The following is a 251,956-nucleotide window of genomic DNA, read 5'->3' as shown; positions in this document are numbered from 1 at the left end:
TCCGGAGAAACAGAGAGACGACCCTATGACCCTCCGCCACAAGCGTGAGAGAATCCCAGAAGCATTAAACCATTCACGTGAGGGGAAAATTATCAGGTTCCTGGAAGAAAATATGGGAAACATCTTTGTGATAAAGCTGAGGAAGAATTTTCTGTGCAACACTTCAAAATGAACTGATGAGTTTGGCTTCATCAAAATTGAGGATGTAGCTCACCAGTGGTCCACGGGGATGGCTGACGGGGAGCCTGAGGCCTCGCCAACAGCGGAGCCCACCCGCAGCACACACCAGCAGCAGGCCTGGTGGGGTGCGTTGTTTCATGGAGGCCCCAGACTCTTTCGGGGGCCCTGAGCTCTAAGCTAGTTTGCTAACAACACAGAAGTGTGTTGGAGGTTGAACTGTGTCCCCATACCACAGATTCATACAAGAAAGGATCGTTAGGTTGGGCCTTAATCCACATGACGCCTGTCCTTGTAATAAGGACACTGGACAGGTGCACCCATCACGGGAAGGTGGAGGCAGAGGTGTGATGGGTCATCTACAAGACAAGAAGCATCAGCGATGGCCTGCTACCTGCAGCAGGGGTATGAGCAGAGAGAACCAGCCCAGCTAGCACCTTAATCCCAGATGCCAGCCTCCCGAATTCCTGCTGTTTAAGCCTTGCATTTGATGGTGTTTTGTTATGGCCATCCCGGGGATGATACAAAGTAAGTCTTTGCCTTTTTTATGTGGCTATGGTATAAAAGCTGCCCGGGCCGGGGCGGGGGGGGGGGGGGGGGGGGGCGGGGCTGTGGGCTCCTTTGCAAGGATCCGGCCTGGTGGCTTGGCCTTGGCCGAGGTCCCTTCCCCACCACACGCTCCGGGGGGCAGGCGCGGAAGTCCCCGTGAACAACCATCCCTAATCTCACTTCATCCAGCCTGGGCCCCGAGCGGAGGCCGGACCGGCCAGGCCGCCCCAGGAAGCGGTGTGAGCTGCCCTGGCCCCTCGGGGGCACCGCCGGCCGCAGTGCTGTGGGTGCTCAGGCCTGGGATCTTGGCAGCCCTTCTCCCCGAAATGAACGAGGGGCCCTGTTGCTTCAAGGAAAACAGCGTCTTTGTTGCCATGGTGAGTCTGAGCCTCCAAGCTAGGAGTGTGGAGCCCCATGCAAAACAGGTTTTAAGGCAAGTCTCACCTGCCCCAGCCCGAGGCTGCAGACAAGGGCAGGCCACACCTGGAGAGGCACACACGGCTGCACACAGGGGCCTCCCGCCATGGCCACGCGGGTAGGACAGTACAGAGTGACTCCTTCTGCCCCAGCCAAGCCTGCAAATGATGCAGCCTCAGGCCCCGAGCCAGAGCCCCCAGCGAGGCTACTCCCAGATTCTTCTTAGTTTTTAATCCTGGTAAAATACAGAGAACATAAAATGTACCGTCTTCACCGTCTCTAAGCCCACAGCTCAGGGGCACTAAGCACATTCACACTGTTGTGCAGCCATCCCCACCACCTGTCTCCAGAACTTTCCATCTTCCCAAACTGAGACTCTGTCCCCCTGAGACACTGACCCCCATCCCTCCCCCCGCGCCCACCGTCCACTCTCTGTTCCCTGTGAATCTGGAGACTCTAAGGACCTCATGTGGGGGCAATCCTGCAGTATTTGTCCCTCTGCGTCTGGCCTGTCTCACTCAGCATCACGTCCCCCAGGTCCACCCACACTGTGGCAGGTGTCAGCGTGTCCCTCCGTGTTCAGGCTGAGTGATGGTCCGGTGTGTGGACGGACCACGTTTATCCGCTTGTCCGTCGATGACGCTTGGGCTGCTTCCCTGTGTCAGCGGCTGTGAATGTGGGTGTTCAGGCATCCACTCGCGTCCCTGCTTTTGGCTCTCTGGGTCAATACCTTGAAGGGGAATCGCTGGAACACACGGTCATTCCATTTTCAGTTGTTTGAGGAACCGCCACGCCGTTTTCCACGGCTGCTGCACCGGCTTCCATTCCCGCCGCGTGTGCGGGAGGGTCCACCCTGCACGTGCTCCCACTCGCGGGGTTTCTGCTGTCAGTGGACAACAGCCGTCTTGAGGGCCGCAAGCGGGTCCTCGCCGTAGCTCTGATGTGCGTGTCCCTGACGAGCAGGGACGTGGGAATCTCCCCTGCTGGCTGGCCAGTTGTAGGTCTTCCCTGGACAGACGTCGGCTCCAGTCCTCCGCCCATCTTTGAATCAGACTGTTGTTTTATTGTTGAGATTTAGGACTTCTCTGTATGTTCTGGAAACTAAGCCCTTACCAGATGCGTGACTTGCAAATATTTTCTTCCATTTCATGAGGTGCCTTCCCGGCCTGTTGATGGTGTCCTTTGATGCACAGAAGTTTGTAAATTTTTGGTTTGCAATCTCATTTCTTCTTTGGAGTTAGGGTTGAGGGGAAACAGAGGTTGTGCCTGAGGAATAAACTTTTCTGCTGAGTTTGTATCCTAAAAGTTTTAAATAAGCAGCAGAGGAGGGGGAAGATAGGCAGCTGGTAACCTGGGGCCCAGGGTCGCCACCCCCCTTCCATGTTGGCCCCCAGACTTCCTGCTCCAAACCAAAGCACGGTAGGGAAGGCAACTCCCCCACTCTTCTTACTCTGCTCATTAACAATTGGGAGGAGGAGATGGAGACGGAGGGGCCACCACAGTCCCCACGACCCAGGGGCACAGGTCCGTCTGTTCTGAAGTAGGGTCCCTGACGAGGGGAACAAAGGCAAGAGCAATGTCCCCACAACCAGCCACCCGCTGACAAATCCCTGAGCATGACCTTCCTCCAGGAGCTCTGGCCCCCGCCGTGTTGATGTTTTACTGGACACCAAGCGCAATGACGGCACCCGCCGTCCTCGGTCCTGTAAACCTCCCGTTCTGCATACAGAAGCTCCTTGCAAACTTATGCTGTCTCCACCCCCGCTCTCTCCTCTCAAAAGTGTATCATCAGCCACTCCTCAGGACCCCGGTGCAGCCCCTCCTGCCCACGGGCCTGTCCCCATGCTTTAATAAAACCACCTTTTTGCACCAAAGTCGTCACAAGAATTCTTTCTTGGCCGCTGCGCCCAACAGCCCCGCACCACGCAAGACCGCTATGAGTAGAAGCTCCTAGAAGGCTGTCGCTGACAATGACGACAAGGTGTGTGAACCAGACCGATGCCAACGCAGACAGACCCTCCGAGATGACCGCTCCTGACAGGAGCCTTCTTGAGCACAGACCCCCGCCTCCGCATGCATTACTTTCTGTCCAACTGATGCAGTTTCGGAACGTTGGTGGTGGTGGGGTCTGGAGCCGGCGGCCGAGAAAGAATTTTTGAGTCGTCTTCGGTGCAAAATGGAGGTTTTATTAAAGCACGGGGACAGGCCCGTGGACAGGAGGAGCTACTGCCCCCTGCTGCCCTGGGATTACGCGGAGCAAGTGATTCTCTACCTTGGGGTTGGGAGAAGTAAAGAGGAAGGAAGCTCCCAAAGGACTTTCGTATGTTAAAGAAGACTCGACACCTCGGAGGAATGTTCTAATCTGCCTGTCTCAGGTATCTGTCAGTGGGCTGCAGGTTACAAGGACATTTAATTTTGTTTCCCACATCACAACCACACCTTAAGTACGCCCTCGGGGCATAATAACGTCCGGGTTCTGAAACTCTCTTCCTGATCATCTCCCCCTATCAGGTCCAGCCTCCAGGGTTATAAAAGCAGGTCTTCCCCCAGGCGGGTTTGCGGGGATGCGCTCCTCCCTGGACAAGCTTCTGTCCGTAAATCCCCTTCCCGAGCCAGGGAGGAAGCTTGGAGTTCATTCCCCTGAGATGAGCGGCCTGTGATTTCCTACGCCCACCTGGGGGCCACCCTTGGGGCGTGACCACGCCCTTCTGCCCCAGGCTCTTGCCCCAGCCAGCCAGCGCCGCACATCGGGGGTACTCGCGGACGGCTCCCGGCCCAGCAGCCTCTGCTTGGCAGAGCTTTGAGGGGCAAGAGCAGAGCCCTGAGCAGGGGTGCCACCCTGGGGAGGCCATGCCTCACTGCGCCCGCCCGTGCCACGCACCGCTGGGCGGGCTCAGTGACGCACCTGCCACCTGCTTGACTGGCCTGTGCCGCACTCTGGTCACTGCTGTGAAACGCTGGGTGGCCTGTTAGCACACAGGCCCTGTCCTGCCATGCCCACGGCCACGGAGAGAAAAGCCAATGCACACTTGTCCAATTGGGTCAGTGCTTTTGGTGTCACATCCAAAAATCACAGTGCTCCTGGATCTTGACCTACAGAAACTGAACAGTGGGGAATGTCTGTTGTTTTAAGCCACGCTGTTCTAGGGTAATTTCTCAAGCAGCTCGTAGAGGGTTCTCTTCTGTTATTACTACTGATGTGAAGGGTTGGGGTCCAGGAGCCAAAGGTCAAGAAAGAATTCTAGAGACGTCTTTGGTGCAAAAAAACGTGGTTTTACTAAAGCAGGGGGTCAAGACCCACGGGCAGAAAGAACTGCTCTGGGGCTGTGAGGGGGGACTGATTATCTACTTGGGAGTCGGGAGGGGGTGTGGGACAGTATAAGTCTCTAAGGAATTTGGAAGCAAGGTTTCCAGGACCCCAAGGGATCATTTACTACTATCTAGTAAAGCCTTAGTCATGAGACCCTTCGGATGCACACAGTGAGCCATATGTTTGGAGAATGATTGCCAACATGTATCTAACGAATTTTCATACGTTAAGAAAGACCTGGGGTGCCTTGGTGGCTCAGTCGGTTAAGCATCTAACTCTTGGTTTTGGCTCAGGTCATGATCTTAGGGTTGTTGAGCTCACGCCCCATGTCAGGATCCACGCTGGGTGTGGAGCTTACTTAAAAAAAAAAAAAGACGCGGGCGCCTGGGTGGCTCAGTTGGTTAAGCGACTGCCTTCGGCTCAGGTCATGATCCTGGAGTCCCGGGATCGAGTCCTGCTCAGCGGGGAGTCTGCTTCTCCCTCTGACCCTACCCCCTCTTGTGCTCTCTCTCATTCTCTCTCTCAAATAAATAAATAAAATCTTAAAAAAAAAAAAAAAGACTTACAGGATCCTGGAGGTCAGGCTAATGTCAAGCTAAGGTTGCCTTTTGCCCTTAGCAAATGATTCACAAAGAGGCAGCCGAGCTGCTGGAAGAAGGGCACCCTGCCTGTCTCAAGGACTCGTCAGTGGGCTGTAAGTTATGAGGAAGTTTAATTTTTCTTTCTCTATTTCTTTTGCCTTTGTTCCTCACACTGTTGCCACAGAGAGTGGTTGTTTAAGCCGCCTGCCTGGGCCGGCCTTGCCCGTCCTGGCCTGACTCACCCCCACCCCCAGCCCCAGCCGCTCTCCGACCCGGTCCCCTCCTCCCCCAGCTCGGCCCCCTTCTCCACCACAGGGCCCTTGCTCTCTCCTCACATTGCCCTGGCCAAGCCCTGTCTCGGTTAAATCTAGCCTCCACCTTGCCACACCTGCCCCGAGAAGCTGGAGGGACCGGCGGCTGCCCCGGGTGAGCCACATGGCCCCCCTCTCCCATTGTCCCCCGACTGCCCTCTCCGTCCCTCAAGCAGTGAAGGGTCATAGAGCACAGAGAGCCCCATGTGCCACCAGCAGTCTGCCCCCTCTGTGCCCAGGTCTGCTGCCCGTCCTGCCTAGTGACAAAAGCCACCCCTGCGTGAGGGCCCTGGATCCCAGCCCCTGTCCACCCAGGCCCCAGGGGCGCAGGCCCTGCTCCTCTCCTGCCACCAGCCACAATGCCCTCATTTCTTGGGGGGTCACCAGCCCAGCTCCCTTCCCTGTAACACCCCCCAAAGCACTGAGTGTGCACTGACTCCACGCCTCCCCCTCCTCCCTTCCGCCCTGCACTGCCTCGGGTGGGTTAGCAGTGAGGCCCGGCCAGGAGGCCCGGGAGCTCCTCCTCCCCACCCCCAGGGTGTCTGGCTCTCCCCCCCCCCCCCCCCCGCCCGCCTTGGACAGCTCCTTCCCCAACTGACCCAACTTCCTACCCTCCCACACCCAGTGCCTCTCCAGGCTGACCCCAGACCTGAGCTCTAGACCTCTCAACCCCCTGCTGCTCAGCTCTGGGCACTAAGGTACCCTAAGCCAGAGGGTCCCCCTGCCTCCCACCCCTGACCTGCCCCCTCCCCCACAGCCAGCTCCTCAGCAGATCCAATACTGCTTGCAGCCTCCTGGCCACGCTCTGGTCACTGTCCCTGCCCACCCTCACCACCTCCGGATTCCACCCTTGCTCCCTCAATCCAACACAACACAAGGCCCAGAGAGACCCTTTAAACCCTAAGTCCTATGGCGTCCCTCCCCCCACCCCGTGTCCAAGCTCTGCCAGCTCGACTGAAGTCCCCGGGGAGGACTGGATGGTCTGCAGTGCCCTGCTTGGTTCTCCGCCAGACCCTGGAGCCTTTTGCTCAAAGGCCAGCTTCTCAGCGAGGCCTCCCTGAGGCCCACCCCCACTCTTCACAGGCGGATGACCTCTGCCCCACGGGGCTTACTTGTCCCCACCCCCGGGTCAGCCACGTGTGTTCCTTCTCGGCACCCAGGAGGAGCTCAGCTTCTGTTGAAAGAAGGGATTTGGGGACACTCTGCATGAGGTGCTTTGTCACGCGCCTGGAGCTCTATTCTGCAACTGTTCTGTGGGCGGCCCGCCCACCACTCCTGGTATTTGGCCATTTATCTTGTTTCCTGTCACTCTCTCTTTGCCTTTTTTGCCTGGTTCCCGTTGGATGGTTCTGCAGGTCTGGCCAGGCCATTGGACTGTCTGGTCTGGTGGGAGCTGGAGTCCGGCCCCTCCTAGGAATGCCAGGCTGCATAGACGTGGTCATCCACTGCTTCCAAGGACTGCGGTGAGGCTGGACCTTCCCAGGGCAGCCGCTTGCTCACCAACCCAGCCTGACCTGTCCCCAGCACGCATTGTACCCGGCACGTGGGTGGAGGTGCCACCAAGGTTCCTGGGGGTACCCTGCAGCCCGTGCAAGAGGGCCCTGGGTGTCATCCTTGCCTTCACTGCCTGGGCCTCCAGGGCCAGGGATTAGGAGTGTCCTGGGAAGGAGCTGAGCCAGGACAGGCTGAGGTACAGATGCTGGGCCCCTGGCCCCCACCCCAGCCCACCTGGATGGGGTCAGAGCTGGCCAGCAGGCCACCAGATCTTCTCCCCTCCTCACCCTCTCTTCCTATAACCCTGAGGCTTTGGCTTCACCCCTACACCTCTGCCCCTCAAACACTGGCCCCTCATCCACGTGGTGGTTCAGTGACTTATGGGTCCTTCTGGGTTCTGGGGGTCCTCCCTCTCCTGAGGCACACAAATGCCCTGGGATCATGAAGTGGGCGGCAGGCAAGCTAACACGCCTTCATCATCTCTGCAATGCCACTTCCTTGCTCTCAGCCTCCTGCCAGGGACGCTGCTGCCTTTTCTGGGGCAGGGACTGAGCTGGTCCAGGCCCAGCATGGCCCGCCCCTCCAGGGAGCTGTGTGGCCCACAGAATGGCCCAAGCCCATTATCTGTGTGAAGCGAGGCCCAAGGTACCCCTGGGAGGGCATCCCATGACGACTGCAAGTATAGGGTGATGATCTGCGTTGTTTTTTTTTTTTTTCAAAAGGAAGTGCATTTTTTTTTTAAGATTTTATTTATTTGACAGAGAGAGACACAGCGAGAGAGGGAACACAAGCAGGGGGAGCAGGAGAGGGAGAAGCAGGCTCCGATGCCCGGCTCAATCCCAGGACCCTGGGATCATGACCTGAGCCGAAGGCAGACGCTTAATGACTGAGCCACCCAGGCGCCCCTACTGATAACATCTTTAATGGCTTATTTCTTTTTAAGGTCTGGTTATTTTCTGTTGATCACAGGAGACTGTCATAAATAAGATTCCCCTCTCAGACACCTAGGGCAGGGTGGTCTGGAGTGTTCCCTTATCTCTGGTTTCCTTACAACTCCACATTTTGGGGATTTCTATGAGACTGATAACGGAGCCCCCTATCTATATCTCTCCCTACCTAGCCCCGCCTGTCCCTTTCTCACTGGGGCGCCCCGTGGGAAATCTGACGCCCGGGGGGGGGATGGGGAGCACCACTCCAGGATCCAATCACTCCAGGGGACACACCGCTCAGGGGCGCATCGTTCCGGGAAGCGCATCATTGGAGGGCGGCACACCGTTTTGGGGGCACATAGCTCCGGGAGCGCATTGCAGAGGGGGGCGCACCGTTCGCTGACGCATCGCTTCAGGGGCGCACCCTTGGGGGGCACAGCTGGTGATGAGAAGGGGACACCGATCTAAGGATGCAGGGCTCGAGGGAGAGAGCACGGACCCCCCGGCAGCTGTCTCCGGGTGGGACTGGTCCCGAAACTGGGCGTGGTCTCGGGGCGGGGCGTCGCCCTGTGGCGGAAGCGCCGTCGGCCCCGCCCTCCCGCGCCGCTCTCGGATTGGCTGGCGCGCAGATGCCCCCGGGGCATTGTGGGCCACCGCGCTCGGTCTCTGCTTCGCCATGTCGGGCTCCCCGGTGAAGCGGCAGAGGATGGAGAGCGCGCTGGACCAGCTCAGGCAGTTCACCACCGTGGTGGCCGACACGGGCGACTTCCACGGTGAGGCGCGCGGGACCCCGATCTCCGGGACGCGCACCGACTGGCCGTGCTGGGGGCGGGTGTTCATGGACGGGGAGAGCCGGCGGGGCCCGGGTCGGGGCATCGGGGAGGGGGCCCGAGGGGGCGCGGGCCCATGCCCGGAGGTGAGGAGGGAGCGCAGGGGCTGAGGGCTGGGGAAAGGGGCTGGGGTGAGGGCCGGGGGCTCCCTCCGAGCTGTTGGAAAGCCCTGGGGGGAGCTTCTAGCGTCAGTGGGTCCTGGGAAGCTTGTAGGCGTTTTCCGCTGAGGAAGAGGCTCGAGGTAGAGCTGGAGCGAATTTCGGCCCAGACCACTTGGCTCCACAGTTTGGGTCAGCAGATGTTGACTACTGAGCGGGAACTCGAGTTAGTTCTGGGCCCAGGAAGACCAGAAATGACAGGCCGGCTTTTGCAATCTCCTGTTGCACATACTTTGCACCCCTGCTCAGGGGGCAGCGGAGCCTGGCGGGTAAAACTCAGTGCCCGGGGGAAAGCGAAGGTCTGGTCCTGGGGACCTGTCGTTCCTGGGTTTGCATTGTGTTGGTGGGAGAGAAGTGGGGAAGGATCATCCATTGGTCCTGGGAGTGCCCCGCCTGAACGGGCCTCCGTCCTGCTCTGCTGTGAACAAACAAGATTTTCAGGAAAACCATGAAAGGCTGCACCGAAATGAGCACTGTAGAACTGACTTCCTTTCTTTTCTGCTTTCTCACAGTGGCTTGAGAAACAGGCTTTATTAGTTCCTCTTTGGTAACGCTGAGTAAGAGGATTGTTTATCTAGCTGGGCGGAGGAGAGCGAACACCCACTTTTGGCGGCTTAAATAGAAAACACAGAGACCTGGTCAGCGATCCGCGTGGGTCCGGCCTGTAGGCTGTCAGACGTCCCCACGTGGGCAGCCTCTGGGGGAACTCCTGCTCCCCGTGCCCTTTCATCAGACCTCTGGGCACTGACCTAAGTAGGATAGAGTGTGCTGGAAACGTGGCCGCACCTTTTCTGTGCCTGTTTCCCCTTCCGCTTTTCTTTTTTTTTTTTTTTTAAGATTTTATTTATTTATTTGACAGAGAGAGAGAGCACAAGCAGGGGGAGCGGCAGAGGGAGAAGCAGACTCCCCGAGGAGCAGGGAGCCCGACGCGGGGCTCGATCCCAGGATCCTGGGTTCAGGACTGGAGCCCAAGGCAGACGCTTAATGACTGAGCCACCCAGGCGCCCCTGTTTCCCCTTCTTAACACTTAGAATCATTTTCCGTCTTTGCTTCTTTGCCAGAGCCTTGGTCTATATTGTTTCCTGCGGCTCTCCCTGGAGAGGAGCCTTGGGGGAACACTTGTTCTTTTTCCCTTCCCAGAAATATCTAAATCCATGTGCTGACATTTTTTTATTTTAATAAATATTAGCAACTTTGTAAGAATACAGTAGTTAATAATGTATACCCATAAACATGGCATAGTTGCAAATCCAGCATTTGGTTTTGTGGTCATTTTTTTTTAAGATTTTATTTATTTATTAGAGAGAGTGAGAAACAGCGAGAGGGGGAACACAGGCAGGGGGAGTGGGAGAGGGAGAAGCAGGCCTCCCGCGGAGCAGGGAGCCCGATGTGGGACTCGATCCCGGGACCCTGGGATCATGACCTGAGCCGAAGGCAGACGCTTAACGGCCGAGCCACCCAGGCGCCCCTGTTTTGTGGTCATTTTATGAACTGAAGTTTCTTACCTTTGGCAGGGGCTGGGGGGTGGATCATAGGCTGCTGTGAAAATATAATCAAAGCCATGGATGCTCTCCCCAGAACATGACCCCGCCCCCTGCAGTTTCACATTCAATTTAAGGGTCCCTGGACCCTGAAGCCCATCTGTTGACCCCAGCTGAGTATTACTTTTGTTTTTAAGTTTGTCAGAAGTCAGCCTTGTCAAGGCCTAATTTTATGTAACAAAAGGCACTATTCAGTACATCCCTCCATGAGATTCGAGCCTGCAAAAATACCACTCCAGAACATTTCTTCCTTCCTTTTTTCCTCCCTCCCTCCCTTCTTTTTTCTCTTCCTCTCTTCCTCTCTGTCTTTCTTATAGGCTCCATGCCGGGTTTGGAGCCCAACATGAGGCCTGAACTCCTGACCCTGAGATCAAGACCTGAGCCGAGGGGCACCTGGGTGGCTCAGTCGGTTAATTGGTGGGCGCTTGATTTCATCTCAGGTCCATGATCTCAGGGTCGTGGGATGAGCCTCGCATCAGGCTCCGCGCTCAGCAGGGAGTCTGCTTGAGATTCTCTCTCCCTCTGCCCCCCCATCTAAAATACGTAAATAAATCATTTAAAAAATATTTATGTATTTATTTTAGAGAGAGAGAATGGGAAGTGGGGAGGGGCAGAGGGAGAGAGAGAATCTCAGGCAGACTCCCTGCTGAGCATGGAGCCTGACCCAGGGCTTGATCCCATGACCCTGAGATCATGACCTGAGCCAAAACCAAGAGTCGGATGCTTAACCGACTGAGCCACCCAGGGGCCCCGGGAGCACTTTCTCTTAAGTTATGATTTTGAAATATAGACTCACAGGAAGTTGCAAAATTAGCCTGTCGAGTCCCATGAACCCTTCGCCTGCTGTCCCCCAGTGGTGACATGTTCTGTGGCCGTGGTGTGATGTTGGCCCCAGGAAGCCGGCACCCGCGCGACCCTCTAAGGAGGCCGCAGGCCTGGCTCCGCCCACCAGTTGCGAGCCTGAACGGGGAGGGGGTGGGGGGCGTGGCATTCCCCGCAGTGGTTTCACAGCACGTAGAGATTCTGTCCCTTGCGCTCCTGATGGCTGCCCCTCTCTGTTCTCGGCAGCCGCCAGTCGTTCTCCGCCTCTAATTTTGTCATCAAAGCATACTTTGAAAATACTAATTTGCCAAATGGATTTACTGACCCCGCTAATGGTCTGGAGCAGAAGTGTTTGTGAGGGTGCATGGCCATGGGCTGGCTCGGCCTCTGGTCGGCGAGCCTGCAGGTTAGGCCCCGCGGGTTTCCTGTCTTTGCCGGCTTGTTACTGAGAGCCAACGTGGTGAGAGAAGGGAGAAGGCCGTGCGTGGATGCAGCCGCGCGCCCTCACTGCCGCTGGCCTGGGCGCCAGGGTGCCCGCCCATGGTAGTTTGGCCGCAGGAAGTGCCCTCCCAGCTGTGCACGCTGCCTGCCCCGCCCCACGGTGGGAAGGTCAGCTCCCACAGGGGTACCTCGGATCTCTGGCCCCACCGTGGTAGCGGTTGTGTTGTGCAGACAGCCTTCTGGGACAGGGAGGGAGATGCGTGTGAAGTGCCCCTGCTCCCCGGCTGGAAACCATGCGGGCCTCGGCTGCTGTGCGCCCGGCTTAGAGGGGCTCTTCTGTGGCAGGAGGAGCACTCCACTCACTCTCCAGCTGTCCAAAATTCTTTGCCTAGCCATCGACGAGTACAAGCCCCAGGATGCCACCACCAACCCTTCCCTGATCCTGGCTGCAGCGCAGATGCCAGCCTACCAGGAGCTGGTGGAGGAGGCCATCGCCTACGGCCGGCGGCTGGGCGGGTGAGTTGGGGCGGGGTGCAGTCGGCTGCACTGGCTCCCCCGGGTGTTACCTCCTTAATGGCATTTTAGTTCTTGGATGTCAGACTCAAGGAAAGAAAGCTGGGTTTCTTTATTTTTATCAACTTTATCAAAGTGTTATTTACATGTAGTAAACTGCCGCCATAGTAAGTGTCCAGTTCAATGAATTGTTTACAGGACCATGTGCTCCCTATAAACACCACCTCAGTTAAAATGCAGCACCCCCTTTTGTGGTGAGTGTCCCAGCCCTGGCAGGCACTGACCTGCTTTCTGTCGTTTTATCATCTTATAACAGCTTTGCTGCAGTAAGATTCGCTAAGTGCTCAGTTCAGTTTGTTCTGGTAAAGTTTTTCAGTGGTGCAGCCGTCACCGCAATCCAGTCTAGAATGTTCCCTGGTGCCCATTCACAGTCCGCCCCTGCTCCTCCCCCAGGCAACCACAGGCTGGCTTTCCTCGCCCTTTTCCTGATGGCACTTTCCATCTCCATGGGGGTGATAGTGCACCACTGGGCGGGTACCTGCAGGAACCAAGGCGCAGGCCACGTGCGGGAGTGCGGTGCTTGCCCTGTGTCCTGAGTCCGCCCTGCCCTCCACCACACAGCCCGTTGCAGCCAGCTCCCTTTCCCTTCTCTAGAGGCTTGCTCTTGCACCTCGTTGTATCAGCAAGGCCTTGGTGCTGTCCCCCATCCAGCTGCCCCGCGGGTCCTCACCCATGATGGGCGGGCTGGAGATTGTCCCATGTGCATTGGGCTAATAAGAAGCCCTGGGCAGTGGGCCATTTTGGAATACCACGGTGCACTTCACTCGCCTGCCCAGGCAACTTCAAAGAGATTGAAAGGATTATTTTTGTCTTGTGCCACAAGATGGATTCAGTTTGGAATGATGAAAAGTTCCAGAGACGGATGGTGGGGATGGCTGCACGGTGTAAACATACCTAATGCCCCCGAGCTGTGTACCTAGACATGGTTAAATTGGTGCAATTTTTTTTTTTAAGATTTTATTCCTTCATTTATTAGAGAGCAAGAGACAGAGAAACAGCACGAGAGGGGAGAGGGTCAGAGGGAGAAGCAGGCTCCCCGCTGAGCTGGGAGCCCGATGTGGGACTCGATCCCAGGACTCCGGGATCATGACCTGAGCTGAAGGCAGTCGTCCAACCAACTGAGCCACCCAGGCGCCCCTAAAATGGTGCAATTTTATGCTGTGTGTCTTTTACCACAAGTAGGGAAAAAAAGAAGATGAAGGGAAAGGAATTTGCTGCAAAGGAATGAGAGAATTTGTTTTGTAGAATCCTGTGCACTTAAAACCTAAAAGCTTTTGACCTAATTTTTTTCCCTTGAATTTCAGGTCACAAGAGGAACAGATTAAGAATGCTATCGATAAACTTTTTGTGTTGTTTGGAGCAGAAATATTAAAGAAGATTCCAGGCCGTGTATCCACAGAAGTGGATGCCAGGTAAGGACTCGGGGTCCTTGGGGTCAAGGGGCAAAAGCAGCTGTCTGGTCCGGAGACGGCGCCTGTGCTGGCCGGCGCCCCCTGCTCTGCGATTCAAGTTCAGCCTGAGTTTCTGTGTAAATGCCGGGGAGGAATGTGACCGTGAGTGAGATGGGCTTCGAAGCTGCTCCCCACGGGAGGGCAGGGCAGGCCGCGGGCGCCCACTCACTCCTCCTTGGTGGGTGTTCAAGGCGGGCTGCTCGGCAAGGGGCCTCTTGTTCACGCAGGTTGTCCTTTGACAAGGACGCCATGGTGGCCCGAGCCCGGCGTCTCATCGAGCTCTACAAGGAAGCCGGGATCAGCAAGGACCGGATCCTTATAAAGCTCTCATCCACCTGGGAAGGAATTCAGGCTGGAAAGTAAGGATCCCCTGTGAGGAGGGGTCTGGTGGGGGCTCTGCTTCCATTCCGGGGCTGGGGGCTGCGCGGCTGTGGGCACATTCGACACTCAGTCCAGAGAGGGCCAGTGTGGGGGGCCAGGTCACCACTGTCCAGAGACAAACCAGGCCTCTGGGAGATCCCCAGTCTCCCGTCCCCCATCTGTATCAGTTATGAAAACCAGCTTGTCGTGGAACCAAACGTGCGGAGCGGGAGAGACCGGAGAATTCCTCCATGTGTTCTTGCCCAGAGACCACTGACACCTGGACAGCGGTCAGCGAGGGCGTCTCCTCATGCGTGCTCGGACCGTGTGTTCACTTGGCCCATTTAGCTCCTGCGGCCACTCACCCACCTTCTGTTCCTCTGGCTTTGCTGGTCCGCTCTTTCACGTCAGTAGAATCTCCTGACATGTGGCCTTTTGTGTCTGGCTTCCCTCACGTGGTGGCGCGTTCAGGGCTGCATCCCTGCTACGGCTAATGTTCCAGTGGGTCCACACACCACACTTTGTGTGTCCACTCACCGTTCCGTGGACACATGGTTGTTTCCGCCTTCAGGGCCGTCATGAGTAGTATTGCCGTGAACAGCCGTGCACAGGTTCAGCACTCGAACCAGAGTGTTCGCTGCTGTGGGCACCTCTGCGGGAGGGGGGCTGCTGCGCGGGCAGTCCCCCCGTGCCTCGCCACCCCTCGGGCAGCCTGCTGGTTCCCACTGCTGCCGTCTGTAGCCCTTCTCCCCTTTTCCGTTTACTCAGATAGTTTTTATTTTTGTCAGCAGTGATTGGAAAATTGTTCTGAGACTTGTAGAAACTATTACTGACACCAAGTCATCTGGTCCTGCTCACCAGCGAGCGCCCTTTGCCCGGAGCCCTCTGTCGGCTGGTCACTCCAGCAACAAGCTCCTAAGTCCTTGAGCGGGCAACTCAGGGTAGCGCAGCCAAGCTCAAGAGAAACTGCTGATGAAACAAACTTAGAGGAGGCTGCAAATGCCAAGGTCTCAGGCATTGGCGCCCGTGGTCACTCACGCTGCTAAACTGAGGTCCAGATCAGAGGCGGCGGAGCGTGTCCAAGCTGCTCCCGGGGCCATGGCCACACAATTTCATAAGGCTGCAAACGTCCCCTGCAGCAGGGTCAGCACGAGCGTGCTTCAGCCTGCGAGGTGGAGTGGGGCGGGAAGGGTGGCTGGGGACGCGTCTCTGCTTGGAGGCGTGGCTAAGCGGCCCTCGGGGTTGCGGGAGCTCACGGCGGCGCAGGACTGGCTGCTTCCAGATGAGCTCTAAGCTCTCTGCAGGGATTGCTCGCGGCCAGATCTGTCTCATGGCTTGTGCAGCTTTGTCTCGCGACATGCCAGTGCTGACGGTGGGACGGACGGTCTCGTCCTGGGTGAATTTCCTCTCCTAGGCTGTTTCCCCGTCTGTCTTCCATCTCACACTTGGTAAAGTCACCTTCCTGGCGCGCCCCATTGGCTGCTTCCAAAAACGCACTGTGTTTCGCCAGTCCGGTCAGACCGGCGCAGCTGCTGGGTCTTGTTGAGGCCTCCCGCAGGCCAGCCTGAGCTACAGGCGCCCGCACCGGGCATGCAGGCCCTGGGAGAGGCTAGCCCCTGCGGGGTTCCCGGGCCTGTGCCACCACCGCCACCGAGTCCTCATTCTCTGCAGCCGTGCTTCGTTAACACCGCCAGGTGGCCACAGGGTGCAGGCCCCTCTGAAGCTGTCCCTGGGGGGAGGGGAGAAACACGGCCAGAGGGGCCTGAGCGCAGGCTCAGCTGTCACAGCCCACTCCCTGGCATGTGACCGTGTGGGCACTGCCCTACCCTCAGGGCTCAGCCCCAGGACGTCCGGTGGACTGGGGGGCGGGTGGGGCAGAGGGCAGGGCGGCACCGCGGTCAGAGGGGACTCCGCGGTCTCCGGCCCAGGCAGGCTCTGTGATGCGCCAGGGGCCCGGGGTCCCAGGTGCAGGTGCACGTGTCCGGGCCGGGGAGACCCACCGTGGCTCTCAGGGAGCCTCTCTTGCCTTTGTTCCTGTTTGGAAATGTGGGTTTGAGGGAGAAAATTCCTGTCACCGTAGCCCACCAGGCAGAGGGCCCCCTGGTGAGTGTTGCACCTGTGCTGTGGGGGAGGGGCGGCCCGGTTGCGCTGAGGGACTCCCGAGCGGCTTCCCCACCGAACGGGCCGGGGGGCGGGGGGGCTGTGTGTCAGCACCCACAGGAGCGCCCGTGCCGCCTGTGGACCTGTGGGCCCAGCCTTGCTCAGCCTGCCCTGTCCCCCCAGGGAGCTGGAGGAGCGGCACGGCATCCACTGCAACATGACGCTGCTCTTCTCCTTCGCCCAGGCCGTGGCCTGCGCCGAGGCAGGAGTGACACTCATCTCCCCCTTTGTGGGGCGCATCCTCGACTGGCATGTGGCCAACACAGACAAGAAATCCTACGAGCCCCTGGAGGACCCTGGTGAGTAGCCCGTCGAAGGAACGGGGTGAGGGGCTCCGCTGAGTGGAGGGGACGCAACGGCAACTCTGGGCTGTGCCGTGGGCGGGCACCGCTACCGGCGTCCCGGAGGCTGTTCAGGAACGCAGCGTGTCGCCCCAGGAGTGAAGAGTGTCACCAAGATCTACAACTACTACAAGAAGTTTGACTACAAGACCATCGTCATGGGCGCCTCCTTCCGCAACACCGGTGAGATCAAAGCGCTGGCAGGCTGCGACTTCCTCACCATCTCGCCCAAGCTCCTGGGGGAGCTGCTCAAGGACAACAGCAAGCTGGCCCCCGTGCTGTCAGTCAAGGCGGGTAAGCTGTCTGGCCCTTGGCTTGTGGCCACCTTCACCCTGCTCTCGGAGGGCGTAGGCGATGGACTGGCCTGAGGCAGCCTGGGTCCTGCTTGTCACGGGAGCCCCGCTGGGGCCCTGCCCAGAGATGCCGGGCAGCACTGACCCCAAGGGGGTGGCACAGGCGGGGCTGCGGGCGGGGTAATGGGCGGCTGTGGGAGGTCCCGGTGCCTGTCCTCCCCAGCCCAGGCCAGCAACCTGGAGAAGATTCACCTGGATGAAAAGGCCTTCCGCTGGCTGCACAATGAGGACCAGATGGCCGTGGAGAAGCTCTCAGACGGGATCCGCAAGTTTGCTGCGGATGCCGTGAAGCTCGAGCGGATGCTGATGGTGAGTGCCCCAGGCTTGGGGGCGGAGCTGGAAGGTTCTGGGGGACTCTGGGGGTGTCAGCTCCCCTGGTTGCCTGGACTCTGCCCCACAGGTTCCGGGCCAGCCACTGGTGGGCGCCCTCGTAAGGAGGCCATGACTCCCCATCTGCAGCAGCCCTGACTGTGGGCCTTACCCCTTCCTGCGCAGGAGGCGGGGGCTGGGGGGCAAGCGGGCAAGTTTCCTGTCACCTCTCACGCTCTCCCTTCTAGGATCGCATGTTCAGCACAGAGAACGGAAAATAGCACCGCGCCTGAGCCGGACCACAGACCTGTGCCATCTGAATTGGGGCTGATTGCATATGCCTTGTGAATTTTGCATTTTTTACCAGTTGGGGCAGGGATGGATCATAGATTCTATGTAAAATTTTGCCTAATTAATTAAAGCAGTCACTTTCCTTGTGCTACATTCCTCTTTCTGGCTCCAGTCCCTTCCCCCTTGGCACCAGCTGCCCCAGGCTTTGGCTCTGACGTGGCTCCAGCTAGGGTGGCACAGGCAGGGACGGCCCCTCACCTCAACCATGAGCCTCTGCTGGGCAGCGAGCTGGGAGCCTGGGAGTCCTTGGACTTTGGTTGTGGGCAGGGGCTCCCAGGGGGCCTCCCTGGGGTGTAGGTGCCTGCAGATGGAGGAACAGCTCCAGCCAGGCCACCCGTTGCTCAGCTCCCGTGTGGAGCAGTGGGGCCTCCTCGGGACGGTTTCGTGTGCACAGGCTCTGGAGCAGCTTCTGCTCGTGACCTGCTGCACGGGGAAGGGCTTGGTGGGGGCAGCGATGGCAGTCCATGGGGTAGCCCCTCCCACCCCCCCCGGGGACCAGCCTGTTCCTGGAACAGAGCAGCCTGCAGGGATGGAGGACACCGGGCCGGCCACCTCAGGTCTGTGCAGGTGGTGCCAGGTGTCAGGGACAGCCCTGGTCAGACACTGCCCTGGGTCCCACTAAGGGACCGCTCTGCACAGCTTTCTGCAGGGATGCCAGGAGCATCCTGTGTCGGGGTCAGAGCACCCAGGCTGGCGGCTGGTTCTGGAGCGGCCCCTCGGCTACCTGCCCAAGGGCAGGAACAGCACAGCACACGATGCCGGGTCTTGGGGAGAGGACCCACCGAGAGCACACAAGCCTAGCCCCAGCAGGTCCAGCCTATGCTGAGAGTACCCCCCTAGGGTGTGCAGGGGGCAGCTGGGTGTCCAAGTGCTGGGCAGGGCTTTGTGCCTCTCTGGCTACGTCCCAGCCCTTAGCTGACAGGCAGGCAGGCGGCCAGGTGGTCAACAGACTACACCCCAGGATGCATGCACACATGTGACTGGACACAGCTAAAACACATCAAGCCCACCCACCCGCTCACATGTACAAGCTGTGGATTTTAATAGAGACCTGCAGACCACAGACACTGGCTATTTGGTTTAAAGACGTTAGTGTTTGAAACAGTCTCTCCACCCCGTGTGGGGCACAAATCCACCCCAAGGTGGAGTTGCGTGCTTACCGACTGAGCCGGCCAGGCACCCCGACCCCCTAGCCTTAGAACATTCTCGTCACCCTGAAAGGCGTCCTGTTCATTTGCACCCCCTGCCCCCTGACTACTCTCACTGGATTTTCTGGCTATTTCGTGTAAATGGACTCACACACACACACCCTTGAGGTCTGGCTTCTTTGCAGGATGTGGTCAAGGTTCAGTCTGTGCAATGTTACCAGGACTTTATTCTTTTCCCTGGCCAAGTCACCTTCTACCACGCGGATATTAGCATTGTCTGGTAAACACTCAGGGAAACCACGACTTGCTTAAAGTGTTTGTTACCGTGGATGATGCCGCGACACTCGGGGGTCACTCCTGTAGGGCTGTTGGTTATTTCTGGTGGGCAGACGGCACGTGGGGACATCCCAGAGCGGCAGCCAGCCTGCAGTGTCCGCACCCTCTCTAAGCCTGAAGGCTGCCCCAGCCCTGTGCCCCGCGCCTGGCAAAGCCAGGAGCGAGCCGCCACGGCCACCCAGGGCGCCCGCCCTGCCCCCTGATGTGGAACCCCGGAGTAGTCCAGCCGATCTTGGCAAGTGTTATTAGCTCTTCGCAGATCACACAGATGGAGCCCAGAAGGCGTGATCTGTAAAAAAAGCTTTTGTCCAGAGACATCGATCACCCTGTGGCGGTACCTGAGGCAGGGAGTAGGGCCCAGGCCTCGGTGGAGCCGGCCAGCCTGGCCATGGCGTCAGGAGTTCCTGATACGGTCCCCCCCGAAAACATCCAACCGAGAGGGTGGGAGCATCTCTGCGCGCTCTATGGTGCTGGGAGCAGCCAGGGACTCAGGGGGCGCCTCGCCGCCTCCCTCCTCTGTTCTGAGGGGCTGGACACAGCAGAGCCAGACAGGCCAAGTCGGGGTGGGGAACAGGCAAAAGCGGGGCCCATAAGAGGAGCTGCCCAGCTTCCGGAGGCCCCATCCAAGGCCCAGGCTGGTCCCCGGGACCAGAGGGTGATCCAGCCATGCCAGGAAGGAGCAGCCCCAGCACAGGCCTGTGGAGGCCTGGGTGGGGGGGACCGACCGGCACCCCACATGTAGACCCAGGGTGGCTGCTCCCCAGGCCTCTTGCCCAGTAGGGCCCGTGCTTTGGTCACGTCTACCTCGAAAGCCCTGGAGCAGCTACAAACCCACAGGCCACGCGGGCAGGGCTATGGGTGAGCAGCGCGGCTTCCTGAAGACCCGGTTAAACGTGTTTCTCTCGACGTCAGAACCGATGACCTCACGTGGTGTCACCATGAAACCATACACCAGACAAGGATTAAAATTAGGGCAGCTCCTTCAGCACTGGGAGATCTGGGGCTGGTCTGGGGGCCGGGAGCTTGCGTCCAACACAAGCCCCCCCCGCCCCCCAGCCTTGGGAAGTGGAAAGTGCTGAGCCAGCTCCAGCGGCCAGACCACAGCTCCCCCGACACCCAGAGGAATGGGGGGCAGCACAGAGGCCTGGGCAGTCCTCACCGCACAAAACGGGATCCTGGTGCCACCAGAGAGGCTCAGCCTGGGTGGCCAGGGACAGGCAGAGGGGAGGGGCCAGCCGGCAGTGCGCAGGAAGACCACAGGGGCCAAGACCCACACCAGGACCCCCACGGCCGACTCACTTGGACCAGCTCTCCGTGCTAAGCTCACATGAAATTCTCAGTGAGTACCTGATGGCCCTGAGCCCCCCGCTCCATCCCAAGGAAAGCAAATGGCCTGGGGGCTGGGAGGTCGACCCCTCCCCCAGGGCTGACACTCTGCAGGGCTGATTCTCGGGGGCCTCCAACAATCCCACCGGGTCAGGTTGGGGTGCCTGAAAGTCACTCTCCAGGGCTGTCACAGAGGCGGGGTCCCTGGAGGCCTGAGGAATCCAGCCATCTCCAAGGACACCTGGGCGGTCTAGAGGCGGTGGCGTCCACTGGCGGGCGGGAAGCCATCTCACTTCCTGTAGGACAGGTCAGGTCAAGGCTCAGGTTCCAGCAAAGGGCTGGTCAGCAGCCAGTATCCCGCCCGCCACCCTGTCCACGGCTCCTCACCGGCTGCCACAGAGAAAGAGCAGGTTGTGCATGGCTGGGACAGTGGAGCCGGCATTCTGGCCCGTGACGAGGTGGCGGTCCAGCACCACGTGCACGGCATCAGGCTCACTGGCTGCAGGAAGTCCCAAGGGCGCGGGCCTCAGACAGGGTCACAGGCCAGGCACGCCCTGACAACCAGCCCCCATTCCCTCCCAGGGGCCCCCAGAGCTCCAGGCAGCCTGCCCAGGTCTGAGCCGCAGCCCCTGGCCAGTGTCCCCCCCCCCCGGCTCACCACTGAAGCTGGCGCCCGCGTCCTTCACAAAGTCCTCCACGATGAGGGGCAGGCGGGCAAAGCCAGGCGCCCTGACGAGCTCATACACGGAGGGCTGTGGGGGATAGGGGTTCCCGCCCCCACGTAAGGGCACCATGGCCTCCACGGTCGCCCCTCCCCTAGCATCAGGGCTAGTAAGCGAGCCTGGCAGGTGGCCTCAGGGCCGAGGCCCCCAGTGGGCAATGGGCAGAACAGCAGGGCACAGAGCCCCAGGAGGGGGGTGGTGTGGCTACAGCTGCCCCATGGTGCCCCTGCAGCTCTCCTCCCCCCGCCGGCCTGCCCCCTGCACCACCCGCCAGGCTGGCCCCATGCAGCCCACGTCCTCGCAGTTTAGACCCTCCCTCTGGCCCCCTGTCCAGCTAGGTCTTTCTCCCTAACTCCAGGCCCTACACCCAAACTTCCTGGCCCCGAAGGGTGTCGTGCACATGACATGCACAAAAGTCACGTCTCAACCCGACCCCAGCTCCTTCCCAGTTACCCCAAAGTTGCCTCCTACCCCATCAGGAGCCCCAGCTGTGCTTCCCTCCCCACATCCAGAGCACGGGCCGTGCCTTGGGGCCATCCTGGATATCAGCAGGGGAGGGGAGGGGAGAGCACAACTGTCAGCCTGGTGCCAGCATTCTCCGTGATCCCGGTCTGGGCAAGTGACCGTCACCCTGCCAGAGGGGACAATCCCTGAGCTTTCAAGCACGTATGCAGGTCTCTAACGCCTGTCTACAGCCTGGGACCCTCCCTTGCACGGCACTCACCCCTGTGACGCTGTAGCCTTGGAAGACCCAGGATCGGTCCTCGTTGGTAGCACAGCACAGGGCTGCGACGCCGTGGCCAACCGCACAGATGGGCTCTGAAAGCACGGGCAGGGCTGAGGCCCTGGACACCACCGGGGCCGCTGCCCCTCTCCCGACACCTCCCGCCTCAGAGCTCCCTCCCCATACAGTCGGCTCCAGGACTAGGCTTGCTTCACAGCCGTTTCAAATCTTTGGTGGCCGAAACACAGACACAAGCAGTCGTGAGGGTGTGGCAGGCCCAGCGGCCAAGCCCTGGAGCGCACCACACCCACAGACCCTGGCGTGACCTGCAGTGTTGCCAACGTCCCAGCACACAGCCTGCACCGCACGCGGGCAGCCCGTCTGTGAACACCCTCCCGTCGCTCCTCCTGTCCTTCCACTGCCCCTGCGGTGCCCCGGCCCTACCATTCCCACGGTGGCGGCGGCGGCCGGGAACAATGACTCTCTGTCCAGACCGTGCTGGGAACAGAGGCCCTGTTCCCACTAACAAAGGACACTGTGTGGAGCCCCTGGGTTTCTGTCCATTGGTCCCTAATGAGCATCTTGTCCCCGTCCCGCCAACATGCCCGGCACAGCCCTAAGTCAGGCCCAGGCAGCACGCCACATCTCCACAGCCCCTGCTGGCCTCAAACCCTGAAGCCCACGAAGAACAAGCCAGCATGTTGCCCGCCCACCTCAGAGGGAGTTGGGGGGTGGGCAGCCACCAGCCCCCACGGAAGGCAGGCAGAGCGCACCCGGGGGCAGCGACCTGAGGGGCGCCCCACCTCGAATGTGTGCACCCGTGCCCTCCAGGTCCCAAATCAGAGGCTCTTCATATCTGCCCTGTCTGGGCCCTGAAACATCCCCTCTGGCCTCTCCTGGCTGCTGGTTGAGCCCCATTTCTCATGAACCTACAAAGCCCCTATCCACACCCCAGTCCCACAGGTCACTTACTGCTCTCTGAGCGGAAATGCTGGAGAATGCGGGCCAGGGAGCCACTGCTGGCCAGGTCGGCCAGCGCCCCGGGACAGCTGGGAATCAGGAGGGCGTGGTACCTGGCACCTGCAGGGAGATCACAGGCAGGTCAGTTAGAGAGAGCAAGGTTGCTGGCTGGGACCAGCCCCCCACGAAGACCAGCCAGTTGCCATCATTTGTCATTTCTCCCCACACGGGCTAAGGCTCCCGAGACCCACAAGCCAACCCTGCCTTTTCTGTGTCTCCCTGTGCAGCCACCTCTCTCCCCTAGACAGAGAACTCTGGGCCCAGGATTCGGGACTGGACGCTGCCCCGGACAGTCACAGCACTTCGTGGCAAGCCCTGAGTGCATCAGAAGCAGAAGGGAGCGCTCTGGAGACCACAAACCCACCTGGAACCCCCACAACCCAAAGCCCCAAGGTCTCAGCACCCTGGGCCCCTCACCATCAATGGACTCCAGCTTGGCAGGGCTGGCATATGCCTTGAGGCGGAAATCCTGCACCCAGCGAGCATTGCTCTCATTCACGTCCACGAAGTCCATGGTCTTCCCCTGTAAGAGCACCAGAGGCTGCAGGCCAGGGGCGGACACCCCACTGTTCGCTCACGGGGGCCTGAAATGCTGACAAGAGCTCGGGCACAGCCCAGCCCCCTCACCTAGCCGTGCCACAACCCACCCCCAGCTGCCCCCTGCGGGCCTCTGTCTCCCACCTATAAAGTGGAGCTACTGTCCCCTTGGGGAATGACAACACAAGCAAAGTGACCAACATGTAACCCATCGCTGCCATGACCTCCAGGTGCCACGCCAGAGAACTCCTGGTGGAAGGTCTGTGCCACCCTTGCTCCTATATGCAGGTGCTGACCCATGACGAAAGGTCTCCCTTGCCACAAGTGGGGCCAGAGCCCAGGAAACAGGGACCTGAGCTTGATGATGCCACCAGGGACCTAACCCTCAGCCCTGCCACCTCTCTTGGGGTCACACCAGCCTCAGGCTCCCTGCTCCTCCCAGGGAGTGACAGCACTCTTCCAAGCCTCGCCCCCAAAAACATACAGACCCCATGAGTCTGGCTGACTCACCCCAGGGGTGGCCACCTGCAGGTTGAAGGTGGCGCTGGCCAGCGAGAAACAGTGGAGGAAGGACTGGGCAGACACACCTGCAACATGAACACAGCTCTAAAAAGGCCACTGCTGGGCTCTGTGGGCAGGAAGAGGGGCTGCAGGGCACAACTGTCCTCGTTCCAGCCTGGAGTCTGCCCTCACCCAAGGCCCACCTCACCGTCCCGGGGCAGCAGCCCCAGCCCACAGGCCCCACCCCCCGCAGGACGGGCTCTCTCCCCAGGCTGGCCACTACAAGCCTCTCCAGAAGGCAAACCCAAGTGCAAGGTCCCCCCACTCACTCACTGAACCACCAGTGACCAAGCCCACTCCCACCCCCAGCATTCAGCCAGGGAGAGGCCACAGTGAGCAAGGTCTGTGTCCTCAGATGTGGGGCTACGGAAAGTGTCAGCAAGAACATGGGTGCATCCCGCCCCGCCCCCCATCCCCACGAGCGGGCCCCACCCTCATCCCCGCTTTAGGACACTTGGCCTCTGCTCACAAGGCTCCTGGACCCTGCCCCCATCCCCAGTGCTGCTCACAGCCCTCTTCTGCCCATTTCCAGTCCAAAAGATTCCTAGTTGTTGGGGGCTGTGGCCCCACCAAGGATATCTGCTTCTAAACAGGCTCGGTGTGCATCCCTCCACTTTTATGTTAATCCTGGACCCAATTCCTAAACCTCATCTTCATCTTTATTCACCCTCACGTGTTAATGGGTATTGCACAGACTGCATGCATTGAGCAAAGACAGCACACCCACAAATCATCCCCCAGACTTTGCCTGATTCTGCCCTCAGTTCCTTCAACACGGCTTCACCCCTCCTCAAAGGTCTCTGGAGGGCCCCCTCTTGCCTACAGTGCCCTAGTGGCCTTTTCAGAGCTGTGTCCCCTCCCCAGGGCACAGCCACGTCAGTCGACCCCTCTTCATCCTTACCCCACTCCAACCAGCCACCTCTGGTAACCCCAGCCCGCCTCTCCAGGACTGAGCCCCACTCCTGATGGCTCCTTCCACCCACACTGGGCACAGCGCTTAGGGCCCCCGGGGCTCAGCACACAGTGACTCCTCGACCTGCAATCCTCCCTCCCTTGTCCACTTGGGAGGCTAGAGTTCAAGGAGACCAGGCTCCAGAACCAGACCCCAGGTCCCAGCCCTGGGTTCTCCACTATGTGACCTTGGGCTCATCACTTCCCTCAGACAAAAGAAAGCACAGGAGAGGACCTGGAAAGTGCTCAGGGCAGTCAGGTGCCTTCCAGCTCGTCGTTCATCCCCTCCCCGCTGGCCCTCAGCGAGAATCTGCGCCAGTAAGGCAGACCCCACCACCAGCCGTGCTGCCCTGCCGCAGCCCCACGCCAAGCTCTCCCGGGACACACCTCACACGGCAGGACTGAGGGGTTCTCTGCCTCTGCACATCTCCGCCCACAGAACAGTCCCTTCTCCAACCCCTCAGCCCCCTGGCCACAGGCTCACGGCCCACCTGCTCGGCAAGGCCCATGGTCCCACCCGCTGGCCGCCTAACCCCCAGGCGCGCCGGAACCCAGGCCGTCCCCCGCAGCTCCTCGGACAGCCCACCGCCCCTCACCACACCCTAGCCTGCCCGCCCTGAACAGCAAGCCCCGGCACGTGACGCACGGAGGCCCCCAAACTCCAGCACCTCATGCCCCCGAGGCGGCACCCGGGGGCGCCAGCCCGGGACCCGCTCTCCTCCCACAGAAACGCCGGGCTCCGGGTCCCCCCTGCAGTAGGCCAGGGCCCCCGCGCTCCGGCGTGGCCTGGGGACCCGGGCCCGGCCAGGGACACCGGCAGCGCTCCCTTCCCAAGGAGGGGCTTCCACCTGCTTCCCTGAAGCGGCGCAAGAGCGAACCGCTCGGGGTCGGCGGGCCTGCCCGCCGGCGCCGCTGGACGCCAGCCGGTCCTCGCGAGCCTCACCCTCTGCGGCGCCGCTGGCCACGAGGAGGCAGGCAGGCCGGCTCGAGAGTCGCTCGGACGCCATGGGCTCCACCAAACCGGCGCGTCCTGCGCGTGCGCGAAGTATGGTGCGTGTGTGCGCGCGGGGGGGCGGGGCCAGGAAACGCTGGTCACGTGCCGCGACGTCTGGAGGCGGGGCCGCGAGCGGGGCCGCCCGTAAGCGCGGTCTCTTCCCCTGCCCTGCCCCCGGCCCGGCCAGCTCGGTGGGCGGTGCCGGGGGACGGCGCCGGGGGGCGGGGGGTCGTGCAGGCGGGGCTCGGAGCTTGGCCCCAGGGCCGCGGGAGGGAGCGCGGGCCGGCTTCCTCAGCCTGACGCCTCAGCATCCCTGAGCAGACCCCCGGCCCGGCCCCTGGTCGCAGTCAGGAACACGGTGCCTTCCCCTTTCCCTCGTCCCTTGGGACAGGAGCGTGAACCAGGAGAGAGGACTCCTGCCCGTGGACGTGGGTCCCTCCCTGTGGATGGAGGTCCCTCCCTGTAGTTAAGGGCCTCCTCCCAGCGGGCAAGGGTCCCTTCCCGTGGATGATGGTCCCTGCCTCGTGGACTTGGACATTTAACCCTCGATCACTGAGTCCCCCCTGCCCAGTGGGACTCATGTCCTGGGGGTGGGGGCTCCGAACATGGATGCATAGAAGGTGCCAGCAGTTTGTTAGTGAGTGAGAAGAATGGGCCACCTAACAGGGAGAGGAGGTGGGGGGGTGAGAGCTCAGAGGGGAAATGGGGGAACACATCTAAGGAGGAAAAGACTTTAAGGAGGACACTCCCCTGGGGCAGAAAGGGCGGGCCTGCAGCGGTTGGTTCTTGTGCCTGCAGGGCTGGGAGTCCAGAGACCAGGGAGGGGTCTGCAGGTGTCTGCACCATGCGGGGGCAGGAGGGATGGGTTCTGCCTCACCAGGATGATTGCGGGGAGACAGAGGCATCCAGGGTCACGGGGGCTCAGCTGAGTCCCTGGAAGAATATGGGTGTCACTTCCTGAGGTGATTCTGGGTGCTGTTGGGCCGAGCTGCATTTGGAGCAGTTTCCATTGATTGTGTGGGAGGCAGTCAGGTGGATAGACATGTGGGTCACAGACTGTCAGGTGCCCTCTAAGGCCTGGGCAAGAGAGAAGGGAGGCTGGGAGAGGGCCTTGGGCACAAGCTGGTGGTGAAGAGGGATAGCCCCTGCCCTTGGCCCCCACAGGCCACCTTCCAGGACCCCCTGCTTCCAGGGAGGAAGGGCAAGCAGTAGGGTTCCCTCAAGGTCCTGCCAGCCTCTGGTCTGACTAGGGAAACCTGTGTCATGGATAAGAAACGCCAAAGTGGGGCGCCTGGGTGGCTCAGTCGGTTGAGCGGCTGCCTTCGGCTCAGGTCGTGGTCCCAGGGTCCTGGGATCGAGCCCCGCATTGGGCTCCCTGCTCGGCGGGGAGCTTGCTTCTCCCTCTCCCTCTGCCTGCCTCTCTGCCTACTTGTTCTCTCTCTGTATCTCTCTGCCAAATAAATAAATAAAATCTTTCAAAAAAAAAAAGAAATGCCAAAGTGGTCGGAGTGAGGCCAAGGTGCCTCTCCTGGGCATGCCTGCCTCCACAACCACTGTCTCTGTCCGCTGCCAACGAGGCCCCATGCTCCCACCGTTCCTGACTACCTGCATGCGACCCTCAACCTCGGCAGGGCCCTCCCGTCATGAGTGAAGCAGGAGCTAGGGGCTCCTGGCATGGGCAGGGCCTCAGGACAGGGGACAGGAGCTGTGTGGATGGGTGGGGGACTTTGGATGGAGGCCCACAGGCCCAAGGTCAGACCATAGGCTAGGCCTCGCCACAGGAAGAGCTTTCTGGGTGTAGGGCGGGCCCCCCACATGCATATTTGTGGGACCAGGGGCTGGAGATGCCAGACCACAGCGAGGGCCATGAGATCCTCCTGCTGGACCAGTGCCCCCTACACCACCCCAGGGCAGCCCTAACACTTACCTCCTCCTGCATCACAGATGTCATTAAGCCACGCTGGTCTTCTCTGTCACTAAGAGGATAGACGAGGTAGCCTGGCTGTGGCACTGTGCATCGAGGCTGATGCGTTTGTGCACGTGCATGTGGGAGCATGTGTGCACAAGTGTGCCCCTGTGCCCACAGGTGGTGTGCACCCCACTGTACACTTGGGTCCTTGCAGGACGCCTGCCGGATGAAACCACCTGCCTGAGCAGAAGCAGACCCTCTAGCCCAGGTCCCCTGTGTGCACATGATCCTGCACGTGTCCAGGCCAGTATGTGTGGGCGTGTCAGTGGCTCCCAGCACAGGCAAGCCTGTAAGGATCCCTCATGGCATTTGGAGTTGGGGGGGGCAGCCTGCATGGGGGCAGGTGTGGTGATATGAGGCCTTAGTCTGGGTCTGGCAGTGGCCTGCGTCTCTGTGTGTGCCCCTGTGGACAGTGAAGACTTGGACAAGATGATGCTGGAGGCCCTGCCATGGTGACTGGGGTTAGCCCTCAGTGGGGGTACCCCCAGGTGAGATTGTGGTCCTTTGCCCTCTACACCCACACAGTCATGCTGGATCATCGACCCCCTTCCTGAATGGGTTCCCATTCCCGTGGGTCAGCCCCTTGCCCCTTATACTCCCTCACGCCCAACAGGTGAGAAGGGGGATGCTACTCAGGCCCTGCCTTGGGCATGACCGGGGCTGCTGCAGGGGATCAACTGGCAGCTAGCTCTTCCTCCCAGGGCAGAGCACAGGAGAGTCTCAGGGGACAGAGGGTCTGCAGCCAGTGGCCCATGTCTGATGACTGTCTCCTGGGAAGGATCCAGGCCTGGGGGAGAAGGGTCTCCCACTTTGAGCCCTGTGGTGGGAGCAACGCCCCCTCCATCCCCAGGCCCTCCCTAGGCCCTTGCCAGAGTCACAGGTGAGGTCCTGAGATGTGGGGCTCATGGGCGTGGAGTTCTAGGGCATCATCTACAAGCTGTTCAGGTGCGCATCATCCAATAGTGACTGCTTGGGTGGGGGAGGGAGGGTTGGGGGAGGGGGCTTGGGGACCGGGCACAGGGGCTCTGCTGCCATGGAGTGATGGCCTTGAACCTGGGGTTTTGCCTTTGTTCAGGGACCCTGAAACACAAGGTGCAGGGTGTCCCATGACATGTTGTCATGCACCAATCAGAAGGTTTCACTGTTTCATTCCTGTGTCTGAAAATTGCTCCAGATGGAGCAAGGATGGATGGCGGGGGGGGGGGGGGGTGTTCCTGGGGGCCTTTGCAGCAGGCGGGCCCACCAAAGCCTCAGGACCCCCAGGCTCCCATGCTTCCTTCCTTTCCAGAGTGTGCCTGAGCTGTTCCCTGGCTTGCTACTCCTCCACCTGCTACTCTTCCCTCTGAAATGCTGGAGCTCTTCTTTGTCTGGCAAACTCCTAACTGTCCTTCAAAGCCATGGGCACCAGAGGTACCAGAGGCACAATTTGCCCTCAGAAAGGCACTCCCTTTCTGAGAACCCCCTAAACTCACAGAGCTGCCGTGAGTGTCCCCCCCCCCCCCCGATTAGGGCAGCCTGATCACTGCGTGGACCTCAGACAGGAGACTTGGGACTGGGCTCTCTCTCAGGACCGCCGGCCAGGTGACCCATGTCCTGGGCCCCAGATGCATCCCTCCTCCCAGCAGGGCTCAGGGTTCAGGCTCTTCTTTGTCTGAGGCCGGGCTGGGTGGGATCTGGAGACTTAGACACCAAGCACTTGTGAGTCATGCAGACCCTGAACCGGACGGCAGAGAGTGGCCGCCCCTAAGGGCATGGGCTGCTGAGGCCAGGGCAGCGGGCTGGGAGCACAGGGTCCCTTCGCCTTCATCACGTGGGACACTGGCAGTAGTTGAGAGGGTGGGAGCTGCTGCTTCCATGTCCCTCCCAGGCTGGCAGGGTGTGAGCCGAAGATGTCAGCCAAGCGGGCAGGCAGTTTGGTGGCCTGGAGTGGGGTTTTGCGACTGGGGGCGGGCTGCACCCTGCCCAGGATGTGAGGACCGGGTTGCATGGGTAGATGGGGGGATCCAGAGGAGTGTCTGAAGGGGGTTCCCCTCAAACACACCTCCGGGTACCACTGTGCTGGGTGGGGGGGCGACAGCCTTTCTTCCCTGTGGCAGGGATGGGTCCCAGCGATGCCAGCATGACACCCTCTGCAACAGCACAGGGGGTGAGCTGCTCTCCTGCCAGGACAGTTGTCCCCTGTGCTGAGGCTGGCAGGTGGTGGACATTCTGTCCACCAACCCTCTGACAGCCCTCAGCAGCCCTCCCTGCACCGGAGACACTGGACAGAGAGGTCCGGGCACGCCAGGACAGCCACCGGGACACAGGGAGCCTCTGTCTGTCCGGCCCGGGGACCAGGTGTGAGGTCAGGGAGCCACAGGGCCGGGGCTGTGGGGGGCTGAAGACCAGCAGTCAGAGAGGACTGACCCGCAGCAGCTGGGTTAAGGCTCGGGAGCAGAGCTGCCTGTCACGCATGCCTTCTGTGGGGTATTGATCACTCTGCCCCAGTGGAGGAAGAAAGGTTCCAGAGGACCCCACTTAGCCCCATGCCCATCTCTGGGGAGAAGGACAGGGTCTGGCGACAGTGGCCAGCTCCACTCCCTGGTCACAGCAAGAATGCATTCCAGGACGGGAGTCCCCAAAGAAGAGTTTCGCACTCTTGGGGGAGGGAAGGGGTGCTAGAGAGAAAAACAAAGTGGGCCCCCCACGCACACATCTTCCGCACCCTTATAACCTGGCCACCCGGGCCCTACGAAGCCCACCTGCGGCACAATGTGGTGTGGGCTGGTGATAGGAAGACCTCAGGTGCTGGCACAAAGGCTGAGAGCCCAGGTCTCTGGGGAGTCCCTGTGGTGCCCTGGGGCGGCAGGGTCTCCCTCTGACAGTGCCCCGCCGGTGGACACAACTGTCCCAAGAGATGATGCTCCCACCTGCGTTTTCCCGTTTTCCTGGTGGCCTGGGAAGTTGGATTTAGATTTATAGTATGTACTTTTTTCATTTTTTTATTTATTTTTTTTTTAGAGATTTTATTTATTTATTAGAGAGAGAGAGAGAATGAGAGACAGAGAGCACGAGAGGGAAGAGGGTCAGAGGGAGGAGCAGACGCCCCGCCGAGCAGGGAGCCCGACGCGGGACTCGATCCCGGGACTCCAGGATCGTGACCTGAGCCGAAGGCCGTCGCCTAACCAACTGAGCCACCCAAGCGCCCTATAGTATGTACTTTTTTTAAAAAAGATTTTTTAAGTAATCTCTACACCCAACACGGGGCTTGAACTTACAACCCCAAGATCAAGTCATGTGCTCTACCAGCTGAGCCAACCAGGCACCCCTGTTGTATGTACATTTATACACTGAATACTTTATATAGCTGGTATTTTTTAAGACCTTAAAAGTAGTTCTGTAATAACAATAATTTAAACCAGCCCCGGGGGACGTTTGGGTGGCTCAGTCCGTGAAGCGTCTGCCTTCGGCTCGGGTCATGATCCCGGGGTCCTGGGATTGAGGCCCGTGTTGGGCTCCCTGCTCAACGGGAGGCCTGCTTCTCCCTCTGCCTCTACCCCTGCTCCTCCCTGCTCGTGCTCGCTCATCTCCCTCGTGCTCCCTGTCACTATCTTTGACTCTCTGTCTCAAAACAAAACAAAACAAAAAAACAGCCCTGGACATCCCTAAGAGTTTGCTTCATTTTGGAAAGGTCCCTGCATTACTCAAGTTTAGGGACACAATGAGACAGAAGCTGAGCGTCAGAACCCCACATGGGGCCCAGGGACCTCAGCTACCCTAGTCCTACAGTCTAGGGAGGGGATTCCAGGAACTGAGTATCTGTGCGAAATTAGAAATAAAGAAACAGGAGGTCATCACCAAGGGCTACCGCAAAGCTACACGGACAGGCAGTGGTGTTAGCCGACCCAGGCTCAGAACAGGCCTGGCTGGGCTGAGAAGTGAGAGGCAAGGCAGCAGCCTCAGGCTGGCAGGAACCATCCTCCTGTGCTCCATCGGATCTTCTGGTGGAAAAGAAGTCACATTGGATCTCCAGCTCACTCCACGCTCAAAACCTAAGGCCCACAGATAGATTGAAACATGCCCTTTACTAAACATGAGCAAATGCCAAGAATATTAGCCTGGAGTAAGGAAGAGTACCCTTCCTCCTAACCGAGATCCCAAGGCGTATATGGTAAGGGGAACAGGAGTTACGTGTGATAAACGCGGACTTTAGAACTTCTGTGCTCAGGAGACAGAGAAAAAGGGAAGCCAGCCACTGAGCAAAGATGTTTGCAGTTCGGCAAAGGCTCGGTAGGCAAAACATGTAGAGAAGTCCTCCAAATAAATGAGAAGAAGGCATTCTGTCCAACAGAAAAACAGACAAATAGCACCAACAGGAAAAATCACAGAAGGCAAGACCCAAATGGCCAAGAACTTTGTGAAAAGAAGTACATTAGATCCGTGCAAAGAGAAACAACCAGAAGAGGCCAGTTTGCCTCAGTTGGACGAGCAAAATCTAGTGTTTCACCCTGCCCTGTGTCACCATGGTGAGGGGAGCAGGGCCCTCACGGCCAACCCCCAGGCTCCAGCCGGAGCAGCTGGGTTTAAGATGCACCCACCGCGCGGCCTAGCAATCCAGCTGCCGGAGTGTACCCAAGAGAAGGGGCTGCAGGGGCTTGAGGAGACACGAGCGCATCCCCGTTCACAGCAGTGTTAACTCACAGCAGCGGAAAGGTGGAAGCAGCCCAAGCATCATTGACGGGCGAGCGGATAAACGTGGTCCGTCCACACACCGGACCGTCACTCAGCCTGAACACGGGGGGACACGCTGACACCTGCCACAGTGTGGGTGGACCTGGGGGACGTGATGCTGAGTGAGACAGGCCAGACGCAGAGGGACAAATACTGCAGGATTGCCCCCACATGAGGTCCTTAGAGTCTCCAGATTCACAGGGAACAGAGAGTGGACGGAGGGCGCCAGGGGAGGGATGGGGGTCAGTGACTCGGGGGGACAGAGAGTGGACGGTGGGCACCGGGGCCGGGGGAGGGATGGGGGTCGGTGACTCGGGGACAGAGAGTGGACGGTGGGCACCGGGGCTGGGGGAGGGATGGGGGTCGGTGTCTCACAGGGACAGTTTCCATTTGGGAAGTTGTAAAGTCCTGGAGACCGTTGGTAAAGGCGGCTGCACAAATGAATGTGCTTAGTGGTCCTGAACTGTGCATTCGATATAGCTAAGGTGGTAAATTTTGTTACGTGTATTTTACCACAATAAAACAAAAGAAAGATATGCATGCCGTATACACACATCCCACCCCAGAGACACCAGGCACCAGGCGCGTTACAAGGATTTTCATCACTGCTCTATTTGGAAACAAGATCAGCATCCTATGAATTGATGAACATGAGGGGCAATTTCGGGTGGGGTATCCATGTCGAGGGGCCAAGCCCTGGACTTCTGGTTGAAGATGACAGAGCTCGTGCTCACGGTGCAAGCCACAGAATGGGGAAAGGGGAGAGGGACCCCGCACAGCCAGAGGGCAGCAGCCCTGGCCCCTGTGCGGCAGGGGGCTGGAGGCTGGACCTCTGGGCCGTGTCTGCCCTGCTCCACAGCCCCCCACCCTGTGTGGCCGGCTCTGGCCAGGTGGCTCAAGGACTCTGAGGAGCCGGGTGTGTGTTTGGGGGCGGGGGAGTCAGGAGGCAGTTCCAGGACTCGGAGGACGGGCGTGCCTGGGCGAGGATGTCAGGTCTGTTTTGGATGTTTTCACTCCAAGGAAGTTCTCCGGACTTGCCTAGGCCTGATATGCGGGTACAGGGACCGGGTGTGCCACTCTGGGAGGGTGGGTACCAGGAAAAGAAGGGAAGGGCGTGCCCCCCAACAGGTCAGCTCCAAGAGGCTGGGGGCAGGAGGGGCCCAGGGTGACAAAGCCCCCAGGAGTGTTTCTGGGTCCAGCAGGGCCTTGCTCCTCCAGACCCTGCCCCTACAGCCTTGCCCACAGCTGGGGGCGCAGGCAGGCCCGACCATTTGGGTCATCTGGCCAGAGTGGGCTCAGGGAGCTGTGGGCAGTGGGGTGGCAAGAGGAGGAGAGCCCATCTTCCCAGTCTCCTCTGTGCCCTGCACAGATGGGGAGCTCGTTGCAGACAGTGGTGGAGAAAGACACCCCCTGGTCTCAGACGTCAGAGCGAGGTCCCCCATCCCCCTCCCATGCCCTTACCACTCCAGTCCCAGCCCTGCCCTGAGCACTGTGGCTGGCAGCCCAGGCCTAGGGGTGGGAGTCCATTGAGGGCCAGGGCCGGCAGCAAGGCCTGAGTGTGGCTGTCTGGGATGGGGCAGGGCCCAGGATCAAAGGCATGGGGGTGACAGGAGGTGGGGGACCAGTGGCATCTGAAGCTCCCTATTCCTCCCTGGAAAGCCTGGTGGTGTGGCTACATGACCATCCCCCACAACCCGGTGGGAAGCCCTTGCCTTTCCCACTCCAGGTAGGTGAGGACACCAGCCCAGCCATTAGACAAGAGTTTATTTCAGACTCAACCTCAGCTCAGGCCCAGGGTTCCAGGCAAGGTTGGGTCAGTGCCCACAGTGCCCACGGCCACCCTCCAGAGCCTGCGCACTGCCACCGTGCCATGGGCCAAGCTGGGATCTGATGTGCCGATGGGGGGCTGCACACACAGGCTCCCTGCAAGTACAACGGGGCAGTGGATGTAGGTGATGGTTACCCACCAAGCAGCTCTACTCTGTTATTGCATTTATAGGCTTGTTAGAATCAAAGGACGCTGGGTGAGGTGGGAGGGGCTGTCTCCGGGGGCGGGGCAAGCACAGCCACTGGGCAGATCCTCAAGGTCACCCCCAACCCCGGCCTCCCTGCCAGGCTCTCACATGCCCCAAGGACAGTTGCTGCAAGACGAGGAGGAGTCAGGGCAGGAAGTGAGGTGGCCCCAGCCTCAGAGGCTCCCCTGGGGCAAAGTTAGAGGGTGAATGGTGGGAGCCCCGCCCCAGACCGGCCTTTGGGCTGTCTGTCCACCCAGCCAGGGTGCAGGTGGTGGGCAAAGGTGGCACGGAAGCTGAGGTGCCACCGTGAGGGCTTGGTTCGGGTCAGCCCACCGCCCAGCCCTACCCAGATGGGCCCCCCAACCCTGCCCAGCTACAAACAAAGAGCAGAAATGGGGAGAGTGAAACAGCCATACCCTTTAATGTCCCTACAAGGGCTGGGCCCTTGTGGGAGCCCATCCCGGACCCCTACCCAGCCCTGGAGACTCGTCCAGACTCTGCTGCCAGGAAGTGCTTGGGGCCACTGGGGCCTCTCGGGACCGGCTGGCACACGTCCACCTGCTTGTAGGCAGGTGGGCCACACTCAAGGTCCACTCCTCCCACTGCCCCATGCTGGAGCCTGGGAGGGGTAAGTGCTGGGGGCCAGCGAGCGGGCTTGGTTTCCATGGCTGGGGGGCCTGTCCGCGTCTGTCCTTCTGCGTGTACGGGGGTATACGTGTCTATGTGGTACGCACACAGGGGTATACGTGTCTATGTGGTACGCACGTATGGATGTATAGACGGCTGTATTTGAGCTCGGCATGCACTAGGCTCCTGAGACCTGTACAGGAAGTGGCTGTGCCCCCACCTGGGCACAAGCCATCATTTTTTCCGGGCCAGGAAGGCCACACCAAGAATTAGGGCTACGGCTGCCATGGCCACACCCCCAGCCACCAGCAGGGGGGTCAAGTTCTCAAAGGGGCAAGGGCCTCGGCCCCCTGGACCCCCGCTGGGGGCTTCATCCTCCTCAGCCCCATCCCCAGGGCCCTTGGGCTCAGGGGTGGCCTCGGGGCTGCTGGGGGCTGCGGGGGCCGGCTTCAGGTTGCTGTGGTTATTGAGAAGGGTAGGGTCTGCTTTGGCCGCGGTCTTCTTGGCAGCTGGGGTGGGGGTCGCTGAGGACTCTTGCTTCTCTGCTTGGGCCTCCTTCTTCCCAGGCTTAGCTGAGGGGGCTTTCCCATCCGCAGCTGGCGGGGCTCTGGCCTCAGCAGCCGCCTGCGGAGCCTTCGAGTCGGGCTTGGGGCTGCTGGTCGCCTTCCCCCTGGACTCCATGGTGGGTGGTGCTGGCAGGCTACCTGGGGTGTGCGTGGACAGACAGGCAGTTGGAACTCAGCAGCTCAGGACAGCTCACCCCTGGGCATTATCTAGGCCTGGAGAGAGACACAGTGAGGCTGTGGCAAGAGACTCAGCCCTCCTGTTCAGCCCCTACCATCTTGTCCCCATAGAGATCCTGCCTAGTTCTCTGGACCATCCCCCCCGCCCCAAGACCCCACTCAGGATGTTTTCTTCCAGGGCTTGCTCTCCAGCTGCTCCCCCCCCCACTCCCTGAGAAGCCCCTCCAACCACACAGGCAGAGCGTGTTGGCCCTGAACAAACTGGGGGTGCAGGATGAGACAAGCCATCTGCACAATGGTCCTGCCCATACATGTGCTATCTCCATCGGGCCAGGGTAGGGAGGCCCTGATGGGGAAGTGAGAGCCCACCCAGTCCCGAGGAGGATATATGGTCAATGGAGAGTGTGCCAGCTATGGTGTGCCTGGGCAGAACCAACTATGTACCTTCTTGGGAGGACTGGGTCCAAGTGGGAGAGGGGGGCAGGGCAGGAACCCAGAGTCTGGGCTCTCTGGTGTCAGTGGGGTGGGAATGGGCCCAAGGCTGCCAGAATTGGGGTACAGCACACCTGAGGCGTTTCCCCGTGGGGCTGGAGAAGCCAGTCGGGCAGGCAGTGACAGGCCCTGTGCCTCCTGGCAAGCCATCTGCCCCTCCCCAGCTCCTGGTACCCACCCCCAAGACCAGCTTCCCCTGCTCCAGTTCAAGGACAGGGAGTCCTTCCTGAGTCTGGAGCTGTGTCTGCCTCTGGGGCAAGGGCAGTGTGTGTATGTGTGTTTGTGTGTGTGGGGGGTCCCTGGTGTGAGCCTGGGGTGGACATATGCCATGTCCTCAACCTCAGCATCCTCAAACCTGGACCAGGGCAGAAGATGGGGGCTCCAGACTAGAGGAAAAGCTTGGCCCAGATCCTCAATGTTTGAGTTGTTGGGTACTGGGGTTACTGGGCTGGGCATGAGCCATCTCTCCCCGAAGACCTAGATACCCCGTCTGCCTCTTCTCCAAGAGGATTAGAAACACCCCCCTCAGTGGGAGGGAGTCCATGTGGGAAGCAGCGGCCCAGGTTTTCCACCTAGGCCAGGCACACGAGCCACACCTGAAGGTCACCTGTAGGTCACAGAATAATGGGGGTGTCCCAGTGAGCAGCCCAGCTGCTGCCCCCCTTCCCGGGGAGTCCCAGCAGCCCCTCAACCCCTGGTGTTCTGGATGGGCACCCAGCCCCTGGGCGTCAAGTTTGCAAAGGGCAGGTGGTCTCCTCCCCCCCAATACCCCGTTATTTTTGGTTCATACTGACGTCAGCCAGTGCCCCCTCCCCCTCCCAGGAGCCGCAGGGCTGGAGAGAGCCAGGGGCCCGGCCTGCGCCCCCAGTGACCTTCAAGGCGAGAGCCGCCCACTCGCCCCGCGGGGCCGCCCCGTCACCCCCCGGGCCCCAGGCCCCGGAGCCCCCGCTGTCTTACGCTGCTGCTCCCGGCGCTCCCACCTCGGCGCTGCGCGCTGTCCGCGGGACCAGGGCGGGCGGCGACGGCGGCGGCGGCGGCGGCAGCGGCGGCGGCGGCGGCGGGGACTGGGAGTTTCCCACAATGCACTGTTCTCGGCGCCGCAAGCCGAGGAGGCGGGGCCACATCACCGCCGGCTCCGCCCCCTGTCGGCCACCCCGGCTCCCCTGGCTGGCGGGGCGCTCTGGGGACCCCAAGGGCGGCTTGCCGTCAGGGAAGAAAGGGGGCTGCCCTTCCCGCACCTCCAGTCCAGCCAGCGCGGGGTCGGGAGGCCCGCAGCCCAGGCCCTCCTCCCAGTTCCTGTGCCGACCGGCGGGTGGGTGGACGGAGGTAGGTCTGCGCCGGTTCCAAAAAGAGAGGCTCCCTTCCCCCTCCCGCAACTCTAACAGATTTCAGAGAGAAGGTATCTACTTAGAATATTTATTCATCTTCTCACAAGACAAGACACAGAAAGTTACAACTTCTTAAAACTCTTGAAAAGAAAAAATATAATTCTGTAAGCAGCAGCAGCTTCCAAGGTACAGATGTGGTGGGAGAGGGCAGCTCCCGGGGACAGCCGTGACCTGGGGGGCCCCCCCGGCCTGAGCCCCAGGTAGTGTCACCGGGAGGGGCCTCGGAGGAGGGAGCTCAGGTGGGGGTACACAGCACCAGCACATCAGGATCAATCACCAACACAATCACGTGGCCTGGGGCAGGGCAGGGCAGGGCAGGGCAGGGCAGGGCAGGGCAGGGCAGGGCAGGGCGGTTCTGGCCTGCCTCAATTCACAACATCAATATAGGAGGGCGGTCCCGGGAGGGCAGAGCTTATGGACTGTGGTCAGAGGCCTAATGCAGACGCCCAGAGAGTAGGGTGGGCCCTGGGAGGGCTGAGGGAGCAGGTCCTGCCCCTGGAAATAGAGCAAGTACCCCCAGGCTCCATACTGGTCCTCATGCCTGCCCTCCCCACTGGCAATACTGGACCCGAGGTGGGGGGGGTCTCAGAAGAGGGGTCTGTTGAGGTGCAGCAAGAACCACACTGGGAAAATAAATTCCTGAATGGGGTCCGAGGGGAGCCTAGGGCGTACACAGACACACATACATTACCTGGCCATGTGGGTGAGGCCAGCAACCCCCCACCCCAACCGCCCCCAGCCCCGTCTCTGAGGGGCAGGCCAGTGGAGGGCTGGTGGACACAACCTGCTCCCCAGAACACCTGCACATGCACACAGACCTCACACGCTGCAGGCCCCAGCCTGGAGTGGGGGTAGAGAGGCCTACCAGGAGGGATGCTGGGTCCCACAGTGGAGTGGGGGGAGGGGCTTGCCCTGGGAGTCAGAACTCAGTGTGACCCCCTGCCTGGGACTCCTGGCTCAACATGGGGGGCAGGAGACCCCAATCCTCCTGCAAGGCTGGCTGGGGGGCAAAGTGGAGTCCTGACCAAGGCAAGAAGGGCAGTGGCAGGACAGGCTGAACGGATGGACACAGGGATGGACAGAGCACTTGTGCTCGGCGAGTTAATAAATAGGTTTGTGCAGGGTCCCCTTTGTAGACTAGGGGCCAAGCCTTGGGGACAAGAGCTGGTAGACTGGAGGGTAGGGTCCCGCTTGCCCAGCCCAGGCCTGGGGGCCCCAGCCCAGAGACCAGCTCTGCCCTGGGGGTATTCAGGCCGGGGCGGAGCTGTGGCGGGGGGCTGGCTCCAGGAATGTAAAGATTTCTGCGTTTTCTACATAAATAAGACATTGATCCCAGTGGTCGTGCAGGCAGGACCCCGAAGGGGCCCCTGTGTGCACCACCCATGTGGACCCTTCATCCCTTCCTCTGCTTCCTCCCACCCCTGTGGGAAGGGTGGGGAGAGACTTTCTCTTGCTCAGTCCTGGGCGGGCCACCTGGCTCCGGCCCCACTCTGGTCCCACTCGGTTGGAGGGTGCAGGTGGCCGCCGGGCTCAGTGCTGGGGTCGCTGCAGCAGCTCCAGCAGGGTCTCAGCGATGCCCAGGAAGTAGACCACTTGAGCGATGCCGAACAGCGGGGCGATGACCAGGGCACGGCAGTAGGCACCCTTCAGGAAGGCCGCGGGGCCCTCGTGCTTCAGGATCTTCCTGTGGGGAGAGGGTGGTCAGGGCCGCTGCTGGCCTGCCCCCCCACCCCCATGGGCCTTTCCACCTGGCAGAGTCCAGGAACCCCGTGTAGGGTGGTCAGGGCCGCTGGTGGCCCGCCCCCCACCCCACCCCCGTGGGCCTTCCCACCTGGCAGAGTCCCGGAACCCCGTGTAGGGTGGTCAGGGCCACTGCTGGCCCGCCCCCCACCCCACCCCCGTGGGGCCATCCCACCTGGCACAGTCCAGGAACCCCGTGTAGGTGTCCTCGTTGACGCCACGCTGCAGCGACTGAAGTCTTGTCTTCACCACTGCAGAGGGCGTGCAGGTCAGCACGGGGCCCAGCCCACCTACACCTGCACCCACACCCCACCCACGCCGACTCAGTCCCAGGCACTGACCATCACAAGGGTTGACGGCCACGGCGGCCGCACTTCCAGCCACACAGCCAGCCAGAAACGACACATAGAAAGGAGACTTCTCCCCGGATGAGGGACAGCCCAGCTGGTTCAGGTTGGCAAAGAGGGGAAAGTACACAACGGAGAAGGGGACATCCCTGTGGGGGGAGGGAGGGACGCTGGTGACCCAGAGGTGTGCGCTGCGCAGGCCTCCCTCCTCCCCTCCCACCCTCACCATCGCTCCCACCTGAGCAGTGTGGCCCCCAGTCCCTTGTAGAGGCCGGCGATGCCCCGGCTCCGAAGCAGGTCCCGGGTCAGCTGGGTAGCTGTGGGCCGGGGGGCAGCCGGAGCCTCCATGGAGGGCTGGGCGCCCCCCTGGGCCGACAGCTGGGCCTGGGCATCCAGTAACTTCTTCTGGGCAGCTGGTGAGAGAAGGGATGGGCCTGTTGGCTCTCTCTCCTAGTGCCTCCCACCTGGGCAGGGGCTAGGGCTCACCCTCCGTGCCCCCCACGCCCTCACCAATTCGGCCTGCGTCCTGAAGCTGGATCTTCAGCATCTCCATGGGAGTGGTCACAATCACCTGGCAGGTGCCGGCCCCGCAGCCGGCCTGCATCTCCTGAAGCAGGGTCAGCTTCTGCCTGGAGAGAAGAGGTAAGGGCCGTGGTGTGACGCAGAAGCCTCCGCGGCCCTAGGGGCTGCCATGGCCCTGGGCGTGTGGGGGCTGGGGGGGGGGGCAGTGGCTGAGGCAGATGCAGCCCTGGAGGAGTACAGCACCCGCCAGCCTCAGATACCCCTTCAGGCCCTCCAGCAACGGGCACCGAGCCCAACAGCCATATGGCCTCACGAGCAGGGCCGGGAAGGTGGAAGGGCCATTCTCAAGCAAAGAGCAGTAGAGACGCTGAGGTCAAGCTTCTCAGCCCCACCCTCAGGTGACAAGGGGAAGCTAGTCAGTGCCCCCGCAGATCCCACCCTACAGGGGGTGGTGCACACAGGCTGGGGGGGGCCAAAGCACAGCTGACTCAGCATCTGCGTCCCTCCCTGTGCAGGAGGCAGGGAGGAGCAGAGGGAGGAGGTGAGGGGCAGGGCTTCTGTCCTTTGTCGGGAGGCACAGACCCCTCCCCCTCACAGCCTTGGCCCGCAGCCCCTCACCACCTCACCCGTCCTTGGAGAGCTGATATCGGAAGAAGTCATTAGCAGCCAGCTTGATGGCCTTCTCTGGGGTGACAAGGGTCAGGTTCACAGCGGCTCCTTTGGGGCACAGGGGGGAGCACAGGCAGGTCAGGGGCCTGGGCTGGGGAGGCTCTCAGCCAGCACTGGCCTCCCAGCTGGCAGAGCCCCACCCCAGCCACTCCTTGGCTCCTCCTCCTGCCCTCTCACCCACATTGGTGCCAGGTGGGGCAGGACCAGGCAGGGACAGGGCAGGGCCTCCTCCAGGCACCCTGCTCACCCTCCCTGCATGATCTACCCATTCTGGCCTCCCTGAGGAACACCTCCCCTGGAGGACAGAAGATGCTCCCACTGAGGCGGGGGGGGGGGGGGGGGGGGGCGGGGAACTGGGTGGAGGACACAGGCCCAGGGTGAGCGAGAGTGGGGGGGGCGGGTCCCGCTGCACAGTGTCTGGGCAAAGCCAGGCTTGGGGATTGTCCCCTAAGCGGCTTTGCGGTGGTGCCCCACGCCCTCCCGCCTCCCAGCACAGATGGAGTCCCACCTGCGCTGGAAGGCAGGGGAGAAGGCTGCAACCTGCACCGTAAAGACGCAGCGCCCTGCCATGCCGGCACTGGCAACAACCGGGGGATGGGGCTGATGCCCTGGGAGGGCCGCTGAGAACGGCCCCTCCCCGGAGAGAGCCCACCTGTGCCATTCACCCAACCCCCGGGCCCCACAGGCCACGTCCACACATACACACCAGGCCCCGGCAGACCGCCCTGCTTGGCTTTGCCACCTGCCTCCCAGCTGTGACAGCAGGACCCCTCTGAGACTGCAGGAGGGTGCCACCCACACCGGCCCCATCCCCAGCCTCACCGCGGTACATGCCAAAGTAGCCCTCTGAGCGGATGGTCTTGATGAGGCAGTCAGACCTGCAGCCAAGAGGTGGGGAAGGGTGAGCCCAGGGCCAGCAACGGCTCCGGCCCTAACCCAGACGGGAGCTTCCCCAGACCAGCCCTGACCTCAGTTTCCCCTCTTGTCAGTCAGGGTGGGGGATGCAGGAGCAGGGCTTGAGTCTGAGCCTTAACCTGCCCCCCCCCGCCACGGGGCTCCAGGCCCACGGCCCCCACCGGGCATGCTCACATGCTGGTGTACATGCGCTGGCCATTCTGCTGGTTCTGCAGCCTCGTCTTGGCCAGGTCTATGGGGAACACGCAGGTGACCCCAATCAGCCCAGCGATGCCGCCATTGATGAGCTTGGCTGGCAGACTGTGGGAGCAGAGGGAGTGTCAGGAGTGGCCTCCTCGGCCACAGGTCAGGACCACACACGGGGTGGGGTGGGGCCAAGAGCAAAGGCAGGGTTGCATTCTGACCTGATCTGCTTATCAGCCATTTAACTGAGCGCACCCAGGTGGGAGCCGGAGAGGTGGATGCCAGCCCAGCCAGTGGAGGACAGAGAGGCAGCGCAGCGTGGGTGGGACAGAGGGGGAAGGGGCGGTCCTCCACCTTCCGGGGAATGGGGAATTTCAAACCACGGGCTTCTGTTCTAGAAGAGGGTACAGGAATCAGGGGAGGGAGGGACAGACCACTCAGAGGCACAGCAGAGAAATAAGCTTCCCCCAAAACACCCCCTCCCCAGGTCTCACGCAAGAGCACCAAGCCCCTCACCCATCCCTAGGGCCACCCGGTCTCCCCTCAAGGCGCCTCCGCCCCCGCACCAGTGCGTCCTCCCAGCTGGCCTCGCTCACGCTCACACACACTCACGTGCACACTGAACGCGCCCAGGAGTGCACTCTGCTTTTAAAGGGCCAGGCGCCTCTGGGGCAGTGAGTTTGCCAGCCAGGCATCTCAACCCCGGACTGCGGTGACCCCCTCATCCTCGGGCAGCCACAGCTGGCGCCTGCCCCCCCTTCAGGATGGAGGCTGGAGGGGCTGAGGAGCACCCCCAACCTGGGCTCAGCTCACAGCTACCCAGGTAAATACTGCCACGCCAGGTGCAGCCCCCCCATGGACCCCAGACAGCCCGTCCCCCTGGAGAAGCTCCATGCTCACCCACACCCAGCCCTGCACTCACCCTCCCATCCACCCTTTCCAGGAATCACACCACACACACACACACACACACACACACACACACACACACACACACACACAACCAGGTCCTCTGGAAGCTTCGGGGGAGTTCGGGGCATGGGGTGGGGGGCAGCTGGGAAGGGGACAGCTGACTGAGGCTCCCTGGGATGGTTCACCTATCCACTCTGGAGGTTGGGGGAGACGGGGCCCCTCTCACTAGAGACAGGGCAAAGCCGGCCTCCGGAGCCTCCTGTCGGGGGCCCCCCAGAGCCCTGGAGCCTTCCCCCGCCTCTTGCCTGGGCCCCCTCGAGGCCAGCTGTCGCGGGCTCTCACCCACAGCACTGCCACCCAGGGTCACAAGGCTGGCTCACACCCCTGGTCCCTCTGAGGACTGGTGACCTTCACCTCAGCTTGCCCGGGCCATCTGCCCCCGTGTCCCCTGCCCCTCCAGCCCCACCACCTGCGCAGCCCACAGTCCCGCTCACCCTGAGGTGCACCTCCAGGACTACAACCCGCAAGGCTCACCGAGGAGATCCAGGGGCTGAGGGAGGTGCCCACTGCGGGGATTGGCCGCCAGGCGGGGCGGGGCCAGCTTGGGGGGGGGCGACTTTCTCTTTCACTTTGGGCAAGTTGGCTCTTAGCGCTGTGGGATGGGAGGGGGCGTGACAGCTTCTGAGAGGCAGGGCCCAGTCTCGGACACTTGATCAGCGCACAGGGCAGTGGGCCTGACTCAGGCTGACCCAGCCAAGCCCGACCAGCCATCCACAGGAACCCCAGCCCGTGGCTACCACGACCCCGGCTGCCCCGTGGGTTCCTGCCTGCAGCCTGCAGGCTGGATCTGTCTAGGGCTCTGGGACCCAGAGGATGGGGCGCTCTCTGTGCCCAGGCCCCCTGTGGGCCTCTGTGTGGACAATCTGGTCCCGTGGGAGTGGAGATGGGTCTGTGCCTACTCCTATTCGTGAGACCTGTGTGTCTATTGGATGAAGACACATTTCATGGGAACCTCACCCTAGGCCAGGACTGGGGCGCCTGGGGGGCTCAGTGGTTAAGCGTCTGCCTTCGACTCAGGTCATGATCCCAGGGTCCTGGGATCGAGCGCATCCGGCTCCCTGCTCAGCGGGGAGTCTGCTTCTCCCTCTGCCCCTCCCCCTACTCGTGCTCTCTCTCTCTCTCAAATAAATAAATAAAATCTTTTAAAAAGGGGGGGCAGGGAAGCGTTGGCTAGGTCTCAAGAGGCCTCTGGCTGCCACCCACAGGACTGCTCACCTGGTAGGTCCAAAGGGCAAGGGAACGGGCACTCCCAGAGCCCTCTGCCCGGCCAAGGGGGTCCCCGACACACACGCCCTGGGCCTCTGTCCCCAGCACCTGCTTCCCCATGCCCTAGCCTGCAGATAAAAGTCTGATCTCTGAACTTCAACCTGAGTTTTCCCTCCCCACCCCCACCCCACCCACCTCCAGGTGTAGACCGGCTACAGCCAGCTCTCTGCTGCCCCAGGGGCAGGGTCTATAGTCTCACTGCAGTCTCCCTGTGGCCTACTCCTGCCCTCTGGGGGACTGAGTAAACTCAGCCTCCTTGAGCATCACCAGACCCCACCTCCCATCCAGGGTTAAGGGACACTGGGTGATGGGGGTCCCGGGAGTCAGAGTGTCTAAGGTGAGGAGGGGAGCAGTTGTGCCAGGAAGAGAGGCAGGTTCAGGGATGCCACGCCTGAGGGAGACAGTGAGTCTAGGGTCTCACAGTACATGCTTCAGGCTGCAGGTTGGAGCAGGGAAGAGGGTCCCGGCCTGACAGCAATGAGAATGAAGGGGCTCTGCCTGGGAGACTGGCAAGGGGTCCACTGGACCCAGAACCCCCCTTTGTTGGTCCTGACTCTGTGGTTCTCACCCCTGCTTAGGAGACATCTGTGGAAGGACCTCCCCGGGCACCTTGTGTTGCCACAGAAACCCAGCAACCCTGGCCAGGCCTGAGGCCTGGGGCTGTCAGCCCTCACCGTCCCCCTGTCTCCACGTCTGCAGCCAGGTAAACTAAGGAGGAACGCAGGCAGTGGACAGCGCTGCCCACAGACGTCAGCCACAGGCTGCTGCTGCTACTTCCAGACCCTCCCAGGAGTAAAATCTCCCACAAATGAAGCCGCTGAGCTCCCCCTCCCCCACCCCCCACGGAAGGCGATGTGGGTGAAGATCGGAGTCTGGCACTGGCCGCTGGCTGCCCATTCAATCTCCCCGCGTCCCTTCCCCATGGGGCGGGGGACGCTTTCTATCCTGTCGGAGGGGCCCCAACCCGCGAACAAAGGAGGCCTGGGGTGGGGGCTGCGGGCTCCAGCTTGGAGGCCGGCTCAGGCCCCTTGTCCCTCTGGAGGAGGTCCGGACGGGACCCAGACGGTCACGCCGCCCCCGCCAGGCGATGGCGACTCCAGCCACGCATGTGTCCACACAAGTCCGGCAGGGTCCCACGTGTGCGCCCCCCGCAGCCCGGCCTCCGCTTCTGGGGCTCTGGCCCCAGCTTCCCACCCCGTGGGGACACGTGTGCGCGGGGAGCGCGCCCGGCACCGCCCGGGGCCGAGCACGGCCTCCCACACCCGGGCGGCAGCCGGTCGGAGCATCCGCCGGCCCGGGCCCCCCCCCCCACCCCCCGGAGCCGTCTCGTCGGGGTAGCCGTCACCTCCCCCGGCCGCCTCGGCGCCCCTGGGCCCCGCAGTCGGGCCGCAGTCGGGTGGGCGCAGCGGAAGGGAGAGGCCGGGCAGGCACTCACCGCGCGCTGCGCTGCCGCCGCCGCCGCGCTCGCCTCCCCGCCGTGCCGCGCGCCCGGCTGCTCTTAGGCGCGGAGGCGCGTCCGCTCGGCGCGGCGCGCGCTCCGCCCCCTGCCCCCGGCCCTCGGCAAGCGGGCTCCGGCTCCCCCTCCCGGCCGCCGCGGCCACTGCGCCCGCGTGGCCACAGCCGCGGGTCCCCAAATGGCCCTTCTTTGGTCTCTGGGCCTCCCGGCCCTACATGGGCCATGGACCCAGGGATTAGCCCCGGCGGGCCGACGGGTGGCAGGGAATGCTGGGAAGAGGGTGTCCCAGGGCAGGAGCGGTCCGTGGCCGCACAGTGGGCTCTGGGAGGGGACTGATCTGGCCAAGCACCTGCCCACCAACTTGGGGGATGCACAATCCAGCACACAGGTGACTTTGTATCCATTGGTGCTGCACAGTTACTTTGTAGCTGGAGCTCCTCTCCCTCCTGGGCACATGGGAGGAAGCAGGAGCGAGGGGGGTGTCGACGGGGGGGGGGGGGGGGAGATAGTGAAGTCTTTACACAAGGTCCCCTCCCAGCAGCGCCCGGGCCTCTGATCTCAGGCCAACCCTTGCCTTCCACCCCCTCCTCCACGCAACAAATAAACTGAGCTCTGAGAAGCAGCCAGCACAATAACAGTACATATTTGTTATACGTGGGAGGTCACTGTCCCCTGTCATAGGAAAAGCTTGAAAATGGGGGCCTCTGACCATTGGTCAGGGTACATCAGGGACCAGCCCAAAGTCAGTGGGGTCTAGGCCTGGGCAGACTCTGGGGACTGTGATGCTGAAGGCTCAGGTGGGGCAAGGTCCCTGGGGGCCAGGCTTGCGCGCTGGATGCTGTCCTTGTACTTTTGGCGGCCGAGCTCCAAGACAGCCCTCACCTCTTCAGCAACATCCAGCCGGTCGCTCTGCTCCAAGGCCTGTACTAGGAGCCCCACAGCCCCTGGCTGCCCGGCCTGGCGCTCAGCCCAGGCGAAGAGCATATGACGGATCTGGCCATCCAGGTCGTCCCTGGGTGGGGGTGGAAGGGGAAGGAGAATGGTGACTGAGAGGCCCAGCCATCACACCCAAGGTTCTGCTCACCCTCCTCGGGTGGATTCCCTGCTCCCTGGGTGAGGTGTGGCCAGACCCTCCCTTTCCCGCCTGTTTGCCCTCTCCCCACTCACCCTGGACGGAACTTCACCCAGCTTCATGAAAAGCTCTCCTGGCAGCCAGGACCCAGGCCTGAGGCTGATCTAGAGCCAGCCTCAGGATGCCCAAAGGAACTCACCGGAACTCATGTCGGATGCGCTGCAGCTCATGGTAAGGCATGCCCAGGTGCAGGGCCACGGCTGGCCAGTCAGGGCCCAAGCGACCAGCCACATTCTGCAGGTTGCTCTGGGTCAGGAAGCCAGTCTCGGCATTACCCAGGGTCAGAGGAGCCAGGGAGAGGCTGGTCCCCCGTCCCTGCTCCGGCCCCTGGGATCCCCGCAGTCTCTGTGAGGAGGAAGGAGTGCAGTGAACCCTGCCCTCTGCCCCCCCCCGACCAGCCCTGGGCTTCCGTGCCGCCCCTGCCCCCTTCACACATGCTGTCCCCCACCCCAGCCACACCGGCAGCTTGATGGGCAGAGTGGCCATCCAGAGGGAGTCTGTGCCCTTCCTCCGCCGGGCAGCCTCTGCCTCCTCAGGCACCTCCGCGGGCACTGCTCCCCGGTAGAAGGACACCTAGTGTTGGGATGAGATAGGGCTCAGTGTTCTGGCCTCTGCCCGGGCAGCCTGGGGCACCCAACCCCGCTGACCCACCTGGCCCCTCACAGCCTGAGCCTGCCGGTCCAGGGCGGTGGTCACATACACCTCCTTCATGTTCTTCAAGTGTGAGTAAAACACAAAGCAGATCCTGCCCTCCACGCAGTCTGGGCGGTCTGGGGGCGGGATGGGCTCAGAAGGGAGCCTGGGGAATGGACCCCAGCGTCCTGTCTCTAGGGGCGGGGGGAGCGTACCAGCATCCACGTCAATACCCCTCTCAAAGGCAGCAAAGAATTTTTCGCCCTCGAACATCTCCACCGTGTCAGAAGGCTCAGGGCCTCGGTACCGGTCCAGCAGCCGCCGCAGGGTGGCATCCACCTGGGCGGGGGGGAGGGACACCCACTGGCTCCAAGCTCAACGCCCTGCACCCCCATGCAGGCCCTCTGCCCTCCCGACGCGGCCCTTCCAGAACTCTGGAGTGTGCACCCACCTTTTTGCCAGGCAGGCACTGGAGCAGAACCTGCTCGGGGTCCCGGCGCCTCTGCAGGGCAATGAGGTTCACCCTGTGCAGTCGCAGGCGCTCCCAGGCCTTCCGAGCCAGGCCCTCCACGCAGGTCTTGGTGGTGTACCAGAGCCAGTACCTGGGAGGGCCTGGGGGTGAGGGGGGGCTGCACAGACAGGCTCGCTGAGGGGAGGGGACTGAGGAAGCTGGGGCTGGGGGCACTGACCAAGAGAAGTGTGTGACCTGGAAGCGAGCATACAGGTGGGTGATCTCCAGTGCCACCTGAGCTGTGATGTCATCCCAGGCTGCTTCAGGAGGGGTCCAGTACAGCAGGTGAAGACAAGTGCGATCCAGACTCAGGCCTGGGGACGTGAGCAGGCCGCAGGCTGAGGCATCCCTGGCAGGGGCTCCCCTGCTGAGAGCACGGCCCCCTCCACCCAGTAGCCATGAATTCAGCTAGGCCACCTGGCCACCTCTCACCTGTGACACCAGGGGGCAGAGGCAGCTGCACAGTAACAGGCCGGAGGAAGCTGGGGGGGCCGCTCTGGGAGAGGCACAGCAGGGGGCTGGCCGCCGCCTCGGGCTCCTCCAGCAGGGCTCGAAGCTCTCTGCTGCCCATGTGCACCACCTGGGGCAAACGGGTGCCTGGAACACTCACCTTTCCACCGAGGCACCACCCACCACTCACGGCTGCCCTGCCCGCACCTGCATGCAGACATGACGAGGCTCGTCGGTGGCCCCAGGGGGGAATGTGACCTTGACCCCAGGATCTCCCGAGGAGTACAGCAACGTCCCCTGCGGTGGCACCAGGCAGGTGTTTGACACAGGACGTGAAACCACGAGGAACCACGAGAAGTGGGGCACCTGGCAGTGAGCCCAGAGCCGCTGGGCATGGGGGGTGGGGTCAGAGGGGAGTCAGTGTCAGGTCAGAGCCACCAGGCAGGGCTGACCGGGGGCTGGGGGGAGCCCCTCCCTAGTGCTCCTTCCCAGGAAGGCCTACGGGGCTCTCACCTTGGGTGCCTCTTCTTCCAGGTGAGTCTCCAGGTCACTCCAGCTGTCATCACTCAGGGTCCTGACCACCACCTCACGGCAACGCCGGGTCCGGGGGGGCACAAAGAGTAGCCACAGGCCCACCTCCTGCCAGGCAAGGGTGCTGTGAGCACTGGGGCCCATGCCTGGGCCCTCCTCCCCTGCCCCCCACCCTGACTCGCCCTGGCCGTGCCTGCCGGAAGGCCACCCCGTGGGGCTGCAGCTCCAGGACCCCACTGAGCAGGGAGTCATGGGGACCCAAGGGGACGAGGCGTGGCTCCGGCAGCCAGAGTCGATACTGGATGTTGACAGGGCTAGAGGTGGCCCCAGCAGGGAACTGCAGGCGGACCCCACAGGCCAGGGTCACTGAGCAGCCTTGGGGAGTCACAGGGAAGCTGCAGGAGAGGGTGGGCATCAGGTCAGACAATAGAAGGGGTGTGGCTGGATCAGGGACCCCCAGGAAACTCCAGAACACCCCTGGGGCATGAACACGGTGTTCATCATGGACAGAGCCACAGGGTAGTGACATGCATCTTCAGCCCCATCTCCCTCCCCACACACACCTGTCCAAATCTGAGTTCAGGAACAGTCTGGGCATTTCGGGGGTCACAGGTGTCTCTGCGGCAGGACAGGCAAGCTGTTAGGACACCTATGGAACCTGCATCCTGGCCTGTCTGTGGCCTGACTCTTCCTAGCAACAAGCCTACCTCGGGGACTGTGGGAGGCAGGCAGAGCCTCGCCCAGGGGGTTCCCCCGAAGGCGCACAAAGGGGGCGTCCAGTAGCTCGGGCGGCACGTCCCGGAGCTGGTTGTCCCTCAGATCCAGTCGGGCAAGCAGCGGGAGGTGGGCTAGGCCGGCGGGCACTGAGGTCAGGAGGTTGCTGTGCAAAACAAGGAACCGCAAGGACCGTAGCCCCACTGCGGACAGGTGCCAGCTTAGGGCCAGCAGAGGACCACTCAGGGCCACACCCAGCCCTGGCCAGCACAGGATACCCATGCTAGGGCCAAGCAGATGGCCAGACTCGGGGAGCTTGAAAAATCTGTGCAGGGAGCCTTGAAAGCCAGGGAAGGAAAGGCAAACAAGGGCCACCCAGGAGGAGTGAAGGCTCCAAGATGGGCCAAGCCTGTGTGTGCAGGGCCCCCCGTGGAGGACAAGACAGCAGAAACCAGGCAGCGGCTGAAGGGCACTCCCCGTCAGGCCCAGGGAGCCATGAGGGGCACGACTCCTACTCACCAAGGGAGGTCGGGAGGCCCTGCAGCCGGTTGGAAGCCAGATTCAGCTCGGTGAGCCTGCTCAGGCCTCCAATCTCAGGGGGCAGGGTGTCCAGAAGGTTCTCTGAGAGATCAAGTCGCTGCAGGGTGGACAGGGATCCCAGCGCTGTGGGCAGCGTCTGCAAGCCGTTGTGGGTCACAGAGAGGAAGGTGAGGGAGGGAAGGGCTCCGAGGGCCTCAGGCAGCTCTGAGAGGCTGTTGTAAGACAGCAGGAGGGTGCTCAGGCCACGCATCTGTGGGATGCAGGCCGGCAGTGTCTCCAGGCTGTTGAAGCTCAGATCTAGGTGGGCCAAGCAGGCCAGGCCACTCAGGCCAGCCGGCAGTGTGGTCAGAGAGCCCCGGGAGCAGGCACCCAGCACGTCCCGGTGTTGTCCACCTAGAAAGGGGGAAAGCAGATGTAGCCCTCAGAGCCAGAATCCCAGGGCCCAGCTCAGTGTGGAGGCACAGACCGCTACCCCAACCCCACCCAGAGAGGGACAGACGGAGACACCAGCAGATGCATGGGGGACAGGGACAGACACTGCAGGCTCATCTCAGCTGATAGCCATCACCCATGACCTGCCCCAGGAAGAATACCTACACTAGGGTCTGCTGGGAGACCCCAGTGGGCAGCTGCAGCATCCAGGAGCCAGGGCTCAGCCAGCTTCACCTTGTGGGGGGCGGGGTTGGGACAGGGCTGGAACCAGGTGGGGCTCACCTTTGATGACCAGGGAGCGAAGGTGCTGCAGGCTGCCCGGCACCTGGGCCAGGGTGGCCTCCAGCAGCCGAGGGTCCTCGTGGCCACTCAGCCGCAAGAACTCCACTTGCAGCAGCTGAGGGGGCCGCTGGGCACACAGATTCAGCAGCCGGTGGCAGCCCCGAGGGTACAGGTCCAGGTTCAACCGGTTCCCAACCAGGAGAGGGGGGTCCCCAGGCTCCGCATCCACAGCATCCGTAGCATCTCCTGCAGCATCTTCTGTAGCAGCTGCCTCGGGCTCCAGCCCCTCCACCTCTGCAGCCACCGCCCACCGGCTGTCCTCGGGGGCCAGACATGTCCCAGCCTGCCAAACAGGCCTGCTCAGGCAGGGCCCGGGGAGGCTGCAGAGTCAGGGGGAGGAGTGGGAGGGAGTGGGGATGGGCCCTCCTACTCAGGGCAATGGGGATTCTGGCTTGGGGGCAGTTCTTGAGCCAGGCCAGCTGATCCACAGAGCCCAGAGCCGCAGCTGAACAGATCATAGTTGAAATAGGGCTGGGGAACGAGAACCCTGGGACTGGAAAGGCAGCAAGCAGGGAGACCTGTGTGCAGAGGAGCCTGGGGAACTTGATGGGGGGCGGGGGGAGGAGGGAGAAATGAGGCTTCCCATCCCACTTGTGGAAATTTGAACAAGAGACTCCTAGAGCTGTCAGGTCATCCTGGCTGCCCACTCCCCTCCCTGCCCCCTCTGGGTATAAGACTTTCGGGTCCAGCCCCATCACCAACCTTCACACCCACCAGCTTTGACCAGAGGCCGAGGACTCTTATCTACCACGTGGGGGCAGTGGCCCAGGCAAGGAAAGGGGTGATTGTGCCCGTATGTGTCAGATAAGTGACTGGTTGGGGGGGGGCAGGGAGAGCTGGAGTGTGAGCCACTGGGCGGCCTGGGGTCCTGGAGATGGGACCCCACTTCCTGACCACTGGAGGAGGGTTCGCTCCGCTTCCTATTCGCACCTGGGTCGGCTGATGAGGGCAGTGGTCTGCACATTCCGGGCTCCGACGGCTTAGGGGCTGGTCCTGGCCGGGAGAGCGCCCCCCCCGCCCCCGACCTCGCCGTCCCCACCGCCCGCCCGCGCCCTGCGCGTACCTGCGCTCGAGGGTGGGCGCCGTCCGCCGGCGCGTTCCCGAGCGGGCCGGGCCTCGGGTCCCGCCCAGTCAGGACGCCCCCTGCTCGGGGCTGGGACCGCAGGCGAAGGCCTCCGGGTCCCTCCCCTCTCCGCAGCCCTGGCGATGCGGCCGCGGACCCCAACCGGCAGCCGCCAGCCGCCAGCCCAGCTGCACTCGGCTTCCTGTGAGTCGGCCTCAGTCCGGCCTCTCCCGCTGGGAAGGCCCGCGTCGCGCGCTGCAAAACCCGCCCTTTCAGAGATTCCTGGCCCTCGGGCCCGCCCTGCTCTGGAGCTGTGCGTTCTGGCCCCCTTAAAGTGAGCTGGTGCAATCTCGGGACGGAGGAGGGCTTTGGGGGCTGATCGCAACTGCTGCCTCACGTCCACCTCTTGCCAGAAGCCAGAGCACGAAATGTGCCATTCCCCGGCCAGCCTCAAGGGCCTCCTTCTCCCGGAAGCCTTCCTGGGCCTCCTCTGGAAACCTGGTCCCAGCTCCTGTGATCTTGCTTTACCGGCAATCACTTTGGCCCAAGAGCCCCAGCAGTGGGCTTCCCCACACGTTGCCTCCTTCAATCTTTGTCTGCATCTCACAGGGAAGGAAAGGGAGGCTCTGTCAGATCAGTTTGCCCGAGGTCACATAACTACTGGTAAGTGCCAAAGCCAAGAACCTCAAACTAGGTCTGACTCTTAAGAGAGCCTACCCCATCTGTGCTCATTCACCTGGTCTGCCCCAAATCAATTCATGTACACGCTCTTCTTCCAGCTCCCCTGCCACCACCAGCCCTCCCACCAGGATGGGCAGTTTGGCCAGGCTCCATTTTCCCCAACTCCTGTCCCACCTCCCGTTTCTAAGTAGCTGCCAGGACTTAAAAAAAATCACAAGAATATTACTCAGCTTTATTGACTTTTATTTAAAAGATTTTATTTATTTATTTGACAGAGAGAGACACAGTGAGAGAGGGAACACAAGCAGGGGGAGTGGGAGAGGGAGAAGCAGGCTTCCCGCCAAGCAGGGAGCCCGAGGTGGGGCTCGATCCCAGGACCCTGGGATCATGACCTGAGCCGAAGGCGGACGCTTAAGGACTGAGCCACCCAGGCACCCCGAATATTACTCAGCTTTTAAAAGGGAACGAAATTCTGACACACGCCCCAATGTGAATGAAACTTGAGAACATTATGTTAAATAAGTCAGATGCTAAAGGATAAATACTGTATGCTTCCACAGTGAGGCCCCTAGAGTAGTCAAACTCCATTGAGACAAAAATTAAAAAATGGTCGGTGCCAGGGTTTGGAGGAGGGAATAGGGAGTTATTTAACGGGCATGGAATCCAACTTCGGAAGATGGAAAGCAGTCGAGATAGAGGCTGGTGGTGGCTGTGTCATGACAGGGCACCCAATGCCACTGAATTGTACGGGTTGAACGGTAAATCTCATGTATTATATTAACTCTAAAACAATCATCACAACATGCCACTTCCCTGTGTATTGTAATTACATCCCACCCTTGCCAGGAGGGTTTCCACTACCCCAAGTGTGAGATCTTGAGCAAGAAAACCTCTGCGCCCCACCTCCTCTATAAAATGGGGGTATTGACAGCGACGACACCCCCAGGAACGGTGTGGTTTGCACGAACACACTAGTGCTTGATGAACTATACTTGGTAGTGACAGCCCAGTCGGCTTCTGGACCGATCTCCAGCCACCGCGGGGCCTCTGCGTCCGACCCTTCTGCCTGGTGCTCGCCCCAGATCTTAGGGCCGGCTCATCCCTTCGGGTGTGCGTCGGCCCGGGACTGCCTCGTTTATTTACTTCCGTGTGTCCTCGTTCTAAAACCTATGTTGCGGAGAAGCAGGGCCGGGCCGGCTCCTTCTCTGCGCGCCGACCTGCGGCAGGCTCCCGGGCACCGAGCATGAAGGCGTGGCACGTGCTGACGTCTGCGTGGGCGCGGAGGTCAGTTCGGAGCCCACGCGGCCCCGCAGGGGAGGAGCCACCAAGCCCGAGCCGCTCGGCCCTGCACCTCAGCGCGGCCCACGGTCCCTGAGGCCGGAAAACGCCCCCGCCCCGAGCAGCGAGCGAGGAGGGCCGGCCACGTGCACCCGCGCGGGCGGCGCGCCCGCACTTCCGGCAGCAGTGCCTCCTGGGACTTGGAGTTCGCCGCAGGCCTGCGGCCGCAGGACACCACGCCTCGAAGGCTCTCGTCTCCGCGGCCTGGGCGCCGCATGACGTCACTCGGAGGCGCCCGCACGGCCCGGCGCGCGGGTCCCGGGGACTTCTGGGTAGCGGATTACCCCCGCCCCCCACGCCGCCGCCTTCCTTTCCGTCCCTGACGCCGCCGAGGTCGCACGCGTGAGGCTTCTCCGCCGCCGAGTGAGTGGGCGGCGGGACCGGGGTGCGGGCCGGCGTGCGGTGCCGTGGGGCGCTGTGGGGGGCCGCGGGAGGCGCGCGGGCGCCTGCCGGGGCTTGGCGGGAGGCGCCGGGCCGGAGCACGCTTGGCCGGGGCGGGAGGCCTCTGGGTAAGGCCGCCTGTGCTCTCGTCCCGCCTCAGGATGCGCTACGTCGCCTCCTACCTGCTGGCCGCCCTCGGGGGCAATGCCTCCCCCAGCGCCAAGGACATCAAGAAGATCCTGGACAGCGTGGGCATCGAGGCGGATGACGACCGGCTCAACAAGGTGGCGCCCCGCTGGGCTCCGGCGCCGTCGGCGCGGGCCTCCGGGGAGAGTGTAGCTGGCTGTGCCCGCGCGGGTGCTGGGGTCCCGATGCAGCCCCAAGGCGGGTGGGCGTGAGGCGGAGTCCCAGCCTGCCTCGGGGCAAGGGACGGGAAAGTCAGGGCGCCGCCACCGCAGACTTCCCAGGGACCGTTTCCAGAGAAGCGCACCTCCTTTAGTGACATTTTTCCGCGCGGTGGGACTTACACCGAAATACTTGGCTGTCTTGTCTCGGGGAGTCTTAGGAGTGCCCTGGTTCCCCCTTGGAGCGAGTCTTCGGGGAAGCCACGTGTAGGTGGTAACTGCTGGGCTGGACAGCTGGGCCTGGAGGCTTTGGGGGTCTTCTCCCGGCTCGCTCCTGCGGCCCGCCCTGCCCCGGTTGGAGAAGTTAAGGCCAGGGGAGCGTTAGTGAATCTTTGGTAATTGCTGCTTCTGGTTATTCTAGGTCATCAGTGAGCTGAACGGAAAAAACATCGAAGACGTCATTGCCCAGGGTGAGATTGTGTGCAGGGATTTTCATTCTCGGGGTCCATCCTAATGCCTGCTGGTCAGCCTGTGGCCTGCCAGGTTTCGCTTGTGGACCAGAGCACTCTAGAAGCCTCACCCAGAGAAGCGGGCAGGCTTCAGTGGGCTTGTGCCAGGGATGCTTCTAGACAGGCCGGGGGGGGGGGGGGGTGGTGGGGGGGTGGAGCTCTCAGAGGGGAACCCGGGCTTTGTAAACACTGCTCACCATGTGCTCTCGGTGAGGCGCTTGGGAGCACAGACTGGACTGCCCAGGATGACCGCAGGTCCCTGCCTCCTTTACTGGTGGTTTTCTGATGACGAGGCTGGAGCTGATGGGAAGTGTCTGGAAATTGTATCATTGGGACGCCTATTCTGTGCCTGTGGGGCTCAGTGAGGCAAAGCCAGCTCAGCAAACAGCCCTGTCTGAGCTCTCACTGATGAGGACCTGGACTCAGCAAGCAGACTCAGCGCTTGCCGGGTTGGAAACATGATGGGGTGCTGTGGCTCAGTTTCTTGGGGAGGGACTCCTAGAAGCCAAGTTTCCAGATAGGGAACTTGAAGAAGACTGGGTGTGTGTATGTGGCACAGGCAGAGCTGCCTATCAGAGAACGGAGGAGCTGGTGACTCTGGCCCTTGGCTGTGGGCCTCCATACGTTGGGCAGACTGTCTCTGAGGTAGCCTTCAGGCTGAGCACCTGCTCTGGTCTCATTTTCCCTGATTTCCGTAGGTATTGGCAAGCTGGCCAGCGTGCCTGCTGGTGGGGCTGTCGCCGTGTCTGCTGCCCCAGGGTCCGCGGCTCCTGCTGCTGGCGCTGCCCCAGCCGCTGGTAAGTGGAGGCTGGGGCGGGGTCTCCGCTGGGAGTCTGGCTTGCACTGCGGGTCTTGCTCACTGCTCCCTTTCTCTCTACAGCAGAGGAAAAGAAAGACGAGAAGAAGGAGGAGTCGGAGGAGTCAGACGACGACATGGGATTCGGCTTGTTCGATTAGGTTCCTGCTCACCCCCCCCGGCCCCCCGCTGGCAAATAAAACCCTTTTTATGTATCTATGAAGTGGCTTGTGAGCGTTTTGTAAGAGTGTGGCCTTGGCACAGGGCAGGTGTGGGTCCCCACCCCACGGTGGGTGGGCAGGCCTTCATTCCAGGAGAAACCAGAGCCCTTCCTGGTGAGGTAGAGTTCCCAGGCAGGAGAAAATCCCTGAAAAGCTGGGGATCTGGTGCGGAAATAGGTACCTGGGAGGGGGGACATCTCCTGTGGATCTTGGGTGTGGTCAAGCCTTGAGTAGGCTCAGGAGGGGACGTTAGGCTTCTTGGGTACAGTCCTGGCTTCTGACGACTGCTGGGGCCTTCCCAGAGTGAAGCTTTCAGGGGGACACACAAGAAAACTTAAAAAGCAGCAGCGGGTGGTCTCTGTCGCCCTGAGACTGGTAGTATTCTTAAGTTACACAAAAGGAGAGAGGGGTGGGGGTGCCTGGTGCATGTGGGATCCCGAGTTTCCCTGCAGAGTTGGGTTCAGTTCACCTTCAGGCTCTGCCGTAATCTTCGAGCTACTCCGTCCCATAGGTCCTTTGAAGATTTTTTATTTATTTGACAGAGAGAGAGAGGGAACACAAGCAGGGGGAGTGGCGGAGGGAGAAGTAGACTCTCCGCGGAGCAGGGAGCCTGATGCAGGGCTCCATCCCAGGACCCTGGGACCACGACCTGAGCTGAAGGCAGACGCTTAAGGACTGAGCCACCCAGGTACCCCCCCCGTAGGTCCTTTGAGTTAGTGCAGCTACTCATGGCCTGGGCAGGTGTGGGAGTGGCTTGTAGGTAGTGATGTTGGGTCATGTGACCACGATGTCCCTTTGGGGCGGGCCTGCCTGTGCCTCTCCTGCCAAGCTCTGGCTGGGGTGGGGGGCAAGAGGCAGAGTTCCTCCCACTGCCATCCTGGGCCTTGGGTCCTCTGCCCACCAATGCCAGCCCACTTACCAGATGCTCTGCTTGCCCCGAGGAAGGCTCTGGGTCAGCAACAGGCTGTGGTGTGTGCAGCTATTGTGTGCCAGGCTACAGCTCTAAAGGATCTGCCATCCATGGGCTGTAGTTCTGCAGGGAAAGAGCACAGAATGAATGTAATAAGGGACAGCTGGGGGGGGAGGGCCTTCCTCAGGTAGGGAGTCAAGACCTGGAGAAGGGGGTCTGCAGGGTAGGAGTGTGCATGGGAAAGAAGGCCTAAGACCTCTCCGGTTACCCTCTGGCAGGTGGAACATGGGCCCGGAGGAAGAAGTGAGCATCATTGCAAGGTTCCCAGCAGCATGTGCTGCAAGGGGCAAGTGTGAGTGGGGGTTGGGAGAGGCGGATTGTGGACGCCCAAGGACACAGGTGGTAAGGAGACACGCGGCTCCAGGTTCAGCTAGAGGGCTCCCCAGAGGAGAGGACCCAGATCCCATGGGCAGACCTTGGACCCTGAAGTGAAGGACTCCGTGTAGTCAGAGGACACCATGGGAGCATGACACCCGCCAGAATGATTACACAGCAAACACCAGGGCTTCTCGTCCACGCTGGCTGGGTGGAGGGGGAGGCCCACCTTCCACCCCGAGCCAGGGTTCCTGGAAGTGCTGTTGTGTTCCTGGCTCCAGAGCAGACATTCCCAGGGGCATGGAGGGAGTGATATGTACCCAAAACAGCTCACCCCTGGTGTGGAAATGGGGGCAGAGGTCTCCCTGCACTGGGGCAGTGCCACCCTTCAAGGCCCCCGTCCCTCCGAACCAGGAAGGGCCTGGACCTTGGCTTCTCGGAGCAGGTCAGGGGAGGACCTTCTTAAGTCCCTGGCTCAGCCTGCACCGCCCAGCTCCCCTCTTGCTGGTCACCCTGGTGAACCCCTGGACTTTGCAGGCCAGCCTTGAGAGTGCTTCATTCCCACGGTACCACACCTGCCCCCTGCTGCTTCTGGCAGCATCCCCAGCGGCTCAGTCAGTAGGGGCCCTGATCATCCTGATGGGGCCGTACTCTCTGCTCTATACATCCATCCAAAGCACTTGGGGGATAAGATCCCCATGTACAACAGAAGGTCAAGTTTGTCTAGGTCAAATTTATTTATCTTTCTAGTTGTTTATGAAATTTCAGGGGTTTGGGTGCCTGGGTGGCTCAGTTGCTAGGCGTCTGCCTTCGGCTCAGGTCATGATCCCAGGTCCTGGCATCGAGCCCCACATCGGGCTCCCTCCTTGGAGGGAAGCCTGCTCTCCCTCTCCCACTCCCGCTGCTTGTGTGCCTGCTCTCGCTGTCTCTGTCTCTGTCAAATAAATAAATAAATAAATCTTAAAAAAAAAAAGAAATTTTAGGGTTTTTTTTAGACTTAATTATTTTTATTTTGTTTCTGTTTTTAAAATTTTATTTAAATTCAATCCAATTAATTAAGGGCGACTGGGTGGCTCAGTCGGTGAAGCATCTGCCTTCGGCTCAGGTCATGATCCCAGGGTCCTGGGATCGAGCCCTGCCCTCCGGCTCCCTGCTCCGCGGGAAGCCTGCTTCTCCCTCTGCCTCTGCCCCTCCCCACCACTCACGCTCTCTCTCCCTCACACTCTCTCTCTGTCTCAAATAAAATCTTTTTAAAAAAATAAATTTCAATTAATTAACATAGCACGTTGTTAGTCTCAGAGGTAGAGTTCAGTGATTCATCAGCTGCATATAACACCCAGTGCTCATTACGTCACTTGCCCTCCTTAATTTCACAGTTATTCCATCGCCCCATCTTTCCCTACAACAACCCTCCGTTTGTTTCCTAGAGTTAAGAGTCTCTTATGGGGGGGGCCTGGGTGCCTCCGTCACTAAGCGTCTGCCTCCGGCTCGGGTCATGGTGCCGGGGTCCCGGGATTGAGCCCCACATCGGGCTCCTGCTCGGCGGGAAGCCTGCTGCTCCCTCTCCCACTCCCCCTGCTTGTGTTCCCTCTTGCTGTGTCTCTCTGCCAAATAAATAAATAAAATCTTCAAAAAAAGTCTCACGGTTGTCTCCCTCTGATTTCACCTTGTTCTGTTTTTCCCTTCCTTCCCTTACGCTCCTTTGTTTCATTTCTTAAATTCCACAGATGAGTGAGATAATATGATCACTGTATTTCCCTGATTGAATTCTTTGGCTTAGCATAATACACTCCCATCCATGTTGTTGCAAATGGGAAGATTTCTTTTTTTCTTTTTTCTTTTTTTTTGCTGGCTGAGTAGTATTCGATCGTGTATATATGAAACACGTCTTTTTTTTTAAAGATTTATTTATTTATTTGAGAGAGCGAGAATGAGAGAGAGAGCACATGAGAGGGAGGAGGGTCAGAGGGAGAAGCAGACTTCCCGCCGAGCAGGGAGCCCGACGCGGGACTCGATCCCGGGACTCCAGGATCATGACCTGAGCCGAAGGCAGTCGCTTAACCAACTGAGCCACCCAGGCGCCCTGAACCACGTCTTCTTTACCCATTCATCTGTCCGTGGACATCTGGGCTCTTTCCATAGTTTGGCTATTGTGGACATTGCTGCTGTAGGCATCAGCTGCATTTCTATACACCAACAATGAGACAGAAGAGAGATTGAGGAATCAATCCCATTTACAATTGTACCAAAACCCATGAGATACCTAGGAATAAACCTAACCAAAGAGGCAACAGATTTGTACTCTCAAACTACAGAACACTTATGTGTACATTAAATTTAGTTAGATACCCCCCGCTTTCCTCTTTCCCAGTACCCAGGCCTGGGCTCCCCTCCCCGCCAGCGCCTTTGTGCATGGCACAGCCTGGGCAGCCCTCTGTCCTTCCTGGGTTAACTGCCCACACACTCCATCCTCTCTCAGTCCTCATTTTGAGCTTATATAAACAATGTCTCCCCACCTCTACCTCCCAATTAGGGCTCGGTCTGGGTTGACCTTGCTCAACTGCTCTATCTTGTGCTGGCCCCTCTGCCAGGCACACCCTCAGTGCCAAGTATGGGTGGCTGACGGCACAGAGGCTGAGGGATGGACATCATGACCCAGATGGCCCTGTCCCTGTCCCGAAGAGGTAGCCCTTCTCTGGCTTCTCAGCCTGGGCCTGGGTGGTGGGCGATCCCAAGCCACAGCCCAGACCTCCAGTCCTGGTACCAGCTGGGTCTTGAGCTGAGCTCCTGCCTGGGGAGTGGGTGTTCCTGGGGAGACAGAGGCATCCCACCACCCCAGCACAGACCAGCTCCTTATTTGGGAGGTGGGGTGAGGCTCAGGGCTGGCTCCTGGAAGCAAGCCAGCCAACGCCTGCCCTACAGTCCTGGAGAAAAATGCGGAAAAGGGGCGGGAGGGTGACATCACTGCAGTGCTCCACCTGCTGGGGCAATTAGCCGGGGCAGGGCGGGCCGGAGTCATACCCAAGAAGACCCCACAGCCCGAAGAGCCGAAGGTCGGACGAAGTAAACCCAGGTTAGTGCCCAGCTATGGAGGGGCCGCGGCGGCGGGCAGTTGGGGCCTGAGGTCAGGTTGGGGTCTACGGCAGCAGTGTTAGCTCTGCAGGGCGAGTGTGATTTGCATCCGCCCCTAGATATTTATGGGTCAGTCTGTGGGTGACTTAGTGGGTCCTGGGGGGGGGTGTCCCTGCCCTGGAGCGAGCTCCTCAGTGTCCAGAGTGGGTGTTGGAGGCAGACCCCGGAGGGACGGGGTGGTGACTGCCCAGACACCAGTGGCCCTCCCCTCGCAAGTATCCAGATTGGTACGAGGCTCTCAGGGCCCCAGACTCCGTTCGTCCCAGGCCTGAGCTGGTCCCTCCCTATCCCCCTGGGCTACCGTGTGTTCCCTCGCGCTCCCCCCCGGAGGCCCGGCCTTGGGGCTCGGGGCCGGGGGCGGAGCTCCAGGGCCCCCGGAGGGCGCGGCCGTTCCCCGCGCGCTCCGATTGGGCCGCGCGTGTCGGCCCCGCCCCTGCCCACCCCCACTAAAAACACCGCCGCCGCAGCCGCGGTCTAGCGCAGCGTCTCCGCCTCTGCCGGCGGAGACCTAGAGCTGGAGCGACCGCGGGGCCGACCTCGGCCCCAGAGCGAGAGTGAGCGCCCGGTGCGCAGCGAGCCCCGGAGCCCGGCGGGCCGCAGCGATGTTCCCCAAGGAGGCGACGTGGAACATCTCGTTCGCGGGCTGCGGCTTCCTCGGCGTCTACCACATCGGCGTGGCCTCCTGCCTCCGCGAGCACGCGCCCTTCCTGGTGGCCAACGCCACGCACATCTACGGCGCCTCGGCCGGGGCGCTCACGGCCACGGCGCTGGTCACCGGAGCCTGCCTGGGTGAGCGGGGTTGGGCGGGGGTCCGGCAGGGGTACTGCCTGGGCAAGCGGAGGCCGGACGCGGGGGGGGGGCACCCTGCCTCGGTGAACCGAGGCCGGGCGGATGCTCTTCGGGAGCGTAGAGCGGCCCCCCCCCCCCCGCCGTCCCTCCGCAAGGGGAAGCTGGCCGGGCCGCCGTGCGGTGGGGAGGGGTCTCTGCCCGCGCCCAGGACCCGCACCGAAGCTCCGATCCCAGGAGCAGGCCCCGGGGCGGGGCCTGGTTTGTTTTGCTCCGAGACGCCCCGGGATTGGGGTGCGGCCATGCGCACCTCTGGCGCCGAGGCTCAGGGTGCAAAGGTTGGAGGGTCTGGCAGGTGCCGCCGACGTATTTCATTGGGAAGAGAAAGTAACTCGTGGGCGGGACCGTGAGAGTTGGGGGAGGGGCCTCACCACCCCCGTAGCCTGGCAGTGGACTGGATGCCAGCGGTCACCGTGTCCTGGGGCTGCGCTGTTCCAGGCTGCCGTGTCCCCGGGGCCCTGTATGAGGGTGGCCTCTTAAGAGCATTTGGGCACTGTGGCCTGGTGCCTACCAGGGCATCTGGAAGCTCAGGCCCGGGCATGGCAAGCCCTCCCCTTCCCCCCCTTTCCCCCCAGCACATCACCCACTGTGGGCGTGATTTGCATCCGCCCCTAGATATTTATGGGTCAGTCTGTGGATGGGTCCCCAGTTGTGACCAACGTTTTTTTGCCCACTCCCTGGGGTGGGAGGTGCTTCTGAACCCTCCAGCCCCGTGGGCGCCATTGCAGTTTGTGTGTATTGGGATGGGCTTCTCCACTCACACACGCTTCCGGCAGGGCACTTACAAGTGCTGTTTACGGCACACTGAGTACTTAGGGAGTCCTGGTATTGGTGCCCAGCCCCCAGCCTACTAGGGCAGCCAAGGCGACAGAAGGGTCATCAGTTCTCAAATGCCAAGCCCAGCAGAGGCCTGTCCAGGGTTCTTCCCTGCCCCCTTCCCATGAACTTTGCCCTGAGGGAGGTGGGGTGGAAGGCGCACAGCTCTCCATCCTTGGGACCTGGGGGTTCGCCTCTGTGGCCCTGCCCCTCCCTCCCTTGGAAGCCTTCAGGCCATTGTGTCTCTCAGACTTGCCTGCTGGCCTCAGGACACACCTGGCTCTCACAGGACCTCCTCTTCCCACCCCCACGAAGCCTCTTTTCAGGAGTAGTCTTGGGCAACTGCAGTCCCCACAGCACGGCAGGTTCTGACCCCACTTCTGACTAGGACTGCCTGATCTGCAGCTCCTCCCCAAGGCCCTCCCACTCTGTGACCACTCCAGGACCCCTACTTCTGTTTTTGTGTGAGGCCAGCAGCCATGGGTTCCCGGGAAGAGTCTTGCTTGGCAGGAGCTTGGTCTTGGCTGCAGTGGGTCACGATCGTGCTTTTTCAGGGGTGGTGGGACCCCACTCTTTCCAGCCTCATGCCCACAGGCCTGTGCTGGGCTCCCTGGATCTGGATCTGGCCAAGTGGGTGAAGGCTAAGACTGGTCAGGATTGAACCTCTGCCTTCCCCTCTTCCCAGGCTGGGGGCCACGCCAGGCCAGGCCTGATGACGCATGGATCCGGCCAAGCAGTTGGGAAATACCGGGCAGAGGGCAGGCCTTGGCCGCAGCTGTCAGCCCTCCCCGGGTGGTGGCCTGCCTCTGTCTCTCCAGGGGCAGGTAGCAGAAGTCGCAGTTGTGGGCCAGGCCCCGTGCTGGATACTGGGAATTTCCAGGGTAGATGGAGATGTCACAAGTCTGTGTGCTGTGGGACTCTGCGTGTGGAACCATGGGGGGTATGCTAAGCCAGGAGTGCTGGCCCCTGACCCTTGGCCCTTCTGACCTAGGCGAGGCAGGTGCCAACATCATCGAGGTGTCTAAGGAAGCCCGGAAGCGGTTCCTGGGTCCACTGCACCCCTCCTTCAACCTGGTAAAGACTATCCGTGGTTGCCTGCTGAAGACCCTGCCTGCTGACAGCCACGAGCGTGCCAGTGGGCGCCTGGGCATCTCCCTGACCCGTGTCTCTGATGGCGAGAACGTCATTATATCCCACTTCAACTCCAAGGATGAGCTCATCCAGGTGGGCCCTGGTGGGGCCGCACTGGGGGTGTACCACGAACTCCAGGCCTCTGCTCACCACCCACCCCTGTCCCTGCCCCACAGGCCAATGTCTGCAGCACCTTCATCCCTGTGTACTGTGGCCTCATCCCTCCCTCCCTCCAGGGCGTAGTAAGTATCCCCTGGCACGTTTCCTGGGTGATAGGAGCTGGCCAGTGTGTGAGCAGTGGGACGCGGCAGTGCGGAAGAGGAAGGCCGTTGGTGCCCGCCCCCCATTTACCCCTTGCACTACCTGTTGCCTCACTTCCCCCCCCCCGTTGCTCAACAGCAGGCAGGCCCCCTGGAGACACCATACTTCCTGTGGCTGTCTCCCCCCCGCCCCCATGGTCTAGCCATCTGCCCAGCGGCCAGGCAGGCCTGTGGCCAGTGCCCAGTGCCCAGTGGGTGAAAGGCACAAAGGAAGTAGCCACTGGGTGGGGCCCAAGGTGGCCCAGTGGGCCAGTCAGCTGGGTCCTCAGGCCCCTCCCTGTGTAACCATATGTCCTGGCCGCAGCGCTATGTTGATGGTGGCATCTCAGACAACCTGCCACTCTATGAGCTCAAGAACACTATCACCGTGTCCCCCTTTTCGGGGGAGAGTGACATCTGCCCACAGGACAGCTCCACCAACATCCATGAGCTCCGGGTCACCAACACCAGCATCCAGTTCAACCTGCGCAATTTGTACCGCTTGTCCAAGGCCTTGTTCCCGCCCGAGCCCACAGTGAGTCCCCTGGAGCCCCCCGGTGAGCCCTGTGCCGGGGAGGTGGGGGCCTGCAGGGCCTCTCCACTGGGGCCACCTGTCCAGCCTGGATCCAAGTTAGCTTGGTGGAGGGGAGGGGTAGCAGGGACGCCAGGGCCTCTAGGGGGCAGGACAGGGCTCATGTGGCCGCCTGCTCTAATTTACCACCCCCCTGCCTCAGGTGCTGCGAGAGATGTGCAAGCAGGGCTATAGGGATGGCCTGCGTTTTCTGAGGCGCAACGGTGCGTGGGTGCCCCCTGGAGCGGCTGTGGGCGGGGTGGGATGGTGGCTCTGCACTGTTGTCCGGGCTGTAGTGCTGATCACCCGTCTGGGGTCCCCACCCAGGCCTCCTGAACCGGCCCAACCCTCTGCTGGCGCTGCCCCCTGCACACCCCCCTCCCCCCAAGGACGAGGATATGGAGGATGCTCAGGCGGCCACAGAGAGGGCCCCAGTGGACAGCCACTTGCAGCCACCCCTGGAGGATCACATCCTAGAGCATCTGCCTTCACGGCTCAATGAGGGTGTGTGGAGGCGGGGGCTCCTGGCTGGGCGGGGGCCCAGGGTGCCTGGCTGGGGGGGTGGGGAATGAGGGTCGGGAGGCGCAGGCCCTGGCTGGGGGGGCGGAAATGAGGGTGGAGGTGGGGTGGGGGGTGAGGGCTCCTGGCTGGGGGGGAATGAGGGTGGAGGCGGGGTGGGGGGCGGGGGCTTCTGGCTGCGGGGGGAAATGAGGGTGAAGGCGGGGTGGGGGCTGGGGGCTCCTGGCTGGGGGGGGGAATGAGGGTGTGTGGAGGCAAGGTGGGGGGGCAGGGGCTCCTGGGGGGGGAAGCCAAGGAGCAGAGAGGTCCTGGCCTCCCCAGCTGGCGGTCAGCTTCCCTCCTGCGTCCCACCCCCAGCCCTGCTGGAGGCCTGCATAGAGCCCAAGGACCTGCTGACCACCTTCTCCAACATGTTGCCTGTGCGTCTGGCCACAGCCATGATGGTGCCCTACACTCTGCCACTGGAAAGCGCGGTGTCCTTCACCATCCGGTGAGGGGAGTAGGGGGTTTGGGGCAGGGAGCACGGGGGACCGAACTTTGGGGTCATCCATGAGTGCTGGACGCCCTAGAGGGAAAAGGCCACTGGTTGGGGGAGGCTGCAGAGATGCCGTGTCAAGTCTTCCAGAAGCTGGGGCACAGGTGGGGGTAGAGCGGGCATGGTGTGAGGGCCGAGCTGTAGACCCTGAGGCCATGCCTCCCATCCCCCCCAGCTTGCTGGAGTGGCTGCCTGACGTCCCTGAGGACATCCGGTGGATGAAGGAGCAGACGGGTAGCATCTGCCAGTACCTGGTGATGCGAGCCAAGAGGAAGCTGGGCAGCCACCTGCCCGCCAGGTGAGCCCCCCCTCCCTGTTGTGTCTGCCCAGGGTCCGAAGCCTCAGTGGCGTCCACGGAAGCCCTCTGGCCCTCCATCCCTCCCCCTGCAGGCTGTCAGAGCAGATGGAGCTACGCCGCACGCAGTCGCTGCCCTCTGTGTCGCTGTCCTGTAAGGCCTACAGTGAGGCGCTGCCCGGCTGGATGCGCAACAGCCTGTCGCTAGGGGACGCGCTGGCCAAGTGGGAGGAACGCCAGCGCCAGCTGCTCCTGGGCCTTCTCTGCACCAACGTGGCCTTCCCGCCGGACGCCCTGCGCATGCGTGCTCCCGCCAGCCCTGCCCCCACGCCCCCACAGCTCCCACCCGCCGTGCCCCCTTGCTGAGCGCCCTTGCTCCACCCTTCCCCAGCCCCCTGGGGCCCCGGTGCTGAGGGCTGGGCCCCCCAGCTTCCCTGCCCTGTGAGGTGGGGCCCTGGGGTGGGCTGAGGACCCCCCCACTCCCGGGCCTCTCTCCATTACCCCTGCAGCAGTAAGGAGATGGGGTCCCTCACAGCTGCTAGAAGAGCACTTGCTATCAACCCCCTCCACCAACCACTCACAGGCTGCACCTGTGCCTTAGTCTCCCCCTCAGGCCCCACCCCAGAACTGGGGAGGAGGGTGGGGCTGAACTTCCTGGGGCCCCCAAGTCAGTGCAGTATTACCCCGGAGAACTTTGCACCTGCTCCTCCCTCCTCATTTGTCATGTTTTGCTGAAGAACGTATGTGAAGAATTATTTATTTTCGCCAAAGCATATGTAATAAATGACATGGCTCAGCCCCGCCTCCTTCACTCGTGTGTGACTCCCTGGCCAATGTCTCTACTTCGGGTCAGGCTTTCAGGGGTCCTGTGCTCCTTGAGCCTGGCATTCGGTCCTGCCAGCCAGGCCTGAGGCCTTCCCCTAAAGGCCCTCGTGGGCCTCCTGGGTTCTAGTGCACTTCTCTGGCTGGGGTCCGTACGTTTGCCCCACTTTGTCCTGAGGTCTGCTGGCGGGCCCTTGGGCACAGCTTTCCAAGGGCCAGCAGAAATATTGGGACCAAGATCCCTGCTAAATAAAAACTAAGAAATGTGTACAAAAGGTGGTGTCTTCATTTCCACTCAATGGTGACGCAGGTGGTGTGGGGCTGATCTCAGGGTTGGGTGGCTATGGAGGGTGGGGTTCCCCAGCTGAGCACCGAGGACCTGGGGGGCATGGGACCTGTTCCACTTCGGGCATTTGGCGCAAGGCGCTGGGCCTTCCCCCTTGGCAAACCTCACTGGCCAGTGTACACACCTTCTCGATCCCCTGCCCCCTTCCCACCACACGAGGTACCCAGTCTCCTGCCAATATATAGGAGGAGTATGGAATGTCGGGTTGGGTGAGGTCTGACCTCGAGGAGGCTGGACCTTGATCCGTGGGAGACATAGTTTCCTGAAAGCATCCTCTGATCTGGACAGTCTGAGGGGATGCAGCCCTTTTTGGTGACCAAAATGGCCCATGGTTGAGGGGCACCGGAGCAGAGCTGGGTGGCTGGCTGGCTGTCCAGAGCTCTGAGTCCTGACCAAGGTATCAGGCAGCTATGGCGGTGGTGGCAGCCCCCAGCCAACAATAACGGTGGGACCCTGCAGGACTTGGAGAGCCGGCTGGGCAGGTCCCCACGTGCCTGTGCCAGGAGCCGGCCCCCCTGGCTCTCAAGGTCCCGTCCTGCAGGCCCAACCTGTTCTAGCTCAGCAGGATCCCAGGCCCCTGGAGAAGCAGAGGTTTCCGGACCCCCAACCACCCTCCAGGTGGGTACAGGGGCTGGGTTGGGGCTAGGGAGGGGGACCTTTGGCAAGAGAATGGGTTTTCTCCCCGCAGCAGGAAGTTCCCATGCCAGCCCCACCCGGCACCTTCTCCCAGTGCTCCTTCAAAGGGAACCCAAGCCAGGGCTGTGCCCCAAAAGGAGAGCTTGGGGGCAGGCTGCAGAGGAGAGGGCCTCCTTCTGCTCCCACCCCAACTCACTCGCTCCCACACTTGCACAGCTATCATGCGGCTAATTTAAATACCATTTTGTAAGATATTACGAGCTAATTGTTTAACCACGGGAAAGACGAAAACTGGGAAAGCATAGGCAAGCAAGTAAAGTGCCCCCCACTCCGAGAGATTACCATTGAAGATATTTTGGTCTGTCTCCTGCCTGGCTTGGTCCTGCACACACTTTTTGGCGCCTTAAATCCGGATCCTCAGGACAGCCCCACCCTCCTCGCCTTAGCCCAGCTCGGGAAGTGTCCCCAGGCCAGCGGGGGCATCTCCGCCCGGCCGTGAACTCCGCGCAGTCGGGACAGACGGCGGGGGCGCCGGGGGCCGGGGACCGGGCGTGGTGTGGGGCGAGAGCCGGGCCTCCAGGGCAGCGCCGAGAGGCGGAGACACTGGGACGGTAGCGGCGGCGGCTCCGCCCGGGCCCGGCCCACGCCGGGGTCTCCGTTCCTGCAGGGCAGCGGGAGCAGCTCCGGGCCCGCGCCCCCCGCGCGCCGCCGCCTTTCCAGAGGAGCTGCGGGCCGCGCGACGGGTGCGGCGGGCGGCTCGCAGGTAAGCGCCTCGGGGGTCCCGCCGCCGCGCCCCCGCCCCGGTGGCCGCGGGGCGCGCCGACCCTCGCGTCTGGCCGGCGGGGACGTCGGGGCTCTGGGGAGCGGAGCGGCGGTGGGCGCAGCGGCTCGCGGGCCGGCCTTCTTCCCCGCTTTCCCCCGGCCCGCGCCGCACAGCTTCCGGCTGGGATGGACCTCCAGTCCCCGGAGCCCACGGGCCGCGGGGGCTGGGGTGGGGGCGCCCGCCGGGGCGAGGCGACGGCGCGAGGCGGGAGACGGTCCTGAGGCCCCCAGTTCCCTCCTCCCGCCTTTCCTCAGACCTGCACTCTTTGGAGATTGCGCCCCGACACCCCTCCGCCCGAGGAATATAATATGGGCGGGAGAGAAAATCAAGGTCCTGGACTGAGAGGAGAGGACCCCAGAATCCCCCAGGCTGGGGGAAATGTCGCCACACTGGGGGTTAGCTTTGGGAAATCCGGGACCAGGGCGTTGTGGGAACGACAGGTGGCTCTGATTAGGGGGCGGGGCGCCCCGCGGGGAGGGAGGCCCCGCGAAGTTTCCACGAACTGGAGGGGGTTGAGTCTGGCGGACCACAAGTGCCTAGTGCTTGGGGGAAGGGCCATCAGGCCTAGAATCTGGCGTGTTCTTGACAAGGGCCATGGAAGGCATGGGCATACCAGGCTGAAACCCTGCATCTGCAACCCTTGGGGCCAGGGGCCCGGTGGGAGGGGCTGCGGCCGAAGGGGAGGAGCTTAAGTCGTCGGTTAGCCGGCTGGAGGCCAGGACGTCTGAGGCCCAGACTTAGGGGCTAGACTTAGCCAGGATTGGCTGAACGCTCCCGCTGGCCCAGCCCGGTCAGCCAGGTCTCCAGGTGTCCAGCTTTAGGACCTGTTCAGCTCCTCCCCTCCGCTGGCCAGTGCCTCACCCAAGCTCTCTCCCCTCAGCTGCCAGGAGCCCCCACCTCCTTATTTTCCATCACAAGGTCTTCTGTAGCTGCCTCCCCCCACCCCAGGTTGCCCTCCCCCAGCTCCTCTCCTCCTGCACTGGCTGCCCCCTGAGCCACAGCCTCTAGCTCCCTGGGCAGCCCCCACAGCCCACAGGCCTGGAGCCTGCTTCACTCCCACCCATGACACCCCTTGCCTGCAGCACTACCCCCAAGTGACTGTCCTGCCCCCAGCTACACTGCTCTCTGGACCTCTGCCATGCCTTCTCCCGGCTTCCCACCTGGTGCAGGGAGGCCCCTCTGCTCACTCACGGCTCCCTACAAGCCCAGCTTAGTCCCCACCCACGGCCACTCCACCTTCCCTTCTCTCCCACTCTCATCTCTCTTGAGCTTTGCTTCGGCCCTGACTGTTCCCTGACTTCACAGCGCATGATGGCAGAGACCCCCACTCCCATGGCCAGGCCTGGGAAGCCCGGTGCCGGGGAGGCCCAGGAGGAGAAGGAAGTGGAAGAGGGGAGCGCCGGGAGGCCAAGGGCAGAGGTGCTAGAGCAGGCCCAGGAATTGTTTCTGCTCTGTGACAAGGACGCCAAGGGCTTCATCACTCGGCACGACCTGCAGGTGAATCCCCAGTCCCAGGAGGCTGCCCCAGCCAGGGGCCGACCTTGGCTGCTCAGCCCTGCCATCCTTGCCTGGCTAGGGTCTACAGAGTGACCTGCCCCTCACGCCTGAACAGCTAGAGGCTGTGTTCGAAAGCCTGGACCAGGCCCACACAGGCTTCCTCACCGCCTGGGAGTTCTGCCTCGGCCTGGGTGAGATGAGCCCCCGAGGCCCCCCTCCCCCCCACCCCGCTGCGCAGAGACCCTCCACTGGCACATGTGGGGCCCACACCCAACACACATGGCTGCCTGTGCCTCGCCATGGCCTTCCTACGGAGCACAGACTGGTATCAACACACACAGGCACCAGATGTCACCAGAGGTGTGCAGCTGACCCTCCTGCTCCATGACCCCCTCCCTTCCGTGCCAAACCCCAGTGGGGCTGGAGCCAGGCTTGCTCCACTCTGGCCCGGGTGGGTGTTATCTCCCATTCCTAAACCAAGAATCAGGCCAGAATAAGGAAGAAAAACAGGAAACTGGGCTCAGAATAAGGACAGGATGTGTGGGGGGGGGGGCGGGGGGGCGAGTGGTGGCTGAGCGGGGTGCCAACCCACAGCCTTGGTAATCTCACCTTCCCATGCCCACAGGGAAGTTTATGGGGGTGGAGTCAGCCCAGGGTGCACTGCCCTCCCGGGCTCCCGAGGAAACCTTTGAGTCGGGCTGGTCAGATGTGCAAGGCACTGAGGGCTCTCTGGAGGAAGAGGAGGAGGAGAGATTCTGCGAAGTGCTGGAGCAGCTGGGGGTGGCCCCAGCCCTGGGCGAGTGAGTTGGTGCCGAGGCGGCTCCCAGTTCCCTCTTCTGTCTCCCCCGTGCACGCTGCCTGTCCTCGTCGCTCGTGTCTGTTCCAGTTCAGGGTCCCTACGCTGGGACTGGCCCAGTCGGTCTCTGTCAGCTGTGACACCTGGGAGGGGCTGAGTGTGATCTCCCGCAGAATTTGCATTTCAGGGGGCAGCCGACAAGGCTGTGGGAAGAAGGGCAGGCGCTGGGCACAGCTGTGTGTGTATACAAAGAACCTTGCTGCCCTACAAGCCCCGTACACACCGACCTCAGGCAGGGGCAGAAGCACCCACGAGAGGGTACCCCACATGCAGCAAACGCAGCTGGTCTATCCAGGGCTGCAAGTCTCCAGAAGGCTTACCCTTCAGGATGGGATCGGTGAGCCCCCGTTTCAATTTCAGCCCCTGCCCTCCCCCTGCAGGCAGCGAGCGGTGAGGACGCTCTGGACCCGGCTGCAGCGCGAGCGACCCGAGCTGCTGGGCTCCTTCGAGGACGTTCTGATGCGCGCGTCGGCCTGCCTGGAGGAGGCGGCCCGAGAGCGGGACAGCCTGGAGCAGGCGCTGCGGCGGTGAGGGCTGGGACCAGGGCGGGGCCTGGGGCCCAGGTGTCTGGACTTCGGGAGGCAGTAGAAGCGGGGCTGGGGGGTGTAGTGCGGGTCGGCTCAAAGCAGCTGCCTCATCCCCTGCCCCCCGAAGGCGGGAGAGCGAGCACGAGAGGGAGGTGCGGTGTCTGTACGAGGAGATGGAGCAGCGGCTTCGCGAGCAGCGCCAGCGTCTGCGGAGTCAGGTGGGCCTGACGCCCCAGCCCAGCCCCGCGCAGCCCGATCCCAGACGCACGTGTCTCCCTGACTCCGTTCCACTCCCCTCCACACACACCCGTCCCTGCCCCTCCACCGCCCGCTGAGGCTCAGGAGCTCCCCGCGAATCCCAGGACCTCCCCCGGGAGGAGCGCAGAGGCCTCCTGGAGCTGGAGCTGCAGAGCCGCGAGCAGGAACTGGAGCGCGCGGGCCTGCGACAGCGGGAGGTGAGTGGCCGCCCGCCCCTGCCGGGGAAGGGTGGGACCCGCGGAGCCCAGGGCCCTGTCCCCACCGTCACCCGCGCACGGTGTGCTTGAGGTTCCCTGGGCCTCAGTGCCCCCGGCCCTGGAACCGCTGGGAGTCAGGGGCAAACGCAGCAACGCGAAGAAGCGGTGGAGGGGTCCTCCCCAGCTTCGATCCCCCCCTCACTCCCCAGTTGGAACAGCAGCTGCAGACCCGGGCCAGGGAGCAGCGAGAGGCGCAGGCGCAGAGCGCGCAGCTGTGGCTAGCCAACGAGGCGCTGAGAACTCAGCTGGAGGGGGCGCAGGAGCAGCTCCGGAGACTGGAGGGCGATGTGCAGGGCCGCCGGGAGCAAACCCTACGGTGCCTGGGGGAGCAGGGAGGAGGCCAACCCTCAGGGGCGGGCCCGGGGAGGGGGTGGGGCCGGGGGGCGAGGTGGGACCGGATCGCTTTTGGGGCTCAGGTCTGGGCCACTTCCACCCCCATCCCATGTCCCAGCCCCGCCCTCAGGGTCTGCGTAGGCTAGGGTCCTGGGACGTCCCGACGAGCCTCCCTGCATCCCGGTCACCTCCTCCCTCCTGCAGAGAGGTGGTCGCAGTCTCGAGGAACATGCAAAAAGAGAAGCTCAGCCTCCTGCGACAACTGGAGCTCCTCAGGTGCGGTCTGGCTCAGGCCCCGCGAGGGAAGGGGCTTGTCACAGCTCGGGAGCTCCTAGCTCCCGACATTCCTGACCACTGCCTCATCCACTTGGAGGAAACCCTTGTGTCTCTCCTCCATCCCTCATGCGGCAGCCCCAGCCAGACACCCCTCTTCTGGTCTGAGGGAGAGCAGAGCCCATATTCCCCATCCAGGAATGCTGCCTCTTGAGACCTCTTAGGGCCCGTGGACTCCCCTTTCCTAGGGAGCTGAACACGCGGCTACGGGACCAGAGGGACGCCTGTGAGGCCAAGCGGCTGGGCAGTGGTCGAAGGAAAGCTCTGGCTGTGGCCCGCTTGCCGGGGCCTACCTGTTGCTGCTGCTGCAGCTGGGCTCGCCCTCCGAGACGTGGCTCTGGCCACCTTCCCAGTGCCCGCTGACCATCCCCAAGAGACTCCCTGGGCGTTACTTGGAGAAGCTGCCCCTTGAAGGTGGTGCGTCGTGGCTGGGGGCTGCCCATTCAGGATGTGGGCTCTATTTAGTTGACTGTCTGGCCTGCCCGCATGCAGACATGAAGGAACGAACCTAGGAGTGGTCAGAGTCTCCTGTGCCTCTCTGCTGGCCCTCATCCTGTCCCCATCCCACCCAACCCATCTCTGACCAGCAGAAAAACGCCCTCCTCCTAATAAAGTCCATGACTACACTGTGACCTCCTTAGCCTATGTGGGCGGGAGCCACAGCACGTGTGTGCTACACACACGGGGTGTCCATGGTACACTCAAGGCAAGTGGGATGTGTGTGGCACAGGTGAAGGGCCCTGTGGTGCTGGGGCTGCGGATGTCCCCGCATGTCTCTGGTCACGCCTTCCAGACCTCGCTGTCCATTAAAGCTGAAGTCCCATGGGGCCCCTCTGTGGGAACAGGGACTGAGGCCCATTGTCCCCTCCCGGCCTCAGTTGACCACCCCATCCCCAAACCAGCCCGCCCTGAGTGGGACCTCCAAAGGGGTAGGTCTGCAGCCACTTCTCACGCCCCTCCCTCCACCCTCCTTGGGAAGCTGGGAGCTGCTGGCCAGAATCATGAACCCTGGGAAAGGAGCTGGGGACAAGTGCTGCCCACTGTCCATGGAGAAGTATTCCAAATGACTGCAGATTCTCACCGACCCTGCCTGGGGTCTGGGAATGAGCCTGGTGGGTTGGGAGTCCCCTCCCCATCCTTACTCCCACTGTCGGTTTCCCAGTCTCTCAGGTCAGCAGGCTCTGCCCTGTTTCCCTCACCCCTTTCCACCCCTCCCAGGACCGATGCCTTCCAGACTGAACTGTCTCTGGCAGGGACCCCAGGCCTCCGCTCCAGGCTGTCCTCCATACTGCACCCAGAGAGACCCCACTCTTGCATCTGATCACACCTCCAGATCATTCCCCAACGCCAGCATCTGTTCTGCCGACCCTGCAGCCTCCGGGTGGTCCCTGGGTTTCGAGGAGAGAACCAGAACCGGGGCTGGGCCTGGAGAAGGGCCGGGTCTTGGACACAGTCCAGAGCCCTGGCCGGGCTGGTCGCCGCCGCCGCCTCCACCGCCCCCACCGCCCCCACCGCCCCCACCGCCCCAGCCTAGCTCCTTCGTCTCGCGAGGGTGTAAGTCCTTGGCTGGGCTATGGGCGCCCGCGGGTTGCAGCACGCCCGCCTCCACAGTCCCGGGCGGCCCCCCAGCCCTAGCGCCGGCGCCGGCACCGGCTGAAGTGCCCGCCGCACCGCCCTTCGCAGCGGCACACTGTTGGGACCTGCCCCGCGCCCGCCGCCGTGGGCGGGGCCTGCGCGTCGTGGGCGGGGCGCGTCGCACTCGCAGGGCCCGAACCGGCTTGCAGTCTCCGCGCTCCGAGCCGCCTCCTCCCCCGCCGCCCCCCGCAACCCCGCCCCCGCCCCCGTCGCCGCCCGGCGGGACTCGGACGCGTGGCCGGTGAGTCTGCCGCCTGGCCAGGCGGGCCGGGAGGGGCCCGGTGTCCCGGGGCCGTGGGCGGTCTGGACCGCGAGGCCCGGCTGCAGGCGCCAGGAGGGAGGGCTGGGAGGCCCGGTCCGCCGACCCGGCAGCAGCGCGCACCGGCCCTTTCCGGAGGGAGCCGGACACCGGGGAGCCGGGTGGGCGGAGGCGCACCCGGGCCGGGGGGCGAGGCGCCTCCTGGGTCTTCGCACAGGCCTAGCGGCCCCTTCGGCCCCATCTGAGCACCTTGGTCATTGTCTCTGGACATCGGTGCCCTTCCCTCCGCCTGGGTGCAAGTGGGCGCGCCGTCGGCTCGCCCGGGCAGGGGCGGCGGCTTCACCGCGGTGACGCGCGGCTGCCTCCCCGGGCCTGGCTGGCGCGGAGTGCGGGGCTCCTGGCCTTGCCCCGGCCGCCGACGGCCCCGCTGAGTTGCAGGGGCTGGGGTGGGGCAGCTCTGTCCCAGGCCGGAGGAACTATTTCTGGCCGGCGCTTTCCCAGGGGGCTCACATCCGCCAGGCGCTCCCGGAAAGAGGGGCCCCTCCTCCGCCGGTCGTCCGCGCGCGGGCGGCGGGGGCTGGGACCTCTCCACGGGCCCAGGGCCAGCCTGCGGGCGCGTGGGGCTTCCATACACCCAGCTCCGTGGTACGGGGCTGCAGGTACTGCTGCTTGGTGGGGTAAGGGGAAGGGGCGGGTCTGGCAGGAAGGCCCAGGGTGGGGTGCCTGGAGAAGGGAGTGATCCCTCCCCTCCCAGGATCACACTGTCCAGAAATGTTTTCTGCCCTACCCACCCAAGCCCAGACCAAAATACCGGGCCTGACCTCTCCCCTCCCTGCCGCTGGGAGTGGACGCTGCCTACTCTGGAAGCCCAGCTGCTCTGATCCGCCGCCAGGAGCGGCCACAAGGAAGGGTGACAGGATCCTGCCTATCCAGCGTGGGCCAGACCTGTGACCTCCCCTGCCCTTCTAGCGGAGCCTCCTAGGGAACTTCCGGACACCTGTCTGACAGAGGAACCTGCCCCCCAGCAGCCAGGTGGGTCCTGGGTGGGGCAGGTGAAAGTTCAGCTCTGGGTGGTGCTGGGCCTGTCTGGAAACGTGGCCTGGGGCGTCCAGCCCTCTCCCACCCTCCCCAGTGCAGACACCCCACAGCAGAGCAGGCAGGGTGTCCCCGGGTGCCACTGGGGAGGAGCACAGCCTGTAGCTTCTTGTCTTGCTGGGGTTGGGGGGGGCTGTCCCCGTTCCATTAATGAGGACCAATCGAGGAAGTACCCCCCAGGTCTGGGGAATGTGTTTCTGCTCTATTCTTCCTACCCTGGTGAAGAGGAAGGCAGGCCTTCCCTTTAACAAAAACCTGAGGGGCTTCCCTGAGGCCACGTCACTAGTGGGTCTTCGCACAGGCCTAGCGGAGTGGCCTCTTCCCCTCCAGCCGCCGGTAGGCTCCTGCCAGCCTGCGGGCCTGCCAGCCTGTGACGTGGAGCCCCGGGAATGTTGTGTGTGTGGGGAGGGTGGGGGGTGGGGCCTGCATGAGCTCACCCGGAGGTGCCTGCTGGGGCTTCCTACCCTGGCTGCCAGCAGGGGTGAGTCAGCCGGTAATGGTTGGGGTCCTTCATGTCTCCCTGTGCCCTGGTCAAGGAAGCCAGGCCCTTCAGCCCTCCAGGGCCTGGCCTTCAGCTTGGCTGTGGGCAGTAAACATCCACCCTGGCAGCGTGGGGCGGGTTTTGGGGGCTGGGGGGGTGGGGCTCCTGAATTGCTCTCCCAGGAAGTGTCCTGGTTCTCATGGACACCTTCCTGGGCCCTTCATTTGGGGCAGACGGTTGGCTGGGCTTCAGCCAGGGGCCGGCCGGGGCATCTGTGTCCCCTCCTACTGTCCTCACTGGTGTCTGGCTGGCCTCCCAGTCAGGTCCTGGTGTTGGGGGCTCTCTGACGTCCCCTCGCTTCTCAGCTCCAGGATGGGGGAGTTCAATGAGAAGGCGACATGCGGAACCGTCTGCCTCAAGTACCTGCTCTTCACCTTCAACTGCTGCTTCTGGGTGAGGAGCGGGCGCCCCCTCCCCTTGCCTCCACCGGCTGTCGTCTTCTCCCTCCCTTCCCTGGTCCCTGAAGGAGCCTTGGCCTGGGAGCTCAGGCCCATCTCAGGCCTGGGGCCGGAGGTGGTGACCAGTGTGCACTGCCCACAGCTGGCTGGTCTGGCCGTTATGGCAGTGGGTATCTGGACGCTCGCCCTCAAGAGTGACTACATCAGCTTGCTGGCCTCAGGCACCTACCTGGCCACAGCCTACATCCTGGTGGTGGCCGGCGTCGTTGTCATGGTGACCGGTGTCCTGGGCTGCTGTGCCACCTTCAAGGAACGGCGGAAACTGCTGCGCTTGGTTAGTGGGGCGTGGCCGGCACTGGGGTGGTGGGTGGGGGTGGGGGTGTACCTGAAGGGGGGCTCCCCACCAGGCTGCTGGGAGGGCCCTGATGAGAAAGAAGGGAATGTTGGAGGTCACGTGTGACACCGCAGCGTCTGCTGTGCTCACTGTGGTGGGGGGGTCCCAGCCCACTTGTCCAGCCCTGAGGCCCCGCATCCCGGCTGGGTGCGCTGAGGGAAGACAGCAGCTCCGAGGGGAAGCATCAGGGACTACCGGCATGCACCTGCTGCCTGGAGCCCTCTGTGGCCCCTTGGGGTCTGAGGCTGGGGGCTCTGCTCTGTTGTGCCTGGACACTAGGAGTCCTCACGGGACAGGGAGGTCTGTGTCCAGCCCCACCTAACTGGGTCCCTGCCCACCCCCAGTACTTCATCCTGCTCCTCATCATCTTTCTGCTGGAGATTATCGCTGGCATCCTGGCTTACATCTACTACCAGCAGGTGAGGGGCCTGGACGGACAGCAACACGGAGGGACACACATGCAGTAAGATGGAGTGTGCATGTGGGGATGCGCAGGTCCATGCACGCAGGGACACACACACACAGATGTGCCGTGTAAGAAGACAGGGATACACGGACACACGCACAGACACAACCCCCCCATGCTCCAGAGCCGACCACTGGGCCATCAGGCCCCGGGGGGTAGGACTGGGTCACTGTGGGGACGGAAAGTGTCCATGGGATCTGGAGCGCCCTCCCTGTCCCCAAGCCAGTCCACGGCCACCTGGTGACTCCCCCAGCCCAGCCCCCTCTCCCCAGCCAGCATCGAGCCCTAGTGCTGCTTGGTGGCCTCCCTGAACCTCTTCCCCATCCGCATCTGCCTCCACCTGTCCCACCCCCGGGGGGGGGGGGTGTCTGAGACTGTGCAGCTGGAGCTGTCACCACCTCACCCCCAGCTGAACACCGAGCTCAAGGAGAACCTGAAGGACACCATGACCAAGCGGTACCACCAGCCGGGCCACGAGGGCGTGACCAGTGCTGTGGATAAGCTGCAACAGGAGGTGGGTGGTGGTGCGGTGGGGGCGTGTGCACACTCCCGCAGGCCTCCCCGGACCTCTCGGGGGGTCCCTGCCACGCAGGCTCAGCCGGGCCGTGTTCCCACCGCAGTTCCACTGCTGTGGCAGCAACAACTCCCAAGACTGGCGGGACAGTGAGTGGGTCCGCTCGGGCCAGGCCGGTGGCCGCGTGGTTCCCGACAGCTGCTGCAAGACCCTGGTGCCTGGCTGTGGGCAGCGGGACCACGCCTCCAACATCTACAAGGTGGAGGTAGGCCAGCAGGTGCCTGGGCTCCCCGGGGTGGGGCTGAGGAGCCAGGGGCCCAGGATGCCCTGGGGTGGGGGGGCTGGTGTGGTCACACCCCGAGTGGGGTTGGACTTGCCCACTTTCAGTGTCCCTACCCCTACCCTGCCAGGGCGGCTGCATCACCAAGCTGGAGACCTTCATCCAGGAGCACCTGAGGGTCATCGGGGCCGTGGGCGTTGGCATTGGCTGCGTGCAGGTTCGGGGCTGGGGCGGGACAGGCCCTGGTGGGTGCAGGGGACGCCGTGGGGCTGGCGCTGTGCTGTGCTCACCCTGGCCCTGTGCCCCAGGTCTTCGGCATGATCTTCACGTGCTGCTTGTACAGGAGCCTGAAGCTGGAGCACTACTGAGCATGCCGGGCGCCGCCCGCGTGGGCCGCAGCTTTGCGCCACCTGACTACGAGCTGACACTACTGAGGGCCAGGGAGCTGGGGTCCCAGGACGCTGCTCCCTCCCCACTCTGCCAGGGAGGGGCTGTCCTCAAGCCCCTGTGCACCCCCCATGCCATCACGTGACCTCTGGGGACCCTACCCTCAGAGGGAGCTGCAAGTGCCTTTCTCTGCAGACCAAAGGCCTGAGATGCCTCCCCCCCCCGCCCACAGCGGCGAAGGGGCTGTACTTCTGCCTGTGGGGGGGGTGGTCTCGGGGTGTTCCCTGTGCTCAGCCAGAGGGGCTGGCCCACCCTCGGGTGCTCCCAGACCCCCAGACACACCCCCGCATGGTGGTCAGGGCAAGCCTGAACGGCGGCACTGCTGGGTGGGACAGAGCCGGGGAATATGCCTGCCCTTGGGCCAAAGACCCCAGCCCATTCCTGGGAAAACCAGGCCAGCCCTGCCCTGCGGTCCTGTGCCTCTGCCCTCCCCGGCCCCGCTGCCCTGGGACTTCCCCACCACTCTCCCCACTGAAAGGCCACAATTCACTTGCTCCTGTCCTGTCCCCTTCGCAGAAGCAGGGGGTTTGTGGGTTTTATTCACTGCTGTATCACAAATGCCTAGAACTGCTTGTGCCACGTAATAGGCGTTCAATAAATGTTTGTGGAACGGACGCGTGAGCTTACTGTGTCAGTGACAGACAGGGTCCTGGTCCTCAGGGCCTTCCCCCCGAGCAGTGTGGACAGAACCACCCACCTAGTGCCAGGACAGGAGGCCGGGGGGGCACACCCTGGGGCTCCAGGGCAGCCACGTGTGAGCCAAGGATGGACGCAAGTCCAAGGAGAGGACGCCAGTCACAGGGACACTGAGGCGGGCTGAGAAGCAAAAAAACCTTGCAGAAAAGTGGTGGCAGGGCCAGAGCCTCCTGGAGGCAATGGAGACCTCAAACGGCCTGGACCTGCTTGTTTCCAAATGCCCTCTGGCCCGTGTAGCCATTAGGGGAGGGGGCAGAGTCTCTGGGACCCAACATGAGAGGCCCAAGCTCTGCAGGACCCATACCCTGGGCAGACCCTACCTCCCCCTGCCCCCACAGCAGGTTTGTTCACTGGCCCTCAGAGGACCCCATGTCCCATGTCCGGGCAGCAGTGTTTGCTCTGAAAAAGGTGCCAAAGAAAGTTTCCTCCCTCTCCTAACCACACACTCCTGCCTACTGCCCGCTGGAGGGCACCAGGGCTTGCCAGACTCCCGTCCAGGGTGATGGCTGCTGGCTCGAAGCCTTAGCCTGAGCTGCAAGAGGACAGAAGCCCCTGGCAGATAGCTCTTTGGGTAGGCCCAAGGGATTCAATGCTAGTGCCCAGGGCACTGGGAGCTTGGCAAACCCTGACACCCAGCAGAGCCTCCTCAGGGCTGCCCTCAACTCACTGTGAGGGCCTCAGGGCTGGCTGTGGAGGCTGGGCACTGCCTCTCCCCCTCCAAAGTGACTTGGCCAAGGGAAGGGGCCTGCTGAGCTTGGAGCCTCAAAGCTTCTGGCAGTAAGACCCTCAGGATGGGTAGCCGAGACCACAGCAGGCATTCTATTCAGGGCCCAGAAAATCTGGTTCTTGATATCCTGGGAGAGAATGTGAGGATCTCTGTGCTTGGCCTAAAGAGCACCCAGGACCTGGGGGTGGGCATGCCAGTGTCCCTGAGCCCCCAATCCAAGTGCTCTTGTCTGTCTGTACCTGTGAGAGCCCACACTCCAGGAGAACCCCCCCCACCCCTGCTGAACAGCTGCCACTTGGATGGCTCTCCCTCCCCCTGGGCAGCGAGAGCCACGTACACCCCAAGCAGCTTCAGGCACGAGGCAGGACACACAAACACCAGCAGGCAGGGAGTCACCCAAAGCCAGGCCGACTGTCAGGATCTCCTCATGGTTCTACAGAGACCTTTACTGGACAGTTTCTTCCAGAGCAGAGACACACCCACAGGCGGTGGGCAGGATGCAGTGGGGCAAGGCACCGACCGCCCTGTGTGAGCACGGCGGGCGGTGGGCACCACACGTCACTTCTCCAGAGGCGCGTAGTTGAGCAGCTTCTCGATCAGGTCCACGTGTGCTAGCAACATGCGGCGGCAGCAGTACCGCTTCAGGCCAAGCGCATCCAGGGCATCCCTGTGGTGAGAGGAGCAGACCACACCCTGTTCATCCAGGCAGTCCTGTGGGGACAGAGGGCCCTGCGTGGGATGCCCGTGCCACACGTCAGGGAGGGAAGTCTCTCCAGGAAGCCATCTCTCTCTTGTTTCTCAAGCCAATTAGAGTTGTCAATGTCCCTGGGACCCAGCCCAGTCTCCCTAAAGGCTTCCAGAAAATTCCCACAGCACCGCTCGGTTGTGCAGAGATGGCAAAGTTGGGACAGAGGAGGCCAGGTTGGTTGGTTCCTGCCCAGGGCATCTCGCAGGGAAGGGGGGGTGTCCTGTGCAGGCTTCCAGTTGTTCACTCACACTTGGTCACTCTAACAGACTCATCAAGACCTGTCATGAGCACTCAGCGCAGCCCTGGCCTCCCGCCCATTCATCCCCAAACACCCCAGGCCCAGGGTTCAAATGTGATCAGGACAAGGGCCTGTCCACACAGGGGCCCAGAGTCCGCCTGTACGAGAGAACAGAGATTCAGACAAACCTGGTGGTGACTGCAGTGCTGAGGGGCAGGGACAGGAAAGAAGCCCCCAGAACAACCCGCTACTCACGGCTCGGTGGCCAGGAAGCTTGTTCTACCTCCCACAGGACAAGAGGGTCTGGGGGACAGGGGGTGGGTCTAACAGCGGAGAGAGGTTAGGGAGCAGGTGGCCAGGGAGGAGGCAGAGCACTTAACTGCGGGATACCTACAAGTGCCAAGATACCGGTGGCTTGATGCCCAACTCCCCTCCTCTCCCTAAACTACAAGGCGGGGGTGAAGTGGCGGCAACGCTCTCCTGAGAGCAGGTCAGTAGAGGAGCGTTGGGAGAGAGCCTGGGGGGCGGGGGAAAGCCTCTGCAGGGTCACCTGGAATCTGGTACGAGCGCCCGCCGCCTGGCCAGGGCCCCGGGACCCCGGCCCGCCGTTCCCTCGCCCCCGCGCCCAGCAGGAGCCCACCTGCACACCGCGGCCCCCGACCTCGCCCTCTGCCCCTGCGCCCACGCCCCGCAGATCGCGGCCCCTCTACCCCGGACCCCCACCGCCGCCACCGAGTCCCGCAGGCCCTCAATCCCTGACTCGCGAACGAGACGTCGCCCCGCGCCCCCGCAGGCGAGGACCCCTCGACCCCGGTTCCCTACCCCCGCCCGGTCCGGCGCCTCACCCCTCGGTGTACTCGGCTTGCAGCAGCCCCAGGTAGGCTTCCCACTTGTTGCCGACGATCTTGCCGCAGGTAAAGCAGCGCACCGGGATGATCATGGCGGCAGCAGCGCAGCGCCCTCACTGCCCGATCCGGCTGAGCTTCCGCCGCGGACGGCCCCGCCTAGGGCGCGTCCATGGCGCGGGGGGAGGGGGAGTCCCGTCCCGCCCGCGGCCGCCCCCAGCCCGCCCCGCCGGCCCCGGTGCCGCCGCCGTCCGCTCCCCGCCGGGTCGAGTTCCTTCTGCGCGGAACGGGGGCCCCGGGGCCCGCGCGGCCGCGGCCGGAGCAGGCGGCGCTCCCCCCGTCCGCCGCTTTGGTATGTCCCGGCCTACGGCGTCCTAACGGGACCGAAAGGGCCCGACGGCAGCGGTTCGCCTTCCTCGTGTCCGCATGACTGACAGCCGCGCGGCGGGCGGACGGCGCGCAGGTACCGCGCCCGCCGGTGGGGATGCGGCCAGGGTCCCGCTCCCCGCAGCCGCCGAGCCGAGCCCCGGAGCCGGGCTGGGGCCGGGCCCGAGCCGAGCCGACCCGGCGCGGAGTTGGAGCCCCGAGCGCCGAGCCCCGAGCCGAGCCGCCGCAACAAGTGGCGGGGCCGGGGCCAGGGCCGGGGGCGCGGCGACCCGCGGCGGGGATTACAGAGGGGCTGGCCGGCGGCCAGCGGGGGCCAGCGGGGGCGCGCGGCCACGGACGGGCCTTCCCGCCGCCCCTCCTGGCCCGGCCGGGGAGAAGGCTCTCCCCGCCTGGAGCCCCTGCCCTCGCGCGCCCGGGGCGGGGTCTCTGGGGCTGAGTTTGGCGGTCCGGTTCTCAGCCGTGGCCCGGCCCGCTCGCTCGCACGGTGTCGGTCCCGGCCGGGCAGTTACCTGCAGCCCCGACGGCGGGAGGGCGCGGCGGGCTCAGCGGCAGCTCCTCCCCCGCAGCGCCCCAGCGATCCGCTTGGGATCGCGTCCCTCCTCCCTTCTTCCGCAGGAAGGGTCTGGGAGGGGGTGCGGGCTGGGTCTGCATCCAGCCCGGGCCAGGCTGTGCTGGGTACCCGTGATCTGGGGGCGTCGGGCCTCTGAGGACTCAGAAAGGGGCGGAGGCTGGACAGGGTGGTCAGGGAGGGCGTCATGCAAGAGGTGCCTTTTGAATTGAACCTTGAAGAGCACGATTTTACCCGGAGTGAGCCTGAGTGTGTGTAAAGGAGTGGACTGATCCTGGCAAAGGGAACGCCTGGATGGAGGCCTGGAGGCCACACCTGCGGGGCAGGTCCAGGCCACAAGTTTGTGCCAGGGCCGGAGCAGGTGGTAGGGCTAGAGGTGATGGGGCAAGAGCCACCGAGGACTTAAAGGAAGGTGAGGCTGTGTCTCTGGAAATGGCGTAAGATGAGCTACTTGATCCCGAGGCTGGAGGCTGGGGGGGAGATCAGTGTGCAGTGAGAGGCAGGGAAGGCTCCCTGGAGGAGGTAAATTTCTGGGCTGTGCGGGGGATGTGGCACCTGTGACTTAGGCACGGGTGTTGGTGGGAGGGGCCTGGTCAGGTTCCCTGGCCTGGGGCCTCTGGATCTCTGCTGGGGCTGTGTGGGGCCTGTGCTGAGTCCCAGGCATCAGCTACCCGCCCTCTCAGGTGGATGATGGGTTCTGGCTTTAGCTGAGGGGGAGGGAGCCAGAGGGTTCCCTGGGGCCTGGGTGCGGCTGACCAGAGCTGCCCCCTGCCTGGAGTTTGTGCCCCCACCTTTGCCTGGGTCCCGGACAGCCTGCCTAGTGCATTTGTCATCCCCCACGCTGCCACGTGCAGAGCCACGAGTGAGGCTACTTCCCTTCCCAGCTGCCCCCCCCCCCCCACCCACTGGACGCACATCCTGTCCCCGGACAGAGGGACACGGGTTAGGGGGCCTCGAGTCACAGTGGCCTGGGGTCAGACCCAGGCTCAGCGGCAGAGGCTGCTGGCAACCGTGGAGGTGAGGGACACAGTGGAGGGGATCCAGGCTCTCAGCGGGTGGGCCTTAGGGACCTGGGGGTGGTGGTGGAAGGCTTCCTGGAGGAGGGGCCCAGGGCCTGCCCCACCCATGCTCCTGCCCTGAGCAGTTGTTTACTCCGAAAGAGTGAGGGGAATGAGCCTCCCTCCCTGATCCTGGCCAGAGCCAAGTTGACATTCCTGGAATTCTGTGAGCTGTGTGTAGATTTGGGGGTGGTGGTGGCCTCCTCTTCCCGGGCTCCTCCCTCTGCTCCCTGACTTCCAGGGAGAGGGCATGGGGAGCATCACGGCTGCCCGCCCGCAGCCTGCTTGCATGCTCTCCACACAGGTGTGCACCGAGGCCCCTGGGGGTGTTTGGTCCTCTTCTCTGTCTGTACTCTGTCTTTGCCCAGCCCCGGCGGGGGGACACTGGGAGCCTCAGAGGTCAGCCCTGCCCCCTGCCTCTGCCCTGGGTGGCCGTGTCCCTCTGTGTGTGTTGTGGGGGAGTAGCTGGGCCCTGGGCCTGGCTCTTCTCAGGGTGGGCAGGAGGGAGACATGGGCCCCAGGGCCCTGGTGGGGAGTAGGGATGGGGGGGCCTTGCCTGCCTGTAGGGAAAAGGGGGGGGCCCTTGCTTCCCCTCTCTGTGTGCAGTGTCAGCACAGATGTGGCCCAGGCCTCCGGGGAGGGAGAGTGCCAGTTTTTCGAGAATGGGGTATCCTGCCCCCAGTGGCGGGAGGCTTAGGGAGGGAGGGAGGGCTGAGCTCACATGTGGTTGGGAACCCGTGAGCCGCGTTTCCTGCCAGAAGAGGGTCACTGCAGGGCAGGCAGGGATCAAGGCGAGCTCAGCGGTTGAAGATTTTGCTGCTGAGACGCTCTGGCCCGGAGCATTGCCCTGTATACAGGGCGTCAGCTGACCCTGCCCACGGGTCCTGGCATCAGTTTCTCCATCTGTAACGTGTGGGTAGAACCAGAAGCTGCCCAGCTGGAGGGTCCCGATCCTGGCTGTGCACGCTTGGCCCCTAGCCCGTCTTGCTTTGGATAGATGTGCAGGGTGGGGTGGGGTCCCAGAACACACGTGTTCAGACGCCTCCCCAGGGTCAGACGGCGTTCCTTGCCTGCGGTACCCGTACTAGCCCTGGCCTGGTGGGGTTTGCAGGCGTACTTGAGGCTGACTGGCCCTTACCTGACCACCCTCTGGACAAGCCTGGGCTGAGGGCATTTGGGAACAGCCCTGCCTGCCGGCCCTGCTGCCTGGGCCCCGTGTGGCACTGCTCCGTAGGGGTCTTGGTGGCCTGGGGGCGGGCGGGCACACACTGTGGGTGCCTGAGGCAGGATGCGCCCAGGGCCTGTGGTGGGTGGAAAGGCGGCCCTCCTCGGGGTCCTGATGGTGTCCTCCCCACTGCCACCTCCAGCAGAGAAATACCTGAGGGGGAGGGCAGGGGGAGCAGGGATGTGGGGGGAAGACCCTGAGGTGGGGGTTGGCCTTGCTGGGCCCAGGAGAAACTGGGGGGCCCCTCCCCCGGAGTGGGTGTCTCCCAGCCCTGGAGGCTCCAGTTTGGCTGTGGGGAGATGGCCTTGCCTGGGCTCTGTGGGGGAGGGGTGTGTGCGCCCCTCCCCCACGGTGGGGGCCTGGGTGGGCCTTGGGCCTGCGGGGCTGGATCAGCAGCAGGAAGGCCGACACCACAGGACTGTTTGCGTTGGCAGGGCCTCCCTGGCTCCTCAGAGCTGCCTCAGAGCCCGCTCTGCCTGGGGGCCCCCCGGGTAGGTGGCTGTGTTCTCCTCTACGCACTGATCTGCCCCCGCTGGGGTGTGTGCCCCCAGGCCGGGCCCCTGCTGCCTCTTAGCTGCTGGGGCGCACAGTATGCCACGCCACTGGCAACCTCCCATCTTTGTTTCGGATTTTGGGGTGGTTCCTCTTGGAGTGGGACCTTGGTCTGGCCAGGTGGGTGCCCATGGCCTTCTCATGGCTTCTGCTCCCTTGGGGTCCCGCAGCTGCTCGCCACCCCGGAGCCCTGGAGAGTCAGGAAGACCCAGCCCAGGACTGTAGGTGTGTTTGTCTTGGGGCTCTCCCTCAGCTCTGTCCTTGTTGCCTGCTGCAGGTACCATTCCAGGGGATGCAGGCTTGTCAGACCCTGCCTTCAAAGGAAGCCCAGAACAGGGAATGGGGAGGGAGGCTTCCTGGAGGAGGAGGCTGGGCCTGGGTGAGAGATGGAGCCAGCTGTGGTCCTGTCTGGTCCCTGCATCCTGCCCCGACTGCAGGGTTGTGTCTGGGCTGCCCTAGATGGGAGTGGGAGGCTCTGGACTCACGGAGGAGCATTGTGGGGGCCGGGAGGGCTAGAGGTCATTCATGGAGGGTCCACGGGCTGCCTTGGGGGCGAGGGCTGCGAGTGTGGCTGGGCAGTGGTCTCCTCCAGCCTCGGCTTGGTGTTGGCCATGGGACTTCTTCATTTTGGGGGGCCCAGGGGGGTTGGGGGGTTGCTGGTGGATCTGCCCTTTAGGCCCTGCCTGGGAGGCCCATCCCCCCTGATGCCCAGGTCTTGGGGTGTAGGGGCATGGTGGGGTATGATGCATGGTTTTTAGCTTCTAGAATGTTGCTGTGGGCTTTGGGCTCCATAGCTCCTGGAGAGGGGGCTTATCAAGGAAAGTGGATGAGGTGTGTTCCTTTGCCGGCTGCCCCCCTCCTCCCCCCCACTGCCCTTGCTACTTTCTGGGCCTGAAACCCCTCCTTGGATGCTTCATCCCTGGGCACAGGGACCCCCAGGTGCATCCTCTCCTCACTGAGGTTCTGGGGAGGACACGTATGAGGTCACCTGCAGACGTCCGTCTGCTCACTGGCCTCTCGCCAGCCTCGAACGTAGGTCGGGGTGGACCGGCAGCAGTGAGCACCCATGAGAGGATGAGTGTGGGGGGTGGACATCCGCCATGGCGATGGTTGGAACCTCTGCAGTCCCCTCCTGCCCTTGAGCTGCTGAGAAGACTGCCTGCCCCACCCCCGGGCCGCAAGGAGCACCTGGTCTGAGGAGTGAGATGTGGGGGGCCTGACTGGGATGCCTTCAGACACCCCCCTGCCCCGTGAGCTTGGAGTCCCCTCCTCAAAGGCCCTGGCTGGTGGGGGAGGGCAGAATCGTCCCATGAATGCCGATGGCAGGGGAACAGGCCTGGTGAGTCATCACCAGCTGGCTCGGTGGGGAGAGAGTGAGGTTGATGGCTCAGGGCATATATCTGCTTGGATCCCAGGAATGGTTGGGCTGCAGGGCATCTTGGGGGAAATGGACACCGAAGGCTGGACCTCTGGGGACCGTGCCGTGACCGCCACATGCCCTGAACACGTATATTCTCTGTACGCACGGACCCCACGTGTGCTGTCTCTGTGTCTGTGTGCAAACCTGCCTCCTCCCTCCCTGGGCATCTCTGGATGAGTGACCCAAGGTTGGGAGCAGAGCCCTATTTGAACCCCCCTGTTCTGGTCCCCTGAGTCTGGCAGTGCACCCCTACCAGTCCCTCAGCTGCTGTCTCCAGCCCTTGTAGGTACCTGGTCCTGAGTGGAGGGCTGCTCCTCATCCCTGAGGTTCTGCCCAGCCTCTGGGAGCCCCGCAGAGGGTACGGTGTGGGCTCCACTGTGCTCATCTTTCCTCCCACAGGGCTCCAGCCTGTCTTGGCTGCACTGACCATTGGTCCACCTGCTGGCTCACCTTCAAGGGAACCAAGCACCGCCTGGCTTCTTTCCCGTGGCAAGCCCAGGTATGTCACCGTCTGGGGGGCAGCAGTGGGGCTGAGCTGCGCTGCCTCGTGGGCTCTTCCACTTCCGGCCCAGGGGCCTTGCCAGCTGGATGCTCACCTGGTCCTGGCACAGACTGTCCGAGCCAGCCGCATGCCATCTCCTGGGCCCCCACCGGCTGGACGAAGGGGACTCCTGTGTGGGAGAGGTTGGACTTGGGGGACTGACGCTGACAGGGCCCTCACCTGGCCTCAGCTTTGATGCACCTGTGTCCTCATTCCAGCTGGCCCCAGGGCCCTTGGATGATTTTTCCAATTTCATTTCAGATCAGACTCTCCCGCTCACCTGTGGGTGGCTGCAGGGTTTTGTAGATGGGATGATTTGGGGGGTGTTGGGATGGTGACAGCTGAATGAGACAGAGCTGAGAGTACCCTGGGTGTTGGGGCCTAGGGTGGGAACCCAGGCCAACTCCCCTTCTGTCCCCCTCCCTGCCCCACTCCAGTATGATGAAGGGGTGGAGAGGTGAGCCCAGGGCTCCATGGGGAGTCCTGCCCATCTCTGCTCTCCTGCCAGCCTTGGCCAACCCGCTTCCTCATCCCCAGAGGCCCTGCCCTGGGAGCCAGGCCAAAGGGAGACAGCCTCCTGCTCCTCAGGCCCCCTTCCCCACTCACCTCTGCCCACCCCACCCCACCCCACCCCTTTGAGGAGGACAAAGCTGATGAGCTGGTAGCAGGTTCATTTATGTCCCTGGAGGCCCAGCGGTGCCTCCCTGAGTGTGTCTGACCCCGGCCTGTAGGGGTGCCGCATGGGGGGTGGTATCTGGTGGGGCATAGGGGTGAGGTGGGGTGAGGCCCGCTCAGCCTGGATCCTCCCTTGGCCCACGTGTGCCACAGGTTGCACTCTGAGCCCACACTCTCACAGGTGCACATCCCTGAGTGTCCCCCCTCGGCCTGGCTGTGGAGCTGGCTGATTTGGGCCAAGGGGGCGCTGGGGTCTCGAGGGTGCCACTTGTTCCCTGAGCAGAGCTGTGGGCAGAGGTTTCTGCAGGGCCTCGGTGGGGGCCCTCGGCTGCCTGCTTCTCCACGGGGCCACTGTTGTGTCCCTTTCCTGGAGCCCAGACACACCGGAGCACACTTGGGGGAGGAAAGGGTAGGGGGGCCATGGGAAACCCCAGGCTGGCCAGCCGTGCGACACGGGCAAGGCCTCTGGGACTCTCCTGTCCCCACTCCCTGCCAGGGCCAGCTCTGCTCTGGGGGGGACCGCATTCAGACACTGCCCTGAGGACTTGAGCTGCGGGTCTAGGAATGGCCTGCAGGGGGCGGCAGAGGGCTGATGCTAGTGGTCCTCAGGGCCCAGTAGGGGCTGCCAGACCTCACTGGGCCCCCAGCCCTCCAGACCGTTCTGCTCAGCCTGCTGCACAACCCCCCCCCCCCCCCCCGCCTGCTGCCTCCCGCACCACTCAGTCTCTCAATTTGTCACCTTGCCAGTATCCTTTCCTCTGCACCCCTGCCTCCCCCTCCGCCTTACCCCTTCCTTCCCATCCCCCTCTTCCTCTCCCTCCCAGCTCTCTCCCCTCTGCACGTGAGTGTGGCTGGATGTGCCTGGGAGGTAAAGGGTCTGAATTCTAGCACAGGCTGGTGCATAATGAAATGGGAGGCCCCCTCAAAACTTATCGGTAATTCCAAGAGCATTAAACCAGTGAGGGGTTCTGTGTGGCTGCGCGTGTCACATGCTGGGGAAACGGGCCCTTCTCCCCACCCGGAGAAGCAGGACCAGGGCAGGGCCAGCGCGCCCTGGCCCAGGGAACAAGCCGCCTGCAGTGGGAGTGGAGGTCTGGGCCTGCTTTCAGGCGCCTAGTGATCACCCCTGCCCTCTTGTGTGTTCCGGCCCCTCCCTGTAAGTCTGAAAGCCTCCCCGTTTCTTGCAGTGACCGACCCTCCTAGGCACCCTCCCCACTTGCCCTTCCCTGCCCCAGCCCCTCTCGGGCAGCCCCTCTCCTCCAACAGCAAGGTTTCTCCACCCCGCCCCCGCCCTCCTCCCAGGGTGGGTAAACCTAGGCTGATTCCTGTCCCGATAGAGGCCTTTTCCCATCCAAGCTGTGAGCTGCGGGGGCTCTGGGGTCCCAGAGGGCGTCGCCCGCCCAGGCTGGAGGTGGGAGAAGCTGCTGGAGAGTGCGCACCCCAGGGAGTGTTCTGGGCTACGTTGCTGTCTAGCTCCGGGCGGGGAACCCAAGTCGAAGCCGCCCCAGGTCATCACCAGAAAGCAACTGGGTCACCCCTTCATTTGCATAGCGCTCTGCATCTCGAGTGCGGTCGGAGGTCTCCTGGCCTGGCGGGGGACAGTGGGGCCGCGGGGCCGCGGCGGAAGGCTGCGGGGCGGGGGGGGGGGGGTCCTCGTTCCGGGAGCTGAGAGCTGCCTGGGCCTTGGCCCTCGGCGCCAGGCCCCCGGCCCCGTCCGACGCTTCCCCTGCCCTTCGAGGGCATCTTCCTCCCGGGTCTGGGGGAGGCGAGAGCGAGGGGCGCTAGCGCGGGCGGAGCTGCCGGGGGGGCAAGGCGGGGTCGGGTCGTCGCCCCGGGGCCGCGATTGGCCGGCGCCCGCGGAGCAGTCGGATTTGCTGGGCTGCGCGGCTGGGAGGGGAGGGCAGGGGAGGGGTCCGCAGGGCGGTGCGGCGAGGTGGGAAAGGGTGCGCGGGTGAGGCGGGCGCGGATTGGCGGGGTGTAGGGGAACGGGGTGGGGGTGGGGGGCGCGGGGCGGGACAGCGAGGAGGGGCGGGGTCCTCGGGGGGCGGGGCCGGCGCGGATTGGCGGGCGGGCGGGCGCGGGGCGGGGGCCGGAGCTGCGGCGCGGGGACCGGGCAGGTGTCCGGGGCCGCCGCCGGGGCGGAGCGGAGCGGAGCGGCGCGCCCGGCTGCCACCGCGGGGCCGGGACCGGGGCGGGATGCGGCGTTCCGGGGGGGTGGGCGCGGGGCGCTGAGCCCGGCGGCGGCCCTGGCGCGATGCGCCGCTCGAGCACGGACGAGTCCACGTACCGGCGCAGCCCGTCGCCGGAGGGCAAGGAGCCGGGCTTCGCGCGCGGCGGCCCCTTCCGGCGCTACAGCAGCCTTCACGGGCGCGCGGGCGCCGGGGACGCCGGGGACGGCGGGGACGGGGGCCCCTTCTTCGGCCTGCACGCCAGTCCCGGCCCCAAGGCGGCCCAGGGGCGCTACACGTCGCCCAAGGGCAACAAGTACGTGGTCTTCTACCTGGACCTCTCTTTCATCTTCCTCCTAGAGCTGAAGCGCTGCAGCATGGCGCGCGGCTGCCTCCAGGGCGTCAAGTTCCTCATGTTCGCCTTCAACCTGCTCTTCTGGGTGAGTGGCGGCGGGGCCGGGGGACGGGGGGGCGAACCTAGAGTCGCTGCTCCAGCAGGGATGGGGCGCGAGACAGCAGGACGTAGACGGGCGGGGGGTGTGTGTGTGCCCAGGGTCGCTGCCCCAGCTGCGGGCCAGGGTGGCCCGGCCCGTGGGGCGGGTTTTCGGTACCGCGAGGCTCTGGCCGAGCCTCTGCCCTCGGGGCCGCTGCCCCGCGTCCTCATCCCTCTCCCCCTGAGACCGGCCGTGTCCCGCACCTGCGCGCCCGACAGGGCGGCTAGGCACTGCGCCCGCCTGCGCCGGGGTTCGAATGCTGGTGGTGGCCGGCAGTGCGCTGAAACTCTGGTGCTCCGCCTCCATCCCCTCCCCTCCCTCCGCGCAGCCGGCTCCTTTCTTCGACGCCCCCCCCCGCCCCCCGCCAAGTGGACTGACCTATAGGCCCAAGGACCGTGGTTCTCAAGGGGCTGTTGGGGGCCAGGTGGTCCCCGCCAGTCTCTGGAGGCGCTGTGGAGAGGGAGGGGGGGTGTGTGTGCACCGGTGAGTTCTCTGGCTGGGCCTGACACTGAGCAGGATGTTGGGCCACCAGGTGTGCTGGGGAGGTGTCTGGTCGTCCTGCTGGCTCTTCTTCCTACATGGTGCGAATGTGTGTGCGGCATGTGTGTGTCGGGGTGCGGGGCGCCCATAACTTTTGCTGAGGTGGGTTGGGTTTGCTCAGACAGGATGTGTGTGTCCAGGGTCAGAGGTGGCCCCTTCGTCCTCCAGATGAGGGTGGGTGGGTCGGGAGGATGATGGAGATGACAGAATTGCCACCCAGCCCCGGCCCCAGACCTGCAAGGAGCGTGGCAGGTCCCAGCGGTGGCTGCTGTCCCACTGGAGCAGGTCGGAACAAGCTGGGGTTCCACTGGCTGGGCTAGGGGAGGCTAGGTGGAGAGAGGATGCCAAGGTCGCTCCCTGCTCCACCGTTAATTCTCGAGCCAATCCTTCCACAGCTAGGAGTGAGGGGGTGTGGCCTGGGCTCTGGACCCCACAAGGAGGCTGTGCTTTTCATGCTCATTTGCATGCAGTTCAGTTAAGGCCAGATGCCCAGAATCCTGCGCCTCCCTTCCTTCTTAGGCTGTACTTTTCTCTTCCCAGCTTGTGGTGGGGGTAGTCAGGGGGCCCCGGGAGGGGCAGCTAGCCTGGGCTGCCTGAGGGGTGTGATCCCAGGGGGCTCCTGCCAGGGGCGGTCACCCCAAGAGTTTGTTCTCTACAAGAAACTCCTGGCAGGGATGAGGCCCAGGCCCAGAGCGAAGCACCGTGAGGCCAGGAGCCAGAGCAGGGGCGGGGGGCAGCTGGAGCCTGTGCCCAGCACACGAAGGGGTGAGCATCTTCTCTTGGTGGGGGATGTTGAGCAGCTGCAGTGGGCTGACCAGACCTGACTGGTGGAGGTGCAGGTGGCCGAGCGCCTGGGGTGGCGGGGGGCAGTGGGGGTCAGGTCCCAGGAGGTGGGCAATACTTGCTTCTCCCTTTATCTGCCCTCCTCAGTGATCTGGGCAGCTGCCTGCAGGCAGAAGGAGAGGGGACACCCCTCAAGGGTCCCCAGGCTGAGCTGTCTTTGCCCTGTGAAGCCTGAAGGAGCGTCCCTACCAGCTGCAGGACAGACACGCTCTGCCAGTCCCTGCGGTGGATCAGAAACCCCTTTGGGACCTCCTCCTGGGCTGCACAACCCATTTCCCTTTTATTCCACAATTCTTCCCAGAGAAGCCAGCTGGCCCCCTCCTGCTGACCTGGGCCCGTCCCTGCCCCAGCGTGGTGCCCAGCTGGGGTCTGAGACCCGGAGGGCAGAGAGGGGCACCCGGGCCTGCCCACAGCCCACGGGAAGCTCTCGCGAGGCGTGGTGGGAATGGTCGGGAGGCTGAGTCCTGGTTGGAGGTGCCAACTAGGCTGCAGGTGGCTGGGGCAGAGGCTAGAGCACCCTTCCCCGGGGCCCCGGCTCCTTTGCTAGCTGGGGGTGCTGGCCCCCCACTCCATTTCCCACTGTCCCTGGGAGACCCCTGAGTGTCATGCCTTAGTCTCCCCACTGGAGCTAACTGTAAGGGTCAGGACTGAGGTTGTGGGAGGGGAGTCCCAGAGGCCTGGACCTCAAGACACTCCCCTGCGACAGTCCCTCCGACCCCACCCTACAGGGCCAGGCCGGGTCAGGTGCTGGGCTAGCGTTCGCCCTGGCAAGTGGGGAGGTCGTCATCTGCAGCTGGGGTGGGATGGGGGGCGTTGTGTCTGGTGAGGCAGCCATGTCCCGGGTGTGGCTCCCAGAGGGCGGGGATGCCGGGGGTCCTGGCAGTGGGGGGGGGCAGGAGTCCAGGCTGCAGGTGCAGGTGGGGGAGGGGCGCAGGGAGGTGAGGGGTCCCGAGGGCACCAGCCCTCACACCTGCTTAGAGGTCAAGGTGCGGTGACTTCTCCAACTTCATCCCACCCCTGTCCCGTCCTCCGAGCCCTGCCTGGCCCCCCTTTACCTCCAGGCTTCGACTCTGCTGGAGGCAGGCCCCCTCAGGGCCCTCACATTGACCCCTTGCTCCTTCAGCAATGCCGTCCCCATTGCACCCACTGCCCTGGCACTAGGGTGCCTCTGGCCAAGACCAGAGTTCCTGACTGGCCTGGGGCGGCAGGGAGTGGGGAGGGCAGGCTCAGCAGGTAATTGACTCTTACTTATGTGCTCCGTTTGATGGGTTTTCCTTGGGGGCTCCTGCTTGGGTCTGGGAAGGCAGGGCTGAGGCCTCTAGCCGTGGGTCCTCGTGGGGCAGGAAAGAGTCATCACCTGTCTGTCCTGGTGTCGATCTGCCCGGTCCTGTGTGGACGGGCTGGGTCCCTGGCTTGTCTCAGTGAAGGAAACAGGCCCACGTGTTGTCACCAGGGCTCGGAGCTGGGGTGACCTGAGGCGGGGAGCTGGGAAGGCACAGGCCACCACCCAGAGGAGGAGAGGGACACAGGTGCTGGTGGCAGGGGCCCCTCAGAGTTCAGAGCCAACGGACCCTCAAACCCTCTCCTGCCTTCCCACAGCAGCTGGGGCCTTTGTTGGGGACAGACAGCTCCGGCAGGGACACGGTGGCCCTCTTCTGAGGCCTGCACAGGTGCTGGGCAGTGTAGGGCCAGGGTCCCCACGATGGGGCTGGGGGTGTCTCCCGGGAGCCCAATCCATGTTCAGTACCCAGGAACAGGTGGGGTGTACTGTGTGATGCCAGGTGCGGGGTGAGGGTTTGGGGCTGTTCAGGCCCCTACGGTGACAGAGATGGAGGCCCCAGGGTCCGGGGGGAGGAAGGAGGTGCTCTTCCTGCCCTTCCCCTGCTCTGGGGCAGAGGGCTCAGGGCTCCCCCCGGGGCAGTCTTGGTGGCCCGGGGGTGGCCTCGGGGGGGCGGCTGGGAGGAGGCGGGGCTGAGCCTGGCAAGGTCAGGGTGCTTCTGTGTCTCCCCCTTGGCCAGCTGCCCGACTCTTCCCAGATTCCGATCAGCCAAGCTGAGGGCCCCTCTCCTGCTGCTCCCCTGGCAGGTGTCCCTCCCTGCCCCCCTTCCTGCCCTAGGGCTGCGCACGTCTCTGCCTCTCCCTGCGGTTGTGGTCAGGGTCCCTCTGCATGGCTGGGGTGGGGGTTGGAGCCCTGCCTGCCTTTTCCTGCTGCCCAGGCCACCATAGGACTTTGGGTAAGTCCTGCCCTCCTTGGGGTCTCCTGGAGTCTCCCTTGCCCCAGCTGCACCCCAGGGGGGCCTGGATTTTCCCCTTTGATGAACTGCAGATGATGTCCGAGTGGGTGGCCTGAGTGGGTGGCTGTCACTGGCCCTTGGGCAAGGCTGAGACTGGTGGAGGAGAGGACACATGGTGGCAAAGGGCCCCGTAGTGCTGGGGGCCATGACCCCCCCCCCCCGCAGTCCTCCCTGCAGCTAGGAGGTCACAAGGCAGGGCCAGTGAGCGTCCCAGACCCTGTGGCTCCTCTCGGCCATGGCCTCCTGATGGTGCTGGGCGCGTCCCCATGTCCGGGCTCATTTCTTTCTGCGGTAGGGTAAGGCAGGGGTGGCCTGCTGCCTGCAAGTAGGGGTGGGCGGGCAGCCTTGCAATGGGCGGAGGGAGGGCAGGCAGATTCTGTGATGGGATTGGGTCTGGAGGGCACCAGGGAGCTGGGGGTGGGGGTGCTTGGCTGCCCTGGTCAAGGGTCAGGACACGCTCCTCCTTGGGGCCGGCAGCTGGCTGACAGGACAGATGGGGATTCGGGGCCCGGGGATGTTGGTCTGCTCTGTGGTGGCAGTATGGGTCTCCGGGTCCAGCTCGGCGACAGAGCCCTCCCTCCCACGGCGGGGGCGGCAGGCAGAGGTGCTGATGCTGGAACCAGGTGTGTGTGTGGCTGAGCGGGTGGCTCCCCAATAGGTTGGGGGTGGCAGCGGTCAGTTAGGGGGCCCCAGTGAGGCTCCCCAAGAGTCTCATGGTCCACCGGCTGAGCCAGCAGGTGCCCCTGCTGCTGTGGTTCTTATCTGTCCCCTGGATGACCCTTTGTGGTCCAGTGAGCTCCTCCTCGCCCTCGAGGGTGGACTTGGACCTTCCTGAAGCTGCCGGCCAGGGCTGTTCTGTTCCCTGCCCAACCCCTTCTCCGTGGACACTGGCTTCAGGGGGTCCTGTCCGTGGGGCTGTCTCCCTGATGGGCTGGGGCTGGTGTCCTTGTGTCCGAGCCTTGGGGGTCAGTGAATCGGGCTGATGGTGGTGCAGGGGCTTGCTGGCGTTTAAGAACATGAACGGCAGGCAGTTGCGTAGATTTTCAGCGAACGGCCAGGTGACACCATCCGGGCAAGGAAGGGAACATTTCTGTCAGCCCGGAAGGTCGCTGAAGCCCCTTTGCTCGGTCTCCCTGACTCCTGCCTTGGGGCCTGGCAGACACATTTTGCCCTTCCTGAACATGTACAGATGGGGTCCCCTTGTGGCTGTTCTCGGCTGGGAGGGGTGAAACACCTTGCCATGCCCAGCCCCCACCCCAAGGCTGTGCTGGCTGCCAGGCAAGGGGCTTCTGGGCACAGGCTTGGCCCCTGCAGGCACCCAGCCCTCCGCTGTGTTCTGAGGACGTGGCCAGCTGTCCCGCCATCTGCTGGCCGGAGGGGCAGTGGCAGAGGGCCACCTGATACCTGCCCCTTCATGGGCCTGGGGGCACGGGTGGCATCTCAGACCGTGTGGTCCCTATACCCCCAGCCCTAGGCCAAATCGAAAAATGCACAGACAAGAAAAAAGGACAGCAGGGATGGGGGGCCACAAGCTAGGCACTGGGCTGGGGCTGGTGACAGGTGAGGACAGAAGGTGCTCGAGGTGCACGGGAGGGGCTCAGGGAGGCCACAGATGATGGCAGGGCAGGGATGGGGGTCCCCAACGGGAGGGCTGGGCCTGTCTCTCAGGCGGTCAGGGGGTCTGCTCCTGGGACCCAGCTGGGCTTTTGTGTGGCTGGGAGGAGAGTCCAGCCAGTGCCCCAGGCAGTGGGAGAGTGGGGCTGGACAGCCGTGGGGTTGGGGTGGCGTCCCGGCCTCCCAGGAACTTCAGCCCCACTTAACCTGTGTTTGATGTTCTGTGTCTGAGTCTAACGGGCCTTGTTTTTTTCCTGCACTTGGAGGCTGTAATTTTCCTGCCAAAATGTTTTAAAAGCTGCATATGCAGAAACATTTTCAAAATTACAGGTAATTTTATTAACTGTGTGCATGCATCCTGTTACTGTGTGTGTGTCTGAGTTTATGGTGACTGGTCTGTGCAAACAAGCTTGAACACAGAGGGCCTTGGGGCTTGTGGGCAGGGCAGGCCATAGGGCAGCATGTCTGTGACATGAGCCCGTGCGACACGGTGCCGGCGAGGGGTGCCCGTGGCGGCGGGGCGTGTGTGTGTCCCAGCGCGGGTCTCTCCTGACATCTCAGGGTGGAGGTGGGGCGTCGTGTACAGAGTTAATTAAGGAAACCCGTTTCCACCAGTGCCGGGGGTGAGGAGCCCCTTTCCCGTCCCCTGGAACCCGGACTGGTCCCCACCCGCACAGCCGCTCTGCTCCCCGTGTCCTCCCCATGCCCTTCCATGTGTCCCCGTGGGATGAGGGAGCTCAGACGGGCTCATTTTCCTGCTGACAGGAGCTGTCCGCCGAAGTCCTTCGGGCAGGCAGTCCGGGTGTAAAGAACGAGTCATTGTCTGCTCTGCTCAGGGACCTGCCGCAGGAGACGGCCCCACCCACCGCGGCCCCATCCTGGGGGCTCCGCTCGGAGCCGTGACTGGCTCAGAGTGGGGGCTGCGTGAATCAGTGGGGGACAGGCCGGCGTGAGGCCTGGGCGTGGCAGCCGGTCACTGTGTCCTTCCACACAGGGAGGTGGCGCACCCTCACGCCCTCCCTGACCCGGGTCCCTCCCTGGTCCTCGGCCACGGTGTCCCTTCTGTGTGCAGCACCCCACTGGGCAGCCCCAGCTTCAACCTTCCGCTGGGGCTTTGGCGAGCCCAGAGGCAGTGGGCACACTGTGGGGATGCGGTGTCCCTACAGGCATGGGGGGGCGCATAGCTCCAGAAAACCCCCCGGCTCCCGGTTTCTCACCTGCAGGTTGGAGGATCGAACGAGCCCGAGCCTGTCCCAGCCTCTTCTGTGCCCCAGGATGTTGAGTGGTGCCCCCCACAGGTGGGCGTGGGGTGCCCAGAGGTGCTGCGTGTCCCCCGGGCCACCCTGCCTGGCGTCAGCACCTCGGACAGTGCCCGCGCCTTTGGTGGAGGGCCTGCCTCCATCCCGCAGGTGGGGCTGCACACACATCTCCATAACTGCCCCGGGGCTGTGCCCAAGCCCAGCTCTGCAGTGAAGACCTCACCTGTCTGTGTCCCCCCCCGCCCCCCCCGCTGGGCAGCTGGCTCCTCACACTGGGTGCACACCCAGGGCCCAGAGGCGATCCAAGCCACTCCTCCGGGTGGGTGCCCCTGCTGGCCTCCCACCTCTGAGCCTCGTCTGGGCAGCCTCCCCTGGCCCCCTGGCCCCTGGTGTCTCGTCATGGCCCTGGGTTTGGTCACTGCATGGAGATGGCCTCACAGGAGGCCATAGGCAGAGGCTTTTGTCACCGTCCATGGTGGGCCCTCTGGGAACTTCCAGGGCCATGTGGTCAGTGCCCTGCACCAGGGTCCCCCTAACCTGGTACCCTGCCCCTTGCCTGAGCTGCAGACCCCCACCCTACTCTGGGGAGGGGCTCAAGCAAGCAGGACGACCCCAGCTTCCTGGACCCTGCCCTGAGCCAGCGGCATTCGAAAGAGGTGTTGTTTATAACTTTTAGACCTCAGTTTTTGTTTCTGTGGAAGGTGCAAAGAGGGGCAGGGGGGCCAGAAAGGGCCCGCATGTTCACCCTGGGCTGACTGGACCCCCACTGGATGGTGGTAGGCATCTCCGCTGGGGACTCTCCTGCCCTTGGCAAGGCCCAGAGGGATCCCAGATGCTGGTAGGCCTGGGCCAGAGCCCCTGGTGTCCGCCCACACCCCCGGGAGCCATAGCCCCTAATGCCCTTGGGCTGGGAGCTGCATCCGCCCCACCCCCATAATTGCAGTCTCCTGCCAGCCTGGCTTAATGCATGGTGTGCACACTCCCCAGCGGGTTAGGGAGAAACGAGTGGTGGCCCCACCCCCACCCCAGGGCCAGGTTGCCTGGCCCGTGGGGGGAGGGGCGAGCATGTGCATATGGGAAGGTGTGGCCTCCTTGGGCCCGGGTCTCAGAGCCTGTGGGGCCTGGTGAGTCATGGGGTCCCTGCCAGGCTTGGGGAGCCAGGCCAGTTGTTGGGGAGGCATTGTGTGTGGATGGCCCTGGCTCCCTTTGGCTCGACTGACTGGGCGGGAGGCTCATTTCCCAGCCTCGGTTTACTGGTCTGGGAAATGGGGTGGGAGTCTGGCCATCTAGGCTCAGGAAGCTTTTGTGGGTGATGCAGGGCTGGATGCGGTATGCCCTGGAGTCTGTGACCTAGCCTGTCCTGGGCACGAAGGGTGATCACTCCAAGGGCTGGGTGTCGTGCCCAGGAGAGCCCTTGGGGGCTGAGGCCGTGGGGGCCGGGCCAGATGGGGAGGAGTGGGGAGGGTTCCCCAAAGCGACCTAGCTTTCCCCAGAGCCCAGCAGGTGTTGGTCACCAAGTGGTCTCATTGAAGCCCAGGTTTTGGGGGACCAGGTCGGCGTTTGTGGGGCTTGCTGCCCCCAGCCCGCACCTGTTTATTCCTGAGACCACCCAGAGCCCTGGCCCACCCCTGCTCCCCCAAGGCCGGGTGTCCCTGTCACCAGGCGAGGCTGAGGGCCCGCACTTGGGTTCTTCACCACTTTGCCTTCTCGCCCTTCTTCCTCTCATTTTAATTGTGTTTGTAATAAGGAACGACTATGAAATACGGTAAAGGTTCCGGTGGTTGAGAGGGAGGGGCAGCAAGGGCCAGGGCTGAGGTTCTTTGTCTGCCCTGTGCTGGCGTCCGTGCCAGGGCATGGTGGGCGCCCTGGGGCTTGTGTTTAGACGGGGACGGCTGGGGACGCCAGGGGGGCCCATGGGGATTGTGGTCACCCACCGGAAGGTGGTTTTAGGAAGAGGGGAGCGTGTGGTCCAGCAGGGTCTCCAGGGGCCATCTCCCTGACTCTCAGGTCCAGAGAGGCTGTGGGGTAGGTGCAGGCCAGGCTCCGGGGGAGAAGGGGGTGCTCCCTGAAGGGTTGGTGTTTGGGGGCGCCCTAGGCCCCCTGCCCAGGCTGCCTCACCATGTCACTGGGACAGGGGCAGGCACCCCATTCGTGACCCGAGTGAAGGGTGTCCTCAGACCACATCCTCCTCACGGCCATAGGTGTGGGCCTTGGGGTCCCCATTACTGTGGCTGTGGGGCTCACGGCCATAGGTGTGGGCCTTGGGGTCCCCATTACTGTGGCTGTGGGGGAACCGCTGGGGGCTAGACAAGAATGGGGGGGGTGACTGGCCGTGGAGGTTGGCAGGGTGGGCGAGGGCGCACGGGCCGTGGGACGCCCCTCTGGGTGGCCGCAGGGGTCTGCTCTGGGGTGGTCTGGGGTGCGTGGATGGTGGCCTCACTGCCCTCTCTCCGCACCCCGGCGGTCCCAGCTGGGAGGCTGCGGCATCCTGGGTGTTGGCATCTGGCTGGCTGCCACCCAGGGGAACTTCGCCACCCTGTCATCCTCCTTCCCGTCCCTGTCGGCCGCCAACCTGCTTATCGTTACCGGCACCTTCGTCATGGCCATTGGCTTCGTGGGCTGCATCGGGGCCATCAAAGAGAACAAGTGCCTCTTGCTCACCGTGAGTGCCCCCCCTGCACGTGGGCTTCACCTCTGCGGCCTCTGCTCCCTAGCTGCGCTGACCCCGCGGGGCCAGCAGGTCATGGCCTGTGGCAGCCCCGGGGGGCCTTGCTGGGGCCTTCCAGACCAGGCTGGGGCTGTGGTGGGTCGGGGGGGAGGGCTGCTCGCCCAGAGCTTAGTGGAGGCCTCCCTTGACAGGACACATGTCCTGTCACCCCCGACACGAGTGCCAGGCGGGACCCCTCCAGCCAGTCCTGGGCCTGTTTGCTCTGCAACCACCCTTCCTGGGAACCCCTCCCCAGCTCCTGTCCCAGGACCCTCTGTTGAGAGGCTCACAGTCCCCACCTCTGCCTTGGAGACAGATTTACAGGCAGGATGTGTTCCCATCTTTAGGAACGTTAATCACAGATAATTGAGAAGGGGAAGGATGCCCGGGGTCAGGCTCTTCACCTATTAATATGTCTGGCAAAGGCCTCCAGCAGCGTCAAGTCCTAAAGCACCCCTTCAAATGGATCCTGAGGAGCCCCTGCCCAGGGTGGGGCCTCGGAGGGCATGTCCCCCAGTCCGTGCAGCTTCCCCAGGTGTTCAGCACGTTCCCAGATGCTCCCATCAGGGCCTGGGGCTCCCATCCCTTGGAGCAGCAGGTGGGGGTGTGGCTGGGTCCCCAGCTGCCCCGGGGAAGGAAGCTGTAGTGTGTGTGGGGGGGCCCAGCCCCAGCCTTCCCCACAGGGAGACTCGGGAGTCAGAGCCTGGGGCCTGCTGGGGGCATCCCGGGCCTGCGCTGAGGGAAGGACAGATCGGGGGCCCCAGGAGAGGCCAGGGCGCGCTCCCTCTGCCCGGGCCCCATGCCTGTCTGCAGGAAGGGCGGGGTGGACACAGGCCGTCTCTGCTGCTCCACTGGCCTAGGACGTCTATGGCAGGGTCGGGGCTGTGCCTTTGGGGGTGCTCGAGTGGGAGGCTGTCACCCAGCAGGCAAGGTTTGTGCAGTTGGGTGGGGCTTCTCAGGCTCCTGGTGGCTATCCCCTCACCGTGGTCTTTCCCGAGTGGCTGTGCTCTGGTGGCTGTGACCCCCAGGGCTCAGGGTCATCACAGGCTGACCTCCTCCCCGCCCACCACAGGGACACAGGCACAAAGCACATGTGTGCCGGCCGGTGTGAGGCTTGTGCTCTGTGGTCAGTCGAGCAAGAGCCCCTCCGGGGGCTCTTCTGAGGGAGGTGGGGCAGCGTGAGGGTGGTACGCTGCTCTCTGGGGGACGGAGACCTGGTGTGTGTCCCGGCAGCACTGGGGCATCTGCCTGCGGTTCGCGGGGGGCTGGGGGGCGGCTGGGGGGCGGGGCGGCCAAGTCACTGAGGCTGGGTCTCCTCTGCAGTTCTTCGTGACGCTGCTCTTGGTGCTCCTGCTGGAGGCCACCGTCACCACCCTGTTCTTCGCCTGCACTGACCAGGTTCGGCCACCCCGCCCTCCCCGGCTTCGGGTGTGGGGGCTCTGATCTCACCTCCCGGCTGGGGGCCACTGCGCTGTGGTGACAAGGGTGCAAGGCGGGGCTGGGAATGGCGGTCACAGGCCCCATGCGCGGTGCGGGTGGACAGCGGCCCCTGCCATCCACTCACTGGAAGACCCGGCTTTAACCACAGCCCCCAGGGGCCGGGCCCGGAGGGGGACACCAGGGGCCTGGAGGTTCGGGGAGGTTTCTGGCCCTCTGAGAAGTGGGGGTGCAGGGGCACGGTGCTGTGCTCTGGCTGAGCTCCTTACTGTCCTGGACTGCGTGTCTCCTGGGCAGGGAAAATCCCGTCCCCATTTACTTACTAACATGACCGATGGCTTGTTTACATGTGTTTTATACCCTGGGTTGTACCCTAGACCTGTGTTCCTTATCTTGCTCACATTTTTGCACCTCTGCCCGTTGGGAGCTCTTGCTTGGCTCCTGGGCCCCTTTGGCATCCTCCCCTCGGTGTGCATTTTGGCGCTAGACGGCCCCCAGACCCAGCTGGGCATCTCCTGCCCCAGCCCTGGAACCAGCCTTTTCCCCAGGAGCCCTGGTTCCTTCACTGGAGGACGGTCTGGGGAACCAAGTTCCGGGGGCCGGCGTGCTCCTCGCCACTGGGGCGTCGTAGCTTCTGGGCCCCTCAGCGGACAGACGGAGCCGTGTACTCACAACCCGCATGTACAGACCGGCTCGGGGTTTCTGTACGTGTCTGTCCGTCTCTGTACCTGAAGCTGAGGGGGCGGACTCACGTGCCAGCCGGTGTTCAGCACCACAGAGGGCCCAGGGGTGGGAACAGGCAGGGGCAAAGTCCTGGGCCTGGGCACAGGGACAGGGGCTTCTGGGAGGAGGGGGCTCCAAGGGGGGGGGGACCGTGGGCACAGGGTGCCTGGGGGGTCTGGGTGAGGCAGGTGGGGCTGGCCGTGGGGGTGGCCCGGCTGACCCCGCTACGCTTGCAGATCGACAGGTATGCCCAGAGGGACCTAAAGAAGGGTCTGCACCTGTACGGCACCCCAGGCAACGTGGGCCTCACCAACGCCTGGAGCATCATCCAGACTGATGTGAGTCTGTGTGTGCGTGTGGAGGCAGAGGGGTCGCGGGTGTGCCAGGTGGGGGCAGGGCCCACCCGCCTGCTCCCCAGCCATCCCAGCCCTTGCGCCTGTCTGTAGTTTCGCTGCTGTGGGGTCTCCAACTACACCGACTGGTTCGAGGTCTATAACGCCACTCGTGTGCCGGACTCCTGCTGCCTGGAGTTCAGTGAGGGCTGTGGCCTTCACGCACCTGGCACCTGGTGGAAGGCGGTGAGCACCTACCCTCCCCATGCATCTGGGACCCAGGGGTGGAGGGGGTGGCCTCATGGCCCCTGTGACGTGTGCCCTTCCTCCAGCCATGTTACGAGACCGTGAAGATGTGGCTCCAGGAGAACCTTCTGGCTGTGGGCATCTTTGGGCTGTGCACGGCGCTGGTACAGGTACGCTGGGTGGGGCCTGCCTCAGGAGCCACCTGGACCCACCCCAGCCCCCCACCTAGCCGCCTAGCTCACCAGCACCCGGGTGGAAGCGCCTTGAGCCCACGTGGCTGAGAGGTGGGGTTTGAGGGATGGTCCAGGGCTACTCCACGGGGAGGTGACCTCTGACAGGTCAGGGACAGGCAGGCCAGCCTTGTTCCTGCGGCCCAAGCCTGGCAGCTGTGGTGGGTGGTGGTCACGGGATGGCTCGGTGCAGAGTGAGGGTGGGCAGCCCAGGCCCTGGTGCCCCTGGCCCTGGCTTCCCAGCCCCCATGGAGTCCTGCATGTCAGCACCCTGGGGGAGCTCGAGGCCAGTGTGTCAGTAAACTCGACGTCAGGGCAGCCCCGCTCCTGGGCTACAGAGGTAGATGGGGGTCACAGCCAGAGCACACAGACACTGTCAGAGGCTATCACAGTTGGATGACAGGCAGGTAGGGAGGGGCATGGAGCCGATGGGCCCTGAAGCCACCAGCAGAACCACAGTGGCCACGCTGAAAGGCAGGTCTGGGGGCCAAGCCCTAGGAGGCCCCAGGGTGCCCCCTGTGCCAAGGCTCAGGGGGATGTGGCTGGGCTGGACCTGAACTGCCAGTCGGGGGAGGCCTCCCGAGAAGTGGGGTACAGGCCGTCCAGGGAGGAAGCTGTGGGGTGGGGGCCGTGGGCAGGACCCCTCTGTGCTCGTGGTCTCCTGGAGCAGTCCTGCCCAGCCCCCTTGTGTCCCCACAGATTTTGGGTCTGACCTTCGCTATGACCATGTACTGCCAGGTGGTGAAGGCGGATACCTACTGTGCGTAGGCTGCCCACTGCCTGCCACCTCTGCCTCACAGCCCATGGGGGAGGTGACCATGTCCCCACCTGCCTCTCCTGCTCAGGACTCAGCACCAACCCTGGACGCCCCCGCCCCCGGACCCTCAGCCAGCCCTGCGAACACCGAACACCGTGCTGGAGGAGGTCGCCAAGTGCTAGCAATGTGGGCAGGGCTGGGGGTGGGAGGAGCTTTTCATCCCCATGTATTCTCCAGAGCAGCGCTGCCCCCGGCTGGGGTCATTCACCGGTGGGGGTGGGGGTGAAGGGCTGACCGCTGGTCCTGGTGCTCAAGGTGGGGCTGTAGCCCCACCGTCCACATTCCACAGCCGAGCCCGTGCAGGCTCTGGGTGCGTCTTAATAAAGTGCGTGGGCAACAGCCCCCACCCCAGTGTCTGTTGCTGCCCTGAGCCTCGGGGGGGGTGGTGCCCAGACAAACCGTGTGTGGCCGTGGGCCCCCCCACCGTATGCCCAGTGCCTGCAGCGGGGCTCCTGCACATGCGTGGGGCCAGCCACCAAACCTCCGTGAAACCAGACACAGGAAGTGGTGCAGAGGTGCCTCAGGACGGCCCTGCGCCTCTGACCCCCCTCCACGTAGCCCCAGGGCGTTGCCTGCCCCCAGGGGTCCCTGTTCCTGTTACCTTGGCCCCCGAATTGTTCATCTGTATGGATTCTACAAATAAAATGGGCTGTCAGGAGTGGAGCAGGTACCTCTGGTGCATAAACACTGGGGTCTCCTGAGATAGGACTGACGGGATGAGGAAGCTGTGGGTCTGGAGCTTCGGGTTGGAGGATGGGCCCCTCCCAGGAGACTCACTAGCCCCCAGCCTCGATTTCCAGCCCTCCTTCCTGCCGGCTCCAAGGCGTTGCCCTCCCTCCGGCCCACCTGGGGATGCCCAGCCAAGCACTGACCATGGCCACAGACACAACCCAGACCGCCAGTGTGCACCCAAGCCCACCACCACCACCTGTCTTCACTCCATGGAAACTACCAGATCACTGCAGTTAGTGATCTCAGGGCACATGGTTAACGCCCCCAGACCAAACTGTTCCTCACCTACCAGCAGCAAACTGGAAAACCGGCAGCAACGGTCGCACGTCCAGCAGAGCAGTCCCCATGTAACGCCCACCAGTGTCCATAGAGCCCGCCTGCTAGGACCTGGGCCCCCCACTTCGTGCTTTTCTCCAAGCATGTGTGACCAAAGACAGACCTGCCCCAGGCTTGGTCGCTCCTATGTACCCGACGTGCAAGCTCTCACTGGACCCATGGGAACGGCTTGCAGACCTGGGACCCTTTCTGCCCACAGCCTCCTATGTGACCCCTCAGAGTTCAGCCCTGACTCAACTTCCACCATGGCCCTCGAGCGGCTTTTGTGCCCTGGTCCACCAGGGTCCCTGCCCTTCAGTACAGACCCCCACCTGTTGCCTCTGCTTGCTTCCCAGGCTCACTGTTCTCAGTGTGGGTGCCCCCGGGCGTCTGGCCACCCTCCCAGCCCCCACCCCCTTTTGCTGGTCCCACCTTCCCATGCACACCCAGCATCTGTCACCTGCTCGGCTCCCCATCTAACACTGACTCATACTGTGAGCACCCCAACTCCTAAACAGACTTCCAGACGCACTAGAGCCCAGCACCCCAGCCCTGGTGCTAGGGCTCCTGGCTCCCTTCCTGCCCCAGCCTCTGAAGCTGGGACAAGAGGCGTGCTGGCCTGTGCCTACAGCTCCATCCTCCGCTCCTGCCCACTGCCAGGGTGGCCGGTGTGGGGCTGGGGGAACCCCATGCTGTGGCCCCACGTGCCAACCCACAAGCCAAGAGGCATACACACAAACACGTGCACACACGTGCTGAGCGTGCACACACGCATCCATAGTGGCTGCGCACTCGGACTTCTTGTGACGGCTCTGCTTCACCCCCACACCCCCTCTCCGTCCTTCTATTCAGGCCCAGACGACTCACCCACGCCAGCAGGCCGTCCCGCCCACCCACCCCCAAGAGCAAGTCTGCGGCTTTGGGAGAGGGGGTGGCTGGCAGGGCCTGTCCCCCTCAGAACAGCGGGGTTCTTCCGTGGGGCCGCTCCAACAGGGCACTAGCGGGCCCTGCCCCTCAGAGCCCTTCCCGCTTCATGTCCCACAGCAGGAGAGCAGGGAGCATGGCCTCCACCCCAGGACTTGCAGCGTGGAAGCTCAAGTGCTTTGGGCAGGGCCCCAAGCTCACACACAGGAGCTGAGCAGTCATTTGGGGCTGGCTCCGCGGACAGCACCAGGCCCTGGACTGGCATGCTTACCGAGGGGGCTCTGCTGCTCACAGCCTGCAGGCCCATGGAGCTCAGTGGCTGGGAGTGGGGGCCGGCAGCCCTTCTGGCCAAAAGCCTGGGGGGAGGGGGCCAGCTGTCTTTGGCTACTCATTCATTAAGATGCACCAGAGTCTCTCCTGATGTTTTATCCCGGGAGCCTGGCTATGCCCGTGGGCAGAACCCGACCGCCCAGCCCACTGGCACCCACGGGCTCGCAGGGTTCCTTCTGCGGGACAGGAACAGCTTCTCTGAGTCGGGCTTCGCACAGTGGCCCCCACCCCCTCGCTGGGCAGGCCGGGCCAGCATGGGCAGTGAGAGGCCGAGGCCCCTCGGCACAGCCCCAGGGTCCACAGGGGAGGGGAGAGAGCCCGGTCCTGCCACTACCCCGCCAGGCAGCAGGGGCCTGCGTCGTCTGGGCAACCTGGCCAGGACGGCCCCACCCCACATCACTGGTGAGGAGGCCTGGCTCCCAGGACCCCTTGGCCACCTCGAGGACCGCAGCAGAAACTGAACGGAAAACAGAGAAGAGTCTGTATTTCACACGTGAACTGGTCACTCCATCGCTCAGGAAAGCACACATCCGCTCGCAGCCAGGCCTAGAGCAGGTCGTAGAAGTAATCCAGGCCCTGGCCCAGCTCCCACATGGACACTCCGACGCCCAGCTCCCGGGCCAGCTCCAGCCGCACCTGCACAGACTGCGGGCCCACGGGCAGGCGTTAGCCCCACCTCTCACCCCTGGGGCAGCCCCAGTGCCGACACTGCTCACCAGGGCCTCACTGAGGACAAGGGTCCTTGTGGGGAGGGGTTGTACCCGCTGCCCCCACCCCCAGCATCAAGGCTGGCCCACACATACCTTCAGAGTTGGGTAGAAGACCATGTGCCTCCCACCGCGGCTTCTGCAAAACATGATGAGGCCTTCTGCCTCCTCCCAGCCTCTGCTTCTCCCGGCCCCCCCCCCACAAATGGAAGGGCGTGCCGGCCCCGCCTCCCCTTCCAGCAGAGGGTCTCCATCCTGTTGGGAAGGGCCCTCCATGGGTCCCACTCCTTGGGCTGGCCCAGCCCTCAGGGGCGGTGCTTGAGCTGGTGGCCCGGGGGGCCCTTGGCCAGCCTGGGCAGGCACACCCCTCACCTAGGGCTTCCTCCTGGACACTCACTTCTTGTACTCGAAGAAATGCTCTGCTGCCTGGCTGTCCCACATGATCCGGGGCCTGTGGTCCTTCAGCATCTGGATGTACCTGCGGGAGGCCGGGCATGGGTGTAGGGTTCCCGAGGCCGCCCGAACACCTGGAGGGGCACGGCACCTGAGGCTGTCACAGGCAGGGCAGCGGGACTCGGGGGGCCACCCCCCCCGGTGCAGGCAGTGCCCGCAGCACGCCCGGCTGTGGGAGGGTCACGTGTGCACCCTGGACAGGGGAGCATAGCACGGGGCCTGGGACCCTCAGCCCTGGGCCCATGTGGGCTGAGGGCTCGTGTCCTCCCTCAGGGGTAGGGGAAGGACAGACGCTGACAGATGGCCCCTGAGACTGGGGCAGTGGCCCCGGCGGCACCTGTGGACTGTGCAGCTGAGTGTGGGACGGCACCAAGGCTGGGTGTCCCGACCAGGCCTCCTGCTGTGTCCTCTCTGCCCCACGAGTGTCCACGTGGACGGAGTGAGGGCACGTGCATTCGGAGGCAGAGCAGGTGCTCATGGGGACTGCTGAGTGTCACAGGAGGGGCAAACTCAGAGCATGTGGCTCAGCGGTCACTGGTCACCCGGGGAGGTGGGGGCTGCCAAGAGGGTCCAGGGTTTCTTTTTGGGTGAGGAAAATGTGGAATTTGAGGTGCTGGCTGCACAACTGAATGCACAGAACGCCCTGCATGGCAGGCTTGGCCACGCTGAGTTTGTGGGGTGTGAAGGATGCCTCCCCCAAAAGTGACAAGGCCTCAGATTGGAGGGTTCCGGGAAGGCCAGACACAATCAGGGTGCGTGTGTGCAGGACCCACCACAGCCAGGCAGGGAGGACCCCAAGGAGGGCGGGAGGAGCGCAGGGGCCCCCTACTCCAAAGGAAACTAGCCTGTGGCTTCTCACCTTCCGTGGCGGGGCCTGAGGTCTCCCTGCACGCCACGCCGGGACCCCCACCCCGAGACCAGAGACACGCAAGGGGCTGGGTCGAGTCTAAGCCACCCATGCTGGACTGCGGCCGAGCTGCCCCAACCTCGGGAGGGGTCCCTGCCAGCCCACACCCCTGACCTCCCACTGGCAAGGGGGCCTGGGGCCTGACAAACACAAAGGGTGGGACCACATGCCCAGTGGCCTCTCCTTGTTGCTGTTCCGGCTGCAGCCAGAGCCACCGTGCCCCACCCCCTGCCAACCGATAGCCCCCTCGGAGCGGCCCCCTGACCCGGCTTCCCCGATGGCCCTGCGACAGTCTTCTCGGGCTGGGGGTGGGCAGAGCAGGGTCTCTCTGATGTAGGCCCCCGCTCTGAGTCCAGCAGGTGCTGGGCCAGTTGCTTCTCGGGTGACATGAGGACCCTGGCCTGCAGGCAGCGGGCCCCCCCCCAGGGCTACCTTTCATGGGCAGGACACAACCACCACAGCAGAAGGCACCCGGAGAGCCGAGCCGTGACCAAGGGTGCCCTGAAGCCAAGCAAGGCACACACCCAGCAAAAGAAGGACGAAGACCGAGGCGCAGAGCTGGACAGGAAGTCGGCCCCGAGAAGCAGCCCAGGAAGGCCTCCCAGGGCCTGCTGGAGTGAGACGGGGCACAGCACAGCGACGCTGGCAGGAAAGGCCTCGCAGGGTGGGGGCTGCAGGCCCCAAAGGTTCAGAAGAACAGGTGCCCACCTGGGTTGGTGCTGGGGATATTGTGGGGCCAGGCCAGGCCCTGGGGAACATCCTGGCTTGCCAGCGAAGCAGGACTTTGAAGGCACGGGGCCCTACAGATCAGCACCTAGACCCACACCACCTCCTGGGGGTTTCATAGCTGCCCAGAATCCCCAGAGTTGGAGACTGACCAGGCCACACAGAGGAGCCTGGCCACAGTCATGACAGGTCCATGTGTTGTCCAGGGATGGCCAACAGAGACTAGTAAGTTGGGAGGGAAACTCAGGCACTGCAGAGCACGGCCCCCTCCAGGCCCCCTTGGCAGCCACAGAACCCAGGCCTGGCCGGCAGAGGCCGGGAAACCACGTGCCAGGCCTGAGGGAGCTGGCCTCCTGCCCCCGCCACGGGCTCCTGGCTCTGTCTGGGGCCGAGCAGATGGTGAGGTGGCTGATCCCACACTCCCTGGAAGGGGGGACCAGGGACACCTGCCACAAAGGGCCCAGGGCTCATCGTCGGAGAGGCCAAGACAGGCACGGCAGACGGCCCTGAAACAGGCTGCTCGGGCTTCTGTTGGTGTGAAAGCTGGCGAGCCTGAGTGACTGTGGGGCTCCCCAGCACCCCACGCTTGGCCCATCGTCAGCTGCATGGGGAACAGGGTCCACCACCGCAGGTTCCTGGGGGGGCTGGCGAGGGTGTGCATCCTGGTGAACTGTGTTTCTAGGGTGCTGGACTGGAGCCCACCCCCCAAACAAAGGCATCAATCTACAGCCTTGCTGAGCTCCTCCGTCTGGCTCACGGATCAAAGAGATGTGGCCCTGAGAGGGGCACACATGTCAGGCCTCCTCTGCAGGCCAGGAGGTCTGCCTGGAAGAATCAGGCCGGAGGTGGAGTAAGACCTCTCAGGGCCTGAGGGGTGCCTCCCAGTTGGTGTTACAGGGGTGGGGAGGCACTCTGGTGTGGGAGGGCTCATGCCAGGTGGGGGAGGGTGCTCAGGCCACACTGGGGGGTCATGCTGGCACACAGCCCAGCGCCCATCACCCCACTCTGTGTGTGTCCTTTGTTCTCATCAGGAAAGACAGCAGCTCGCACCCCAGGACCGTGGGGGGGGGATGCGACCCCCTTCCTAGGCTCGACTGCCCTCTCGTGGAGGGAGGAGACGTCCCTCCTGATCCCCATCAGCCCCGTGGGCCCCTCCACGGGGCTAGCTCACTGTGATGCGAACGCCAGGGAAGGTGCTGTGCCGGGAACCGTGCTCTGCTTGAGACCCTACTTTGGCAAAGGTCCCCTAAATGTGAATCCGACTCTACGTGGGGGCCTGTGGGGAGTGACCACACCGAGGGCCGCGTGTCTGCCCCTCCACAACTCGTCTGGGGCTTGAGGCTCAAGGGTCCCTCGTTGGAACGGCAGCCTGCCACTGGGCCAGTCAGAAGCCCTTCCTGGGGCTCCTCACAGGGCTCCGAAGCCAGCCCCCCAGGTGCCCCAGCCCTGGACAGTGGGCACCCACACACCACGGCCAGGAGCATGGCCTCTTCTGCCCACCGAGGAGGGTGTGGCCCCCAGCCTACCAGGATCCGGAGGGGGACCGCCAAGGGAGGGGAAAGCCAGGCAGGAGGCGGGCACCTGCTCCTTTCCTCAAGCATCCCTGGGGGCCAAGGGCACCCTCACCCACCCGATCCCACGGCCCAGGCACACAAAGCATGACGGCGGAGTCTGTGCCGTCAGTCCCTTTGGTCCCACAGCCCGCGATCGCCCGGGGAACGTGGGGGAACGTGGGGGGACGCGGGGGGACGAGGAGCGTGCCGGGGGCCACCATCAAGACCAGAGTCTCTGGCCTGGCCCCATTCTACAGCGAGGCGGGAGGAGGCCTGGGGTGGGGGCGACTCTGGGGCAGCCCTACACCACAGCCCTCCCCAGAAGCAGATGGGACCCCTCGCCTGCCTCAAAATCCTCAGGCCGGTCAGCACCTGGTGCCTCTAGGCTGTAGTACTGACCCTGCCTGCCCGCCGCAGCCCTGCCATCCCTGCCCAAGGCCCTCGGCCCCTCTGCAGGACACACCCACCAGGCGGGCCTCCACATGCCCTTGAGGTGCGTGAGCCGCAGCACTGTGCCCGCCCTGACCCACGGGAGGCCCCGCTGAGCTGTCACCTGCTCCCGCCAGGGTCAGGCAGAGGACCGGGCAGGGTGGCAAGCGCTCCTCCCTGACACACAGCCATACCCCCTGGGCCCACAGACCACTCTCCAACCAACCCCTGCCCTCAGGCAGGCCGCAGCCGTGCTGCCCCCCTCCTCGGCCTCCCGCCCGCAGCTATCAGCGGGGCGCGGCTGGCGGGGAGGCGGAGGCCAGCAGCCTGGCGGGGGGGACACCTCAGAAGAAGGTGGGGAGCAGGGTGGGGGGACAGCCAGAAGCCCCCGCGTCTGAGGACAGGTGGCATGCGGGGGCACGCATACCCACACACACCATCATAATCGCGGCTGTGTCTCCCCGCCTCCAACAGTCAGGGGCCAGATGCTGGCGGCCAGTGAAGGCCGTGTGGTGCCTTCCATCGTGTGACCTGGGCTGGTCGCGTGCGGGGTGCACTGCCAGGCTGGGGCTAACAAGCCTGAGAACGCACTCCACGTGCTGCTGTGGGCCCACATGGAGCGTATGAACAGTAACTCTCCACCCTTGAAGTGGTGGCAGAGATGAACTGTGTCCCCCAGATTCCTATGCTGGAGTCCTGGCCCCCAGCACCCCAGGGTGTGGCCGCATCTGGAGATGGGGCCTTCACAGAGGGGCTGGAGGTAACACGGGGTCACTGGCATGGGCCCTGATCCCGTGTGACCGGGGTCCATACAGGAAGACGGAATCAGGACACAGACCCGCATGGAGGGACGACCCCATGAGGACCCAGGGAGAGCAGGGCTGTCCACACACGAGGAGAGAGGTCTCAGGGGACCCCGCTCTGTCCACGCCTGCATCCTGGGCTTCCAGTCTCTGGGACCGGCGGACGGTGAGCATCTGCGGTGTCTGTAAGGAGTGCAGGCTGCCTGAGCACCACAGGGCTAACATCTCCTGGCCCCCACAGGTCCAGGCCAGCAGAGCCTGAGGCTGGAGTACAGGCAGGTGGGTAGGGGGCACTGGGGCCCTCTGACCTTACACAAGTATGCTCCTACTCCCAGCTGACTGGTCAGCAGACACATGGCAAGGCTCCCTAAAGGCCTGGGGCTGGTGCTGGGAGCCCAAGCTCTGGACGCGGCTCTGCCCACTGTTTCCTTGAGCCGGGCACCTGGTCAGGGACAGGGGCAGAACAGGGGCACCAGCAATACTTCCAGAACTTTCTCAGCAATCCCGTCAGAGAGGGGCTGCGGTGGGGAAGGGGCAGCGTGCGAGGAGCACAGAACAGCCCTGGCCAGAAGGACAGGGAAACAGGAAGGGGGAGCTCTCGGGGATGGGGCGGCCAGGTGCCGAGAACCCCAGTCTGCTGCAGGGAGACAGGGCAGCGCCCCAGCAACCGACCAGGCACCATCTCAACCCCCCAGGAGCTGGGGAGCCACTCCTTGGCCTCCCTGCCCCAGCTCCTGCTGTCTATGCCACGTCCACGCCACTTCCCAGCAGAGAGGGGCAGGCCCTGGTTCAGAGACACAGAGTGTGCCCAGTGCCAGGGGCCAGGCGAGGGGTGCCTGCAGCAGACCCCAGCATCGGCTGTGCAGACATGGGACGTGGTCCTGGAGGGGCCACCACCTGCCCATCCCCACCTCAGAGCACGGCAGATCCTGATGTCCCACCCACGGAGGGGCCCAACCCAAGGACAGCCGACGTGAGAGGTGGTCGTGGCCCCTCATGGGCATTCTCCCTTGTCCTGGTGGCCCAGCCCTCGGAGCAGGAGGGGCCTGGAGGAAACAAGGAAGCCCCCCACCCCTCTGGGTAGGTGGCTGGTAGCAGCCCCTCAGAACCCTCGAGTCCAGCCAAGGGCCAACCAAGCAGCTTCTGTCCCCCCACCATGGCACAGCTGGAGGGGCTCACCACGGATGACAGGTACGGACAGGCCTGGCGGCAGCAGGCACTCAACACCCACCCCCCTGCCTAGGCTGACACAGTGTCCCTGGCAGAGGCAGGCCTGCGGGTCACCCGCAGACACCACCCCTGCAAGGACGGCAGGCTGCAACAGGCGCGCACCCAGGTCACAGCATCTGAACCCAATCTCCACCGACAGGACAGGTCTCTAGAAGAGCGGCTGGCTCACACGGTTTCCAGACACCCCAACCGAAGGTTGAGAAGATTCAGGATTGCCAAAACACCCAGCGCCCAATAAGGCAAAATTCACAACATCTGGCGTCCAACCAGATGTCTCCTCCCTCCACGAGAGGACAGTCAAGCCTAGGAAGGGGGTCACATCCCCCCCTGCTCAGTCCCGGGGTGCGAGCTGCTGTCCAGGGAAGGCCAGCAGCTCCTGATGAGAACAAAGGACACACACAGCTCTGCAGAGCTGCAGCCAGACAGGAGCACAGGAGGAGAGCCGCCGGCTGACCGGACCCAGGACGGGCCTGACTCAGGGCGCAGCTGTCGCAGCCGAGCCCCCACGTGCGAAGAGCAGGCGACGCGGAGGACACCCGACACAAACTTCTGGACGAGAGCCCAACACGTGAGCAGGGAAGGTGGGGCGGGGACAGCGCGCGAGGCACGGGCAAAGAAGCCAATGAAAACCGAGCGAGAGAGAAAATGACACGAGTATCAGGGGGCGGGGACAAGTCCACCGACCCGACACATGCGTCTGAGGGCCTGAAGAAGAGAAAGAAAGGGGCAGAAAAGACGTTTAAAGAAACTGGCCAAAATTGTTCCAAATTTCATGAAAAGTATAAACACACGGGTCCCAAAAGCTCAATGAAAACCAAGTGCAAAACACATACAGAAAACCACATGAAGGGAAGCCTGAGCCAACACTGCGCTGGGCACTGTCCCGACGGACAGGTCACAGCAGAAAGATGGACACAGGAAAACCCAGGATCACACACTCAGCAAAAATATCTTTCAAAAAATCAACGCCAAATGAGGCTTCCGTGCCACTCGTGCTGGGAAGGCGGTCTGCGCGCCTGTGGACGGGGCGGAACTTCAAGGGGTGTCCTGCCCCCCGACCTGAGAGGCTCAGCCCTGCCCAGCCCCTCCCCAGCTCTCAGCCACCACCTCCAGGAGACTCGCAGACCCCTGGCAACGAGGGCCTGGGATGCAGGACAGCACGGGGGGCCGCGCTGCATGGTGGGGAGCCCTGGGCTCACCTGGCCCCAATGACGGGCTCACGCGCATCCCTGGAGGCTGCATAGTCCATGCCGTAGAGGTTGAGGCCCAGGAGGATCTTGCTGCGCCACTTGGACTTGGGGTCCAGGACCTGGACGCAGGCTCGAACCCAGGACAATGGTGCATTGGGGCCAGGCCTGCGGGGGGGAGGGAGGAGTGGGTTTCAGCAGTAGGCAGAGGCCTCAGGCCACGCACTCTGGGCACCTCAGGCTGTGGCGTGGGGAAGGGAGGGCAGCAGACACAGGCCTCCCGCATGCCTTCTAGCTGGACCCAGGCCTCTGCGGTGGACAGAGGCAGCAGTGAGTGGTGCTGCGACCCCGCCCACAGGGGCACCTTCTCGTTGGCAACACGGCGGGCCCAGTGTCAGCGGCCACTATGCTGGCAGGGATGGACACCCCAGGATGGTGTTCCCACGAGGGCTGTCCTCTGCCCTCCGTCAACCGCCCCGGAAATGTGAAGGCTGCCCAATGCAGGGGCAATTGTGGGCCAGGCCCCCCATGTCCCTGGAACCAAGTGCTGACAGCAGTGTGGCCCCAAGCATGCTGGTGGCAAACCAGGCCTTGCCCCTCTGCCTGTCCGGTGTCCGGGCCCCAGAGGAGGCAAGCATCTCTGTGCCAGGTCGTGGAACCCGCTAGGCCCTTGGCGCCCACACTCACTGCTGTGCTGTGGGGTAGTCGTAGGTCATGAGGCTGAAGCCGTCCAGCACGGGGGCCAGCTGCTCAAACTCCTTGTGTGTGAACATGCCCAGCTGGTCCGTCCTGCAACAAGATACACATGTCCACCACTACGCGTCTCGCACAGCCCAGCCAGCCCCGTCCCCAGCTGGCACCCGAGTCCACCTGAGGACCCAGCAAGCTGGCTGTGGGGGCACCCAGACCATGCCCCTCCCTCCCTCCGCTCTGGGAGGGCTGCAGGTCACTTTCCCTGGAAAGTAACTGGTCACTCAGTTACAGGGCACAGCCTGCGGCTAAGTCAGGGCCACATTCCAAGAGCAGGGATGGGCTGAGAAGGCCAGCAGATCGAGCCCAATGTTGGCGGTCAAGCAAAGGCTCATTTCTCTCTGTGTCCCAGCCCTCCCCACCATGCATCCGAGGGCGAGAGCAGCCTAGCTCCGGGCTGGCCTCATTCCCCCAGGTGGTCTGTCTGCTAGCCTGTCTGCTCTGCCTGCAGCAGCCCCTAAGACTGCCAGATCCCCAGGGGGACTCTCCACATCGTGAGTAGAGACAGGACCCCTCTTCTTAGCCTGCATCCCGGAAACCCTGGGCAAGTGTGTCCCACTGCAGGGACCTCAGAGACGGTCATCCATTCCATGGGACCCAGGTGACCCTGAGATACTCTGTGTCAGGGCAGCCCCACTCAAGCCCAGAGCAGAGCCTCTCCAGCTGCCTTTGGGGGGAGCAGGCAGGATGCCAGGCCCAGGCCCCGCAGAGACACGGGGCACCCACAAGACCTGAAGATAAGCAGTGCCAGCAGACAATGGCCTCAATGAGGAGCATCAGACACAATGGGGTGCTCAGGGACACATCTGGGGGCAGATGTTTTGCTGGGCCAGGACAGCCATACTCCCTGATGGGGACAACCCCCCGGAGTGGGCCGGAAGATGCCAGGCCCCAGTAGAAAGAAGATGGGCCACAGGTGGCTTGTGGGTACACGTCTCGTACCCTCCAGGCCTCAGCCCTGGGGAAGCACAAGAACAGTGGGTACGTGGGTTCTGGGAAAATGCTTCCCATTTCAAAGGCTCACCCATCTCCAGGTGGGACATTCGCTTAAGAACCCAGACACCTAGGCCTGCCATTGCCGGACTCAGTGGCTCAGGAGGGGAGGCAGGGTGTGGGCGGCAGTGAGGCAGTCTAGTGGGGGGGGGGCGCACCCCTTAGTCCCATGTCTTGGTCCCTGCAGTGCCCGGTGGTTTCCGCAGAGCATTTGGTGCCAGAAACCTTCCCTGCTCAACTGGGAGAGGGGACCCCAGCCAGGGTCCTGGAGGGGCCAGGACCAGGTGTGAAGGAAAGGCCAGCTGGGGGCAGGACTCCGGCAGGCATGGGGCAGCAGGAAATGAGCTGGGGGGAGGTCCCCAGGAGGCCCACTAGCAAACCCACTCCATGAGGCAGAAGGCCTGCCTTCTCCAGGCCCGCTGGTGCTCAGAGCAGACACTCCTGACGAGGGCCATGGGGGTCGGGGAGGCCCTTCTCCCGTTAATACCCTGCCCTGAGAAGTCCCAGTTTAGGGAGGGCTGCTGGAGAAGTCTGGACCAGGCTCACGTCAGGCACGACTCCCTGAGCCTCTCCTCCTTTGCGAACTTCAGGGGCTGCCCTGTCAGAGGCGGTTTCCGCTTTGTGGACCCTATGCTACAATCCCACCCTCCCCTGTGCCCACCACACCCTTCCTGGGGCATCCAGCTCTTCTGGGCCCATCCTCCACACGGGCACCAGCCTCCTGCAACAAGCCGGGCTCCCACACCCCTCCTGCTGGGATGGCCCTGGTCTGCCGGATGCTTCTGGCTGAGTCACCTTCTCTCCAGCCGCGGGCATCCCTCCTTTCTAGAAGGCTGGCAGCCACGCAGGCCCCTCTACTCTTGAGAACCCACTGCTGCCAGCCTGCGTGCCTCCAGGGCCTCTGCCCTCCCCAGGACTCCCAAACCTCCATCCTCAGCCCCTCCTGCTTCACCCCCACATGGTGGACGCCTCCCTCGTCCATCACCCTGACCGGCTGCCATGTCTGGGGCTGAGCCCCACTGCCGGTCACCCCACCTGCTGGGGACCCCACCTCTCATGGTGCCGACTGGTCTCTTCCCCAGAGAGGGTCCTGTCCCATCTCCCTAGTTCCGTGGCCACATGCTTGTAGCTTGACGCTGCACCCCTCTATCTTCCCCCAGACACCAAAACCGGCCACCTATTGGTGGTAAACCCCAAGTCCTACCCCTGACCAGCCCTCTTGTGGCCAACCCCCGTGGGGTCAGTGCAGGCTCTGTGCGTGGCCACTGGCCCCTGCCACCAGCCACAGGGCGGCCCCCAGTGTGTGCAAGGCAGGTGTCACTGACCGTACTCTATCAGGGCACCCACGTCTGCTCCCCACAGGCCTGGTGGCCCAAGCCCCTGACAGCCTCTGGAGCCCCAGACACAGGCCCACAGCAGGAAAAGGCATCGCATGCATGCTATCGTCCTGCGTGCCACAGCCGTGCTGAGGTGAGCAAAGAGCCCGACTGCGCCCTGCTGCAGAAAATGCCAAGAGGCATTTACGGGCTTGTCTGCTGGGGAGCTGTTAGCAAGAGTGTGTGTGTGTGTGGGGGGTCAATGTCGTCAGTAAACTGAGCTCCTGTGGGGCACCACCAGCCAGAGCCTCGGGGGAAACACTGGGCGGGCGGACAGCTGGGACAGCCCAGCCCAGGCCCACACCCCGGTCGCCAGGAGGGGCTGGCCCGGCCATGCCCACAGCCCATCACACCCAGAGCCCCCACCCTCAGCCCTGACCACACTGGCCACGGTCCCCCCGCCTCTGGACATCCACCTCAGCTGCCTTACGAGGGTGCATCCTCCCTTGGTGGCTGCAGGGTGAGGGGCGGGCCGTCTACTTCCTGCCTAGGTGCCAGGAGCTCGGGGTAAGAACCCCTGGGCACAGATGCACCCCACCGCAGTCCACTTGCCCTTCCAGGCCAGGCCCAGGGGTGGACCTGAGGGGCGTCCAGCCCCCGCACCCTCCCACACTCTCCAGCATATCCTCTGCACCCCCGCCCTATGCATGTGCCGAAGCTGCTAGGTTCTGTGCAGAGGGCTGCAGGTGGGCGCCCCGGCCCTGCCTCTGGCCGTGGGACTGCGCAGCACCAGCCCTCAGCCTGAGGAGATGCCCCCAGCCTCTGAGGATATTACCTCCACTTAGGGCACCTCCTATACCCATCCCACAAACGGATACTGACCAGAAAGGATGACAGGGTCTCAACCCGGCCAGGCATCCCCGGTCCCCAAGCCACCCACAAAAACTGGGAGGAAATGGGCACCAAGCACCATGGCCAAACCCACAGGCTCTAGAGGGTCCACGCCTTGGCCTTCCCAGAGGAAAAGTTCCTCTTCCAGTCCCAGTCCCAGCCCCAACCTCAGGCAGCCACGAGAGGCCCCGCCCTGGGAGCAGCACAGCTCCCCACCGGAGCCAGCCCCAGGACACATGCGCACCCCACACACATTCACCAGTGTTCACAAATACATCCGTATGTGTGGGATGAAGGACGACAGACAGGTGGCGCTCCGGGTGGGCTCCCTCCCGGGTTGAGCAGCACCTGCCCTGCTCCAGGAGGGAGGTGTTGGCCTGTGGGACCCTCCCCACCCACAGTGGACTGAGGACCTTGAGAGTGTGGGGAGAAAACTCAGATAGCAGGCTGATGCCCAGGTAATGCAAAGGGCATGGGGGAGCACAGTCCACGGCCTCTGGTGGCACACAGCGGGGACTGTGGGGCATGAAGGCCAGGCAGGCACTGTCCCCAGGGAACTTCTGTCATAACTGCTGGAGCGCCTCGCAGGCTCCGTGGGCCAACTGGTGCTTCTGTGAGCCCGTCAGCCTGGGAACCACAGCTGGACATCACAGCCCCAGAGGCCCACCCATCCTGCTGCCACTTGACAGGGTGGGCCAGCTGCTTCGTCCCAGGGCAGCAGGTGGGAGGGAGCCCAGTGTGCACCTGTGGGCCATGGGGCTGGGCTGGCAAAGGCCAAGCAGAGCCCTCAGTTGGTCCCACCCAGACCTCTGTGGCCGCCTCCCCAACAAAGCCCTGCCATCTGACCTTGGGTCTGCCCCTGGTCCCCACAACAGATCTGGAGCATCCATGGTGCCCAAGCACTGGGTGACACCCTGGGCAGAGGGGACATGGCTCCAACAACTAGGGCCTGGGCTGCTCGTCCTCCCTGTGCCCTGGGTTCCAGAAGGGCTGCCTCACTGGGCTGGGGAGGGTGAGCAGCCAGGCCAGGGAAGAAGGTGGTGTGACCACACAGCCCGGAACTCCCAAGGATGCGGCAGGTGTGGATTCCCTAAAGCTCTGTGTTGTGGTGAAGCTCCAGGGCTATACCTGAGAGTGAGTAGAAGTGTCTAAAAGACGCAACCCCTCAAACTGAGGAACTCCTAACATCTTCCAACGCTTGGCTGGAAGGGCGTAGCCTTCTGCTGCTGATGTGCGAGGAAATGCCACCGTGGCTGACATGGATGCCCAGCCCCAGCTCCCACGGCATCTACCCACCCAGGGCTGCTACTGACTGGGACAGAGCTGCCCGCCCCCAGCAAGCAAGGCACTTACCCAGGAGTGACAGCCGGTGGGATGACCAGGATGGCCAGCAGCCGGGCCTGATGCAGGGCCTCAGCCAGGTGGGTGAGCATGTGGATGAGGCCCCTGCAAAGAACCAGATCAAGAACAGTAAGTCGAGGGGCCCGACCCAGACCCGCTACAGGGCAGGCGCCCCTTCACGGGCACTTTGTGCCCTGGAGGGCTCCAGTGTGGCCCTGCACCGTGCAAACGCTTGAGCACCAGGGCAGCCCAGCAGGTCCTGCAGGGGTCACCCTCCACCCAAACTGGGCCTGCTCAGAACTTGGCTGGTCCCTGTCCTTCCTCGCTCAGGGTCACCGAGAATGGCATGGGGAACAAAGGGGCATCTGGGCAGCACCCCATCACCTCTGGACTCTCCCAGACACACAGCCTGCCCAGGGGGTGGAGAAGGACCTACATGTGCCCAGCATGCTGACCTGCTGGTGGCTGGGTCAGCCCAGGCCACGAAACACCACCTGACCTATTGGGTGCCACACAGCACCTGAGAGATGCCCCAGGACCAGAACAGTGAGGACAGCTCCACCAACCAGGCCTTGTGCTGTGGGGGGAGTCCTAGCCTAGTACCCAAAGCACTGGCCTCAACTACCCAGCCCCCTCCTGTGGCCACTCCCAGTCTGGGAGACACCCAGACACAGCCGTCTGTCTCAGTCCTAGGCAGGGGGGCATCCTCAGCCCTAGGACACAGAAGGAACACCTGTAGGTGGGCATCAGGTGTGACTCTCCACTTGTGCATGGGCATGTCTCAACAGGAAGCGGGCCACCAGGTGGGGGACTGAGAAGCTGGAGTCATGGACTCCTCTGGCCCTAGAGACGTGGCAAGTATGCCCAGTGGAATGGAGACTAACCCGGCTCCAGGCACCACCTGGGAGCACCTGTCAGGCACCCCTATCCCCCTCATGCCATGTAGCAAGGACCACCAAGTGACAGGTGCCCAGGAGCCCTGCAGGTGGCTAAGCTGCGCTCTGTGTTCAGTCTGGCCTGGGCCCAGTCTGCAGAGCCCAGTGAGTCCACCCCTCACGCACAGCGCAGATCAGAGGGGCTAAGGCACGGGGATTCTCACCAGCACGGACGGTAGGGCTGTCCTGGCTACCCCTGCACGGCCAGGGCACGGGGCCCAGTGCCCACCTCCAGTCCCCACCCCACACAAATGTGCAAAAGAAGGGTGCGGCCCCGGCTGTCCTGACGAGGGTGGGCCGGGTACTGACTGCTGGAGCGCGGCTCAGGAGTGAGCCCTGGCGCGCGGAGCCTCTCCGGCAAGGAGGCGGCCTGGGCTCCAGTCAAGTTCTTGGGGAGCACACGCCCCTATCCACTCTGCAGCACCCCCCGGCACTGGCTGTCCTGGCTTTCTGGACGGCCCCAGGGCTGTGTCTTTGTGAGAAGGGAAGGGTGGTCTTGTGCCTCTGGGGCAGCACCCACCAGCTGGGGACCTGGGGTCACCTGTGTGCCCTGGGCATGTGTGGAGGGGACCGGGCCACTCACTAGAGCTGGGCACCATCCCTGCGTGCTGCAACTGCTCAGACCACCTGCTCCTCCGCAGTGCACCTCTGTGGGAGGGAGGCCCGGGGGACCCGTGTCCAGGGCGTCAAGGCGATGCTGTGCCACCGTGCCCACCACACCACGCAGGCCATGTGCCCCACAGCAACTGCCGACAATGGCCTTACCAGGCTGACCTCTGGAGAAGGAACGGTGCCCTCGGACACCTCGTCAGACACCCCAATGAGAGTGACAGGTGGGGACGGCCTCCTGAAATGTTTCCATCATGCCTCGCTGCTGCCAGGCCCATTCCGTCCTGGGAGCCGGCTCCCAGGTAGCGATGTGCCCAGAGCCACCTGTCATCCTGGCTGCTCTCTGCCCCGCTCCACCTGGCCCCTGACTGCCCTGCTGGCCGCCCCCTCATCACGGGCCTGCTACATCCTGGCTGCGGCTCAGGTAGGCGCCCACCCTCTGCAGCGAGCCGGGGCAGAATGAAGCTGCCTGGTGAGAAGCTGCAGGGGAAGGTCTCCAGCTCCGCCTCCAGAAGGTGCTGGAAGGCCACCTTGTCAGGTATGTTGCCTGGGAGGAGAAGTGAGGAAGGTCTCTTGGCCAAGAGCCAGGACCCCAGGCACACTGGCCCTGTGCCAGCTCCCGATAAACACAGGAAGCCTCTCCACTGGGCTCGCACTCTCTACCCATCCTCCCCGCCGAAACTGGGCTAATGGCCCTCCTAGGGCTAGGGGCTTGGGCCCAAGTGCAGTGGGAACCACAGCTGCCCACACAGGCCTGTCCCTCCAACCTGGGCAAGGAGCCCCCGGGCGTGCCTGGCTCCAGGCACAGACGAGAGCCAACAGCATGCCTTCCACCTGTACTCGGGCACTGCCTCTGAGTGGGCAGAGAGTGGCCTGCAGTTGCAGGACAGAAGGGGGGCCGCCCTGGGGGCAGCCCTAGCCCAGTGCTCCCTGCTGGGGCAGGCGGGCGCGGAGAAGCGGGGGCGCGGGGCGAGGACGGAGGGACTCAGGCTTTGAGCTGGGACTCCTTCAGGCAGAAAAGGGAGGGGATGTTCCAGAGCCAATGGTAGTTGGCTGACAGCTCCTGCCGTCCCTGGCACTGTGCGGGCTACACCAGCACTCTGCCACGCGAACACCCGAGACACTCTGCGCAGCACAGCTCGGGACTCCCTCGGCCCTTCGTGGAGCTGACCCCCATGTCCCTGATGGAAGTGGGTGGTGGTTGCTGCAGGCAACACGTGACCACTCCCGCCCGGCCTGGTCACTCTGGCCACAGACAGGGTGGGTGCCACCGTGAGGGGAGCACGCAGAGCCTGCGGGCCTGGGCAGCTGACTCTTGCCCTAGACGACTCGGTGGCCAGAGTTAGCGGATCTCTTCTCAGCAGAGGGGCTCCTGCTCATGTCCAAGCCTGACCCTGCCGTCACCACCTGGGCCAGTCTCCCCCAGCGCACTCCTGGGGGATGCTTATCACATTCCCTTCACCATCCACGCAGGCGTCCAGGCGGGCAAAGCAACAGTGCAGCCAGAGCCGGACGCTGGCCCTCGGCTGCTTCCAGGGCCATCCCTGCCCCTGGGTGTAGACCGTGGGAAGAAGGCCCTCCCCGCGATGGGCCTCCCTCAGTCCTTCCTCTACCCCCTCCAGGACGCCGGGGGGACAGGAAGAGCACAGAGCCCACTCACAGGTGCTTCTGGCTCAGCAGCTGGCTCCAGACCTCCACCACGAAGCCGTCCAAGTGCTGGCTCTGAAAGGCACAGGGCAGATGGGGAGGGTCCAGTGAGCCCGGAGTGGGGGGTGGGAAGGTACAGAGAGCCAGCCACTGCCACCCACACAGTGAGGTCATGGCAGGCCCCGAAGCCCCTCTTTGAAGGGTGCAGTGTGGAGGTCCCCAGAGCAGCCAGGAGCAGAGGGGCTTGGCCTTGTGTGTCCCGTCCGCTTGTGTGCCTCTCCAACCCCATCCCCTGGGGGCCTGAAGGGCCAGGAGGGCAGTGGGCAGCCGGATATCGCCCAAGGGCAGCCTCCCAGCCCAGAGGACCTCTGTGGTCAAGAGGAAGCCTAGGGCGGCCTGTGCTGAGCCCATGCAGTGCCAGGCCTCACCTTGGCCACCTGGACCACGGTCTTGCCAAGCTCTTCTATCTCGTCCTCGCTGTCTAAGACATTCCGGAAGTCCTCATGAGTCCAGTCCTCAAACAGGAGTCGGGGCACTTGGGGAATAGACCCACACAGGGATTGTGACCCCTCTGTACTTGGCCCCGCCCTCAGGGCAGCCCTTGGCCACCACAGCAGAGTGACCACATAGCTGAGCGCCCACATGGCCTACCAAGGGAGGGGCGTTGGGTAATGCCGACCTCTTTCCCCCTCACACACTAAGTTTCTGGGTGCCCGCTCCTCACGCCTGGCTCCTGCCGGAACGACTTCCACTCTGATTGGTCCCTAGCTGGCCCCACCCCCCAGGGCTCCTCCGGTTCGGCCATCACCTGTCCCCTTGCTCCAATCCCCAGCCCCTGCTAAGCCCACTGTACTTTGGGAGCACCCGTGCCAGCTGTGAGCTCCAGGACTGGGCAGGTAGGGCCGGCATCACTCTCAGCCCGGTCCTGCCAGGGCCTCTACCTCACAGTATGTGGCTTAAGGGCTGGGTGCCCTGACAGCCCAGGCCCAGTGGACTTACCAACACGTAAGCCCTTGGCCTGCTTCCTGACTGCCCGCATCCACCCTGTGGGACAAGGAGAGCCCAGTCAATGCGGGGACACATGAAGACCCAGCCCACCCCAAGGAAGAAAACGCCGGGGCCCCTGCAATGGATGTGCAGAGGGGAGGCAGCAGGAGAGAATCTGTGGGTCCAGCCCCCTCCTCCTCTTCATCCCCCTGCAGAGCAGCCAGGGCAGGTCAGACCTCTAGGTCACTGGGGAGAAAGTGGTGGCATCGGCCACATCTAGAGAAAAGTAGCCTCCAAGGCGGCTAGGACTGTTTCTTGGAGCTAAAGGGTGCCTGAGGGCCAGGTCCCAGGGCTGCCCAGCCTGTGTCTTCCGACACTGCCCTCCCAGCATCGAGGGATGACTTCAGGTCTCAGAACACCACAACTAGCTCACGCGCCCTCTCTCCAAACCCCAAAGGAGGACGGCTATGTGAACTTGAATGCATGCTCACAGAGGTGGCTGCCAAGATAGCCGGGCCCTCCTGGACACCTCCTCCCTGGACCCTGTGTGCAAACTGCCACAGGGACAGGCTTTGGGCCAATGCCAGACGGTCTCACCTCGTGCACACACACTCAGCTACACACACACTCCCGGACATACAGGGTCCCACCCTCACACTCACACACATGCACTCACACCCTCTGGGCCCTCAGGACGAGCACAGATGGGCAGCAACGTGAGAACCTTGGTCCACATCGTGAAGGCCGGTGACCTCAAACATCTCCCGACCCCGCCGCTTCAGCTGCAGCCACACGGGCGAGATGTGCGTGAACTTGCTCCCGAAGACCTTCGCAACATTGTAACCATGGCTGTTCCACTGGCAGAAAATGGAGAACAGGTGAGTGCACTTGCAGCTGGGGACAGAGGGCCCTAGAGACACCAGAGGACCACCTGTGCCATGTGGGACAAGTCCCCAGAAAACCCTTGGGATGGCTGTCAATTCTTCCGGAGGCCTCTCTCCCCATGTACCTGCATGGCAGCAACCCCGGGAGGCGAGGACCCCAGTGGCCACCTTGCCCTTGGGACCTCCCTATCTGCCCCAGGGCCTGGCTTACTGGAGTGACGTAGCCCAGGACGTCCCCAGCAAAGTGCCTCTCCCGGGCCTTTGCTGAGCAGTAGCTACGATGCTCCAGAACCACATCCTCAGCCCTAAGGTCGGTCACCACCAGACCCCGGTCTTGGACAGGCTTCTCTGAAAACTGTGTCTGAAATAAAAGCAACAGGACAAAGTGGTCAAGGCCTGCTGTCCACAGGCAGGACACGGGACCCCGAAGAACAGCAACGGTGCTCTGATCAGCCAGGCGCTGTGTCCTGGGATCAACACAGTGCCGCTGACCGGAGACCACAGGGAAAGGCCTACCCTTGAGGAGCTGACAGTCCCTGAGGACTCACTCTCCCATCCCAGAAAAATGGCGCAGAGGCATGGCATGTCTCTTGTTTGATCCACTCGACCACCGCTAATATCATAGAACTCCACAAGGCAGGACAAGAGTATGGCCATGGGAAGAAGCAGAGGCAGGGTGAGGGCCGAAATCTGGGCCAGTGGGAGCAGGCACACCCTCAGCCCCTTCGCCAGAAGCTGCTCCCTCTCAGGCCATTGGCCAGAGCCCCGGGCAACACTGGCCAGCTGCCTGAGGAGGCCCCAGCCTCCCAGCTTACAGAGCACTGCATCACAGGCCTCGGCACATGACTCCAGGGGGCAGGAAGAGGTCAACCCCCAGAACACCCCTACCTTCTCCAGCAGCGTCTTCGAGGCAGCCTTTTTGGCATCTGACTTTGACAGAGTAGTATGAACAGAGCTGCAGGCCAGAGCAAGCCAGAGCGTGCTGAGCAGTGTCCTCATGGTGGGAGTATCACAGTGCAGTCCAACCTCGGGGGCCAGGGGGCTGTAGAGAGAGCAGGGCACACATGACCACCAGCAGTGTAGGGTGTCCCCTCTGCCAAATGGAGCACCTCATAGGGCTTGGGTTCTCGTGGCACTGGCCTGGGCACTGGCCCCAGACAGAGCCCTACCCTGGGCCAGCCCTAGTGGCCTGACTAGCCTCTGGCACTGCTGGGCCCCTTGTTCCTCAGATGTCCAGAAAGGGGCCTCCCTGCTGCTGGTCAGAAAGCCTTCCCCCACTGCCTCAGGGCTGCCCTGACCACGGGTGCCATCCAGGAAAACGGTGGCTGCCCCCCACCAACCCAAAGAAATCCAGGCTACTGGAGGCTTAAGTGTAAAACAGCAGCGCCATGGAAAGACCTAGAAGAAAATATGGGTGCCCGCTTCTGTAAACTCAGGGAGGAGAAGGCCCTTCCAAGTACATCAGCAGTGTGGAAGTTAGGGAAGAACAGGCCAACGGAATTCATTATATAGAAATGTGACAGGGGCGCCTGGGTGGCTCAGTTGTTAAGTGTCTGCCTTCGGCTCAGGTCATGATCCCAGGGTCCTGGGATCAAGTCCCACATCCGGCTCCCTGCTCAGCGGGGGAGTCTGCTTCTCCCTCTCCCACTCCCCCTGTTTGTGTTCCCTCTCTCTCTGTGTCTCTCTCTGTCAAATAAATAACATCTTTAAAAAAAAAAAGAAATGTGACACTTTCATTTAGGAAAAAAGCAAATTTAAAGAAATAATAAACCAGAAAAAAATTAGAACGTACTTCACAAAGCATTCCTACCCATTATCTATCCATAATGAGCAAAGAACTTTTACAAATCAAGAATAAGAGGCTCCAATAAAAAATGCCCCACTATAAAAATATAGGAAAACGAAGAAGTGTAGTCATATCTCTTAGTACACAAAACCCCAAACTCCCTAACACACAGCTGCCCCATACAGACATGCTATCACAGGTACCCTGTAAAGCCAGGCATACCCCATAATAGAGATACCCCATAATAGATATACTGTGTAATAAAGACTCATTGTAACATAGAGATATCCCACAATGCAGAAGTACCCCACGTTATACACGCCCAAGATGCAGAGATGCCTGTAATACACAGAGATGCCCTGGGGTACACAGAGACACCCTGAAATACACAGAGATCCCCCCGGGATACACAGAGATCGCCTGGGACATGCAGAGATCCCCTGGAATACTCAGAGTTCCCCTGGAATAGGCAGAGATCCCCTGGAATATACAGAGATCCCCTGGAATACACAGAGACGCCCTGGAATACACAGAGATCCTCTGGAATACACAGAGATGCCTTCAGCCCCAGAAACAGCACCTCGGCTTCACTGGCAATTAAAGGAGTAGACATGCAGTGTTGGTGAGGACTACAGGGTATGATGCTAACGGTGTGGACTTGGGGCAGCAACAATTCTTGCAAGCTGTTCCTGGGAATTCAATTTGTGAAAATCTTTTGCATGACAATCTAGTCATAAGTATACTTTCCAACACGTGTTTCCTTTCACAAATTACACTTTGGGGGACTTCTGCACTTATGTGGAGAACCCATGAGGAGGTTCATCACAGTACTGTTGAAAGAGAATAACACACATTTCCATATGCTGGAGTATGGACAGGCACTATGATGCTCACAGTGCACTGGTCGGTGCAAATGTGACAAAGTGCACACATGCAAAAGGATCTCAGCTTTATTTAAGAATTCCTATGTGTATACACACCTACAGAGAAAAATACAGAAAGGGTGATGCTAAAAAGTAAATGAGGAGGCTATCTGGACTGCTGATCATTCTGTATCTTTTTGGCTTTAGCTGTATTTTCTGGCTTTCCTGCACTGGACTTTTATGAGCTTGCAGTTCTCTTTTAGGTTCTGCCCCCACCCCTCCCCCCGCCCAGCAATGCTGACTCCTTGTCTTTCACTCTCAGGGCAGCTGAGTAACAAGCAGGCCCAGGCTGGCTGTAGTCCTTAACGAGGCTCTAAGGTGTGCAAATGTGTTGGTCCACAGACTCACGGCCCCGGTGGACTGCCCCCTCCAGACCAGCTAAGGAACCACTTGCTGGCAGAGCCAGAGGAGACCCTACAGGCCCTGGGGAGCCAGCCTAGCCTCCTGCCCAGCAGGCAGGCATGTGGCCTTTCCTCAGGCTTTGGGGTCACCAGAGCCCCAGCCAGGCAGGGTACGCCATCAGGTGCCGATGGAGTCCGGCCTTCCGCAGCACTCACCCCTCCATCTCCTCCACCCTGTTGACCTCCTGGCCAGGAGCTGGTTTGATCTCCTCCAAAACCCTCCTCTCCAGCTGCTTCTCTTCACAGAGCAGCAAGTCTGCACACTGAGGCACCGGATACTCCCACAGCATACCTGTGTGGGGCCATGGGAGAATAAAGCCCGGGTGGGCAGCCCTGGAGGTCGCTCCCCATGAGGCAGGGAGGTACAAAAGCCTGGCCCAAGGGCTTCACGGGAGGACAGAAGGGACACAGCGGCAAGGGCAACTCTGAAGGGGCTGTGGGGAGGGATACAAAGACCCAGGCCCAGATTGCCATCTTCTGCCCCCTCCCCTCCCCAGCAGCCCCTCTCCTGACACTTCCTGGCAGGAGGATCATCAAGGAAAACAGCCCCTGCCTCCTCCCACCTTGTGACCACAGCTCTGACTTGGGGTCTCTCAGCCACAGCAGAGGGCGGGTGGCACAGAACCCACACGGGCAGGCTGAGATCGCAGCTGCCAAGCTATGAGGGGCTAACTCTAGGAAGCCTAGCCACCAGGAGGCCAGAGAGGCACCTGAACAAACATGGGCTGCAGAGCCAAGAGGACAGCTGTGCAGGGACAACCCCACCTGCTGGCAGGAGCCACATGGAGTGGGACAGAGGGCCCACTCGGCCAGGCACCCCCACCTTTGACCCCAGCCCCTCTGGGTCCACTCCATGACCTCGGTCTCCTCCTCAGCTGCAGGGTGGAGGTCTGGGTCACAGAGGATGGAAGGTATGAGAAACCAAGCAGGTGGGGGAGGTCCTCAAGCAATCCACAGGGGCCTGGGGTGTGCCCCAATAGCCTTCTCGCCCTCTGTCCATGGCCTGTTGCCCCACCTGCTGCCCACCCACCCAGAGACCCCTCTGCCTACGGCTCACCCGCCCCTTGACCTATGATTTCACACTATGGGGAAGGAAGAGGAAAGGGTAGAGATGGGGCTCATCTGGGGGAAGGGAGATGGACCCTGCCAGGCTCTGTACACAGTGGAGGGAGCAACCAAGAGAGCCAGACTGAGCTCAAGGCCTGGACTGGCACTGCCACTGACTGACTGTGCCCAGTGGCCAGCCCTGGGATGAGGCACGATGGTATGAGAGGGTTGCTCATGAGTGCTGGGCTACCCCCTGACTGGCCATGAACTTTCCAGACCGAATGCCTGACATGTGGTGGTGAGGACACAGTGTGTGAGCTGCTATGACATGTGGGGCACTTGAGCAGCAGCAAGGCCCTTGTCTGCACCTCCCATGGCTCCCTGATATGCACCGTGGGCCTGGACATCCTACCAGAGGCCTGAGGGCAAATTCTCCCATCGTGCTCTCTGCAGAGCCCCTGCTCTCATGTCCATTTTTTCCACACACACCAATGACCTCCTTTAGGCAGCACAGCCCCCGCACAGTGTGGTGTGTGGAGAGCACTTCATGTCTGTGGTCACGAGAGGACCTGTCTGTGTCGTCACGAGAGGGACCTGGGGAGGATTGTTTCAGCAGTGTGTTGACCAAAGGACAGCAAGTCACAGCAGTAACTTTCAAATGTTTTTAGAGACCCACAGTTAGAGTGTATCATAGCCCATTACATGTGTGTATGCGCCACGTGTGCATATGCACTGTATATGTCGAGGGAGAGCCACTAACCAGAGCTAACCATGCTCTGTGATATACTGACAATTTTCCTATTTCATTTTTAAGAAACTGATTTTTAGGGGCGCCTGGGTGGCTTGGTGGGTTGAGCACCCGACTCCTGCTTTCGGCTCAGGTCATGAGATAGAGGCTTCGCGCTCAGGGAGGAGTCTCTTTCCCTCTGCCCTCCTCCCATGTGTGCTCCTTTGCTCACTCTCTAAATGGATAAATCTTAATTAAAAAAAAAAAGGAAATTGATTTTTACCCATCAAATTGGTCTCACTATTCAGTAATATGCCGTTTGAGAAATGCTAGCAGATGTGCCCTGAGTGTGTCACCAACATGCTGCTGGACCAAGAGCCAACTTTCTGGTTAACAGAGTTCAGCTGCTCCCGCACAAAGTGTAACGGCCAGTCACAAGCATTCTCGCCTTTGAGCACAAATCCTGGAACCAGCTGTACTCCTGGGTGAGGAGTGAGTGCGCTCTGGGAAGGAAAGGCAGCGTGAGAGGCAGGACAAGCACAGCCCTGGTGACATTTATTGACCGTGTGCTACACATCAGGCCCTGGGACACAGGCAGTGGAGTAAATCCTGCTCAGAGGCGAAGAAGCTGCAGTGTGTGGCCACTGTGCTACACTAACTCAACTGAGTGATGGACACGGGATGCCACAGATGGCTCAAGGCCCAGTTTTGCCACCAACCCACTGTCCCCTAGCTCTGTGGGAAGCACGGGCTGACAAGTTACCCTCCATCATGGGAGGTCTATAGCTTTCAAGGCACATGGCCGAATGAAGAGGGATCCACCCTAGCGCACCCCAACAAGCATGGGGCCGCCTGCCGCACAATCTGGCTTGGCCTCTGGGGACAGGGTGGCCACCACTCTCTGTCTCACCCACATTCTCACACCAGCCCCACACGCTCACACCCACCTCAGTCACACTAAGCATGTTGGTCACACTCACTGTCTTCACTCAGGTCCTTACTCCCACACCGTCTTGGACAAACTGGCTCTCACACCTCCACTCTCACACCCGCACTCTGCGCGGCCCCCCCACGCTCTCACCCGCACTCACACCCGCACTCTGCGGGCCCCCCCCACGCTCTCACCCGCACTCACACCTGCTCCCTCGCGGCCCCCACGCTCTCACCCGCACTCACACCCGCACTCTGCGGGCCCCCCACGCTCTCACCCGCACTCACCCGCTTCCTCGCGGCCCCCCACGCTCTCACCCGCACTCACACCCGCTCCCTCGCGGCCCCCCACGCTCTCACCCGCACTCACACCCGCACTCTGCGGGCCCCCCACGCTCTCACCCGCACTCACACCCGCACTCTGCGGGCCCCCCACGCTCTCACCCGCACTCACACCCGCACTCTGCGGGCCCCCCACGCTCTCACCCGCAGTCTCACCCGCAGTCTCGCGGCCCCCCACGCTCTCACCCGCACTCACACCCGCACTCTGCGGGCCCCCCACGCTCTCACCCGCACTCGGCGGGCCCCCCACGCTCTCACCCGCACTCACACCCGCACTCTGCGGGCCCCCCACGCTCACACCCGCTCTCTCGCCGGCCCCCCACGCTCTCACCCGCACTCACACCCGCACTCTGCGGGCCCCCCACGCTCTCACCCGCACTCACACCCGCTCTCTCGCGGGCCCCCCACGCTCTCACCCGCACTCTGCGGGCCCCCCACGCTCTCACCCGCACTCACACCCGCACTCTGCGGGCCCCCCACGCTCTCACCCGCACTCACACCCGCTTCCTCGCGGCCCCCCACGCTCTCACCCGCACTCACACCCGCACTCTGCGGGCCCCCCACGCTCTCACCCGCACTCTGCGGGCCCCCCACGCTCTCACCCGCACTCACACCCGCACTCTGCGGGCCCCCCCCACGCTCTCACCCGCACTCACACCTGCTCCCTCGCGGCCCCCCACGCTCTCACCCGCACTCACACCCGCACTCTGCGGGCCCCCCACGCTCTCACCCGCACTCACACCCGCACTCTGCGGGCCCCCCACGCTCTCACCGCCACTCAACCCGCACTCTGCGGGCCCCCCCACGCTCTCACCCGCACTCACACTGCTCCCTCGCGGCCCCCCCCACGCTCTCACCCGCACTCACACCCGCTCCTCGCGGCCCCCCACGCTCTCACCCGCACTCACACCCGCACTCTGCGGGCCCCCCCCACGCTCTCCCGCACTCACACCCGCTTCCTCGCGGCCCCCCACGCTCTCACCGCACTCACACCCGCACTCTGCGGGCCCCCCACGCTCTCACCCGCACTCACACCCGCACTCTGCGGGCCCCCCACGCTCTCACCCGCACTCACACCCGCACTCTGCGGGCCCCCCACGCTCTCACCCGCACTCACACCCGCTCCCTCGCGGCCCCCCACGCTCTCACCCGCACTCACACCCGCACTCTGCGGGCCCCCCACGCTCTCACCCGCACTCACACCCGCACTCTGCGGGCCCCCACGCTCTCACCCGCACTCACACCCGCACTCTGCGGGCCCCCCACGCTCTCACCCGCACTCACACCCGCACTCTGCGGGCCCCCCACGCTCTCACCCGCACTCACACCCGCACTCTGCGGGCCCCCCACGCTCTCACCCGCACTCACACCCGCACTCGCGGCCCCCCACGCTCTCACCCGCACTCACACCCGCACTCTGCGGGCCCCCCACGCTCTCACCCGCACTCTCACCCGCTTCCTCGCGGCCCCCCACGCTCTCACCCGCACTCACACCCGCACTCTGCGGGCCCCCCACGCTCTCACCCGCACTCACACCCGCACACAGCGGGCCCCCCACGCTCTCACCCGCACTCACACCCGCACTCGCGGCCCCCCACGCTCTCACCCGCACTCACACCCGCACTCTGCGGGCCCCCCACGCTCTCACCCGCACTCACACCCGCTCCTCGCGGCCCCCCACGCTCTCACCCGCACTCACACCCGCACTCTGCGGGCCCCCCACGCTCTCACCCGCACTCACACCCGCCCTCGCGGGCCCCCCACGCTCTCACCCGCACTCACACCCGCTCCCTGCGGCCCCCCACGCTCTCACCCGCACTCACACCCGCACTCTGCGGGCCCCCCACGCTCTCACCCGCACTCACACCCGCTCCCTCGCGGCCCCCCACGCTCTCACCCGCACTCACACCCGCACTCTGCGGGCCCCCCACGCTCTCACCCGCACTCACACCCGCACTCTGCGGCCCCCCACGCTCTCACCCGCACTCACACCCGCACTCTGCGGGCCCCCCACGCTCTCACCCGCACTCACACCCGCTCTCGGGCCCCCCACGCTCTCACCCGCACTCACACCCGCACTCTGCGGGCCCCCCACGCTCTCACCCGCACTCACACCCGCTTCCTCGCGGCCCCCCACGCTCTCACCCGCACTCACACCCGCACTCTGCGGGCCCCCCACGCTCTCACCCGCACTCACACCCGCCCTCGCGGCCCCCCACGCTCTCACCCGCACTCACACCCGCACTCTGCGGGCCCCCCACGCTCTCACCCGCACTCACACCCGCACTCTGCGGGCCCCCCACGCTCTCACCCGCACTCACACCACTCCATCTCTCACACCCGCGCTCCCTCTCGCCGCGCCTCCTGCTCTCACACGCGTCCCCCGCGAGCCCACTTCGCCGCGCGGAACTGAGGCCGTGCGAAGAGGAGGAGGAGCAGGAGTCGAGACGCCGGGCGCGGACACCACCCCGGCCGGCCACCGCGGGGCTCACCTTCATGTCACAGAGGCCGGCCGGACCACCCTCGCGCGCGGCCGGAAGACGCTAGCGGGCGCCGCCGGAAGTCCCGCCCCAGAACGCTGGCTCGCCGCCGCCGCGCACGGCATGCTGGGGTAGGGGCGGGGCCGAAGCCTGGGGCGGGGCAGGACAGGGGCCGGCTCTAGTGCCCGACTCGGGGCAGGGGACAGAGGGCAGGGGGCCCGGGACAGGGCCAGGGCAGGGGCCGGAGGGCGGGGCAGGACAGGGGCAGGGGCCGGTGTGAGGCGGGGCTGGGGGCGGGGTCAGGGGGCAGGCTCCGTGCCGGACGGGGGACAGAGGGCGGGGGCCGGGGGCGAGGCCCCGGTAGGGGCAAGGGGCGGGGCCGGGGGAAGGGACCGCGGTAGAGGCAGGAGCTGGTGCAGGGCAGAGAGCGGGGGGTATCTCTCCCTGGGAGGCTGGCGCCTCAGCCATGCCGCGAGGTGACCACACGGGGACCGTCGGGAGCCGCCTCTCCCGGCCCCCTTCTTCCCCTCTGGTGGCCACCCTCCACCCTGGCCCTCCCCGACATCCTCCACAGTACCGAGTAAGCGCGGTTCAGTCCTCCGCCTCAGGCAGCGTCCGTGGGGCCCCTGGACATCGAAAACCTCTGCGCGTAGCCGAGACCCTGGGCTCTGTCCTGCCTCCAGGATCTGTGGCACCAAATTACAGCTCTCACAAGCTGGAGCCCCCCCCCCCCGAGGCAAACAGAACCCCTCCATCTCAGCGCAGGCAAGAGGACTGGGCACCGCTGGGACAGAACACAACGTGGCCAGCGATTTTCATCGCAAGGCATTTTACCCTGGATACAAGCTGACAGACACCCCCCGCCCATCCCTATCTGTTCCCAGCAGTTTCCTGCAGAAAACCACACAACCGTCCCCACCCCAGCTCTGCCCCTCCAGCCCCAGGACGCCCTGCCCGTCTTGTTTCCCCATTTCTGCTGATTGAGACGCTTCTTTCTGAACTGACCTTCGTTCTCTCTCCTCCTAGTCATGTTTCCTTCTTTCTCTTCCCCATATTTCCTTTTTTTTTTTTTTTAAAGATTTTATTTATTTATTTGACAGAGTGAGAGAGGGAACACAAGCAGGGGGAGTGGGAGAGGGAGAAGCAGGCTTCCCACTGAGCAGGGCGCCTGATGTAGGGCTCGGTCCCAGGACCCTGGGATCATGACCTGAGCCGAAGGCAGACACTTAGCGACTGAGCCACCCAGGTGCCCCAACTTCCCCATATTTCCTGCCAGCTGACCCTCCACAGTCTTCCCAGAGAGGGCTGGAGCCTGCTGTGTGTGCTGAGGCACATTATGTGCCAACTGTCAGTGGCAGCTCTGTGTTCCTGGCACCCCGCCCCAAGTGTACTTGGTCAGCCTCGCATCCCTAACCTGAGGCTGCCCCTCTGGGACAACTTCAAAAGTGTCCCTCAGTAAGGCGCTTGGCTGACTCAGTTGGCAGAGCATGTGACTCTTGCTCTCAGGGTCATGAGTTCAAGCCCCATGTCGGGCGTAGAAATCACTTAAAAATCAATACTCTGGGGTAGTGACCCTAGATCAGGCAGAGCTCTGGAGAGGATCCCAATCAGCTCTGCTAGGGGCCCAGGTAGCTGCTCAGTCCTAGGAATGCTAAGGAGACCCCAGCAGTATCAAAGGTCTAGTGAGAAAGTCTTTCAGTCATCATTCAGTGACTAAATGAACTGTTGAGTTCAGAGGTCTTCAGAGCTGAAGAACGGCAAAGTCCACTTGGGATTCACTCTGAGCCAGCATTGCCCGAAACCCAAAAGCAGGCAGGAAGGAGGGACAGTGCAAGACCTCCACTGGGCAGGGTTCTGGGGTGTCAGGCTCCCTGCTGGTGGATGCCAAGAGGCCCTAGAACCTGGATAGAAAACTGACTTCTTCAAATGGGTACACAACTTTCAGCCACAGTAAGGTTTAGAGTGACGCATAGAATAGTCTAAGAGAATCAAAACCAGAGTGTTAGCACCTACATAATAAGTGAATCCTGAACACATTTGGCCTTTCATGTTTCAGGAACATTTGAGACAACTTGGCGTTCACCACATTCAAAATTTTAACCTATCGAATATATGAATCCTTTTTTTAAAAGTATTTATTTATTTGACAGAGAGAGAGAGAGAGAGAGAGAGCCCAAGTAGGCAGAGAGGCAGGCAGAGGGAGAGGGAGAAGCAGGCACCCCACTGAGCAGCGAGCCTGATGGGGGCTCGATCCCAGGACCCTGGGATCATGACCTGAGCCAAAGGCAGATGCTTTACTGACTGAGACACCCAGGAGCCCCGAATACATAAATTCTTGAAGCACCCAAAATTTAGTTGTCAATTCAGACAAGCCAAACCACTTAAAAAGGAAGTGAGAGAATTGAATTTATAAATTCAGTTTGAAATGTTGAAAATGCTTAATGCACTGAGTTTGTAGATAGGACCAAATATTTTGAGAGGTCCCTGAAAAATAACTATAAATCTGCTAGGCTTATAAAGGGAATAACAAAGTTCATGAAATTGAACTTAACAGGTTAAAAAGTTAAGTTTTGAATTTGTAACTTCAATAAATCAAATCCTAATTATTTAAATTTAATGTTAATTGGAGTATAACCCCCTTGCCCAGTCCCTAAACCCAGTATCCAGGCCCCATTCCTGGCCCTCTTGCCTTTGAGGCAGCCCACCCTACCTGGGCTGGGTGTGGGGTACCCAGGCAGAAGTTCAGGCTCTGAATTTCAAGCCCAGGTCTGGCTCTCACACTGTCCTCCTACTTGTCTGCAGTGGGCACGGGAAGACAGAAGAGGGCAGGTATGCGCCCACGTGTAGCAAGGGGGGCTGCTGGGACAAGCCCTCCTGCTGCCAACTGAACGACCCCCCATGCTCTGGGGACACCCTCAGAGCCAGAGCACCCCGCCCCAAGTGTACTTGGTCAGCCTCGCATCCCTAACCTGAGGCTGCCCCTCTGGGACAACTTCAAAAGTGTCCCTCAGTAAGGCGCTTGGCTGACAGTTGGCAGAGCATGTGACTCTTGCTCTCAGGGTCATGAGTTCAAGCCCCATGTTGGGTGTAGAAATCACTTAAAAAAAAAGTGTCTCCAAGTAACTATGGGGAACTCATTACACATCCCAAGAGCACTTGCACCTGGTAGCTGGAGGTGCCTGGTGGCTGTTGGACTTCTGGGGGCTAGACTTGTATGTTCCTGGGATGTGGTGAGGGTGGGGTGAGGGTGGGGTGAGGGTGGGGTGTCCTCATCTTGCAAGTGGCCCCGGGCCTCTCCTTGTTGGCTAAGTCAGCACAAGACAAGGCCCTTCCCAGCAGGGGCAACCCGTGACTCGTCCTATTTAAACTGGGGGAGGCCTCAGCCAGCGGTTGCACCAAGGGCAGGGCCCAGGCCACTATCACTGACTGTGTAATGCCCCTCCTGAACCTCAAAACATTCCAGTTATGAGGCCGGAAGCCCAGGAAGAGGGACACACGTCAGGATTTCCTGCTGCTGAGCCCTCCCCTGCTCACGGATGGAGACATCCTCCCTGGGTGCTGGAATAAGCAAAGTCCAGAGCAAGAAGGAAGGAGTGGGGCACACTCACGTGCAGTGGAAGCTTTCAGATTTAGCTCCAGAGCCAGCGCAGCAGATTTTCTGTCTGTGTCTCACGTGTAAGCCCCTGCCAGCCCATCTGGCATTGGCCGGGGTGAAGGCTGTGACCTGGGTATCATGTGCCATCTGGTGTGTAGGTGTGCAGTGAGAGGCCCCAAGGCAGGTGTCTGCGGTGGGCAGGTGGCCCTGCATAGGGCTGTGTGCTTCGTGGTATCAGTGCTTCTCATCATCCCACAGCCAACCTTAAAATACCCCTGTACCAAAGGAAGAGGCAGGATGTGTGTGATGAGACCCAATGGGCAGAATTTCTTGGTGGTGTAGTGGGGCAAATGGTGGACCCCAGAAGGTTGTCCATGTCCCAAAGCCCAGCACCTGTGAAGGTGACCTTGTTTGGAAATAGGGTCTCTGCAGATGTGATTAAGGATCTTGGGATGAGATCATCTTGGATTTAGGGTGAGCCCCAAATCCAATGATGGGAATGCTCATAAAAGGAAAGAGGGAGATTTGAGACACACAGACACAGGGGAGGAGACCTCAAGATGACAGAGGCACAGAATGGGGTTACAGAGCCCTGAGCCAAGGATGCTGGCAGCCACCAACATCTAGAAGAGAGGCGAGGACAGAATCTCCCCCAGACCATCCTGGGAAACCCTCTGCTGACCCCTTCATCTTCAACTTCTGGCTTCTACAACTGGGAGAGAATCGATTTTTCCTGTTTTTAAGCCTCCGGTTTGTGGTCACGTGTTACGACTGCCCCAGGACCGTGATGCGGTAGTGCAGGGAGGCCTGAACTGATGTTGGGGGGCATGTTTTCTTTCCTGACACCGTTTTTCCCAGGCCGATCTTAACATGGACATATATTCCATCAGCTCATACTTGCTGGGTGAATATTGGCCTGGATGGACGCCCTTGCCACACAACACCCAATGCCATGAGGTGATGGACTGCTGGCTGGCTGCTGGCATGGTTGGTCTGGCCTTTAAAGTCACAGGGTGGGGACGCCTGGGTGGCTCAGTTGGTTGGGCATCCAACTCTTGGTTTCAGCTCAGGTCATGATCTCAGGGTCGTGAGATCGAGCCTCGTGTCAGGCTCTGCGCTCAACGGGGTGGGGGGGGCTGCTTGAAATTCTCTCTCCCTCTCCCTGCCCCTCCTGCTTGTGCATGCTCTCTCTCTCTCTCTAAAATAAAGGCACCTTGACATGCCTCAGGCCCCCATAGCCCCAGAAACTTCAAGGACACCAAGCCCTCAGGTGTGAGAAGAGGTGTTAACTAGGATCTTGATCGGGCGGAATGCAACAGAGCCCCCAGTCTCAGTAGCTGTAGTGTAAACATGGGAGGTTTGCAGGCTGGTGCAGTGGTGAGTGGAGGGACTATTGCCACCGTCTGAGATGGAGCTCCAGCGATCAAAACCATGTTCTAAGTAGCCAGGATAGAGAAGGGGGCACAGACTCAAAATCCTGTCCCCACATGTGCTCACATTACCAATGTTATGGGGTGTACCATGTCTCCTAAAAGTTCATACGTTGGAGTCCCTCAGAATGTGACCTTGGGTCACTGCAGATGTAATTAATTGAGTTCATACTGGTGTAGGGCAGACCCTTTATCCAGTGTGACTGGTGTCCTTATGAAAAGGGGAAATTTGGACAGAGAGAGAGAGAGAGAGGAGCACAGAGGGAAGGCCTCGTGAGGAGCCACAGGGAGAAGACAGCCACCTCCGAGCTGAGAGGGGCCTGGGCCTGATCCTCATCCATAGCCTCAGGAGGCACCAGCCCTGCTCACACCTTGACTTCTAGCTTCTAGAACTGGGAGAGAAGAAATCTCTGAATTCCTTTCTCTGCATCATATCCTGGAATTTCTGGCATCTCAACCCTGTTTTAACATGGGCCCCAGGAGTCCAGCTTTCAGGCTGTTGGTTGTTCACGCTGGCTCAGCTGACCCAGATAGCTGGGTGCCCCGTGGGACAGGTCCACTCTCTCAGAATTCATCCCACACACGTTCAGAGTTCTGCTGGCATAAACCTAACTTCCTGTGGGTCTCCATTCTCCTGGTGGCGAAGCCTTCCCCATTGCAGTGCAGCTTTATGTTGGGGACCCGACTCTCCCAGGTTTCAGGGGTGGGGCTGGGCCAGGGGGCTTTGAGGGAAACAGACTTTTCTCTTACAAAGTAACTCCTTCAAGGGATGTCATTACAGCATCTTCAAGGGCGGGGACAGCTTCATCCAATGTGGGGAGAGGGGCCATGGAGGCTGGCAGAGGGGCTTTTGGCAAGGAGGGGAAGGGGTCCCCAGCTTATGCCGTTTACTCCGGTCCAGTTCTCTGGATCCTACACGTGCCACCCCAGCACTCCAGCGTTCCCACAAATTTGGGGAGGTTGTAGATTCAACTTCTTTGGTTGTTTTGCCACAACCCAAATCCAGCCATGTGGTTTTGGGCTCAGTCTGATGGCTATAAAAAACGAGCTCCCTGGTCACAGGCAGCTTCCTGCTGCCCCAAGAAGAGCAGTCAGGAGTTTGAGTCCATTACTTCCCTTCTCTAGTTGGTCTGTTTCATTCAAAACACCAGTCCCTCCAGAGTTCTTGAATTCCTCATGCTCAGCTGTTGTCCATGGCAGGGGACATGCTTGCTTCTAAGAGCCTGGCCTTCCCCAAGCATGTCATTCCTGTGACCAGGTGCCCAGGAGTGCCACATCCCTGTCCCTGCACCCTGATCAGGGCCTCTAGCCACATCTGGACCAGGCCACCAACCCCAATTTTCTCTAAGGGTCATTGTCTGCAACCCACTCCAGGGATTATGGGAAGCATCACTTGCAAAAGTGACCGGAGGGCTGGGCAGGCTCAGGTGTGGGAATAGCCAGCTAATGGTGCAGGATGCCCCCAGACACCGTGGCCATGCTGCAGACTCTGGGCTCCCCAGCTCTTTCCCAGTAGCCACGGATGCTGGAAAGAGACTTTCAGCTCCACCCTTGCCCCTAGAAACACAGTTGTGGCAAGTGGTTAAAATGTGACAGATGTCCAATTCACACAACCTAAGAAATGAAACTGTTTCCAAGTCACTTCATACTCATAAAATGTCCCTTGCTGAGGAGTGACCGTGGTTAGGGAGGGCTGAGTGGACTCAGGCCTTGCTGAGGAGTGACCGTGGTTAGGGAGGGCTGAGTGGACTCAGGCCCGAGGTCTGATCATAATAATGACCTGAGGGCTTGTGTGTCTGGCAAGGTGTGGGAGCTGGGAGGAAGTGTGGGGTCTTTCTCATGGCTGCCTGTGTGTCTCATCAGGCTCTGGGACCCCCTCCCTAAACACACATATACTTTGGGAAATGCCAGGAGGCTTGGGAGGCCCAGAATCAGCACTGAAAGGGGGGTGGGATGTCTGTCCAGCTCCAAGCCCCTCCTCAGAGAAGCCCTCCACTTCGGCTGAGCTGCCACTCTGTCTGTGCCCCACATGGGCCCTGCAGCCTTTGGGCATTGTCCTGTTCTGTGAGTGGCTGCTGGGGGCGGGTCAGGGTCTGCTTGGTCCGAGTCCCCTGGCTTGGCCGTGGGAGGGTTATCTCCAGGTGTGGGGATGTGTTCTCTGGGGATCTCCCCTTCTCCAGGAAGCCCTCTGCTGGCCCAGCTCTTCGGAGGGTCTGGGAAGATGGTGAAATTGCTGCCGTATAGGGATTCCGGTCTCCCTAGCTCCGGTTTTCCCCAGGAGGTCTTGGAGGCCCGGAGCCTGGGTGGGGTGCCTGGTCTGTGGGAGGGGCCCGCCCCTTCCTCCTCCTGGCCAGGGTCCAGCCTGGCCTGACCTCTCACTGGGACCTGAGGAAGTGAGCCAGGGTGGGACAGAGGTCTCTTTTGTGGGTCTGGGCTAGTACCTGGAGGCGGGGCCGGGGGGCGGGCGGGGGAAGATAACCCCCATCTCCCCATAAGGAGGAAGCTTCCTTTTCAAAGCCATCTGGCTCCACAAAGGCGAGCTCAGCAGGGCCACCTGCTCTCAGAACAGACTCCCTGGGGTGGGGAGAGGCCTCTGCTGTGCACCGTGGAGGCTGACCCATAGGGGCATTCCTGCCCTTTCACCGCTGGGGAGGATGCAGAGGTGGGTGGGGGCAGAACGGCAAAGGGCCCTGGTTGGGCATTGAGGGATCCAAGTGTAGACTGGGCCCTGTAGTCAGCCGGTGGGGTCATGAGGTGGGGGTGACAGTCCTTGCTCTTCACGCCTCAGTGCCCCCTTTTGTTAAGGAAGGGGCTTGGTGGCTCTGGAAGGCGGGTGATGTGCAGCAGGCCCTCAGGGGCCCCTACGGTGGGCAGCAAGCTACCCCAGAACCTGGGCTGGGTCAAAGCCGTGGAGGGCGCGGCTGCGCAGCGTCGTGCGGGGGTCGTCTGGGGAGTCCGGAGACACGAACCCAGGGCTCGCAGAGCGCCCGTGCACGCGCGTCGGCCTGCCGGGGGCGTTCCCGCGTCTGCTTTTATGCCCACGCGCTCGACGTGCTCGTCCCCGCGCCGCCCGCCGGCCGCAGCGCGAGCGAGCGTGCGCGTGCTCGCGACAGCGAGCGTGTGTGCGTGCGCGCGCGCGCGGCGGCGGCCCTGAGAGCGGCGCTCTGAGCCTGAGGCGGCTCCGGCTGAGGCGGCTCCAGAGGCGGCAGCGACCCGCTCCCCGCTCCCCGCTCCCCGCTCCTCCTCCGGGCCCGCCAGCCCAGCCGCTCCCTGGGGCACGAAGATGCCAGCTGTGTCGAAGGGGGACGGGATGCGGGGTCTGGCGGTCTTCATCTCCGACATCCGCAACTGTGAGTGGCCGCGGCGCGGGACCCGGCCTGCGAGGGGCGGCGGTGCGCGGCGGGGGTCCGGGGGCGCGGGGCGGAGCGGGGTCCCGGGTGCGGCCCGGAGGGCGGGGGTGGGGTCGGGGGGGGGGGGGTGGGGGGGGGGGGGCCAGGGGGGGTGCGGGGGGAGCGGGGTCCCGGGTGCGGACCCGGAGGGCGGGGGTCCAGGGGCGCGGGGCGGAGCGGGGTCCCGGGTGCGGACCCGGAGGGCGGGGGTCCGGGGGCGCGGGGCGGAGCGGGGTCCGGGTGCGGCCCGGAGGGCGGGGGTCCGGGGGCGCGGGCCCGCGGTGCGCGGGTGCGGGGCGGGGTCCCGGGTGCAGACCCGGAGGGCGGGGGTCCGGGGGCGCGGCGGGCGGCGGGGTCCCGGGTGCGGACCCGGAGGGCGGGGGTCCGGGGGCGCGGTGCGCGGCAGGGGTCCGGGTGCGGACCCAGAGGGCGGGGGTCCGGGCGCGGGCCCGCGGTGCGCGGGTGCGGGGCGGGGTCCCGGGTGCAGACCCGGAGGGCGGGGGTCCGGGGGCGCGGTGCGCGGCAGGGGTCCGGGTGCGGACCCAGAGGGCGGGGGTCCGGGGGCGCGGGTGCGCGGGTGCGGGGCGGGGTCCCGGGTGCAGACCCGGAGGGCGGGGGTCCGGGGGCGCGGGTGCGGGGCGGGGTCCGGGTGCGGACCCGGAGGGCGGGGGTTCAGGCGCGAGGCAGGGGCTGCGAGGGTCCCGGTTGGGGACCTAGAGGGCGGGGGTCCGGGGGCGTAGCTTTGGGGTGCGGGGGTGCGGGGCGGGGGTCTGGGTGCGGACCCAGAGGGCAGGGGTCAGGGGGCGCAGGTCGGGGGTGCGAGGGACCTCCAGGGCGGGGGAGGAGGGCGCAGGCTTCTGGGAGGCAGGGTCGGGGGCTCTGACTGGGGCCTGCGGGTCAGGGAGCGGTGGGACAGGGGTCGCGGGGTGCAGGGTGCAGGGCGGGCGGTGTTCTCCACCCGCGTAGGGGGCTGTGGCATCGTCGACCGGGTTCCGGCGAAGACCCCCCCCAGCATGATGTCATCGCGAGCACATTGCTCGTCTTTCTAGTAATGGAGCATTTAACCCAGCGTTTTCCAAAATAGCATGGATCTTCACTTTGGGAGTGGGAAGAGCTCTGCCCGGGTTCTGGCGGCTTATTACGCCCTGATTAAAATGACTCATTTCCCGAGGGAATCCAGACACTGGGGCGGTGGAGGGTGGGATGGCTTTGGGGTGACTGCTCTGTGCGTTCTCAGGGACACGCGTGTCTCCTCACAGTGGAAAAAATCCACACCAGAAGGGAATCAGGCCAGGAGGCTGGTGGGGGCAGCGAGGGTCCACCAATAAATCTGGCTTGGTCTGTAGAGAAACTACAGTGTTCAGAGAACGTCCTTTTTATTTTATTGAAGAAATTGAACATAAAACCAGTTTCCCATCTGGTGCGTTTTATTTATTTTTTGTTATCCACCAGGTAGCTGACTGATTTTTATTACCTTAGGTTTAATGTATATTTTGAAGAATGTAACTTCACCTGCTGGTAGATGCTCTTGTGTTGAGCCTCCCCCTGAGCCCCTCACCTCCTTAGACTGGAGGACCCGGATGCCAGCCTGGCTCCCCCCCAGACTGTGGAAGCTTAGATCTTCTGTCCCTCTCCTTCCTGTGCGAGAAACCCAGAGATCCATGTGGTAACACTCTCTCATATCGGAGCTTTTACAAGTAGGCAGTATTCTTTTTCTTTTCCTTCCTTTGCTGTTTAATGTGATCTCCAAGTCAGTAGCGCTCATAATCAGAATGCATCTTGTAATGCTAAGTGTTTGTGTGCTAGTACTGCAGGGGAGCCCTTGGCCAAAGGGTTAGCAGCCTTAAATTAGGAGTGATGTCAGTCCTTCCTTTTTGGAAGAAAAAAATGCGGTGGGCAAGAAAGACACCGAGATCGAAACCCATTTTCTTGGACAGCCAGTCACCTGCATATTAGACATGTGTCCTGTGCTAGGTCTGCATTCGAGTGGAAGGTAGGTGCCTGCCACATACTGAGGACTCGGCAGATACTTGTTGACTGACTGTAGAGCAGGCTTTCTCCACCCCCACACTGTTGAGAGTGGGGCCAACCATTTGTTGTGCAGAGCTGTCCAGTGGTGGTGGATAGCAGCATCCCTGGCCTCTGCAACGAGATGCCTCCGTTGTGACAACCAAAAAATATGTCCAGACATTGCCCTATGGGGCAAAGTTTTCTCTGGTTGAGGGCCACTGGTATAGACCAACGAAAAAGACCGGTCTCCTTCCCGAAGGAGCTTAAGGAGGAAGGGGTGCCTCGTCCTTCTTGGGCGCAGGTCTCTGTTTATTATGGCCCCTTCCTCAGAAACACCTTTCTGACCTCGCTGTGCCCTTACCTTTGTCAGTCATCATGCTGCGCTTTTCCTGCAGAGTGGTGTCGCTGGTGTGTGGCGCTGTGCCCTCACTGCACTGTAAGCCCTGTGAGGTGGGCACCACAACTGTTCTGTTTGTCATGTCACTCGTCCACTGCTTGCACAGCATCTGGCATGAGACATGTGCCCAGTAAATGAGTAGATGAGTGAGCTAGAGAGGACTTGATAGAAGATGATTTTGTCTAAAGGGCACTGCAGGTAGGGAGCCAAGATGTGCATGGAGCAGCAGGGAATCAATGTTCTAAGCACGCGTGGGCCGGTGGCTGCAGATGGGGTTGGAAAGCTAACCCTGGCCAGAGCCGGTCTGATCTTAACCCCTGTGGGGCAGGGAGAGGGGTCTCTGCGTCCCCTTTTCGCTGCCGACTTCTGATTCTGTGTGCTTAGTTTCTTGTTGTGAGTGTGGCGGATGTAGCTAGGCTCTGTGCAGAGAGGGCACCAAGCTGGCAAGGGCCCGGACCCTGACTACCTCTCACCTGCTTCACGACCCAAAGCCAGTGGCCACTGAGCTTCAGGTTTCTCAGCTGATGGAGAGGGGTGGGTTTCGAACTAGACTATCACTAAAGTCTGTTTCAACTCTAAAATTACAGCTCTCTTTTACCTTTTGAACTAATTTTTTAAATTTCCCTCTTTAAGGCCTTCAGGAGTGGGCTCTGCATCTCTTTGCACCTCATGTAAGTTGTTCACTTCAGATGCCTGGCTGGGAACATTGCTCCTCTTAGCATAGGCAACAGTGAATATGCTCCAGGATTTGAAAAGGTGCTCCTGACATGCGGTCTTCCCCAAGCCTGTAGCTTTTGTGGCTCAGGTAGCAAACTAATTCAGTGCCTCATAAAATTAACTTGATCCTTTTTGATTAACTTCAACCCAGGGCCACTGAATTTGGCTAATGTGAGTTCAGTGTGTGGGAGCTAATGAACTGTTTCTTTATTTTTTTAAATTGGTATTTAAAAGAATCCTAATCCTTTTATTTAGTCCCAATTTTTAAATAATCTTTGTTTTGATATGTAGATTCGTAAGAAGTTGCAGAGAAATGGACAGGGAGGTCCCGGCACCCTTCACCACATCTCTTCAAAGGGGGATTTCTTGCATAACAGTACAGTTTCAACACCAGGAAACTGATGTTGGTACATTCCACAGGGCGTATTCACATTTTATCAGTTTTACCTAACACTGGTGTGTGTGCGTGTGTGCAGGTCTTTGTACTTCTATCACATGTAGCTTCGTGTAACCCCCACATTAATCAAGATATAAAGCTGTTCCATCGTCACAAAGCCCCCTTGTGTTACCCCATATAGCCCACCTTCCCACCCCCAGTTACTAGTCTGTCCTCTGTCTCTACATAACATCTCAAGGGTGTTGTGTGAATGCGATTGTACAGTATGTTGAGATTGTCGTTTCTCACTCGGCACAATCCCCTTGAGGTCCATCCAGGCTGTTGCATTGATGGTTATCATATCCAAGTGATGGATTTTTTTTTTAAAGATTTATTTATTTGAGAGAGAGAGCATGCACACGTGCTTGTGTGCATGCGCGCGCACACACAAGCAGGAAGGGCGGAGGGGAGAGGGAGAGAGAGAATCTCAAGCAGGCTCCACACCCCGCGCCGTGCCCCAACATGGGGCTCGTTCTCACGACCCTGAGATCATGACCTGAGCCGAAACCAAGAGTCTGGCCCTCAACCGACTGAGGCACCCAGGCGCCCCTCAAGTGATGAGTTTAAGGAAAATGAAAGAACTGCTGAAATTGGGAAAATAATAGTATTTGCTGTTCAGTTATTTTGGAACTTTTGTTTACTTTTACACGTGTGCTTTATTGGCAGACAGTCATATATAACTTAATTAATGCACGTCTTTATTCATTGCCATTGACATGTCAACACTACAAAAGTGTTGAGAATATAAAACACTGGTGAAAATGTCAGACTCGGAATTGACTGCAAAATAATCAAGACTGCTATGAAAGAGAAGTGATAGGTCTTCATTCTTGAGAGACCAGTCATGTTGCCAATGGGCAGGAAATTGCCATTTATTCCTCCGTGCACGAGGTGGCAGGGGCTGGGGCTGTGCAGATGGGTTAGGACACTTCCATCATGCTTGGAGGCATTTTATTTAATCCTTCCAGGCACTCACTTAAATGTAGGGAAACAAGTGGACAGATGTAATTAGCTATTTGGCAAAAACCAAATTTCCCATGTTCTTGGAGAAAGCATTCAGTTTTGCTGCAGGTGCGGTGATAAACTAGTAGAGTAAGTATCAGTGCTCTCTTCATTGTGTTGGTCACAAAACTTTGTCCTTTCTGTTTTGTTAACTTTGTTGAAATTGGGCATCCCTTTGAATTATATTTTAGCATGACTAAAGTTTAAAACACTTATTTGTTCATAAAATTCCATTTGTTATGAGTCATAAATTGGATGTGGAGAACCAACATAAAATTTTAATTCAGCTTAAGCATCAGCGTAGGAAATTAAACATAAAGTTGGTACTTGATTTTCCTGAGTGATAAGATCAGAATCAGAGTTTGTCAGTCTGCTTTTTAACTTTTAAAGTTCTTAAAAAAATTAAGGTTCATTTTAGTCTTGCCTGGACATTTAAAAAATGCTGACTCTTTGAAAAAGAATGCTCTTCTTGCATATTTTCTTTTGCACTCTTCTGCATAATTTATATTCTTTAGAAGCGGATTTAGGAAGTGTGTGACAGAGAGTATAAGGAGGGACGAACCGCCATGCTGGAGAAGGAAGGAAGTCTTTGATCCAGGTTGAATTTTTCTGCCAAGGTTGGTGATTACTGCTTCGAGGAAATCCTTATGTATTCTTCCCTGTTTCCCTTCTGGCTCCTCTGAAGAGGGGGGGTATCCCTCTGTTTCTTTTATGACAAGTTGAAATGTCCTGGTGATAAGTATATTCTCATGCCAGATACTTAGCATTACTTCTCTTTCCTCTTAAAATGATTTTTACTCTGTTGTTTTGGCAACATATGTGTCAGGATTTTGTAGTTGCAGAATTATTGGAAAGGCTGTCTTTGTGAGATTAAATAGCATTATCTTGGCTTTTAGAAAATCGAATAGAATCAGAGCAGAGGGGAGGATTCCAGTGTGATGGTGCCCCCAGAGAAGGTGGCTCTCTGGTGTGAGCTCCTGAGTGGGCGGGGCTCTGAGCACCTTGGAATTTCTCAGGCCTGAGACTATCTTCCCTTAGCTCAAATTTCAAAGCTTATAAGACTCCCAAAACGAAGTCTTTTTTGTAAGTCTTCGGTGAACTCATTTGGCAAAAGCACAGCCTCGAAGCTCTGTGTGGTCTCCCTCCTTCGTGAGTGTTCGCAAGTGTGTGCTTCCAGGACACAATGACCGTGTGCTGTGCTGCATCCTGAAGTCTTGAGCAGTTCTGGATTCTGGGACACATTGGGCCTCAGGTTTTAGGTAAGGGATGGCATCTGCGCCTGTTATGTGAAATTTGTGGGGTTCACAGAAATAGAACATGTGGTCCCTGTCCCCCTGAAGAGTTTGCAGACAAATGGGGGGATGAGTTCTCACCAGTGCATTTATCTTTATTGAGCACCACCTGTATTCAGGACTCTTGAATGCAGAATAAGGGGAATAAGCAGTTGTCAGGTGGACAAGATGAGTCCTTGCCCTGAAAGCAAGGTAGGGAGGTCCTAGAGGGCAGACGGAATACTAGAGGAACACCAGGTGCTCAGGCATCTACAAAAGGTAGTTCTAAGTCAGACTTTGGAATGTTTCATATTTACCCTTGACCTTACTGAATATTCTTTTTTTGTTAAGGTGTGTCTGGTCCATTCCCTCCCTGGATCCAGTGTGATGAAATGAATGTTGGATAGATACATAGGAATGGCACCCCTGCTGTCCTCTTTCATTTTGGTCAGCACAGGGGTTTGATATTGACACCACAGGTTTGATGGGACGCCTGGGTGGCTCAGTCGGTTGAGCCTCTGCCTTTGGCTGAGGTCATGATCTCAGGGTCCTGGGATCGAGTCCCACGTTGGGCTCCTAGCTCAGCGGGGAGTCTGCTTCTCCCTCTCCCTCTGCTGCTCCCCCTGCTTGCATGATCTCTCTCTCTTACAAATAAATAAATAAATAAAATCTTAAAAAAAAAAAACCACAAGTTTGAGAGTTAGAAAGTTGATGGTTTCTGTCATTTTCCAGAGCAGTATAAAGTAGATTAAATAATTTTGCCTTCACCTTAACAAAATGAAAGGTACTTTTTTTTTTTTTTAAAGATTTTATTTATTTAGTTGACAGACAGCGAGAGAGGGAACACAAGCAGGGGGAGTGGGAGAGGGAGAAGCAGGCTTCCTATGGAGCAGGGAGCCCGATGCGGGACTCGATCCCAGGACCCTGGGACCATGACCTGAGCCGAAGGCAGACGCTTAACGACTGAGCCACCCAGGCATCCATGAATGATGCTCTTAAGCAAATAGAGATGAACAGTTTTCACTAGGTCTTGTGATGTCTAAGATTTAGATTATAAAACTGCATTTACTGATTCTGGCAGTGTCCTTTTTCAAAATAACTGACTTTTGTTGACATGGTTAAAATTTCATGAAAAGTTGTATGTGCCATTTGCTTAGAAGTTCAGGGCAGATAGGTTCAAGTGGGAGTTACCACAGAGAGGTGGGAGCTGAGGCTGAGCGATAAGATTAGCTCTTGCACTCTGTGGTGGAGAGGCCCAAAAGGGTTTAACCACGGTGCATGGGATAAATAGCAGGCAAGGAGGAAGTGGCCTTGTTTTTAGAATAGTGCCCTGGTGACTGAGTTGGGAAGGAGACCAAGAAGAGTGTGGGGACGGTGAGATGCATGGGTACCCAGTGCCAGAAAGGGAGACGAGAGTCCTAGCCTCGCCCAAAGGGTTGTGACTGCTCGTAGGATGCAGTTTAAATCTGTGGTGACATTCTGGCTCCTGCCTGCCTTCACACATCACTTCCTGCCAGCTCTTCATTCTTTTTCCTTCACTGTTACTGGCAAAGAGGGTTAGGACTGTGGCCCACAATCGTCTAATAACGAGAGTGTGGGAAGCGGAGTTAGGAAAATTCTGTGGGGGGTGGGAGCCCCCAGGTGGGCAGGTGGGAGGCACATCAGGCGGGGGGATGGGGCCTGTGGGCTGGCCCTTGGAGTTTGTATCTCTGTTAGTGGGGGTGCAACAGGTTGGAGAGGGCAGTCACGTGCCCCACAAGGAGAGGAAGGTCTTTGCAGTGAGGCTGAGACCCACTCCCTTTGCCAGGTTCTGGCCCTGAATAGCTCCCTCAGCTTCCTGCTGCCTCAGGAAACGGGGCCTTGAGTGAATGACTCTGCTGGATATGTTCATTTAGGGAAACAAACATTTCTGCCTGGTGGTTTGGGTCAGATCCTGATCCTGTTTCCTTTTCTTTCTCACCTTTGCAAATTGTGGCTCTGTAGAGTCTGGAGTCTTCCTTTTGTAAAATTTTATTTTATTTATTTATTTTTAAAGATTTTATTTATTTATTTATTTATTATTATTATTTATTATTTTTTATTTTTTAAAGGTTTTATTTATTTATTTGAGAGAGAGAGAGAGCACATGAGGCGGGGAGGGTCAGAGGAGAAGCAGACTCCCCACCGAGCAGGGAGCCCGATGCGGGACTCGATCCCGGGACTCCAGGATCATGACCCGAGTCGAAGGCAGTCGCTTAACCGACTGAGCCACCCAGGTGCCCTTATTTATTTATTTGACAGAGAGAGAGACAGCGAGAGAAGGAACACAAGCAGGGGGAGTGGGAGAGGGAGAAGCAGGCTTCCCTCTGAGGAGGGAGCCCGATGTGGGGCTCGATCGCAGGACCCCGGGATCATGACCTGAGCCGAAGGCAGATGCTTAACTGACTGAGCCACCCAGGCACCCTGGAGTCTTCCTTTTTGCCCCAAATTTGAACCCACTGAAAGCTGTGGTGCTTTTGTATATCCCTTGTATTCGGGATGTTTCCCATTTACCTTATCATGTGCCCCAGGATTTGTTGTCTGTACAGCTAAAAGTGTGGATATCAGCATCCAAGTTGTGTTGCCTGGTTTTTGTTGTGCATCCTAAGGTGTTTTCCTTGCCTTTTTTTTTTTTTTAAAGATTTTATTTATTTATTCATGAGAGACAGAGAGAGAGGCAGAGGGAGAAGCAGGCTCCCAAGGAGCAGGGATCCTGACGCGGGACCCGATCCCAGGAGTCTGGGATCATGACCTGAGCCGAAGGCAGATGCTTAACCATCTGAGCCACCCAGGCACCCGTTTTCCTTGCCTTTAAAATCCCTTCTGGTGGCAACTCAGGAGTGTAATGAGGAGTAGTTATTTCGTGTACCTAAAGCACTTGGAGCTCCTTAGGGCAGGCAGTGCTGTATTGGGATTTGCATTTTGCTTTTTTTGTGGCCAGCCTGCCTTCATGTGATGTGTTCGAGAGAGCAATTACATGTTTCTAATACAGTTTAAAAAGTATTGAGAAAGGATACTCAACTGATGCTGTTTTAGAAGACTATTCAACTGATAGAAAAAATATAGCAGGAAAATGAGTATTTTGGAACACTTTTTTTTTTTTAAGATTTTACTCATTTATTTGACAGAAAGATTGAGTGCGAGCACAAGCAGGGGGAGCAGCAGGCAGAGGGAGAAGCAGGCTCCCCACTGAGCAGAGAGTCCGATGTGGGGCTCGATCCCAGGACCCTGAGATCACGATCTGAGCCAAAGGCAGATGCTTAACCAACTGAGCCACCCAGGCGCCCCAGTTTTGGATTGCATTTATTGCTACTGAAAAATACAGTTCTGTGCTTTTTTTTTTTTTAAGATTTTATTTATTCGAGAGGGAGAGTGAATGAGAGAGAGAGCGAGCGCACACACGAGCAGGGGGAGGAGCAGAAGGAGAGGGAGAAGCAGGGCTAGACCCCGGGACTCCAGGATCATGACCTGAGCCGAAGGCAGACGCTTCACCGACTGAGCCACCCAGGCGCCCTCCCCCCCGTTTTTTTTAATGTCACGTACAACACAACCAGGTCAGAACCTGAGTTTGAACCTTGTTGTGCCTATGAGAATCAGAGTCCTCTGTGATTGAGTTCATGCTGGACTGTGCCGGGGGATGTGGTGGAAACATGCGTCCATCCATAAGTCTTCAGTAGGCCTTTCTTCCATAGGACACATTCCTCACAATCTCAGTTATTTCTTTTAATTGGCTTGTAGCTTCTGTTCATGTAATTATCTTTTTAAAACTCTTGTTGCCTTATTATTTAACCACAATTAGAGTTGTCCTTCCATAACGTAGTACATCTAGCTTTCCCAAATGCTGAGAATGTGGAGGAAGAGGGAGGTGGGAAGGTGATTGTCTGAGGGTCTGTTTGTGCCAAGTTCAGTTCCTGAGGCCTGGCCTTTTTGAGATTGTCATCCACGGGATGGAGGTGTGGACCCCTTGCACAGATGCTGGTCATAGAGGGACAGGAGATGCTCTTCTGTTGGGTGCTGATGTCTGATGGATATTCTCTAGTGCAGCATTTGCTATAGATGTAATTTAAATCTGTTTAAGTAGTCAAGAAAACGAAGTTCTTCATACAGTGTTCTTATTGTTTTGCCATACTTTTGGTGCAACCGCAAGAGTGAAGTGTATTTTGAAGGTATATATTTCAAAATTTATTTAATTTTCTGGATTCTGTTTCCCTTTTTTTAAAAGATTTTTATTTATTTATTTATTTAAAGATTTTATTTATTTATTTGACAGAGAGAGACACAGCGAGAGAGGGAACACAAGCAGGGGGAGTGGGAGAGGGAGAAGCAGGCTCCTTGCTGGGCTCGATCCCAGGACCCTGGGATCATGACCTGAGCCGAAGGCATTCGCTTAACGACTGAGCCACCCAGGCACCCCTGGATTCTGTTTTCTGATGTAATTGTACAATTCATTTGTTCGTTCATTTGAGAAATCTATTGAGGGCCTGCTATGTGCCAGGCATTTTTCTGTTCTAGGCACTGGGGATTCAGTGGTTAACCAAATGGACAAAATTCCTGTACTTTCAGAACTTAAATTCTTGGGACACCTGGGTGGCTCAGTTGTTAAGCGTCTGCCTTCGGCTCAGGTCATGATCCCGGGGTCCTGGGATCAAGCCCCGCATCGGGCTCGCTGCTCCGCTGGGAAGCCTGCTTCTCCCTCTCCCACTCCCCCTGCTTGTGTTCCCTCTCTCACTGTGTCTCTCTCTGTCAAATAAATAACATCTTAAAAAGAAAAAAAAAGGACTTAAATTCTTGTGAGAGTAGGCAGACAAAATAAATGAGAAAAACATGTATCTATCTCCATCCATTCATCTTTTTGTTGATCTGTTGTGGACAAAAAGTAGGGAAGAGGAACAGAGTAGGGAGGGTTCTCAATGTCAAAGGATGTGGTCATGTCAGGTAGCCTGGAGAAGGTGTATTTTTTTTAAAGATTTATTTATTGGGGCACCTGGGTGGCTCAGTCGGTTAAGCGTCTGCCTTGGGCTCAGGTCATGATCCCGGGGTCCTGGGATCGAATCCCGTGTTGGACTCCCTGCTCAGTGGGGAGCCTGCTTCTCCCTCTCCCTCTATCCTTCCCCCTGCTTGTGCTCTCTCTCTGTCAAAATCTAAATTTTGAGAGCGTGTGAGTGGGGAGGGGCAGAGGGAGAGGGAGAGAGAATCCTAAGCAGAATGCCTGCTGAGCCTGCAGTCCGATGCGGGGTTCCATCTCCATGCGGGGTTCCATCTCGAGATGCTGAGATCATGACCTGAGCCGAAACCAAGATTCAGTTGCTTAACTGACTGCGCCACCCAGGCGCCCTGCATATCTGTAATTTTTTACTGGATGCCGGACATCGTGAATTTCACCTTGTTAGTCCTGATTATTGTTGTGTTTCTTTAAATATCCTTGAACTTTTTTCTTGATGAAGCTGAGCTACCTGGAAACCGTTTGATTCTAAAAGGAGGACCCAGAGCAGCCTTTAGTCTGGTGCTGATTTCACCCTACTCTTGAGGGGTAGTGCTCCTTCTCAGAACTCTGCTCCATGCCCTGTGTTTTATGAGGTTTCCCTCTGGCTTGCTGGCCCTGTGCTACCTTCCATGGTTTACCCTCTGGCTTCTTTCCAGTGGCTCTTTCACAGCCTCAGCAGCTTCCTGTCTTGCTTGGGCAGATCAGTAATGAGAGCAAGACGCCAGGACCCCTCTGCAGCACTCTGGCACTCTGCTCTCCCTGCCGCAGGCTCTATTCCAGGGTTCTTTTTTTTTTTTTTAAAGATTTTATTTATTTATTTGAGAGAGAGAGAATGAGAGATAGAGAGCACGAGAGGGAGGAGGGTCAGAGGGAGAAGCAGACTCCCTGCTGAGCAAGGAGCCCGATGTGGGACTCGATCCCGGGACTCCAGGATCATGACCTGAGCCGAAGGCAATCGCTTAACCAACTGAGCCACCCAGGCGCCCTCTATTCCAGGGTTCTGCCCCGCGCATTCTAGCCTCCTTAGTCTGTCTCCTCACTTCAGGGAGACCTTAGGGCTCTGTGTGGGGTCCCCTCCCCAAGCAGTAAGCTGGAGCAGTGGTAAGACTCATCTTGTTTATTTTCTCTCAGTGAGCACTCTTGTCCATAGTCTGTTATCCAGTTTCTGAAAACTGTTGTTTTGTCTAGGTTTTTAGTTGCCTGAGGTGGGAATGTAAATCATGTCCCTGTTTATCACCATTAGGTTTTGGGGAGAGACGTTGAATCTGCAGTTGGATATCCGAGACTGGAATTCAGAGAAGAGGTCTGAGCTAGAGGTAAAAATACAGGGGCATTCGTTGTAGGTTTTGTTTAAAGCTGTGAGACTGGGAGCGCACCGAGGGAGTGAGTGGAAATCATCAGAACATAGCTCTTACTCCTGTAGCTCTACTGTGTGCTTGCCGTGCTTCCAAGCCCGCTGCCTTCATTTACATGTCTGATTGTCAGGATAATCCTTTACAGTAGGTACTCTGGTCCTCCCTGTTTCAGAGATGAGGAACCTGAGGCCCTGAGCCTAAGGCCACGTGACTGCTTATGAAGTAGGAAAACGGGGATTCAGACTCAGGCTACCTGGCTCCAGGTCTTCTCCCCCAAGCACAGTGCTGGCCCAGCTCTCTAGGAAGATGGCTGGAGCTCCAGGCATGCAGACCTGAAGCAGTCAGGGAGAGACATGTCCAGGTGGGAAGAGCACAGGGCAGTGTGGGGGAAGTAGTCTGGTGGGTCACTTGAGTGGGCTGAGCAGAAGTGAACCTTGTGGTAGTTTAAGGGAGACTAATTGGGAAACGTGAGTGTCAACCCTCAAGGACTTTACCCTCTGTAAAGAGGAGGGAAAGGAGAGTGTGACTGCAGGATGCAGAGAGCATGTTAGCTTTCTCTTGCTGCTGTGACAAGTTAACACAGGTTTAGCAGCCTAGACCGGCACTCCTGCGCTCTCTCGTGTTTGTAGACAGAAGCCATGCAACGGCCTGGCTCAGCAGGGTCCTCTGCCTAGAGTCTCACAGGGTTGAAATCAAGGTGTCCCTTCTGGAGACTCTGGTGGTGACGCTGCTTCCAATCAGTGCTTGTAGCGTGGGGCTGAGGTCCCCTTTCTTTGTTGGCTCACCTCCTAGAGCCTGCCCACATTCCTCCTCAAGCCTCCCATGAGGCCCCTCCAGTGAATCCCTCTCAAAATACGAATCCCTCTCAAAATATGGATCCCTCTCAGAATAGGATCTCTCCGACTTCTTAGCTCATCTCTTGCCTCTAGGCAGAAAGAGTTCTCTGCTTTTAAGGGCTCATGTGATTAGATTGGGCCCATCTGCATGATCCAGGATATATCCCCTATCTTAATTACATCTGCAGGGTTCCTTTTGCCATGGAAGATATCCTACAAGGTCCTAGTATTAGGGTGTGGGCATCTTTGCACGATGGAGTGGTGGGGTAGAGGTGGTATTCTGCTTACCACAGTGGGGTCAAAAAAGATTTTTTTTAAGTTTAATTCATTTTTTTTTTTAAGATTTTTATTTATTTGAGAGAGCGAGAATGAGAGAGAGAGAGAGAGAGAGAGAGAGCACATGAGAGGGGGGAGGGTCAGAGGGAGAAGCAGACTCCCCGCCGAGCAGGGAGCCCAATGCGGGACTCGATCCCGGGACTCCAGGATCATGACCTGAGCCGAAGGCAGTCGCTTAACCGACTGAGCCACCCAGGCGCCCCTAATTCATTTTTTTTTTTAAAGATTTTATTTATTTATTTGAAAGAGAGAGACAGTGAGAGAGGGAACACAAGCAGGGTGAGTGGGAGAGGGAGAAGCAGGCTTCCCATGGTTTAATTCATTTGTTCATCAGTTCACTCAGTGCCAATTTTGCACAGTGAGCAAAATAGACAAGAATATCCTCATGTGGCTTACATTCTAGTGAGGTAGACATAAGTCTAATATAGAGTGCGTTGCATACTACATCAAGGGGAAACAAAGCAGGAATAGGGAATTGCGGTTTCGATAGTGCAGCTGGGGGTCAGGCATACCCTGCAGTGCTCGTGGACAGGGTGGCTGGACTAAGAATTGGGGAGAGAGCCGGGACATGGAGTTGGGTGCAAGGTGCAAGGGAGATGATGGGAATCCTGTAGGCTCTTCCGAGAGCTCTGCCTTTCACCCCGAGCGATGGGTGGAGCCAGTGCGGGGGTGGGGGGGTTGGTGGTGAGCAGAGAAGGGGCTTGCTCCACGTGCAAGGCCAGCCCAGTGATTGGGTGTGTGGTTTCACCAGGCACACTCAGCTCTCCAGGCTGTGTGTGGTGCCGGTTGGCCAAGAATTGGATTCAGCAGGGAGGGCTTTTGCCAGGCAAGGGCACAGACGGAGAAGCAGGTTCAGGACTTAGTGATGGGATTAAAGCTGGCTGAGAGGAGCTGAGGATGGGCCAGGGGGACAGAGAGAGGGAAAGAGAAAGAAATCATAGGTCCTGGGGTCAGGGTGGCTCCTGGGTGTCAGAAGAGTTGGCTTACCTGATCGGGCTGAAAGGTTGGGGCTGGTAGGACGCCTGCAGTGGAGCGTGCATAGGAGGGTGACTGTTGGAGGGGTGGCTGTGGTGGGGACCAGATCATGCGAGGAGCTGAGGTCAAGGCCAGAGGGTTGTGTGGGGGTCATGTGCACGGACATTCATCACCAACGGTGGTGATCCTAGCATGGCAGGGAAAGAGGTAGTGTCATAGGAAGTAATTGGGCAAGTCTTCCCAGTTGTGTGCACTTTTGTTATTTTCTTGTCTAATCTTGTCCTAAATGTTTTACAAAGTTACAAAAAAGTTAAAATCAAGAATGTAGTTTAAGAAGTTAATTATAAAATACTTGACGTCTGCCTCATCTCCCCATTCCTAAACCTCAATTATTTTCATTTTACAGCCATTTTTTCTAATACTTGTTTTTAAAATAAAAAGTAATTACTAAATCACATGTTATACCATTTATGGGTGATTAGTTATGATTTATTGACTTCTTACTGTGGAAGATGAGGATTTAATTTACCTGAGCTTTCCTTCTCTCATTCTCTAATGTGCCATGATATTTTATTTAATTAATGTATAGCATTAATTAATATAATTATAATTATGTAATTAACATATAAATATAATTAATATAATTAATTATAATTAATGATTAAATATTTGAAAGAATATCTGAAAATATTCCCAGGTGAGAATAATAGTTCTTTTTAAAAAATAGTTTTTTACGGGGGCGCCTGGGTGGCTCAGTTGGTTAAACGACTGCCTTCGGCTCAGGTCATGATCCTGGAGTCCCGGGATCGAGTCCCACATCAGGCTCCCTGCTCAGCGGGGAGTCTGCTTCTCCCTCTGACACTCTTCCCTCTCGTGCTCTCTATCTCTCATTCTCTCTCTCTAATAAATAAATAAAATCTTTAAAAAAAAAAAGTTTTTTAAAAAAAGATTTTATTTATTTATTAGAGAGAGAGTGTGAGCATGAGCAGGAGGGGAGCAGCAGGGGGAGAGGGAGAACCAGGTTCCCCACTGAGCAGGGAGCCCGACATGGGGCTCAATTCCAGGACCCTGAGATCATGACCTGAGCTGAAGGCAGATGCTTCACTGACGGAGCCACCCAGGCACCTCAGTAGTTCTTTGGTGTTAATGATTGCCTTTGTACTTTTGTACTTTTACTTTTTTTAAAAGGTTTTATTTTTAAGTAGTCTCTACACCCCATGTGGGGCTTGAACTCACGACCCCGAGATCAGGAGTCACGTGCTCCACCGACTGAGCTGGCCCAGCACCCTGTACTTTTGAACTTTTTAATGCACCTTTTGCCTTTCAGCCCTAAGCTTCTGGACATGACTGTAAATCCCCCTTCAGGTGGTTGGACACAGCAGGTGTCTCTCAGCCCCTTCTTTCCATATTGGGCATGTCCTTCGTGGAGTGATCAGTTCTGCTGGCGTCTGGACAGGTTATTTTTGCTCATGCTGCCCTCCTGGGACTTCCCTTCACCATAGTCCTGAGGGTCTTGTCTCTGGCTGGACCTCTGTTCTTTGGAGTCCTCGCTCTGGGCTTGTGCTCGCTTGTGCTCGATAAGAGTGTATAGCAAGTAAAATTCTTTTGTATTTTTTACCTTTGTACTTAATTGAGAATTTGGCTCTGGTAGAATTCCAGCTGAAACTAACTTTTCCTCAATTTTGAAGGCATGGCTGTATTCTTAGTTTCTAGTGGTCTGCAATTTTAAGATGCTGTGCCAGGGGTGTGGCCTGTGGTGACCTTTTTCAATCTGGAAACTCATGTCCTTTCGGTTTGGGGAAGTGTTCTTGTTTTATTTCTTTGATAATTTCCTTTCACTTTCTCCTTTTTGAATGGTCCTCTAATAGGTGAAATTTGGACCTCTTGGCTTACGTTTTCTTATCTTTTTATCTCTCATCTTCCATTTCTTTATCATTGTGGTGTTTTATTTTCTGAGACTTTCAACTTTGTCCTTTAGTCCTTTTTTTGGACCTTTTTAAAAATTTCTGCTAGTACTTTTATTTTTATTATTTTTATTTTTTATTTTTTTTAAAGATTTTATTTATTTATTTGACTGAGAGAGATACAGTGAGAGAGGGAACACAAGCAGGGGGAGTGGGAGAGGGAGAAGCAGGCTTCCTGCGGAGCAGGGAGCCCGACGTGGGGCTCGATCCCAGGACCCCGGGATCATGACCTGAGCCGAAGGCAGACGCTTAGCGATTGAGCCACCCAGGCGCCCCTCTGCTAGTACTTTTATAATTTGAGGGCTTTCTTATTGTCTGAGTGCTCCTTTTTTGGTGGTATGTGGTTCTTAAAGCTGTATTTTCTCTATGTAAGAATATGCATTGCTTTGGAGTTTCCTCTTCTTTATAGCCTCTTTGCTCTGATTTCCTTTTCTGTAGGTTTGTTTTGGTTTCTGGCTCATGCTGTGAGACCTTCCCAGATGCCTGGTGGTTGGAGTCTCTCCACTCACATGTACCAGCATTGGCCAGCATGGTCAGAGCTTCGGTGGGAGGCCTCCCTGCATGGTGATGGATGAGGGGTCTCTGTCATTGGGGGAACCTATGTGTCAGTTGTCTCTTCCAGAATGACCCTTCAGTCTCATCTCTTGCTTGGTGAAGTAGGTGGGTATTGTAAGCCCATCTGCCATTATTCTGGGAGGCGGTGTTTCACCATCAGTCTGTCACTCAGTTGTGCTTTTCCTAGTGTGGCACCTTAATCCAGTATTCTTGGTGTCACCAGGGCTAGAGCTTCTGTGTTCCTGCTTTTCCAGGGAGGAAACCTCTAGTTTTCTGCTGGGATTGGGGGGGTGGGTTGCCAGGCTGCAGGGTCTGCTGGAGACTTAGCCCTCCTCCTGATGTCCACCTCCTGAGTTTTCCAATTCCTAAGCCTTTTCAGGTTCTCTGGGAAGGTTTGTTTTTTACTAGTTCTCCCTCTTGCAGGCAGCTGGGTTCCAACTTGCTCTGTTAGCCTGGGTATTTACCACTTGATCATCTCTTTCCAGCATCCAAAATTGTGGTGACTGCTCTTATCATACAGTCTGTTTCTTTTAAGTAAGTTTTGGACTAATTTTATATATATCTCTCTGTGTGTGTGTGTATGTGGGTGGGTGGGTGTATATTATTTTTTTTAAGTAGGCTTCATGCCCAGTGTGGAGCCCAACATGGGGCTTGAACTCACGACTCTGAGATCGAGACCTGAGCTGAGATCAAGAGTTGAATGCTTAACTGACTGAGCCAACCAGGCACCCCCTAATTCTATATATTATACACATGGACCTTCATGACCTTTATGGCTGTTTTTTTATACTTTGGATTAACCACACCTTGGGAAATAATAATTTGACTTTAGTATATTTACTTTCTAATTCTCAAATGAAGTATAATACCTTTTATTATTAAATCTAATTTTAGGGGCGCCTGGGTGGCTCAGTCAGCTAAGGGTCTGCCTTTGGCTTGGGTCGTGATCCCAGGGTCCTGGGGTCGAGTCCCGCATCAGGCTTTCTGCTCAGTGGGGAGCCTGCTTCTCCTCTTCCTCTGCCTGCTGCTCCCCCTGCTTGTGCTCGCTCTCTCGTTCTCTCTATCAAATAAATAAAAAGTCTTAAAAAAACCTAATTTTAGAAGATAGTTCTTACTGTAAAGCTTGTTTGGCATGTCCTTTTTTTTTTTTTTTTAAAGATTTTATTTATTTGAGAGAGAACAAGAGTGGGAGAGCACAAGCAGTGGGAGCAGCAGAGGGAGGGGGGAAGCAGGCTCCCTGCTGAGCAGGGAGCCCGATGGGGGGCTCAGTCCCAGGACCCTGGGATGATGACCTGAGCCCAAGGCAGACACTTAACCCACTGAGCCATCCAGGCGTCCGTGGCATGTGTTTCTAAGTGGAATTTATTTATTTATTTATAAGATTTTTATTGATTTATTTGAGAGCGAGCAAGTGAGAAAGAACACAAACAGGCAGAGGGAGAAGCCGACTACCCTGCTGAGTGGGGAGCCTGATCCCAGAACTCTAGGATCATGGCCTGAGCTGAAGGCAGATGCTTAACAGACTGAGCCACCTAGGCGCCCCTCTAAGTGGAATTTAAAGAGACTGTGTGATTCTGTGGCATTTTTCTAGTTCTTACCTGAAGCAGGCAAGCAGGGAGGATCTTGTTCTCCATTAAACAGAATGATACAGTATATGCAGTTTAGTTTGTGGTGCTCTGAGACCCAGAAATCAAAGCAAGGGAGACAGGCATCTAATAGGATTTTGTTCCATAGACATGATCTGTGTTAATGAGGCAGTTTCTTCCTGGTAATGGAATATAGTAAATGGAAATTTCTCTTTGTGGTGAAGTCAGTAGATTATCTTATTGGTAGTGATGACTCAATCCAGAGGAGTTTGGATACTTAAATTTTCCAAAGAGTTACTTTAAACTCTGAACTCAAACTTTAAAAATAGAAATAGTTTTTAGAGTATACTTCATCATGGTGGAGCCTAAGAGAGAGAATACTTAGGTAGAGTGTTCCTAGAAGGTCTCTCTGAAGAAGCAACATGTGAGTTGGGTCCTGAAATTGACCTGGGACCAGCCTCCTGAGGGCAGAAGGGCTGCTTCAGGACCTGAAAGACCAGTGCATCTAGAGTATAGTGAATGAGAGGCAGAATAGCAGAAATGAAAGCAGACTGCTCTGTGGAGGCCAGAACATACTGGGCTTTGAAGGCCCCGGCACTGAGTTTGAGTTTCTCTTAGGTATGTCAGAAGCTGCTGAAGAAAATCACGTAAATAACTAGGCTAATTATATTTAAAAGAGTACCCTGACTTGTGTGTGGAAAATAGGTTGGAGGAGGCTAGGAGAGGAAGGTGAAAGTTGTGAGAGTCCAGACAAGATGGTGGCAATGGAGAGAGTAAGAATAGAACATTTCCTTTGGAGGAGAAATGGAGAAGACTTGCTGATAGGATGGAGGTGAGGGAGGACCTGGAAGGAGAGTTTTCTTTTGGAGACAAAAACATCACCTGTGTTGGTGGCAATCTTAGTCCTTAATCAGTGTTCGTTCTCTTTCTTTCTTTCTTTCTTTCTTTCTTTCTTTCTTTCTTTCTTTCTTTCTTCTCTTTCTTTCTTTCTTTCTTTCTTTCTTTCTTTCTTTCTTTCTTTCTTTCTTTCTTTCTTTCTTTCTTTCTTTCTTTCTTTCTTTCTTTCTTCTTTCCTTCCTTCCTTCCTTCCTTCCTTTCTCTCTCTTTCTTTCTTCTTTCTTTCTTTCTCTCTCTCTCTCTCCCCTTTCTTTCTTTCTTTCCTTCCTTCCGTCCTTCCTTCCTTCCTTCCTTCTCTCTCTCTCTCTCTTTCTTTCTTTCTTTCTTTCTTTTTCCTTCCTTCCTTCCTTCCTTTCTTTTTTTCATTTTATCTATATCTATCTATATATTTATTTATTTTAGAGAGTGAGAGAGACAGAATGTGAGTGAGCGAGAGGGGCAGAGGGAGAGGGAGAGAGAATCTCAAGCAGACTCCCTTCTGAGCTCATGACCCTGAGATCCTGACCTGAAACCAAGAGTCGGGTGCTTTTTTTTTTTTTTTAAAGATTTATTTATTTATTTGAGAGAGCGAGAATGAGAGAGAGAGAGTACACGAGAGGGGGGAGGGTTAGAGGGAGAAGCAGGCTCCCCGCTGAGCAGGGAGCCTGATGTGGGACTCCAGGATCATGACCTGAGCTGAAGGCAGTCGCTTAACCAACTGAGCCACCCAGGCGCCCCCAAGAGCCGGATGCTTAACCGATTCTGCCACCCAGGCACCCCCCCCCCAATGTTAGTTGTTTCTTAGCTCAGTTGCGTAAAAGCCCTTGGGACAGTTTAGCACATTATAAGTACTCAGATGTATGCTGTTATTAACACATACTATATGCTAGGCATTCTTTCCTCACTGAACATCTACTGAGTGCTTACTAAATTCCAAGGACTGTCCTGGGTTCTGAGGCTATACCAGTGAATAAAACATACAACACTGCCTGCTCACATGGAGCTTACTTACATTCTGGTAGATGGAGATGGAAAATAAAAAGAAAATTATATCTTATGTTGGAAGACAATAAGTACAATAGAAATTAAGGAGAGAAGGTGGTGGGGAATATGGGGCTGTGGGGTTTTCAACTCCAAATAGGGTGACCAGGATTGGTCTTGCTATGAAGGTAACAGGTGAACAAGACCTAAAGGCACTGGGCCATATAGAAATTAGTGGGGAGAACATGTTGGACAGAGGGAACAACAAGTACAAAGGCTTTCATGGGGGGAAGATGACCAGTGTATGGAAGAAACAGGAGGCCTATGTGGCTGCAATAGAGCAAGCCAAGAGGAAGGGAGAGGAGGTTAGGTCAGAGTGGTAATGGAGGTGGGGAGACAGGTGACCTTTGTAGAGCATTATAAAGACTGTGGCTTTTGTTGTTGTTGTTGTTTGTTTTTACATACTAAACACTGGGAATAATAAGACATGGTCTCTGTCCTCACAGTTGCTCAAGCCCTTTGAATGCATAGAGTTAAGTGGTGTGAGATGGATAGTGAAAATGAGTGATGATAGCTTAGGAGAGAGTGATCAGGCATGGTAATACAGAGGTAATACTTGGGTCAGGTCTTGCTAAGCTCATGGTGTAAGAAGATGATCCAGGAAAGTGGGGAACACCATGCATCACACTGAAGAGAGGCATGAGTGGCAGCAGGACACACAGAGTTGTCTGTGTATGAGTAGTGTCTAGCGGGTGGTGGGGTTGTGGCAGTAGAACAAGATAGGAGAGACAGTCCGAAACCAGATCATGGGGAACCTCCTCGGTAAGATGTGATCCACTGATGTATTTTAAGAAGGAAAATGACACCATGCAACTTATTTTTTATTAGTGGAACAGTAATTTTGAGTACAGAGGATGGATTTTAGACTAGACTTAGAGACAGGAAAGTCAGGGAAAGATTAATTGCTTTGGTCTAGGAGATAGTGAGGGCCTGAATCAAGGGAGTAGGAATGGAAAGGGGTGGATTTTGGAGATACTGAAATCAGAATTGACGGGACATGAATGGTAAAGTATTCTTTTATCTGTAGTGGCTTTGAATCTATAGCAGAATTGCCATTTACTCAGAGGGGTGGAATGAGAACCTCCATAAATCCACCCCTCCATACAAGCACTGGAAACAGTGGTAAAAATGGTCAAAATCAACTTTGTCAGAGCTCTGGGAATTAACTAAAGGTTAAAACAATCTCAGGAGGATTTGCTCAACAAAACTGTTGAACCTCCAACTTGACCTGCTCCCATTCTCCTCTCCCATGATTTGTAGTGGCATTGAAAATAATCAGCTTCACAACCATGTAGCTGCGAAAGCCAGCAGCCTTGTAGCCACTGGAGAGGACAGATCAGGTTTGGAGCCCCTCAAAAAGTCCTGTTCTTAGAGCACTGTTGCTGTTTGGCCAGTCTTGCAGCTTTCTGGAAAAGCCCCGTTTGCAGAACTTAACATTATTTGACTTTGTTCAGTGGGAAAGCCCTGTCCCAGTGTGTTGTGGAAAATAGTGACAATTGTTTAATGTCATAGTTGGGGGCAAACAGGAGTCTGGCCAAAATCTTAAAAGGAAGACGTGAAGAAGGACGTGCATCAGGGGGCTTTGAAGAGCTCTGACAGATTGCTGTGGATCTGGAAGGCTGCACGAGGGCAGGACTGTATGTATGCCTAGGAAAGACCTGAGAAGGCCCCAGTCCCTCACCTCTGGCTAATCTTGAGTCCCTGTGCAAATAGGAAGTGAAGGCAAAGGCAGAGTTATAACCTGCCCCAGTATTGAAAGGCTTCAACACAGAGTTCCTTGGCAATATCTGGGACACTTATTCAAGGCACTTAAGGAAATCCCTGACCAATCATGAACTGACCGCTGAGTTAACTGAGCAAAGACTTTAGTAGCTGTAAACTATAAGGAATTACAGACTTTACAGAACTAGTTCAGGAAAGTCACTAAAGACACAAATGCAACAACAACAATAACAGCAAACAGTAACAACAGTCCCTGGGGAGGGGGGCATTTTGATTTCCAGAGTTGCCACATTGTATTACCTAAAATGCCCAGTTTTCAATAAAAAATTATGAGATGTACAAAGAGAAAGGAAAATATAATCTATACACAGGAAAAAAAGTAGTCAGTAGAAGCTATCCTTGAAAGGATCCAGATGTTGAACTTATTAGACAAGAACTTTAAATCTGCTATTATAAATCTGTTCCAAGAACTTAAACTGTGTCTAAAGAATTAAAGGAAAACACGAAAATGATGTCTCACCAAATAGAGCATATCAAAGAAGGGGTAGAAATTATTAAAACAAACAAACAAACCAAATAGAAACTCTGGAGTTGAAAATATAATAACTAAATTGAGAAATTTACTAGAGGGGTTTAGCAGCAGATTTGAGCTGGCAGAAGAAAGAATCAGTGAATTTGAGAATAGGTTTGTTAAGATAATTTAGATCAATATCAAGGTAAGTATAGATCCAATCTGAGGAACAGGAAGGAAAAAAGAATAAAGAAAAATGAACAGGGGTGCCTGTGTGGCTCAGTCTGTTAAGCGTCTGCCTTCGGCTCAGGTCATGATACTGGGGTCCTGGGATCAAGCCGCGCATCGGGCTCCCTGTTCAGCAGTGGAGTCTGCTTCTCCTTCTCCCTCGGCCCCTCCCCGCTCTGTTCTCTCTCGCTCACTCTCTCTCAAATAAATAAATAAAATCTTAAAAAAAATAAAAATGAACAGAGCCTTGGAGATCTGTGGGACATCATCTAGCATACTGATATATATATAATTAGAGTCCCATAAAGAGAGGAATAGAAGAAGGGTACACAAAGATTATTTGAAGACATAAACTCCCTGAATTTGGTGACAAACATTAATCTGCATATCCAAGATGACCTCCAAATAGGATAAACCTAAGGAGATCAATATCTAGACAAATCATAGTCAAACTGTTGAAAGACAGAGACGTAGGGATACTCTTGAAAGCAGTGATGAAAGTGACATCATTTTTGAGAGATCCTCAAGATTAACAGATCACTTCTCATCTAAAACCATGGAGCTCAGAAGGCAGTGGGCTGACATCTACAAAATGCTGAAAGAAAAAGATTCTCAACCAAGAATTGTGTATACAGCAAAAGCATCCTTCAAAAATGGAGAAATTAAGATATTATTAAATAAACAAGAGAGAGGGAATTTGTTGTTTGCAGACCTGCCCTACAATAAATACTAAAGGGAGTGCTTCAGGCTGAAATGAGAGGCATTAAATTGTAGAATATGTGAAGAAATAAAGAGCAATGGTAAAGACAACTATGTAGCTAATATAAAAGCATAGTATTTTTTAAAAAATAACTTTTTGTCTTTTATCTGGGTTAAAAGACAACTGCATAAGACAATCTTAATTTAAATACAGTTTAAATAAAACTGTACTGATGGGCTTATAATGTATAAAGATGTAATTTGTATGACAATAGTACAAAGAAGGGGAAGAGAACAGACGACATATATTGGAGTACAATTTCTCTATACTATTACATTTAAGTTCATATTAACCCAGACTGGATTGTTTTAAGTTAAGGTGTTAATTATAATCTTTAGGCAACTACTAACTAGCTAAAAAAAGTATAGCAAAAGAAACAAGGGAATTAAAGTGGTGCACTAAAAAATATCTAACACAAAAGAAGACAGTAATGGAAGACTATAGAAACAGAGGTACAAGATATACTGAAAATATAGCAAAATGGCAGATAGGAATCCTACCTTGTCGGTAATTATTTAGATGTAAACAGATTAAACACTTGAATTAAAAGGCAGAGATTGGGGGTACCTGGGTTGGTTGAGTGTCTCTCTTTTTTTAAAGATTTTATTTATTTATTTGACAGAGAGAGAGACAGCAAGAGAGGGAGCACAAGCAGAGGGAGTGGGGGGGGGGGAGAAGCAGGCTTCCCGCTGAGCAGGGAGCCCGATGCGGGGCTCGATCCCAGGACCCTGGGACCATGACCTGAGCCGAAGGCAGACGCTTAACAACTGAGCCACCCAGGCGCCCCTGAGTATCAGACTCTTGATCTCGTCTCAGGTCTTGATCTCAGGGTTGTGAGTTCAAACCCTGTGTTAAGCCTACTTAAAACAAAACAAAATAAAACAAAATAAAAAAAACAGAGATTGGCAGAATGGATTTTTAAAAAATCCCACTATACACTGTCTTGAAAAGACACTATAGATTAAAAGATAACAAGTAAAAGGAAGAAAAATAATGTGCCTTGCAAGTAGTAACCAGAAGAGAGCTGAAGGAGATATACTAAGATCAGACAAAGTAGACGTTAAGACAAAAATTTAGAGACCTAGAAGAAATTTTATAATGATAAAGAGTGAATTTCTCAAGATACATCAAATATAAATATAGCTACACCTGATAACAGAGCCCCAAAATACATAGAACAAAATATATGATGAACTGAAGGGGAGAAATAGACAATTATAATAGTTGGAGACTTCAGTACACTGCTTTCAGTAATAGATATACAATTAGACGTGATTAGCAATGAATAGGAGACCCAACACTATAAACCAACCAGACCTAACAGACATTTATAGACTGTTTCCACCCAATAAGAACAGAATATACATATTCTTCTCCATTGTACATGGAACATTCTTCAGAATAGAGTGTATATTAGGTCAAAAAAAAAGCCTCAAATTTAAAGGGATTGAAATCATACAAAGTATGTTCTCTAACCACAATGGGATGAAATTAGAAATCAGTAACAGGGGCGCCTAGGTGGCTCAGTCATTAAGCGTCTGTCTTCGGCTCAGGTCACGATCCCGGGGTCCTGAGATCAAGCCCTGCATCAGGTTCCCCGCTCTGTGGGAAGCCTGCTTCTCCCTCTCCCACTCCCCCTGCTTGTGTTCCCTCTCTCGCTCTCTCTGTCAAATAAATAAATAAAATCTGAAAAAGAAAGAAAAATCAGTAACAAGGAAATTTGGAAAATTCACAAATATGTGAAAATTAAACACCCTTCTAAATAACCACTGGGTCAAAGAAGAAAACACAGGGTGTTGGTTTGTAAGCTCCTTGGGAGCTTCCTGGGTGTAGTCTGAAACTAGGCCGTGTATTTGGAGGACAGGGAGAGACCGACTGAAGAGTCAGGCCACTCCAGATTGGTAGGTGGTAGGTTTAATAAGCAAAACTTACATATGAGGTTTGGCTTGAGTGGCTGCAAGACTAATAGATCTTTGTGTCTGCTCACTAAGTCTTCTTTTTTTTTTTTTAAGATTTTATTTATTTATTTGACAGAGACACAGAGAGGGGACACAAGTAGGGGGAGTGGTAGAGGGAGAAGGAGGCTTCCTGTGGAGCAGAGAACCAGATGTGGGGCTCGATCCCAGGACCCTGGGATCATGACCTGAGCCAGAGGCAGACGCTTAATGACTGAGCCACCCAGGTGCCCCCCTGCTCACCAAGTCTTTAAAAGTTTATATAGAGGCCTTAACTGGATTCAATCACATGTACCATCCAGATGGTCTCAGTACCACATTGCTCTCTCAAGGCTGTGTACTTGTACTCGGGGCAGCTTTTGGGAGAGAAGGCAAGTGGAACCCATATTCCAAGGACAGGATGGGGTGAGGATCTGCCGATTGCCTGCGTCTAGTTCACGGCTTAAGTGGGGATCACATCTTCTTGATGACCTCCCTCAACAAAGGGAGATTAAAAAAAGTACTTTAAGATAATGAAAATAACCCAATATACTAAAACCTAAGGGATGCAATAAAAGCAGTACTTGGGGGGAAATTTACAGCTGTAAATACCTATTTAAGAAAGAAGATCTCAAATCATTAACCTAATATTTCACTTTAAGAATCTAGAAAAAAAGCAAACAAAACTCCAAGCAAGCAGAAAAGAAAATAACAAAGATTAGATCAAAGATTGGTTCTTTGAAAAGATCAACAAAAGTGATAAACCTTTAGCCAGACTGACCAAGAAAAACTCAAAATTACTAAAATCAAGAGTGAAAGAAGGGACATTACTACTGACTTTACAGAAATAAAAAGTATTACAATGGAATGCTATGAATAATTGTATACCAAAAATTAGGTAAATAAGATGGAGAAATTCGTAGGAAGATACAAATAACTGAAATTGACTCAAGAAGTAACAAAAAATCTGCATAGATTTATAACAAGTAAAGAGATTGCATTAGTAATTTAAACATTTCCACAAGAACAAATCCTGGCCCAGATGGCTTCACTGGTGAATTCTACCAAAAACTCAAGCAAACAGTTCTCATCCTTTACAGACTCTTTGAAAAGAAATAGAAGGGGCACCTGAGCGCTCAGTCAGTTAAGTGTCTGCCTTTATCTTGGGTCATGATCCCACAGTCCTCGGATCAAGTCCCATGTTGGGCTCCCTCCTCAGCTGGGAGTCTGCTTCTCCCTCTCCCTCTGCTGCTCCTCCTGCTTGTGCTCTATCTCAAATAAATCAGTTAAAAAAAAATCTTAAAAAAAAAAAATAGAAGAGGAAGGAATATTCTCCAACTCATTCTGAGCTAATTACTACTCTGATAACAAAACCAGACAAACACATTATAGGAGAGAAAACTACAGTATATCCATTGTGAATATAGAGGCTAAAATATTTTTTTTAAGTTTATTTATTTATTTTTTTAACCCTGGGATCATGACCTGGGCCGAAGGCAGATGCTTAATTGACTGAGCCACCCAGGTGTCCCCCCAATACACTTTTATGATTAAAATACTCAACAAACTAGAAATATGAGGGAACTTCTTGATTTGTTAAAGGGTATCTATGAAAAGTCCACAGCTAAGGTCTAATTTAATGGTAAGAGACTGAATGTTTCCCTCTAAGATTAAGAACATGACAAGGATGTTTGCTCTTTCTGTTTAATACTGCAGATTGTAGCCTGGGCAGTGACAAAAGAGAAAAGAATAAAAGGCATCCAGGTTGGAAAGAAATAGAATGATCCCTATGTATAGCTGACATCATTTTGTATATAGAAAATACTAAGGAATCCACTAGAAAACTGTTACAATTATAAATGGGTTGAGCAAGGTTGTAGTATATAAAATCAATATAGAAAAATCAGTTGTATTTCTCTACACTAACAATGAAGAAAACTATTCTATTTATAATAGCATCAAAAAGAATAAAATACAGGGACACCTGACTGGCTTAGTTGGTAGAGCATGTGACTCTTGATCTCGGGGTTGTGAGATTGAGTCCTGAAATAAAATACATAGGAATAAGTTCTAACGAAGTATAAGCCTTGTACACATAACTACAAACAATTTTTGAAAGGGAGTAAAGGAGTCCTAAATAAATGGAAGGACATCCCATATTTATGGTTTGGAAGACAATATTGTTAAGATATCAGTAATTCCCAATTAACCTTTGGATTTAATGTGATAAAAAAAAATCCTGGGTGCCTTTTTTTTCCCCCTTGAGATAAGCTGATTCTAAAATTGACATAGAAATTCAAGGGACTCATAGTAGTCAAATCAGTCTTGGAAAAGATGAGCAAAGTTGGTGGATTCACTTTCCTATTCCAAAACTTAATACAAAGTAATCAAGACAGTGTTGTTATAGTATAAGGATAGGTATATAGATTAATGGAATAATATTGAGAATGCAGAAATAAACCTTTACATTTTTGGTCGTTTGACTTTTGACAAGAATGCCAAGACAGTTCAGTGGGGGAAAAGAATAGTCTTTTAAACAAATGGTGCTGGGAGAACTGGACATCCACAGGTAAAAAAAATGAAATTAACCCCTGCCTCACACCATACACAAAAATTAACTCAAAATGGATCATAAACCTAAATGCTAAAGCTGTAGAACTCTTAACAAGAAAACATAGGAGTAAATTTTTTGACCTTGGGAAATGGTTTCTCAGATAACATTGGCAGAAGTATAAGTGACAAAAAAAATTAGACTTACTCAAAATTAAGAACTTTCATGCTTCAAAATGCTATCAGGAAAGTGAAAAGACAGGGGCGTCTGGCTGGCTCAGTCAATGGAGCATAAGACTCTTAATCTTGAGGTCGTGTGTTTGAGGCCCATGTTGGGTACAGAGATGACTTAAATAAAACTTTAGGGGCACCTGGGTGGCCCGGTCCGTTGAGCGTAAGCCTTCGGCTTGGGTCATGATCCCGGGATTGGGTCCCACGTTGGACTCCCTGCTCGGCCGGGAGCCTGCTTCTCCCTCTCCCTCTGCCTGCTGCTCCCCCTGCTCGTGCTCTCTCTCTCTCTCAAATAAATAAAGTACTAAAAAAAAAACTTTAACCAAAAAAAAAAGTGAAAAGACAACCAAAGAATGAGAGAAAATATTTGAAACTCATATATTTGATAAAAGGCTTGTATCCAGAATACATAAAGAGCTGAGTAGAAGACAAGTCAATTAAAAATGGATAAAGTATTTGAATGTACATTTTCCAGAGAGGACATATGAATGTCCAATAAGCACATTAAGAGCCATCAGGCAAATGCAAAAACCACAGTGAGGTATCACTTCACACTCATTAAGATGGGTTATAATAAAAATAGGGGAAAAACGGTGGGCCATAGCAAGTGTTGGCAAAGTTATGGAGGAATTGGAACCCTCATTCTTTTCTAGTGGGGATATAAAATGATGCTGCCCTTTGGGAGAATATCTTGTTAGTTCCTCAAAATGTTAAACATAGAACTTTCATATGATCTAGCAATTCTCCTAGGTGTCCACTCGAGAAATGAAAACATATTCACACAAAAACTTCTACACCAGTGTTCATAGCAACATTATTCATAGTAGCCAAAAGTAGAAACAACCCAAAAATCCATCAAGTGATAAAGAGATAGCAAAATATGGTATATCCATATACAGTTGATCTTTGCACAACATGGTGTTGGGGGCACTGACCCTGTGCATTCAAAAAGCTGCATGTAACTTTTGCTCCCCCCACCAAGAAAAAAAACTTACTAACAGCCTACTGTTGACTGGAAACCTTACCAGTAACATCAACAGTCAATACGTATTTTGTGTGTTGTATGTACTATATACTATATGCTTTTTTTTTTTAAGATTATTTATTTTAGAGTGCATGCATGTGTGTGAGCAGGTGGAGGGGCAGGGGGGAAGAGAATCCTCAAGCAGACCCCCTGCTGAGTGAGGAGCCTGCCGTGGGGCTCCATCTTATCACCTGTAGATCATGACCTGAGCCGAAATCAATAGTTGGATGCTTAGCTGACTGAGCTACCCAGGCACCACTATATACAATAGTCTTATGATAAAGTAAGCTAGAGAAAAAAATGTGTTATTCAGAAAGTCATAAGGAAAATATATTTACAGTACTATACTGTATTTATTGAAAAAATTCACTTATAAGTGGACCTGCACAGTTTAAACCCATGTTTTTCAAGGATCAACTGTATTGCAATATTATTCAGCAATAAAAAGAGATGGAATACTGATTCATGCTATCTTGAAAACATACTAAGCAAAAGAAGCCCATCACAAAAGATCACATAAAGATTTTATTTCTCTGAAATGTTTAGAGGAGGGAAATGTATAGAGGTAGTAGATTAATGATTGCCAGGGGCTGGAGGAGGGAGGCATTGGTGAGTGACTGCTAAAGGGCATAGGGTTTCTTTTTGGAGAGATGAAAATTTTCTAAAATTAGATTGTGATTAATATACAACTCTGTGAATATATTAAAAGCCATTGAATTATCTACTTTAAATGAGTGAATCATACAATATATGAATTATGTCACAGTAAAGTCGTAAGATATACCATGGCCAACAGACACATGAAAAGATGCTCAACCTCACTCATCATCAGGGAAATACAAATCAAAGCCACAATGAGATACCACCTCACACCTGTCAGAATGGCTACTATCAAAAAGATGAGAAATCACAAGTGTTGGTGAGGATGTGGAGAAAAGGGAACCCTCGTGCACGGTTGGTAGGAATGAAAGTTGGTGTAACCACTATGGAAATAGTGTGGTGGTTCCTCAAAAAATTAAAATCCTGGGGTGCCTGAGTGGCACAGTCAATTGGCATCTGACTCTTGGTTTTGGCTTGGGTTGTGATGTCCAGGTCTTGAGATTGAGCCCTGTGTCGGGATCCATGCTCAGCACAGGGTCTTCTTAAGACTCTCTGCCTCTGCCTCTGCGCCTTTCCCTGCTCATGCGCATGCACTCTCTCTCTAAAATAAATAGGTGAATCTTTTAAAAAAAATTAATATATCATAGGATTCTGTAGTTCCACTTGTGGGTATTTATCTGGAGAAAACAAAAATATAACTCAGATCCCTGCACCCCTGTGTTCATTGCAGCATTGTTGACAATAGCTAAGACATGGAAGCAACTTAAGTGTCTTTTGATGGATGAATGGGTAAAGAAGATATGGCTGACACGTACTTGTCATGTACATATACATACAATGAATGTCCAATAAGCACAGTAAAAGCCATCAGGCAACACATACAGGAATATTATTCAACTATAAAAAAGAATGAGGGGCAGTTAAACATCTGACTTGATTTTGGTTTGGGTCATGACCTCAGGATCCTGAGATTGAGCCCCACGTTGGGCTCTGCACTCAGTGGGGAGTCTGCCTGAGATTCTCTCTCTCCTTCTCTAAAAAAAAAAATGTAATCGTACCATCTTCATCAACATGGATGGACCTAGAGAGTATTATGCTAAGTGAAATAAGTCCGAGAAAAACAAATACCATATGATTTCACTTAAATGTGGAATCTAAAAAACCAGGCAAATGAACAAACAAGACAAAACAGAAACAGACTCAAAGATACAGGAACACGCTGGTGGGGCACCTGGTTTGCTCAGTTAGTTGAGCGTCTGACTCTTGATTTCAGCTCAGGTCATGATCTCAGGGTCTAAGATTGAGCCCGAGTTGGGCTCTGCTCTCAGCATGGAGTCTGCTTGGGATTCTCTCTCTCCCTTTCCCTCTGCCCTTCCTCCCTGGTCACATGCACGCTTTCTCTCTTGCTCCCAAATAAATCTTAAAAAAGAAAAATACCAGGAACATAATGATGCCATGGAGGGGGTTGGGGCTTGATCAAAAAAGGGGAAGGGGATTAAAAGGTACAGACTAGCAGTTATAAAATAAATAAGACATGGGGATGTAGTGCATAGTTAATAATATGTAACCACTTTGTATGATGACAGGTGGCAGCTAGATTTATAGATTTAAAAAAAAATCTTTTTTTTAAATGATTTACAGAGAGAAAGAGCACATGAGGGTGGGAGGTGCAGAGGGAGAGAATCTCAAGCAGATTCCCCGCAGAGTGTGGAGCCTGATGTGGGGCTCGATCTCACCACCTATATACATTTGAATGTATATAAATGTTGAATCACTGTGTTGTATACCTGAAACTAACATAATATTGTGTGTCAACTAGACGTCAATAAAAAAAAGATAATCCAGTTGACATTTGTCAGAGTTAAGAGTGGCTTTATCTTCTATGGCATAACGACTTTTGATCTTTGACATCTTTTCTTCTAATTTGTTGTTTTTGAGGGTTTCTGTTCTGAGACCCATCCTTCCAATGTATTAGTAAAGAGAAAATGTAGAGAATATCCCTGATGATGGTCCTTATAGCCTTCTGTGGCCATACTGCTTTGTGTGCACATTTTACTTGTTATCTTGTGTGGTCCTCATCACAGCCCTTTGATGGATGGTATTCCCATTTAATGAAGGAGAAACTGAGGCACAGAGAGGTTAAGTTGATGGCCTCAGGTCACATAGCTATTGAGACATGGAACAGCATTCCAGTCCAGGCTTGATTGCAGACTTTGTGGACGAGTGTGCTGACACCTTCAGTGTAATTTTAGCAACAATATCTTCCTTCAAAAATGGGCTTTTGGGGATGCCTGCCTGGTTCAGTCAGAAGACCATGTAACTCTTTTTTAAAAAAGATTTTATTTATTTATTTGACAGGGACAGACACAGCGAGAGTGGGAACACAGCAGTGGGAGTGGGAGAGGGAGAGCAGGCTTCCCGCTGAGCAGGGAGCCCGATGCGGGGCTCGATCCCAGGACCCTGGGACCATGACCCGAGCCGAAGGCAGACGCTTCACGACTGAGCCACCCAGGCGCCCTGAAGAGCATGTAACTTTTGATCTCGGGGTTGTGAGTTCGAGCCCCACATTGGCTGTAGAGATTACTTAAAAATAAATGAACTTTAAAAAAATAGGTTTTTGTTTGGTAAATTTTGGGCTTTAGGTTTACTTAGTGAAATCATTTTATACACAGACTAAAATTCCTTATTTAGACCAAATTTTATTGTAAATTTCGTACTTACTACCTACAGATTTTAGTGGTTTGGTATCTTATAATAAGTTGTGATAGGCTCCTGTACTGTTTGTTTCCAAATTTAGGGTCACAGAACACTAATACTGTCAGTTGATTAGTTCAGCATGCAAACAAGAAGAAATCATTAACCAGCATGTTATTCCGGAAGAATGACCAGGGGCGGTAATTCTAAAAATCCAAGAGCTTTTATCAAAGCCTATCCGCACAGAGTGCATTCTTTGCTACTTACTGGGCACAAATTGTAGCTTGTTTTTGAGCGATGGTTTTCGGCTAGTCCAGGTTATTCATTAGCTAGCAGAGCTCCTAAGTCCACTGTGGGGATTGCCTATTATAAGCTCAGTGTCCTCAGTGGCTGACCGGCCTTCTGCAATTTAGAGACAACACAAGGCGGCAAAGACCAGGACCTCTTCCCTGTGGAACAAAGATCAAGCCCGGTGAGGCTTATCACTCTAGTCCAGTTACTCTTGTTGACAAATTTTCCCTTTCAAAATTAGTTTCTGAAGTCAGGGTGGGCAGTAAACCTCTCCCTGTCCTGAAAGCTAATGCTTCATATAAGAAGATAAGATTTTTGCTAAATTTGCTCCCAGCAGTGTGGGGTGGCTTGGTTGCTGTTGGGGTCCTCTGCCTGGAGAGAAGTATATTATGAGTGAGCATGAACTAGCCTTTGCCAGGAAAGCCCTTGACAGACCCTGGTGGACAGGTTGCTCTGCGTTGTCCTCACCTCATGGAGAATGGTGAATTGATGGCGCACCGTGGGAAGAGGCCTCCTACCAGGGCATTTTGGTAAATTTAGGTTTGAATGTGTTAATCTGCATATGGATTATCAGTGCAGCAGGTGGAATTCCCCTTCGGCATTTTCAGGGTGAATGCTGAGGGATAGCCTTGTTCAGTAGAGTCAAAGCAGCGAATCAAATTAAGGGCTCCAGCTGTGGGCTTAGGTTGTAGGGGCAGGCGCTCCTTGGCCCCCATGGTGGCATCTCTGCCATGAGATGGGGGCCCTGGGGCCGTAGTCCAGTTTGTGACTCGGGCAGTCCAGCCTAAACCTAAGCCCAGGTAGGCTCCCACAGCAGGCCTTCCACTGAGGTGTGTCTGCTCACCGTCTCGTGAGTTCCCCTCTTGCTAGGAGTTCCTGCGTGGCCTAACCGGCCCCTCCCCTTGGGAGGGAGCCCCACTCATCCTGTCCAGCCCCCTTCGTCTGTGTTTGTCGCCAGGCAGCCCTGTGGCGGGGGTGCCTGTGTCCTGTCCCCTTCACCTCCCCCAAACCTACTGCCATCGTTGGGCTCCTTTGCGTCCTTTACAGGTTTCTCCCCCAAGGACACATCCTGAATGCTGTGGTTTGGTCTTGCCCATTTCTAAACACTTCCTGTGCTTTAATCAGTGTTCCTTTCTTTTCATCACAACAGTCTGTTGAAGACCCAGGACACGTAAGGGACATTAAGTTGTGGAAGTCCTAGTGCGTTCCACCGTGTTCTTGGCTGTCTGGCAGCTGGGGATGGAGGCCAGGCCAGATCCCATATAGCTGACACCTTGCTGTTCCCTGGGGGCTTGTGATGCTAACAGCTGTCGCCTCCCTGCTCGGTTCCAGTCAGTCCTTCAGGAGGACGCCAAATGGTGATGTTCTCATTCCTTTTCATTGCTGTGTTGGAATGCTTTTACCAAGAGACCCTTCCCTTCCTGTGTGATTACTCAGGGGGTTGCTTCATGTGGAAGAGGCAGGAGAGCTGCTGGTTCTTTCCTTTTACTTCCCAGTTTTCAGCTTAACTTGTTCCTTAATATCCTCTCAAGGTGACTAATTAGGTGCTTTTTTTTTTTTAAATATAATTTTGAACTCATGGATTTAAATGTTTTTGTGATTTTTGACCACTGCACTTTTTATCCTTTTTGAAGCTCAGGCTGTCCCCCCTTTGGCTAATGGACTCTCTTCATTTGGGTGCTGAGTGTTCCTGACATGGCCCTGGTTGTATGTGGTCTTCAGTGGTCCTTGTGAAGTCCAGGCTTGTCGTGGGCCTCGCCCAGTCGTGGAGCCAGCAGTTTTACCAGGAAGCCTTGTTTCTTGTAGTGGGAAATGGTGCTCCCAGAGCACGATCTGGGGGTGGGAGTGCTCATGGCTACCAGACGCCATTGTTCTAAGCCTCCTCAGAGGACAGCTCTAGGAGATACACATACATGTAAAATGTCTCACGAGGTCATTGTGGACTCCAGCTCAGTTCGGGACAGCCAGGGTTTTCTGTTGAACCTCCCCCACACCAGGAATCTCAAGGGTGCTGGGGGTGACTGGGTAGGCTACCTCCTGATCACTTGTGACCTTTACCCTGTTGCACCCATGACAGGCTCTGAGCCTGCCACTGTCAGTGTGGTGAGTGGGGACACCTGGCCCAGCCTCCTCTCCTGTCCCGCAGCTGTGCTTTATCTGTGTGTGTGCGCCAATACCCGCATGCTCTCCTTCTTCACCCGCACTTGGGTGCTGTTCCTTTGATGTCCCCAGAAACTTCGGCTGTCCACTCATTCACATGGAGTGCCACAGGCGGCCTAGGGCACGCTTATGGTGCTCTGGGTTCTCACGTTGATCACGTTTGTGCTGGGCACACGAGGGGCTGATTGTGCTGGATGGAAAGTCCTGGTCTCACGTTTCCTTTCGGCACAGAGCTCAGATGTCACACCCTTTTCTTCTGTTGTGAAGCAACGCCGGAATCTGAGGGTATCTTCTGATTCTCCTTCTCATATAAGCTGCTTGCTCTTTCTTCTTAGATGTTCAAAGGATTTTTTTTTCCCTTTAAAGTCCAGTATTTTTATTAGAATAGGTGTTGGTTTGTGTTATTTGGGGTCAATATTCCCAGGTACAAGTGTGGTAATTTCAGGAAATGTCTTTTCAAATGACGCATTGCAGTTTGTTCTGCTGCTTAGTTGGCGGTCTTCCTCCTGCTGGCCATATGTTGTGTCTTTGTCTCTTTTCAATATTTGCTACTTTTTCTTGAATCCTTTATTTCATTCTTCATTTCTGTTTGATTTAAATGATGTTCCTCCTTGTATCTTCCGCCTCTGTCAAGGCCTTTGTTGTGTTTATTTGTTCTTGGATTCCTTCTAGGTTATTCTTCATTTCTGGAATGATTTTTTTAAATTTTTAATTTACTTGACTTCTGTTACCTAATATCTGAATTTTTCTAGTTGAATTTTAGATGTCTTCTGTATTTTTCTTAATGTCTCTCCACTTATTTTGAGAGAGAGGGCTCTGAGTTTGCTCCCTTCTGTTGGGGCGTCTTCCTGAGGCACTTTCTTTGTTCGTGGGGATAGTGTTCTCCCTCTCTTTCCCTTTGTTCTTATCGTCTCCTTGTGCGGGATTTGACCTCAGTCCTTGCCTGTTACTTATTTTTATGTGAAGTTGGTTTTCTGAGCTGTTGGTGGAGGCTCGGTCCAGGGTGGCTTTCCTGCCGCACAGCGCTCCCCTCCCTCTGCTGTCTTTACCTGGTGGCTGCTCCCAGAGTTTCCCAGGCCCTGTCCCACCTCTGTGGGCCTTCCCTGTCCCACTGGCCCCTCCTGCTCGGTGTGACTCAGAGCAGGCCCCTGGGCTGTGCTTGGTGGGAGACTGCTCCAGCCTCCAGGTCTTCACACTCAGCTTTCTGAGTTCACCTAGGTCTGCTTTGGGCTCTCCTGCCCTCCGGTCTAGCCGATGTACCACTTTCCTCTCTCCCTTCTCTCATGCCGATGAATTGCACGAAGTCCCATGGCTTTTGGTGGTTTTCCTTTTGAAGGAGTGTGCTCAGAGATGAAAAGTGACTTCCCCTTAGTTGCAGAGGTCACAGGGGCTGCTCTGGGATTCCAGCCTCACGTGCCCGGCTCTAAAGCCTGCTCCTGGCACATGCTCGTGCCTCGGCTCCAGGAGAATCCTCACCTGCCCTGACTGAAAAAAAAATAAGTCTTTGTGTGTTTGTTGTAAATTGGCCTCTTTAAGAAAACTTTGGGTACAAGGCCGCAGCTTCTTGCCTCACCCTTGGTCGTGTTCCACGGATGGAGCGTGGTTCCAGCATTTGTTTCTGTTTCTCCTGGTGGTTACCCCTATAACTTTATGTGCTTTTACTTTTATTTAGTGATTTTCCAATCTTGGGTAATATCTGCGGGTTTTATGAAAGCTCATTTAGCTCATTTAGCACTACTGCTTCTTTCCACTGCTCCCCAGTCTTTTCCTTATCTCTGCTGTAGATCTGACCCCTTTTGACTACACAGCGTCGGTTTCTGCCACTCGGGGTCTCTTTTCCTGTAAGGTTTGAGTAGGTGGAGTCGAGTGCCCACAGCAGAGAAGCAGCACAGAAATGGATTCCTGCGCACCTTGTGAGAGGCACACATGTCCACACATGGAGTCACAGGCGTGCACATACACGCAGATGCTCACACACGCATACACGGGAGCACACTTACACCCAGGCACACATCCATGCTCGCACAAACACAGGCACACACGGGCACATGCACACTCAGATGCACACACGTGTGCGGTGCTTTGTCTTCTACACTCAGTCCAGGCTGTGTTGTGAAGCTGCCTGCAGTCTTTGTGGGTGTGAAGCAGAAGGCTACCGAGATATCATTTGCATGGCCACTTGAGCCAGGTCCAAAAAGCCTACTTGAGGAAAGGTAACACTTTTTAAGAATGATTTAAGAAACAGTTTGCCCTTGACCTGCCACCCTGGGCCATTAAAACCCACTGCACTACCTGGTACCCCCTTTCCCTCCCCTTCCCTCCCCTTCAGGGAGCCTCTGGCTGCTCCTTACCTTAGCTACTGTGACTAGCTCTGGCCTGCATGACGTCAGGGCTGGTGAGGGTGCTTGGATGCTCCCTCCCAGCCTGCCTGCACCCCTTGTTCCCCACAGCTGACTGTGCTGTGCTTGTGGTGTTAAAGGTCTCCAGCCCCCCGCCCCCCCCCCCCCCCCCCCCCCCCCCGCCTGGAACGGTGACTCCCTAAGGGCAGGAAGTGTTGTTTTAACCTACGTCTTGGCACCTTAAATGGTGCCTGGTGAGTGAGCCTGCCATGTGGCCCTGTCCTCACCCCAGCTGCTCTGTCGGGGGCTTTCTAGGGCCCTATTTTTTAGCAAGTTAGTAGTAAAAGATAAATGATGTTCTGGGGGAGTCCTGGAGAGAGGGAGGTTGCTTTGCTGGAGGAGGAGGCGAAGGAGGGCTGAGCATGTGGGCAGCATTTCTGGAGGAGGACATAGGTGCGCCCTGTGTCTGGGCATCTGTTCTGGGGGGGCCTTTCCTCCCACTGCAAATACTGTCACTAATGCAAGGGCTCGCCTGGAGAGGGCACTTGAGAGTAAACTTGGTTCCTGCTTTCACAAAGTGGTGGGAATTTACAGAGATGTGTTTTCATATACAACTCACCATGCCCTGTGTGATGAATCATTTCTTATATTTTTACTGGACTTGTCAAGGTGTGTAGCCCTTAGAAAGTCTCCCACGCTCTCTAGGCCTTCGTTTCCACACTTGGCCAAGGTGGAAAAAAACTGAACATGGTTCGATCCCCATTCCACGTCTGACATGCTCCATGCACACAAATATTTGTTGGATTAAGTCCAACTTAGCAATCTAGCATGTGGTGAAAGTTTGACTGTCACGTATATAATGTACCTTCCATCTCTTTTACGTGTAAAGGAGAAAACTTCCTAGACCTCATCACATATGGTAAAGATGGATTTATCAGATTTTGTAGGTCGGTGATTTCATAGAGAAAGATTAGAAGCCTATTGTAGTTAAAACTTTATACTTTTAAAAAAATTATCCATGGCAGTAACAATCAATTTTAGGAGTAAACTATTAGTTGATAATGATTTATTGTGGAAAGTGTTTAGCAGGTATTTTGAGTGCTTTTAGTTCCAGAACTGTGGCAAAAGGTAGGATTAAATATGGCATTGTAGACCCCTCCCTTTCTAAGAGTGGCTGCTTTTCTGTGTGGTGCTTACAGACTTGCCCTGTTTTGACCTGGGGGGGCCTGTGTGAGGGCCCAGCTTCTGTCCCAGCCACCTCCCTACTGGTTTTGGCTGCTGGCAGATTGCTTCTTTCCTTGCCTCCTAAAAGCAGTGGTTCTGCCTTTGAGTCTGATGTGTTGGTCTTGTCAGGGGACAGGCGTTTGCTCAGAAATCAGTTAAAGTAAGAATGCATTTGTGTTCTCCCTTTTTAGGCAAAAGTAAAGAAGCGGAAATAAAGAGAATAAACAAAGAACTGGCAAACATTAGATCAAAATTTAAAGGTAAGTGTGTTCAATCTTTTTCATGAAATGGGCTTTTGTAAATTTTATACAGCGGGGACTAGTCTTCTGATGCCATTTTAATTCTTTCCACTTCAAACCAAAGTTCTGAGCACAATTACTCTCAGGCTCTGTTAGAATTAAAATGTGTTTAAAGATTTTATTTATTTATGAGAGAGAGAGAGAGAGCGCGCAAGTATGAGGGGCAGAGGGAGAGGGAGAGAGAGAGAATCTCCAGCAGACTCCCTGCTGAGTGCGGAGCCTGACGCAGGGCTCAGTCCCACGACCCTGAGAGCATGACCTGAGCCGAAATCAAGAGTCAGACGGTCAACTTACTGTGCCACCCAGGTGTTCCTAGAACTAAAACGTGTTTAAAGTCAAGCCATTGGTTGCTCTTGACTTTGACAACTCGTGTAGAACTAACCAGGTAGGGTGGCCCCTTCCTGGACCCGGCCTTTTCCCTGAGCTGGTTCAAAGTATGAATCTCAAAGAAATGCTCTGCCTGAGGTTGCTCGTTATTTGTTTCAGGTATCACAAAGTAATTAAGCACTTCCCGTAATGAAGTGTGTTTGGCTTTGTGAATGAATGTACCACATGACCTAATCCATTCCGGTAGACTGCCTCAGGTAGACCACCACTTTCCTTGACCACCCCCATTTTGAAGAACTGTCAAGTGTAGGTTTTCAGTCTTGAGCCTTTGTTTTTAAGCCTCTACTTTTTCCAGGTTTGAGATCTGGTTCAAGCCTCTGCACAGCCTGAGTGTGGCTCAAGTTGCCTGGAATCAGTGAATGGAGAGAGAGCTAGGACTGAATCCAGGGAGCTTGTAGGGATGGGTGGAGGGCAGAATTTCTAGGAATGGATGGTTTTTCAGGACTTGAGAATGGATATCCTATGTTATCAAGTGATGCAAAAACTAGTGGAATTTGGGTATTTCTCTTTTGAGCCCTAGGGAAAGTATTATGTTTTCATATTTTTAACTGGACCTAAGGATCTTTCAGAAGGTCTGTGAAACTTCTGAAATTGTATGTGAAAAGGTTTGTCTTTTCATATATATATATACAAAGACACATATGAATATATGTATATGTATGTATATTTTTTTTGTGGGGGGTCTATAACTTTCATTGCTTAGATTTTTTTTATTTATTTGTTTTTGTTATGATTTTATTTTTTAGAGCAGTTTTTGGTTCACAGCAAAATTGAGAAGACACAGAAATTTCCCATATACCCCTGCCTCCACACATTCACAGACTCCTCATTATTGACATCCCCAGCAGGGTGGTACATTTGTTACAGTTGATGAACCTACATGGACACATCGTTTTCTTTTTTTTTAGATTTTATTTATTTATTTGACAGAGCGCAAGCAGAAGCAGGGTGAGCTGCAGAGGGAGAGGGAGAAGCAGACTCTCCACTGAGGAGGAAGCCCGATCCCGGGACTCTGGGGTCATGACCTGAGCCACCCAGGCGCCCCTAGACATGTCTTTATCACTCAAAGCCCCCAGTTGACATTAGGGGTCACTCTTGGTGGTGTGCATTCTGTGATTTTGGACAAATGTGTGATGATATGTATCCACTGTCATAATACCATGCAGAGTAGTTTCACTGCCCTAAAAATCTTTTGTGCTCTGCCTGTTCATCCGTTCCTTCTCCCCAAACCCTGGCCGCCACTCATCTTTTTACTGTCTCCGTAGTTTTGCCTTTTCCAGAAGGTCACAGAGTTGGAATCCTATAGGATGCAGCCTTTCAGACCGACTTCCTCCACTCAGTCAGATGCCTTTAAAGTTCCTCCCCGTCTTTCCATGACTTCATGGCTCCTTTCTCTTTTGTCACAGATGCATAGGCCAGGGTTTGGATGGGCCACAGTGTGTTTATCCGTCCACCTACTGAAGGACATCTTGGCCGCTTCCAAGTTGCGTCAGTTACGAATGTCGTGGCTAGAGCTATAAATAAAGCTGCTGTGAACATCCCGGGGGTGGGTTTTGGGTGGACATAAGCTTTCAGCTCCTTTGGTAAAGACCAGGGAGCGTGACTGCTGGATCGTGTGGTGACAGTGCCCCCCGTGCATCCCCTTCAGCCACAAAAATGAGCATTCCTGTGGCTCCATGTGCTCGCCAGCATCTGGTGCTGCCGGTGTTCTGGATTTGGGCCGTTCCAAACGGCTAAAGTGGTTCAAAGATTTTATTTATTTAGAGGAGGGGGATCCTACTGTTGTTTTAATGTGCATTTCCCTGGTGACATGTGATGTGGAGCATCTTTTCGTGGCTCGTTTGCCATCTGTGTATCTTCTCATCTTCTCCGGTGAGGGGTTTATAATTTTCATTGTTTCTTAAAGGGAACATCCCGTGGTGGTTATGATACGGTCCTGACGACCTGCAGACGCGTCCCTGCTCTGATGCTTACTACCTGTGCTACGTCGTCAGCTTACTTACTCTGGGTCTTTGCTCAGCCACGAAGTGGGGTGCTGGTGATCATCTTGGGCTGGGTTCTCTGTGAAGCAGACCCTGAGATGGGCTTAGAGAACAGAGGATTTAGGAGAGAGGAGCACCAGTGAGAAGTGAAGGGAGGGAGAGGGCTAGAGGCAGGCAGAGGAGGCGCCACATGGAAGCTGGTCCGTAGGGAGCTTTGGGGTGAAGATTGCCTGCTAGAGGCATCTGGCATTGGGTGGGAATGGCTGGGCCCTTGTATCACCCCTTGCTCACCTGTGGCTCGAAACCAAGGAAGGCAGTCCCTGACAAACCTAACCCTGCCAGCTAACCACACTCTCGGCAGCTCCAGTCCTTAATTGAAGGGAGGGTTCATGTCTGCTACACTATATCTATGTATGGAAATACGTATAAATTGCTTCATAGAAAATGAGTGCCTAATATATGTTAATTGTGTTGTTATTAAAAAAGAGTTCATAGCAAATAATCCTAAAATTTGTATGGAACCAGAAAAGACCCTGAATATCCAGAGGAATGTTGCAAAAGCAAAGCAAAGCTGGTGGCATCACAATTCTGGACTTCCAGCTCTATTACAAAGCTGTCATCATCAAGACAGCATGGTACTGGCACAAAAACAGACACATAGATCAATGGAACAGAATAGAGAGCCCAGAGATGGACCCTCAACTCTATGGTCAACTAATCTTCCACAAAGCAGGAAAGAATGTCCAATGGAAAAAAGACAGCCTCTTCAATAAATGGTGTTGGGAAAATTGGACAGCCACATGCAGAAGAATGAAACTGGACCATTTCCTTACACGACACACAAAAATAGACTCCAAATGGTTGAAAGACCTAAATGTGAGACAGGAGTCCATCAGAATCCTTGGGGAGAACACAGGCAGCAACCTCTTCGACCTTGGCCGCAGCAACTTCTTCCTAGAGACATCGCCAAAGGCAAGGGAAGCAAGGGCAAAAATGAACTATGGGGACTCCATCAAGATAAAAAGCTTTTGCACAGCAAAGGAAACAGTCAAAACCAAAAGACAACCGACAGAATGGGAGAAGATATTTGCAAATGACATATCAGATAAAGGGCTAGTATCCAACATCTATAAAGAACTTATCAAACTCAACACCCGAAGAACAAATAATCCAATCAAGAAATAGGCAGAAGGCATGAAAAGATATTTCTCCAGGGAAGACATACAAATGACTACCAGACTCATGAAAACATGCTCTGGGCATCAGGGAAATCCAAATCAAAAGCTCAGTGAGATGCCACCTCACACCAGTCAGAATGGCTAGAATTAACAAGTCAGGAAATGACAGATGTTGGCGGGGATGCGGAGAAAGGGGAACCCTCCTACGCTGTTGGTGGGAATGCAAGCTGGTGCAGCCACTCTGGAAAACAGTATGGAGGTTCCTCAAACAGTTGAAAATAGAGCTACCATACGATCCAGCAATTGCACTACTGGGTATTTGCCACAAAGATACAAATGAAGGGATCCGAAGGGGTACGTGCACCCCAATGTTCATAGCAACAGTGTCCGCAATAGCCAAACTGTGGAAAGAGCCAAGATGTCCGTCAACAGATAAATGGATAAAGAAGATGTGGTGTGTGTATATGTATGTGTGTGTATATATACACACACACACACACACAATTGAATATTATGCAGCCATCAAGAAACATGGAATCTTGCCATTTGCAACGACATGGATGGAACTCTAGAGGGTATTATGCTGAGCGAAATAAGTCAATCAGAGAAAGACATGTATCATATGATCTCACTGATGTGAGGAATTCTTAATCTCAGGAAACAAACTGAGGGTTGCTGGAGTGGTGGGGGGTGGGAGGGATGGGGTGGCTGGGTGATGGACATTGGGGAGGGTATGTGCCATGGTGAGTGCTGTGAATTGTGTAAGACTGTTGAATCACAGACCTGTACCTCTGAGACAAATAATACATTATATGTTAAAAAAAAAAAGTAGGAAGGGAAAAATGAAGGGGGGGGAATCGGAGGGGGAGACGAACCGTGAGAGACGATGGACTCTGAGACACAAACTGAGGGTTCTAGAGGGGAGGGGGTGGGGGGATGGGTTAGCCTTGTGATGGGTATTAAGGAGGGCACGTATTGAATGGAGCACTGGGTGTTATATGCAAACAATGAATCATGGAACACTACATCAAAAACTAATGGGGGTGCCTGGGTGGCTCAGTCGTTAAGTGTCTGCCTTCGGCTCAGGTCATGATCCAGGGTCCTGGGATCGAGCCCTGAGTCCTGGATTGAGCCCTGCATCCAGCTCCCTGCTCCACGGGAAGCCTGCTTCTCCCTCTCCCACTCCTGCTGCTTGTGTTCCCTCTCTCGCTGTGTCTCTCTCTGTCAAATCAATAAATAAAATCTTAAAAAACAAAACAAAACAAAAACTAATGATGTAATGTATGGTGATTAACATAATAAAATAAAAAAATAATAAATTAAAAAAAAAATTCATATCCCTCCAGATGGTAAATCTTCAGATTCTCTGAAGTTTTTTAGGGCAAATGTTTTAGGGCAAAAGACTTCTCTTGTTTCTTCTGTCTTTGTGCCTGCCTAAGCTAAGCTGTCCTGGATAGGGAAAGAGGTTCCCTCTTCTCTGTTAACCAGTTGGCATTATTGAGTGTGTATATGCCCTGGCTAGTAACAGAGAAGAGAAGACCTATCCTTTGTCCTCAGAAATGTGCACCCTGAGGCTACTGCTTCAGTTACGGCAGATTAGATAGTGTAGGTCTGTGTCATCCAGGAGAGAGAAATGTGAGTCACTAATGCAGACATGCGTATAATTCTAAATTTTCCAGTAGCCACATTTAAAAAAAGGAAAAAGCAGATGAAACTAATTTTAGGGGCACCTGGCTGGCTTAGTCACCAAGAGCATGTGACTCTCTTGATCTTGGGGTTGTGTTTGAGCCCCATGCTGGGTATAGAGATTACTAAAAAAACCCCCAAAACTTTAAAAAACCTATTTTTATTTAATCTAGTATGCTGCAACATGTAGTCAGTAGAAAAAGAGATCTCTTTCTATAAAGAGATACCTTAACATCTTTTTCATGCAAGTCTTTGAAATCTGGTTGTACGCTTAGAGCACACTTGGTTCACATTGGCCACACTTCAGGTGCTTAGCAGCCATGTGTGTCTAGAAGCTGCCATGTTGGACTGTGCAGATGTCAGCCACACCTTCTACCGAAAGCAGAAAGAGACACAATATTAAAAAAGTCTTGAAAGTCTCATAGAGTGACAAGAAAAAAGGGTTCCTGAGACTCCTCTAGGAGGAGGTACGTGTCCACATAAGCAAGTACAGCACTGGGCTGTTTGTGCCTCGAGAGCATCTGCTAATCCCAAAGAAGGGGCTGTGAAACATGGACAATTTGGTCTCCATGAGAGTCAAGAGGGGTGGTTACCTGTCAGTGTGATTTTGTCTTCCAGGGGACATTGGCCACATCTGGAGACCATGCTCTGTGTCACAGCCAGGAGCGTGTGCACTGCCGCCATCTAGTGGGTGGAGGTCAGGGAGGCTACTAACCGTCCTACCATGCACAGGGCGGATGTCAAAGTGCCAGGGGTGGGAACCCTGGTCTAGGAGAAAGATCAAAGCCCAGAGCCCACCAGAAGTGGAGACCCTTCCACGTTACACTGAGACTTTCAAAGGCAGGGCCCTCAGGGCAGGAGTGAACTGTCACAGATGTGCAGCGGGGCTTTGGACACCTGGGTGCCCCCCAGAAGCCCCACTTGGCTTCAGGTAAGAGAACAGCCCTCCGGAGGCGGGCACTGTCACTGGAGGTGCACATGATTCCTACGACTGATTTCTCACACTCAGCGTCTGGCATACAGTCACAGTGACCATGCACGTCAGGACGGCATGAGCAAGACCAGCAGAGACAATTATGGAGAGTCTGAGGCTAGATTCAGGTCATAGTAAAGAAGTAAGTCTACCATTTTTAAAGAAAAGGCATGCTTGAAATTTTGAGCAGGAGACTTGTGGTGTAAAAGGTGACATGGCAGATCGTGAGATAGGACCAAATGGACATTCCAGAACCGAGACCTGCAGTAACCAGAATGCAGGACTCTGGGTTTCAGATAGCACATGTAATTGCGGAGGGATTAGCGCTCTGAATGATAGCTAAGAACCAAACCTGTCCTGGACACAGCACGGACGGGGGGCAAGTAAAGGACACAGCAGTGGGTGAGACAGAGGGGTGCAGTGAAAAAGTCTGAAAGGTGTAATCGGTGTCCCAGAGGAAAGGAGGGAGGATGTGACAGCTTGAAGACCGCATGAAATCGTGTGTGTGGAAGGAGAGAAGGTCCGTGCTCCCCTTGACAAGGATGGAAGAGGCCCTCGGGCCTGACAGCATGCACACGGGTGAGGCATTGCCACCTACTTTGTGGCATCTAACCGTCTTTTTTTTTTTCCTAAATCCTTTGAAATCTAATTTGTAATTCTACCTTTCTAGATTTTATATATTGAGAATTTATTTTTCTGACCTCAGTAAATTGTTACATATTTTCAAAATTTTAATAAATTTGTGTATCCTAAAAAAAAATGTGTGAAACTTACTGAACTGCAGTGAAACGTGCGTAGACATGTTACCATGGAAACACAGAAGTCCAGAGACAGGCGGTCCTGGGAGTAGCCAGGTGAGGGGTGTGCTGTGTTGCTGGCTGGCAGGGCACACAGCGGACTGCAGGATGGCAGCGTGCTGAGCAGCCAGCTGGAGACTGTGCCCAGCAAGACTATCTTCTAAGAATGAAGCTGAAATGGAACTTTTTCCGACAAAAATGGAGTTTCCTACAAGTTTCCCACGAAATTCTGAAGAATGTACTTCAGGCCAGAAACAAATAATCCCAGAGGAGAGGTCAGAGGTGCGGAAGAAAAGGGAAGGAATGGTAAATATGTAGAGAACTGTGCACGATCGTTGTGCAGGAAACCGACTTGGGGAGTTATAAATACACGTGGAAGTAAAATACTTGACACCAAACAGACAAGAGGTGATAAAATGTTACAGTCCTAGGAACATTAGGAAGTTGCGTCTATAATCCCAGACCTTGCCTTCAAGAGAGCTGGAGGTGAATGGCTTCACTGGTGAGCTCTGTCGTTGGAGGAAAGGTGTGGGGCTTGGTCATGTGACGTGGCCTGTGGGATGTAGACAGTGTCTGCACACACTTTCAAACCTAGCTCGTTTCCACTCGCCCCTTGGGGGTCTTCCCATCACCTCCATAAGAACATGCTTTGGGTGCTGCTGTGCAGAGAGAAGGAGAGGCACCCTGCGCAGGCCTTGATCCCGCTCCTGGCTGGAGGCCACCCTTGCCGAGACTCATTAGCAAGATGTCGGTACTTGTCATGTAAGCCACTGAGTTTTGGGTGGAATGGGGTAGTTTTTATGACATTAACCGCAACTGTTGAAACTGTTGGAAAACAGCTGCTGTGTTAGAGTTTACAAGGACACGATGATTGCTTATCTCTGCTTGTCTGCAGTTTACCAGACGGTATACGCTAACTTGAATGACCGCTGGGTGTCCCCTAAGTTCTAGGGGTGCACACGTGAACAAAGAAGTTCCCATGAAGAACTTAGGTTATTGTAGGTGTAGAAAGACTTAAATAACCCACAGCTTTTTATGGGGCAACTGTGAAAGCCCACTGTGAGGGGTGCACCATGTGCTGGCTCCCGACAGGGCCGGCTACACCAGTGCCCTGTGCTTTGCCAGTGCTGTCATCTTCTGTGCTTTTCTTCCTGGTGTATTTGACGGTGATGTTTTAAAAAATGGGCTGAGATATTTACTCACAGTAAAATTTGCTCATCTCAAGTGTGTACTTTGAATTTTGGCAGATGTGTGTATTTTTGCAGCCGTCAGCACAGACGGAACAGAACATTTCCAGCACCACGAATGTTCTCTTGTGTCCCTTGGCTCTCAGCCACCTTCCTCAGTCCCCAGCAGCCACAGGCTTTCTGTCACTGTAGCTTTGCTGTTTCTGGAGAAGTCACGTGAAAGGAACCGGGTATGAGGTCTTTCACGGCTGCGGTCTCCACTTGAGCCAGGGGGCACTCGCGAGGCCTGTGCTGGCGCCTCCGGGCGTGCTTCCCGCACAGCATGTGTACTTGCCCGGGGCACAGACGTTGTGAGTAAAGCTTGCCGACATTGGGCCAGCTGCGTCTCCTCTGTCCCTAAAGAGGACTTATCTTAGACGAATTTTGGCCATCACCACTGTTGAAAGAGACAGGATGGATGGGCCTTGAGAAGCATGAGTGACTGAGTGCGTGTTACCAGGTTAATCGCTGCTGGGGTGTGGCAGGAGGGGCAAGTGCCAGGGAGCAGTGAGTCCACAGGCTGACCTGGCTCTGTCCCCGATGGCAGGCGACTCTCAGGGGCACCTGCCTCCTTCCCTCCAGCCCCAGCACTTGAGAAAGAGGGAGCTTGTTTGTCCATGCACCTGGATGCAGTGGTGACTGACTCACTCTCCAGTCTTGTCTTATTGCTTAATACATTGTTACAGAAATACCAGGTTTTAGTCATTCTGATACAGAGCTTTTTTCACAGTTCTTGTTCTGAAATCAGCATGTGTCTTAAGAGCCATTGATACATGGTCCTCATAAACCTCTGTTGTGCTCTCACTTTGTCTCAGGCGCTGCTCAGCCCTGGGTGTGGTGTCCTGCTTTATTTCCGTATCAGCCCACTGAGGAGGGGCCCATAGAGAAGTTTGGGGGCCCCAGGGGTGCAGACTGGATCCCGATCCTCAGTCAGGATGTGGTGTGTGTGGCCTGCTTTCCTGCCTCCTCTCTACTCTGATCTTCACAGCCTGGGAGGGACACGAGCCACCCCCTTTCAGGCAGGAGAGGTGTGATTTCACATTTTGAAATTACTGGAATGAAAACACAATTCTAGCCCATGCTGAAATCAACATTTTGAGGACCATCTCAGTCCAGTCTGGTCAGGAGAGTGGAACCACATGTGTTAGAGGGACGGTCACTGTGGGGGACTCCTGAGCTCTGCTAAGGGTGACTACAAGGCCCAAGGAGGTAGTGTGGCCCCTTGGGGTGAAGGCGAGCCCCGAGGAGGACCGATTTGGAGGCCCCCTCCTTGGAACAAGGGGCTAGCTCAACTCCCTGGGGAGCAGAGAGGGTAGCTGGTTTGGCCCGGCCAAGGCACAGGCTATAGGGAGTCCAGAGGGTGGTGACTCTCCTCATGCAGGCGAGTAGCCTGGGGCTGCAGAGGGAATCTGGATGCTGGCGTGGGCACCGGGGCCATACTGAGAGTGCTGTGTGCAGGTTATGGGCAGGGTGGGGCCTAGAGGTTGTTGTGGGTCCTCACCCCAAACTGCAGGAGGGCCCCTTTGGTGGCCGTGTCCCTCTGATGGTTTTCTACTGAGATAGCCGTGAGGGAGAGGTATGCAGAGGGGTTCTGCCGGGGCCATTCATGGAAGAGCCATTGGAACTGACCAGTGGCACGAGGACACTGTGTTCCACCAGAGAGTTCTGTACTTGGGAGAAGAACGAGGAGCCGGGCCCAGCAGTGCTCTGTGGAGGGCCGTCAGGATGCGAGGCTCCTCACACACACGGAGGGGGTTTCTGGTACACTCCGTGCTTGGGTCTGTGCTTTGGTCTGACTTGTGAGGGGGGCCGCGTGAATGCACACGGAGCCAGCAAGCACACTTTGTTGACAGAACAAGCATCTGGGCTGTGGAACAAGCAGAGCTTTTTGTTTTTGAGGCCTCTCACTGAGGCCAAAGTGCAGGTTCCTACACTTGGGCCCCTGGCATCTCCCTCCTACCCCGGGTCAAATGAGGCAGGGGGTGCTCTAATGTCACTCTTGAGCCCAGAGGTGACCTGGTCCCACAGTCTGCAGCCCTTGTAGCTGGCTGCTGCTGGGAAGGGCTGGTGGCTTGAAACTTGCCAGAGAAAGCAGTGGAGTCACCGTGAACCCCACAGGCCTAACCCCAGACCATGTGAAGCTCCGCAGGAACCCCCCCAGCCAGACTCCAGCACACATCTTGGAAGTGACAGTGCTTCCCGTGGCAGCCAGGCTTGGGGAAGCCTGCCAAACCTACACGGGTTCCCCATGGCAGGCCCCAAGGCTGGGGCAATCAATGAAAGGCTTCCCCACAGGTCACTCTTGAGCAGGTGAGGAGCCCCTAGGAGCAGGTGGGGCCGCACGAGGAAGGTACCTGGGGGGAGGCGTGGTAGACAGTGTGGGCCCCGTATCCTCTGGGCTGACATTTCTTTCCCAATTGCACTGAGCTGTTGGCACAAATAGGCAAGTCTCCCTGCTGGTGCCCTTCGGGGGCGCAGGTTCCCTCTGCTATCCTCTCACTCGAGATGTAGCCCCTTTGGGTGTTCTGGCTTCTGGCAGGGTGGCCTGTTGACTCCCCTCTGGGCTGGGACCTGGGTTAGTCTGCAGCCCTCTGCAGTACCTTGTGAGCCCTCCAAACCGCATTCTGGGTATTGGCATCACTGTCTCTCACAGCCGCCTCCGGGCTGAGAGATGCCTGATTGTTCTTGCCTTAGTGATGGCCCTTACTCTCTTGTAGGCTCAGCCTTGAAGTGTGTGCCTGCTTGAAGTCTCCCAGCATCACGGACGGCTGGCAGAGGGACCCAGTGTCCTGGGTCCTGCAGGAGCAGAAACCAGTTAGGCTGCTTTAGGGAAAGAGCCCCCAGGTGCTTCCGTGGCTGTCTCCACAGAGCTCAGTCTGACTGAGCTGTTAGTGCTCCCTTTTCCGACACTGCTGTGTTTTCCTTTAAGATGTGCTCTGAGTAGCAGGGACCAGTCCCCAGGAGGTGAGAGGAGGCCGGGTGGTATTTCAGGCTTGGTTGTCAAAGGAGGCTTCCGGAAGGCGATGGAATCCAGGCTGGTTCTTGAAGGACAACTGAGTGGGGAGGAGATGGAGAGCATTGCTGTTTGCCCTGGGCTGCGTGCCCCATGCCTACATACGCTCTCCCACGCAGATGGGATGTGTCACCACCCAGGAAGTGACAGAGCAGATGAGTGAGTGGGGGGGTGGTGGGGAGGGAACCAGGCCTTGCCTCCTTTTATATTGTTTGGTCATTAAATTATATGTCATATGTCAGTTTGTTGGTGAAAAGGAGGGAGGGTTTCTCAGAACTTCTCCAGGCGAGGTGACCAGCTGGTTGGCTGACATTGGATTGTCATCCTAGGAAATCTTGGGCGGGGGATCTTTCTTTTAGACCACCTTTGGGGTCAGCCAATGCTCATCCAGGGGAGTACAAGTCTCCCGACTCCTTGCCAGTGATGACCACTGCTGTCCTTACCTTCCCATTTCCCCTGAGTCCGGTTCAGCCCACGTGTGACCCACGTGGGGCAGCAGAGTGTCACTGGAAGACCCAGTGCAATAAGATGACCAGTCTTTCTGGTTGTTACCTCTGTAGTCTGCTAGTGGTTGACTCGAAGGAATATTGTACCCTTGTCAGGTGAGGTAAGAACTTCTACTTAGGTGGTGCAGGGTGGTCCTTTTTAAAATAGCATTTTGTATTCTGCCGGTGATGTGTCTTGAACCCACCTTGTCACAATCTCTAGTGAGGGGCTCAGTCGTGCTGTGATTAGGTTGAAGACATGGGCCCCTCTGGTCTTTTTTTTTTTTTAAGATTTATTTGTTTTAGAGAGAGAGAAAGAGCGATCATGGGCGTTGGGGGGAGCAGCAGAGGGAGAGGAACAGGCAGACTGTGCTGAGTGCAGAGCCCGACATGAGGCTCGATCCCACGACCCTGCCATCACAAGCTCCTGAGTTCACGACCTGAGCCGAAACCAACAGTCAGACGCTCAACTGACTGAGCCACCCAAGCGCCCTGCTCCGGTCTTCTTGTGTGTGATTTCTGTGGGTGGCGGTGATTTGTCCTAAAATTGAAGTGAAAGGGGGATCATTTAGAGCACACTTACCTGCCTTTGTTAATAAACTTATTTAAAAGACTGACTCTGGGGGGCACTGGGGGGCTCAGTCCGTGGGCATCTGCCTTCGGCTCAGGTCATGATCCCAGGGTGCTGGGATCGAGCCCTGCATCGGGCTCCCTGCTCCGTGGGAAGTCTGCCTCTCCCTCTCCCGCTCCCCCTGCTTGTGTTCCCTCTCTCACTGTCTCTCTCTCTGTCAAATAATAAAATAAAATCTTAAAAAAAAAAAAAAAAAAAAAGACTGACTTGCTGGTGTAAGTTGGGGCTGGCTCCAGGGCCCTGGCAGGGCGGTCTTGGGAGGGCAGAACCCTTGCTGCCAGGGATTCTGGTTTCTGTTTTTTAAGGGAAGCCAAACCTTTGGATTCTGATGTGCACCACCTGGTCTAGAAACATCACTTGCACTCAGCACAGCTGTGCCATGTGTCTGGTGGGCGGCTGCCCCTCTGTGGCAGGCCAGCCCACGCTTTCTGTTGTCTGGCTCCTGCTGATGACTTCTCTGCTCTCCCCGCCTCACCCACCTTTTCTGTAGGTGACAAGGCTCTTGATGGCTATAGTAAAAAAAAAATACGTCCTGCAAGTTGCTCTTCATCTTTCTCCTGGGTCATGACATTGACTTTGGGCACATGGAGGCCGTGAACCTGCTGAGCTCCAACAGATACACGGAGAAGCAGATCGTGAGTGTCGCCGAGGGGGTCAAGGGCTCAGGGTGGGGCTGGCATTGAAGACAACGAGGTGGCCTCAGGGCCTCCCTCTCCTCCGGGAAGTAGTCCTGCGAAGGGGCTCTTTTCCTGTGCAAGGTTCTTCTGATAAGGTGGCTATTTCTTTCTTGCTCTTTCTTTACAACCCCGCAGCTGGGAATTTGCTGTGGGTCTAGCCAGACGCTGCACGAAGTCTGGGTTGGATGTGATGGGTGTCTTGGACATGCCTGTTTCCTTCCCTGCAGGAAGGCTGATGCACCGGCACAGATCCCTCCCTTGGTGGCCTCTGGTACAACTTTCTGTTTCTGACAAGGACACCGCAGCCGCATGGTTTACGAGCTGCAGCTGCAGATGGGTGTGCCCGTGCCTTGCTGTCAGCTTCTGGAGCCTTCCTGGATGGTGCTAGTACCTGGGCACCTGAAGCCCTCTCAAGCTTTGTAACTTGAGCCCTGTAGTCTCCTGGGAGTAATGATACTTTTATGTTTTCTGCAGTGTTGCAAAGTAACAGTTTTCTCTGTCCAAAAATTTAACTTTCAGCAAGTAAAAAAAAAAGACAACCAAAAACTCTAGATCCCCCAGGAATTTTGTAAAGTATTGGTATTTACCCAATAAGAATTTGGGTGTCTGCCATGGACCAAGCAGTGCGCTGGGAGGCCCCTGGGGACATAGTGACCAGAAGCAGACGTGGGCCCTGCTCTTTTCTAGTGAGGAGATGGAATCATCCGCCCCACAGAGAATTATAGCTGCGGCCGGTGCCCAGGGAAGGAGGTGTGTGGCGCCCTCTGGGACCCAGTGAAGGCTGTGGCCAGTAGAGAAGGTCCCCTGGGGAGGGCATCCTCTGAGTGGGCACAGAACGAGGAGGAGTTAACTGGGGGAATGAGGGCAGACAGAGAGCAGGTAGCACCCCGCCAGGGGCATGTGCAGGGAGTGCAGAGCTGAAGGGGCAGCAGTGTCTGGAATGGAGGCGAGGATGTGGGTGTGCGGTAGGGCCTTTCTCCCAAGACCAACAGGAAGCTGCATAGGAGTTCACCTGCGTGGTCAGGGATCAGATGAGTCTCAGGAAGGCCACTGTGTCCCCCTGCCTGGGGAGGGTGCAGACAGGGGGTGACAGGGCTGCAGTTTAGCCAGTGGTGAGGGGGAGCTGAGGGCACAGAGGCAGATGGAGAGAGGGGTAAAGCTGCAGTCCGCAGGGTTTCTGGAACTCACTGCACTTTCTGAGGACCTTCCAGTCAGGGTTGACCCTGTTCAGGACAGCAGTGAGTCCAGCATGCTCACACATGGTACCACGGATAGGTGGGTGGGACGGGCGGCAGGAGTGGGGACCAGGGGCCATCTGGCTAAGTGCCTCTCAGGTGAGTCCCACAGGGCTGTTTCACGGCAGAGCCGGAAGCAGACACTTTGCTTCTTTCACGGAACTGGTGTTTTCATCAGAGTGGCCTGACTCCTCCTGCAGGACACAGGCAGACCGGAGGCCTCAGGAGGCTCCCTAAGGCTGGACGTGTGTGCATTGCTGTCCCATGTTGGTTCCAGTGGTCATGAGCTCTCTGTCCTGTTCTCTCTCTGGAACCCAGGGCTACCTCTTCATCTCTGTGCTGGTGAACTCCAACAGCGAGCTGATCCGGCTCATCAACAACGCCATCAAGAATGACCTGGCCAGTCGGAACCCCACCTTCATGGGTCTGGCCCTGCATTGCATTGCCAATGTGGGCAGCCGCGAGATGGCCGAGGCCTTCGCCGGGGAGATTCCAAAAATCCTCGTAGCTGGGTATGTCTCTTGTGTGAAGTAAGTCGAATATGTAATTGCGTAAAGAATTTATCGGATGAGTTCATCTGCCTGTCTTAGGTGGTGGGAGACCCGTATGTCTAGGTGCTTGGGGACGTCCACTCATACCGTTGCTCCCCCAGTAACACCAGGGTTTAAAGTAGATGAAAGAAGAACGCTGCCAACCACAACCAACCAAGAAGGGCCGTGGAAGAAGGGACACAGTCATCCTGTGGTGTGGCATAGGGCCCCTTCTTGCCCTTTCTCAGGAGCATTACTGAGGAAAAGGTCGAACACCCAAATCTTGAGGATTCTTAGAGACCCACCTCCATCCCCTTGAATTTGGAGAGAGGCTACACAGGGCTGAGCAGGCAGCTGTGGAGGAGTTTGAAACCACCCTGGGCTGTCCAGTGCCATGGGGTGTGGCAGAGGCAGGGCCCTGCTTTGTGTTCTGGGACTCTGCTAAGTTGAGAAACTAACCCAGGGCCCACACCTTGGTGACATGTCTGGCTCAACAAGGGCTCCAGTCCCGGGCACTTTGTCAGGACTTGGGGGACCAGCTCCTCCAGGATGACTGGCAGTGAGCAGACCGAGGCCACAGTGTTCTGAGTGTGGATGCCAGGGATGCTGCTCCACATCCTGCAGTGCATGGGACGCCCCGCCCCAAGGATCGGCTGTGCCTTGGGGCAGGCCCTGATCTAGATGAGTGATGAGAAGGGCTGTGGCCTCACAAGCTCTGGAGGAGTGTCTGAGGCATGTGCCGTCAGAGGCAAACAGGCCAGGCTGGAGGCGAGGCCCTAGAGGACTGTGAGTGGGGAAGGCTGACAGACGGCGCGCCAGGAGCAGGTTGTGCACTGGAAGGGGCTGCAGAGCTGAGGAACCAAGTGGGGGGCCGAGATGATGCCATTCCATGTCTGCCGATGGGGGCCTGCAGGGCACGGCGGGCACCCTGAGAACAAAGTCACCAAGATGGAAGAGGCTTCGGGTCCGTCCGGAAGATGGCTGGGGAGGGTGTGGGCTCAGGGCCTGATGGCACTCTCTTCCTCCTCTGTTAGTGCTGCTTCAGGTCTGGCAAGGCCTTCCCTGGTCCTCTTTGCTCCCTCTGGCCCGCTGCATGGCCCCTTCCCCGTTGCTGGTGCACACCAGTGAACATGTCTGTGTACTGCCTGCCTCTGCCCTCAGAAGGCAAGCTCCCTGGGGGCTGAGGTTTTTGTCTACTGTGGTTGTTGCTTTATTTCCAGCATTTTGAACCATACTTGGTATATGGTACGTGCATTATAAATACCTGTTGGATGAATGAGGTGCAGAACAGAGGTAATCTCTGGCAAGTATTCAGATGATAATTCAAGAACCTTCTCCTGAAATAAAGGATGGGCAGCATTTGCAGATTGAAAGGACACAGAGGGTGCACAGTGTGGCCCAGCCTAGATGAGCACTGAAGCGGACGGGTGAGAAGAAGGGCCTCTGCTGCAAGAAGACAGAGCGTGTCTGCGAGTTACGAGGCCTGGGGGCCCCCATGGGGCCACGCCCAGCTGAAGTGTCTGTCAGAGTCAGGGTCACAGAGTATAAAGTCACTGCGCCAAAATTGGCACATTGGGGATGGAGTGGTAGGGCTCAGTTGGCACTCAGAAAGAGAAGCTGCCCAGGTCCTGGGCTCTGGGCCCTGGGCCTGAGACAGAGCGGGAACAAAGTGGGCAGCGTTCTCGCTGGCCTCCTCAGGGATGCTGGACGTTGGTCTCCTCTCTCCTTGAATGTTCTTCCCATGTGGGCGTTGGAGGCCTGTGGGAACAAGCGGGGTGAGAAGGCTCCCCCGGGCCTAGTTGGGATGCGCCGTTGCAAGCATGGAAACACACTGGCTAGTTGAAGCCCTCGTGGTTGTGCCAGGAGGCCTGCAGGGCGTGCTGCCAGAGAGAGGGGCACATTATCTGTTGCTACCCAGGGGTATTAGCATCCAACAGAATTTTTTACTAAGGTAATTTCTCTTTGGAGCGGCTTGGGGATTTCTCGTGTTGGGTGGACTCATTTAGAAATACGAAAGCTACCAGGGAGGTAGATGGGAAAGCTAGTCCCCAAACTCTTCTCTTCCCTCTGCGTGGAACAAGAGCCCCTGCTGCTCTGACTAGAGCTTTAAGAACGCCGACTTGTTCTTTTTCAGATAGCCTGCACCGGCCTACTCCTTGGTGGGCCTGTTGCTTTCCCGGTTGCTCCGCAGAGCTCAGCTGGGGTTGGGGGAGGAGGGACAAACAGAGCATTGGGAACATTGTCTGCCCTCAAGCCTGAACAGGAAACCCTCCAAATGCCCCTCTCCTCGGGTGTCTGCAATTGTTCTGACCTAGCTTCTCATCGTTCCCTGCGTTCCTGGGGTGCTGGGCTCCACAGTGCAGGAGCCCTGCTTTTCCTAATCAGCCATGCTTCAGGGGCGGGAGGGAATCACCAGGGGAGCTCTGTGGTAGTGCAAGGCTCTGACACCGTCTGTTTTGACTATGGTTATTAAGTGAATTATAAGAAAAAAAAATCACTGTAATCCAAACAGAGAGGAACATTGGTTGACTATGCTCCATCTTGCATAGCCAAGGTCATGTTCAGCAGAACTGACACTTCTGGAGGTGAGAGGCTTCCCAGCAGGACTCTGTGCTGTCGATTGTCTTTGAGGTGGAGTCCGAAGCAAGTCTTTAGAGCAGCCAGCCATCAGTGTCCAGACATGGTCCACACCAAGACCTCTCACAGGAGGTGGGCATGCCACCTGCTCTCCAGGTTACTCTGCGGTAGTCTCTGTGAGGCCCGGGGCCATGCTCAGCCTGTTGGGGCCACGTGGGGTGCCGGCTGTGTTCTTGCGTGACCACCAATGTCTGTCTTTCAGAGACACCATGGACAGTGTGAAGCAGAGTGCCGCCCTGTGTTTGCTGCGTTTGTACAGAACGTCTCCTGATCTTGTCCCCATGGGTGACTGGACGTCCCGAGTGGTGCACCTTCTCAACGACCAGCATTTGGTAAATGCCTTTAGATTAGCGTCCCCCCTCGCCACACCAAGTAACCGTTTTCTGGAATCGCCATTGTGAAAGCAGCTCAGTGTGGCTTCTTAGGCTGTGGGGAGACTTCCACAACTCAGCCCATTGAGCGTGTGAGCACTTGGGGGCCTCTGTGGCTGGGGGAAGAGCTCCCCCCTTCCTGGGGACGGGACAACAGACGTGGCCTCTGGCCCACTGCAGAACTTGTCATCGGAAGGGCCTTCTGCATGCTAGCGCTGTGCAGATAAACAAGACAGAGACCAGTGTCTTCTGAAATACCCTGTCCAGGGAGGGCACTCCACATGATATGCTTGTCTGTCTGGGGTGTTGAGGAGGGCATCCTGTGACCCTGACCTAAGCTCTGGCATGGCCACTGCACAGGCCAGGCCTGACTGTCCTCCCTGTGTCCTAGAAAAGGACAGGGAGGTGTAGGGCGACTTGGTGGTAGTGGTTAGACCTGGGACACAGGTGCTGTCCACACCGGAAGGGGCATGCAGGGACGTGACACCAGGAGGTGGGGTCAAGTAGGAGCAGATGTTGGGCACGGTGGCTTTGGGTTGCGTGAATTCTATTGTATAAATGAGAGAATTGAAATTCAACACAGATTTTACCTGCTCAATAGATCGGTATGAGTATGTTAGCTGGGTTACTGTGTTTTTTTTCCCAGAAAGGGAATGTACCTTAAAAATTAAATTGAAAATAGGGGTGCCTTCAGCTGTTTGAGCGTCCAACTCTTGATTTTGGCTCCGGTTATGATCTCAGGGTTGTGGGGTTGAGCCCTGCAGCGGGCTTCATGCTCAGTGGGGAGCCTGCTTGAGATTCTCTCCCTCTGTCCCTCATTCCTTCTCCTTCTCCAAAAAAACAATTAATTAAAAAATAAATGATCGTGGCACGCAGATTCAGAGGAGAGAGCTGGTGGCTGTGTCGGCACGCTTGCTGTGCCGTGGCAGCCCCTGGGCTGTTCCCACATTGTCATGGCCCACGCTTCCTGGGATGTCTGTGTCCAAGTAGGGCAGCCCTTCCTCAGAATGGAGGCCCGGTCTGTGCAGCCATGTTGTAGGGAGAGGAGGATGCACCTGGGTGGCGGTGTTGGGAGTGCACGCCGAGTCACTTGGGTCCTGCTCAGTGCAACCCAGATTCTGCTGGGGCAATTGGGAAGCCATGCGGGAGGCTGTGAGGCTTGAGGCCACGAGTTGCCCACCAGGCAGACCCTGAGAGGCAGGGGGCCTCTTTCCAGTTTTGCGCCTATGGAAACCAGGGCTCAGAGGGGACTCAGTGGCTTCTCGGAGACCCAGACTTGAGCCAGGAGGTGCTGAAGGCTCAGAGCTGGGGCAGCCAAGGGGGCCTGAGCTGCATGGCTGACAGATGTTCACAGTCAGCACTTCTCATAGTGGTGGTGCGAGGGCGCCTCTCCTCTGACACCGAGGGTTTCTGTAGGCCGGTGTGCGGTTCACTTTTACAGTTGAATGTGCATGACTGCCTCGCCAGCCGCACTACCTGGCACCTGCTTGGCTGCAGAGGCCGCTGCAGCAGCTCGGAGGGGAGGAGGGGGGAGGGGGCTGGCCCAGGCGGACTGCAGGAAGGCCAGGCCCGTCACCCTGTCTTTTTCCATCTCTCCTCTTCTTGGTGCGTGTTCTCTGTTCTCTTGACGGCTGTCCTTTATGTGGTTATGGCTTCTGTGTCTTACACTTCCTGGCTTTGTCACTGAAGACGGCCTGAGATTTGGCTTTCTTTGTCTCAGGTTTAGGAATGCCCAGGAGGAGTGTCAGCTGGCCATGAAGAGCAAGCAAGTCCTTGTTTGCACTGTGTTCTGAGAGCAGGGGAGGAGTCTGGGGGTCTGCGTGGGGCAGGGAAGTAAGCTGTGGGCCAGAGGGGACAGCACCGGGGCCATTTGGGCTCCCCCGTGGTTTTCTCACACTGCCCCTTCCTACAAAGGCCTCCTGCAGGGATGCAGAGGATGGGAGAAAGCTGTGCTCAGGAGCCAGCGAGAGTCCCAGCCGGCTCGTCAGAATATGGAGGCTTGTTCTATCCTCCTGGTGGGCCAGGACGAGCCCCAAACACTTAGGGTGGGCCAGGACGAGCCCCAAACGCTTAGGAGCCTTGCTGAATGACTCTACCCAGGTGGAATTTGCGTGTTTATAAATACTGAGTGTGTTAGAGCTCTCTTGGGAGGGAAACAGTTGGTACTTGTTTTGTTCACCGAGAGGTGGACATCAAGGCCAGTTAGATCCATTTCTTGAAGGCGGCTTTCAGGTTGTCGTTAGAAATCTGAAGGAGCTGCTTAGTTGTGGCTGGGAGCTCGCTCTCATCGCACCTTTGCAGCTGCAGAAACTGTCACCCCTCTCCCATCCGCTCGGGAGCGAGGTGGAGGAGGACCAGAGGGGTTAAACAATGATCCAAGTCGCTTCCTGAGTTTTGTTTGCATCTTCATTGTCAGTAAATATCGTTCCTTTGTTTTATCTATTTCATATTTATGAGAGAACTTCTTTACTTAAGCAGTATCTTCCTTCAAGAGGCAGGAATTGGTGGGAGTGACTCCTAGTTGTCCTGGGACAATAGCAAAGATGTCCCTATGCTGCATGGGGTGTCCCTGTGCACCGAGGCCAGGCGCTGCGTGGGGGGTACTCTGCAGGGAAGGGGTGTCACCAGGGCCTGGGGTACTTTAGGGACCAGCGTGGCAGAGATACAGCTTGGACCTTTTCTCAAGAAGGGGAAGAATGAGCTCTTTCAGTTGCTGTTTTCCACGGTCCCACTTTTGGATTGTAAAGATTCAAATGAGTCCAAAGGTAATGTCTCCCTCCCCGCTCCATACAGAATTTTTTTTTTTTTTAAAGATTTTATTTGTAAGTAATGTCTATACCCAACATGGGACGCAGACTCACAACTCTGAGATCAAGAGGTGCTTTACTGGCTGAGCCAGCTGGGTACCCCTACATGGAGTGATTTAAATTAGGGGCCACGGGGACTGCAGCTGACCCTGGGGTCAGACAGGGGGCCAGACCCAGAGGAAGGCAGTAGGGCAGGTAGGGACTCGGCCAGAGCTGCTGCCTACCCACCCGCAGGCCTCCACAGAGGCAGAGTCTGGGGTGCCAGCATTGGTTCTCAGAGAGAAGGTTCTCAGAGAGAAGCTCCAAAGAGAAATCGACAGATGTGTGCTGTCTCAACTCTTAAAGACGCTATGGGCCTGTCACAGCAGTTCTGAATCTGGCCCAGGGGCTCCAGGTTGTTGCTTTCAGTTTAGAATTTTATCTGGAAAATGATTTCGCAGTGAGAAGTCAGCACCAGCTTTGTCCCGTAGTCACAGTGTGCATTGTGTGTTTGCTTCAGGGCGTGGTGACCGCCGCCACCAGCCTCATCACCACCTTGGCACAGAAGAACCCTGAGGAGTTTAAGACCTCCGTCTCTCTGGCTGTCTCCAGGTTAAGCAGGGTAAGTCTTTTGGTGGGGAATGGGTCTCAGGGTGCGTTTTCGTCTTAGTTATTTCATTTAATTAATATATTAGCTAACTGTTTAGAATGCAAGATATTTGGCTCAGTTTGTAAATTCAGGAGTGAGAACTTGTCTTGGTTAGGAATTCGTTGGGTTTTCCTTCAACCGTTTTGCCCGTTGAGAAACGTCCTGTTTGTGTGGGAAAGTGCCCAGAGTAAAGCAGCCCAGCCCAGGTCGTGTCGCCTAAGTGCCGCTCAGCCACTGCACCAGGTGGGGAACGGGGGTGCCGGCGGTGCCCCCCACTGCAGGGAGCCCTGTCCTCATTTGGGTGGCCTCACTCTTCACTTGCCTTTCTGCTTGAGCCTGTGTCCTTCACTGGAATGGTTAGCTCTGATTGCGTCCTGTGTCGTGCACAGGCACACCATGCGGACGGCATATATTCTTTTGTGTTTGACTGGTAGAGCTCAACATTGCCGAGTTGGCGGATTTGTTTTGTGTGCCATTCCTTCGTGTTTGACGCTGTGTAGAGCTTATATGAATACACTACAACATACTTCCCCCTCGTCTTGTCCAACACTGGGGCGGTGAACAGCTTGGCTGTCTGTTGGCTTGTGCGTGGGCGTGCGTGGGCGTGCGCGTGGCGGGGGGGCCTGTCCCTGGAGGCGGTGTCACTGGGTCGTGGGGTGGCAGTGGTTCACCTTGAGGGGACAGTGCAGAGCCGCTTCCAGGCAGCTGAGCCGACTGACCTTCCCTCCAGCATGTGCAGTCCCTGCTGCTCTGCATCTTGGCCTTTTATTTTTTATTGTTTTTAAAGATTTTATTTATTTATTTGACAGAGATAGCAAGAGGGAACACAGGCAGGGGAGTGGGAGAGGGAGAAGCAGGCTCCCCGTCAAGCAGGGCCGATGCGGGAGCCCGATGCAGGGCTCAATCCCAGGACCCTGGGATCATGACCTGAGCTGAAGGCAGACGCTTAACGGCTGCTTGACGACAGAGCCACCCAGGCACCCTGCATTTTGGCCTTTTAGATGTTAACCATTCTGGGGGCATGGTAGTGTCTCATTGTGATTTAAATCTGCATTTTCTTGATTATCATCCAGGTTGAGCAGCTTTGCATGTTTGTGGCTTTTTTGAATGTCTTTTGTGAAGTGCCTGTTAAGTCTTTTGCTCATTTTTCTTTGGTTACCTTTTTGTTGTTTTGTAGAAGAAATTCTTATATTATATTATTTTATTTTTTTTTTTTTAAAAGATTTTATTTATTTATTTGACAGAGAGTTAGCGAGAGCAGGAACACAAGCAGGGGAGTGGGAGAGGGAGAAGCAGGCTTCCCACGGAGCAGGGAGCCCGATGTGGGGCTCCATCCCAGGACCCGGGGATCGTGACCTGAGCCGAAGGCAGACGCTTCACCGACTGAGCCACCCAGGCGCCTCTTTTATATATTTTAGATATGAGCAATTTGTTGGTTATGGTAGGATGAACCAAACTGTCCACATTTAACCATTATTGGTCTTCAAAAATGGCATCTTTGTATGCTTCAGTCTGCTCTGTTTAAAAAAATCTTGTCCTCCTCTGAAATTTGCCATTTCACTCTCTTTGTGAAGTCTTCTGTGATCACAAATTCCCCATTTTAGTGCCCTAAACCTTTCCTTTATGGCTAGAGCTTTTTGTGCCCTGTGTGTGGAGTCTTTTCCTATTCTGTGGTTTCACATTTAGGTTGACAAGCCGCCCTGGGACTGGTTTCTATGTATACCAGTTGTTCCAGTGTCAATGCTAAAAAGCCTCCCTGCCCCCCCCCCCACCCCCCCCAGCAGTGCCGCCTTGGCCATAAACCTTTGAGCTGTGTCTGTGTCCCCCCTCCCTCGCTGTTGCTGTTCATCTTGCACCGTGGCATGCTGTCTTAGTTACTGGAACTTGAAATTCAGTGGAGCATGCCCTCAATCTTGTACCCCCACCCCCAAAATCCTGTTGGGACTATAGGTTAGTTTTGAGAGAATTAAAATCTTGACAGTATTGAGTCTTTGAATCCATGACCATGGTATCCCTCTCCATTTTTTTGGAGAGTTACTTTAATTTTTCTCACTCATGTTTTGTAACTTTTTGAGTAGAGGTTCCTTTATTTGTTGTTAGGTTTATCTTTATAGTTTATTTTTAAAATGCTGTTCTCAATTATATCTTTTTTAAAAAAGATTTTATTTATTTATTTGAGAGAGAGAGAGCAAGCATGAGTAGGGGAAGGGTAGAGGGAGACAGAGAAGCATGCTCCTCGCAGAGCAGGGAGCCTAATGCGGGGCTCCATCCCAGGACCCTGAAATCATGACCTGAGCCAAAGGTAGATACTTAACCGACTGAGCCACCCAGGCATCCCATCAGTGATGTCTTAAAATGTATTTTATAACTGCTATGTATTGGTTTGTGCAAGTGATTTTTGTACATTGATCTTGGAGTTGGCAACTCTGCCAAACTGACTTACTAATAATATTTTTTTAAAGATTTTATTTATTTGTCGGAGAGAGCAGGGGAGCGGCAGAGGGAGAAACAGGCTTCCCGCAGAGCAGAGACCCGATGCGGGACTTGACCCCAGGACCCTGGGATCATGACCTGAGCTGAAGGCAGACGCTTCACTGACTGAGCCCCCCAGGCGCCCTTCACTTAACTAGTCTTAGTAATTTATGTGTAGATTGTGTTAGATCTTCTTTGTACTCCATCATGTCTGTGGACAATGAGTTTTCTTTCCCAGCCCATATTTGTCTTTGTTTCCTGCTTTCTGGCTCCCACTCGGACCTCCACTCATTGTGGACTAAGAGAGGGTTTTCTTCCTCGTCCCAGAGGGGAGTCTTCAGTGTCTCACCATGACAAGTAGAGTTTGCTGGTTTTGTTGCCGTTGGTTTGCTTTGTCACATGAAGGAAATTCCTTTTTGTATCTTGGCCAACATTTTTATCATGAATTAACTGGTGAAGCTATTTGAAGGTAGGGTTTCTTTGTGGAACAGTTTCTTATTTTGGGTTCAACTTATTTAATAAGTTATGGGTCTTTATATTTTCTGTCCTTTCATCAGTTTTGGTTAAGTTGCATTTTCCTGACGTTTGCTAATTTGAATGTTCACAAATCTCTGTGTGTGGGGGTGCGGGGTGTAGGCGTGCGGGGTGCGGGCTATAGGGCTGTCCCCTTTTCGGTCTTGCCGTGGGGTGTTTGTGCCTTTTCACCTTCCTGATGAGCCTGTCAGGCGTGATAACTTCTGACTTGGTGGCTCTCTCTGTTGTGTTTTTTCTTCTTGGCTGCTTTCTGTTCCTATCCTTGTTTTATTTCCTTTACTTTCTTGGGTTAATTTGCTAGTTCCTCTGTAAATCTTTGGGGTGGGGGCGCCTGGGTGGCTCAGTCGGTTAAGCGACTGCCTTCAGCTCAGGTCATGGTCCTGGAGTCCCCGGATCGAGTCCCACATCAGGCTCCCTGCTCAGCGGGGAGTCTGCTTCTCCCTCTGACCCCTCCCCCTCTCATGTGCTCTCTCTCTCTCTCTCTCTCTTTCTCATTCTCGCTCTCTCAAATAAATAAATAAAATCCTAAAAAAAAAAATCTTTGGGGTGAATTCTTCATTGCTTTTATTTTTGTATTTGTTTTAGATGTGTGCAGTTTTTTAGTTGTAAGTTTCTGAGCGTGGCTTTAGCTGCATGCAACAGCCTGCATTGGCGCCTTCTGCCCCGAGTGCTCCCTGGCTTCCTCCTCCGTGTGCCTGTAGGCTCTGTTTGCTCTGCTCATCCTGCCCATGCCTTCCCCAGCGCGGAGCTCACCTTCCTGCAGGAGGGGTCACGTCCTGGGTCCGGGCTGTTGTCTTGCAGCTGAGGACGGGGGTCAGGGTGAAACCTTCCCAAACATGCTTACATATGACCTAAAGTGTCATACCTGTAAGCTTTGTAGGGTGGTGCTCCTCTGACTTCCCTGACAGGGGGTGAGGAACGCACTGGTCTGTGTGTTAGTGGAAATGTCTTAGGGGAAGTCATGTATTCGGAAGGTGGAGGGAGGGTCTGCCCTTCCAAGGACCCTGACGGCCAAGGAGATGGAACCATGAATGAAGGAAGCTTGCTTTCTGGCCTCGGCAAGCTCATGGCAGGGGTTGGCACTGGAGGGCTGTGGGGTACGGGGCTGGGTTCTTCTAGAACACCAGCTTTTCCCTTCTGAGGGGACTAGAGTTCTCACCCTTTCGTGTTTATTTGCGTCCTGGTCCACTAAGGAAAGACTGGGTTCCCAGTGCAGGTGCTGTTGAATTCCATAGCGATTTCAGGTCAGTGGTATCGGCTGGTTTGTGCCTGCAGGATGGGGTGGCCATTGCAGAGCAAGAGCATGTGGGGCCACTCCCGACAGTGACAGTGGGCGGCTGCTTGCCTTGTGAGCGTGGTGTCACTGTGCTCCTTTACCTCTAGAACAGAGAGAAGCGTGTTAAATATCCTTAGCTCATCGAACAGAACCATTTCTTAGTGTGTGATCTGACGACCACACTGAGGACCTCTCTTCGTGACACCTGCCTGCACCTGTGTTGTCTTACAGATTGTGACGTCTGCGTCCACAGACCTTCAGGATTAACCTACTATTTTGTCCCGGCTCCCTGGCTGTCTGTAAAACTTCTGAGGCTGCTACAGTGCTACCCACCCCCAGGTACAGCTGCGCAGTGGAGACCTCTCTGAGCGGGTTACTTAAGTGTCTTAGGGTTAAGTTGTTTGTTATCTTTGTAAGTCCTTTCCTGGAGCTGGTTCTTGTTCTGTGGATCCTTTATGATGCTGCCACACATCTTGGCTTTCCCAGAGCAGCTGGTACAGAACTCACAGTTTTGTTAAAAGTTGGGATTATCTCTGCTTTTATATAGTATCAGATCTATGCAGGTTTTTGAAACGATCTTTTTCAGGAAAACTTGAAACATTTATAAACTTTGTATCATAAGTTGTTAATAATTTATATAACGGTGTACACCTTGGGGATATTTTTCTGTTTATGTTTTATTGCAAAATGTTACATTTGACTAATATGGTAAGTATCTCCAGATAGAACTTGTCAGTTGAAGAATGTAGATGAAATTTTTTTTAAAGGTTTTATTTATTTATTAGAGAGAGAGAGAGTGAGAGATAGAGCACGAGCAGCTGGGAGAGGGAGCAGCAGGCTTCCTGCCGAGCAGGGAGCCCGACACGGGCTTGATCCCAGGACCCTGAGATCATGACATGAGCCAAAGGCAGACGCTTAACGACTGAGCCACCCAGGTGCCCTGTAGATGAAGATTTTTATAGATAACTTCCAAACTGCCCTTTGCAAAGATTGCTTGTTGGTGTAGCCTTTACATTTTAATCTAACTGGGGTTTTTGTACAAGATATTTCTTTGTTTGGTTCAAGTAATTTTCTCTTACTAAATATCTTTCATACCAAAGTATGAACTGCACACCTGTGGCAGACCCTTCCCTTGAGCTGGAGTGGCCTAGCCTCCCTGATGGCCCCGCTCCTTACTGCCTGCACACCCTGCTGCCCCTTGGCTGCCTGGCCTTGCCTGGCAGCCATCCCACTTCTTCACTCTGAGGTCGCCTGTGGGTGTGAGTTTCCTCATCTGACCCTCCTTTCAGGCCATAGGCTCCAGTTTTCTTGTGGCCGGCCCCTCACCCTGGGCCTCTGTGCTCAAGCCCTGGGTGGCTGCTCCTCGGGGGCCCTGCTGGTACCCCTCTCGAACTTGTCCGCAAGGTTCTGCTCCTCTCTCCAATGGCCAGGTTTGCAACGCCCCAGAGGTGCTGGGGGTTTTGGTGGATAAGTTCTTTATGATATTCTGATATTTTTACTGCTTTCTTATTCCTTTTTTGTCTGTTATTTCTTTTTTCTGGTTTGATTAGAACTTTAAAAATTTCCTTCTCTTTTTATTGGTTTTGGTAACATTTTCTGTATTTGTTGGGAATGAAGGTGGAGAAAAAGATCTTTTGCCCCGTTTTTCAAACTTTTATGTTTTTTGTCTGTGTCTCTGAGATTTTATTTTCTCTTGATTTGTGTAATCTGTAATGCAGCAAAAGTGTTGTGCATCTTATTTGCATTAAAACGTATGGGTAGTTACCCTAGCTATTAAATCCTCTCATTTTAAGTAGCTCCACGGTTAGACCAGGAACCCTGATTGTGAGGCGGTATGGCTGGGAGGGGCAGCTGGGTGGGGGAGCCTGGCCTGACAGTGGTCTGTCTTGCCCAGAAGACCCTGCAGTGCGAGGTCGCCTGACCGAGTGCCTGGAGACCATTCTGAACAAAGCCCAGGAACCACCAAAGTCAAAAAAAGTGCAGCATTCCAACGCCAAGAACGCCGTGCTCTTTGAGGCAATCAGCCTGATCATTCACCATGATAGGTGGGTCGGCAGTGGGTCAGCTCTCCTTCCCTTGACCTTCCCTCAGGGAAGACGTGCCCCTCTTAAACCTGTGTGTGTGCCCGTTCTTGTTGAGGTGAGGCCTGCTGGGTGTCGTTGAGTGCTTACCTGTTTCCCGACGCTGACACGTTGCCTCTGCCCTCCTCAGATGGCTGTGGGCTCCTTGTGTGGTCCCTTTTCTGGGCTCCCCTCCAGCACTTCGTGCTCTCTCTGGCCTCAGAACTTGGTCACTGTGGTCCTACCTTTCCCTGAGGGCCTCTCCTGTTCCTCCTGGGCACCCCAATCCTGCCTGGCTTTTCCCATAACCTTACAGGAAGGACGAGGGTGGGTGCCTGTTAGCTTTCCTGCGACACAAAGCCACACTCAGTGTTGGTCTGAGGCCTTTATGGGGAGTTCAGCACAGGGAGATGGTGGACAGCAGAATGGTTTGCTTCCTTGCCTTTTCTCCTCAGCTTCTGTAGTTTTGACTTCCTGCCTGTGGCCTTGCAGGTGGTGCCTTGCTTTTAGAGTTCCCGTTAGCATGATGGTGTGGCTCCCAGGCAGGGCTGTGGGAGATGCCACCTGGGTCCCCGTGACTGCAGACTGCTGCACGCCATGCAAGGTGCTGTGGGGCTCAGGAGGTGTGGCAGACCCTCTCCCAGCCATCTTCCACCTCAGTGTTTCTGGACAAATGTAGTTTCTTGGGACAGAAAGTCCTACTGAGAGTTCTATGTTAGCGGGGTTGGAACTGTTAGAAACAAAAGTTTTGATGTCAGAGGAAGCCCTTTGGCCTTTACGGAAGATACTTAAAGAGCAGCAGCATCATGAGGGCAAAGTCAAGAGTAGTAGCAGAGCGGCCAGAACTCTCCGGGAAGTGGTACTTTGGGACTCACTGACCTTGTACCTCTGTGTCCGTGCGCATGGCTCTCAGGAGTCTTCTCGTGGGCAAGGCCTCTGTTCAGCCATTCACCAGGGCTTGCTGCCTCTGGCTGAGCCTCTCTGGCCCCTTGGCGAGAGTCCTGCGTGTTCCCTCTATGAGCTTGGCACAGAGGCTCAGGAGACACTCCATTCGGGGTGGTGCCTCTGCTGTTACCAGCTCTTTGGAGTTGGTGGAATTCTGCATATGAGGTGGCAACGAGCAGAGCAAATGCAAAACTGGCCTCAGGTTTAGGTTCAAGGCTTTTGTTGTGGGGGCCCCCAAGGTCTCCCTTCAGTAGTGTGCTGGCCGTGAACGCCACCTGCCATGCTGACCTGTGAGTGGCCCTGTCTGTGAGGTACGTGCTGAGGAACCCCCACCTACCCTGCTTCTCCTGTCGGTGCAGTGAGCCAAACCTCCTCGTCCGCGCCTGTAACCAGCTGGGCCAGTTCCTGCAGCACCGGAGACCAACCTGCGCTATCTGGCCCTGGAGAGCATGTGCACACTGGCCAGCTCCGAGTTCTCCCACGAGGCAGTCAAGACGCACATTGAGACAGTCATCAACGCTCTGAAGGCAAGTGCTCTGTCCTCTGGGGCTTGCACCCCCCGGGCGACTGTTTTCTCTCTGCCTCTGAGGTCAGCTTAGAGCATGCAATGTTGAGCATCCTGTTTTGCACAGAGCAGAGTCACGGTAGATGTTTGAATCAATGCAAACAGTTCTTTTTGGTACAAAGGTAAAATATTTTGTCCTTGTCTCTGAGAAAACTCACCCTTTGCAAAAGAAAATACACCTTTCTTAAGGAATTAAAGCTTCAGAGTTGCAAGAGCCAAGTTGAGGTTACCTGCTCCCATTACCTGCCTTTGTGAGTCTCCAGAACAGGTTCTGCGGGCTGGTTGCCCACAGTGGGACACCACGGTATCCCCCGTGTTACTGGTTGCTAGATGAAGTGCTCTAGAGAACGGAAGGCAGGTGGGGACGCTACAGAGCCCTCTGATCTGCTCAGGCTTACAGTTAAGAACAGGTCTGACTCTGTCCTTTTGTGTTTTAGCATTTTTGGCGTGTGTTTTGAATAAGAGGCTACACAAGGCTGGCAGTTTAGTTTTTTGGTGTTCTGGATTCTCCTGGCCCTGGTTTTGGTGTTTGTTATCAGTTATTGCCAGAAGTCAGAAAGACTTGCCCTTGCCTTTGTCCGTTGCATGGTGGTTCGGCTGTGCCTCCCAGGCTGTCCTATGTCGAGGAGCAGCTGGGGTCTTACTGCATTGCAGAAGCTGACGGAGCAGGTCTGGGGTGGGGCCTGAGAGCAGCACTGTGATAAGCTCCCAGGTGAGGCAGAAGGTGCCAGTCCGTGACCACACAGTAGAGAGGCCTCTGACTTACCCCAGGGACTCACCTTGATTCTGGGTGGTCCAGAGCTGCTGGGCCCAAGTGTAGGAGTGAGGGGCTCTGCATGAGCAGAGTGTGTCAGGGGTCCCTGGATCAAAGATGGGGAGTGGGGAGAGCTCGCAGTGAGCGTTGGGATGGAGTAGGGGGCCTGAGCCGCAGGGCCCTGTCCACCCTGCCCACGGTCTGCTTGAATGGCTTTTCACGCTGTTCCTTGCGCCCCCAGACTGAGCGGGACGTGAGCGTGCGGCAGCGGGCCGTGGACCTCCTCTATGCCATGTGTGACCGCAGCAATGCCCAGCAGATTGTGGCCGAGATGCTGAGCTACCTGGAGACGGCCGACTACTCCATCCGAGAAGAGATTGTAAGTCTGATGGCCGCTGTGCGCGCACAGTCTTCCTTTCCTTTGTGTGTGTGGTTCTTTCCAGTGCTTTCCTGGGAATCTGCTTGGTTCTGGGTGAGAGATTCCTTCACCTTAGTTTCCCATCAGTGGAGCCTTTCAGTCTTTCGGAATAACTTTGAACAGCCTGTGTGAATAGGGACCCTCGCAGTGAGATACTTTTGCAACTCAGGTGAGCGCGAGTTCAGATTCCTGTGGGCAAAAGTCTGCAAGTTTGAACGTTGGAATTACTGCTTATGTGCTGGGCACGCGCTCCTTCCTCTCTGATAACGTTGAGCGTAGCCACCGTTTCCCATCTGGCAGCCCTCACGTTAGGTCATCAGCAAAGTGGGTGCACACACCAAACACCTTGTCAGAGTCCTGCACATACTGACCTGGGAAAAGGCTGATCGTGATGCAGAATTGGGGTGCACCAGGTTCCAGGTAGCCTGAGGCCAGCACATAGGGGGCCCCGAGTGTGTGTTGTGATTCACAGAGGGCTCAGTGTGAGTCTGTGTGGAGAGGTCAGTTGCCAAGGTCAGCGACCCTGCAGCCTCTCCCTCCTATGAAAAAGTGTTTCTTATTTGTTGTTCTGGGGAGCAAAGTGCGGCTGAGGCCTCCTGGGGAGCTCTGGGGAGCAGGTGTCCAGCATCAGAGCTCACCATGAGTGACTCTCAGGATTGCTCCTAGGCTGCTGTTCGGTTTGGAAATGACAGGCTTGGAGTTTCTGGGTATAGGTGGCTCTGCATACAGTTGGACACTCAGGTTTATAGAGGATCATTTATTGAATGGCTGTGGCCCGCGTGGCTGGGCTGGGACAGGTGCTGGCTCTTCAGTGCTAAGTGGCATGGCTTAATTACTGTGTGGTCATGCTTTAGTGAGGAGCAGGGCTCCCCTGAAGAAGAAGGTCAAGGAAGGCTTCTGGAGCTGAACTGATGCCCAGCCAGGAAAGAGGGCTCAGGTGCATCCGGGGAGCCAGGAGGGACAGGGAGGAAGATCCAAGAACAGACGTGCAGGGGAGTGTGGGGTGGAGATCTGAGAACAGATGTGCAGGGGAGTGTGGGGTGGAGATCTGAGAACAGATGTGCAGGGGAGCGTCGGGAGGAAGATCCAAGAACAGACGTGCACAGGAGCCTGGGGTGGGTGGGGGTCATGATTGGAGCGTGGTCAGGCGGCAGGGCTAGGGCTTGGTGCCTGTGCGGGTGGGCCTGGGTTGCTCTGGGGACCGTAGTCACCAGGGCATGGTTCTCATCACTGCCGGGTGCGTTCTGAGCAGAGAGGGAAGGGGCGTGTTCAGGCTTTTAAGGTCTTGAATGTTAGCCAGCTCCATGTTGGCTCTTACCCCTTTGGAAATGACGAGTGACGTTCCTCAGTCAGCTTTAGTTGAATGAGGAGTAAGACTGACCGATGTGAGTTTACAGGTCAGTGCTCTTGTCTGTCCGTCTGTGCAGTGTGGCATGTCCGAGGATTTACCCTGGGGTCGTGCTAGCTGCCTGGCATCCACACTTGGATGTGCTGGGTACCCTGCTCACAGGGGGCCTTTCTGTCCACAGGGAAGGCAGGTCCTAGGCAGGATGGCAGACTTGCTTGTAGTGTGGCTGAGGATTGGTGGAGGCAGAGCTCCGGACCCTGGCGGGGGCTGGGGGCAGCTTGGGAAGTGTTGTCATGGGGTACAGGGGGACGGGTTAGCATGGTGGGAGCAGGGCATATGTGGCAGGGGCAGTGAAGATGCTGACCTGTGTCATGCTGGTGGGAGGCCCTGAGTGCTCAGCTTTGGGGCAAGCTCTGGGCTCAAAGAGTTTTAGGCCAAGGGCAGTGACATTGAGTTTTGGAATGACGCTCTGGGATCACTATGGAGAGTCGATGTGGATGCCGGAGGGTGGGCAGAGCAGATGGATGGTGGTCCAGGCTACAGCAGGGGCTCTGGGGGCACAGTCAGGAGGGTGAAGGAGTGGGAAGGTGGGCTGTGAGGATGGGCAGCTGCATAAAGAACAGGGTCTAGTGTTGATAGCTGATGCTGTTCAGGGGGCTCAGTGCCCCAAGAAGGTGACTAGGGGAGGGAGCGGGGGTCTGCTTTTGGACAGCCCAGTGCTCTTGCCCCTGAGCAGTGTGTGTGGTCCACAGAGCCCTCTGGAATGCATGGGGGTAAATGAGTGGGTGGGGTTTCCCATGAAGAGTAGAGGGGAGAGTGTTGAGAAAGACTGGCCAGAGCAGGAGGAGACCCAGGGAGCCCTGCCGCTCTGAGGATGGGGCTGCTGGGAGGAGGACCCATGCCAGGGCTGCCTAGGCCGAGGTCGGACGGCAGCTGTGCCCGCCTGCAGCCATGACCTGGCCCTCCGGTGTGTTTTCCTAGACTGTGTCCCTCCGAGTCTGTTCCTGGAGGGCGGTACTTTCTGGGCTCCATTGAGAATTTGGTGGAAGCTTCTTGCACACCCAAGCTTTGGCACGTGCGGAGGTCCTTCTGAAGCCCTGGAGTTGATGCAGGGCAGCACATGGTGCTGCTGCTGGTGCTGTGGGGCCCAGAGCGCCTGCCCTGAGCATCCACCCCTGCAGGTGCTGAAGGTTGCCATCTTGGCGGAGAAATATGCTGTGGACTACACGTGGTACGTGGACACCATCCTGAACCTGATCCGGATTGCCGGTGACTATGTGAGCGAAGAGGTGTGGTACCGTGTCATTCAGATTGTCATCAACCGGGACGATGTGCAGGGCTATGCTGCCAAGACGGTGTTCGAGGTATGGTCCAGATGCCCCTCTCTGGATAAAGCATGGGGTTTTGATGGGTATTGCTGGCCTCCCTTGTGTCTCCCACTTGCTGGTCTGGGAGGTCCCAGCTCACACTGTGGAGCCTAATCTCCAGTATGCGCAGGGTCTCCATAGTGTGGTTCTTGGGCTCCGTTGGCAAGGGTCATGTGTGCCCAGGAGGGTGCTGATGTGCACCTGCCCCCACCTGGAGCCTGAGTAGAGCACAGCTCTCATTGCAGGGCTGGGATTGGCCACATCCCTGCCTCTCGGGTTCCCCTACAACTGACATACCTGCAGAAGTGGCAGGAAGGGCATGAAGGGGTGGATTCGAAAGCCAGGACGGTCTCTTGGAAGCTGCTGGAAGCTCACAGGAGCGCTTCCTGAGTGGTGCTTGGTTTTGGCACATCACCACGATGTAGCGACTTTACCCTGACGACAGATGCGTCTCATCTCTTTGACCCGCGCTGGGGGCGCCCGTGCATCGGGCTCATCGTGCTTACTGTCTTACAGGCTCTTCAGGCCCCAGCGTGCCATGAGAACCTGGTCAAAGTGGGTGGCTACATCCTGGGGGAGTTTGGAAACTTGATAGCCGGGGACCCAAGATCCAGGTGAGAGAGCCCATATGGGAGTCGGGTGAGCGCTGTGCTGTGGTGCTGGCTCTGGGTCTCCCGCTTCTCAGCTGTTGGCGGAGTGTAGGGTGGCAGGTGTCCTCACAGCTTGTTGGGATGGCCAGAGCAGGAGCACTTCTACTCTGGGTCACTATTTTTATTTTCCTTCAAGCTGTACAAGAACAGGGGTTCTAGCTGACTGGAGGGGAGGTTTGCGCTCAGTCCGGAGATGGAGGTGCGTGCCTGACGGCACAACTCTTCTGCTTTACAGGAGTGGTTGTGGCTTAGTGTGGGTCTTTTTCCCAGAGCCGCCCCTCGCTCACCCCGCCGGTGAGAGGCATAGGTGGCTGGTGGCACGCACAGGGCGTCGGGGACGAGGGATGATGTGCCCCCACCTTGTCTGCGCCCTGTCTGTGCCCTGCAGCCCCCTGATCCGGTGCCCTGTCTGTGCCCTGCAGCCCCCTGATCCGGTGCCCTGTCTGTGCCCTGCAGCCCCCTGATCCGGTGCCCTGTCTGTGCCCTGCAGCCCCCTGATCCGGTGCCCTGTCTGTGCCCTGCAGCCCCCTGATCCATGGCCCTGTCTGTGCCCTGCAGCCCCCTGATCCATGGCCCTGTCTGTGCCCTGCAGCCCCCTGATCCATGGCCCTGTCTGTGCCCTGCAGCCCCCTGATCCAGTGCCCTGTCTGTGCCCTGCAGCCCCCTGATCCATGGCCCTGTCTGTGCCCTGCAGCCCCCTGATCCAGTGCCCTGTCTGTGCCCTGCAGCCCCCTGATCCAGTTCAACCTGTTGCACTCCAAGTTCCACCTGTGCAGCGTCCCCACCAGGGCGCTGCTCTTGTCCACCTACATCAAGTTTGTGAACCTCTTTCCGGAGGTGAAGACCACCATTCAGGACGTGCTGCGCAGCGACAGCCAGCTGAAGAATGCGGACGTAGAGCTGCAGCAGCGGGCCGTGGAGTACCTGAGGCTCAGCACAGTGGCCAGCACTGACATCCTGGTAGGCCCTGGCTGCTCTGTCCCCCTGCTGTGCTGTCACCTGTCTTGGGGTTGGAAGCCACAGGGCTTTGAGCTGTGGTGACCCAGGGCCTCTTTGTCTAGGCAACTGTCCTGGAGGAGATGCCGCCATTTCCAGAGCGTGAGTCTTCCATCCTGGCCAAGCTCAAGAAGAAGAAGGGCCCAAACACAGTGACAGACCTGGAGGAGGCCAAGCGAGAGAGGAGCGCCGATGTCAACGGGGGCCCTGAGCCTGCCCCAGCCAGCGCCGCGGTGGGTCCCTTCCTGATGGCAGTGTGGCTGCATAAGCTCCTGGGTTGCCTGGTCTCTGAGATTCGGGGCCAGCAGAGCATTTGTCTGTTCGGGAGAGTTGTGTTAAGTATGACAGTGTGTGCCAGGAACGTAACAGTGGGACCCAGCCCAGGTCTTCACGTCTCTTTTGCCTATGACCTCCAGAAGCTGTTTTCAGACGCCTGGGCCCCGTCTTCTAGAAAGTCCTGCAGATCGCTGTCTCGGGTCCAGAGTGTGCTTCCAGTTCCTCTCTGTCCTGACTGGGTCAGACGACACGGTCACTCACTTCATTTGCGGGACTGCCTTGTGTAGGAGGTCTGTCCAGCTATTCCTTGTTGGTTTAGAGTAGACTGACGTACCTCATGCTGTTCTTAGAGGTTTTCAGTAGTGATTTGGTTCAGAATCAATTTCCCATTTTTGTATGAAATGGTGAGAACATTCACATATAAATGAAAACATGTCCTTTGATGTTTATCAGGTGGGAGATGTTGTTCTGAGAGCTGTATTTGTTTCTTGTCTCTTCCTGACTGGAGTAGGAGTTTCGTGAGAGCATGCACACCAGCCCTGCCGCATAGCTGCCACCTGGGTGCTGGGACTGGCTCCCCAGAACTGTGGGCTTTCAGCTTGTCCATTATGGGAGGGATCCTGGAGAGCTTTCTTTCCTCTCTGGGGTCTTGGTCCAGTGACGTGAATAATACCTACTAGCAATACCAGGTGGCCTTTGTGAGGAGGAGTGTCAGAGCAGATGTGTGCCCCTGTGCAGAGAGACCAGGGCCTTTGCTTGTCAAGAGTGTGCTTTTGTCTGAGACCTGTTGCTCCTTGGCGGGATCTGCTTGTGTCTCCCCATTGACCGTGTGTCTGGCCCTTGAACCAAGGATGCCGGGCCTACCATGAGCCCTATATTCAGGCCTCCCCAGGCCCCTGACTAGCGGTCCCCACTGTGACGGGTATCACCTGAGTCCTGATGCTTTCTTTTTGGAGGTGCCTTCTTTAGTCTGGACCTTCTGGCATGTTTCCTTGTGATGCCTGCTCCATGGTTTTTGGCAGCTAAATTTCATGAATTGGTTTTGCAGTGAATGATAAATACATGCTTTTTCTCCAGGTGGTCATCATCCCTTTGTCCCTGAGTAATTTAGCAGGGCTGGCTTTTCAAGCTCCGTGTCTCTGCACCTATCCCCTGGGCACAGAGTGGACCTGAGTCTTGAAGGCAGTGACTGGCTCGCCCCACCCCAGGAGCACGGACACTTGTTGGTGAAGACGTCCCGAAGGTCATCTTAGTGCCAGGGTTCTGTTGATTGGATTTGTGAAGTGGCCTGGTTCCTGGAGGTAGTGGGCCTGCAGGCTTGTGCGTGAACTGGTTTTCGTGCTACACCAGGTTCTTCCCATGGTGCTGGGGGCAGTGGCTCATCTGCCTTTGGCATCGTCTGGACTCAGACTCAGGTGACGCAGCGGGGGGCTGTCTGCCAGGAGAAACTGGGATGGCTTGTCTGTGCCTCGGGGGGCAGCCCCTGCCGAGTGCCCTGACGTGAGCAGTGGAAATGGGCTTTAGTGTCTTTGCTGATGGTTGTCACTGGTCTCTCCTTATTTGGTTCTTGACTTTTCTTGAGAAGCGTACATGTACCAGGCCTTGGGCCACATCTGGTTTGCCCAGCCACATCTAGGCTGTGGTGCTTGGGAATCCGTTGGCCCCTTTCTGACGCCGGTTGTGAGCAGTGAGCCCCACTTTGAGAAGGCAGGTGTGACAAGATTTAACGAGTTGTTGATAAAGCACGTTCTCAGGGCCGGGGAGCAGTGAGGCTCTCTTCCAGGTCAACTCGGCAAATATTTTAACTTCAGGCTCTGAGTTTTCTGCTTGACTAAGTGGTGCCTGGCGAGTAGTTGTTTGTGAGCAGATGGCCCTTCTGAGCTGAGAACTAGCAGTGCTGCCGAGAGCATCATGATCACGTGAGTGGTGATTTGCTCTCAGTGCTCAGACGGCCGGGGGTCTGATCAGAGACCCCCTCCAACGGGGGCAGGAGAAGCAGGGCAGAAAAGTGGGGGGGGGTCCCTCCAGGCTGAGTCTCCTCTAGTCTTCCTTCCCACCTCGGAGGGGAGGCCCTGCCTCAGAATGGCATTGAGATGTCTGGATTTTACATGGAAAACAGCAGTGTGTTTTACCATGGTGTGCTTTCAGTCAGAAGGCCTTACTCAGGGTCACAGACAATGCTGGAAGAATGTTTTCTTTGTAACAGGCTGCTCTCCTTGGGTCCACCTTCCGTGGGCCTGGGGCCTCGGCCCCTGTGCCTCCTGGTTGCTTATCTGTGCATGGTGAACGTGCATGGTGAGCATCTCTTGTGGCGCCAGGGCCATCTTTGGTGGGTGTTTGGAGACATCCCGGTGCTCCTGGGGCTTTCGGGCTGGTAGTGGAGCTTGGAGCCAACATGCACTCTGTAGGCGTGCGGGACTGTTCTCGCTGTTCTCCTTCCTGCTGTCGTTGCTGTCAAGGTGAGGAGAAAGAACTTGTCTGATGGCTGTTGGGCAGACTCCCCGGGGATGGTCTCCCTGAGTCCTGAAAGGAAGGGGAGTCAGCGGAGAGGCAGTGGGTCTGGGGACCTGCCCCACGGATCTGGGGAGGGAGCAGTTGTCCAGGTGGGTTCTCCCAGCAGAACAGCCTTGCTTCTGTCTGTTGTAATTTTGGGGGTGCATATTTGACCTAATTGGAGAAAAAGTTTTCTTTTTAAAAAATTTTTTTGAGAGAGAGCGAGAGCTTGTGCCTTCACATGCTTGGTGGGGGGTGGGGCAGAGGGAGAGAGAGAATCGTAATCAGGCTCCTCGTCCAGCAGAGAGCCTGATGTGGGGCTCCATCTCACAACCCTGAGATCATGACCTGAGCCAAAATGAACAGTCAGACACTTAACTGACTGAGCCACCCAGGCATCCCTGGACAAAAGATTTTCTTTAAGAAACATTTGGGGGCGCCTGGGTGGCTCAGTCAGTTAAGTGTCTGCCTTCAGCTCAGGTCATGATGTCAGGGTCCTGGGATCGAGCCCTGTGTCAGTCGGGCTCCCTGCTCGGTGGGGAGTCTGCTTCTCCCTCTGCCACTGCCCCACCTTGTGCTCTCTCTCTCTCTCTCAAATAGTAAAATCTTAAAAAACAAAAACTTTTGAATTGGGGCATCTGGGTGGCTCAGTTGGTTAAGTGTCTGACTTGGTTTTGGCTCAGGTCATGATCTCAGGGTCCTGGGATTGAGCTCCATGTCAGGCTCTGTCGTTGGCGTGGAGTCTGCCTGGCACTCTCTCTAGCTATTCCTCTCAGTCTTTCAAATAAATAAAGAAATCTTCAAACAAACAAACAAACATTTGAACCATTATTCAGGAGCCAGTGGTAAAGATCTTGCAATAGGTGGCAGTGGGGCGATAATCCCCATTTAGGCCGTAGGTGTGTCAGCTACAGCAGGTGCCTTGCTTGCCTGATTCCATGCTCCTCAGATGGTGAGACTCCTGCAGTGACTGGGAAGCAGTGTTGCGAGGAGTTGTGCTCCCAGGAGCCCTGTCCCGTGCAGCGAGGGCCAGGAGCCACCTTGAGAGGTCACATCCACGTCCTTGCTCATGTTGCAGGAATTTCTGGTACTCCTTCTCTTGACAGCTCCTCTGTGATCCCCATCCCTTTTCTGGGGGCCCTGCAGGGTTGGTCTCCATGTGCTGCATACCACCGCCCCCACCAGCCTTGAGGAAGGAGGGGCCATCAGCAGAGCAGGGTTCTTGGCCCCGTCAGACCCACACCCTCTTGCAGAGCACATATTTTGTGATGCCTCCTTTATCATAGAATGGAATTCCTCTGGCAGTCAGAGGCCTCGCCAGTGGTGTGACTGGCCAGTGCCCAGGGTGGATGCCCACGTGCTGGGGGAAGAAAGTACTTGGCCTCCTTTAGCTCACAGGGTAGTTGTGTTCCTGAAAAGATGAGTGTATGTTAAAACCCAGCAAAATATAGCAATGTAAAATGGCATCAGGATGTAGTCTCAGATAATTCCAGGCTGACTTGTACCTTCACGAATGTTCAGTGGGACACTCAAAGTCATTCAAGACCAGCCTCAAGGCTGAGCGGCTCATCTCTGCCCTTGTTGCGACACCGCCCCAGGGGAAACCAGAGCCCGCTCGCCTCCCAAGGTGCAGGGCCAGAGTGTGCATGTCGGCTGGGTGTGTGCTTTGTGGGGGGAGTGGTCCCCCCGTGGCTTTATTCTTTGTCTTTTGCCTAGGATCAAAAAATCATTTAAAAAAAAGATGTCTCTTCTGTAGGTTTTTTATGTTTTTTCCTCTTTGACTCAGTAAGGCTTACACACGGTTAAACCAAGAGTGCGCCCTGAGTTGTTAGCTGACTTCACCTCTCATGCTCACTCCCGCTTCGGAAGATTGACCGTGGCGTGTGTGGTCTCACTTTCTTTTGGCCTCCTTTGTGGCAAAAGTGTTTTCAGAACTTTTTTTTCCCGTTAAGATAATCTTCATGAAGAAAGGTTAACTCTTTTTCTAGTCATGTGAGATTGTGCCTGATCCTCCAGCTGTGGCTTCAGGCTTGACCCTGGGGTGCAGTCCCCCTCATGTGCTGGACGCTTGCCTGGCGCAGCCTGGCAGGAGCTGTTGGGGGGGTGGTACAGGTGCTTGTACTTGCTTGGCCTTGGCGTGCCTGAAGGTTCCCCGCTGACCCTCTCCTTCCCTGTTTTCCAGTCCACGCCTTCTCCATCGGCAGACCTCTTGGGTCTGGGGGCTGCACCCCCTGCCCCCGCGGGCCCCCCACCCTCCTCCGGCGGGCTGCTCGTGGATGTGTTCTCAGACTCACCCTCCGCGGTTGCACCACTGGCTCCCGGCTCTGAAGACAACTTTGCCAGGTAGTCGGTCTCTCGTGTCCTCAGGACAGGGACTCTCTCGGCATCATCCCCTCTCTGCATGTTCCTGGCAGGTGCCCAGCCTGCCTTTTTTATTGAGACACATTCCTCAATTGCACCCTCCTGCTTTATCCTGGTCCGTCCCGAGGCGCGGGCCATTCTCCCCTCCCCCAGCCCCATCTTCCCTGCTCTCTGTGTCACCTCATCAAGACCGTCCCCCCCCCCCCCATGCGTGGAGCCCTGCCCCCCTGGCCCCCTCCCCGTCTCCAGGGCACAGACGTCACCCCGCGCTTCCCAGCATGCTTTCTTTCCTCCTCTCTTTGCTGTGCTGTTCCGTACCTTTTTTCTGTCTGCTCTCTGTCCCTTGTGTCTCTGTTGGTCTTAAATCCGGCCGGGAGGTGTGGGAGGGCTTGGCCTGGGTGTGGGGGCAGGCCGGCCAGACGGAGAGGAGCATCTTCAGAAAGCGGCCCCTTGTCCTTGAGTGTTGTGACGACAGCAGCAGGATTCTTGTGGTTTTGCAGTTTTCCTGTCTCTTGGTGTTTGTACTGTGTGTGAATTCTTGCTTCCTGTGGCTTGTTGAAGGTGACGAGGCGGGTTTGGATGGGTGCGAGTTACAGTCTGTGGCTTCTAGAAATGCTGAGTTGGACATGGAAAAGCACCACACACTCAGGTGTGTTGTGGAAGAAGGTTGTGCATGCTGAATGGGCTGCATTTTGCCTTCTGAGGCTTCGTGTGCAGCGTGAGCAGCTTGAACTGGGCAGAGCGCCTGTTGTGTTGAGATGGGGGTGCTGGATGAGGCCGGAGGGCAGCCGTGGGGACCGAGAGGAGCACGGCTCCGTGGAATGGGCCCCATGGTGGACCAGGCCCAGCCATCTGTGGATGAACCGTGCTTCCTGCTGTGTCTGCCGCTGCTTCTTCCACGTGAGGGTGGCTGGTGGTCATGCACACATGTCAGCAGCACCTGAACCTCTGTGGGGTGCCCACAGGCACCTTTGTACGAAACAGGGTGAGGGCAGGGAGTGCTGGCTCTGAGCTTCTCTAGGCCAGCAGCACACCTGGACTCGGAGATTTTGGGGTATAGGGGCTGCTGCCAGGGAGCGTCTATCTCTCGCTGCCCCCTGGATGTCATGGAGAGCTCCACGTGGCAGTGCCCCTCCTGCCTGCCTGCCCCGCTGCCCACTCTGGACTGTGCCTCCTCCTCCATGTGCAGATGGGGAGCCCCCAGAGCAGGCGGCCAGCGAGCAGGGCTGGCTCTTGTTGCCTCGCTGACTGTGCTGCACCTGCCCTGCCCCTCGCTCCTTCTTTTGGTCCCAGTTTACTGCATAATTGTGGTTTGTGGTAGAGGAGGACAGGACACTTAGCTCCTCAGAGATGAGTACAAGCAAAACTAAACACACATTTCATTTTCTTCTGATTCTGTGTAGTGTGGATACCATGTAGTGAGCAACATCATGGGCCCCCGTGGGGTGCAGACACTAACCCTGCATGAGGGGTGGGCATCGCCTGCAGCAGCCTGGCTGCCATGCTGCTGGTCACCCCCGGAGCTGCGGCCAGCGCCCTGCGTCAGGTCTGGCCTGAGAGCATGTGTGGGCCCTGGTGTGTGCATGTTTGAGTCGTGGATCAGTGCTTTTGTGGAGGGCCGAGCACTGTCCTGCTCTGTCCTGTGTGGTCACACCCTGGGTCTCTAGTGGGCACCTTTTACTGATGTTTCTACAGTACTTTTCTACCTTAACCTTACTTTAAGTCCCTTAGAGGTTTTTCTGGACTTTTTGTTTGTTAGATTCTTTTTCAAAGTAAATCTTTATATTTTCATTGGGTGGCTGAGGGACTCACATGCTGTCCCTTCCCCCTAGGTTCGTCTGTAAAAATAATGGTGTGCTGTTTGAAAACCAGCTGCTTCAAATTGGACTGAAGTCTGAATTCCGGCAGAATTTGGGTATGTGCTTTAATTACTTAACGGAAACCATCACTTAGAAACTACGGGCAGAAAATATTTGCAAGTCACGCATCTGGTAAGGGCTTAGTTTCCAGAACATACAGAGAAGTCCTAAATCTCAACAATAAAACAACAGTCTGATTCAAAGATGGGCGGAGGACTGGAGCCGACGTCTGTCCAGGGAAGACCTACAACTGGCCAGCCAGCAGGGGAGATTCCCACGTCCCTGCTCGTCAGGGACACGCACATCAGAGCTACGGCGAGGACCCGCTTGCGGCCCTCAAGACGGCTGTTGTCCACTGACAGCAGAAACCCCGCGAGTGGGAGCACGTGCAGGGTGGACCCTCCCGCACACGCGGCGGGAATGGAAGCCGGTGCAGCAGCCGTGGAAAACGGCGTGGCGGTTCCTCAAACAACTGAAAATGGAATGACCGTGTGTTCCAGCGATTCCCCTTCAAGGTATTGACCCAGAGAGCCAAAAGCAGGGACGCGAGTGGATGCCTGAACACCCACATTCACAGCCGCTGACACAGGGAAGCAGCCCAAGCGTCATCGACGGACAAGCGGATAAACGTGGTCCATCCACACACCGGACCGTCACTCAGCCTGAACACGGAGGGACACGCTGACACCTGCCACAGTGTGGGTGGACCTGGGGGATGTGATGCTGAGTGAGACAGGCCAGACACAGAGGGACAAATACTGCAGGATTGCCCCCACATGAGGTCCTTAGAGTCTCCAGATTCACAGGGAACAGAGAGTGGACGGTGGGCGCCGGGGGAGGGATGGGGGTCGGTGACTCAGGGGAATGGAGAGTGGATGGTGGGCGCGGGGGGAGGGATGGGGGTCAGTGTCTCAGGGGGACAGAGAGTGGATGGTGGGCGCGGGGGGAGGGATGGGGGTCAGTGTCTCAGGGGGACAGAGAGTGGACAGTGGGCTCCGGGGCGGGGGGAGGTATGGGGGTTGGTGACTTGGGACAGAGAGTGAACGATGCGTGCCGGGGGAGGGATGGGGTTGGTATCAGGGGGACAGTTTCCCTTTGGGATGGTGGAAACTTCTGGAGACGGATGGTGGGGATGGCCGCACAACAGTGTGAATGTACTTAGTGTCCCTGAGCTGTGGGCTTAGAGACCGTGAAGATGGTACTTTTTATGTTCTGTGTATTTTACCATGACTTTTAGAAAATGTTTTTAAGTCTCTCCCCAAAGAAAACCGTCCACTGGCAATTGGGGTGCTGCTGGGGTGCTGGTGGATGGACGACTGCCAACCTCCCTCTTGGGTGTCATCTCTGAGCCTTGTGAGGACTGAGTTTTTTGTGTGGGAACAAGTGCACGTGTGGACAGCCAGAGAGAAATAGCGCATTGGCCCTCCAGGGATGTTTTAGGGATGTTGTGAGAATTAACAGAAACCTTCTTTAGGGGACTCTGTACTGAGAGCGGGTGGTGCAGCATCCCTTGTCCACTGGGCCGTGACTGCCCCCCCACATTCAGGGGTGGGTGGGGTGGTGGTGCAGTTTGTCCTCATCAGAGTATTTGAAATTCACTTTCCATTCGGAGTTCAGAGGGAATAAAAATGTTCAGAAAGAGATTTCTTTTGTGATGTTAAGTGATGACATTGGGCGTCCTTGCCTCCAGCGTCCAGCTCATGATCCTCTGTGGTACCGGCTGGGGCATCGCTGTGGGTGAGGAAGGTCTGGCCAGGCCCCCCTGGAGGTGGTGGCCAGGTCCTTGGTCCCAGGTCTCAGGCAGGGCGCTGTCCCAAGAAAGGCTGCGCCTTAGATGGAGAGCTGGAGCTCCCCCAGTAGGGGGAGCCATGACCCCATGTCCGCCCGCGGCCAGAGTTTCCGCCCTGGCCCTTCTCTGGAGTTCAGCTGGTGACAGGGACTCTTGTGTTTTTCACTGTTAACGTTCAGGTTCAGGATGTGTATGAAACAAATTGTGTTTTCCCTTCTAGGTCGGATGTTTATATTTTATGGAAATAAGACGTCCACGCAGTTCTTAAATTTCACTCCAACACTGATCTGTTCAGATGACCTTCAGACGAATATCCTTGGTCTCGTGTCTTCTGCGTCCCCAGCAGACAGGCATTTGGGGTTTAGAGGAGGGTTTTGAGGAAGTTGTTCTTTATCATAAGACCCAGATGCTCCAGGTGCTGTGGCGCCCTCGAGTCGCTGTCTAGCATCTAGAGGGAGCTTCTGGTGGCGTGCGGGAGATTGGCACGCAGGCATCCGCTGCTGAGCCGTTTGGTTCCTTGGACTCCCTTTTGTTTGCTCTTGTTTTGTTCTGTCACGTGATGTTTAAGCCCCTCTGAGCTCTGGTCTTCTCTGGGAGTCTCCCTGAGCGAGCAGCTGCTGACAGAGCGAGCATGGGCTTGGGCCGCACACTTGGGCCGCACTGTGCTTGTCTCCAGTGGCTGTGTCCACACTGGAGCCTGGTCCTTAATAAGTGCCAGGAACGTGGTTAGAATGTGACCAGCCGGTGCCAGCTCTGGTGTCCAGATCTCTTCCTCCCAAGGATGGGCCAGCCAAACAAAGTGAGGCTTGGGAATGCCCCAGTGCATCTGATAAGGATGCTGCCTCTCCTAAAGGAGGCATGCAAAGCAGCAACCTGCTTGCCACAGGCCAGGCCTGTTTTTATTTTAAGGTAAATGTTGAACATAGATTGTTAAAGGCAAGCGTTTCTAATCAATCATTAAAAATAACATGTATGTAGGATCAACTGTATTAGAGGTTTCTTCCAAGATCAGCAGCATGAGCTCTGACTCACAGACCCCATTCTAGAACGTTCCAGGGCTTGCTTGGCTTGGGCACAGTTCCCCAGTGTTGACATGGCCTCCTTGACACGTGCACATCTGAGCTTGCAGACCAAGCCCGTGGATCCGACCGTGGACGGTGGTGCACAGGTGCAACAGATTGTGAACATAGAATGTGTGTGTGACTTCACGGAGGCGCCAGTCCTCAACATCCAGTTCAGGTGAGGAGCTCATGGGACGGTGGGCTGAATGACCAGCCTGCTCTTGCCTGGGGCTTGGGGCTGTGGGGTTGTGCCTGCACTTAGCCGTGTCCCTGGGAGGCCTTTGTTCTCGATGAGCTTCTGCTCCTTCCTTCGGAGGCTGTTGTGAGGGCTGAGGGGGTGTCCCAGGTGAGTGGCGGCACCCACTGTGTGCGCTGCAGTGTTAGGTGCATGGCATTCGGGAAATGAGGGAGAGGCAGTGTGCGCAGGGTTGCGGGAGGCCCTGCGAGCCCGCGCTGTGTTGCTCAGGTCCTGTGCTCTCTAGCTGAGGGATGGGAACTGGGGGGCCCGCACTGTGGGGCTGGGACCGGCTGGGTCCTGTGTGCCCCTGTGCGGGCTGTTGTGTGGATGGTACCCTAGGCCCTCCCATCCGGGGGTGAATTGTTGCCCAGTGTCCCCCGAGCGTACATGCTGCTTGGTCATTATCCTTTTTAACACTAATTTATTTTAGAGAGAGAGGGAGAGTGGGGGGAGGGGCAGAGAGAGAATCTCAAGCAGACTCCGCGCTGAGCCAGAGCCCGACGTGGGGTTCTATCGCAGGAGCCTGAGGTCAGGACCTGAGTGAAATCAAGAGTTGGACTCTTAACCCCCTGAGCCACCCGGGCGCCCCGCATCTTATTTCTTATTTTTATTTTTATTTTTTTAAAGATTTTATTTATTTATTTGGCAGAGAGACACAGCGAGAGAGGGAACACAAGCAGGGGGAGTGGGAGAGGGAGAAGCAGGCTTCCCGCCGAGCAGGGAGCCCGATGCGGGGCTCGATCCCAGGACCCTGGGATCACGACCTGAGCCGAAGGCAGATGCTCGACCCACTGAGCCACCCGGGCCCCCCAACTTGATTATTTTTTAAAAAAAGCTATGTTTTGTGTTGCTATTGGGTTCCTGACTGTCCTTTTTCAGTGAGTGGGAGAGAGTGTATGTGAACAACTGGCTTCTGTAGGGTGTTTGTAGGTTAAAGTTTTGGAAAAGCGTGTTTTCAAACATTAAAAACACAGAGAACTGAAACTGTGTACTTTGTAGAATAGGGAAATAGGCAAATTTTTGTTGCATTCTGTAGGCAAACACTTGTTTTAGTCTCTTTTCATAGAAAAAAGAAAAATCCCATACAATTTAAACCAACTTAGAGTTGTAGGAAATGGGCTATGGGGGAAAGTGAGGAGATGTAGAAGCCTGAGGTTGGTCTGACAGGCCCAAAAGTGCCTGGCTGGAGCTGCGCGCCCCCAGACGCACACACAGAGACTGGTGCAGTGCCCGGCTCATTGGTCCTCGTCTGCCACCCTTCCAGAACATTCTGTTCCCCACGCCCCTCCCACCCTCTGCAGCAGCAGGCATTCCCTGTGCCCCGTTGATTTGCAAACTAGGAATTTGGTTCTGTAGTTGAGATTCAGAATTTTCGGCGGCTCATGCGCTCTGTTCACTGTGTCTCTGTTGCTCGTAGGTATGGGGGAACCTTTCAGAATGTGTCTGTTAAGCTGCCTATCACACTCAACAAATTTTTCCAGCCCACAGAAATGGCTTCTCAGGATTTCTTTCAGCGTTGGAAGCAGCTGAGCAGGTGAGTGACGGGACGTGGAGTGGGGGCAGGGCCGGGTCCTCCCATGCTGACCTGGCTCAGTGTGGTGACTGTTGGTTTTACCTCCCAGTCCCCAACAGGAAGTGCAGAACATTTTCAAAGCAAAGCATCCAATGGACACAGAAATCACCAAAGCCAAGGTAAGGCCTGTTGATGGGTGTTCCCAGGGTTGGGACGCTGCCCGGGGCTCTGGAGGGAGGCCGATTGTGTTGCTCTCCTTCCATCATCCCCGGTTGCACTGCCCTCTGCACCTGTCTCTCTGTGACACAGATCATTGGGTTTGGTTCTGCGCTCCTTGAAGACGTTGATCCTAATCCTGCAAATTTCGTGGGGGCTGGCATCATACACACTAAAACCACCCAGATTGGATGCTTACTGCGTTTGGAGCCGAATCTACAAGCCCAGGTCAGACTTCTTGAGGAAATAGCTATATACGCCCGAGCTGTGTTCCGGTTGTGGTGTGATGTAGGTCCTAAGTGGAGTTGTCTGAGGAGTTCTGATAGATGTGTCCCCCTGTGTAACCTCCACTATCCTGCTGATACATAGAACATTTCTGTCACTCCAGAAAGTTCCCTGGGGTCCACTGTCCCTCCGTCTGTCTTGACCTCCTGTAGAGACCACTACCACGGGGCTGCCGTCCGGCTGGCCTGACCCTGTGCTCCAGCCCTCACCCTTGTGGTTGTGCGTGTGCACTCTTGGCTTACCTAGTCCTGTGGATGCACACCTGGGCCCGACCAGTTTGGGGCTGTGCTGTTGAGTGGAGCCACCGCGCACCTTTGTGCGGCCGTCTGTCTTCCCTTCACTTGGGAACCATCCGGGTTGGAAGTACAGGCTCCTGGGCTCTGCGCCCTGCTCATGCTGCTGAGTGGCCCCCAGCTCTGTGCTCTGCCCGCGGCACGTGAGGGTTCCAGTGGCTCCACTCACGGGCTGCCACTGGTTACTGTCAAATTTTCTGTATTTTAGCTGCTTGAGAGTGTGTTTGCATAAGTCTTTGTGAAATGCTGGGGCTGGGTGCCTCCAGAGAAGCACTGAGCAGGAGAGCTCGAGGGGCCATCGACTGAGGGCGCCCGAGCCTGTGTGCGGCCACTGACCTGCCGTGTTCTGTTACAGATGTACCGACTCACGCTGCGCACAAGTAAAGAGACCGTCTCTCAGAGGTTGTGTGAATTGCTGTCAGAACAGTTTTGATCAACGAGGATGGAGGATCAGGCTCCTGTGTGTTGCATTTTTCTTCATCTCTGTCATTTGTCTTCATTGCTGCAAATAAACAGCCCTGTCTACAGGCGTCTCTCAGCCTTGCTTCTCCAAACCGGATCCCTTTTGGGTCGGGATGGGGATACCAGTGTGTGTTGAAGAATGAGAGGCTGAGCCTGCACTGCAGTCGGGTCAGAAGAAGGGAGTGTGGGCCCCGGGTCAGTGTTCACAGAGGTCAGGACAGTTCTGTGCGTGATCTCCCAAGTAAAGGGAAATGACAAGTTTGATTGAAAAGGCAGATTTTTTGAAATGGTACCAAAACGCTTCTGCTCTGTTGCTGATAGTTCATCTCTGATTCTCTGAGAGAAGCAGGAGCAGCTTGTCTGTAGTGGGTGAGATCTTCACTAGGCCATTTGGCTCCTGTGGTGGGTGACGCTAGGTGCAGGAGATGTGTGACAAGGCCCACGGGCTGGTGCAGTGTGTCTGTGTGCGGCCCGGGTGCTATCCGCAGGGCCCTGGGTGCAGGAGCACCGTGCACGTTGGCTTGCTGCAGCGTCCACTGGAGGAGTCTTGGGGGCACGGTTTGAAATTCAGAAGTTGGAAATGTTGTTTTTCATGACTACCAGAAAGACCGTGTATATTGACTGGGTTGAATTCTGTATTCCTTTCCCCTGCACTGTGGTGTTAACGGGATATAGGTAGTACTGAGCGTCTGAGTATCTGAGGCCTTGGGTTTATGGCACGGCGGCGGGGGGTTGGTGCTGGCTCTCGAGGCTGGGTGGCCAGTCTCACTCATCTTTGGGCTTCGAAGAAGTGCACCATAACCATAGTCACCTTGGACTGGTTCCTGTTTTTGACGAGAGGGTTAAGTGTGGGCGGCAAAGCAGATTCTGGAAGGGGGGTGTAGGACCCTGTGTGGGTGGAGGACAGGCTCTGTGTGTGGTCAGGGAGCCGAGAGCCATGCCGAAGGTGAGCTGGAGCCCAGCCTCCGCGTGCTATTCTTGGCCTCGGCTCTCATGTGCCGTCACTGTGAGCTGCTTGCCAGGCAGCCCGTCTGCACCCTGAGGTGGCCGGGGCAGGAGCAGAGCTGAGCCAGGGCCTCTGTTCTGTCGGTGGGTGGCCCCAGAGAGAGCCAAGGTCCACTCTAGGTTCCCCTGGCTCATCAGCAGGAATTGGGCTCCTCAGAGGCATGCCATGGGGGAGCCCTGTGGGGTGGCCAGGGGCACAGGCAGCCCTTTGCTGCAGTGTGGATCTCGGGGAGGTAACTGGAGGGAGTCACAGTCTGGATGCTGGTGCCACTGCAGAGGCCCACACTCAGGGTCCTGTACCTATCACTCTGTGGGTGTGGGTTTGGGGGCTCACAAATGCCCCAGGCGTGTGGGAGACAACACAGGCAGAGTTCACGGGCCAGCCTCTGCGTTGAGCAATGCTGGTTTATTTGTTATCTGTACCCAGTGGGTTTGTCGTGCGTGGCACATGTGATGCTCCTCCCCAGGGTGAGCTTGGTTGGTGGGCAGGTGCTGATGCTGGCTGGCACCTGCGTCCCCCCTCCCTCCCTTCTCCAGCTGTGGGGTCCTCTCCTTGCTGCTCTCCTTGCTGCTGCCCTGTACCTCTTCCCCACCCGTCCCTGCTTAGGTGTCCTGCACCTCATGGGACCTGTATCCCCTTTTCTCAGGCCTCCCTCTAGAGTGGCCTTTCTCAACTGCCCCTACTGAGGTACCTGCTGCTCAGGCTGTTTCTGGGGCCCAGTTCTGGGAGGGATGGGTGGCCACCTTCAAAGTTTGGGAGGCTACGTGGACAGGTATGCCCTGTATGGTATGGTAAGGGGGCCACCAGTTTGTTCCAGCCTGCTGGGCTTGGTCAGGGTCTGCATTCCCTGCCTGGCAACCCCCTTTCCTTCAGGTGCCCTGGTAAGCCACGTGCGAGGGCTCTTTGAGGCTGTGCCTTGTGGAAGGAGAGGGGCTGCCAGGCACACAGCAAGCCAGTGTTGGGAGGATGGTGGGGGTACTGCTGGGAACGGTGCTTTGTCCTCACACCTGGGGGGCTGTGTCCCCTAGTCCCCACAGCGCTGTGGGCTGCATGCACAGCTGCTGAACATCTGTAGCGTGAGCACCAGCTGCTGGCCCTGCGCTTCGGGGTCTGAGCAGGGCAGCACAAACTGCTTCTGGTAGGAGCCGAGGGGGTGGCAGCAGCTGCAGTGGGTGTCCACCTGATTCGTGTGGATGTTGAAGCTGCAAAGAAGCCAGAGCCAGGAGCGTGGGTCAGGGCCACCGCCCAGGAGTGCTCCTGTGTCTCCTGGACCACTCCAGAGCGAAGGGTGGGTACTGAGTCCCAGGCGGGCCCTCAGGGGTGTGCCCAACCCCTCCCGGCCCTTACTGACCTCCGGGGCCGAGGGTCTGCCTTTGCCTTAGGCAGGCGTGATGGAGGTGGGGTGCTGGCTAAGGCTACCTGACTGGGTAGGATGCTGCCTGGGGCCAGGAACCTGCTCTTGGATGGGGCAGGCTCCAAGCTCCGGGCCCAGCCCTGTTTAGAGGCTGCTTGGGACCAACACTCACCTGGCCGAGGAGGCACAGAAGCCCTCACAGTGGGTTACTGTCACATTGGCAGTGCACCCTCGGTATGTGACCTCCTCCTCAAGCTCCTTCACGTCGCAGACCCCTGGGAGACGAGAGGGGTGTGGTCAGATGCCAGCTCCAGGGCACGGTTGGAGGGCTGACAACGTACCTGACCCTGGGGACAGGACACGGGAAGTGGGGATGAATGCAGCTCAGTGGAGTAAGGGGGGCAGGTTGCAAGCTGCACAGTTGCTTCTATGAGACAAGTATCCCTTCCTGGCCGTGATGGGGTCTCCCCTGGGCTCCCACCCCTGCACTTGGGCCCCGGCCCCACTGACCTCGGACCTCACAGCTCTGCATGGGAACAAAGGCTGATGGGCTCTCATTTTGGGTGTTCTTCCTGAGAGCTGGATACCCTGGGAGTCCCCCCAGGTCAAGGGTATTCTGAGCCCTGGTGGGCCACTCTCAGGCCCCTCCTGCAGTGGGCATGGGCGTCTCTGGTCTGCTGAGACCAGAACCTGCCAGAGGGATGGGGGAAGGTCTACACATCCCTGGAGGAGACGGATGGCACCTCAGGAGCTCCCTGCAGGGGTCTGTGCTCTTAGACGGGCAGGGTGTGGACCCAGCCATAGATGCTGGCCTGCTGGCAAGCTGCCTCGGGTGCCCTGGCAACAGGCAGAGCGGCACTGGCCTTAGGACCCGCTCATGTGGAGCTTAAATGCAAAAGCTAAGATGTTCCTGAGCAGATACTGCCCAGTCTGCCCTTTCTGCCCTGCCTGCCCTATGTGTCTGGGGCTCCCATTGCCCTCAGCTGTCCTCCGACCCCATCTCCTGCTTCTGCTCCCTCACCCCTCATCCCCTCCTCATGGACAGCCTGCACCCAGTCCCTGTCTCACAGGAGGAAATCCATTACTGTGGACAGGCCTGCCTGGGGGACGGCAGGGGACATGTGAGGGGAACCCACAGTACCCCGGGGGTACTGTGCAGGAAACACCTGGAAGGGAGGGGAGGGGTGTGTCTGGAGGACAGGGGGGCCCTTGGCTGCCAGTTCTGCCTGCCACCGGTGGTCTCCTGGAGTGAGGCATGTACCTATTGGCCTTTCATTTTCCTCTGTTTCCTCAGGGAGGGTGGGAATACTTGAGTCCCAGGACCCCTGCCTCTCCTGAACTCCTGTGATCTCATGAAGGGGCAGCCGTGGAGGGCTTCTAAGGGAGTTGCCTCCATAGGAGGCCGGAACCATAGCAGGGGATGTGAGGTGGGGGTAGGGCATGAGTGAGTCAGGTACAGGGCAGGCATGCAGGCCCACATGAGGGAAAGGGGACCTCCTAGGGGAGGCCAGGCACCCCTTTTGGCCAGACTGGAGTGTATTAGAGAGATGTCTAGAGAGGAGTGGGGAGAGGGGCTGGAGGCAGCTCAAGGAAGGCTGAGAGAACTATCCTAAGGACTTGGGGTACACACAGAAGAGGGGGGCATGACTCAGTCCCTGCCTGCTGGTGGGAATGTGGGCTTTCTCAGATGCCAGAAGGACGTGGGGTTGATCGGAGGGATGGGTGTGGCCTCAAGTCTGAGCTCAGCATGCTGCGCTGTCCGCTGACCTCAGGAGAAGTGAAGGCTTTACGGGCACAAAAGCAGATCGCACTGCATGACAACCAGTGAGCCCCTGTCAGCTGTGTGCGCAGTGGGCCGGGAGGGCGGCAGAGCGGGGAACGCACTGAGAGGCAGGAGCACAGCCCGAAGTCACTGGGCAGTGAGAGGGCAGGGAAAGGCCGGGGCTCTGCGGTCGCAGGCTGCGGGGCTCTCCAGGGGGATGAGGCACAGCTGAAGGATGCTGTGCACGAAGGTGGCAAGGTGGGCTACAGAGATCTATCCCTTACCTGGAGAGCTGGACGAAGGTGTCACCAGAGAGGAGACGGATGGTGCCCCAGTAGACAAGGACCCTGTGGCATGAAGGGATGAGCTTCCATGGACAGAGGTCGAGCTGGCCAGGATCATGGTGGTTGACACTCCAGTGGTGATAGATTGTCCAGTGGTGAGGTTAGTAACTGGAGAAGTCAGAATGGCTGTCACCCCCACAGTGGAGGAAAAGAGACTGGATGGAGGGTTTCGGGTGGTGAGAGTCGTAGACTGTGAGGTGGTAGAGTGGGAAGAGAGAGTGTGGGACACGGGAGTGCTGGGTGTGGTCCTGGGCAAAGAAGGAAGAATGCTGGTGCTGGCCAGGGAGACAGGAGTCCCAGGAAGAGGAGGCTTGGTGGGCAAATTAGAGGGAGGAAAGTTGTGGGTGGGCAGAGAAGAGGCTGAGGACAAGGTGGAGGTGGAGGTGCCTGGGAAGGAAACAAAGGAAGAAATGGAGGCTGTGCTTGATGTACTTGGGAAGCCATGGGAGGTCAGGGTGTGAACGCCAGAACTTGAGCTTGTGACCTGTGGAGGCGGAGAGAAGAGGCCCGTGTGCCTGGCAGTGGAGGGGGAAGGAGGGGTCTCCGGGTGTGTTGGGGTGATGACACGGTGGGTACTGGGAGTCACAGAGGACGTGGTAGAGGGGACAACATGCGTGGAGAGGGTGGTGTCTGGGTGCGATGGAGGGGGCGCGGAGTGAGAGGTGAGCGGCGTCTGTTGCTCGCTGTTGGTGGCCGTGGCCGTGGCTGTGGCGGTGTGCGTCATGGAGGTCAGGGTCCCCGTGGGAGGTGGCTGGTGGGAGACAGAGGGTTTGGGAGTGGTTGAGGTTTCGTGGTGGATGGGGACAGAAGGGTAAGATTCTCTGGAGGTGGAGGTTTTGGTTCTGCTGAGCGAGCTGGGGGTGTGTGTGGTCCGAGTGAGTGGTGGGGTCGTGTGCCTGGAAGTGGAGGGGGAGGAAGGGGTCTCTGGGTGTGTTGGGGTGATGACGCTGTGGGTAGTGGGAGTCACTGAGGACGTGGTGGAGGGGGCAGCATGCATGGAGAGGGTGGTGTCTGGGCGCGATGGGGTGGGCACAGCAGTGGTCGTCCGGAAGGAAGTCCCCGTGGGGGGACCTGTCGTATGGGCCGTGGTGGAGACAGGTGGCGTGGGCGCGGAGCGAGAGGTGAGCGGCGAGTGTCGCTCGCTGCTGGTGGCTGTCGCCGTGGCGGTGTGCGTCACGGAGGTCAGAGTCCACGTGGGAGGTGGCTGTTGGGAGACAGAGGGTTTGGGAGTGGTTGAGGTTTCGTGGTGGATGGGTACAGAAGAGTAAGGTTCTTTGGAGGTGGAGGTTTTGGTTGTGCTGAGCGAGCTGGGGGTGTGCGTGGTCCGAGTGAGTGGTGGGGTCGTGTGCTTGGAAGTGGAGGGGGAAGAAGGGGTCTCAGGGTGTGTTGGGGTGATGATGCGGTGGGTAGTGGGAGTCACGGAGGACGTGGTAGAGGGAGCAACGTCGGTGGAGAGGGTGGTGTCGGGGCGTGATGGGGTGGGCAAGGCAGTGGTAGTCCGGAAGGAAGTCCCCGTGGGGGGACCTGTCGTATGGGCCGTGGCGGAGAGAGGTGGCGTGGGCGCGGAGCGAGAGGTGAGCGGCGTCTGTTGCTCGCTGTTGGTGGCCGTGGCCGTGGCTGTGGCGGTGTGCGTCATGGAGGTCAGGGTCTCCGTGGGAGGTGGGTGGTGGGAGACAGAGGGTTTGGGAGTGGTTGAGGTTTCGTGGTGGATGGGGACAGAAGGGTAAGATTCTCTGGAGGTGGAAGTTTTGGTTGTGCTGAGTGATCTGGGGGTGTGCGTGGTCCGAGTGAGTTGCAGGGTCGTGGGCTTGGCAGTGGAGGGGGAGGAAGGGGTCTCTGGGTGTGTTGGGTTGATGATGCTGTGGGTAGTGGGAGTCACGGAGGATGTGGTAGAGGAGGCAATGTGCGTGGAGAGGGTGGTGTCAAGTGGCGATGGGGTGGGCAGGACAGTGGTTGTCCGGGAGGAAGTCCCCGTGGGGGGGCCTGTCGTATGGGCGGTGGTTGAGACAGGTGGCGTGGGCGTGGAGCGAGAGGTGAGCGGCGTCTGACGCACGCTGCCGGTGGCCGTGGCTGTGGCGGTGTGCGTCACGGAGGTCAGAGTTCCCGTGGGATGTGGCTGTTGGGAGACAGAGGATTTGGGAATGGTTGAGGTTTCGTGGTGGATGGGTACAGAAGGGTAAGATTCCTTGGAGGTGGAGGTTTTGGTTGTGCTGAGCGAGCTGGGGGTGTGCGTGGTCCGAGTGAGTGGCGGGGTCGTGGGCTTGGCAGTGTAGGGGGAGGAAGGGGTCTCTGGGTGTGTTGGGGTGATGACGCGGTGGGTAGTGGGAGTCACCAAGGACGTGGTAGAAGGGGCAGCGTGCGTGGAGAGGGTGGTGTCCGGGCGCGATGGGGTGGGCACAGCGGTGGTCGTCCGGAAGGAGGTCCCCGTGGGGGGACCTGTCGTATGGTCGGTGGTGGAGACAGGTGGCGTGGGCGCGGAGCGAGAGGTGAGCGGCGAGTGTCGCTCGCTGCTGGTGGCTGTCGCCGTGGCGGTGTGCGTCACGGAGGTCAGAGTCCACGTGGGAGGTGGCTGATGGGAGACAGAGGGTTTGGGAGTGGTTGAAGTTTCATGGTGGATGGGTACAGAAGAGTAAGATTCCTTGGAGGTGGAGGTTTTGGTTGTGCTGAGCGAGCTGGGGATGTGCATGGTCCGAGTTAGTGGTGGGGTCGTGTGCCTGGACGTGGAGGGGGAAGAAGGGGTCTCAGGGTGTGTTGGGGTGATGACGCGGTGGGTAGTGGGAGTCACGGAGGAGGTGGTAGAGGGAGCAACGTCTATGGAGAGGGTGGTGTCGGGGCGTGATGGGGTGGGCAAGGCAGTGGTAGTCCGGAAGGAAGTCCCCGTGGGGGGGCCTGTCGTATGGGCCGTGGTGGAGAGAGGTGGCGTGGGCGCGGAGCGAGAGGTGAGCGGCGTCTGTTGCTCGCTGTTGGTGGCCGTGGCCGTGGCTGTGGCGGTGTGCGTCATGGAGGTCAGGGTCCCCGTGGGAGGTGGCTGGTGGGAGACAGAGGGTTTGGGAGTGGTTGAGGTTTCGTGGTGGATGGGAACAGAAGGGTAAGATTCTCTGGAGGTGGAGGTTTTGGTTGTGCTGAGCGAGCTGGGGTGTGCGTGGTCCGAGTGAGTGGTGGGGTCGTGTGCTTGGAAGTGGAGGGGGAAGAAGGGGTCTCAGGGTGTGTTGGGGTGATGATGCGGTGGGTAGTGGGAGTCACGGAGGACGTGGTAGAGGGAGCAACGTCCGTGGAGAGGGTGGTGTCAGGGCGTGATGGGGTGGGCAAGGCAGTGGTAGTCCGGAAGGAAGTCCCCGTGGGGGGACCTGTCGTATGGGCCGTGGCGGAGAGAGGTGGCGTGGGCGCGGAGCGAGAGGTGAGCGGCGTCTGTTGCTCGCTGTTGGTGGCCGTGGCCGTGGCTGTGGCGGTGTGCGTCATGGAGGTCAGGGTCTCCGTGGGAGGTGGGTGGTGGGAGACAGAGGGTTTGGGAGTGGTTGAGGTTTCGTGGTGGATGGGTACAGAAGAGTAAGAATCCTTGGAGGTGGAGGTTTTGGTTGTGCTGAGCGAGCTGGGGTGTGCGTGGTCCGAGTGAGTTGCAGGGTCGTGGGCTTGGCAGTGGAGGGGGAGGAAGGGGTCTCTGGGTGTGTTGGGTTGATGATGCTGTGGGTAGTGGGAGTCACGGAGGATGTGGTAGAGGAGGCAATGTGCGTGGAGAGGGTGGTGTCGAGTGGCGATGGGGTGGGCAGGACAGTGGTTGTCCGGGAGGAAGTCCCCGTGGGGGGGCCTGTCGTATGGGCGGTGGTTGAGACAGGTGGCGTGGGCGCGGAGCGAGAGGTGAGCGGCGTCTGACGCGCGCTGCCGGTGGCCGTGGCCGTGGCGGTGTGCGTCACGGAGGTCTGAGTTCCCGTGGGAGGTGGGCTGTTGGGAGACAGAGGATTTGGGAGTGGTTGAGGTTTCGTGGTGGATGGGTACAGAAGAGTAAGATTCTCTGGAGGTGGAGGTTTTGGTTGTCCTGAGGGAATTGGGGATGTGCGTGGTCGAGTGAGTGGCCGGGGTCATGGGCTTGACAGTGGACGGGGAGGAAGGGGTCTCTAGGTGTGTTGGGTTATGACGCGGTGGGTAGTGGGAGTCACAGAAGATGTGGTAGAGGCAGGCAACGTGCGTGGAGACGGTGGTGTCGAGTGGCGATGGGGTGGGCAAGGCAGTGGTTGTCTGGGAGGAAGTGCCGTGGGGGGACCCTGTCGTATGGGCGGTGGTGGAGAAGGTGACGTGGGCGTGGAGTGAGAGTGTGAGCGACGTCTGACTCTCGCTGCTGGTGGCCGTGGCGGTGTGCGTCACGGAGGTCTGAGTTCCCGTGGGAGGTGGCTGTTGGGAGACAGAGGATTTGGGAGTGGTTGAGGTTTCGTGGTGGATGGGTACAGAAGAGTAAGGTTCCTTGGAGGTGGAGGTTTTGGTTGTGCTGAGCGAGCTGGGGGTGTGCGTGAGTCCGAGTGAGTGGTGGGGTCGTGTGCCCTGGAAGTGGAGGGGGAGGAAGGGGTCTCTGGGTGTGTTGGGGTGATGAAGCTGTGGTAGTTGGAGTCACGGAGGACGTGGTGGAGGGGGCAAACGTGTGTGGAGACGGTGGTGTCGGGGTGCGATGGGGTGGGCAAGGCAGTGGTAGTCCAGAAGGAAGTCCTCGTAGGGGGACCTGTCGTATGGGCGGTGATGGAGACAGGTGGCGTGGACGCAGAGTGAGAGGTGAGCGGTGTCTGTCGCTCGCTGCTGGTGGCCGTGGCCATGGTGGGTGTGCGTCACGGAGGTCAGAGTTCCCGTGGGATGTGGCTGTTGGGAGACAGAGGATTTGGGAATGGTTGAGGTTTCGTGGTGGATGGGTACAGAAGAGTAAGATTCCTTGGAGGTGGAGGTTTTGGTTGTGCCTGAGCGAGCTAGGGTGTGTGTGGTCCGAGTGAGTGGCGGGGTCGTGGGCTTGGCAGTGTAGGGGGAGGAAGGGGTCTCTGGAGTGTGTTGGGGTGATGACGCGGTGGGTAGTGGGAGTCACCAAGGACGTGGTAGAAGGGGCAGCGTGCGTGGAGAGGGTGGTGTCCGGGCGCGATGGGGTGGGCACAGCGGTGGTCGTCCGGAAGGAGGTCCCCTTGGGGGGACCTGTCGTATGGTCGGTGGTGGAGACAGGTGGCGTGGGCGCGGAGCGAGAGGTGAGCGGCAAGTGTTGCTCGCTGCTGGTGGCTGTCGCCGTGGCGGTGTGCGTCACGGAGGTCAGAGTCCACGTGGGAGGTGGCCTGATGGGAGACAGAGGGTTTGGGAGTGGTTGAGGTTTCGTGGTGGATGGGTACAGAAGAGTAAGTTTCCTTGGAGGTGGAGGTTTTGGTTGTGCTGAGCGAGCTGGGGATGTGCGTGGTCCGAGTGAGTGGTGGGGTCGTGTGCCTGGACGTGGAGGGGGAGGAAGGGGTCTCTGGGTGTGTTGGGGTGATAAAGCTGTGGGTAGTTGGAGTCACGGAGGACGTGGTGGAGGGGGCAGCATGCATGGAGAGGGTGGTGTCTGGGCGCGATGGGGTGGGCACAGCAGTGGTCGTCTGGAAGGAAGTCCCCGTGGGGGGAACTGTCGTATGGGCCGTGGCGGAGACAGGTGGCGTAGGGCGCGGAGCGAGAGGGTGAGCGGCGAGTGTCGCTCGCTGCTGGTGGCTGTCACCGTGGCGGTGTGCGTCACGGAGGTCAGAGTCCACGTGGGAGGTGGCTGATGGGAGACAGAGGGTTTGGGAGTGGTTGAAGTTTCGTGGTGGATGGGTACAGAGAGTAAGGTTCTTTGGAGGTGGAGGTTTTGGTTGTGCTGAGCGAGCTGGGGGTGTGCGTGGTCTGAGTGAGTGGTGGGGTCGTGTGCTTGGAAGTCGAGGGGGAAGAAGGGGTCTCAGGGTGTGTTGGGGTGATGATGCGGTGGGTAGTGGGAGTCACGGAGGATGTGGTAGAGGGAGCAACGTCCGTGGAGAGGGGTGGTGTCAGGGCGTGATGGGGTGGGCAAGGCAGTGGTAGTCCGGAAGGAAGTCCCCGTGGGGGGGACCTGTCATATGGGCCGTGGTGGAGAGAGGTGGCGTGGGCGCGGAGCGAGAGGTGAGCGGCGTCTGTTGCTCGCTGTTGGTGGCCGTGGCCGTGGCTGTGGCGGTGTGCGTCATGGAGGTCAGGGTCTCCCGTGGAGGTGGCCTGGTGGGAGACAGAGGGTTTGGGAGTGGTTGAGGTTTCGTGGTGGATGGGCACAGAAGAGTAAGAATCCTTGGAGGTGGAGGTTTTGGTTGTGCTGAGCGAGCTGGGGGTGTGTGTGTGGTCCGAGTGAGTGGTGGGGTCGTGTGCCTGGAAGTGGAGGGGGAGGAAGGGGTCTCTGGGTGTGTTGGGTTGATGACGCTGTGGGTAGTGGGAGTCACGGAGGATGTGGTAGAGGAGGCAATGTGCGTGAAGAGGGTGGTTGTCGAGTGGCGATGGGGTGGGCAGGACAGTGGTTGTCCGGGAGGAAGTCCCCTTGGGGGGGCCCTGTCCTATGGGCGGTGGTTGAGAAGGTGGCGTGGGCGCGGAGCGAGAGGTGAGCGGCGTCACGGAGGTCTGAGTTCCCGTGGGAGGTGGCTGTTGGGAGACAGAGGGTTTGGGAGTGGTTGAGGTTTCGTGGTGGATGGGAACAGAAGGGTAAGATTCTCTGGAGGTGGAGGTTTTGGTTGTGCTGTGCAAGCTAGGGGTGTGCGTGGTCCGAAGTGAGTGGTGGGGTGGTGTGCCTGGAAGTGGAGGGAGAGGAAGGGGTCTCTGGGTGTGTTGGGTTGATGACTCTGTGGGTAGTGGGAGTCACGGAGGACGTGATAGTGGGGGCAACGTGCATGGAGATGGTTGTGTCGGGGCGCGATGGGGTGGGCAAGGCAGTGGTAGTCCAGAAGGAAGTCCTTGTAGGGGACCCTGTCGTATGGGCGGTGATGGAGACAGGTGGCGTGGACGCAGAGTGAGAGGTGAGCAGCGTCTGTCGCTCGCTGCTTGTGGCTGTGGCCGTGGCGGTGTGCGTCACGGAGGTCAGAGTTCCCGTGGGAGGTGGCTGTTGGGAGACAGAGGGTTTGGGAGTGGTTGAGGTTTCGTGGTGGATGGGTACAGAAGAATAAGAATTCTTGGAGGTGGAGGTTTTGGTTGTGCTGAGCGAGCTGGGGGTGTGCGTGGTCCGAGTGAGTGGAGGAGTTGTGGGCTTGGCAGTGGAGGGGGAGGAAGGGGTCTCTGTGTGTGTTGGGTTGATGACGCGGTGGGTAGTGGGAGTCACCAAGGACGTGGTAGAGGGGGCAGCGTGCATGGAGAGCGTGGTGTCAGGGCGTGATGGGGTGGGCACGGCAGTGGTCGTCCGGAAGGAAGTCCCCGTGGGGGGACCTGTCGTATGGGCCGTGTTGGAGAGAGGTGGCGTGGGCGCGGAACGAGAGGTGAGCGGCGTCTGTTGCTCGCTGTTGGTGGCCGTAGCCGTGGCTGTGGCGGTGTGCGTCATGGAGGTCAGGGTCCCTGTGGGAGGTGGCTGGTGGGAGACAGAGGGTTTGGGAGTGGTTGAGGTTTCGTGGTGGATGGGAACAGAAGGGTAAGATTCTCTGGAGGTGGAGGTTTTGGTTGTGCTGAGCGAGCTGGGGGTGTGCGTGGTCCGAGTGAGTGGCGGGGTCGTGTGCCTGGAAGTGGAGGGGGAGGAAGGGGTCTCTGGGTGTGTTGGGGTGATGACGCGGTGGGTAGTGGGAGTCACCGAGGACGTGGTAGAGGGAGCAACGTCCGTGGAGAGGGTGGTGTCGGGGTGTGATGGGGTGGGCAAGGCAATGGTAGTCCGGAAGGATGTCCCCGTGGGGGGACCTGTCGTATGGGCCGTGGCGGAGAGAGGTGGCGTGGGCGCGGAGCGAGAGGTGAGCGGCGTCTGTCGCTCGCTGCTGGTGGCTGTGGCCGTGGCGGTGTGCGTCACGGAGGTCTGAGTTCCCGTGGGAGGTGGCTGTTGGGAGACAGAGGGTTTGGGAGTGGTTGAGGTTTCGTGGTGGATGGGAACAGAAGGGTAAGATTCTCTGGAGGTGGAGGTTTTGGTTGTGCTGTGCGAGCTAGGGGTGTGCGTGGTTCGAGTGAGTGGTGGGGTGGTTGTGCCTGGAAGTGGAGGGGGAGGAAGGGGTCTCTGGGTGTGTTGGGGTGATGACTCTGTGGGTAGTGGGAGTCACGGAGGACGTGGTAGTGGGGGCAATGTGCATGGAGACGGTGGTGTCGGGGCGCGATGGGGTGGGCAAGGCAGTGGTAGTCCAGAAGGAAGTCCTTGTAGGGGGCCCTGTCGTATGGGCGGTGATGGAGACAGGTGGCGTGGACGCAGAATGAGAGTGTGAGCAGCGTCTGTCGCTCGCTGCTTGTGGCTGTGGCCGTGGCGGTGTGCGTCACGGAGGTCAGAGTTCCCGTGGGAGGTGGCTGTTGGGAGACAGAGGATTTGGGAGTGGTTGAGGTTTCGTGGTGGATGGGTACAGAAGAATAAGAATTCTTGGAGGTGGAGGTTTTGGTTGTGCTGAGCGAGCTGGGGGTGTGCGTGGTCCGAGTGAGTGGAGGAGTCGTGGGCTTGGCAGTGGAGGGGGAGGAAGGGGTCTCTGTGTGTGTTGGGTTGATGACGCGGTGGGTAGTGGGAGTCACCAAGGACGTGGTAGAGGGGGCAGCGTGCATGGAGAGCGTGGTGTCAGGGCGTGATGGGGTGGGCACGGCAGTGGTCGTCCGGAAGGAAGTCCCCGTGGGGGGACCTGTCGTATGGGCCGTGTTGGAGAGAGGTGGCGTGGGCGCGGAGCGAGAGTGTGAGCGGCGTCAGTTGCTCGCTGTTGGTGGCCGTAGCCGTGGCTGTGGCGGTGTGCGTCATGGAGGTCAGGGTCCCTGTTGGAGGTGGCTGGTGGGAGGACAGAGGGTTTGGGAGTGGTTGAGGTTTCGTGGTGGATGGGGACAGAAGGGTAAGATTCTCTGGAGGTAGAGGTTTTGGTTGTGCTGAGTGATCTGGGGGTGTGCGTGGTCCGAGTGAGTGGTGGGGTCGTGTGCCTGGAAGTGGAGGGGGAGGAAGGGGTCTCTGGGTGTGTTGGGGTGATGACTCTGTGGGTAGTGGGAGTCACGGAGGACGTGGTAGTGGGGGCAACGTGCGTGGAGACGGTGGTGTCGGGGCGCGATGGGGTGGGCAAGGCAGTGGTAGTCCAGAGGAAGTCCTTGTAGGGGGACCTGTCGTATGGGCGGTGATGGAGACAGGTGGCGTGGACGCAGAGTGAGAGGTGAGCGGCGTCTGTCGCTCGCTGCTGGTGGCTGTGGCCGTGGCGGTGTGCGTCACGGAGGTCAGAGTTCCCGTGGGAGGTGGCTGTTGGGAGACAGAGGGTTTGGGAGTGGTTGAGGTTTCGTGGTGGATGGGAACAGAAGGGTAAGATTCTCTGGAGGTGGAGGTTTTGGTTGTGCTGTGCGAGCTAGGGGTGTGCGTGGTCCGAGTGAGTGGTGGGGTGGTGTGCCTGGAAGTGGAGGGGGAGGAAGGGGTCTCTGGGTGTGTTGGAGTGATGACTCTGTGGGTAGTGGGAGTCCACGGAGGACGTGGTAGTGGGGGCAACGTGCATGGAGACGGTGGTGTCGGGGCGCGATGGGGTGGGCAAGTCAGTGGTAGTCCAGAAGGAAGTCCTTGTAGGGGGCCCTGTCGTATGGGCGGTGATGGAGAAGTGGCGTGGACGCAGAGTGAGAGGTGAGCAGGTCTGTCGCTCGCCTGCTTGTGGCCCGTGGCGGTGGCGGTGTGCGTCACGGAGGTCAGAGTTCCCGTGGGAGGTGGCTGTTGGGAAGACAGAGGATTTGGGAGTGGTTGAGGTTTCGTGGTGGATGGGTACAGAAGAATAAGAATTCTTGGAGGTGGAGGTTTTGGTTGTGCTGAGCGAGCTGGGGGTGTGCGTGGTCCGAGTGAGTGGAGGAGTCGTGGGCTCTTGGCAGTGGAGGGGGAGGAAGGGGTCTCTGTGTGTGTTGGGTTGATGACGCGGTGGGTAGTGGGAGTCACCAAGGACGTGGTAGAGGGGGCAGCGTGCATGAAAGCGTGGTGTCAGGGCGTGATGGGGTGGGCAAGGCAGGGGTAGTCCGGAAGGAAAGTCCCCGTGGGGGGACCTGTCGTATGGGGCCGTGGCGGAGAGAGGTGGCGTGGGCGCGGAGCGAGAGGGTGAGCGGCGTCTGTTGCTCGCTGTTGGTGGCCGTAGCCGTGGCTGTGGCGGTGTGCGTCATGGAGGTCAGGGTCCCCGTGGGAGGTGGCTGGTGGAGACAGAGGGATTGGGAGTGGTTGAAGTTTCGTGGTGGATGGTGACAGAAGGGTAAGATTCTCTGGAGGTGGAGGTTTTGGTTGTGCTGAGTGATCTGGGGTGTGTGCGTGGTCCGAGTGAGTGGTGGGGTCGTGTGCCTGGAAGTGGAGGGGGAGGAAGGGGTCTCTGGGTGTGTTGGGTTGATGACTCTGTGGGTAGTGGGAGTCACGGAGGACGTGGTAGTGGGGGCAACGTGCGTGGAGACGGTGGTGTCGGGGCGCGATGGGGTGGGCAAGGCAGTGGTAGTCCAGAAGGAAGTCCTTGTAGGGGGACCTGTCGTCATGGGCGGTGATGGAGACAGGTGGCGTGGACGCAGAGTGAGAGGTGAGCGGCGTCTTTCGCTCGCTGCTGGTGGCTGTGGCCGTGGCGGTGTGCGTCACGGAGGTCAGAGTTCCCGTGGGAGGTGGCTGTTGGGAGATAGAGGGTTTGGGAGTGGTTGAGGTTTCGTGGTGGATGGGAACAGAAGGGTAAGATTCTCTGGAGGTGGAGGTTTTGGTTGTGCTGTGCGAGCTGGGGGTGTGCGTGGTCCGAGTGAGTGGCGGGGTCGTGTGCCTGGAAGTGGAGGGGGAGGAAGGGGTCTCTGGGTGTGTTGGGGTAATGACGCTGTGGGTAGTGGGAGTCACGGAGGACGTGGTAGCGGGGGGCCAAGTGTGAGGAGACGGTGGTGTCGGGGCGCGATGGGGTGGGCAAGGCAGTGGTAGTCCAGAAGGAAGTCCTTGTAGGGGGCCCTGTCGTATGGGCGGTGATGGAGACAGGTGGCATGGACGCAGAGTGAGAGGTCAGCGGCGTCTCTCGCTCGTTGTTGGTGGCTGTGGCCGTGGCTGTGGCGGTGTGCGTCACGGAGGTCAGGGTCCCCGTGGGAGGTGGCTGGTGGGAGACAGAGGGTTTGGGAGTGGTTGAGGTTTCTTGGTGGATGGGTACAGAAGGGTAAGATTCCTTGGAGGTGGAGGTTTTGGTTGTGCTGAGTGATCTGGGGGTGTGCGTGGTCCGGGTGAGTGGCAGGGTCGTGGGCGTGGCAATGGAGGGGGAGGAAGGGGTCTCAGGGTGTGTTGGGGTGATGACGCGGTGGGTAGTGGGAGTCACGGAGGACGTGGTAGCGGGGGGCAACGTGCGTGGAGACGGTGGTGTCGGGGCGCGATGGGGTGGTGAAGGCAGTGGTAGTCCGGGAGGAAGTCTTCGTAGGGGGACCTGTCGTATGGGCGGTGATGGAGACAGGTGGCGTGGACGCAGAGTGAGAGGTGAGCGGCGTCTGTCGCTCGCTGCTGGTGGCCGTGGCCGTGGCGGTGTGCGTCACGGAGGTCTGAGTTCCCGTGGGATGTGGCTGTTGGGAGACAGAGGATTTGGGAGTGGTTGAGGTTTCGTGGTGGATGGGTACAGAAGAGTAAGGTTCCTTGGAGGTGGAGGTTTTAGTTGTGCTGAGCGAGCTGGGGGTGTGCGTGGTCCGAGTGAGTGGCGGGGTCATGGGCTTGGCCGTGGAGGGGGAGGAAGGGGTCTCTGGGTGTGTTGGGGTGATGACGTGGTGGGTAGTGGGAGTCACGGAGGACGTGGTAGAGGGGCAGCGTGCATGGAGAGGGTGGTGTCTGGGCGTGGTGGGGTGGACACGGCGGTGGTCCTCTGGAAGGAAGTCCCCCGTGGGGGACCTGTCGTATGGGCCGTGGTGGAGAGAGGTGGGCGTGATCGCGGAGCGAGAGGGTAGTTGCCCGTCTGAGTTGCTTGACGTCGGTGTTTCTTGTGCCGTCGTTTCCCTCGGTAGTGTAGCCGACGTTGCCCTCAGGGGATGTAGGTGTCTCTGTGTGCTGTGTCTCTCTGGTCACATGGGTGTTGGGGGTCCTTTGATGAGTGGTCGGCCCTGTGGAAACAGCGTGTGCCATTCATTTTTCTTGTGAGTCACACCTCACTGAACCACCCATCTCGTCTGCTTTGTTGGTGAAATGTGCTCCCCCTCCATGGCTCCTTAGGGTCCCTGGTGGGGACTTCCCAGTATTTTTGAGTGTCTTGTTTCTGCAGTCTTTTTTTGCCCCCCCCCCCCCCCGTGTCTTTCCCATCTTAGCCCCGTGAAGTGATTACTGGGGAATTTCCTGTGACTGTTTGTGGCTCCTTTCCCCTCCCCAGTGTCAGGTGTTTGCTCTGCGTTTGGGTGGGCATTTCCCTGTCACATCCTGCTTCTGGCCTCCTGACGTGTTTCTTCTGATTGCTCTGGGAAGAATGGGGACACGTTGCCTGCTCCGAGGGTGTGGGGACTGTACTGTAGGTGTATTTGTGAATGTTGCCGTGTCCTTGGGTCTGTGGTCACTTGGGGCGGGGGGTGGTTGTGATGGGTGGGTGTTGTGCTAATGCCGTGGAGAAGTTGAGCGGAGCGTAGTTAGTGCGGTGTGCTTGGGGATGGGTTTTGGGGGAGTCCCCTGCCTTTTGCACCAACTGGGCCCGTGGAGCCCCACACGGACTTGTACAGCTTTGGTCGGGTTCCAGGCATATATGCTTCTGCCCCTTTTTGGGGACAGTCACGTGTGGTGTGCTTACTTGGTGGGGTTCCTGTGTACATTTCTGAAGTTTCTGGGGTCCGTAGTAATGCTGTGGTGTGCTCTGTGGACTGAGCCGTGGATTGTGCTGCTGAGCTGAGTGTGATGCTGTGGACTTTGTTGTGGTCCGCATCACTGTGGGTCCTGTGGCCGTGGACTTGAGCGTGGCCGTTGGGGCTGGTGCCGAAGTGGCCCGTGTGGTGATGGCAGAGATGGTTCGGGGTGACTCTGCAGGGAGCAGTGCTCAGAACATTCCTCCAGAGCCCTCTGCAACTTTCCCGCTGAATCTGAGCTCCCTGCCCCCACTGTACCCCATGGGAGGGGTGTGCCTTCCCCCAGCTGACCCCCTGGCCTCCCTGGCTGGCCCTGGCTTGAGTGGCCACAGTGATGTTTTCAGGGACCCCATGCTTACTGGGCCACTGCCTCTCCGTCCACCCACCCTTGCTAACAGGGTGGATGTCTTGTTCCCCCATGGTTTCCGGGAAGCTGGAAGGGGTTCTGCTGTGTGGGGCGGGGTGGGCTCCCAGGGATCCTTGAGGTGGCCCGTCCTACGTGTTTTCTATCACGAGTATCAGGCAGCAAAGAATGGTCACATTCTGTGACAGGTTATCCTCAGAAAAAGCCTTTCATGGAAACTGAGCTCCAGTCCCAAGGACAGGGGACTCTGCCTGCAAAGGAGGTCAGCAGAACATTCTCTCGGGGGAAGTGTGGGCCCCGGCCCCCACCCCTCACCCTGAGCTCCCTGTCAGCCCCACTGTTGTTCATGGCTGCCCGGGGCGGGGGCTGCTGTGGGCCTGCTGGGGCAGGGTCTGTGTGCCCCCTCCCCTCTGACTGCCAAGCGGCCCCAGGGGCAGCCCAGGCTCAGTCCCCGCCCCAGCCCACACCCGCTTCTGGAGACCCAGGGACAGCAGTGTCGGTGGCCAGGGCCCTGGGCGCCCAGGCACCCGACAGACACAGCCTGGGCTGGCCAGGGGCTGTCCTGCCAAGCCGGGCTAGAGCTGGCGGTGGGCCTGCTTCACCTTGGCACCTAGTGTGTATAGTCACCTGTGGTGGGCCTCGGCGTGGTGGGCGGTGACACTGTAAGGAGAAGGGCAGTCAGGAGCGCTGCCCCCACCCAGCTGAGGACCCAGGGGGACGGAGCTGCCACAGAGGAGCCTGAGCCCCTGCTCCTGGTCCCCGTCCCCCATCTCTTCCCCTGTCCCGTGCCACCGTAGGCAGCGATCCAGGCGAGCTGGTGCTGAATCCCCAGTGGTTTGCTGCTCTCTACCCACACACCCCAGCAGGATGGCAGGGTCAGGTCTGCCCTGGGGCTGCTGATGATTGGGAAGGGGAAGAGAGGGGAGGCTGGTGCTTTTCCTGTTTCTGCTGCCCTGGCCCCGGTTGCCTGGGTCCCTGGGAGTCTCTGCACCCGAGGGCACGCCCTGCGGGGGGTCTGCCAGGTGGCTGGCCACAGGTCTGTGTGGGGGCTGGCCACTCCAGCCAGAGGCTGGTGGGTGTGGGGTGTGGGGCCTGGGCGGCATGCGGAGCTTACCGCAAGGAACGCAGGTCCCCGTGCTGGGGTCGAAATACTCGTGCTGGGAGCAGTTGTAGCAGCCTGGAGAGGGGGTGGCACAGAGGGTGATGGGGAGGGCCCTCTCCCCTGTCTGTCCATGCCCAGTCCCCTGCCTCTGCCGGAAGCCTGGATGCAGGGCCCCCTCCCTCACATCCCCAGACTCTGACCCTGCCCTCCATCGCCCGTCTGCTGTCTGCGGGCCTCGCTCAGGCCACACTCTCTCCGCTGTACCTTCGATGTTGGTATCTGGGAAGCTCTGCGGGTGCTTGGGGCAGAGGCACGGCTGGTAGTGCCACCTGCAGTTGGCCTCCTGGCCATATTGGTGTGCGCCGTCCCCCTGAGCGTGGGTGTTGTAGAAGTCACAGTAGACAGCTGGGAGAAGGGGCGTCTGTCAGGCTCTCAGCGCGCGGGTCAGGGGGCCCGAGCCTGCACCCGTGCCCGCCCCAGAGAGTGGGCCTGGGCGGGGCACTCACGGCAGAATTCCGGGGTCCTCCAGTCCACGCACACGCCCTTGTCCAGGCAGGCCTTGGCATAGGCGGCCACCGCATCACACAGGCACTCACAGTCCCCGCCAGTGTCACAGCCACACGTGTCTTGCACACAGGCCTCGTAGTAGGGCAGGCGGTACACCTGTGGGAATGGGCCCTCAGTGCCTGCCCCGTGGCCCAGGCTGTGCTAGGAGCCGGGTCGCGGGCCCTGAGGGCGGGCCCACCTGGCTGTGGCAGGCGGTGAAGGTGGGGCTGTTGATGATGCTGCACTTGCGCTCTGCCCAGCTGCGGCGGAATGTGTTGAGGCTGCAGGGGTCCAGCGCGAGGCTGGTGTCCCCGCACAGCGGGCTGTCCTTCCACGAGTTCACAAATTCTAGCTCACTGGATGCCACGTAGTTGCTGCGTGTCTCAAAGTCGTCCTTCATGTTCCCATTGTAGTTGCCACACAAGCCACACAGCGCATCCTGCAGGGGGACTGGTGTCAGGCCGGGCGCTGCCCCTGCCCCGCGGACGGCCCTGGGCCTTGGGACAGCGCCAGTACCTGGGTGGTACGCGTAATCCTGATGAAGACAGTCATGTGCTTGTTCCAGACGAGGGTCATGTTGTACCTGTTGCCGATGGCGATGTCCAGCACCAGGTTCAGGGACCCGGTGTTGACCTGCAGACGCACATGGGGGTCCTCCCCGCGGACCGTGTAGTTCCTGTCCGCCAGCACGATGGACAGGCCCTGTGGGGCGGGGCTGTCACGCGGCTGCCTGTCTCCTGTCCTGGCAGCCGCTGAACATCTGCAGGCTCTGCGTCCCCTGCCCAAGCTGCCTGTCTCCTGTCCTGGCAGCTGCTGAACATCTGCAGGCTCTGCGTCCCCTGCCCAAGCTGTCTGAGGCAGGGAGGACCCCCATCTGTTAAGGGAGCGTGTGGGCCTGTGCCTGCCCAGGGCTGGTTCTCTGCTGGGGGCCTGCCCTCTAGAAACTGCTGTTGGCAAAATGTTCCAGAACGTGGTGGAAACTGCACCGAGGGCTGAGGGTCAGGCTTCTGGGAGAAGCCCTTCCCTTCGCGTAGCTGTCCAACCCCAGGAGACACTGCTGCCCGCCATGCAGACGGGGGGCCCGGGGGCACCAAGAGGCCAGGACGTGGGGGTCTGGGGGCTGAGGTGTGGAGAGACCCCACCCAGCTCACTCACCCCCAGGAAGACCTTGATGGCCCGGGAGCAGGTGACGCCCGACTTCCCACACACAACGTTCTCCGTCAGGACCTTGAAGGTGGGCTGCGAGTTGTTGGCTCCGCAGCCATCCTGTGGGGATGCGGGTGCTGAGGAGGAGCCCACCTGCTGGCCCCTGGGGTCCCCACCCCCCATGGCCCAGAGCGGGGCCTTACCGTGGTCAGGATGTACCCACAGCTGCCGTCGAACGTGAAGCGCTGACCATCGAAGGTGACCACGTGGCCCTCCCCGTAGAGGGTGCAGGTGGATGAGCAGCGGGCACTCTGCCAGCACGCCCATTTCCCCCTGGCGCAGGTGCTGGGGAGGGAGGTGGGCCATTGTGGGGCTCCAGGGGTACCCGTGCCACACGTGTATTCCCACTGGACCCTGACCTTGGTGGAGTTGCTGGGGCACCCCAGGGACAGCTGCGGGCCACCGGGGGCTCTGGGCTCAGGCTGTGACTCACCATGTCTTACAGTCGGTGTGGAGCTCGGCACCCCGGGGGTAGGAGACCCCCGCAAACTCGCATGGACATTCCTCGGGGGGGTACGCACTGCCCGGCAGCGTTCTCGTAGAGCCCCTTGGCGCAGACACAGCCAGGCTCGCACTTGGTGGGTACCTGCAGGGAGAGGGTCAGTGGCCCCTGCGAGGGTGGCTTTGCCTACTGCTGCCGTTGCCCCGGGCCCTTCTGAGACCCCCGATATTCCTCCCCGTCCGTTGCCTGTGTCCACCCCTGTTCCAGGCCTCTCAGCGAAGCCACCAGGCAGGTTCTGGTGCTTCTGTGTCCCTCCTGAGCTTGTGCCCCCTCCCCAGGCAGTGGGGGACCAGGCCCACAGTCCTCGGGGAGCCCCCCACACAGGCACCCCCACCCTCCAGCTGCCTGGTCACCAGAGCCACTGCTGAGCCTCTCAGCCCCCTTTGGGCACCAGCCACCCTCATCACGGGGTGACAGGGACAGACGGACTGCGTGGCCCTGCCCTCCCTGGGGATTTTGTGAAAACCCTCTCATGGTCCAGGGAGTGGCCCTGGGCGTGGCTCTCTGGTGGGGACTGCCCTCTGCGGAGTGCCCTTGCCCCTCGCTCGGCCCAAGCCTTACGCAAGGGGTGCCGGTGGCCAGCATCTGACATGTAGGGGCACAGGCCGCCCCAAATGTGTTCTCTGAAGACTCGCCACAGGCCTGGAAGATCTTGGGGGCTGAGCAGGTTGCTGCAGGGAAGGGGGCAGAGCTGGGGTGAGGCGGGCTTGGAGGGACCACCACACCTGGCAGCCCAGGCCTGCCGGCCTCAGCACAGCTACGTACCCAGGAGCATCTGTGGGCGCCCCGGGCAGCTCAGCCTGCCGTTGATGCAGTAGCTGCAAGAGGTAGGCTGTGTGAGTGCACTGGTTCCGGGCTGGGGGCTGCAGGCTAGGGTGGGCCGGCCCCCCTGGGGAGCCCCGCGCTTACCAGATGACGCCGTTGACCATGGCGGACTGGTCAGCCAGGATGTACTTGTTGCTGTCCAGGAGGCAGGGGCACTGGGCCTTACGCACGCACTGGGCCTTGTGGTTGAGGTAGGTGCCCTCGGGGCAGTTGCAGCCGTCCACGGGCACGGCACTCAGATGGCACTCGGTGGCGCGGTCAGACAATGATAGGCACGTGCGGCCGCAGGCCCGGATGTCATAGCCGAAAGTCTGGTTGCCCGTGCAGGGGGTGGCTGTGGGGGGACTGGGGTCAGGCCCTCAGGGGATGCTGGGTGCCCCTGCACCCCTCCCACCCCTGCCTGCGCCCGCCGGCACGCACTGCAATTGTCCACACTGCTCCTCCAGTCCCTCAGCAGGATGCCGTGTGTGGCACACATGCGGGCATAGTCACTCAGGGCGGCGCACACGTGTGGGAGGGTCTCCTCATAGTTGCAGGCCTGGTACACGCACCTCTGCGCGTGGACACGGCTTGTTAGCTGGGCGTCCAGCCCCCCCCCAACCCCCAGGGCCCGCCCCCTGGGGTTCCTGCTGGCCCTGCCCACCTTGTAGAAGGGCCTGGGGTTCACCGTGGCGTGGCACCTCTGGAACACTGTGTTGTCCCTCACCAGCACTGAGCAATGGGTCTCTGCACACACCTCTGGGGGTACAGGGGAGGCATGGGTCTCTCGCTCACCTGGTCTGGGCCTTGTGCCCACCCACAGACCTCCCAGGGCCCGGCACTCACTGTTGAGCTGGCTCATGGAGCAGGGGTCTGTCTCGCGCTCCAACGAGGCCGGGCAGTTCCCTGTCCGCCAGGAGTCCACGAAGAGCGAGGCGGTGCCCTCCACGATGCCCGTGCTGGCCATGAAGTCATCCGTCGTGTCCCCATTGAAGGTGCCACAGAGACCTGCACCAGCCGGGCCGTGAGGGGGCCAGCCTGTGCTCCCGCCCTGCCCTGTGCTCTGAAGCCCCTCTCCTCCCGTCACCATGTCTGGGGCACTAGGCTGTCACCGGCCCCAGGAAGGCCAGGCTGGGGTCGTGAGTGCTGGATATGCAGGGCTCTGTTTGGGCCCTTTCTCTGCTGTGGCCACACTGGGCAGGGATGGGGCCATCAGGCCGGCTCTGGGCAGGGACAGGGAGGGGCTCACCTCTGGTCTGTCCTCTGAACTGGGGCCCGACAGTGACATACACCTGGAACACGGGCTCTAGCTGGATCACAAGCTCCAGGCCAAAGGTGGTGGTCATCTGGAGGTGGGTGGACGTCTGCCTGAAGACTGTGATGTTGCCTGGGGGGAGAGGGGGCTCAGGAGGCAGCCTGCTTGGGGACTCTGGCCCAGTGAGGACCTAGGTGCTGGGCAGGGGCTGAGGACGTACGAGTCTTGTATGGTAGCCACTTGGTGTTCCTGTTGTTGGTGAGGACCTCGTCCCGAGAAATCACGATTTTGTCCTAGAGGGAGGGTGGCCTGAGTCACAGGGGTGCCAGGAACAGGGGGAGGCCTCCCCTCCTGCAGGCCTGGCGGGACATAGCGGGGTGGGTGCAGCGTCCGTGTGGCGGGGTGGCCTTACCTCTCTGGATATGTAGATGACAGCAGCTAGGGCCGTCTCCGAGTGAGAGTACCCAGACTTGTCGTACGAGGCCACGAGGGAGCCCCCATCGGGGAGCTGCGGGCTCTGGGAGGGGGGTGAAGCTTAGCCCAGGTGGCCGCGGGTGGTCCTTGTGACGCCCCCCCCCATGGTGACCCCTTGGGGCGGGCCCCCTGGTAGTGGCGTGTCCTACCTGGAGGAGGATGTAGGTGCAGGTGCCGTGGAAGCGGTAGGGCCGGGCGTCGAACGTGGTCACAAAGGAGCTGCCTTCTAGGGAGCAGCGCCGGGGGCAGGGCTGCTCTGTGCATGTCCAGTGGCCCATGGTGCAGTGGCTGCAGGTGGGAGG

General features: G+C 58.1%; 14 protein-coding genes and 2 non-coding genes across 43 annotated transcripts; 9 read left to right on the top strand and 7 right to left on the bottom strand.

Annotated features, from left to right (window-relative positions):
- Positions 1-8,383: 8,383 nt before the first annotated feature.
- Positions 8,384-17,551, top strand: TALDO1 (transaldolase 1). Its single transcript, XM_027579273.2, has 8 exons — positions 8,384-8,541; positions 11,953-12,076; positions 13,438-13,545; positions 13,812-13,943; positions 16,228-16,403; positions 16,542-16,739; positions 16,962-17,107; positions 17,356-17,551. The coding sequence occupies exons 1-8, from the start codon at positions 8,445-8,447 to the stop codon at positions 17,386-17,388; spliced, it is 1,014 nt and encodes a 337-aa protein (XP_027435074.1). The 5' UTR covers positions 8,384-8,444; the 3' UTR covers positions 17,389-17,551.
- Positions 17,552-18,815: 1,264 nt separating this feature from the next.
- On the bottom strand, positions 18,816-25,841 carry GATD1 (glutamine amidotransferase like class 1 domain containing 1). 5 transcript variants are annotated; one of them, XM_027579276.1, is made up of 8 exons: positions 25,727-25,841; positions 23,782-23,858; positions 23,152-23,257; positions 22,687-22,794; positions 21,715-21,809; positions 20,927-21,020; positions 20,656-20,767; positions 18,816-20,564 (listed from the first exon to the last, which is right to left on the bottom strand). In XM_027579276.1, exons 1-8 carry the CDS (start codon positions 25,788-25,790, stop codon positions 20,558-20,560), a joined length of 663 nt encoding a protein of 220 aa, XP_027435077.1. In that variant the 5' UTR covers positions 25,791-25,841; the 3' UTR covers positions 18,816-20,557. The 5 variants fall into 5 exon arrangements, with proteins under 5 accessions (XP_027435077.1, XP_027435075.1, XP_027435079.1 ...); XM_027579274.1 differs by lacking the exon at positions 20,927-21,020; XM_027579278.1 differs by lacking the exon at positions 20,927-21,020 and having other exon boundaries at positions 25,632-25,747.
- Positions 25,842-34,868: 9,027 nt separating this feature from the next.
- On the bottom strand, positions 34,869-37,413 carry CEND1 (cell cycle exit and neuronal differentiation 1). Of its 4 annotated transcripts, none has more exons than XM_027579682.1 (2): positions 37,291-37,413; positions 34,869-35,802 (listed from the first exon to the last, which is right to left on the bottom strand). In XM_027579682.1, the coding sequence occupies exon 2, from the start codon at positions 35,777-35,779 to the stop codon at positions 35,333-35,335; it is 447 nt and encodes a 148-aa protein (XP_027435483.1). In that variant the 5' UTR covers positions 35,780-35,802; positions 37,291-37,413; the 3' UTR covers positions 34,869-35,332. The 4 variants fall into 4 exon arrangements, with proteins under 4 accessions (XP_027435483.1, XP_027435484.1, XP_027435486.1 ...); XM_027579683.1 differs by having other exon boundaries at positions 34,869-35,877; positions 37,291-37,381; XM_027579685.1 differs by having other exon boundaries at positions 37,314-37,362.
- A 326-nt stretch (positions 37,414-37,739) lies between these two features.
- On the bottom strand, positions 37,740-45,863 carry SLC25A22 (solute carrier family 25 member 22). 4 transcript variants are annotated; one of them, XM_027581402.2, is made up of 10 exons: positions 45,771-45,863; positions 42,319-42,491; positions 42,089-42,214; positions 41,822-41,877; positions 40,957-41,047; positions 40,319-40,437; positions 40,047-40,221; positions 39,803-39,957; positions 39,637-39,712; positions 37,740-39,405 (listed from the first exon to the last, which is right to left on the bottom strand). In XM_027581402.2, the coding sequence occupies exons 2-10, from the start codon at positions 42,336-42,338 to the stop codon at positions 39,252-39,254; spliced, it is 972 nt and encodes a 323-aa protein (XP_027437203.1). In that variant the 5' UTR covers positions 42,339-42,491; positions 45,771-45,863; the 3' UTR covers positions 37,740-39,251. The 4 variants fall into 4 exon arrangements, with proteins under 4 accessions (XP_027437203.1, XP_027437205.1, XP_027437204.1 ...); XM_027581404.2 differs by having other exon boundaries at positions 42,319-42,486; positions 45,771-45,848; XM_027581403.2 differs by lacking the exon at positions 45,771-45,863 and adding an exon at positions 43,504-43,612.
- Positions 45,864-46,421: 558 nt separating this feature from the next.
- Positions 46,422-54,375, bottom strand: PIDD1 (p53-induced death domain protein 1). Its single transcript, XM_027579538.2, has 18 exons — positions 54,274-54,375; positions 54,038-54,191; positions 52,140-52,531; positions 51,017-51,359; positions 50,282-50,695; positions 49,756-49,965; positions 49,612-49,666; positions 49,242-49,443; positions 49,031-49,156; positions 48,725-48,904; positions 48,500-48,647; positions 48,246-48,381; positions 48,008-48,158; positions 47,772-47,895; positions 47,575-47,693; positions 47,383-47,496; positions 47,063-47,268; positions 46,422-46,803 (listed from the first exon to the last, which is right to left on the bottom strand). The coding sequence occupies exons 1-18, from the start codon at positions 54,373-54,375 to the stop codon at positions 46,545-46,547; spliced, it is 3,435 nt and encodes a 1,144-aa protein (XP_027435339.1). The 3' UTR covers positions 46,422-46,544.
- Positions 54,296-56,411, top strand: RPLP2 (ribosomal protein lateral stalk subunit P2). Its single transcript, XM_035722868.1, has 5 exons — positions 54,296-54,521; positions 54,700-54,823; positions 55,305-55,353; positions 56,091-56,189; positions 56,273-56,411. The coding sequence occupies exons 2-5, from the start codon at positions 54,701-54,703 to the stop codon at positions 56,347-56,349; spliced, it is 348 nt and encodes a 115-aa protein (XP_035578761.1). The 5' UTR covers positions 54,296-54,521; position 54,700; the 3' UTR covers positions 56,350-56,411.
- On the top strand, positions 55,385-55,518 carry LOC118356119. Its single transcript, XR_004819447.1, has one exon. It is a non-coding gene; the product is annotated as a small nucleolar RNA SNORA52 (small nucleolar RNA).
- Positions 56,412-60,610: 4,199 nt separating the features above from the next.
- Positions 60,611-66,649, top strand: PNPLA2 (patatin like phospholipase domain containing 2). Its single transcript, XM_027580745.2, has 10 exons — positions 60,611-60,767; positions 61,294-61,615; positions 63,480-63,712; positions 63,796-63,861; positions 64,244-64,453; positions 64,653-64,713; positions 64,817-64,993; positions 65,366-65,498; positions 65,719-65,841; positions 65,934-66,649. Exons 2-10 carry the CDS (start codon positions 61,429-61,431, stop codon positions 66,202-66,204), a joined length of 1,461 nt encoding a protein of 486 aa, XP_027436546.1. The 5' UTR covers positions 60,611-60,767; positions 61,294-61,428; the 3' UTR covers positions 66,205-66,649.
- A 1,632-nt stretch (positions 66,650-68,281) lies between these two features.
- Positions 68,282-73,480, top strand: CRACR2B (calcium release activated channel regulator 2B). Its single transcript, XM_027580033.2, has 10 exons — positions 68,282-68,405; positions 69,771-69,962; positions 70,042-70,153; positions 70,588-70,762; positions 71,199-71,345; positions 71,473-71,563; positions 71,708-71,800; positions 72,010-72,176; positions 72,398-72,469; positions 72,715-73,480. The coding sequence occupies exons 2-10, from the start codon at positions 69,774-69,776 to the stop codon at positions 72,887-72,889; spliced, it is 1,221 nt and encodes a 406-aa protein (XP_027435834.1). The 5' UTR covers positions 68,282-68,405; positions 69,771-69,773; the 3' UTR covers positions 72,890-73,480.
- A 677-nt stretch (positions 73,481-74,157) lies between these two features.
- On the bottom strand, positions 74,158-76,029 carry LOC113914387 (collagen alpha-1(I) chain-like). The gene is made up of 2 exons (XM_027579537.1): positions 75,980-76,029; positions 74,158-75,088 (listed from the first exon to the last, which is right to left on the bottom strand). Exons 1-2 carry the CDS (start codon positions 76,027-76,029, stop codon positions 74,158-74,160), a joined length of 981 nt encoding a protein of 326 aa, XP_027435338.1.
- Positions 74,266-79,169, top strand: CD151 (CD151 molecule (Raph blood group)). Of its 4 annotated transcripts, none has more exons than XM_027579197.2 (9): positions 74,266-74,402; positions 75,217-75,452; positions 76,362-76,449; positions 76,597-76,788; positions 77,193-77,267; positions 77,724-77,828; positions 77,935-78,093; positions 78,239-78,325; positions 78,417-79,169. In XM_027579197.2, exons 3-9 carry the CDS (start codon positions 76,369-76,371, stop codon positions 78,474-78,476), a joined length of 759 nt encoding a protein of 252 aa, XP_027434998.1. In that variant the 5' UTR covers positions 74,266-74,402; positions 75,217-75,452; positions 76,362-76,368; the 3' UTR covers positions 78,477-79,169. The 4 variants fall into 4 exon arrangements, with proteins under 4 accessions (XP_027434998.1, XP_027434999.1, XP_027435000.1 ...); XM_027579198.2 differs by lacking the exon at positions 74,266-74,402 and adding an exon at positions 74,849-75,079; XM_027579199.2 differs by lacking the exon at positions 74,266-74,402 and having other exon boundaries at positions 75,088-75,452; positions 76,316-76,449.
- Positions 79,170-80,403: 1,234 nt separating this feature from the next.
- On the bottom strand, positions 80,404-81,982 carry POLR2L (RNA polymerase II, I and III subunit L). The gene is made up of 2 exons (XM_027579200.1): positions 81,810-81,982; positions 80,404-80,645 (listed from the first exon to the last, which is right to left on the bottom strand). The coding sequence occupies exons 1-2, from the start codon at positions 81,902-81,904 to the stop codon at positions 80,537-80,539; spliced, it is 204 nt and encodes a 67-aa protein (XP_027435001.1). The 5' UTR covers positions 81,905-81,982; the 3' UTR covers positions 80,404-80,536.
- A 49-nt stretch (positions 81,983-82,031) lies between these two features.
- Positions 82,032-104,285, top strand: TSPAN4 (tetraspanin 4). 11 transcript variants are annotated; one of them, XM_027579194.2, is made up of 9 exons: positions 82,032-82,161; positions 87,419-87,518; positions 90,764-90,843; positions 99,918-100,109; positions 101,478-101,552; positions 102,551-102,652; positions 102,761-102,892; positions 102,979-103,062; positions 103,968-104,285. In XM_027579194.2, the coding sequence occupies exons 3-9, from the start codon at positions 90,781-90,783 to the stop codon at positions 104,163-104,165; spliced, it is 846 nt and encodes a 281-aa protein (XP_027434995.1). In that variant the 5' UTR covers positions 82,032-82,161; positions 87,419-87,518; positions 90,764-90,780; the 3' UTR covers positions 104,166-104,285. The 11 variants fall into 11 exon arrangements, with proteins under 11 accessions (XP_027434995.1, XP_027434988.1, XP_027434992.1 ...); XM_027579187.2 differs by having other exon boundaries at positions 82,139-82,272; XM_027579191.2 differs by lacking the exon at positions 82,032-82,161 and adding an exon at positions 82,442-83,176.
- Positions 104,286-106,698: 2,413 nt separating this feature from the next.
- Positions 106,699-133,355, bottom strand: CHID1 (chitinase domain containing 1). 5 transcript variants are annotated; one of them, XM_027579378.1, is made up of 14 exons: positions 133,237-133,355; positions 127,855-127,990; positions 125,477-125,630; positions 124,800-124,949; positions 124,429-124,561; positions 123,717-123,761; positions 123,146-123,252; positions 122,731-122,792; positions 119,539-119,631; positions 114,923-115,024; positions 114,248-114,403; positions 107,345-107,425; positions 107,044-107,105; positions 106,708-106,885 (listed from the first exon to the last, which is right to left on the bottom strand). In XM_027579378.1, exons 2-14 carry the CDS (start codon positions 127,986-127,988, stop codon positions 106,755-106,757), a joined length of 1,410 nt encoding a protein of 469 aa, XP_027435179.1. In that variant the 5' UTR covers positions 127,989-127,990; positions 133,237-133,355; the 3' UTR covers positions 106,708-106,754. The 5 variants fall into 5 exon arrangements, 4 of the variants coding, with proteins under 4 accessions (XP_027435180.1, XP_027435179.1, XP_027435181.1 ...); XM_027579379.1 differs by lacking the exon at positions 133,237-133,355 and having other exon boundaries at positions 106,699-106,885; positions 107,044-107,086; XM_027579380.1 differs by lacking the exon at positions 127,855-127,990 and having other exon boundaries at positions 133,237-133,344.
- Positions 133,356-141,386: 8,031 nt separating this feature from the next.
- Positions 141,387-228,106, top strand: AP2A2 (adaptor related protein complex 2 subunit alpha 2). The gene is given in 25 exon segments (XM_035722866.1): positions 141,387-141,599; positions 180,457-180,525; positions 193,413-193,450; positions 193,453-193,557; positions 195,153-195,346; positions 198,204-198,333; positions 201,679-201,780; positions 206,321-206,351; positions 206,354-206,428; positions 207,984-208,134; positions 209,454-209,506; positions 209,509-209,621; positions 210,655-210,792; positions 213,361-213,543; positions 214,063-214,160; positions 214,925-215,156; positions 215,258-215,425; positions 220,144-220,304; positions 222,155-222,237; positions 224,191-224,280; positions 225,086-225,209; positions 226,687-226,803; positions 226,892-226,961; positions 227,092-227,226; positions 227,932-228,106. Coding segments are annotated over 25 exon segments (2,805 nt in total). The 5' UTR covers positions 141,387-141,532; the 3' UTR covers positions 228,010-228,106.
- On the top strand, positions 187,270-187,394 carry LOC113915631. The gene has a single exon (XR_003517775.1). It is a non-coding gene; the product is annotated as a U6atac minor spliceosomal RNA (small nuclear RNA).
- Positions 228,107-251,956: the final 23,850 nt, after the last annotated feature.

This window comes from Zalophus californianus, chromosome 11 (genome assembly GCF_009762305.2).
Source record: "Zalophus californianus isolate mZalCal1 chromosome 11, mZalCal1.pri.v2, whole genome shotgun sequence".
Lineage (NCBI taxonomy): Eukaryota > Metazoa > Chordata > Mammalia > Carnivora > Otariidae > Zalophus > Zalophus californianus.
The sequence above is the reverse complement of the archived record's forward strand: the minus strand, read 5'-3'. Positions and strand labels throughout refer to the sequence as shown.

Bases quoted from the DNA above. Each gene is read 5' to 3' on its own strand.
- POLR2L (XM_027579200.1), bottom strand. From the start codon at position 81,904: ATGATCATCCCGGTGCGCTGCTTTACCTGCGGCAAGATCGTCGGCAAC. The intron at 80,646-81,809 runs GTGAGGCGCCGG...CTCTCACCACAG, and splicing joins CAAGCCGAGTACACCGAGGG to GGATGCCCTGGATGCGCTTG.
- RPLP2 (XM_035722868.1), top strand. From the start codon at position 54,701: ATGCGCTACGTCGCCTCCTACCTGCTGGCCGCCCTCGGGGGCAATGCC. The intron at 54,824-55,304 runs GTGGCGCCCCGC...TGGTTATTCTAG, and splicing joins ATGACGACCGGCTCAACAAG to GTCATCAGTGAGCTGAACGG. The intron at 55,354-56,090 runs GTGAGATTGTGT...TGATTTCCGTAG, and splicing joins CGAAGACGTCATTGCCCAGG to GTATTGGCAAGCTGGCCAGC.
- CEND1 (XM_027579682.1), bottom strand. From the start codon at position 35,779: ATGGAGTCCAGGGGGAAGGCGACCAGCAGCCCCAAGCCCGACTCGAAG.
- SLC25A22 (XM_027581402.2), bottom strand. From the start codon at position 42,338: ATGGCTGATAAGCAGATCAG. The intron at 41,878-42,088 runs GTGAGCATGCCC...TCTTGGCTGCAG, and splicing joins CAGCGCATGTACACCAGCAT to GTCTGACTGCCTCATCAAGA. The intron at 39,958-40,046 runs GTGGGAGCGATG...CTCCCCCCACAG, and splicing joins CTGGGGGCCACACTGCTCAG to GGATGTCCCCTTCTCCGTTG.
- LOC113914387 (XM_027579537.1), bottom strand. From the start codon at position 76,029: ATGAAGGACCCCAACCATTACCGGCTGACTCACCCCTGCTGGCAGCCA. The intron at 75,089-75,979 runs GTAGGAAGCCCC...TACCCCACCAAG, and splicing joins CACCCCTGCTGGCAGCCAGG to CAGCAGTACCTGCAGCCCCG.
- CD151 (XM_027579197.2), top strand. From the start codon at position 76,369: ATGGGGGAGTTCAATGAGAAGGCGACATGCGGAACCGTCTGCCTCAAG. The intron at 76,450-76,596 runs GTGAGGAGCGGG...CACTGCCCACAG, and splicing joins CCTTCAACTGCTGCTTCTGG to CTGGCTGGTCTGGCCGTTAT. The intron at 77,829-77,934 runs GTGGGTGGTGGT...TTCCCACCGCAG, and splicing joins TGGATAAGCTGCAACAGGAG to TTCCACTGCTGTGGCAGCAA.
- TSPAN4 (XM_027579185.2), top strand. From the start codon at position 90,490: ATGCGCCGCTCGAGCACGGACGAGTCCACGTACCGGCGCAGCCCGTCG. The intron at 90,844-99,917 runs GTGAGTGGCGGC...CGGCGGTCCCAG, and splicing joins CCTTCAACCTGCTCTTCTGG to CTGGGAGGCTGCGGCATCCT. The intron at 100,110-101,477 runs GTGAGTGCCCCC...TCTCCTCTGCAG, and splicing joins ACAAGTGCCTCTTGCTCACC to TTCTTCGTGACGCTGCTCTT.
- CRACR2B (XM_027580033.2), top strand. From the start codon at position 69,774: ATGATGGCAGAGACCCCCACTCCCATGGCCAGGCCTGGGAAGCCCGGT. The intron at 70,154-70,587 runs GTGAGATGAGCC...CCATGCCCACAG, and splicing joins GGAGTTCTGCCTCGGCCTGG to GGAAGTTTATGGGGGTGGAG. The intron at 72,177-72,397 runs GTGCCTGGGGGA...TCCCTCCTGCAG, and splicing joins CGCCGGGAGCAAACCCTACG to AGAGGTGGTCGCAGTCTCGA.
- GATD1 (XM_027579274.1), bottom strand. From the start codon at position 25,790: ATGGCGTCCGAGCGACTCTCGAGCCGGCCTGCCTGCCTCCTCGTGGCC. The intron at 21,810-22,686 runs GTAAGTGACCTG...CCGTGCTTTCAG, and splicing joins GCATTTCCGCTCAGAGAGCA to AGCCCATCTGTGCGGTTGGC. The intron at 20,768-21,714 runs GTGAGTGCCGTG...GACTTCCTGCAG, and splicing joins AAGGCTACAGCGTCACAGGG to CCAGTGAGCCTGATGCCGTG.
- PNPLA2 (XM_027580745.2), top strand. From the start codon at position 61,429: ATGTTCCCCAAGGAGGCGACGTGGAACATCTCGTTCGCGGGCTGCGGC. The intron at 63,713-63,795 runs GTGGGCCCTGGT...CCTGCCCCACAG, and splicing joins CCAAGGATGAGCTCATCCAG to GCCAATGTCTGCAGCACCTT. The intron at 65,842-65,933 runs GTGAGCCCCCCC...CTCCCCCTGCAG, and splicing joins GGCAGCCACCTGCCCGCCAG to GCTGTCAGAGCAGATGGAGC.
- CHID1 (XM_027579378.1), bottom strand. From the start codon at position 127,988: ATGCTGTGGGAGTATCCGGTGCCTCAGTGTGCAGACTTGCTGCTCTGT. The intron at 122,793-123,145 runs GTGAGGCCTGGC...TGTGCCTTTCAG, and splicing joins CCGTGGTCCAGGTGGCCAAG to AGCCAGCACTTGGACGGCTT. The intron at 107,106-107,344 runs GTGAGTGTCCAG...AGGAGGCAGAAG, and splicing joins CATTTCTTCGAGTACAAGAA to GCCTCATCATGTTTTGCAGA.
- TALDO1 (XM_027579273.2), top strand. From the start codon at position 8,445: ATGTCGGGCTCCCCGGTGAAGCGGCAGAGGATGGAGAGCGCGCTGGAC. The intron at 13,546-13,811 runs GTAAGGACTCGG...TTGTTCACGCAG, and splicing joins TCCACAGAAGTGGATGCCAG to GTTGTCCTTTGACAAGGACG. The intron at 16,404-16,541 runs GTGAGTAGCCCG...GTGTCGCCCCAG, and splicing joins CGAGCCCCTGGAGGACCCTG to GAGTGAAGAGTGTCACCAAG.
- PIDD1 (XM_027579538.2), bottom strand. From the start codon at position 54,375: ATGCGGCGCCCAGGCCGCGGAGACGAGAGCCTTCGAGGCGTGGTGTCC. The intron at 48,382-48,499 runs GTGAGAGGTGGC...TCACGTCCCCAG, and splicing joins TCTGCCCCCTGGTGTCACAG to GCCTGAGTCTGGATCGCACT. The intron at 47,896-48,007 runs GTGGGTGCACAC...CCCCCCGCCCAG, and splicing joins AGTGCCTGCCTGGCAAAAAG to GTGGATGCCACCCTGCGGCG.